General features: G+C 43.6%; 1 protein-coding gene across 1 annotated transcript; it reads right to left on the bottom strand.

Annotated features, from left to right (window-relative positions):
* Positions 1–26,926: 26,926 nt before the first annotated feature.
* Positions 26,927–240,939, bottom strand: LOC309568016 (cell adhesion molecule CEACAM1-like). The gene is made up of 13 exons (XM_082273588.1): positions 240,771–240,939; positions 124,730–125,035; positions 82,039–82,317; positions 77,438–77,719; positions 69,298–69,594; positions 61,727–61,966; positions 53,508–53,807; positions 51,970–52,077; positions 47,989–48,013; positions 40,910–40,935; positions 33,569–33,610; positions 30,143–30,180; positions 26,927–27,136 (listed from the first exon to the last, which is right to left on the bottom strand). The coding sequence occupies exons 1-13, from the start codon at positions 240,832–240,834 to the stop codon at positions 27,023–27,025; spliced, it is 2,121 nt and encodes a 706-aa protein (XP_082129714.1). The 5' UTR covers positions 240,835–240,939; the 3' UTR covers positions 26,927–27,022.
* Positions 240,940–257,774: the final 16,835 nt, after the last annotated feature.

Below are 257,774 nucleotides of genomic sequence, written 5' to 3' on the forward strand. Positions count from 1 at the left end.
CAAGGTTGGCCAAACGGTGACTGCATCCACTTAGAAGCAATCACTGTTTAGGTATTTTGGCTTCCTGGGGTATCACCTGTCAGAATAATATGGTCAACAAGGGAGATTTTGTCTTCCACAGCTTTTAGCGTGGATGACAGAATCTATTAGATTTCTCTCATTTAGCCCATAGGCTTTTCTATGTACATTTAGCTTTTATTATTATCATGAAAATGATATGCTGCCTAAGAACCCTGTAGAAGAAAAGGCAGCTCAATATCCCTTTCAATATACAGTATATTGTGATATTCAAACCTTGCTAGATTATCTCCATGATGTCACAGCTAGAATAATCTGGAGGCTCTTTCTTTCTGATGCTTTGTTCGCTGAGTTTTTACTTATATTTTGAGTGCACTTATGAGTTCTGTTGCTCCTTATCGCACCGGACATTGCAGGCATGGAATTATAAAGAGGCGAATCCAATTATTTAAAGGATAACTAAACTCAAGAACATAAATGTAATATATTACAGCTTACAATGCTTAGATGTGGTGGGTGCAATCCTTTCTTTTTTTTTTCCAAGCTAAGAACATTTTCAGACATATGGCACTTTTCCACCGCAAGTACAGGCTCGGCTCTACTCGGCCCTGCTTGGCCCGGTTTGCTTTTCCACTGCTGGTACCGCATGGTACAGTGTTGGAACGGTTCGGTACGGTACGGTATGGTTTGCTTTTCCACTAAAGTAGTACTAAAGTTAAGTGGGTGGGATAACAATGGGGTGGGTGGGATTCTCTGACCAATCAGTGGCTAGTAGTGACTGCGTGCAAAGGATTGTGGGATATGGTACCAGTTATGGTACCTGTTGGAACCACAATCGAGTAGGTACTGTTTTTTCAGAGCCGTACCGTGCCGTACCGTTCGGTTTCATGCAGTGGAAAAGTGCTGCCGTACTGTACCGAACCGTTCTGACACTATACCATGCGGTACCAGCAGTGGAAAAGCACAAAAGCGTGCCGAACCGTTCGGTTCCATGCAGTGGAAAAGCGCCAATAGAAAATACCTGTTGACCTTGCCTGAAAAGCAGTGTCCTTGTCAATACCTTTGAGCTGCACAGAAGACTATCTTCCTTCCTAGCTATATTCTGTAAATTACCAATTACACTGTCCTCATATAATGGAGGTGAAGGGATATGGACATATTTGGAGTCTAAACCAGGAGAGCAGCCTAGGGTGATAAACATGGCTTCCTCCATAGATACAGTGAAAGAGTGATCTAGCCATCTAGGATCAGAGAATGTGTGTTATCGGCAGGATAACCGAATGATAATAGTAAATCAAAAGACTAAAAAAAAGAAAACAAGTGCAGCCACTCCACCAGGCACCAGTAATCTATAATATATGAAGTTTTTGGTTTGGAAAATTTGGATTGGTATTCTACCTAAGGTGGAAGAACCAGCTAGGCCCCCAGTAATCACATAAGGTGCTGGAACCAAGGTGAGAGTGGAGTGCACGGGTTCAACCACAGGTAGAATCACCAAAAGAGACTGGTGGGATTTTTTTTGCTCGGAGCAAAACAAGAGCATGGAGGAAAATCATGTGTAAGCCCTGCACTGGGCTTGGAATATCCCTGCCCTCTACAGGCTGAGGAAACTCCTAAATGTGTTAATGAGTGTATATGCCTTTTTTGTGCCTTTGTATGTATTATCATGGTTTTAATTTTATTGTTTATTTAATATTATTTGTTGTATTTTTTATATGAATTTAATACATTTTGTTTATTTTTAGATTTTGCATATTTTTTCATACTTGATGCCGTATAAAAATCCCACCAGTCCATTTTGTGATTCTACCTGTGGTTGAACCTGTGCACTCCACTCTCACCTTGGTTCCAGCACCTTGTGTGATTACTGGGGGCCTAGCTGGTTCTTCCACCTTAGGTAGAATACCAATCCAAATTTTCTAGTTCAATTTTGGGATGTAGGTATCATTATGCCTAGTAAGTACCATTAGACAGTTTAATATTCCATATGTACCAAGTTTTTGGTTTAGACACACTTTAACGTCCCATTTAATATATATTGTTATTGGCAGGGTTTTTTTTCAGCAGAAATGCGGGGGAATGGATTTCAGACACCTCCTGCTCTGGATGTATGTAATAACTGGGTATTATCAAAGAAGAGAAAGGGAACCACTCACCAACCACCTCTGTGACCAAGCCCCAGTGAGCAGGGCGAAACATGTCAGGGGGACGTGGCTAGAGTGACGCTGGTTGAGGCCACATTCATTTACATACTAATCAACTTGGTTGGTGAGTGGCACCCTTTCTTCTCGTTGATAATACTCTTACACCTCTGAATGATGCACTGATGCCAGCTCCCTTCACCAGCGGGGAGATCTCTGTCTCAGCTTAGAGTGGGTGCTGGGGTGTGCTGAAGGGTCTATAGATGCTGGCTGCTGGGAGATCTATTTTTTCCGAAGGGGATCTATTTTTGTGGTGGTCTATTGTCGCTTGGCAGGTCTATTGTTGCTGGTGGGGGATCTATTGTTGTTGGGGACGGCTTATGTTGTGGGGGGGGGTCAATTGTTGCTGGAAGGAATCTACTATTGAGGAAGGGGTCTATTGTTGCTGACTGCTGGAAAGTCTATTAATGCTGGCTGCTGGAATATCTGTTGGTTTTTGTTGCTGGGATGGTATTTTGTTGTGGGCGTCTATTGTTGCTGCGGGAATCTACTGTTGCTGAAGGTCTATTGCTGCTGGCTGCATGGGATCTATTTTACAGCTTTTCTTGTTATCAGTAATACATTCTATACAAATTACTTGTCACCACAAAATTATACTTTTGTTTTGCTCTTTATTCTCTAAAGGGAAGGGTATTGAGAGGTGGGTAGGGGAAAGAACCAAAGGACAGTGCTCAAAGGTGGGTAGGGGATGGAGACAAGAAGTGACTCAGAAGGGGGGAGTTTCTGCACTTTTGTTTTGCTCTTTATTCTCTAAAGGGGGTGGTATTGGGAGGTGGGTAGGGGAACGAACCAAAGGATGGTGCTCGAGGGTGGATAGGGGACCGACACAAGAAGTGACTCAGAAGGGGCGAGTTTCTGCCCTTTTTCTCTAAAAGAAAAAAAGCTCTGAATTTAGTAGCAAATATATTTATTCTATTAGTTCTGCTGTGTTTTCCTAAGCCATCACACAGACCAAAAGAAATGTCTCAATTTGGCATGTGTCCTCATACTATGGACATTGTGATGTAATACCAGTATCAAGCACAGGGAAGCAAAGGAACATTTCTGAAAGATATTCTTATGAAAACCGTAAGTGTTTCCAGTACTGATGTTATGCTAACTTTTAAAGCCTGATCATCGCTCTTCCCGGTAAAACTTGAGTCAGAGGAGAGTTTTCACCATCTTAAAAAAGACACACCAATGTGAAACAGACAGAGAGAAGCTGAATGTTTGCTTCAAAACCAGAAAATCAAGTTCCAGAGAAAGAAGATTGCCAAAAATAAGAGTGAACAATAACAAACTTAGCAGGAAATCTCTGTTCAGATGGTGCGTGACCTTATGAAACAACTAAATTACAAATTCCTAATGCTGTTAAAGAGAACTGGTGATAATTCAGTTTAGTATTCAAGCATACCTGGAGTTGCATGAAACTCTGATATTTTATAAAGCAGCCATTACAGTTACTTATGGTTTATTTTTTCTGTTGAATGTCTTGGGTACTTTGGAAAATAAATGCTGACCTCCTCCAAGATGAGAGGAATACATTTTTTATTGGGAGGCATTGTCAAAGAGAGGGGACTGGGCCAACGTCTCAACTAGGGAAGGTAGCCAAAATGTGCATCAACCTTTACTTTGCTTTTTCTTCAGTTCATCCATTAATCTGCAGCCAGGGCCGGTGCTACCACTAGGTGAACTAGGCAGCCGCCTAGGGCGCACTGCCACCTAGGGCGCAGCCATGGCCAGTGCCACTTTCCTCTCTTGTCACCTCCTCGTCCCCGGTGGATGTCACGTCTAAAGGGGGGGGGCAGTGTGTACAGGAAAGGGGTGTAAAAACAATATTGTTGATTAATATATAAATATATAAAGACAACCATATACAGCAAAAAATTAATAATAAGACAATCCTTATTGGTGAAGTGTCCAATAAAGTGCGAAGTGATGAATATAAATATAAAACCAGCATGTATTGCAACAAATTAATAAAACAGTCCTTAGATGTTAGCGTGTCCTATAAAGTGCTCAGGTGCAGAAACCGATCGATCAAACGGTGCTCAAGTGAGTGGCCAGACCTCTAGGTTCCCTACTCACCACAAATAAGAGTCTCAAACGCTTGATAAGATCATAGATGGCTTTGGCAACCCAGCTCCTAGTGGGGATAGTTCCAGGATTATAGATGCCTTGTATGGGATCACTCCGAATTAGGCCTCCGTTATTCCCAGATAAAAGAAAAAAGGACCAATAGTGTAGTATGTTTTGGCTATTTATTTCCCCAAAGCATAAAAAAACATACTTACAATGTACAAGAGATAAAACAGCAATGTATAGAGAACCGGCAATGGTGGTGACGCCGCTATTGGCGTGCGTTCCACTGAGATCCAGGAAGCAAACCGGAAGTGACGATGCGTTCCAGCCGTTCCCGGAAATTGACGCATTAGTCTTATCTGTGGTGAGTAGGGAACCTAGAGGGTCTGGCCACTCACTTGAGCACCGTTTGAACGATCGGTTTCTGCACCTGAGCACTTTATAGGACATGCTAACATCTAAGGACTGTTATATTAATTTGTTGCAATACATGCTGGTTTTATATTTATATTCATCACTTCGCACTTTATTGGACACTTCACCAATAAGGATTGTCTTATTATTATTTTTTTGCAGTATATGATTGTCTTTATATATTTATATATTAATCAACAATATTGTTTTTACACATTTATATGAAATGCTAGAGCTGTTTTAATTATATTTTAAATTTCTCTCTAAGATTTACTTAGATGCACAGCAACTGCATTAATTTAATTTTGTAACACAGTTATTAAGTTATTTAGCACCAGTAGCGCGGGTTTTAATTTAATTTACTTCACTTATGCTAGCTGTTTGTAAAAATAAATGGACTATATTTTTAAAGGAATACACAATGCAGTAAAATACTTTTTCATATCTAGAAACCACAAATCTAAAAACCACAAATTTGCAGTGTGTACTTTTTTTCTAATCCTCTGCCATTTTATTTGCTGTTTGTGAGCCATTTGAGAATTTTTTCTTCATTGCCTGTCCAAGTAACACTATAGGAAGTTAGAGGAAGTCTCTAAAAGTGAGGAGGAATGCTCCTCTTAGATAACAGATGTTCCCATTGAATGATTTCCACTAACCTCTTATCCTGGGAGAAACTCAAAAATGTGGATTTCCCCTACATTCTCTCATTTTTCAATGGTCCTTGAGTGGGAAAAGGGAAAAATCTCCTCAGCAGAGACACAGACAGCAATAAAAACTTGATCAATGGTTTATTAAAAAAAAAAAGAAAAGGTTTTGCCTAGAAATGTACTTTAAAAAGGCAAAACAGTCAATGCTTATCTGAAAATCTATTACTCTTATTGGTTGTCACCTGAGTACCACGGGAAAACCCAATGACTTTGACATTAGGTTCCCTAGTGTGAATTGAACTAAAGACCTCTGTATTGCAAGGCAGACATGATACATACCAAGCCTCTGTGGTACTCATAAGCCTGGCTGAACACTAAGCTGAAAGCTTGTAGGCAGGTGCAGTCTTCTGTCTCCACTGGAGGTGGGGCTCAACCAAAGTGGCAATGCAGAGGGAGAGGAAGTTTTGGGAAACAGGGTTCCTCTATAGTTTTCTAAATCACTGGGGCAGTGATCTAATTAAATGCTGGTCACCCATGTGATTCTGTTGGCCATCTTAGGTGTGTCAGAGTCCATTTAAGACCCTTGACCCTGGGTTTGGCGTGCTTTATGCTAGTGGATAGAGTAGGGAAAGGTACTCTGTCGGTGCGGGACAGTACTAGCAATAAGGAAAGGTTCCTGATGAGAAGGAAAAGCATAGGAACTCATCTCTCTGAATACCTTGCTGACTAGGCACGAAACGGCCAGGTCGCATTCTGTCCCCTCTCAACAGATGCTGTCGGTTTGCCTGGAACCTGCTTCTTCATGTTATTGGAACTGTGAATGTGCCCGGCTGGGAAGCTGTCCCATCTGGCCTGTTGTGAATTGTTGCTGCATTACTTCAATACAAGTTTTCAATTGCACCTGACTGTGTGACTTATTGCCGCTGAACCACGCTGCACCCCACTGCACCCCACCTACAAGCTTAATGGACCACCTCTGGCTTCTCCCACTAGAAAGCCATGGCAGTCTTGATTCCATGCTGAAGGCTATACCCCTGTATTCTGCTTCTCCATTCAGTTTGATGGTTCTGTTTTTTTTCTTGACCTTGTTGCCTAGCCTGTGTAGCCACAAACCTTCAAAGCACTCCTGTTATGTCTGTGTTTTTTCAATCTTAGACTCTGTGTTTTTGTTATGAACTCAAAGTGAAGATTTTTCATAGCCCCCAGTTTGTGTCCCAGTGGATGGTTGGAGCCCAAAAGCAGATACTGCTAAAGAAAGTTATGAAATGCTGGACTCCTAGCTAACACAGGACTATAGACTTCCTGAGAGGCAGAGCTAATTGGCCCAGTACTGTCATATGGAGTAAGCAACATGTACCTCCATACCTAGAAGTACCAGGGCTGTGTTCACACCTGACCGTAGCGGAAACTCATGCTCCCACGTGCATTTTTTTGTGTGTTTCCACCCATCATGCACAGGGAAGCCCAATTACCTCTGCGTGACAAATGCCCCAAATAAACTTCTAAACTTTTTTTGAAGCAGAGCATGGTGTGTTTTTTCACAACTCATTTTGGCACATTTGTAGCATATTTTCCATGCGACAAAATGCCCAGCAAACATGCTCCTGCTACCCACATGTAGCACCCTCCTAGGTAAGTTCTTAGTGAGAAAGTATAGTAGAGAAGATAGAAGTCCTCAAATACTGTGAATAGTTAATTGGAGTATCCCACTATTCCCTTCTCCTATCCCTAATATACAATAAACAACAAAACAATCAACTACCCCTGGACTGATTATTGAAGTGAGAGCCAAGAAGAATTAAGAAATTGCATCTGCTCATAGCCATGTACTGGTAACCAGGGGGACCTGCAGAGTGAATATCTAGCAGTTCCCATGGGGGGCAGTGCTACATTTGGGGGTGTTGTCCAGGATGGGTTACAGCAACGATTGCTACCGGCAACGACCAAGTGGTCGCACCAAGTAATTCCATGTTTGCTACCTTGGGAAAAGGAGGTAGAGGCTCATTGTCTCTTCCAAGACGGGATGTCAGAGTGAAGGACCCCCTGAAGAGATTTGCAAAACTCACAAGTTGGACAAGTTTGCTCAGGCTCCAGCAAACTAGCTTGTCGCAGAAGAAGATGTGTTGCCTCAGTGTTACAGAAGGAAAGGACACGGTGAACCCCATTCGGGTGGACTCCGCATTTCTTCATTCCGAACTTGTGGGTCTGACTATAATAGGAGAGGGTCAGTGCCCTGGTGTCTGAGAGGGACTGTTCCTATTATTTAGTCAACAATATGATTCTCAGTAGGAATCAATGGTGAAGTGTTAGATAGTCAGCTTGGCAAGGTCTATTTGTTGTCTATTACAGGTACACAACAGAACGTCGAGTCAAGCGAGCCCTTAGGGGGCCTGGAGTGATGAAGATCTCTACAAGAATGTTCTAGTTAGAGATCATTTTAGTGAGAAGGTCGCCTCTGAGTAGAGGGTAGTCTCACTGTGAATAGGTAACACTGTACTATTTGTGCTTAACTTTCATTTCCTTTGCAGGCTTGCTTAGGACTTCTGGGTCTGGATAGGCCCTCAATTGTTCAATGTAAATTCTTATACAATGTAGATAATGTATTTAGTTAGCCAGATAGGGTAATGCTTTTGCCTGTCAAGCAGATTTTTGTTTGGCGGGGGATGCATTGGTCTAAATGCACCTTGTATATGTACATTAATGTGTGAATAATTGTACAGCGGAGTCATATATTTTTTCAACGTAATATATTGTATCCACTGGCCACATATGGGATATGCCCCATGGCCCTGTACATATGTTACCTTCCCTTTTTCCCCTTTTCCAAGTTTGTGGGATACTCTGTGAAATTTGTGTGCAAAGAAATGTTGTAGGGGCGGTTGACCAGAGCCAGTGAGGACATGGCCCATTTTGGTGGGGGGTGAGTGTAGCACCCTTCTAGGTGGGTGCTAGTGAGAGAGTATAGTTTTGAGCTCTCTCTGCTTACCAGAGGGACTGAAGGCAAATCTTTATTGTGCTCTGCCTACCAGAGAGCAGGATCTGTTAGTGAGGTCTGCTCATTGTGCTCAGTATGCGATTCATTCAGTCAAAAGAGTGATCCAATAGGGGGCATTTTGGAAAGCGGGAGGAAACCTGACGAATGGGTGCATAGGCTTTTGATATAGTCCTGATGATTGGCAGAGGGCAGGTCACCACACTGCATTCTTGGAAACTGTATAAAAAACCAGGAGCACATGTGCTGAGGGGTCTTTCGTTAAAGAGCAGAGTCCTGGAGGGAGGGGGCGGCTGCCTCCTCCTCTGTAGAAGTGCCATGCGGATGCTGGAGGTCATCCTGAGGGCTAGAGGAGTGATTGAGAGGAGCTGAACCCAGAGGTCCAGGGAAGATGACTGAGAGGGGAGACATTGGAGACCCTGTGACTGCAGTATCGTGAGTACAGGGACTCGTGTCAAGGGGCCTAACCTGAGGGGGGCCACCCTTGCTTATAGGATAGTCAGAGGATGGGTGTCATCAGAGAGAGAGGATACTAGGGAGAGTTTCTGGAAGATAAGAGATTGTCCACCAAGTCGTCTTGAAGGAACCAAGTGACGTACAGTATCTCCCAAAAGTGAGTATACCCCTCACATTTTTGTAAATATTTTATTATATCTTTTCATGTGACAACACTGAAGAAATGACACTTTGCTACAATGTAAAGTAGTGAGTGTCCAGCTTGTATAACAGTGTAAATTTGCTGTCCCCTCAAAATAACTCAACACACAACTATTATTGTCTAAACCGCTGGCAACAAAAGTGAGTACACCCCTAAGTGAATATGTCCAAATTGGACCCAAAGTGTCAATATTGTGTGTGGCCACCATTATTTTCCTGCACTGCCTTAACCCTCTTTGACATGGAGTTCACCGAAGCTTCACAGGTTGCCTCTGGAGTCCTCCTCCATGAGGACATCACAGAGCTGGTGGATGTTAGAGACCTTGTGCTCCTCCCCCTTGCCCCACAGATGCTCAATATGGTTTAGGTCTCGAGGCATGCTTGGCCAGTCCACCATCTTTACCTTCAGCTTCTTTAGCAAGGCAGTGGTCGTCTTGGAGGTGTGTTTGGGGTCATTATCATGTTGGAATACTGCCCTGCAGCCCAGTCTCCGAAGGGAGGGGATCATGCTCTGCTTTACTATGTCACAGTACATGTTGGCATTCATGGTTCCCTCAATTAACTGTAGCTCCCCAGTGCTGGCTGCACTCGGGCAGCCCCAGACCATGACTCCCATTATCATGCTTGACTGTAGGCAAGAGACACTTGTCTTTGTACTCCTCACCTGGTTGCCGACACACATGCTTGACACTATCTGAACCAAATAAGTTTATCTTGGTCTCATCAGACCACAAGACATGGTTCCAGTAATCCATGTCCTTAGTCTGCTTGTCTTCAGCAAACTGTTTGCGGGCCTTCTTGTGCATCATCTTTAGAAGAAGCTTCCTTCTTGGACGACAGCCATGCAAACCAATTTGATGCAGTGTGTGGCATATGGCGTGAGCACTGACAGGCTGACCCCCCACCCCTTCAACCTCTGCAGCAATGCTGGCAGCACTCATATGTCTATTTCCCAAAGACAACATCTGGATATGATGCTGAGCACATTCACTCAACTTCTTTGGTCAATCATGGTGAGGCCTGTTCTGAGTGGAACCTGTCCAGTTAAACCACTGTATGGTTTTGGCCCATGCAGCTCTGTTTCAGGGTCTTGTCAGTATTCGTATAGCCTAGGCCATCTTTATGTAGAGCAACAAATCTTTTTTTTCAGGTCCTCAGAGAGTTATTTGCCATGAGGTGCCATGTTGAGCTTACAGTGACCAGGATGAGAGTGTGAGAGTGATAACACCAAATTTAACACACCTGCTCCCCATTCACACCTGAGACCTTGTGACACTAACAAGTCACATGACACCGGGGAGAGAAAATGGCTAACTTGGCCCAATTTAGACATTTTCACTTAGGGTCGTACTCACTTTTGTTGCCAGCTGTTTAGACATTAATGGCTGTGTGTTGAGTTATTTTGAGGGGACAACACATTTTCAATGTTATAATGTTCAACCTGTACACTCACTATGTGAGGAGTGTACTCACTTTTGTGAGATACTGTAATTCCTATTCATCCAAAGTGGCAGGATGAATTAACAGCCTGGCTGTTCCACATCTAAAAGCCAAGTAGAGAAGATAGAAGTCCTCAAATACTGTGAATAGATAATTGGAGTATCCCACTGTTCCCTTCTCCTATCCCCATTATACAATAAAAAACAAAACAATCAAATACCCCTGAACTGATTATTGAAGTGAGAGCCAAGAAGAATTAAGAAATTCCACCTGCTCATAGCCGTGTGCTGGTAACTAGGGTTGATCGAACTTTTGAAAAGTTCTTCCCGAAAGTTCGGTTCGGATTCCAGAACCCCATTGAAATCAATGGGACCCGAACTTCTGGAATCAAAAAACACCATTTTGAAGCCCTAAAACCCAATAAATGCCCCTAAAAAGTGCCTAGGGTTCTGGGTCATGCCCCAGGGACTATTAATCACACAAAAAAAAAGTTCTTAAAAATGTTCATTTTTAAAAGAGAGCCAATTATTGAAAAAATTATTGAAAAAAAAAGATTTCTTTGGATTTAGTGTCTGGGGGTCTAAGTTAGTACCCTAACTACACTGCATATCCCTTTCCTCACACTAATAATTGCAAAATGACACTGGAGCAGCAGAAATGCTCACCATGATTGACCTAATAAGTTGAGTGCACATGCTCAGCATCATATCCAGATGTTGTCTTTGGGAAACAGACATATGAGTGCTGCCAGCATTGCTGCAGAAGTTGAAGGTGTGGGGGATCAGCCTGTCAGTGCTCACGCCATATGCCACACACTGCATTAAATTGGTCTGCATGGGTCGTCCCAAAAGGAAGCTTCTTCTAAAGATGATGCACAAGAAGGCCCGCAAACAGTTTGCTGAAGACAAGCAGACTAAGGACATGGATTACTGGAACTATGTCTTGTGGTCTGATGTAATACAGTGCTAGAGATTTGGCTGGGCTATGTTATATACTGGGGGGCATATGGGGGGCGTATTAACTCCTCATTTGGCTCTGGACCCCCTAGTCACTCCAATCTGCTTTTACTGATGTTTCTCGGCCAATAACAGGCTTTTAAAGCCCAGTTCCTGTCCCATTGCATTTTGGGCGGTTCTGGAGGCCGAATTCCGAACTTTTACTGCAAAAAGTTCGGAATTTGGCCGAATTTTTTTTTTTTAAGCCCGTGGTGTGTGAAACACACTCAAAAGACTTACACCCGGTGCATAAAAAAGTGCACACACGCAAACGTGAGACACACAAAATGTGCACAAGGCGTACACATGGCTCTCCTCCGAAGAGGAAGGGCCCTGACCCTGATCCCCCGGGGCGCAAAGCTCTTGACAGGGACTGAAGTACTCACTTTGGTCCACCCAGCCGAAGCCGGGCAGACCCCATTCTTCAGGGGGACTGCCGAAACAGCCCACCCCGAGTACTAGGTGGGGCTCCCCCGAAGGGAGACCCCATGGGAGAGGGCGAACTAAGCCAAAAGGCCATATCCACCCCCTCCCAAGACTTACAGGGCAGGCCCGAGGACCTACGCCATCCAAGTCGTGCAAGTGACAAACAACCAAAAAGGGACACACGTGAACACACAAACAAAGAAAAAACAGAGTGGGGAAAGGGGAAGTGGAGAAGTGCTGGGTTGTGCCTAAGTGCAAGACCTCGGCAGGCCCCCCGGCCAGGAATAAAAAATTCCTCTGGTGTTGGCCAAAAGGCCCACCCCAAGAGGCAGGTGCAGAAAAAGTGTGATGGTGCAGTGACCAAGGTGCCACAAAAACTCAGGTGAGCTGCCCCTCACCAGTGAAATTGAGGCACCCCTGGGCTGCCACCCCAGGGGCACGTACACCACGGGCTTTTTCGGACTCAGCCCATGGCCAGACCAAGTGTAGCCCTTCCTGTCAGGAGGCCAGGAATGCAGACAGCTCAGGGAGAGCCCAACCTCGAAGGTATAGAAAATGGCCCCCTTCTCAGCCAAATTCACCCAGGAGGAAGGGCCCTTCCCCTCACCATCCGCACTCCCACCAATTACATCCAGGAGCAGTACTAACCGGTTGACCACGCCGGCTTTCTCGCTCCCTTCAAACTGACAGGGGCGGACCCATTCAAATCAGGAAGGCATTGGAACCATCCGGCTTTCTCTGGTTTGGCCTACTCCGGTCCTCGAGTTACGCCCAGAGCGCCCGGTTAACTTCGGCCACCACCGATACTAACCTTCCGGTTCCATTCCAACACTGATAAGAACAGATACTACACTTGATCTTAGCCAAAAGGCCGAGAAGCGATAACTGATGGTCGACCCGAACCGTTCGATCATCTCTACTGGTAACCAGGGGGACCCGCAGAGTGAATATCTAGCAGTCCCCACGGGGGCAGTGCTACCAACACTTAGGGTGCCATTAACAATTATTGGCACCACAAGCACAATGAGTATTATTAACATGTTCCCACGGCAAAATGTACATTTTCTGTGTGCTTTATCACAAGATATGAGTGGGAATGGATCCTTAATTTAGATCACATCGCTGAATATAGCAGCAGAGAGAGAAAAGGAAAAGTTGGGCACATGCTGGGAATGCAAACCTTGAAGTCGACCTTTCTAAAATAAATTTGTACAATAACAAATTATAAAAAGTATGAGTAAATAGTTAGTGAAAATATATTTTGTAATGTTGGCAATAACTGAAATCAAAGTTGTGTTATATTACAGAAAAAAAATGGGAATTGAATGCGGTGCAATGTGCATATTTATATCATTGAGACATGAGTGCTTTTTTCCTGTTGGTTAGTATCTGCTTACATTCCTTAAATCCATCATCATCATTATTACCATTACCTGTGTCAGCCCACTTTTGTTCTCAAACTGTGTTTTTGTTTCCATACTATTACTTTCCACAGAACTGGTACATGTCATGTTCTTTAGTGATGTTGTGTACAGTAACTGCCATATGCCTTTATAGTATTACTTTCTCATTTTTCTGTAAGAAATGTTTAGTGTGCCAGTTCTACATTTTCCAACACTTTGTCTTAGTACTGCATTACATAATCTCGTTGGCTATACAACCAACAAGCAGGTTTTAAGTTTTACCTTTAACTGTTAAGTCCACTTTAAGACTAAGCCACCATATTAATTTAAGTGCATCACCGATGTTTCATGAAGGCACAGTTATTCAGTTTCCTCATTTTTCATACAACTATTTTGAAATTGATTTATGACACCAATCTTGTGGTTTGCTCAAAATACCTCATAGTCTGCTTTTAGCAAGGCAGAAAGAAGATGCAGAAATTATTTTTAGATAGAATAACAGAATGTGAGAATATAGACAGTATCTGAGTCCTGAAGTCTATCACAGCTATTAAGCACAGAAAAGTCTACTATCCCAAAATATTAAGCCTTCTGTAGGAAGCCTAGCTAGGCAAGGTCTTCCAGTGGTAAAAACTCTTCTAGTGGAAAAAAAATGTTAAAAAGAAAATACTCAGTTCAACTTAAATATTTCTGCCTTACAATCATTTTATTTTTTAAAAATAACAGACATAATTAGTATATCCTGCGTCAACCCTTATTAAACAGCAGCCAGCAACAACAAATGACAATTTGCAAACAAAAAATTTAGATATAATGCAGCGCTGATTAATAATATAGATACTTGTGTTATAAAGTGCAAACATGTAGGTGCATATAAAATATATGCTAAGCAAAAATTGTGCAAATCATACAATTAAAGTGCCATTGCGTACAGCTATTAAATACATGTACACTTCATTAAATACTGTGCAAATCAAGCAAATAAAGTGCAAATAAATGCAAATATAGGTATGCAACAAAAACGCAACAAAATGTGCAATATTGAACAACACAGTACATGTATATATAAAGTGCATAAGTGGTTTTAAATACTGATGTGATGATGGTTACACACCCGAGATCACAATAGAGGACTTATCAGCACCTTGCACTTCTATGGTGGAATTTATTAACTTTTTCTATGATGAACATTTCCTTTAACTGCATCAGTATTTAAAGCCACTTATTTAATTTATAAATACATGTACTGTGTTGTTCAATATTGCACATTTTTGTTGCGTTTTTGTTGCATATCTATATTTGCATTTATTTGCACTTTATTTGCTTGATTTGCACAGTATTTATTGAAGTGTACATGTATTTAATTGCTGTACACACTGGCACTTTAATTGTACAATTTGCACAATTTTTGCTTTGCATATATTTTATATGCACCTACATGTTTGCACTTTATAACACAAGTATCTATATTATTTATCAGCGCTGCATTATATCTATAAAAATAACAGACATGACATACTTACCTGCTCTGTGCAATGATTTTGCTATGGGGCACTTGTGCGGGCTTGCCCCCCGTGTCGGCTCTGTGTGTGGCTCAGCCCCACCCCACCGCTGCCTCTACACTGGCCATGATTGACAGATGTGGGAGCCAATGGCTCCTGCTGCTGTGTCTCAGTCAGTGAGGAGGAAGAACCCAGAGAGAGCCACTGCTCTTGTTCACATTGCTGCATCGGACTCTGGCAACGGTGCCATGAACAGAAGCCAACAGCAGCGACCGCACATGCTCTCTCAGGTCCTGTCCCTTTTAGGCTTGGTTCACACAATTGCGAATTGGATGCGGGTTTAACCGCATCCAATTCACATGACAAGAGACTGTACCCGTCTCTCAATGGAGCCGATTCACACAAGCTCCGTGTCGGCTGCGGAGCAGCTTGCAGAAAAGTCATGTGTGTCCAAAAGGTCTGTTTCAGGTCCAAATTCATTTAGAAAATGAAAACGGTGCATGGGAACGCACCGGACGCCCTGCTGCGATCCGCTCCAAATTCAGTGTGAACCCAGCTTTAAAATACACAGAACCAGTGGGTCGGACCCAAAAAGCCTGCCAAAAAAGAACCTGGAAGCACAATTAACATTAACCCTCCCAACTGGGACAGCATTAAACTCTACCTGCCTACAAGTGAGCTAAAATCCCTGCAAAGTACATTGAAAACTCAGAGGGGATTGTTTTTAGGCTCAACAAATGTGGATTTACATGTTAAAGGATAACTGTCTTTTTAGAAGAGTTATCCTTTAAATTCCATTGCTTACAGTTATCTGTTCTCACTTCTCTATCAAATACTCTGTGTGCCTTGTTGGGAGCACACCCAATTCAAAAGTCTTTGCTACTGTGCTTCTTCTGCACATGGATTCATTCTAATGGAAAGGTCATATGTCATACTTCCCCATGGTGGATGGTCTTTCCATAGAAATTCATGGATAGCTTTCCTCTTACTCATGCACAATAGAAGCAGAGTCTTTCGGTGTGACCCACAGCAGAGCAAAGGGGACATGTAAGTGCAAGATTAGAGGAGGTTGCTTAGGTTGCAAATTTAAAAGAAAACTGTATACAAGTACAAGTAACCCTTTAAAATGATTTGAAACATCTTTAGATGTATTTTTTAAATGCTGCTAAAAAAAAGAAAAAAGAAAAATACATCATTTATGCCTATTTGTGGATTTTTTTTTTTTTTTGTTATTTTAATTTGCACAAAAAAAAAAAAAAAAAACAGCAAAAAGAGCAGAGGAAGTTAATTAAGCGGATATAGGGGTGTTTATTAGGTCTTTGGGGACAGCAAAGGCTTATTTAGGGATAAAATAAAGATGTTTGTTAAACAAAAAAAAATGAAAAATTGCATCAAATTCTTACTGCAATTTTATTTTCTGGCACCAATCTATGGCAGCATACATGGCGGTAATACAGGTCCCTCTCAAAAAATTGGCATATTGTGATAAAGTTCATTATTTTCTGTAATGTACTGATAAACATTAGACTTTCATATATTTTAGATTCATTACACACAACTGAAGTAGTGCAAGCCTTTTATTGTTTTAATATTGATGATTTTGGCATACAGCTCATGAAAAACCAAAATTCCTATCTCAAAAAATTAGCATATTTCATCTGACCAATAAAAAAAAAAGTGTTTTTAATACAAAAAAAGTCAACCTTCAAAAAATTATGTTCAGTTATGCACTCAATACTTGGTCGGGAATCCTTTTGCAGAAATGACTGCTTCAACGCGGCGTGGCATGGAGGCAATCAGCCTGTGGCACTGCTGAGGTGTTATGGAGGCCCAGGATGCTTCGATAGCGGCCTTGAGCTCATCCAGAGTGTTGGGTCTTGCGTCTCTCAACTTTCTCTTCACAACATCCCACAGATTCTCTATGGGGTTCAGGTCAGGAGAGTTGGCAGGCCAATTGAGCACAGTAATACCATGGTCAGTAAACCATTTACCAGTGGTTTTGGCACTGTGATCAGGTGCCAGGTCGTGCTGAAAAATGAAATCTTCATCTCCATAAAGCTTTTCAGCAGATGGAAGCATGAAGTGCTCCAAAATCTCCTGATAGTTAGCTGCATTGACCCTGCCCTTGATAAAACACAGTGGACCAACACCAGGTGCACAGTGTTCCAACTGATGTCTGGCTAACATTCTGTTTATTTTGTGCTTGTTTATACTGCATTGGTCTGACCTTTATCTTGTAGTCCTTCTGGCCTACCTCTCTCCCCCCCCCTTTTTTTTTTTCTCTCTCTCCTCTTTCTGCTCCATCTTTTCCATCCCCTCCTACCTATGGTTATCTGATATTATGCTGATTGTTCATGTTACTACTCATATATCAGTTTACGTCAAGGAGGCGTTCTTCAGGGTTCACTCGTCATAGCTTAGTTGGTTATTATGTTGTTGCTCCACTTACTGCAACTGTGATCCGAGTATTACCCACTTTATAATAAAATCTTTGCAAAGTACTCTTGTTTATGTTGACTCATTCAGAAGCTGTTGTGTTATGTGTTATGCATTTATTTACAGATATAATTGTAATTTTCCATAGATGGCTACATTCACACAAATTTATGTACTTTTGCTGCAATAAAAAAAAAAAAAGTAATTACGATATTTGCCGAATCCCTTTTAATCAGCAATCCGATCAACATACACTGTATTGTCAAAAGTACTGGGACGCCTGCCTTTACACACACATAAACTTAAATGCATGCCAGTCTCACTCCATAGGGTTCAATATTGAGTTGGCCAACCCTTTGCCACTTTAACAGCTTCAACTCTCCTGAGAAGACTGTCCACAAGGTTTAGGAATGTGTCTATGGAAAAGTTTGACCATTTTTCCAGAAGCGAATTTGTGAGGTCAGGCACTGATGTTGGATGAGGAAGCTTGGCTCCCAGTCTCCGCTCTAATTCATCCCAATTGTGTTCTGTCAGGTTGGGCAGGCCAGTCAATTTCCTACACCCCAAACTCACTCATTTATGTCCTTATGGACCTTTGTTTGTGCACTGGTGCGCAGTCATGTTGGAGCAGGAAGGGGGCATCCCCAAACTGTTCCCACAAAGTTGGGAGCGTAAAATTGGCCAAAATTCTATATCTGCAAGGGGTGGGCCAACTCAATATTGAACCCAACGGACTAAGACTGGGATGCCATTAAAGTTCACATGCGTGCAAAGGCAGGTGTCCCAATACTTTTGACAATATAATGTAAAAGCAAATGTATAATTCAGTGTATGTTCCACACTGTTCAGAATGTGTGATCATGAACTTCTCCTTTTAGTGTAAAGGACATAGGAAATCTGACCAATGATGCATACGTGCTTTTTCTTATCAGCTTGTTTTAACACATCACAATTTCCCTACTTTGATATTCTATATTTGCCTTTTTTTGTACATAAGTGTCTACTGTGAGTCTTACAGAACATCTTTTAGGCTGACATGACACAGATTAAGACCCGTATATATGGGCCTGTTTTCTGTTTATTTTGCTTGGATTCATAGAGCACAGGGTAAACAGAACTAGCCAAACACGCAAAGGTCATTAAATCATAATATAAGAATAGAGTGTACATACCTCTAATCTCATACAGATGGACACAAGTAGGGAATTATTCACTGGTCTATTAACCACTTTACCACCGGAGGATTTTGCTGTCTTACGTCTGGGCCACTTTTTGCGATTTGCGCTGTGCGACTTTAACTGACAATTGCGCGGGCGTGCGATGCTATACCCAAACGAAATTTAGGTCCTTTTTTCCCACAAACATAGCTTTCTTTTGGTGGTATTTGATCACCTGTGTGATTTTTACTTTTTGCGCTATAAACAAAAAAAGAGCGTAAATTTTGAAAAAACAACAATATTTTTCCCCCCAAAAAAATGTAAAAATCAAATTTTTTTTAAATTTTTGGCCAATTTGTTTTCTGCTATCTATGTTTGGTAAAAAAAATCACAATAAACGTATTTTGATTGGTTTGCGCAAAAGTAATTGCGTTTACTAACTAAGGGAAAGATTTCTGTCATTTTTGGTGTTTTTTTTTAACGAGTAATGGCAGCGATCTGCGATTTTTTTTGCGGGACTGCGACATTGCGGCAGACAGATCGGACCCTTGACTGACATTTTTGACACTTTTGGGGTTACCAGTGACATTACTGCAGTAATCAGTGCTATATATATGCACTGTTACTGTAAAAATGACACTGGCAGGGAAGGGGTTAATTTTATTGGAGAGGGAGGGGTTAATGTATGCCTGGTGCTTACTGACGTGTGGGGGGGGGGGAGGTGACTGAGTGACACAGGGACAGATCCAGGGTTCAGCTATGCTGAACCTTGCAATCTGACCCTGCCTGTCACTTAGGAGATCCGCCCGCTTGTGTTTACACAGACGGGCGGATCTCCACACTAGATCCCCGACGATCGGGGAAGAGCAGCGGCGATCGCCGCTGCTCCTCCCCTGGCCTGACTCCCGCTGTGACTGAATACAGCGGGAGCGAGCCTCCAGCGTCGCGCGCGTGCCGCCGAGAAAGGGGAGTGTCTGATGACGTAGATCTACGTCGTCAGACGATAACGAGCCACTTTGCCGCAGTACTATTACCCTACGCAGACGGCAAGTGGTTAAACAGTACCTGCTCCAGCATTCAAACATACATCTAAGCAGTAATGTGCCCGAAATTGAATGTGACGTTGTTATATCTTTAACAGTTTAAGCGCTATCATTTTTTTTTTCATTTCCTACCACATGTTTGGGTATTTACAGTTAAAGCGGTATTCAAGTCCGCTACAAAAATAAAATAAATAAAAATGTGCCCTCTGTAGGTTTATGCCATATTGTACTAGTATGGTGCTGGTGCTTCCATCTTCAACCAGTCTTCCTTCTGGGGTTCTGTCTCTTCGGCCCCTTGAATGGTCTGAACCAAATTAAGTCACATTACCACAGCACAGACTGGGTGCCATAAATGAGGTCTGAGCTGTGCATATATGGCTCAGATCTCATCATTGCTGACAGACCAGGAGAGGCATTTATTACAGAAAAGATCACTAGGGTCTCTTCTGTTAAGAAACCCCGCCTATGAGCAGTTTTCAAAAAATGACATCAATATCACTTTAAAGGATAAGTTCAGTTACCCAACAGCTCCATGTCAGCACAGCGGTAAGCTGAGAAGGAGCTCGTCAGGAAAGGAAAATTGCGGTAAGTATTGATATTCAATTTTCAGCTTTCCTGACAGCCTACCACTGTGCTGACAAAGAGCGTCAGGAATATGAAAAATTGTGGAAAGCAATTGCTATTGAATTTTCTTTTTTTATGAAAAAAGTTAAAAATTATACATTTATTGTTTTTTTTTTTTTTTTTTTTAGAGAGAATTTTAAAGCAATGCATCCACAATCACCAGATCATGGGTAAATTGCTATGGTCCTGCAGAATGTCCGTGTGGCTATCTGTCTGTACCTTTGATAAGGGCAGGTAGTTACACTACAATAAGCTCACTGAACTACAAAGAGCGACCAACAGCGCTTTGGTAGTTCATTGAGAACTGCAAGCTGACAGCTGCAAAGGCTGTTGGGATTTGTAGTTTTCCCATTCACAGAATACTGTGAATGAATGACATGAGTGCCCGACCATCCTATTTTTCATTTGTGACAGCAAGCTGGGGAGAAGATCCCCTGCTAGCTGTCAAAATGAAGACTTGGTCGGTGCAGGGGCTTGTGCATTTGTAACATGTTACTCCCTTAATATGGGTGTAACATGTTACAAAAGTCAAACTAATCCTTTAACACATGTCAACCGTATTTATTAGCATTTTCTTTGCAATACATAAATGTTCGCTTTTCTAAACAAACAGCCTTGTTGTGGCTTGTGATAGCCAGAGGCCAATGGGGTTTAAGATTGCTAAGCCTTTCTCTTTTTCTTACATTATATTGGAGATAGGAAGGGGACAACATATGCAGTCAACTAGTCCTTTCAAAGTTTGGACAGATTTCTGTGGCCCAAAAAGCATTCCAAGAAGAAGCAGTGAGTGGTGGATCTGATGAGAATTTGGGATTGCTAGAAGATGGTTTATTGTGACTCAGCTTTTCACATATTTCTGCATCCTCCGAGTCTCTTAGTATTCGGTCACAAATCAGAGCTACAAAGGAAGTCAGTGCGGGAAGACCTACCTCTCTGCAAAGCACAGGTCTGAATGGGAAGTAGGTAGCTATATAAAGCTCAACATGTGTAAATGATTGCAATATCTCTATTCAGAGCCACCAGCCCAACATCTCTTGGTGCAGGCCTAGAGGGAAAATGCTTCTCTGCTCTCAACCTAGTCTTCCCCTTGTAATAATCAAGATTGACGACCAATAAAATGTTTAAATATAATGTAAAAAAAAAACATAGAAAACTGAGGAATAATGAAACTGTGAGTGGGGCCACTCGCCCTGCACTTGAGGGTCTGGAATAAGTGGGGGCTGCAGTCACATGAAAATCCAACATTAAGACAGCTCCTTGACTTAGAGATAAGTCGTGTCACTATGGGGTTGATTTGCTAAATCTGGAGAGTGTAAAATCTGGTGCAACTCTGCAAAGAAACCAATCAGCTTCCAGTTTTTTTTTTTTCAAAGCCTAAATGAACAAGCTGAATTTTCACGCTGATTGGCTACCATGCAAAGCTGCACCATATTTTGCACTCTTCAGTTTTAGGAAATCAACCCCTGTGTGCAGTAATAAAATATAGAGTTCCTCTGAAAAAGGTTGTCCCTTGTCACTACACACTGTTGTCTGATGTATGTTGTATTTACGAGGGACACCATTGAGCCCATTCCCCCTTCACCAGTCCAGCGTACCTCTGTTACCTCACTCCCAGTAGGAAAATGGGGTCCTGCCATGGACATAGCATGGCCTCATGCATGCAATTGATAACTCTTTCCCATACCATGTGACCAGGCTATGAGTCCTGGTTGCTACGGGGAACCAACCCGCTGGGGAGGGAGTTAAATCATCGACCCCCTCGCCACTGAAGGATCCATCACCTGTACCAGGTACCACGCTTTATGACCTGCTGCAATGTACCTTGCATTAGTCCTTAGTTACCTATATCAACTGCATTACTCCTCCTGTTTGTCTTGCCAAGTAGACCTACTATAGTGGCTTTGCTTCATACCCAATATGTGCTTCACTGACCCTGTTCTTTTAAATACCCAGAACCATCATGCACCCCTTTAAATGACTTCAGACCAGGCTCAGTACAGTTGATGCAACTTTACTTAAAAAATCTTGCAGTACACTTCAACATGAACGATAACATTAACATATAACTGACTCTACTACGCTCCCCAGGCATACCCCCAAGAGGTCTTAGTCTATTCTTTGGTGCTCTCCAGGGCTTGGAAGATCTCCGGGCTCCTGGTGCCTCTGAAAAACTGCAAGGCACAGCAGTCCCCTTTCACAGTAATCACACCATCTCTCTTGAAAAAAGGACCGAACCCAGCCTTCTCCCTTATTTATATCACAAGTGGGTTGTATCCAAAAGCCCGGGAACGTTAGCACACATGTAACTCTTTCCCCCAAGTCTGGGCCAGCCACCATCTAAACTAAAAATTCTGTGGACAACCTTCCTACATGTTCATGGTAGTCTAATGGTACTTTTCCACTGCATTGAACCGAACGGTTCGGCTCGCTTTTGCGCTTTTCCACTGCATGGTACCGCATGGCACGGTGTTGGAACGGTTTGGTACGGTACGGCGGCGCTTTTCCACTACATGGAACCGAATGGTACGGCTCGCTTAAACAGTACCACCTCGGTTGTGGTTCCAAGAGGGCCGTACAGGTACCATATCCCACAATCTTTTGCATGCAGCCTTGACTGTTTGTCACTACTAGCCACTGATTGGTCAGAGAATCATTGTTATCCCACCCACTTACTACTTTAGTGGAAAAGCAAACCGTTCCAAACCGTACCGAACCGTTCCAACACCGTACCATGTGGTACCATGCAGTGGAAAACCAAACCGAGCCAAGCAGGGCCGAGTGGAGCCGAGCCGGTACTTGCAGTGGAAAAGTGCCAAAACTGTCCAAGCAGTGTATTGCAAAGATAAAAACACTTTCAAGTGTCTATTTGCATTATTTTCTATTTTCATATTTGAGGAACAACACAGGAACAAAGAGGCAAGATAACAATCTTTTATTGAACTTGAAATAATTTACACTGCTTTACATATCAAAAATATCCATCTCTCAGAAAATAAAACAGCAAGTATACCAACAGGATTGCATTTATATGAAGCAGGCTAAGCAAGATCTTGCATTAGAATCCAGAAATGAATGTGCGTTCAGGATTTATTAATTACATCAAGTTGGAAATTTAAGACTTGGTCTCTACGTCTATTTAGTGGATGTCAGACAGACACAGGCTGTAATAAAGCACATTTTCTGGTACAGTTAGGAAAGTTTTTTTTTTCTCCTCACTTCCTGTACAGGCCATGGGCGCATTAAGAACAGAAAGAGAAGAGAAATATAATCTGAAAGCATTTAAAATCTAAAAGAAATTCTAACTACTTTCCACATTAGCCAAAACTAAATAAAATAGCTACAATCACTGCTGGACCCCCTGCATTGGTCTTGATGACATCATGACCTTAGACCGGTGGAGTGGTTTGAAGGCACTGTGCAGAGAATCATGTAAGTAAATCTCCTTTTCTATGTCCCCTAGACCTAACCCTTGCAGTGCAGGTGCAGCACCATTGCAAGGGCGAATTTTCAAGTTTCTCAGAGTTGGGCTTTAACATTTTGTACATGGAAGATTAGACTATGTGCTAACAGAACCATGAAGGAAATCAACAGCACTCCATGAATGCAGTGATAAAAAGGTTTTAAAGAGGTTCTAAAAACTTTTTTTGGAATTGAAGATGTAGCAATGTCTGGGATGCAGCAGTGCATCACCTGCTAGCAATGTCTGGGATGCAACAGTGCATCACCTGCTAACAAATATTGTCTGAAGCAAATGCCAGGGTCATTGGATTGCCTTCTGATCCCAAATCTTATGGGCCATACACACTATAAGATTTTCTGAAGACTTTTTATTTTAGACTTACCAAAACCATATAATATGAGGTCAAACCTAAACACTTTCAATTTGTATGCAATCTGGCAGGCCCCTGCACTACATAGAAAAGGTAAATCTGAAGGAAATCTAACCACAAAAGTTAGATAGTGTGTATCCAGCTTTATGCCCCGTACACACGTGCAGATTATCTGCAGACTTTTGTCTTCGGATTTACCTTTTCTATGTAGTACAAGGGCCTGCCGGATTGCATACAAATTGAAAGTGATTAGGTTTGACCTCATATTATATGGTTTTGGTAAGTCTACAGACAAAAGTCTTCAGATAATCTGCACGTGTGTACGGGGCATTAGAAAGCACAAAAAAGGAGAATTTAGGAGGAACAAATATAACATATTCAAAAGAGTGGCTAGTTGAAAAGTTAAAGAGCATAATGGTCAAGGCTGACTATTGTCCTACGTCGTTATGCAAGCTGCTTGTAGCTGGAAGCAGAAATTGTGTTAAAAAGGCAAGAGAAAACTTTGGAGTTGATTTACCTAAATTGGAGAGTGCAACATCTGGTGCAGCTGTGCATGGAAGCCAATCAGCTTCTAACTTCAGCTTGTTTAATTAAGCTTTGACCATTTTGACATGTCAAATTGCATTTCATATTGGAGCCAATTGCCAGCAATAGCACTGTCCAAATTGGTGCTACGCCAACTTTGTGGCGCCGCACCGATTCCCAAAAGTAGTTTCTGCGCTACTTTTGGTGACTTTGGGGGGTGATTTCAATAGACATCTGTGCAGGAACCTGCACAGATATCTGTGAAATCGCCCCCTCCAAGTCGGACTGAAAATGCCGTTTGGAAATCATGTGAGTTCAGCTGATTTTAAACCGACCTCAGTCTGCATTTTCCAGTTTTAGTAAATTAACCCTATTGTATCTTTATTTATAGCTCTTGTGCTCTGACCAACCAGCTATGCAAAAGCCCCTGACTTCTGCCTGACTCAGAGTTAAGACCTACACAATTCAACAGTCCAATGACAGAGCTTCAAAGGCTTCTATAAGCTCTTACTTTGCACTTTTGTATTGTAGTGGCGATTCAGCTGAGGGTGGAGCTTAGCCTTAAGTCAGGCAGAAGTCAGGCCCTTTGCCTATTCAGATATGTAAACATACAGAGTAGAAAACTTAGCTGACAGTACTAACCTTTAAGTGCTATTTTAAATTTAATGACATTTGGGTATAAGAACATCTGGAGAAACACTATGTGTTTAGGTTTCTTTCATGAATTACAAAAATGAAAGGCAGAATTTTAATAAATCTTTTAACACAAATGCTATATGTTTGCTTACTGATTGATGACTGCTGTATTAATCATATATATATATATTTTTAAAATAAATTTGCATTGCTTCATAAATAAATCAGGATACTAAGCCTTCGTCCAGTTTCTCAAGGCTGGTTAGAGGAATAATTTTCTTTGTTCCCATTATTTTTATTTTTCTATTTTACCAGTTCAGACTTCTGGGGTATCCATGGCGCCCATTAGAAATCTGCACTGTTACAATTGAGAGGCCAAAAAAACACATATACCACCCCCGCCCCACCATGTACAAGGGAATGTTTGAATAGATACGCTAATCTATCTATATCTAAAGTTCCTTCATGTAAACAATCAGAATATAAATAGTACTTGTTGGGCAGTAAGGATACTTTGGCAGTCTGCATGAACTTAAAGTTACAAGACAGATAAAAAAAAAAAAAATAAAAAAATACCACTTATAAAACTGATTTCCCTGTGAGCCTGCAAATATCAGAAAATTAAAGATATAAATGCAAACTTTTGTGCAAATTAATATGTTGTATATGTTTTTCCATAGGTGGCCATGAAACATTACCTTCTCAAATGCAAGACACCAGTTAGACTTCTCATAGAGAGCCTTCATTCTGGTTTATAATACCAATGTGTAATATCAGAGTCCATTTGTGATTCTGGATAAAATAATAATTACATCCTTTTAGCTAGAATTAATATATTACTGCCCTTTATGTACATGAATTATTCAATTTATAAACATTCATCCAAAGCGAAGTATACTATAAAATTAAAATGTTTCCTTTAACATTATCTGTACATTTAGTGCAAATTTACTGTATCGGCTAAAATAGTATTTATTTAAACTTACTCTAAATTTATAAATTTAAATAAGAAATTCCAATTTAAAAAAAGTCTAATATGTACCTTTCCTGCCCCGTGCTCTGCCAATTTCTCATTCACATTTATGGGTGTGTCAGATTTCTGGTCCCCTACTATGGTTCCACCTATTGCCCCTTTTCATCACTGCTCTGTATTGTAGTGACATAATGACTGAAAAATCACAACACAGAGAGGGGGGGGGGCAAAAATCTGACACTCATGGAAGTGTCGAATGTTGAAATTTCTTTTGCCATAAGAGCTCTGCAACAAAGTAAAGATCAGTGGTGATGGTAGGAGGACAGGTAGGTAATACCCATTTTCTTTAAAATGATTTCTTGTCTAACAACACTTTAACACCCTAAATGACCAGCAAATCTAAAAGTTTTTCCTTGCACCACAAATGTGGAAAATGCCATATTTGTACAAACCTTGAAAAGCCCTTTGGTTTAATTTAAATTTCCTCTAATTCTATGTACACCCTACTATCATTAACATGTTTTCAGTAATTCTAGGCTACATAGGACTTCAATATTATTTAATGAAATTCCATTTGGGTGCACTTGCAGGAAAAATACTTTGTTGAAGACTAGAAAGTATAATTTCTGTTGCCCTCAATTTATGTATATATTTAATTTTATTTTGGTGTGTAAAAAGTTTGATTGCATATTTATAAATGTTATCATTTTTACTTATGTATAAACTATGTTTTACCCTCTGACAGTTTACTGATCCTTCAATAGACTATACAAAACAATTTTCTGTAAATTAAAACAGTTTAAAAAAACGGAAACAATTTTTAGGCAAGACATGGTTTAGCACTTATGGAGTGTGCAGTAGAACCTAAAAACATTACAAAGGGATGGCACTGCTGAAGAAATGGGAGGTGTAGGTCCTGATCTACAGGAGTCTAGAGGTATATGTCTTGGTGATTAGTCCAGATTTCAGATGCTTTAACCTGACATTGGCTTGCAATGTCCTCAGCCACCCGCATTAGATAGCTTCTCAGTTCATTGATCTTCTATTGCTTGATGGAAGTTTTCACAGTGCTGTACTCTGTTTCCACAGGTGGTGGGACGGTTGCCATGGCTGAATTTCTGTTTGGGAACTTGATCTCTGCATACTTGACATCATCCTGAAAAGAGGAAATTATGCTTCAGAAAGAGAACTTGTACAGGTTGCAATAACATTTTTTACATACAAAACAAAGGGAACGTAGTGAACCATGGTGTTTTAAAAGCCAATTCATGATATCAGTAAAAATAATCTAGTTCTTTTGTTGTACATTCATGCTTGGTTTCAACATACCCTGTCCAGAGTCAAATTAGCATATACTAAACTAACAGCAATAGAGTTGTCTTAATAGAAACTGAAAAGGTGATATGGTGCAACTAATCAAATTCCAACTATCCAACTACCATGATGAAGTCAACATTTAGATTAACGGATAGCTATAGCCAACAGCTAGTCAAATCTATTCTCATCTTTAACCTAATGAGCCAAAAGCTTGAGGACCCTTGACCATCACACCTAAAGTTTGAGGACCCCTGACCATCCCACCCATATGAACTTATTGGACATCTAAATCCAAAACAATGGGCTTCTTTGGGGCTACAACAGCCTCCACTCTATTGGGGAGGCTTTACATGAGATTTTGGAGTGTGTCTGTGGGAATGTGTCACCATTAAGGGCATCTGTGGGATCACATACTGATGTTGACCTGGATCGCAATAAGTGTTTTCATTCATCCCAAGGGTTTTCAATAGGGTTGAGGCCAATGCTCTATGCAAGCTACTAGAGTTCCTCCACACTAAACTCATCAAACTATGTCTTTATAAAGCTGGCTTTGTGCACAGATTTGAACCGAAGAGAACCTTCACCAGAAAATACATATTCGCCAGCACACCAAGGCTCTTGCAAAAGCAGTCCAAAAACTTTATTGAAGTTATGATCACATCAAAAATTAGTGCAACGTTTCGGAGCCGCACAGGACCCCTTCGTCAGGCATGAGAACCTTCACCAAACTGTTTCCACAAGGTTGGAATTACAATTGTCAAAAACGTCTTTGTCTGGCATTAACAGTGGCCTTCACTAGAGACACTTGAACTTAATAGTTTGGAGAGGTGTCTGCATAGTTTGGTCATATGATGGAATTTGTGAATATTTACACTAAAAATGGATAGTTGGCAAAAATAAATATCACATTGGTGTGGAATCATTAAGTTTCCACATCACATGAAGGTTTAGCTATTGTGAACATCTATTTGTAATACATTTTTACGTCTAAGAAGGCAATTTCCCCTGCTGGAACGTAAGATCCTGGAGCCAAGGCAATGCTAAGTGAGGGGGCTACACGATTAAGGGGTAGAAGCAAAGTCTGCAAAAGTTAAAGTTATAGTTAACCTTTACCAGACTCCTGCCTAGGCATATAAGGGGCATCTGTAGATAAAAAACAAACTAGGCAGCTTTTGATAATGCCCTTATAAAAAGCGTGGGCCATTTATATACCTCATAAAGCCTAACTGAAAAACTCCTGGATATTGCAGCCCTCCATTCTGCCTTGTTGCTGGGAAGTTGCTAAGGTGTGAACTTTCAAATAGCACAGAGTTACGGTTCAGGGGGGGAGAGAGTACATATGAGTGGGCTTAAATCGGAAAAAAAAGCTCACTCTTTTGATGGTAGAAGTAAAAAAGTAACAGCTAGGCATGTCTTAACAACATTCTAGCAACAAGGCAGGACAGGGGGATGCAATCCTTACATTTTTAGAGCTCAGGACCTCTTTAAAGAAAAGTTTGGGATGCTGTAGTTAGGGTGTAGGACACGAAGACCTATTGCAAGACCATGAGAAAAGCTGTCCCACCCACCTGTCCAATATTGTGTGTTTTGGGGTCATTTTAACTGTCATAGCAGCTGGGTGGAAAGGGGGGGGGTTGGAATTAAGCTAATATTAATATCATTGGAATTTGGGGACCAAATTAGGTGTGATGTGGACTTCTCATGGTCATTGGTGGTATTTCTTGGGGCTAACTCTTATAGGCCATGATAAATACTATTCCCATCAAGTACCCTGGAGGTGGTGTGGTGAAGCTAAAGTCATATAATTATATTTTTAGGAGCAAAAACCTATGTCATATTCTTTCTAAAATTACTCCAACATACAAAATACCACAAAAAAATTGAATATAATATATATGCCCTAAAATCAGTGATAAAATCTTTAGTGGAAGGAGAAAAAGAATGTGACGTATAAATTAGTACATTTTATAGAATAATTAAAATATCACAGGTGGATTTAATAAATTGACATTTTGCTATAAAATATATAACGATAATCAATCTCACAATCTGTATTGTGCAATGTGTTTATGCATTCAGTGACGGCTTACACAGCTAATATCTGTGTACTTTGGGGGAAAGTATCTGCTTGGCATAAATTAGTTTACTGTGTTAACAGAACTAATGGAACATAGTTTTGATCTGAGTGTTTTGTAAAAGGGTGGAGTAAGAGATTTCTGTGGAATTTGAGATAACAGATTGGTTGGTGTCCAGATTTCCACACTACAATCCTAACACAAGACAAGTTCTGTTCGTTTTCACCTCTGCTTAGGCCATACAGAAAGCAAGCAGTACAAAACGATAGAACTGTGCTGTAAAAGGCTTGGTTATGTGCACTTGTCCTCCAAGTAAGGTGTGGTTCCATATGAAGGAAGCTTACTAAACTACAGTATCACTAATATCACCTAAACACCTAATAAAACACTAACACTAATCTAACCTAAACACCCAATAAAACACTAGACTAACCTAAACACCCAATAAAACACTAAAAAGCTAATCTAAGCAATTAATAAACAAAAAAACCTAATAAAATGCCTATATAAAAAAGTAACAGCTCCAAAAGAAAAATAATCTAAAAATAAAATAAAAATAATGGAAAACCAAACAAAAAATTTTTTTTTGTTTGCTAAAATTATGGTGATCCTCATATGTCATCAGTTGGCCCTAGGCTGTAATGATTTAAAAGGACTGCATTTAAAGGATTGTGGGTAGCATGATCATGGGTTACTTATCTCATAAGAACAGGTATTGTATTTAAACAGTGCACATCATAACTTGATGATGGTGTAACTACAACATTTACCTCGTGTTGGTTGTTTGTCAAAGATGTTTCTGCTACACCTGAAATACAGTAAAACATAATCAGGAGCTTGCATTGAGTGTCTGAGGTCAAATATGCTATTGCAGAAGCAAAGTGTGATGTGTCTTTAGCCACTTTAAGACCGGAAGGATTTCCCCCCTTAATGACCAGGCCCTATTTTGCGATTCAGCACTGCGTTACTTTAATGGACGACTGCGCAGTCCTGCGACGCTGTACCCAAATAAAATTGACGTCCTTTTTTCCCCACAAACAGAGCTTTCTTTTGGTGGTATTTGATCACCTGTGTGATTTTTTTTTGCGCTATAAACAAAAAAAGAGCGAAAATTTAAAAAAAAAAAACAACAATATTTTTTACATTCTGCTATATGACATTCTCAAAAAAAATTAAAAAATCTAAATTTTTTAACATTTAGGCCAACTTGTTTTCTGCTACATATTTTGGTAAAAAAAAAAATCGCAATAAGCGTATTTTAAATGGTTCGTGCAAATGTTATCGCGTCTACTAACTACAGGAAAGATTTATGTCATTTTTATTGTTTTTTTATTTTTACTAGTAAAGAAGGCAATCTGTGATCTTTTGCGGGACTGCGACATTGCGGTGGACAGATCGGACGCCTGACTGATATTTTTGACTCTTTTGGGGGACCAGTGACATTACTACAGTAATCAGTGCTAAAAATATGCACTGTTACTATAATAATGACACTGGCAGGGAAGGGGTTAACATTATGGGTGATGAAGGGGTTAAATGTGAGCCTAAATTCTAACTGTGGGGGGGGGGGGCTACTGAAATGACCATAGAGAGATGTGATCCTATATAGAAGGGAGAAGGACGGTCGGCTGTGTTTACAACAGCTGACCGTCCTTCTCTCTCAGCAGGGAATGATCGCGGGTGTCAGGCGGCAATCGGAGCTGCCTGACACATGCATCAGCTTCCCAGCTGGCGCTCGCCCCCTAGCCTCCTGAGAGCGAGCGCTTTGCCCAGGAGCAGCTGCCTGCCGCAGTATATCTGCGGTAGGCGGTCGGTAACTGGTTAATACCCAACTGAATTTTCAGTTTAAAAAAAAGATAAATACAACTACAAGGCAGTAGAACACAAGTGTGGTGATTACTACACTCCTAGTCCTTTGGCAATTAAGTCAGCCATAGATGGTTTGAATCTCGGCCGGTTCAGCAGGGACTGGCTGAGATTCAATTTATGTATAGGCAGGCTGATTGTACCTATTGATCCATCGATCGACTTGGGTACAACCAGGATGCCATATTTCTAGCATGAGATTATTGCCAGTGGCTATAGCTGCTAGCAATAATAACTTATTACAGCTCCCTGGCCCCCCCCCCCCCCGGCTAGGATAACACAACAGCTCCATGGGAGGGATTCCCCTGTCAGCATTGCCTGTGTTGCTGGATAAATCATGTGACTTTCTTTTCTGCAACCAATTGTTGCAGGAAAGAAAATTTCATCATCTATGACCTGGCTTACCCCAGCTCAGTAACTGAGAGCCTGTACAGTGGCTCTCCACCAATTCCTTCACCCATAGACACTGGTTGACAGCAGAGAACCTTCCTGTGTCAAGTCTACTAAATATTTTATAGAGCATGTCGCCTTAAGATCATTTGACTACATCATCTTAAAGTGGCTTTTGCCATGAGAAACACATAGGAGTTTCCATTGTCGGCCTTCTCCTGAAAATGCTTGTTACCGTGGCTCTAGTCCCCCATTCCTGTAGGTTCTACCAAGCCTCAGAATCCTGTAAAGGCTTCTAGACTTTGCCATACAAGATATCTCAAGTGTATATGTCCTCCAAATTGATGGGCAGAAAGATTTTTAACCTACAGTACAAGGACATGTCTTATGCCCCGTACACACGTGCAGATCGTCTGCCGAACGATCGGCCGTCTTTTGTCCCTGGGCTGTCGGTGTCTGTTGAAAAGTGCAAAAGACTGCACAAGAATTTTGTCCGCCGACTACAGCCGACTGCAGAAGTGATGTCATGTGATGGTTAACTTTCCCTGTGTTTTTTCTTTTCTGAGCATGCCCAGTCTTGCAAATCTGCTGTCTGTCGGCCGAATTCTGTATTGACTGGCGAACAATCGGCCGCTCTGGTGTCGGCATACAAAAATTTTAATGCTTGCACGACAGATTCTTTTCGGCCGAAAGTGCGCTGTCGGCTGTCGGAAGCATCATACTAACAAGCCGAAAATCGGCCGATCGTTCGGCGGCCGAACATTTTCGGCCGACAATCTGCACGTGTGTACGGGGCATAAGACCTATGTTAAGTAAGGGCAGTTTTGGGACTTTTAATGAGACACAAGCCGGGTAAGGCTCTCCATCTCTGTGATGGAAATTAAGGAAAAAAGATAGGGACTTTAAATGAGGTACATGAGAGCAACCGGAGTAAACCATACTCACCGACCAGTCTGTTAACAAACCGAATCAACCGGTCTAACAATGTAGGTTAAAAACAGGGGTTTAGTTAACACACATTTGCAAACGCATGTGTAAGCTGCAAGGCCCCTTCACGGCACCCTGGATTACTTGCAGTCCTAACACTACTAATTTATGAGTGTCTCCACAGTGGGAGCACATGCTAGCTAAGGGACAGATGAGGGACAGGTGGGCATGGAGGTAGCCCAAGCCTCCCCCAACCTGCCCCCATCTATGACTGTCCTTCAATGTATATTACAAAATCACAAGTAAATACAATCCAATGGCTATGTGATAGCCATAGGGTTGAAACCAAGAATGACCGGCTGAGGAGCACGCACCTCCATCCCTGATTGTATGTTAAGTAAGGGCAGTTTTGGGACTTTGAATGAGACACAAGCCGGGTAAGGCTCTGCGTCTCCATCCCTGTGATGGAAATAGAAAGTATGGTTTACTTAGGGGCCGGTTGTTCTCACGCACCTCATTTAAAGTCCCAATCTTTTTTCCTTAATGTCTTAGACCTAAATTACACATGCACCCTGTTACATGCTAGTTGACTAGTTATTTTGAATCACACACCTAGAATATGCAAATTGTAAAACAATGTAAAAAATCTTTATCTCTATAATTATTATAGGTCAGAGACACAGAAAGCATTGGAGCAAAAGCAGCAGTATGGCAACCAGGGAAAGGACATTCTCAAAAGACAGGTTAGAAATGGCCCCCACACTTTTCACATGACAGAGTCCCTTTAACAACTTCAGCCACTGCACTGGGCTCTATCTTTTGAAATAGAACAGCTAGATAATATAACTTAATTTTAGAAGATGATTGTATATTACTGTCACTACTTATTTTCATGATTGAAGGTTTTTATTGAATGAACTATGTATTTATCTACTGAAATATGGTTTTATTGCTGTGTTTTGACATCCACTTAAACTACTAATAAAAATAGGGAATTGCCTGGTTAAACGTACCTCCATTCTTTTTCTGGACTGTGGCATATGTTACAGTGGTACCTGTGGTCAAAAGCAACATCATAATTTAAAAATGTAATTCACATACCTTAAACACCTAAAGGTAAAACATGCCTAATGAGACACACTTTATATGACAACAGACAGTAGCTTTGGACCTCACCCTTCCATTAATGTCTCTTAGGGCTGGGCCGAAGGGTAGGTAGAGGAGGTGGCCACATATAAGAAAAGAGAAAGGAGGCGCAAACACCTAGTGCATTACTCACAGACATTCAGATAATAAAATCGTGTTACAAGAATCCACCACACATGGACTGAAACATGTCCTTGAAGATAGGACCGTTGACGCGTTTCGGGAGTCATGCTCCCTTCCTCAGAGTATGCATTTGGCATTTTATTAAACATTTTACAAACAGTGACCACGGGTAATGCACTAGGTGTTTGCGCCTCCTTTCTCTTTTCTTATATGTACCCATGTTGGAGTTCCCTGCCTGAGGAGAGCAGCACGCCAGTCTTCCCCTTCCGAGGGTGAGCGCTTGGCTGAATTGTTTGTTTAGAGGAGGTGGCCACCTTGGTTGCTTCAGGAGGAAGGGAGGTGTAAAAAGACCAGGATCATTACCTTTCTAGTTGAAATAGCTCACAGCTCGTAGAAGTGTGTGTGTGGCCTTTTTACTTTGGATTCTAAAGGATCTTACTCTGGCTGAATATCTTCCATTTGACTGTTTTCAAAAATTGCAAGAGTCCATAGCAAAATTGTGTTTGTAATATCTCGCAGATTGGAATCTAAAATGAAGACTCCTTAAATATGTTGGCTTCAGAAGATTATCTGTTGTCCATTTGGCCCAAAATCTAAAGGCAAACAGCCTTCAAAATCAATAAGATGTGTAATGTTTTAGTTGATATGGCGTAACTTAGTACTGGATGAAGGTGGAATTACTTTTGCCTTGGCGCGTCCTTTCTCACAAAGTAATGAGAAAGCATTTGTTTGGTTTTTAGGAAAACATGTCAATCTCTCTGATAAAGTTTTTTTTTAAAACATGAACTTTAAAAGGAAAACTTTACCTATAATAACTTGGTAAAAATAATGTTCTTTAGCAAGGAACATAAATTCTACTTTAATAATTAGGCTACCAAAATAAGCATGTGTTGTAAATTGCCTCCAGCATTGCTCTTGTTTCTTGCCAGAGGCTGCCATTTTACTGTAGCAGTAAATCATAAAGGGGAACTAAATCCATTGATTTAAGGGTTCCAAAAAACAGTTACAGTAAACCCCCGCTCCATCGCGGTTCAGTTTTTGCGGTCCCGGTATATTGCGTTTTTTTTTCTGTAATGTTATTTTACTATATAAATCATTGAAAATTAAATATTTTTGTGTTTTCTATAGCTCTTGCTATGTCTCTCAGTATCTTTTATGTGTTTAAATGAGTTTCTATTGTTTTAAAAGTGTGTTTAAAGACCTCAAAATGCTTTTACACGTACAGTGACAGTAAAAAAAAAAAAAAAAACATGCCTAATGTACATTTTAACCCCCCGTGATGGGAGGGGGTTTACTGTACATCCCTGGAATGCCAGGATTGCTAACTGCCACATTTGCTTGTGTCCTCAACCAAACTGTCAAACCATCAAATAGCTGGTGTCATAACTGATCACATGTGCAGCACCATGGCAGTTGCAGATCAAACTGAAGCAGCTTTCTTGGCACTAAAGGATAGGAGGGTTTAATTCTGCTTTAAGGCTGTCAGCAGATTGGCCTCTACAAACAGAGTGAGACAGTGTTTTACTGGATTTCAAACAGTATAGACACTTATTTTTAATATTTTACATAGCTATACCTGCAAAAGGGGCCAGCCTGAATTGATCTAGCAATTCACTTGATTTCACTTGATAGACTTCATTTTCTTACTAAAATTCCACTTTAACATATAGGTTTCTAGCAAATGGTTGAACCAATATATTAGCATTCAGCCTACTACTGGCAATACCATTTTTCTTTTTTAATATGGTAAGAAACTGAGAGAATGTGATAACCCATACCAATGAAGGGCTCATGAAAGTTAACTTTGGTTGGTTTACCAGCTTGTACTAAGCGGGTTGGCCCTGGTTATGTGTTCATTATTCCATCTGTCTATATTTTATGTTTACTTTTTTCTTTCAGCACAAAATGTTTCTCTGTATCTATAACTAAGCTATCTGCAAATAATTAGATGGAGCTGAGATCAAAGTCCTGGGCATGCTGAAAATGCAGATAAAACAAATTATGCTTAGCAATGAACCTTGATCCTTTACTGTCAACACCAACGCTATATTTATAGTGAAACAGTAACATGAATGTTGAAGATGAGATGAATCTGCTTCAGACAATTTGAAAGCTTTGAATTGTTCAAGTTCAGCAAGAAATTCCCTTGTTAGGCCTCTTGCACATGAATGTAATCATTTACTGATTTTATATGTATAGTAGGATTTTGCTAGATGAAAGATCCTAAATAAAAATTTCCATACAGACTGGCGTATAATCATGAATGTGTGTATGTGCAAAATTCTCCTTCATCCTTTTTTAGTTGCCAGTGTTGCAATATAGGTGCATATATAGGTGCATCCCATAAAATTAGATTATCATCAAAAAGTTAATTTATTTCAGTAATTAAACCTAAAAATGTAAACTCATATATTTTATATAGATGTGTTACACACAGAGTGATATATTTCAGGTATTTCTTTCTTTTAATTTTGAGGATTATGGCTTACAGCTAGTGAAAACCCAAAATTCAGTATCCCAGAAAATTATAATATTGCACAAGACCAAGAAAAAAAAAAAAAGGATTTTTAGTACAGAAATTTTGGCTTCCTGAAAAGTATGTCCATGTACCGTATAGTATGCACTCAATACTTATTCGGGGCTCTTTTTGCATGAATTACTGCATCAATGCGGCATGGCATGGAGGCAACCAGCTTGTGGCATTGCTGAGGTGTTATGGAAGCCCAGGTTGCTTTGATAGCAGCTTTTAGCTCATCTGCATTGTTGGGTCTGGTGTCAGCAGGTTCCAAGTCCTGTTGGAAAATGAAATCAGAATCTCCATAAATCTGGTCGGCAGAGGGAAGCATAATGTGCTCTAGAATTTCCTAGTAGAGGGCTGCGCTGACTTTGGACTTGATAAAAAAGAGTGGACCAACACCAGCAGATGACATGGCTCCCCAAATCATCACGGACTGTGGAAACTTCACACTGGACCTCATGCAATTTGGATTCTGTGCCTCTCCACTCTTCCTCTAGATGCTGGGACCTTGATTTCAAAATGAAATGCAAAATTTTCCACAGTCAGTGATTATTTGGAGAGCCATTTCATCTGCTGGCGTTGGTCCTCTGTGTTTTATCAACTCTGAAGTCAGTGCAGCCCTCTACTAGGAAATTCTAGAGCACTTCATGCTTTCTTCTGCTGACCAACCTTATGGAGACGCTGATTTCATTTTCCAGCAGGACTTGGCTCCTGCCCACACGGCCAATACCTGGTTTAATGATCATGGCATCTCTGTGCTTGATTGGCCAGCAAACTCTGACCTAAACCCCATAGGGAATCTGTGGGTTATTGTCAAGAGGAAGATTAGAGACACCAGACCCAACAATGCAGACGAGCTGAAAGCCACTATCAAAAAAAAAAACCTGAGCTTCCATAACACCTCAGCAGTACCACAGGCTGATGGCCTCCATACCACGCCACATTGATGCAGTAATTCATGCAAAAGGAGCCCCGACAAAGTATTGAGTGCATACTATACTGTACATGGACATACTGTTCAGTAGGCCAACATTTCTGTATTAAAAATCCTTTTTTTATTGGTCTTATGTAATATTCTAATTTTCTGAGATACAGAATTTCGGGTTTTCACTGACTGTAAGCCATAATCATCGACATTAAAAGAAAGAAATGCTTGAAATATATCACTCTGGGTAAAATGCATCTATATAAAATATGAGTTTCACTTTTTGAACTGAATTACAGAAATAAATTAACTTTTTGATAATATTATATTTTTTTGAGATGCACCTGTACATGTGTATGTGTGTAAATTACTTCATTCAAACCTAACATTTTCTATTTTTATTTTATGGCTCTCAACTTATCACTGCTCTTTACACAGCTGTGTATATTGTTCGATAGACAACACTGCATCAGATCACTAAAAAACATGGCATTTTTTTTTCACCTGTGTGCAAGAGGCCTTAACCACACCACCACATTTCCCTTGGGTCATCATGACGGACATATCAGACTCTAGTAGAGTATGCGCTTTGTATAATACTATATCACAAAATTCAAGGATGTAACTGCCCATAACTATACAAAAATCCATATATGGTGAAAGGACTGTAAAACCCACTGAACGCTGTTGCTATTCAAAAGAAGTAGTGCATGGCTTCACTGCAAATTATCGATATTCAACAATACTGATGGGTAAGCAAACAGTAGATTGTTGGTATGTAAGAAATGTTAGCAGGTTGTTGGTCTTAGTCATACATTTCCAGCAGTATAAGAAGAGGCCAACTGTATAGTCTAAGTTACTGTCCCAATCATACACTGTTGGTAGTTGTATGTTGCTTCAAATTCCAATTTCACAAAGGTAAGGCTTAAGTAAGTTGTTGTTGTATCCGCACATTGGAGGTCTTGATAATCCTGCAAAACCTTGCTGAATTGATTCTGCGGTGTATTTATTGAGATGCTGCTACCTTGTGTGTAATATCTTCCACTTTTATATTGTCCATATACAAATCAGATTGCAGAATATTGTTTATTAATATTATTATATAAGTGTTACTAAAACCACAACAGTAAAAATCAGTCTCTTTATACAGTAAAGCATGCTTGCTATACTCACTGTGGAACCTAAGGTTAGGCAGTTCGATCCTATCTTCTCTGATCCTCCCCTTCTTTCACAGTCCCCAAACCACCTTCTGATAGAACAGAGGCTAGGGGACAAGCTACTCATGCTCAGTTTGCTGTGTGTTGCTAGAGAGGTTTTTTTTTTTTCTTGGGAGAGTGCATGTGATCAGCACAGGGCCAATCAGAACTGTGCAGACAGAGGGTCAGGGGTCCTGCAGCCTCATAGGATAGTTAGAGTAGAATGAAAACTCCTCCTACAAGCTTTAACCAGGCGCTGATAGAAGTCACAAGACTGCTATATACTGCTGATGAGAAAAGGTATTTAGCAGTTTATATTTACTAAAATAAGTGAATTTCCATCTTCTGTGTGTTGTGGGAGACCAGATATAGTGAATGCAGGGTCCTGGGTTTAGTAACACCTTAATAGATGAACATGGTCAAATATCTACACGTGCACTCTCATGTATTTCATCCAGGTTTCAAAATTCTTTAGAAGCTTCAACAACTCTTTTACAACAAGCAAGGAAGGTTCCTAGCTCCAGTTCTGGATACAGAATTTGATTGACAAAATAATTTCTTGCTGAATTTAAACAATTCAAAGCTTTGATATTGTCTGAAGTGGATTTCAAAATCATTTTGAGCTTTCTGAAAACTGTGCTCTCTGACAAACCTTTTTCTGGTGGATACACTTTTTTTGCTTTCACATTACGTTGCATGCAAATGGCACGACAAACTCTGCTTACTGGGGAGTAGGGATGGGCCGAACACCCCACTAAGCACTTCGCAGCAGAACTCCCAAACAGGGGAAATGTTCTAACCCAAACAGTGAACCCCATTGAAATCTATGGAAGCTTAAGAGGAAAACTCAAAAGTGCCCATTTTGAACGCTTTTATGCATGTAATTGGCCATAAAAGGGATACGTATGAAAGTCCAAGTACTGCTCTGGGGGACATGTATCAATAAAAAATAAATAAATAGTGCAACAATAAAAATTTTGTTAAATATAGTGTCTGGAGGTCCCCTTACTGTGCCTGTAAAGTGGCGCATCTGTAGCATGCATAAAACATGCTATGGCAAAAATGACATTTCTAAAGAAAAAAAAAATCAAATCCCATTTAAAATGACTTGTGGTTACAATTGACAGCACCCGGGTATTGAAAAAATAAAGATGTCAAAATAAAAAAAATTAAAATATGGCAAGCCCAGAAACCATATCAGACCCCTATCCAGGCATGCAGCCTGGCAGGTCAGGAAAGGGTTGGACGAGCAAGCGCCCCCACCTGAACCATACCAGACCACATGCCCTCAATGTGGGGGGGGGGGTGCATTAGGACAGGGACCCACCCCAAAGCACCTTGTCTCCGTGTTGATGGGGACAAGTGCCTCTTCCTGACAACCCTGGTCTGTGGTTGACGGGGGCCGGCGAGCAAGGAGCTTATTGGAATCTAGAAGTCCCCTTTAACAAGGGGGCCCTCAGATCCCACCCCCTCCCATGTAAATGGGTATCGGGTACATAGTATTCCTACCCATTCACACAAAATACTGTACAAAAGTAATAACCACAAAAGGCAGTTTTTGACAAGTCCTTTATTAAAAAATAAAAAATAGTGTCCCTCCATGTAAATCCATCATCAATCATGCAGCCCGCTGACCCAAAAAATAGAAAAAAAAAAAAAACACTCTCGCTTCTTAGGAGGCCTCCAGCCGTATTCCCGTTCCGTGCTTTGGCATTTCTTACATAGGCAAGGGGCGGGCCACTTGGTTATGTCATGAGGGGACCCTACGCCGTTTTTTCTTTTTTTTTTCTTTTTATTATTCAGCTGTCAGCTGGAAAACCTATTGACAGCTGATGACTCATTGATTGTTAAGGACGCCACGGCGGCTTCCCGGCCCCGCTCCTTAACAACCAGCTTACACTGTATTGCTTTGCCCAATCAGGGTGCAGAATGTACTGTGCAGCGCTCAGTGTGTTACAGGGTGTTCGAAGGGGCAAACACCCTGCAAATTCGGGTGTTCGGCGAACTGCCAAGCAGGCAAATGTTCGGCCTGAACTCATGCTCAGGCTGAACCATTCGCCCATGCCTACTGGGGCCCAAAGTCATACAAACAAAGAGTTTATATGTTTTCCGCCTAGGTCAGAGGTTTTAAATATTTTCTGGTGTTTTATGTAGTTTTGTGCCAGGATGCTGGCAGTAACAATGTGTTGTTGGTCTCCAAGAAAATGTTATATTTTCAGTTCGCCCAACTACTACACTACAGAAACCTGCATATGATAAAAAATATTACTGATTTTCTATATTTAAAGCTTTGCCTGAGACCAAAAGTAAGCATAGAGAGCACTTTTCAAGGTTTCAGACTGGAATCTCATAAGACATCTTGGTGTTGAGTTATAATAGCTTTTTGGCAACCAGAGAACAGTATGTTTGTAGTATACAATATATACAAAAAAAAAATCTACTTTACCTATCTGGTCATCAGGTTCATTTATTCTGTAAAGGAAAGAATTGATAATTAATTGCAACATGCTTGCTAGTTCTCAACGCTGGTTCATAAGATAATACATTAAAAAAGCTATCATTGGAAAAAAAAAAAAACATTAGTTTGCAAGTGATGCGTTCACCTCACACCGAGTATTTCATGAGATTTTAAAGGGAAAACAAAAACAGGTTTTGGATCAATGCAATGTTATTTTTATCTTGAAGAGGAGCTCCAGTCTGGAAAAAAAATGAATAGTCAGCAGATACAAATACTGTAGCTGCCCGCTATTAATATAAAGTCACTTACCTGTCCAGGGATCCCACGATGTTGGGAGCCCGAACGGGTTTGTCAGTTGGCTTTGGGTGCTGGTGCTGGCATTGTAAGTAAGAGAAACCGGCAGTGAAGTCTTCAAGTTTCACAGCTGGTTTCCTACTGCGCATGCACGAGTCGCGTTGTGCTTTCTGAATGGTCCCGACATCTTCTGGGACCTATGTGTGTCCCAGAAGGCAGAAAGGGGAAGGAGGAGGGGCTGGAAATGTCGTAGATTGCCGATCTGTGATCTTACCCAGAAGTGGGAGTGGGTACTGATCAAAATCAGGTACTTACTCTCCCTTTCCTCCTAAAAAGTGCCAAATGTGGCGGGGGGGGAGGGGGTAGGTGTGCAAACAAGTGGAGCTTCCCCTTTTGGGGAATATTTAAACTGGAATTTTCAATACTGCTATTACAGAGCCCTCTGGATTGAAGTACAACAGATGTGGTTTCATTCCAGCCTCTTCCTCTCTGATTGAAAATCCTAATTTTACTAGATTTGAAGAGAGCAGGAAGAGAGAGAATGAAGGGGTCAGTGTTCTTGCTCATTCAGCTGGAGCTTGAGCTGTTGAGTTCTGTAAGAAAAAGCTACCTTTTTCAACAGAGCAGCTAATAATAGAGAAGCATGTGAAAAGGAACCTACAGTTTCACCTTTTGACTGGAAATTTATATATGCAATATTGTATATTGCCCTGACTAAAACAATACAAATATGTTTTTTTATTTATTTATTTTTTATTCCTAAGCATAAAAAAATAAAGAATATAATAAAAATTTCTATAGATCTGCTTTAAAATAAACAGATGAATGATGTGAATAGAGCCATCAATCCTCATGAAATAATTTGTATTTTTATACGATGATGAAAGTGAAGGCATCTCGTGCAGACGTAGATAGGAAATCGAATAGGTTCTGAACCGAGTGCAAGTGTACCAAGAAGAATTGATAATTTTTTTAAGGCAAAGGGTGATCACACCAAGTGTTGATTTGATTTGGATTTCTCTTCTGTTCATTGACTTTCCATTTTGTTAATTGATAAAAAATAAACTATTAACACTTCTTTTTCTGAAAGCATTTTTAAATTACAGCATTTTTTCACACCTGTGGTACACTTTTTTTAATTATAAGTCTATTTTACTTTTTTATGTATATTTCTCATTATGAACTCAACAATATTTAGATAAAAGGAAATCAGTTAATATAGCTTCTGAGGTACAGCTCCAAACTCTTGTTAGCAAAGGTTCCTGACAAATTTGTTGGCCATAGCTCTTATAATGACTGTACATGGTGCATTTTTTGATTGTTGTAGCTTTTAGTTAACTTAGAGCAGGTTTGTCAAAACAACCTTTGTTTTAAATCAACCTTCACCTCCAGTTTGATAATGTAATGGGAGTGTTGACTGTCACCAAACAAATCCCTGGCTGGTTTCCGTAGGCTTTCAACAATTTTGAAGCGCTCTTCTGTGCAAGCCAATATAGCTCAAAATAAAGAGGAAATGGCCTTGAATCCACACAGAGAGCTCAGACCAGCTTTAGAAACCAAGGTCTAATTCTTATCATAAATAACTTTTATAAGTATAATTTAGTCAAGGTTAAAAATTAATAGAACATTGGATGATTTCAACTCTACTTACTTCCCTATTTGATTAAAAACAAGGAAAAAATGAAGTAATTGAAACCAGTGTCATTCGCTCTTACTGTACTGGTTCTAAAATTCAATTAAAAGCATGTTTCTTAAAGCAGCTCTTCACCATAGGTGTGCGCAGCCTATTGCATTAGGGTGTGCACCCCAAAGCCCAAACACATATCTGTGTGTATATACTGATGGCGCCAGTGGGGTAGAGATTGGTGTCTGTAGTTTTATTGTTATTTTTTATTCTTTTTTACAACTTTTTTTTTTGTTGTTAGCCTAGTTAGGGAGCTTTGGTAAAATATCAGGGGTCTAAAAAGGGGGAATCTGGACCACAAGGGGTGATTAGGGTGTGCCCAGGCACACCTGGCACACCGTGTGCGCACGCCTATGCTCTTCACCCTCTCCCTCCCCATTTTTTTTTTTTTTAAGCCTCTGTTTACCTGGTTTTAGGTCTTGCACAGTTAAGGTACTCAACCGCCCAGTGGATACAGCATTGTCCTGCAGTGATCCACTTCTCTTCTGCCCCCCCCACTTGGTCCTGTGCCACCTTCTTCTTGCATGATGTCATCAGGAAACTGCCGGCTCTTCCAGTTTCAGCCAGTCACTCTTCCAGTGACTCTCCATAAGGCCTGCCCCCCTCCTCGTTTCCCTATATGCCTCCTGGGATATATGACGCACATATTCGAGGATTTGCAGCAGCAAAGTGCATGTCATTTGCCTAGACAAGTGACATGTATGGGGAAGGGGAAGGGGAAGGGGAAGGGGGGGGGGGGGGTTGGCAGGGCAGAAGTATCTCATAAAAAAAATTGTGCAGCGCCGGAGTGGAGAGGAGGCAATATCATACTGAGGGTGAAGATCTGCTTTAAAACAGAGCAACAGTACAGCAAGAGAGAGATACACCAGGAATAATTCTGAAAGTGGAACCCAAGCAAAAACATTTTTTTGCTTTGGATAGAGTAGGCAATGGTTAGAATATCTGCTGTTTTTTAAATTGTTGTGTGTGCCTTATTGAGGAGATTTGCCTTTAGATTTGCAATCAGTCACTAACCTAGTGTCACCGAGACAGCAAATGATAGGAACGGGTATCACTGGGGCAAAAAATCTGATGGTCTGATACTTAATCGGGAATTGAAGGAAAATTTCCAAATAGTGAAAAGCAGCAAAAAAAATTCTAACAGAGATTCTAATCCCCCCAGCATTCTCTCCAGCACATCTCAAAACACAAGTGGATTATTAGTTGATCTTAAATAATTTTTAATTAGGTAGATAATTGAGCATTTCTACAGTTGATGTATACACTTTGAAATTCTGGAAGTTGTGATCTTCTTATCGGTTATTTATTTCTCAAAATTTTTTGAAAGGCATTGTTATTCAGAATTTTAATAATAATTACTATATAAAATTGTAAATTTTTATAAACATTGAAAATACAGACAGTGAGTTTTCACACCTCCTATGTAACAAATAGGCCTTCTGTTTCTCATTAAAAGGGTAGTTCACATGCTTTTTTTTTTGCTCTTAAAAAAAATCCCTAATTGTAAAACAAGCTATTAATATAACTTACAGATAATATGTAAATGTCTCTTTGCACAAAAGGTAGATGAAACCTATATCATTTTAAGAATTTCTTTGCATCCAAGCACAGCTACGTCAACCAAAATGGATGAACAATGGTGGGCTGAATTTTTATATCCCTTAAAGCGTAACTCCACTTTTGTTGAGAAAACATTCCCCTCTGGGTGGTCTCTGTACATTGCAGGGATTTTAACAAAGTTTGTTGCAGATTCCTTCCTTTTGTTATTCTGAAGAACTCATTGTTTGTTCCTCTGTGCCTCTGTGCCTCTGTGCTGAGTGGGTCAAATGGGAGTGGTTTCATAATTATCATCAGCTGTGGCAGCTGCAGGGCTCTAATGAGGAAAGCTGCTGGGCCTGCATCCCTTTAGACATGTTCCTATTGGGAGTATCTCACCAAAAATGACATTTTTGTTGCAGGGGATGCCAGAAATCTGACTTGTATCTTAGTGCAGAATTCTGGGAAAATTGGTGAGCCAATCACACAAGCAGGAAATTATGTTTCTGGGGTGTGATCAGTATATATTCTGTGTACAGAACTCCTCCAGGTAGCCATATTGCATTGCATTTTCAGAAAATGACAACAGCTGCAGATTGAAAAGGAAAGGTAATTTTTAAGAACATTCAATTACAATATGATTTGTGTCGCAATTGTAAACGCTATATTGTTTTTTTTTTATTTGCTGATTTTTTTCCCCGCGAAAGTGGTGCTTGCTGACTGCCCGCCGCAGTTATACTGCGGCAGGCTGGCTCGGCTTCGCGAACTGACTTATGGGTACATCGGTTCGCGGGATAGGTCCTGGGGGCGAGCGAGCGCCACCCCCACTAGGCAGCAGGGATGCCGATCCACAGGACCGGCGGCACCGATTGCTGCCGGGCATCTGCGATCACTCCCTGCTGAGAGAGAACAACGGTCAGCTGTTGACCGTTGTTCTCTCTGAAATCATCACAGAGCGCATGCAATCCTCCTATATAGGATCACAGGTCTCTTTGTTCATTTCACAAGTCCCACCCCCATACAGATAGAAATCACTCCCCTAGGCTCACACTTAACCCTTTGATCGCCCCTGGGTTAACCCCTTCCCTGCCAGTGTCATTATCACAGTTACAGTGTATATGTTTAGCACTGATTACTGTAGTAATGTCATTGGTCCCCCCAAAAGTGTCAAAAATGTCAGTTAGGGGTCCGATCTGTCTGCCGCAATGTTGCGGTCTCACTAAAATCGCAGCTCGCCGCCATTACTAGTAAAAAAAATAAATAAAAGTGACATAAATCTTTCCCCTAGTTAGTAGACGCGATAACTTTTGTGCAATCCGATCAAAATACGCTTATTGCGATTTTTTTTTTTTTACCAAAAATATGTAGCAGAATACAAATTGGCCTAAAATGATGAAAAAATTTGTTTTTGTTTTTTTTTTTTTTTGGGGGGGGGGGGATGTTATATAGCAGAATGTGAAAAATATTGTTTTTTTTTTTTTTCAGAATTATCGCTCTTTTTTTTGTTTATAGCGCAAAAAAAAAAATAATCGCACAGTTGATCAAACTCTACCAAAAGAAAGCTCTATTTGTGGGGGGACATCAATTTTATTTGGGTACAGCATTGCACGACCGCGCAATTGTCCATTAAAGTAACGCAGTGCCGAATTGCAAATAATGGCCTGGTCATTAAGGGGGCAAATCCTTCCACTCCAGAAGTGGTTCTCCCCATGGAAGTTCATAGCTCCTTCTACCATAGGAGTCTCTCCTTTGTTCTGTCTGTACTGACATAAGATACATAAAAACTGAGCATGAAGGGTAGGTTTCCCTCTAAATATGTCTCCAGACATATTTAAAAATGTAAATGTAGTCCAGCTTGCTAGATCCTATATGGAACTAAGATATTTGTTTATACTGAACTGATCACTGAATTATGGAATACCAGATCCACCTATATTCTGGTGTAAGTTTTGGCTATTTTGGGAGAGTACAAAGATGTATAGGACTATGCTCACTTCCCCACTTTTCCAGTGACGACTGGATTTCCACCAGAACTAAAGCCCCAGCTCATGAAGGTAGGCAAAGGCTTCTGCAAAGTAAAGACTCCATTAAAGCCGAGATATATCCCGGGTAACTATAGGCCGGTCAGCCTAACATCAGTAGTCTGCAAAATTTTGGAGGGGATGATAAGGGACCACATACAAGACTTTAGTAATGAAAATGGTATTATAAGTAGAAATCAGCATGGATTCATGAAAAATCGTTCGTGCCAAACCAATCTGTTAACCTTCTACGATGAAGTGAGCTGCCACCTAGATAAAGGTAAGCCTGTGGATGTGGTGTATCTGGACTTCGCAAAGGCCTTTGACACCGTTCCTCACAAACGCTTACTGTACAAACTAAGGAAGGTAGGTATGGATCATAAGGTGAGTACCTGGATAGAGACCTGGCTCCAGGGGAGAGTCCAGAGGGTGGTGATTAATGGGGAGTACTCGGATTGGGCGGGTGTGGAAAGTGGGGTCCCCCAGGGTTCTGTCCTGGGACCAATCCTGTTTAATTTATTCATAAATGATCTAGAGGAGGGGATATCTAGTACAATCTCAGTATTTGCAGATGATACTAAATTAGGCATGCCAATATCTTCTATGCAGGATGTGGAAATCTTGCAAGCAGACCTGAACAAAATAACGGGGTGGGCAACCACATGGCAGATGAGGTTTAATGTAGAAAAATGTAAAGTAATGCACTTGGGTGCCAGAAACCAGAAAGCAAGCTATTCACTAGGGGGTGAACCTCTGGGTGAGTCTAGGATGGAAAAGGACTTGGGGGTACTGGTAGACAACAGGCTTGGCAGTGGCATGCAATGCCAAGCCGCCGCAAGCAAAGCCAACAGAATACTGGGATGTATAAAAAGGGGGATTCACTCCAGAAATAAAGAGATTATTCTCCCGCTCTACAAGACTCTGGTCCGGCCACATCTGGAGTATGCTGTCCAGTTCTGGGCACCGGTCCGCAGGAAGGATGTGCTGGAACTGGAGAAAGTCCAGAGGAGGGCAACAAAAATAATTAGGGGAATGGAGGACATCGGCTATGAGGAAAGACTACAAGCACTGAACCTATTCTCTCTGGAGAAGAGACGATTGAGGGGGGATATGATATCAATGTACAAATACTGTACTGGCGACCCTAGCATAAGGAACAAACTATTCAGAGAAAGGGAATACAATAAGACATGTGGCCACTCACTAAAACTTGAGGAAAGGCGGTTTAACCTTAAAGTGCGTAAGGGGTTCTTCACTGTAAGAGCGGTAAGGATGTGGAATTCTCTTCCACAAGCAGTCGTATCAGCGGGGAGCATAGATAGTTTCAAAAAACTATTAGATGTACACCTTAAAGACCACAACATACAGGGGTACACAATGTACGGTTAAAAGCAAACACACACGCATCATGGGTTGAACTGGATGGACTTGTGTCTTTTTTCAACCTCACTAACTATGTAACTATGTACTATGTAAAGCAGTGAGACCACACCTTTAAGAGAAACAAGCCTATTTGTACATATGTGACTTACCTTTTGTTATCTCCACTGCGCTTTTCTGCAGGATATAGAAAGGTTTTAGTTGGCGAGAGGATAAGGAAGTAAAGAATTTTCAGAATTATAGATGAAATACAGCCCAAATGCCAAGATAAATATTTGCACAAATCTTATTTCTGCCTGTTCACAATTTAGAAAGGTCTGCTTCACATCTAAAACTGGGAATAGACATGTAGCAGTAAATGTATGAAAAGTGTGCTGAACAAAATACTTATTGTGTCCACCAACCAGTAATCATCCTTGTTTGGTATTTAAACTAGGATAGTTGGAAACTGATTGGTTGTGATGTATAAGAATTCTTTCTGATACATTACTTTTCATAATGTAGCCCCAAGAAGATTTCCTCTAGGGCAGGTAATAAAATAATTCATGCCTATGGATCACTATAGAGCAACCTTTTCAAAATTTTAGGCGGAATTAAAATTTGCTGTATTAAAATAAAAATAAAAACAAGATCTGGTCCCCTGCCTGACTGTTTTGAGGTGAAATAATAAAATGCATATAGACTAGTGGTCTCCAAGCTGCAGTCTGGGGGCTGAACGTGGTTCTTGGCTTGCCTTTATCTGGCCCTTGGGGCCCGATTCCACAGACTGACATCATCCATGGGGCATTATTCTGCCCATTGATACCAACAATGGGGCACTAATTCTTAAATTCAAACCAATGGCGGGGCATTGTTTATGCCCACTGATGTGGGGGGCATTTTCTGCTCCCATTGGTTACAGTCTGGCCCCCCTAAAGTCTGAAAGCCAGTAAACTGGCCCTTTGATTAGAAAGTTTGAAGACCCCTGATATAGACCTTTTGAGAAGGATTAAAAGGGTTGTAAAGTGAGAAGGTTTTTTTATCCTAATGTATTTTATGCTCTAAGATAAAAAGTTTTCTGCGTGCAGCAGCCCCCCTCAGCCCCCCTAACACTTAACTGAGGTCTGTCCAGCAATGTCCACGAGTATCTCAGCTGTCCGAGATTCTCCCTCCTGATTGGCTGAGACACAGCAGCGGTGCCATTGGTTGCCACTGCTGTCAATCAAAGTCAGCTAGCCAATCAGGAAAGAGAGGAGGCGGGGCTGGGTCAGGGTTCCGTGTCTGAATGGACACAGGGAGCTGTGACTCAGCTCGGGTGTCCCCATAGCAAGCTGCTTGCTGTGGGGACACTCAGCAGAAGGGAGGAGCACAGAAGAAGGACCCGAGAAACCAGGAGGAGGATCTGGGCTGCTCTGTGCAAAACCACTGCAACAAAGCAGGTAAGTATAACATGTTTGTTATTTTTATAGGAAAAAACTAAACTTTCAATCAAAATTTACAATCCCATATATCTGCTGTTACAGAGTCTGAGCAACTGCTTAACTGTGTAACTGCGCGGCGCTCCAACCAAAGCAAACAGCTTAGTTATTAGTCTTAAAAAGCGGGGGGGGGGGGGGAGGGGACCCGTCTTTGCCAGGAAAGCGCAGTCGCTACTGCTGTGCTGGCAATAATCACATGCTAAAAATCCAACATGCTGATTGTACCCAGGTCAATCGATGTACCCAAGTCCCTGTTGAACCAGCTGAGATTCAATCCTTCTATGGCTGGCTATGTCTACAAATGTATTCACACCTTCAGGGATACATTGTGGAGATCTGCTATTGTGAAATATCTTCAATATTTTATCTTTTTTTTCCTATGCTGTCTTTGCTTTCTACCATCATGGTGTGTACATCAAGGGGTGGTTGTCTTATGCACTAATGATTGATGATGAGTGGCAGCAAATGAGAATAACATTTTATAGAGGAAGAAGTGGTCCTGGGCAGTATTCATCCTATTTTCCAAGAAAGTAAATGGTTTTGGCTGAGGTACGTTAAGATATGTTGTAATTGTTTCCTCCTTTGCTTGCAAGTCCAGCACCAAAAATCTTTGATGCGATTGGTGCTTTAATTCTATTTTATATATATTCAGTTTTAAGGGTTTTGTAATTACAAGATACCTTGGACAGTTGACATATAGTAATATGTATTTAAAGAAACTGGTGCTTTTTTAACCTGTTGAGCATAATGATCAATGTCTTCATTTACCAAGGCTTTGCGAATCAATTTGAAAATTTAATTTTTGTACTACAAACCTTTCTGTTGCATTATTTCATTAAACTTATGTAAAGTCTTTAATGAAAGGTAAAATGTTATTTAAAATAATTTTCCATTTTCAGCTAGAAAGTAAGAAGCCTGTTGGTCGGAGGAAATGTAGCCAGTTACTCTGGCGGCAGGCTCAAGTGGATAACGTAACCTTGTGAATCAGCAATGCATATGGTCAAATCTCTCAAAGACTGAACCACTACATGCTCAAACTCAAGTAAGGCAGGGGAGCACCAGAGCCCGATCTTCCATAAGGCAACCAAGGTAGTAATGTAGGGCCTGGTGGATGTCCGTTGGGCCTAGGTACAACCTTCATACAAATGCTTCACTTCTTTCAAGGTTTGGGGGGGGGGGTGAGCTGCTTCTTGCTTAGGGGCCTATTGCACTTTAAAGTGATTGTAAAGTCTTTTTTTTTTTAATTAAAAATAACAAACATGTTATACTTACCTACTCTGTGCAGTTGGTTTTGCACAAAGTGGCCCAGATCCTCCTCTTCTCTGGTCCTTCTTCGGCTCTCCTGGCCTCTCCCTCCTGTTGAGTGCCTCAACAGCAAGCAGCTGGCTATGGGGGCACCCAAGCCGAGTCACAGCTCCGTGTGTCCATTCAGATACGGAGCTGTGGCCTGGCCTCCCCCTTTCTATTCTCATTGGCTGACTGACTTTGATGGACAGCAGGAGGAGCCAATGGCACTATGCTGATGTCTCAGCCAATGAGCAGCGAGTCCAGGACAGCTGAGACATTCCTAAAACATCGCTGCAGCTAGAGGGACTTCAGGTAAGTATTAGGGGGGCTGAGGGGGGCTTCTGCACACAGAAGGCATTTTATCCTAATGCATAGAATGCATTAAAATAAAAAACCTACTGACCTTACAACTCCTTTATTCCATCTCTGGGAAGCCCAACTTCAAGGTGAATTTACAAAGGCTATGTTAAAATGTAACTGATAACTGAATATAGTCAATCTTTAGCAGAATATTACACTTCATTTGTTTTAAAACATTAAAAGTCAAGAAGACAAAATGATATAATATGCTTTTAACTCAACATGCATAAAATACATGCAGTGGTGTTGAACAGGGGACTCAGAGAATTAGTAGAATAAAAGTAAGTTAGCAGCAAGTGTACAGACTGCACAATGGTTGGAAGGAGAAGGTAAACGGCCAAACACTGATGTGAAGACAAAAAGCACACACAAATACACAATGGAAAGAGAATATATTATTCACAGTACTACAAAGCACAAAGTCCAACAAGAATATGCATTACTTCAAAGTGAAACAATTATTTGCAAATATAAAAACTCAAAGCAACTAATAAGAATTTATATTTTGTTGATTGAATTACAGTACACTTAATTAAGACTGGTTTCATTGGATTTTTCTTATGCTTTGTAAAATACTGTAAGTCTTTAAAGTGAAAAGAAACTCCATTTAAAACTTTGAAATATCCTGGCTAAGATTCTACAAGATGCATGCTATTACCATTAAAAAAGTCAGGAAAGCTTTGTACCCCACACTGATTTAGATTCACTGCCCTGCCATCGTCCATTTCACTGTCCAGTAAAACTGCTTCATTGCACTCTCACCGAACAGGGGGATGGCAGTAGGTGGAGCTTAGTCACGAAGTCTGGGAAAGTCAGACCCCAAAACCCCTGCAGCAAAGTGAAATTAAATCATAGAGGAGGAGAATTGAAGAGGTTTATCTGTCTGGAAAAGGATGTTATCATGCAAACAATGGATGGAAGATAGACTGTACACATACAGTATTATACTCATTAGGCAGAACAGTGCAGGATTAACACAATTACGTTTAGTTCACAGACAAAAAGTTACTTTGGGGAAAAAAAACTTACTTTTCCTCAGAATGAAGAACACAGCAATTCCAATTAAACCAACACCAGCCAAAACCCCGATTACAATACCAGCTATTGCTCCACCACTCAAGCCAGCTGGAGTAGAAGCTGTGAGAAAAAAAAACACAATGGCAAATTGATACATGTTATACTGTAATCCTTATATTTTCTTTAACTGCCCCTTTGCTTTATTCCAATCACTGACCCCAATGATGAGGCAAAATGATTCCCACTGACCCCAACAATATAACACAATGGGGTTGATTTACTAAAACTGGAGGGTGCAAAATTTGGTGCAGTTATGCATGGTGGCCATTCAGCTTCTAACTTCAGCTTGTTCAATTAGGCTTTGACAATAAAACCTAAACACTGATTGGTTTCTATGTAGAGCTGCACCAGATTTTGCACTCTCCCGTTTTAGTAAATTAACTCTAATTCCTCCCACTAACACCAATGATGAGGCATTATTTCCACCATTGATGGGGCACTATTCCTTCCACTGAAACAATTGGTAAGGAACAATTCTTTCCACTGACACAAATGATGGGTACAATTCCTCCCACTTGCATCATCAATGGGGCATTATTCATCCTCACACTGACCAAAGCCACTAGGTAGATGTTTGCTCCCACTAACCACCACCCCTGGGACATTTTTTACTCCTGCTCACCACCAAGCCAGGGGAATTTTTTACTCCCACTGACCATAGTCTGTCCCTCTAACATTTGAAGGACAGTAATCTCGCCATTTGTTTAGAAAGTTTTATCACTTGCTGCATTCTTGTATACATATATGCAGCCTCACTGAAGTGGGTCTGCTTCAATGTCAGGGTCAAGGTCAAAGGTCAGGGTCAGTATATTTTAGACTAAAAACGTTTTTAGTTAGTATTAGCATCAGTGTGTTTTAGGTAGGAAAGAAAAAGCAAAATATGCACCATTGTTTCTGAGCTGTATTATAGGTACAGACAACAAATAACATACACATATGTGGTATTGCTGTGATCATCAGAAGAATAATTTATTTTGGGTTGTTCCTTGATGGTGGGTTATGGTAGTAGCAAGAGAAATACAACTGAATTAAAAAAAACAACATTTTTGTTACAGTTTTGGGCCAGTTTTTCTTTGATAATAAAAAAAAAAAAAAAAAAAGATATCCACTCTTATTTACTATCAAGTAAAAGCCCAATTTGTCCTGAAATAAACAAGGTAGAATCCACCTTGATATACAAAATAGGTGTGATGATATTACAACTTGTGTTCAGGCATTAGGATTTGTTTTTACCCTTCGTCATGAAGGGGTTAAGAACCAATAGATCAATGTATCAGATGTATTACATGAAATACGTTAAAGCTTCACACATATGCTTGTGGCAATGGCCCATTTTAATATGTGTGACCTCAATGTATGGCATCGTACATACAACTATGTGTTGCAATGCCATTCTTTTTAAATTCCACTTTAACAGTGTTTTTTTTTAGGATGATTTGAAAACTGTATCTATTTATGTATTTTAGAAATAGACCATATAATAGACTCACGTTTAGTCACACTGACAGTGAAGACGAAGCTCTTAGTTCCAATTATATTCTTGGCTATGCATTCATATTTTCCAGCATTGTTCTCAGTCACGTCTTTGATCAGGTAACTGGAACTAAAATCAGTGCTGATCACTGAGGATTCCCGGCTTTGGATAGATTCCTTGCTTTGGTTAGAGGGGGATTGGAGCCAAGTGAAGGTTGCTGGCAGTCCAGGTTCCAGGGTCACTGTCAGGTTTACAGTTCCCCCAACATTTGTATAAGTGATGGCATTGTCGTCATGTCTAGGGGCATCTGGAGTTCCTGATGAAATAAACATACAAAAAGCATACAATCAATCACAATTTTATACAACTGCATGGTTCAGGTTATAAACATTTAGGATAGTTAAAAAATGAAAGTCAAAGTGGCTACTCACGTCAAAGACCAAACTATTTTATTTTTGTTTGACTTCAAGCATGGTCTTTAGCAGTAAACTGCAGAACCTGGAATAGGAGTGGGAAATCCCACGAGAATGACCAGGTGAGAATGTCTACTGAGAGCAGACAACAGTCACCGAATGACCTTATACTTCACTGTTACAATCCTACCTGTTCATAGTGAATGTGATATGGAAAAAATACACACTTTAACTGTATGTAATCCCAACTAAAATCTCATAAAAGCTTCAACATGTTATTTCATTTTGAAAGTAATTTTTGATATTTTTATTTCTGCAGCTTTAATTAAAATAATAGCTAATGATCGTTCCATGAAGATCTTTGGGCACTTCTTGTTATGGGGTGATAACGCTCTGTGCCTGTTTCCCAGCTGTGCTTCAGTGTTACATCCCAGTTGAATGGACTTCTGATGAAGACTACAACTGGTCATTCCATTACACTTTATGTAAGTATGGTCCACCATTGTCACCTTTAGGAAGCCAGTTCTGAAAAGGTCATGAAGCCATCATTGGAAAGCATTTATGCAGGAAATTGTTGCAAAGAGGCTGCAGGGGATCAGCAGCACTGAGATGCAACAAAAAATAAATGAAGAGAAAAGTCAAGTATTTTCTTTCAAGAATACCTTGCAATAGTTTATACACAGTGGGATTGATTTGCCAAGCACAAATAAACTGCTCACTTTGCAAGGGAACTTACACTTAGCTTAGTGGATGAGTTGAAGCTCTGCTGATTTCCATCATCCAAAAAAAATTAAATCTGTGCTGAACTTTTAGGGGAATTGCTGAAACCCAAATCCTGGAAGGGGGATAATAAATAATATTTGCAAAAATGGTACGCTGTTCCTTTAAATCTTATAATAGAAAATAAATGTAATGTGAACAAAATGTTCCTTTAAATGCTGCAGTACTTGGCTGCGCACGTATCACTTTGTGCTAAATACCAGTGTAAACCACAATGAAGTGATGTGAAATATAACTAAATAGAAATAAATGTATGTGAAAAATAGAAATGCTCAAAAACATACTATTACAATCCACTGAAAGATATCAATATAAACCACAGTGCATATGCTATTGAGTGCAACTGAATAGATGTGAAAAAGAAATATACATGAAAACATGCGCAAAAAACATTTAGCATGCAACCAGGAAAGACAGCGCTATACAGGTTTGTGTAATCGTGGTAGTGATCAGTTATTGTCAGAAACGATATTGTCAGAAACAATATCCAGGGTAACAGTTTATTGTGCACTCAAGATAATGGATACAAGTCAGTTAAAATACGATGCCAGGTAGTTCCAGTGAAAGGCTGCTGGGTTAGTTCGGCGATCAGGAAATAAGGCCGCTAAAAGGGGGATGTTGCCTAAGGAACCATGAGCAGACGGGAGCCAATGCCGGACCTGTCGGGGCTCCAACATGACATAGATCCGCCTTTTGGCGCTGGGGCGGAAGTGATGTACTGGTAACCGGACCTAGGAAGAACCAGCCTAGAAAGCATGAAGGGTCCGTTGCCGTGACGACGTGTTTCACGCGCATGCGCTTTATCAAGTCACGGAAGGGCCGGCAACGGTGGAATTTAGGAGGCCAGGGAAAGTAGAGAGCATGGGGAGGACAGAGCCAATTGAACTATCCAGAAACCATTAACTCATTCCCACTCACTGGCCAATGAAACAGCAAACATTTACCATTACCATAATTTAGTGTTAAATGAGTGCCCTAAATTAGGTACCATACAAGAGGATATCACATGAATAATCATATATAAGACCAAACAACAAATATAAATATAGAACCGAGGAAAGAATAGGAACAAGAAGAATCACTAAAAAAGATGATGAATAATAATAAAAAAATAATGAAAAATACATGTGTAATAATTGGATAGATAAGTAATACAAATTATTATATCCATAAAAAAAATATATGTAAATATAATAAAAATAAGATTAGAAAAATGTGGATAAATAATTAATTGATTGATGACTTAATGAAGTGTCTGCATCTTTGAAAAATACAAAATTAAAAAATAAAAATAATAAATCTATAATAAAAAAAATAATGATGATAATGATAATAATGACATTTAGGGCACAACATCACAACATGGTGCCACCAGGGATGAACTCCAGACTGAACAAGGCGGGGAGTGGGTGCCACCAATACATGCCACATGGATGAAAACCCAGTGGGTACTGACCTACATGGAATGCTACTTGATGGTGTGTACTTTGAGTTCCTCATTGAGGCCACCAGGGGACAAGGATCCAAATTTAAAAATCCAAAAGGTTTCCCTCTTACACAAACGCAAGAACCTCTCTTTTTTGGTCAAGGTACCCCTGGGAATGACCTCAATAGCCATGACTTCTAGGCTTCTAAGATCTTTCTTGTGCCCCTGTAGAAAGTGATGGGGGGCGCTATGCTTATCGCAACCCTTGCTGATAAATCTGCAGTGTTCACCAATACATTTGCGCATGGTGCATGTTGTGCATCCCATGTACAGTAGATTGCAAGAACACTTAAAAACATAAATTACATATTCTTTTGAGCAAGTGATAAACGGTTTGATATAAAAGGTCTTGCCTTTTGTGTCATTAATGGTGAAATGTCCGTGTGTTATGAATTGGCATGTGAGACAGCCCTTTTTCCTACATTGAAAAACCCCCATCCTATTATCAAAATAAGCCCTGATGTCTGATAGGGGTCTGACGTTAGTAGTTTCTAATTTACTGGGGGCTGTATAAGTCCCTGAGGGTACCCTTTTTCAAGGAACTTCTGTGCCATTAGGGCTCCCTGGACATCATATTCATTGACCTTAGTACAGTTTCTCCTTAGTCTGTGAAATTGGCAACTAGGTATATTATTCTTCCATTTCGGGTGGTGACAGCTTGAAAAATTAAGGTATGAGTTTCCACTGGTGGGTTTAACATGGTTCCTAGTGGTAATAATGTGGTCCTCATGAGTTGGGACTAGGTCTAAAAACACCAGGTCATTGGGATCCAAGACATGGGTAAATGGCAGTCCCATTAAATTGTTGTTACAGTGGGCCACAAAGGAGAAGAACACATCCGAGCCATCGTCCCAAATTAGCAGGATATCGTCGATATATCTGCCATAGAACATTAGGTGTCTGGCATAAAGATTGTTGGTCCAGATGTGCTCGTCCTCCCAGTAGCCCATCGTTAGGTCCGCTATCCACCAGGAAGTTTGCTTGTCTAGAATTTTAAAGTCAGTGCTCCTGGTCAGAAAATACTGAACCGCCCTCAACCCTATTTCATGATTGACGTATATAGGGAAGAAATGTCCAAAGAAGCCCACATATAGTGGTCCTCCCAAGGATATTGTTTGAGCATGTCAATGACATGGCTGGAATCCCTAATGTAAGAGGGTAACCCACACACTATCGGCTGGAGGAAAAGGTCTATGAACATGGAAAGGCCACTAATGAAACTCTCCATGCTGGCCACTATGGGCCTCCCCAGAGAGTTCACCAGGGATTTGTGAACCTTAGGGAGGTGGTAAAAATATGGGGTGCTACACACAGAGGGAAGCAAAATGGATCTTTCCTTAATGTCAAGCACCCCATCCCACCAGGCCTCGTCCACCAGAGTTTTTAGTTCCAACTGAAATGTTGGAAGGGGGGTCGGATGTTAATGAAGTATATGTGTCAAGATCTATAAGTAGTCGATTGCTTTCAGCCACCCTTGCCACTTGCTTGACTATAATGTCTCTTTTGGCCATGAGATCCTTGAGGGCCAGTTGTTCTGACCATGTTAAATTACTGTTACTCTTCCTCCACAGGGCTTCACATAGTTTAATCAAATCTCTGTAAACAGCTTGGTAATACGTCTCTATATAGAGACCTTTAGAATGGACCGGATAGAAAGTGGACTTGGGTCTTAAGTTGGTATATCTGGATCTAGAGACCACACAGAAACTTGACTGTCCAGATTACCTTCCAGCCATAGTTCCTGTAGGATTGAAAGAAACTCTTTGTTGGATGGCCCTACAGTCTTATTGGGCACCACCAATTTGGAAAGAATATTGTTGATTTGATTTGTTTTATCGTGCTCTGAATAGTGCCTTTTTAAAGTAAGAGGATGAATTTATTAAGATCCTTGAAGAGACCAATTTGATTGGGCCCTATAGAGTGGGAAAAGCTCAAACCTTGTAATTTATGTTTTAAAGTGTTTTAAAGTGTTCTTGCAATCTTCTGTATGTGGGACGCAAAACATGCACCATGTGCAAACGCATTGGTAAACACAGCAGATTTATCAGCAAGGGTTGTGATAAATATAGTGTCCCCATCACTTTCTTCAGGTGCACAAGAAAGATCTTAGCAGCCTAGGAGTCATGGCTATTGAGGCCATTCCCAGGGGTACCTTGACAGTAAACAAGAGGTTCTCGCTCTTGTGTAAGAGGAAGACCTTTTGGATTTTTAAATTTGGATCCTTGTCCCCTGTGGCCTCAATGAGGAACTCGAGGTATACACCATCATGTAACATTCCACGTAGATCAGTATGCACTGGGCTTGCATCCATGTGGCATGTATTAGCGGTGCTCACTCCCACTTTGTTCAGTCTGAAGTTCATCCCTGGTGGCACCATGTTAGGTTTGTTGTGCCCTAAATTTCATTATTATCAATATCATCATTATTTTTATTTTTTTATTTTTTGTTATAGATTAGTATTTTTTTTATTTTTTATTTTTCAAAGATTCAAAGATGCAGACACTTCATCAGGTTATCAATCAATTAATCCACATTTTTCTAATTTTATTTTTATTATATATGTTCATATGTTTTTTACGGATATAATAATTTGTATTTTTTATCTATCCAATTTTTACACATGTATTTTTTCATTTTTATCATTATTTATCATCTTTTTTAGTGATCCTTCTCTTGTTCCTTTTCTTTCCCCGGTTCTATATTTATATTCGTTGTTTGGTCCTATGTATGATTATTCATGTGATATAGTCTTGTATGGTACTTAATTTAGGGCACTCATTTTACACTAAATTATAGTAAACATTTGCTGTTTCATTGGCTAGTGGGTGAGAATGAGTTAATGGTTTCTGGGTAGTTCAATTGGTTTTGCCCTCCCCATGCCCTCTTCTTTCCCTAGCCTCATAAGTTGCACCATTGCCGGCCCTTCCGTGACTTGATAAAGAGCATGCCCATGAAATGTGTTGTCACGGCAACTCACCCTTCATACGTTCAAGGCTGGTTCTTCCTAGTTCCAGTTACCAGTACGACACTTCTGCCCCAGGGCCCTGAGGTGGATCTATGTCACATTGGAGCACCGGTAGGTCTGGCATTGGCTCCCGTCTGCACATGGTTCCTTAGGCAACATCCACCTTTCAGCGGCCTTGTTTCCTGATCGCCGAACAGACCCAACAGCCATTCAATGGTTTTCACCACACTGGAACTACCTGGCATCGTATTTTAACTGACTTGTATCTATTATCTTGAGATACTCTGGATATCGTTTTTGGCAATAACTGATCACTACCAAGATTACACAAACCTGTATAGTGCTGTCTTTCCTGGTTGCATGCTTTCTGATGGCAGCACTGGTTTTGTTTGGGACATCACACAGTGCATTGTCACAGTTGTCAGTGCTTGGGGCACCTTGGTTGTTGTTCTTCACAAAAAAGATATAGTCCACTGAAAAGTGCCAATTGAAGAGTGCTCTGTGTATTCCATGATGCAAAAACTCCACAGGGGATCTACTGTGAGGTGCTCCTAATTGGGAGTGAATGGTCTCTTACCACAGTGTATTGAACCCAATTACAGGGATCAAAGGAAGCCTGCAACGAGTCTCCTGGACACTGAGGTCAATAGACTCAATTATTCACAGCATACATCAAATGGAATAGGCTCATGGCCAAACATGAAATAGGGAGAAGCCCTATGTACACCGGTCCTGCTGATGGGTTAAGGACCTTCTACGACCCTGTTCCGCTTTCTTAGAGTAACTGTCTGTCTCCTGGACACAGCAAACCTTCTGGCAATGGCACATATTGATGTGCCATCCAGGAGGAATTTGACTGCCTGTGCAACCTCTACAGGGTCCAGGTTTCACCTCATGCTACCAGTAGTGACACTGACCCTAGCCAAATGCAAACCTAGTGAAAAACAGTCAGAAAAGATGAGTAGGGGAAAAATATGTGAGTGGCCCCCACCTGTAAAACCAGTCCTGTTTTGGAGGTTGTCTCATTGTTGCCCATCTAGTGCACCTTTTGTTAATTTCATTAAAACCAAAGCAGCTGAAACTGATTAACAACCCCCTCTGCTACTTAACTGACCAGATCAATATCCCAACAGTTTAATTGACTTGATGCTATACTCTGATTAAAAAGTGTTCCTTTAATTTTTTTGAGCAGTGTTTATTTATTTTTCACATCTATTGATTTGCACTCAATAGTATATGCACTTTGTTGAGGTTTATATTGATATCTTTCAGTAGATGGTATGTTTTTTTGTATTTCTATTTTTACATAATTTTATTCATATTTAGTTATATTTCGCATCACTTCATTGTGGTTTACACTGGTATTTAGCACTAAGTGTTACGTGCGCAGCCAAGCAAAGCAGTGTTTAAAGGAACATTTCGTGAGAAAATGCAAAGTGAACGTTACTTTTCAAAGTCACCAGACCATTTGTCTTTAGTATATCAACCCCAATGCTTTAGATACATACCTAAGTAAGTTTATTCAAACTGACCCGATTCCATCATCAACACATTTAAGGTGGATGAGGGAATACTCCCCACTGATTCATTGAATTCTGACAGTGGGGAGACTTACCTGCCATCAAAATGCACTGATCTGTGTTGCAGACTATAGTCTGCAGTGCTGATTGAGTGGGGAAAATCCAACACGGCGGTGTTACAGAAGTTGATTAGTAGACTGACTGTTGTAAATCCACAGTGACCATACATAAATCGAAATTCAGCCAGTCCCTAATGAACCAGACGAATTTCAATCCATGCACGGCCGGCTTTAGCAAACTAAATATAATTGGTTGGAATTTACATCTACTTTCACCTCTAATTCTTACCCATTCAATTACAAAAATGGCCAATATGAACCTAGGGAGGGATGCCAGTGCACATTAACCTTAGCAAGTTACCAGTGAAACTTACTAGCAGTGTACACACATACATTTTTATAATGGGTGTTCAGTTAGGACTTCTGTGAATCTAGTTACATTGGCCAAACAATGTTAAAAAATAAGAAGAATTGACAACAAAGATTTATACCGGCAAGGTATATGACAGTTCTTAAATCTATAAGGCTACAGAATTCCTCATAGGGGTTGATTTCTAAAGGCAAATTTACCGTTTGACTTTGCATGGGAATTTTCCCCAGAGCTTAGTGAATGGGCAAAAACTCTGATGACCTCCATCATCTGAATAAGTGCAAGCCAAAATGCTTGTTCTTTTTGGTTTGTTTGTTTTTTTTGGCATATGATTGGATATTCTTTTAAAAGTTAAATTTCACCACATTCACTAAAATCTGGGGAAAATCTGCCTTTAGTAAATCACTCCATAGTCAGTATGCAGGATACTTCCAGAGGTTCTCTCTATAAATATCATTGAATGCCCCCCTGTTTATAGGTACAAAGATCTGAAAACATTATATTTTATAGGCTCAGGATATTGCACTTTCATACAAAGCCTATGGTGAGGTTACTTTTTCTGAACTCTGAATCTAATCGATACAACCCTGGCTGTGGTGGAAGATGGTGATATTAATATGCTTTCAAGAAGACAAAACTCACCTATTCTCAATGTACATTTAGATGTTCTTTCTAGTTGATCTCCATTGCAGGTGAGATCCGATGCTTGCAAAATATTACTTATCGGTTCCAGGTGTGTTACATTGCTCTTTCTTGTTTCTTGTATTGCATTATAGGTCAAGGACACGTTAGCTTCTGGTTGTCCTCCTGACCAGGAACAGCCAAGTTTAACATCCTGTCCATTAAGCACAGCAGAGCAAGAAATATCTCTTTCCGGAGTCCCTATGAAATGTAAACTGATGTCAACTCAGCAACCAAATTCAACATTATCATCAATCATCCATTCTAAATCTATATGTTTACCTATAGATAATTTCACACATAAATGAGCAATAGGGAAATGTGCATGTATGTATGAACGTTAGAGATTAGTGAATAGTTAGTTGGTACATATATATTAAGCGATGCATACATTATAGCTTTATCTTGCAGGTTGCAAAAAAAAAAAAAAAAAAAAACACAGCGGTTTACTACCGCTTTAATAACTGGGATTGCAAAGGCATTTGTTGCACAAAAAGTGGAATTATATCCTTGGTGGTTGAAGAATATTATTAAAAAAAAGTTTGTGGCCAGATGTCATTTTTAAATGCAAGAACGGTGGTAAAGTTTTAAGAAAACTGCTTTAAATGCTGCCCTTTGCATTACTAAAGAAGCCTTTTTTGGTGACTTTCATAGTACATGAAGGAGTCTTTGACACAATTCATTAAAAAAATGATCTGCTTTTTTTACATTGAGTTACTCCTAGGCTAGTAATTTTTATCATCATTAACTAAATAAGCTAAATCGGATTCACTGTATACTGTAGCTAAACCTTAACAAGGATATTCGAGACAATGTGGCTTACTGCGCCTCCGTATTCTCACAGCATAGGTTTCGCCTAATAACAATCTCAAGTTTTCACAGCCAGCAAACAGTGTTATGTTTAAGTTAACTTTTGTAGGACAACATTTTAGCCTGAGGCTGAACATAAAAATTGATCATTGGCTTATACCAATTAATATCTCCAATTCATAGCAACCACTTCTGGACCGAAAGATTTTCCACCTTAATGACCAGGCCATATTTTGTGATTCGGCACTGCTTTACTTTAACAGACAATTGCACGGTTGTGCAACGCTGTACCCAAATAATTTTTTTTTTTAACAAAAATATCACAATAAGCGTATTTTGATTGGTTTGCACAAACGTTTTTGCGTGTACAAACTAGGGGAAATATTTATGTCATTTTTATTTTATTTATTTTTTGTATTAGTAATGCCGGCGATCAGCAATTTTTAGCCGGACTGCGACATTGCAGCTGACAGAGCAAACCCATTGCCATTTTTGACACTTTTGGGGGGACCAGTGACATTATTACAGTAATCAGTGCTAAAAATGTGCAGTTACTGTAATAATGACTCTGGCAGGGAAGGGGTTAACCCAGGCCAATCAAAGGGTTAAGTGTGAGCCCGGGAGGTGTTTTCTAACTGTGGTTGTGGGGGGGGGTTGGTTTGTAATATCAACACAGAGACCTGTGTTCCTAAATAGCAGGAACACAGGAGCTCTGTGTTGATAGCAGAGAGAACAACAGTCTGCTGTGTTTACAACAGCAGACTGCCGTTCTCTCTTCATGGAGAGTGATTGCGGGTGCCCAGGGCCAATCGCGGATGCCAGCCCCAAACCTTGGCTTCTCCGCTGGCAATTGCCCACAGGATCGCTCCAGCGAACCACCGTGTAGATACGGCAATTTGCGGGAACCTGCCGACTTGCCACCGTATGACTGCGGCGGCTGGATGGCAAGTGGATAAAGGGACAATATTGAAAAAATAATACAAATAAATAGAAATGGGCTGAACACCCCCGGTTCGGTTTGTGCCAGAACTCTCGACCATCGCAAAAGTTTGGACTCAAACCATGCGCCCTATTGAAATCTACAGGAACCGAACTTAAAAAATCAAAAGACTGCATTTTTAAGGTTTAAAAAAGGGTATGGAGGCTGAGATACTGGGGGATATGTAACAATCCAAAAAAAAAACTTTTAAAAAAGATTGTTTTTAAAGGAGCAGTGATTGTAATGATGCTTAAAGTAAAACAATAAAAAATTAAAAATTCCTTTAAATATAGTCTGCCTATAAAGTGACACATCTGTACTGGTATAAAATCTGCTGCAGCAAAACTGACATTTAAAAAGAAAACAAAAAAAAAACAACATTTAAATTGATTTTACCTGCGAGTTTTCTTTATATTGAAAGGCTGGAATTTAGACGCTGGGCATGTGGGTGGCAGGGAGTGTATTTTTTTTTTTTTTTTGATGCAGCAGCTGGGGCAGAGAAATCCACCTGCTATACCCGACAGCTGGTGGTGTGCTGCTGACAGACTTGTTGCAAGGACCTGTGATACCCTTTGCTATACCATCATCCCTGTCAGTGGAGGCTTCTGAGAGATCATAAGATATCACTAGGGTAGACATGAAAGGTGGGGAGCGAGGAGGAGAAGAATTGTGTCCCTTGTGTGTGGCTTGCAGGTGCTCTTGCTAAGGGGCTGGTGGGAGGTTAAATGCCTTGTCAAGCATGTGGTACCCAAATGGCCAGTGTTTTTGCCATGTTTGAGCTTCTTGCGGCAGAGTATGCAAATTGCAACAGTGCGACTGGCTGCACATGTGCTAAAAAAGGCCTACACAGCTGTGCTGTGGGAAGTGGGCCGGGAAATAACCACTCCACAATCTGATGGAATAGGGTGGCTGCTCTCTACTGTTCCATGATGTCTGCCTTTGGGGGATATCCTGCCTTGTTGAGGTTGTGCCTTTCCTTCACTTACCAGCTCTGCTCTATCCGGCACCCAAGTCTCGTCAGCGACCTCATCCTTATCATCCCCTCCATCCTCATCATCACTGAAGTCAACTTGGCAATATGCCGAGGCTGGGGGAACATGACTGCCAATTTGTTGTTTATCAGTGTTCTCCCCTCTCTGTTGGCTCATATTCCTCCCTTCCTCTATCTCAGAACCAACATCAAAATCAAGTAATGCCTGTGCATCCTCAAGAAGCAAGTGGCCGAGGCTGTGTTCAAATGATTCAGCTGACTCCTCCATGCATGATGCTGGGGCTATGGCAGAAGTAGCTGTGGACAAGGAGGCAGAATAAGCCACTTTGGCAGCTGTGGTGGACTGCATACTAGTGTCAGCTTGGGTCATAGAGGATGAGGATGGTTTAGTAAGCCAATCCACTACCTCCTCTGCATGCTGTGGCTGTATAGCGCTGGCAACATCACTAAACAGAGACAAACATGCCCTGCCCGAGGACGGACCACATCCACCTTTGCCTGTGGACACAAATGCTGCTGGTCCCCTCATAGTTACCAAAGGAATGTCTGCCTGTCCTTGTTTGCCTGCCAGACACAGTGGGTGAGGGGGGGGGGGTCTTATCCAAATATAATAGAAACTGGGAAATGTGTGATGGATGGACTTTACTGAATGAAAAGTTGAGTTAGGTGCACTTTAAATTGAGAAGTGCCGCTGATAGAAATGTAAAAAACTATAAAAAAATAAAAATAAAATAATAATATATAATAAAAAAGGGGAACACCAGCCTCACTTTAAGAAAAACTGCAGCTGACAATTTAGAAAAAAAGGGGGCAGGCAGGGACAAAAAAAAAAAAACACGCAGCAACCCCAAAAAAAAAAGGGTATACCTAACTCATTGTTATGTAATACTGTGTAAAACACTGCACCACACTAACAAACTACACTGACACTTTTCTGACACACTGTACTCACACTATACAGACACACTATACTAACACACTATACTGACATAACACTATACTCACACTACACTAACACTCTGAATCACACTAACTCGCTAGTAATAAACTGAGCCCTGTTCTATCTATCTCTAAGTTCACACTGCATAAGGTTCAGGTGCAAAGGAACCTTTTATAGTGTGGGCTGGGACTATGAGCACTGAGTCATGATTGGGCATCATGACTTTGTCCAGTCATGGCTCTGACAGTGCTCTTTGCCCTGATTGAGCAAAGCTCTTCACCTGACCAGCGGTGCATTGCTTCAGCCAATCAGGGCTTTAGAATGCATTGTACGGTGCAATGTTCGTCCGCTGTGCACCCTGCAAATTTGGGTGTTCCCTGAACAGGTGAACAGGAGATGTTCAGGTCAAATTTTTGATCGGCTTCAACTGTTCACCTAACTCTACCAATAAAACCCATATGTATAAGAGTTTCTATACATGTTGCACATGTTTTTAAATATCAGTAATCCCTTATTTTCTTTTTTTATCATACAGAACAAAAATGTAGCCATGCCTTCCTTCACTCCCAAGTTCTGCCCTTTGTTTCCTTGGAAATTATCTCATTTAACAGCTACTGATCAGCAGAAAATAGAGCTAACACAGAAATATAAATGGCCCATAGTCCTAAAATCCCAGGAAACAGGGGGGAGCAGGAAAATCCAACCCAGATCAACTCTTGTATACTTGATACTCGTTGAGCAGCCACAGAAAAAACTCCCAAAAGGGATGTAAACTCAAAGAAGAAAAAAAAAAATGGGGTGCTTCTAAGAGTATCAGCAGATCCAGATTTAGTAATAAATAAGTATATAAAGCTCACCTCTTCAGGAACCTGTAATTTTAGATCCTATAAAATGCAGCCAGTAACCCTTATGATGAGAATGGTTAATACCGAAGCTTGATGGCTGTGATGTACAGTATTGTGTTTTCAAGGCCTCCTGAAAAGGTGAGCACTATATACTGATTTATTATAAAATCTGGATCTGCTAGTACTGTTTAAAGTGTCTCATTTCTCTTTTTTTCTCCTATAGATATTTGATAAGGATTTCCTAGTTCAGCCATTTGTGACATCAACAGACTTGCTCAACTGACCTATCTCAACAGGGAAAGATCACTGGACAGCTTACTAAGCTAAAACCATGTATTTACCATAGTGATAATAATTTTTAGCAATGTTCAGGTATTTTTGGTGTTCATTCCTGAAAGTACCAATCATTATAGCTTTATGAACCCCTGTCTGATTGTCACTGACCAGGGTTGGACTGTGATGGGTTTAGGAGGGCATTTGCTCCCTGGACCAGCACTAATATTGGACTAGAGATACATCATCATTTAGATTTCAGAGTAGGACCTGCTGCTACTGAAAACCGTTGGGCATTATATTGCTACATGGTCCCTGATCACATTACCTAGCTCACCATAAAGTACAGCACTAGGCACACCTTCGTGCAAGTCAATGATTGTATCCTTTCAGAAAAACGTAACAATGGATATTTTGAAAAGGAGTCTTGTAGTGGCTAGCAGTACAGTGAGCCTTTTCTTCAGTAAATTCATGTTAGTATAATAGAAAAAAAAAAAATCAGGTTACTTGCAATCTGTGAGAGTTCCAAAATTTTTTTTTTTTTTTATCCCTGTTAAAAAAACATTCTATATTCCCATCAGTTTTACCTATTTGTTTTAGAGTATGCCCATCCCTGGGCTCTTTTTCACATATTTTTTGGAATGTCAGAAAATGTCATCTATTAAAATGAGAGTAGACTCCATTTGCCCTATGGAAAAAGTATTCCAAACTTTATATAATTCTATGACATATTGCAATACTAAATGGGATCCTAGGTATGACCATTGTAATATGTTTTTTCGATTCCCTTTTTTTTTCTTGGATATTTTGGTAGCTATTTTTAATAAACATTTTTTTATTTTTTTTATTTCCTATTTAACTATTGTACAAACTGCCGAAGTCTTCATGTGCAAACATTAGCATTTTACATTGACAATAATGGTTTTGTTACAGTCATTTTCCTTAGCTTTTACACATCTTGTGATGCATTTTTCTACATGTCTGTCAACTATTTTATGGCTTCATCAGTCTTTTCCATGCTATATATACCAGGATATACAGTGCTTTGAAAAAGTATTCATAGCCCTTGAAACTTTCCACATTTTGTCATGTTACAACCAAAAACGTAGATGTATTTTATTGGGATTTGTGCTAGACTAACACAGAGTGGCACATAATTGTGAAGTGGAAGGAAAATGATAAATGTTTTTCAACATTTTTTACAAATAAATATGGGAAAAGTGTGGCGTGCATTTGTATTCATCCCCTTTACTCTGATACCCCTAACTAAATTATAGTGGAACCAATTGCCTTCAGAAGTCATCTAATTAGTAAATAAGAGTCCACCTGTGTGTAATTTATTCTCAATAGAAATACAGCTGTTCTGTGAAGCCCTCATGGGTTTGTTAGAGAACCTTAGAGAACAAACAGCATTATGAAGGCCAAGGAACACACCAGACAGGTCAGGGATACAGTTGTGGATACGTTTAAAGCAGGGTTAGGTTATAAAAAAAATCTTTGAACATCTCACGGAGCACTGTTCAATCCATCATCCGAAAAAAGAAAGAGCATGGCACAACTGCAAACCTACTAAGACATGGCCGTCCACCTAAACTGACAGGCCGGGCAAGGAGAGCATTCATCAGTGAAGCACCCAAGAGGCCCATGGTAACTGGAGTAGCTGCAGAGATCCACAGCTCAGGTAGGAGAATCTGTCCACAGGACAACAGGGAAACTGGTCAGAGTTGATGGGAAGATGGATGGAGCCAAATATAGAGAAATCTTAGAAGAAAACCTGTTAGAATCTGCAAAAGATTAGAGACTGGGGTGGAGGTTCACATTCCAGCAGGACAAAGACCCTAAACAAACAGCCAGAGCTACAATGGAATGGTTTAGATCAAAGGATATTCATGTGTTAGAATGGGCCAGTCAAAGTCCAGACCTCAATCCATTCGAGAATCTGTGGCAGGACTCACAGACACTCTCCATCCAATCTGACAGAGCTTGAGCTATTTTGCAAAGAAGAATGAGCAGAGATGTTCCCTGTCTAGATGTGCAAAGCTGGTAGAGACATCCCCAAAAAGACTTGCAGTTGTAATTGCAGTGAAAGGTGGTTCTGCAAAGTCTTAAATCAGGGGGGCTGAATACAAAATCACGCCAGACTTATCATATATTTGTAAAAAAAAAATGTAAAACCCATTTATCATTTTCCTTCCACTTCATAATCATGTTCCACTTTGTGTCGGTCTTTCACATAAAATCCCAATAAAATACATATACATTTTTGGTTGTAACATGACAAAATGTGGAAACTTTTAAGGGGTATGAATACTTTAAGACACTGTATGTATCAGAATTATCTGTCTTTTTATATCTGTATAATTGTGCTTATTCTGTACCACCATTTTCCACTTAATAAAAAGTTTGTAAACAAAATATAATAGAACAAAGATTGCGTTATAATAAACCTATAATGTCTTACATCGGTCCTGTTCTAATTTTTCTCAGCTAATAAACTGTAGTCTCTGAATAAATATATGATGAATGCAGAGGGTAATTTCCACAAAGATTTTTTTTTTAGAAACTGATGATGACACGCCAGTGTTACACAAAACGGACATATTAATTTTTGATCTTCTTATACAAATTTCAAATGCTAGCATTGCCTTCATTTTAAAAATATAATGTAAATATTAATGAAAAACTATTACTCACAGGCCAAGTTGAGGTTCAGGGCATTGCTGGTTTTATTGCCGAGCCGATTTGATGCTTCACAGGTGAAAGGTCCAGTATCAGTTTTAGAGACGGGGCTGATGAGGAGATTGGAGTGTAGAGGAGAATCACCTTCTGATTTGTGATACTGAGAACCCGGGGGTAATGGTATTCCATTCAGTTTCCAGAAGACAGTGACATTTGATCCATCAGCTGAGCAATGTAAAGATACAGAGTCCTCTCCGGCCCAGATGTATGGTTGCGAAGTGTTACCGGTCAGTGTCACCGCCGAGATCCCAGCTGCAATTTACAACAGTCATTGTTACATCAGGTCAGAACAAAAAGTAAAAAAGCCTAGCTAATATGATTCAAAAAAAAAAAGTTAGAAGTCTACGAATGTGTGTCAGGTTTACAAAACAGTTTGGCAGCTTTATGATACTGCAATTTTTTTTAGCTATAATTTCATAATAATGAACATCTGCCAACTGCTAAAATACGGTTGTAATGACATCATTAGCAAGTGATGCATCAAAGAAAGTTTGCAACCCTAAAGGAAACTTTTAGTAAGAGAAATATGTGGACTTGGCCTTCATCTAGCTGTACTAATTGCCAGTCGTTGTGGGTCTAAAGCCGTTAACCGTACATTGTACACCCCTGTATGTTGTGGTCTTTAAGGTGCCCATCTAATAGTTTTTTGAAACTATCGATGCTCCCTGCTGATACGACTGCTTGTGGAAGAGAATTCCACATCCTTACCGCTCTTACAGTGAAAAACCCCCTACGTATCTAAAGGTTAAACCGCCTTTCCTCTAGTTTTAGTGAGTGGCCATGTGTCTTATTGTATTCCGTTTCTCTGAATAGTTTGTTCCTTATGCTCGGGTCACCAGTGCAGTATTTGTACATTGATATCATATCCCCCCTCAATCGTCTCTTTTCCAGAGAGAATAAGTTCAATGCTTGTTCAGGTCCGCTTGTAAGGTTTCCACATCCTGCATAGAAGATATTGGCATGCCTAGTTTAGTATCATCTGCAAATACTGAAATTGTACTAGATATCCCCTCCTCTAGATCATTTATGAATAAATTAAACAGGATTGGTCCCAGGACAGAACCCTGGGGGGACCCCACTTTCCACACCCGCCCAATCCGAGTACTCCCCATTAATCACCACCCTTTGCACTCTCCCCTGGAGCCAGTTCTCTATCCAGGTACTCACCTTATGGTCCATACCTACCTTCCTTAGTTTGTACAGTAAGCGTTTGTGGGGAACAATGTCAAATGCCTTTTGCAAAGTCCAGATACACCACATCCACAGGCTTACCTTTATCTAGGTGGCAGCTCACTTCATCATCGTAGGTTAATAGATTGGTTTGGCAAGAACGATTTTTCATGAATCCATGCTGATTACTACTAATAATATCGTTTTCATTACTAAAGTCTTGTATGTGGTCCCTTAACATCCCCTCCAAAATCTTGCAGACAGGGACGATCCTAGGGTCACAGACGCTTGGGTGCAGAAATTTTTCTGGCACCCCCACATGGGCGTGGTCATCTTACTAACTCCTCTCCTTTACAAATGTTTCTATGGCAATGGCTCAAACACAGAGATGCTCCCCTAAGAAGTCTTTCTTACCCGGGACCCTCCCACGATCTCTTAACAATAAACAAATTACAGTAAGAGAAGCAGAGTACTCTAATGGGAACTGGAGGTGGGTCTCTCTAATGGACACAGAGAGGGCATCTGTTAGAGAGTCTGTTAGACAGATCCCCCAGACAGGAGATGGTAAGAGACTGCAGACTTGATACAAGAGATGGTCAGAGACTGCGGATATGATACAAGAGATCAATGCATTGATGCAGCCTCATCAGTGCCCACCAAATGCAGCCTCATCAGTGCCTATCAAATGAATCCTCATCAGTGCCCACCAAATGAGGCCTACCAGTGCCCACCAAATGCAGCCTACCAATGCCCACCAAATGCAGCTTACCAGTGCCCACCAAATGCAGCCTACCAGTGCCCACCAAATGCATCGGGTACTGCTGGTAATGCTGGTGGGTACTGCTGGCTCCACTCTGACAAGAATGTGACAGGAGCGGAGCTGGAGAAAGCAGGGGCTGCAGTAGAGAGCAGAGCCGATGCTTCATGTTTGGTTCCTGTCACAGGGAGAGTACATTTGATATCACTCCGCCTGTGACGGGAGCAGGAACTACACAGGAAATATCGGCTCTGTCACTGTGCTCCTAAATGTATAGAATGCCCAGGAGAGGGCAGAGCAACGATGTACACAGCTGGTAGAGCATGTCTGTGTGATATTGGGGGGGGGGGGGGAAAGACACTCAGTGTAGGTGAGGGCAGAGATGTAGCATTACCTGTGCCCCTTGCACCCTACCCCTGTGCCCACCAGTGCTTTGCCTAGCTTACCCTCTGCCCACCTGTATCCTCTTACCTTTTGCTGTGCCCACCCTGCGCCATCATGTGCTCTCCAAACCTTACCCTGTGCCCACCCTTTCTACATACCCGCTGTGCTCTCTCCACCTCATCTTGTGCCCACCCTGCTCCTGTGCCCACCTGTGCTTTAAGCACCTTACCTTGTGCCCTCCTTAACTGGTACCCACCCTCCCCATGTGCTCTCTTCACTTTACCCTGTGCCAACCTGTGCTCTCTCCCACTGCACATGGGCTCACCCAACCCCTGTGCCCTCCCCACCTTACCCTACGCCCTCTCCTACTTTCTGTGCCCACCTGTGCTCTCCCCACCTTACCCTGTGCTCACTTGTGTCCCTTCAGGGCTGGATGTGAGTGCAAGCTCTTGTACCCAGGCTCTATAGGGCTCCCAGCTGGCCATGCTCAGATCAGACATCCCCCTCCCGACACATAGCTGGCTGTTTGTGATCTGCCCCCTCCTTCTGGACCAAGTCTCCCCCTCCAATAAGGCTTTGTATCATATACATGTGCACCATGATCTTGTAACAGAGACAAGCCGCACTGACGCACCGTGGCCACTAGAGGGTGCTGGTAGCGAGTGACGGTGCTGATTCCAGGCATGATAGACGATGTGTGTCCCCGGAGGTTTGCTCCTCCTCTCCTCCATCCAAACATCACACCGGAGGCCCGGCAGACACCCCAAGTCTCCCGTGGCAGCCGGGAGATTGCACGGCACTTGCGGGTGTCCGTGAGCCGCCGGCCAAAGGCGCAAGTCACGGGAGACTTGGGATGTCTGACAGGTAAACTGTTCTGTTGACTCCGCCATTGTGGAAGCCCCATTCTATTACAGACCTTCACCTCCCGACTCCCGCTTTACCAATCCTATATAGGCGGAACACGCTGTGCTCTACACACCTCAGAGGAGCTTCCATGTACTTCCCGGTTCCCGCCACTTCCGGTCTGAGGGACAGAGAAGGCGGAGACTCCGAGCCACATAAGGAGCAGCAGGGAGCCTAGTGATGACATAAGGTGGGCGTGGAAAAAGGTCCGCACAATGATAAGACCTCTGTATTAATAAAATGGCTGCCTTCTCCTTCACACCGGTGTCAGGACACCGGCTGTACACACCCCCCGCCTGCCTGCCCGCTGGTACGGCACTGCCGCTGGAGGAGGGGAGGACTCTGCCACTGGAGCTTTGGCGCCCCTCCTCCGCCTCAGCTCGCGGCGCCTGGGTGCGGTGCACCCCGTGCACCCGCCCAGGATCGGCCCTGCTTGCAGACTACTGATGTTAGGCTGACCGACCTATAGTTACCCGGGATATATCTCGCCCCTTTTTTAAATATTAGTACCACGTTGGCTTTTTTCCAATCAGCTGGCACCATACCCGTCTGTAAACTATCCTTAAAGATCAAGAAGAATGGTCTGAAAACCCTTTGGTACAAGCCATCCGGTCCCGGTGATTTATTTATGTTAAGTTTCTCTAGTTTAGTTCTAAATCTATTTTCTCCTATTGGTTGAGTCTGAGTGATAGCGCTTTGACTACCGTAATTAAAAAGTTATCACAGATTCAACCAATAAACGGCAACCAATCAGAGACTCCAGCTGTAAATGATGAGTAGGCAGAGCCTTTACCGATCCATTGGTGCAGAGCGACCAGCCTATAATCCTGATTTACAGTGGGGGGAAAGGGGGGGTGAGCATTATACAGTGGTGGGAAGGGGGCAGTGAAAAGGGAGGATACAGCCAGGTGGAGGGGAGGACAGAGCCAGTTTCACAGAGGAGAGGGGGTGTTGCAGCCATGTGGAGGGAAGAAGCGAACCAGATGCACAGAAGAGAGGAGGAGTTGCAGCCAGGTGTAGGTAAGGACAGAGCCAGATGCACAGAGGAGAGGAGGAGTTGCAGTAATGTGGAGGGGAGGATAGAGCTATGTGCTTAGAGGAGAGGAGGAGTTGCAGCAGGTGGAGGGGGAGAACAGAGCCAGGTGCACAGAAGATAGGAGGAGTTGCAGCCAGGTGGAATGGAGGACAGAGCCTGGTGCACAGAGGAGAGCAGGAGCTGCAGCCAGTTGGAGAAGAGGACAGAGCCAGGTGCAGAGAGGAGAGGAGGAGTTGCAGCCAGGTAGAGGGGAGGACAGAGCTAGGTGCACAGAGGAGAGGAGGAGTTGCAGCAGGTGGAGGGGAGGAAATAGCCAGGTGCACATAAGAGAGGAGGAGTTGCAGCAGGTGGAGGGGAGAAATGAGCCAGGTGCACATAAGAGAGGAGGAGTTGCAGCCAGGTGGAATGGAGGACAGAGCCAGTTTCACAGAGGAGAGCAGGAGTTGCAGCTAGGTGGAGGGGAGGACAGAGCCAGTTACAGAGAGGAGAGGAGGAGCGGCAGCCAGGTGGAGGAGAGGACGGAGCCAGGTGCACAGAGGAGAGAAGGAGTTGCAGCCAGGTGGAGGAGAGGACGGAGCCAGGTGCACAGAGGGGAGGGTGAGTTGCAGCGAGGTGGTGGGGAGGACAAAGCCAGGTGCACAGAGGTGAGGGGGAGTTGCAGCTAGGTGGAGGAGAGGACGGAGCCAGGTGCACAGAGGAGAGGAGGAGTTGCAGCCAGGTGGAGGAGCGGACGGAGCCAGGTGCACAGAGGGGAGAGTGAGTTGCAGCCAGATGGAGGGGAGGACAAAGCCAGGTGCACAGAGGTGAGGGGAAGTTGCAGCTAGGTGGAGAGGAGGACAGAGCCAGGTGCACAGAGGAGAGGAGGGGATGCAGCCGTGTCCTCCATCACCACTAACCTGGTAGGGTTTAGTCTTCCATGCTCTGCTGTGAGTCACAACCTGTGACAGGCGATGAAATCCGAAGCAGAGGCCGAAGCAGACAGCGGAGCTGTGGGAGCAAGCGGTTGTGCCGATTGACCACTATAATCCGCCACATCCAGCTCTGCCCACCACCATACTGCATCATGTGACCCAGTTGGGCCAATCACAAATTGTGTCCATCGCTGAGACCGGACAGCTTCCAGGCTCAGGCTGCTAATGGGTGCAAGGAGGGTGACAGCGGAGTCAGGGCAGCGGGAGCAGGGGCCTTTTTGTGCACTTCTTGATCTTGCACCCAGAGTGACCCACCCACCCCTCCAAAGAGTGCATTAAGGTAAAAAAAAAACTTCTGCCTTTTGAACCACTTTAAACCTCAACAAAACACAATTATAATAGAATTCGATATATGTTAAATCCACAGCTGTAAACAGTAAAAAGCTGTTTTTCTCCAATCAGCTCTCACACAGTCTAAGCCCAGATTCTACACCCCTATGTGTTGCTGAAAGAGGAAAAAAGATTTCTAACGTGATCTGCACTTTCCAAAGAGTGTAGAAAGGGGAAGCAGATATACAAGTAAAACTTATGGAGCGAGATTTGTTTAACTGCTTGCCGACCGCCCACCACAGATATAGTGCAACAGGGCGGCCTGGCTGCGCAAAATCACATAGATCTACGTGATTTTGTGCACGCGGTCTCTGCAGTACCGCCAGAGCCGCACTCCCGCTGTGTTTAGACAGAGCGGGAGGCAGGCTGCGGGAGCGGGCCATGGTAGGAGCGGCTAAGCTGAAACCCCGATCTCTCTGTGCCTGTCACAGAGCCCACCACAGTGAGTAAGCACCAATAGGCATACATTAACCGCTTTGATCACCCCCAGTATTAACCCCTTCCCTGCCAGTGTTATTTATACAGTAACAGTGCATATTTTTAGCACTGATTACTGTAGTAATATCTCTGGTCCTCAAAAGGGTGTCAAAAATGTCAGTTAGGGGTCAGCAATGTCGCAGTCTCGCTAAAAATCGCTGATCGCCACCATTACTAATAAAAACATAAAAAATAAATAAAAAGTCCAAAAATCTATCCCATAGTTTGGAAAACGCAATAACTTTTTAAAAGAGCGCAGGCATAGGACACACCCCCTGCCACGCCCCCTTAAACATGATTAATTAAACCCACAAGTGCTTTTTACCACTAGTGTTTCTTTATATTGGCTTGTGAAATTTACAAATTCAGCGATTGGGAAATTGGGTGAAAGGTTTAGCACTGGGAAACACTTTTTTGAAAGATATAAAGTGCATTTTATATACAGCTATACAGATCAGACCAAAATGAGGGATAAATGAGGAGGAAAGAGGGACAGAGGGACTTTGTTCCAAATCAGGGACAGTCCCTCAAAATCAGGGACAGTTGGGAGCTATGATGTAACTATGTGATAAAGATCATACCTAGACTTCAGCTTTAACTTACCAGATACAGCTAGATTTATGCAATAATTTCAATATTTAGTATTTATTATAATTGTGCATTCTTACTTATGAAAGATAACTATCTTCTTACTTAGCTTTACTCACACTGTCTAAGTCTGGCACTTCAATTTCAGAATCAGAGCCTCATTGGTCACCTGAAGACTGACAGCTACTGGCTGTCAACTGTCTGACACATTTGGCCTGGTGTGTATGAAGTGAAGAGAAAACATAGCTTTGCAATTACTGGAAACATCCATTACATTTCTTGCCATCTTTATTTTTTATACTTCCCTTATTAGATGCTTGTGTTTAATGCACTTCACTGAACTTCACATTTAACTAAATTAGGCCCACTGTCTCCCAACTCCTGAGAGTGCATAACAATGTCAAAGAGCACAGGCATTTCATGGACAAAATGTAGATAAAGATTTCTATCATTTCATACTTATATGCTCCCACTAAGCAGCATTTCAGATTTGTGACTGTCAGACTTCAGATGGCCTCTGGCATATGTTTGACCCTTAAACTGAAATGTCAGGCTCAAAAAAAGAAAAGCCAATAAAGGGGGCAGTTATATAAATCTTCCATGAATAAGCCTGCACAACATTAAGGCTAAAAACACTGAGTTCCAAGCGCTGATAATTGTGGAAATCTTATGTGAGAAATGGGGAAGTGGGGGGAAAACCCCAAAGTATAATCAGAGCTAAACTGTGCAGCTGTCAGGTCAAATTAAAATAATGCTAAGTGGCTGAAAACAACAAAGTCAGACAGTGCTCGGTAGCTCAATCAAGGGGAAATGTATAAGCCATAAGATATGGAAGCTGAAGTATGTTCAAACTCAATAGAAAGTTAAAAAAAACATATTTATTTCCATAAATGAAAAGGGGAACCAGTTTGCCATGTCCTCTATGACATAACAAAGCGCATGCACACGAAACGCATCGTCACAGGAACAGGGATGTTTGCACCCCATGCTGGTTCCAGTGGCTTCCTTCCGGGTATTGCGATTCTGCCTAGCTGCTCGAGTGATGTCACCTGCACGCACCAACGAGGTTCGGCTTGGACATGGTGTTTGGTGCCTCCCCATGTCATTCTTCTTGCCAATTGGACACAGCGACCCATCAGTACCCAGGGTCCTAGTGTGGTAATGTTTGCAACACTGCATAATCTTCCTTTTTGTTTATGGAAACAAAATATATGTGTTTTTAACTTTCAATCGACTTTAGACATACTTCATCTTTCATATCTTATGGCTTATAAATTCCTCATGATTGAGCTACCGAGTGCTGTCTGACTTTTTTCAACTATTTTAAGGCTGAAGCAGATTCTAGCATAAGCCCATTTGTGGCTGGTTCTCTTTGTCAAGTACTAACTTAGTAGACCATTACATATTCATAAAAAAAAATCTGACAGTTGCATTTAAAACTGCTTACTGGTAATAAATAGAATTAGTTTCAACACTTACAGCCCAGTGTGAAATTTATTCCATTGCTGGTCATGCTGTTTATCCAGTTGGAGGCTGTACAGGTGAAGGTTCCATTGTCATTAGTAGTGACAGGGGTGATTGTGAGGACTGTGTTGTTCTCGGTGAGGTGATATTGGGGGTCCTGGGGCAGTGGCACCCCCTGTAGGCTCCAGGTGTAAGTGACATCTGTACCATTAGCTGAACAGGTCAGAGACACCGAATCTAATCCCGGCCAGACCAGTTCTGATACATTACTGGTTAATTTCACATCAGAGACCGGATCTGTCAAATTAAAAACACAATTTGTTAGACTGATTAAGCAAAGTCACTTTGAAACTTGAAAAAAAGAAAAAAAAAACAGATCATTCTCTCACACAGTGCTGTGTGGGGTTGTTATAGCACTGAAAAAAAAGTGGGTTGCTGAACCAGCCCATGGCTTTCTAAGACACCCCCATATATAAGATTTTTTTTTGCTTCTTTGAACTTTCAACTTGACTGAATGCAGAGAGCTGAAAAGGAAGGTCATTGAATGCATTAGGGTGAAAATCCTTGAGACTTTACAACTCCTTTAAGTTTATGAAATAAAATACACACACCTACGTGTTCACAATCGTCCTCAGAATGTAAATGAAGCTGCCCTTGCAAACTCTCACAAACAATTGGATAAGTGAGCGGCAGTCTGATTTGCACCTCATAAAATTGCGGATTTGCTTGAAAAATGAATGATTTTCCATAGAATCTATTTGCTAATGTAGTCTGGAAAGGTATTTTAGCAGAGTGCACAGAAACAGAAAAGCAACACCTCTAGTCCCCCATTTTTGATTACATTTTTATGTCAAGAGAATCCTTTCTTCCTGTGACCAAAGCAACGTAAAGTGAAAAAAAACAAAAAACAAAAGTCAGCAGCTGCAAATACTGTAGCTGCTGACATTTAATAAAAAGGATACATACCTGTCCAGAGGTTTAGTGCTGTGTTCACTTGAACTTGGTGTTCGGGTCCCCGGAGCGACATGTTTACTGTGGGCAGTGCTGCACTTTGTGAAAAATCCTGTAGCCTTGTGGGATCTGTGACATTTCCCAGAAGGTTACAGGTGGGGGGGACTTCCAGTGGATTTCTGCGTTGATACAACCAGAAGGGGGATCAGGTACTTGTCAAAACCAGATACCTGAACCCCCTTCCCCAAAAAAGTGCCAAAAACAGAAGAGGAGGGAGAGAAGGGCATAAAGCAGAGCTTCCCTTTTAGGGTAAAGTTCATCTTTATTAACCTTCCTAGCGGTATTTCCGAGCGTGACTCGGGGTTACATTTCAGAGCCAAAAGCAGTAACCCCGAGCCACACTCGGGGTAGCGCTAGGAAGATCGCTGGATCCTGGAAGAGGTTTTACTTACCTTTTCTCCGGGATCCAGCGATGTATCCCGGCGGTGTAAGCCGGCGGAGCTCTCTCCCGATCGTCTGCGAGCCCCGGCTTCCGTCTCCGGCGACGTGACGTCCGCCGGGGGGTGGAACCGGCGGCAAATTCAAATGTAAAACACACGAACACACTGATACCATTCAAAATAAAATAAAATCACATTACATTGCCCCCCAGTGCCCTTTCCTGCAGTTTACTGTACTTTTTATGTAAATATATATATACACAGTATATATATATACACGTATATATATATATATATACACACACTTGTATTATATATATATATATATATATATATATACGTAATTCTTGTGAATGAGCAGCCCAAACCAACTGTATACATTATATATATATATATATATATATATATATATATATATATATATATATATATATATAATATATGTATACTGTATATATATATATATTTTTAGCACTGATTTCTGTAATAATGTCACTGGTCCCCCCAAAAGTGTCAAAAATGTGAGTTAGGGGTCCGATCTGTTCGCCACAATGTCGCAGTCCCGCAAAAAAAAATTGCAGATCGCCGCCAGATCGCCGCCATTACTAGTTTAAAAAAAAACAATAAAAATGACATCAATTTTCCGTAGTTAGTAGCTGCGATAACTTTTCCGCAAACCAATCAAAATATGCTTATTGCAATTTTTTTTACCAAAAATATGTAGCAGAAAACAAATTGGCCTAAAATGTTAAAAAATTTAGATTTTTACATTTTTTGGGGGGGGGGGGGGGAATTTCATATTAACAAAATGTGAAAAATATTGTTATTTTTTTCACAATTTTCGATCTCTTTTTGTTTATAGTGCAAAAAGTAAAAATCGCACAGGTGATCAAATACCACCAAAAAAAAGCTATATTTGTGGGGAAAAAAGGACATAAATTTAATTTGGGTACAGCATCGCACAACCGTGCAATTGTCCGTTAAAATAACGCAGTGCCGAATCGCAAAATATGGCCTGTTCGGGAATGGGGTAAAATCTTCCGGTCTTAAAGCGGTTAAAAATACGCTCATTGAGAATTTTTTTGTCAAAGACATGTAGCTAAATACATTTTGGCCTAAATATATGACAAAAATTGAATATATTGGATATTTTTTAACTGTCAAAGTAGAAAAATATTGTTATTTTTTCAAAATTGTCGCTTTTTTATTAATATTGCAAAAAATGAAAAGCGCAGAGGTGATCAAATACCACCAAAAGAAAGCTCTGTTTGTGGGAAAAAAAGGACGTAAATTTAGTTTGGGTATGGCGTTGCATGACCACGCAATTGTCAGTTAAAGTCGCACAGTGCCGAATCGCAAAAAGTGGCCTGGACGTAAAGCAGGAAAATCCTCCGGTCCTAAAGTGGTTTATCCACTCTAGTCCAGTTTAATGATCCCACAGCTCTGAGTATGGGAGCACTTGACAATGGCATTGAATTCTGGGAGCTATGATGTCACTCATAGGCTTTCATTGCCCATACATTGTTAGTGCTCCTGGTGAGGAGGGGCAGGGAACGTTTAAAAAAAATTGTCAGAATTTGACTTTTCTTCCACTTTAAGTTTAGACATGCAGCTATCATTTTTGTGCCTCTGAAAAAATGATGTGCGGTAGATTGCTTGATTTGACAGGTGGTGAGGAGGCAATATGTTGCCTCCTCATCACCTGTTTAAACCCTGTGTATGCCACCATACCGCAATCAAGTGCATTACACTCAGTTGCAGGGTGGTTGTGGTGTGGCCCCATTCACTTGGATGGGTCCTGTTCATTAGCTGTACTTTGCATGTTGTGGGGGAACCCTGGGCCATACAATTTAGCAGGTCAGGTTATGTTGCTCTTATTACTACATTTGAACACATTCCCTGCATTAAAGTGTTTCTAAAGGCTCAAGGTTTTTGCATTCTATACATGAAGGTAAAAAAACCTTCTGTGTGCAGCAGCTCTGCCCAGCCCCCCCCCCCCCCAGTACTTACCTGAGCCTCATCTCGATCCAGTAATGTGTGTGAGAGTCTCATCTCTCCGGGGACCCTTTCTCCTCATTGGCTTAGACAGCAGTGGGAGCCATTGGCAATGAGAAGAGACTCTATGTCTCAGGAGCTAGCCTGCTTGGCTGCTCCCACAGCAAGCTGTTTGCTCTGGGGGCACTTGGCAGGATGGTGGAGCTAGGAGCACCAGTGGGGGGACCTGAGAAGAGGAGGATCGGGGCTGCTCTGTGCAAAACCATTACACAGAGCAGGTAAATATAACATGTTTGTTGTTAAAATAGAAAAAAAACTTGACTCTAATTTTTAAAATTCATCACCACAAACAATAATTTTTAAAATTCATCACCACAAACAATATTTTGTACTCTGTACGTTACAGTAATTACACAATTCAAGTGACATCATTAATAGCGGACAACAATTTATATCCATGTCTGATAGGCTTAAAGTAGAACTACAAAACATTTTTTATTTTGGACATAGTATTGGAGGGTAATAAACCATAATTTATTTTTTTAATCATCTGTGTCCCAATGGGAAGATTTCCCTTCACTTCCTGTCCCATAGTCACAACAGGAAGTGAACATAAATCCCACAAAAGTGAGGAAAATCCTGGTTATCACCAGGCTCATCAGAACTAGTGTCCCTGTGTTGGATAATTGTTCCTCTATCTCCCTCTATTTCTGTTCTGATGACAACCTAGAATTCGGGATTTTCATTCACTTACTTCTCGGCAATAACTATACACTGGAAAAAATAGAAAGGGGAATCTCCCTAACGGGGACACAGACAGCAATAAAAGCCTCCCAGATATTCTACTCCCTCTCCACTCTATCCAAAGCTAATATATATATATATATATATATATATATATATATATATATATATTTTTTTTTTTTTAAGAAAGATACTATCACATCCATGAAACATATTGGGGGTTGAATTACTAAAGGCAAACATACTGCGCACTGCAAGTGCACTTGCTCCAGAGCTTAGTAAATGAGGTAAAGCTTCACTTTGCAAAGAATATCCAATCACATGCAATGAAAATAAAAAAAACAGCATTTTTGCTTGCTCATTATTGGATGATAGAAACCAGAAAGCTTATCTAACTTCAGAGCTTCCACTCAGATCCAGAGCAACTGCAATTGCATGTTCAGTATATTTGCCCTTAGTAACTCAACCCCATTGTATAATTCTTACCTGATACACTCAGTTGAAGGGTGTTGCTGGTGTTGGTGCTGACAGGGTTGTGGATGGTGCAGGTGTAGCTTCCACTGTCACTCCCTGTGATTGGCTGGAAGTAGAGGTAGGAATCCTGGCAGGTCACATGGGGCTGAGAGCAGATGTTCTTCCCATCACGGTAGAAGGTGTAAGTAGTTACAGTCTGGCCACCCGCATTACAATGGAGAGACACATAGGAGCCACCAGTGAGATTTTTAGAAGTGTCATTACTACTGAGGACAGGAGTATTGAGAATATCTAAAAATGAAAAAAAAAAAGGCAATTATTTGTAACAAAAATGTATTACCAATATAAAAGAAATGGGAACTTACAAAGGTAGCACTGACACAGTTAAGACTGCAGCTTACAGTATACACAGATGGAGAAATATAAGATGGGGACCTTCACTTGAAGATGTCTCACCACTTATAGTGGGTAAGGTTGAAAAAAGACACCAGTGCATCCAGTTCAACCTGTGGTGTGTGAGTGTGCTTGTGTTTATGTCAATAGTACATTGTACTTCCCTGTAGGTTATGATCGTTAAAGTGCCCATTTAATAGCTTTTTTAAACTATTGAGGCTCCCTGCGGATACCACTGCTTGTGGAAGAGAATTCCACATCCTTACTGCTCTGACAGTAAAGAACGCTGTTTAAGGTTAAACCGCTTCTCTTCCCATTTCAGTGAATGGCCGTGTGTCTTTAAATTCTCTTTCACTGAAAAGATTTACGCTAGCGTCCCCAGTACAGTATTTGTACATTGCTATCATATCACCTCTCAAGCATCTCCTCCTCTCCAGAGAGAATAAGTTCAATGCTTGTAGTCTTTCCCCATAGCTGAGGTCCTCCGGTCCCTTTATTAGCTTTGTTGCCCTTCTCTGAACTCTCTCAAGTTCCAGCACATCCTTCCTGAGGAATGGTGCCCGGAACTGGACGGATTACTCAAAATGCAGCCAGACCAGAGTATTGTAGAATGTGAGAATTATCTTTTAATCTCTGGAGTGAATCCCTTTTTTAATGCATGCCATTGCTGAGCCTGTCATCTACTAGGACCCCCAGGTCTTTTTCCATCCTAGATTCCCCCAGAGGTTCTCCCCGTAGTGAATAACTTGCGTTCCTATTTTTAGCACCCAAATGCATTACTTTACATTTCTCAACAATAAACCTAATTTGCCATGTAGTTGTCCACCCCATTAATTTATTTAGGTCTTCTTGTAAGGTTTCCATATCCTGTGCTGATTTTATTGCCTTGCTCATATCATCTGCAGATATCATCTGAAAATATTGAGATTGAGCTGTTTATCCCATCCACTATATCGTTTATGGAAAAATTAAACAGAATAGGTCCCAGGACAGATCCTTGGGGGACCCCACTTACCACACCGGACCATTCCAAGTACCCCCATTTATCACTACCCTTTGGACTTGCCTCTGTAGCCAGTTTTAAATCCAGGTACTATGGTACCCTATGATCCATGCCGACAGACCTATGTTTGTAAAGTAAATGTTTGTGGGGAAATGTATCAAAGTCCTTTGCCAAATCCAGATACACCACATCCACAGGCCTTCCGTTATGTAGATGGCAGCTCACTTCCTCATAGAAGGTTAATAGATTGGTTTGGCAAAAACGATTCTTCATGAATTTGTGCTGATTACCACTAATAATACCATTTTTAATAATACAATCTTGGATATAGTCCATCATCATCCCCTCCATTAGCTTACATACTATCTATTTTAGACTGACTGGTCTGTAGTTTCCAGGGATATATCTCAGCCCTTTTTTAAATATTGGTACCATGTTGTTTTTTCTCCAATCAGCTGGTACCATTCCAGTCAGTAAATTGTCCATAAAAATTAGGAACAATGATCTAGCTATCACCTGGTTGAGTTCCTTATGGACCCTCGGGTGTACTCTTGGTTGCTATATCCCCCCCCCCCATTTCTTTTGTGAAAACTGAGGAGAAAAATGTATTTAAAACCTTTGACTTCCCTTTGTCTTTTGTAACCGAATTCCCTTCATTATCCTTTATGGGGCCAATTTGTTCTGGCCTCACTTTCTTACAGTTTTATATTTAAAGAATTTTGTGGTTTTTTTTTTTTTTTTTTTACTCTCCTTTACTACATGCCCTTCGTGGTCTATTTTAGCTGCCCTGATTGTGCTCTTACATTTCAGATTTTGTTTTGTATTGTTGGAATGCTGACAATGCCTCAGCCTTGTATTTTTTAAAGGCCTTTTCTTTTCCTTTCATATGCATTGTTACATTAGAGTTTAGCCACCCAGGATTAACTTTTGCTCTTTTAAATGTATTTCCCATAGGAATTCACTGGCCAATACCTTTATTAGATGTGCTCTTAAAGCACTCCCATTTTTCCTCTGTGTTCTTTGTTCCTAGGATTTTATCAAATTTAATATCCTCTAGCAAAGAGCGTAGTTTAGGGAAGTTGGCTCTTTTGAAATTCAGTGTACTTTTATTACCCTTGTGCTTCTTATCTCTGTGACTTATACTAAATCTAATTGACCTGTGGTCACTGTTTCCTAAGTTGCCCTGTGTTTTCACATCGGCAATCAGGTCCATATTGTTTGTAATCAGTAGGTCTTGTAATGTGCTCTTGATGGTGCATTTACCAACTGACCCATGAAATTATCCTACAAGACATTTAGGAAATAGTGAGCCTTAGACGAATTTGCTGTTCCTTCTCCCCAGTCTATAGATGGATAAATAAAATCCCCCTTTATAATAAAATTTCCCAGCTTTGCCACCATTCCAAGCTGTGATAGGAGGTCCACCTCTCCTCCTCCCTCAGGTTAGGGGGGCTGTAACATATGCACACTATTACTTTGCCATCATTTTGCTCCCTTTGGAGCTCCACCCACAAGGATTCTACCTCCTCCCTAGCTCCATTAGTGACATCCCTCATGTTCACTTACACATAAATTTTGATATACAGGCATACCCCTCCCTCTTCCCTACCCTGCCTATCTCTACGATGTAGGGAATACCCCTGGATGTTTGCCAGCCAATCAAGTGAGCTGTCAAACCGAGTTTCTGAAATTCCCACAAAATCAAAATTCTCTTCGTTGATTAGCAGCTCCATTTCACCCATTTTATTAGCCAGACTTCCAGCATTTGTGTATTAGCCTCATAATTTTGTCCTGCCGCATACTATTTTCTTGTTAGTTGTTATGAGGCTGCCATTTGGATTTGCTAACTTACCTACCTTGGGTTTTGTCATTCTAATCACCCTACCGCTAATGCCTCCAATATTACCTTCTGAACCCTACTCATTGCTGGCTAGCTGTATATCTGGACCCTCCCCCCAACACCTAGTTTACAAGCCCCTCTAAGTTTTCATCCATCTTCTCTCCCAGCCAAGCTGTACCCTCCCCATTTAGGTACAGTCCGTCGCTGCTAAAGAACCAGTAACCAACAGAGAAGTCACCCCAGTTCTCCAGGAATCCAAACCCCTCCTTTCTACACCAGCTCCCTAACCACTTGTTAATTTCCCTAATCTCCTGCTGCCTCTCTGGTGTGGCCGAGGTACCAGTAGTATTTCTGGGAATATTACCTTCGAGGTCCTACTGTTCAAATTAGCTCCTACTGTAAGTCCCTGAAATAAATTTTTATGACTCTCCATTTTCCTCTAACTTTGTCACTGGTATCCATGTGTACCATGACAGCTGGGTCCTTCCAAGCCCGATCCAATAATCTGTCCACCCGATCCGCAATGTGCCGAACCCGAGTACCTAGTAAACAACATACAATTTGGTGCTTACGGTCTTTGTGCCAAATAGCCCTCTCTGTCCTAATAACTGAACCCTTTACCACCAGGATCTGTCTTTCCTTACCCGTAGCCTTACCCCCGCCCTAACTGGTGGAGTTTTTCCCTGGCAGCTAGGGGCATTGCTCTGATCCAGCAATGCCACTCCTTGACTGGTTTCTCCAACTTCACGCAACAGGGCGTACTTATTGGGAGCCCAGGACCAGCCTCCTTGACATTTTCCCCTCTACCCCGCCTAAATTATTTATTTCTAAAACAACTGTTAAATTCAAGCTACTAACCATAACCTACAAAGCCATCCATAACTTGGCGCCCAGCTACATCACTAATCTGGTCTCAAAATACCGACCAACTCATTCTCTTCGCTCCTCCCAGGACCTCCTGCTCTCTAGCTCCCTTGTAACCACTTCCCATGCTCGCCTCCAGGACTTCTCCCGAGCTTCTCCCATCCTCTGGAATGCTCTACCCCCATCTGTCCGACTATCTCCAACTTTGACTACTTTCAGACGATCCCTGAAAACACATCTCTTCAGAGAAACCTATCTGGCAACCACCTAACAACTGTACTCTTATTTTATCCATCAGCCCATCCCCCACAGTTATTACCTCTTGTATCTCTTGACCGTCCCTCTTAGATTGTAAGCTCTAACGAGCAGGGTCCTCTGATTCCTACTGTATTGAAGTGTATTGTATTTGTACTGTCTGCCCTCAAGTTGTAAAGCGCTGCGTAAACTGTTGGCGCTATATAAATACTATATAATAATAATAAAAATGTAGGAAAAGACTGCAATGATCGTTACCTATATATTTGGGTCACGCTAGACATGCAGTGGATCTCAGAGCCCCCAATTGTTCTAAACAAAAAAACGAAACTATTTCTTACCGGCTCCAACACTAAAGGATATATTTATCAATGTATTTGCCCAAACCAAATTATATTAAAGCTGAATTCAAGATATGTATTTTGTAGCATGGTTACATTGGTCAAGCTTTAACCAATGAAAGTATGCATTTGCCATATCTGTGGGATCCCAATGGAAGCTGCTGTTAGAAGTGGGTTGTGTCCCACGAAACACGTTGGGTTATTTAGGATGCAAGTTCAATTCCATTCATATACATTGGTCTGTACATCAGTTGTTATTTTATGTGCCTCTATTATCCTTGGTCATCATATCCTGCATGTTAACTAGCTCTTATTATCAAGTTTGATTTTTATGCGACATGATTATACCATGATGCATTTGTTTGTGGAGATTATTGAATAAATATCTGCTTTTTTACATTACTTTTATTGTTGTTTATGAACCTGTGTTACCACTGGTGTCAGTCTACCTACTGCTAGCTGCCCCCCTCATTTAAAGTCCCAACTCTTTTTCTCCTTTTCCCATGGAAGCTGCTGTTACTGCTATTACAGTGATCCTCATTGTCTTCCGAGTCCTGTGGTTACCCTTCTGCATAGTGAACACAGAGTCACACGTTCAGCACTGGCCCCATTCACATAAATGCAAGGTGATTTTGAATTGAATGAGGGGGAGATTATGGCATCACAATCTGGACCAATGTAGCCATGTAATAATATTCATTCCTGGAATTCAGCTTTAAATTGATCCAAGATTACCTCAGTGAAAATTTTTTTTTTTTTTCTTTATCATTGTACACTATGTAAGAAAAGGATTATAGTTATCTTCCCCACACATTCATTTGTCATTCTTTTAACCTATTTTTATGTATACATTTTTGCTTTGAGCTGTTGAATCATTGCATTCTTATTGCAATGATTGTCTATCGAGAGTACTAAACCTGTTTTTAATACATGTTCATGACTTCTATGGGTTTCTGGCTTATGTACCAACTCCCTGTCCCCCCTCCCCCCTATCATGGAAGTCAAGTAATCAGTTATCCTACCTTTTTGAACTGCTTTTAAGGGTCCCTCAGACATCTAACCAAGTCATTATACATGCAGGTAACAAGACATAAACACAAACATATTTATAATATTTTTTTCTATATTTTAAGTAATAGTTACCTTTCCATACTTTATCAATGTCCACAGATGGAGCTGTCAGCTATGTAAGTCTACCTGCCAGAACTTTACATTTAAGAATTGATGACTATGCTGGCAGCTGTATTTTCCTGGGGTACAGTCATCCTATCAGGGGTGCACACATGGTGTGCCAGGGCACACACTAATCACTCCATGAGCAACGGACGTGGCGCTGTCCCCTTGCTTTCCCCTCACTACTGTCCCTTCTAAACACAGAAGTGACAGCGCCCCTCTTAGCTACACTGAACCCTCCTCGCCACCCCCAGGCACAGCTTCTGTCATATACAGAATAGGAAGGGGGGCACCAATGGAATTGCTGCCATGAATCTCAGTCATTCAGGCATTGCTGTGATGCAATTGGTGGCGCCGTAAAGCGCAGCATCTCTCCCTTCATCTGCCGCCTGTCACACTACTGAAACAGAGCCGAGGAAGCTTCCAGTAGGCTCCTTCTCAGCTCTAACCTGTTATGGCAGACAACATGGAGGAGCCTGGGAGGAAGAATATATGCCGCCCCACATTGGGCCACGCTGGGGTCTGTGCTGGGAGGGGAAATTTGTGTGTGTGTGGGTGTGGGGGGGGGGGTTGTGTAAAGCAGCATTTGTTCATCTAGGGGGAGGGGGGATTTTGATGCTATGGGAAAAGGATTTAAAGTGGATGGGGGGATAGGGGCCTCGTGCTAGAATTGGGATGTGGGGTACGGGATAGAGGATGGGGATATGGGGGTGGGAGAAGAACTGGGAGAAGGGGGGTAATTTTGGTTTAAAGTGGCCAGTGAGATATGCAGTCCTGAACTCTGCACTCTGTACACAGCATGCTACTAAACCCTGCACCCTGTACATATCACACTCCTGAACCCTGCACTCTGTATATAGCGCACTCCTGAACCCTGTACCCTGTACATATCACACTCCTGAACCCTGCACTCTGTATATAGCGCACTCCTGAACCCTGCACTCTGTACATAGCGCACTCCTGAACCCTGCACTCTAATACTCTACCGAACCCTGCACTCTGTATGTAGTGCACTCCTGAACCTTGTACTCTGTACAAAGCCCATTCCTGAACTCTTCACTCTGTATGTAGTGCACTCCTAAATCCTGCACTCTGTACGTACTGCACTCCTGAACCCAGCACACTGTACGTAGCACAATCCTGAACCCTGCATTCTGTATGTAGCACACTCCTGATATTTATTGCCCCTTTAAGACCATTCCACTTCTAGTGCAATTTGGCAATGCTCACCATTTGCTGTGGCATGCTCTCCCACTTTAAGAAAGGAGGGGGGGGGGTGTAGTTGGGTTCCTGCACCTATTGTCTGAGAAAAAAAGCCCTATGTATATCGATCTATCTAAATACACTGCTTAAAAAAATGAAAGGAAGACTTTGAAAACACATTAGATCTCAGTGGGGAAAAATATCATGCTGGATATTCATATACTGTCCATATACTGATATGGACTGGGTAATGTGTTAGGCATGAAAGGATGAATGAAACTTATCAACCAACAGAGGGCTGAATTCAAAGACACCCCAAAAATCAAAGTGAAAAAAAAATGATGCAGCAGGCTATTCCATTTTGCTGAAATTTAATTGCAGCAACTCAAAATGGTACTCAATAGTTTGTATGGCCCCCATGTGCTTGTATGCATGCCTGACAACATCGGGGCATTCTTCTAATGAGACGATAGATGATGTCCTGAGTATTTTCTCCCAGATCTGGACTGAGTTTCTGAACAGACTGAGGTGTTACCTGGTGGCGTCGGATGTACCGAAACATAATGTCCCAGGGTTTTATTGGATTTAGGTCAGGCGAGCGTGGAGGCCATTGAATAGTATCAATTCCTTCATCCTCCAGGAACTGGCTGCATATTCTCGCCACATGAGGCCGGAATGTATGACGAAGGTTAAGTACACATCTGCAGAGGCCTGCCGTTATGCCGCTGGACAGGGGGAAGGTCGCGGTCGGCTGTAGTTGTATTGGATGTGGGGTTGCCAGGAACCAGTGGATAAACATCCGTGCTATTAATTACTCAAAATGACCATGGATCATGTGTCCTGGAGTTGCTAGGACACCTTTACTGATATAAACCGGTGAGTGGAGCAAGGTGGCGCTGCTACTGATGATGGCAAAGTGACGAAACGCGTAGGTCGGAGCCTAGCGTCATTGCGCCACTTCCGGTTCGGGTCCATGCAGCACATCGCTCCCCAGACTTCCTGGCTTATGACTCGAGTAGTTTGAATTTTTACTAAATGTAAGTGCACAACTGTATTTTTTTACCAATAAAACTATTTATATGGATTCACACTATGGGGGCTGTCTCTACTATTTCTATGTACCATTGAGATGGCAAGGAGTGGCCGCCAGAGAGTTGGTCTTGGATACAGCATACAGCTAGGTGTAGCTGCTAAAGCTGGATACCCCTTTTGCAAGGGGAAAGATGTCTGGGGAGTGTACTATCAGGAGGGGGACATCATTGGAGACACCGGGCACAATGCACGCTGTTGCACAACCCCCTGGTGGTAACATCATCAAGTAGCGTTCCTTTAATTGATGCTACCATAAGGACCAGCAAGGATAGCTGGAACAATGCACAAATTAAAAGGACACTGCACATTATCCATGGAATGTTCACTAAGCACAGATCACTTTTGTATCAATTTATGGCTTATGTGTGATTACATAGAGTGTTTAGGATTTGAATGCAATTGGAAGCTCACTCCACTTGGGCACCATTATTTTAGCACTGGCACTTTAGTAATTTTTGTACATAGTATTTTACATATGTCACACTGTAATTTATATCCATTTTGTTTTTTGGAGAATGGTATGCATACAGGTATATTAGTATTTTATTGCACATAGAGCAGCGCCAAAACCCATTTTTTATATATAGATTGAGGAACCCAGGGCCCACTGCACCAGCGTAGGGTCTGACGATGGGTTCAAGGATTTCAACCCGATACCTGATGGCAGTCAGGGTGCCATTGTCCAGCTTGTAGAGGTCTGTGTGTCCCTCCAAGGATATGCCTCCCCAGCCCATCACTGACCCACCACCAAAAACTGTTCATGCTGAACAATGTTACAGGCAGCATAATGTTCTCCATGGCTTCTCACGACCCTTTCACATCTGTCAAATGTGCTCAAGGTGAACCTGCTTACATCTGTGAAAAGCACAGGACGCCAGTGGCAGACCTGCAAATTCTGGTGTTCAATGGCAAATGACAATCGAGCTCCACAGTGCTAGGCAGTGAACACAGGGCCCACTAGAGGACATCGGGCCCTAAGGCTCCCTTATGAAGTCTGTTCCTGATTGTTTGGTCAGAGACATTCACACCAGTGGCCTACTGGAGGTCATTTTGTAGGGCTCTTGCAGTGCTCACCCTGTTCCTCTTTGCACAAAGGAGTAGATATTGGTCCTGCTGATGGGTTAAGGACCTTCTACAGCTCTGTCCAGCTCGCCTAGAGAAACTGCTTGTCTCCTAGAATCTCCTCCGTGCTCTTGAGATTGTGCTGGGAGACACAGCAAACCTTTTGGCAATGGCACCCATTAATGTGCCAGCCTGGAGGAGTTGGACTGCCTGTGCAAACTCTATGGGGGCCAGGTATTGCCTCATGCTACCAATAGTGACACTGACCCTGGCCAAATGCAAAACTAGTGATAAACTGTCAGAAAAGATGAGTAGGGAAAAACATTTCAGTTGCCTCTACCTGTAAAACCATTCCTGTTTTGGATATCATTGTTGCCCATCTAGTGCACCCGTTGATACCTTCATCAACAACAAAGCACCTGAAACTGATTACCAATCCTCTCTGCTACCTAGCTGACCAGATTAATATCCCAGGAATTTAATTGACTTGATGCTATTCTCTGATTAAAAGTGTTCCTTTAATTTTTTTGAGCAGTGTATATATATTACATTTACACACAAAAATACGCATCTGTATTTGAGCTTTTGGGTGCATACCCTAATAAAATTGGCTGCACACACCTATTATCCTATTGTAAATAGGATGGATGTTACTGGAAAATGCAGAATGAATCTCATAAAACCTCGCCTGCATGAATATCTATTAATAATTCAGTGGGTGAATTTCCCATTAAGTTATCAATAAATACACCGACCCCATGTATTATATAGTATGAAGCATGTAACAGAAGCAGCTGGAACAAAAGGAATAGGGTAAATCTCCAAATTGACAGAAAAAGAGAGAAAGGGGGGTTTCACTCTATAGCTAAGGGTTGACTCACTTTACGAAGATTCACTTAGAAATAAAATCCAGTAAAACCTTGGATTGCGAGGATAATTCGTTCATGATTGTAATCCAAAGCACTCGTATATCAAAGCAAAATTTCCCCATAAGAAATAATGGAAATAGGGATGAGCTTCGACTCAAACATTGGCTGTTCGCCGTTCATCGAATGACGAACAGATGTGCTTCTTTGAGGGGAAATTCGAGTGCCCACATCCAGAATGCACTGTGCATGTGCTTGCAGTGCATTATGTGATTGGCCAAAGCATGCCCCCTGACCTCCATGCTTTGGCCAATCAAATCATCTCTGCCATGATTGGACAAAGGCAGGCTGCCTTTAGCAAATCATGGCTCAGGGGCTAAGTAGACGCCCTACACTATAAATTAGGCTGCTCACACAGCAGCGGCGTGTAGTGTGTGTGACTGTGCGGGCGTTTAGGAAGTGGTTGAGGCAGGGAGAAGAGCGTAATTTGTAGTTTATCAGACAGTGCAGTGAAGTCAGCAGAGTAGTCTAGTTAAGACAGCCAGTTAGGTAGGGGGAGAGATTTGTGCTTTTTACAATTTAAGAGATCAGATAGTGAAGTGTATTCAGCAGTGCAGTATATACCACTAAGTACTATATATATATATATATATATATATATATATGTATATGTATATGTATGTATATATATATATATATATATATATATATAATAAACAGGCAAAAAATTTGGGGGAGCATACCCATGTATTTCCAAAGCTGCTGCAGCTATGAACCAAAAGACATGTATATTAAAAAAGAATAGCGCGCAAATGCAAAAGAAATTACTACCAAATCTGAAGAGAGTCCATAAATAAAAATGGGGGTTTGGTCCCACCATATGGCCATATCGTGCTCAAGCCCACTACTGCGTCAAAGTACCCCATTATCAGTGGGTCCCACACTATCCATGAAAAAGAGATGAATCCAGCCCTTCTAACCCTTGGAGACAACACTCCTTGCTGGGAAAAATGTGCAAATGCACTACAGGGGACTCCTCCTATATCCATTTGATGGTGGACACTGATTGAGTACAGGTGTATGTGGGGGGTGGGGAGGGCTGCTCAACCTCGATAGTCTGGTCAGACCGAATACATAATAAACAGGCAAAAAATTTGGGGGAGCATACCCATGTATTTCCAAAGCTGCTGCAGCTATGAACCAAAAGACATGTATATTAAAAAAGAATAGCGCGCAAATGCAAAAGAAATTACTACCAAATCTGAAGAGAGTCCATAAATAAAAATGGGGGTTTGGTCCCACCATATGGCCATATCGTGCTCAAGCCCACTACTGCGTCAAAGTACCCCATTATCAGTGGGTCCCACACTATCCATGAAAAAGAGATGAATCCAGCCCTTCTAACCCTTGGAGACAACACTCCTTGCTGGGAAAAATGTGCAAATGCACTACAGGGGACTCCTCCTATATCCATTTGATGGTGGACACTGATTGAGTACAGGTGTATGTACCCCCCACATACACCTGTACTCAATCAGTGTCCACCATCAAATGGATATAGGAGGAGTCCCCTGTAGTGCATTTGCACATTTTTCCCAGCAAGGAGTGTTGTCTCCAAGGGTTAGAAGGGCTGGATTCATCTCTTTTTCATGGATAGTGTGGGACCCACTGATAATGGGGTACTTTGACGCAGTAGTGGGCTTGAGCACGATATGGCCATATGGTGGGACCAAACCCCCATTTTTATTTATGGACTCTCTTCAGATTTGGTAGTAATTTCTTTTGCATTTGCGCGCTATTCTTTTTTAATATATATATATATATATATATACAGTATATACACATATACATACACACAGTATATAGGCACTTCAGTTTGTTTCTATCAGGCAATTTAGTATCTATCAGTTCCAGTGGCGGCTGGTGCTCAAATTTTTTTTTTGGGGGGGGGGGGGGGGTGCAAAAAGAAAAATGTAATGGGTATTGCTTCGCGGCAAAAAACGTGGTAAAAATTGCGTGACTTTGAGGTCCCCTGCCAGCACAAATCCCCCCAATCCCTCCACAAACCCCTGCCAGTTAACTTCCCCACTGGCATGAATGGATGGATGGAGACATGGATCAATGGATGGAGACATGGATAGATGGAGACATGGATGGATGGAGACATGGATAGATGGAGACATGGATGGATGGATGGATGGATGGATGGATGGAGACATGGATGGAGACATGGATGGATGGAGACATGGATGGAGACATGGATGGAGACATGGATAGATGGAGACATGGATGGATGGATGGAAGGATGGAGACAAGGATGGATGGATACATGGATGGATGGATGGAGACATGGATAGATGGATGGATGGAGACATGGATAGATGGCGACATTGATGGATGGATGGGTGGAGACATGGATGGATGGAGACATGGATAGATGGATGGAGACATGGATGGATGAATATAGACATGGATGGAGACATGGATTCATGGATAAAGACATGGATGGATGGATATATGGATGGAGGCATGGATGGATGGATGAAGACATGGGTGGATGAATGGAGACATGGGTGGATGAAGACATGGATGGATAAACGGAGACATGGATGGATGGATGGAGACATGGATGGATGGATGGATGAAGACACAGATAAATGGAGACATGGATGGATGGAGACATGGATGGAGACATAGATGGATGGATATATGGATGGATGGACACATGGATGAATAGATGGAGACACAGATAGTGTTGAGCGAACACGGACTGTATTATTCGTGTTCGTCCCGAATAATTGGATTTTTTATTTCCCGTTTTGTATGTAATGGCGCGCTTTTAATGGCGGCTTTCAACAGCCAATCAACAAGCGTTTAACTGGTGTGCCTTAAGCCATCCCAGCCATGCCTACTAATGTATTAGTAGCTGTGATTGGCCATCTGAAGCATGTGACCATGTTTTTTTATAAGTTCGAGAGCCCCAGCGCGCTGCGTCATTCTGCTGTAGTTTAGGGACAGAGCACACATCATACGTGCTGGCTGCTGATTAGGGAAAGACAGTGATTCTGTGAAAAATTTTGTCCGAAAAGAATGCAGGGTCAGGTCGGAGTGCAGGCAGGGAGAGTTATTAGAGCATTTTAGGGCGAGGCTGGAAAATAGGCAGGGTCAGTGTTCTACATCAATTTTGCTGTGTGGGGGGTTGTGCAGTGCCAGTGAATGATCTTATCGAGTATATTAGGGACAGGCTGGAGAATAGGCAGGGTCAGTGTTCTACATCGATTTTGCTGTGTGGGGGGCGCTGCAGTGAACACAATCTTTTTGCCCTCAGTTAAGCCCGCTGAGGAGGAGGAGGAGGAGGGAGAAAAAAAATCTATTTTTATCAGTCAGTTGTGTGCAGCGTTTTTGCTTCAGTGCTGACTGTGATAAGACACTGCTGTATTCACATGTGCTATTGAGTGATTTTAAATTTTATACACTTTTATCTATTCCACTATTCAATATACACCCTTTTGGGTTAAAAAAATAAATCGTGGCATAGTCTGTACTAATCTATTTAAAAATTACAAACTTAAAGGGGAATTTTCTTTTTTTTTCCCTTCATAGCCTGCAGCAGAGCTGACTGACATAAGACACTACTGTGTTCACATGTGCTATTGAGTGATTTTCAATTTTATACACTTATTTATATTCCACTATTAATATACACCCTTTTGGGTTAAAAAAAATAAATTGTGGCATAGTCTGTACTAATCTATTTAAAATTACAATACTTAAAGGGGAATTTTCTTTTTTTTTTTTCCTTCATAGCCTGCAGCAGAGCTGACTGACATAAGACACTGTTGTGTTCACATGTGCTATTGAGTGATTTTCAATTTTATACACTTTGTTCTATTCCACTATTCAATATACACCCTTTTGGGTTAAAAAAAATTAAATTGTGGCATAGTCTGTACTAATCTATTTAAAAATTACAAACTTAAAGGGGAATTTTCTTTTTTTCCCCCCCTTCATAGCCTGCAGCAGAGCTGAATGACATAAGACACTGCTGTGTTCACATGTGCTATTGAGTGATTTTCAATTTTATACACTTTGTTCTATTCCACTATTCAATATACACCCTTTTGGGTTAAAAAAAAATAAATTGTGGCATAGTCTGTAGTAATCTATTTAAAAATACAATACTTAAAGGGGAATTTTCTTTTTTTCCCCCTTCATAGCCTGCAGCAGAGCTGACTGACATAAGACACTGCTGTGTTCACATGTGCTATTGAGTGATTTTCAATTTTATACACTTTTTTCTATTCCACTATTCAATATACACCCTTTTGGGCTAAAAAAAATAAAATGTGGCATAGTCTGTACTAATCTATTTAAAAATTACAAACTTAAAGGGGAATTTTCTTTTTTTCCCTTCATAGCCTGCAGCAGAGCTGACTGACATAAGACACTGCTGTGTTCACATGTGCTATTGAGTGATTTTCAATTTTATACACTTTGTTCTATTCCACTATTCAATATACACCCTTTTGGGTTAAAAAAAATTAAATTGTGGCATAGTCTGTACTAATCTATTTAAAAATTACAAACTTAAAGGGGAATTTTCTTTTTTTTTTCCCTTCATAGCCTGCAGCAGAGCTGACTGACATAAGACACTGCTGTGTTCACATGTGCTATTGAAAAATCACCAATTTTATATCATATTTTCTATTCCGCTATTCAATCTACACCCTTGGGGTAAAAAGAATTAAATTGCGGCATAGTCTGTATCGGTATGTGTGAGATACACCTTTCCAATTTTTGGGGCGCATCTTACACCGCCCGGGGATTGCAGGGTGCTTCAGTTTGCCTCCTGCCTGTTCCAAACTCCTCCTACTCCTCATCCTGCCTTTGGGGTACAAAAAATAGTAATCGAGGCCTAGTCTGGTTCTGTACGTGTGAGATAGATACACCTTTTGATATCATATTTTCTATTCCGCTATTCAATCTACACCCTTTGGGGTAAAAAGAATTAAATTGCGGCATAGTCTGTATCGGTACGTGTGAGATACACCTTCCAATCTTTTGGGGCGCATCTTCCACCGCCGAGGATTGCAGGGTGCTTCAGTTTGCCTCCTGTTCCGAACTCCTCCTACTCCTCATCCTGCCTTTAGGGTACAAAAAATTGTAATCGGGGCCTAGTCTGTGTTTGTACGTGTGAGATACACCGTTTTATAAAAAAATTTCTATTCCGCTATTCAATTTACACCCTTTGGGGTAAAAATAATTAAATTGTGGCATAGTCTGTATCGGTACGTGTGAGATACACCTTCCAATCTTTTGGGGCGCATCTTACACCACCGAGGATTGCAGGGTGCTTCAGTTTGCCTCCTGTTCCGAACTCCTCCTACTCCTCATCCTGCCTTTAGGGTACAAAAAATTGTAATCGGGGCCTAGTCTGTGTTTGTACGTGTGAGATACACCGTTTTATAAAAATTTTTCTATTCCGCTATTCAATCTACACCCTTTGGGGTAAAACAAATTAAATTGCGGCATAGTCTGTATCGGTACGTGTGAGATACACCTTCCAATCTTTTGGGGCGCATCTTCCTGTAACGTTCATGCGTTTTTGTTTGCGGATGGATTTACAGCTGCAGAATTATTACACTCAGTAGCCTTGTAGAGAATGTGTTGAACAACATATCCAACTCTCAGGACTTCATCACCGTGTACAGCCTGTTATATACTATATATATATTAATAGATGTTTTATGGAGGGATAGAGTATATGAGGATATATAGATGAGAGACAGGCTATTGTATGGTGAGCACTAGAAGTAGTATAGGAGAGTTGCAGGTGATGGTAAGCAGATAGGTTCGGATGTCAAGTATAGTGCAGATGGTAAGAGGACACAGATGGAGTATACTTTAGACAGAGTAACCTAGTGCAAGGATAGTTCAAGGTAGTCCCAAGAGCTAACAGTCTTATGCAGATGATAGTGAATAGATAGATACAGATAGTCTTGGTAATTGCAGTATAATTGCAGTAGATGACAGTAGGAGATTGGTTAGTAAGAATCCCCTGCGGGGTACTTATCACTTATATAGGTTAGGAAATACAATGTCCAGAGGAGAGGGGTGATCCCGTAGCGGGATACAGATCACCAGCGAGGTTTCCGGCTTAGTTCAGCGAGGAAGGTATGTCAGCAGCTCCGACTTCTCAGGCGTAGGTGCGATGAACATGTGGGTTTGAACGAGCGATGAGTGAGAGCAAACCGGCGATTGAAATAGCCGCTCATAGCGGCGCTCGGCAGTGATGTCATCCGGTCTTAAAGGTGTATGCGTCCTTTGTATATACAAGATGGGACGCAAAGAGAGGAGAAATATAGGAACAAGGGTACCATAGGTACCGGAACATTACACTTCCACCGCCGAGGATTGCAGGGCACTTCAGTTTGCCTCCTGTTCCGAACTCCTCCTACTCATCATCCTCATCCTGCCTTTAGGGTACAAAAAATTGTAAATCGGGGCCTAGTCTGTGTTTGCACGTGTGAGATACACCGTTTTATAAATTTTTTGCTATTCCGCTATTCAATCTACACCCTTTTTGAGTGTAAAAAATAAAATTACGGCATAGTCTGTATCGGTACATGTGAGATACACCTTTTTAAATTTGTTTGGCGCATCTCCTTCCACCGCCAAGGATTGCAGGGCGCTTCAGTTTTCCTCCTGTTCCGAACTCCTCCTACTCATCATCCTCATCCTGCCTTTAGGGTACAAAAAATTGTAATCGGGGCCTAGTCTGTGTTTGTATATTTGCATATTTGACTGTGAGATACACCCGTTCGATACTGTTGTTTTGTTCCGCTATTCAATAAAAACCTTTCTAGGGCAAGATCATAAATTACAGAAATATGAGGAGACTGTCAAATAGGGGCCGTGGCCTGGGTCGTAGTGCTGCTGGTAGAGCTCCTGTTGCAAGGAGAGGACGTGGTCGATCTGTGCCAGCTACACACACAAGTGAAACACCTTCCTCAAGTGTGAGTAGGCGACAGAACCTGCAGCAGTATTTGGTAGGGCATCATGCGCCTCTACAAGTGATGAGGCCAGAAGAAGTACAGGTGATAGTAGATTGGGTTGCTGACAGTGCCTCCAGTTCCTTCACATTGTCTCCCACCCAGTCTACTGCAGAAAGGTCAGAGTTGGCACCTGCAGCCGATGTCCAACCGTCTTTCACCTCACCCCCTTGCAAATCAGGCAAGCAGTCTGAGCCCCAAGTCATGCAGCAGTCTCTTCTTCTTTTTGATGACTCTGTCAGCAGGGTTTCCCAGGGCAATCCACCTAGCCCTGCCCCAGAAGTGGAAGAGATTGAGTGCAGCAATGCCCAACCACTTATTTCTCAAGATGAGTACATGGAAGGACCATGGCAGCACATCTCCGATGATGATGAAACGCAGGTGCCAACTGCTGCGGCACTCAGAATTGTGGAGACCGACAAGGAGGGCTGGGGTGAAGACTGGGTGGAAGATGATGTGGAGGACGATGAGGTCCTCGACCCCACATGGAATGAAGGTCATGCAGGTGACCTGAGTAGTTTGGAGGAAGAGGCGGTGGTCGCACAAAGCCAGCAGCACAGCAGAAGAGGGAGCAGGGTGCAGAAGCGGAGCGGCCGTGCCCTAGACACTACGCCTGCTACTGCCCAATGCAGCAAGGGATCGAGCGCACCAAAGCCAGCTCAAAGGAGTTCTCTAGCATGGAAGTTCTTCAGAAAATATGCTGATGACAGGACACGAGTGGTTTACACCCTGTGCAATCAGAGCCTGAAGCGAGGCATAAACCTTCTCAACCTGAGCACAACCTGCATGATCAGGCATCTAAGTGCAAAGCACGAGCTGCAGTGGAGTAGACACCTTCAAAACCAAGAAAGGTCTCTAGCTCCTCCTGCTTCCTCTTCTGCTGCAGTCTCGGGCTCTCCATCCACCTCTGTAGTGATACCGGCACCTGCCACACCGCAAACAGACGATCTGTCAGCAACACCACCACCTGGGTCACCAACCATCTCCACAATGTCCCGTGGAAGCGTTCAGCTTTCCATCTCCCAGAGAGGAAGAGGAAGTACCCCCCTACCCACCCGCGATCCCTGGCCCTGAATGCCAGCATTTCAAAATTCTTGGCCTTTGAAATGCTGTCATTCCGTCTGGTGGAGACGCACAGTTTTAAAAGCCTTATGTCGGTGGCTGTCCCCCAGTACGTCGTGCCCAGCCACCACTACTTTTCCAGGCAAGCCATCCCTTCCCTTCACAACCAAGTGTGGGAAAAAATCAGGTGTGCACTGCGCAACGCCATCTGTGCCAAGGTCCACCTAACTACCGATACGTGGACCAGTAAGCACAGTCAGGGGCGTTATATCTCCCTAACGGCACACTGGGTAAATGCAGTGGCGGATGTGCCTGAGGCAGATAGCAATTTGGCGCATGTCCTTCCACCACCGAGGATTGCAGGGCGCTTCAGTTTTCCTCCTGTTCCTAACTCCTCCTACTCCGCTTCCTCATCCTCTACCGCCTCCTCATCCAGTCAGCGTAACACCTTCACCACCAACTTCAGCACAGCCAGGGGTAAACGACAGCAGGCAGTTTTAAAACTTGCCTGTTTGGGGGAAAAACCACACACCGCGCAGGAGTTGTGGAGGAGCATGGAACAGCAGACAAATGAGTGGTTGCTGCCAGCTAGCCCCAAGCCTGGCCTGGTGGTGTGCGATAACGGGCGAAATCTCATAGCAGCTCTGGGCCTAGCCGGTTTGACGCATATCCCTTGCCTGGCGCATGTGCTGAATTTGGTGGTGCAGAGGTTCCTTAAAAATTACCCTGATATGTCAGAGCTGCTGCAGAAAGTGCAGGCCGTCTTTCGGCGTTCTCACCCTGCTGCTGCTTGCCTGTCAGTGCTGCAGCGTAACTTCGGCCTTCCCGCTCACCGCCTCATATGTGACGTGCCCACAAGGTGGAACTCCACCTTGCACATGCTGGAAAGACTGTGCGAGCAGCAGCAGGCCATAGTGGAGTTTCAGCTGCAGCATGCACGCGTGAGTTGCTCTGCGGAACAGCACCACTTCACCACCAATAACTGGGCCTCCATGCGAGACCTGTGTGCCTTGTTGCGCTGTTTAAGTACTCCACCAACATGGCCAGTGCCGGGGACTGTGGGTACACTTTCCAATCCTCTGGGGTGCTGCGGGATACTACCGGGCTTCCTCGCACTTTTACTGTGTTCTCAAAAACATTGGGCCATCATGGTGTAGTATTGACAGGTTTTTATTGAAAAAAATAGTAGCAACTTACAGTTAAAATTGCAACAATCTGCTTGTTTGTTTGCTGTGGGACTCGCTTGTCTTTCCCGTAACGTCACTTCCGGTGTGTGCTTCCGTGTACGCCCACGCCCTACGCATTACGTCACGCTACCACGTGACTTCTTCAGGAAATAACTAGCACTTAACACTGAAGCACCTTTTAAAATGGACTTGTTGTAAATAGGAAGAATATATGGATTAGAATTTATCCTGTAAAAAACAATACTGTTTAATTTATTTTATTAGCACTAGCACTTTGGATTAATATATGAACTGTTATTTTGAAGATTGACATTATTGCACAGCATCACTATATATAGAAAATTCATGCACTTTATATTAAATCAATTTTTAAAGATTTGCGTTACTGCACAGTATCTCTATTCATAAGTAATATATGCACTTTATATTTAATTAATATTGTGTCAGAAAATCTGCATCATTGCACAGCAGCACCGTTCATAGATAATATATGCACCTTATATATCTATATGTGGTATTGCACTGAAGTCACCGTGCACTTTTTTTCTGTATATATTGAGTTATCTATTTCCATTATAATCTATGTATTTATACACACTGTATACTGAAGGTTTAATATTGCACAGAGTGATTCTGAAGATTTTATTTGATACAGTTTTATTTATTGATTTATTTATTTTTTACACTAATTATTAGTAAATATCATAAAAGTAAGAATACATATTCCCATATTGGATCCTTGAAGCGCAGTATTCCCCCCCCCCCCCCCCATTATTAATCAAATAAACTGTCTAAGGTACCAGTCACTATACGAGCGGCATCAGGGATATTAATTAATAATAATACTAAGTACCTACGACAGCGCAAGAATCATACCAAAATAACTCTACCCCTTTACAGCTAGCTGACACTGGATCCCAGAACCTCCTCCGGAGTGGTCTCCTATAACTCTTCAGGCAGACCCCCAGGGGCAAGCCTCAGTACTCACGACCTGTGTAGGCTTTCGTGGGACTGGACCCCTCTCACTCTCCACTGGTTCTCGGCACGCCAGATCCCCTCAGCTCAACTCAGCTCTCTCTCTCTCTGGATTCTCAGGTGGCACCCCCAGACATCCACTTCCTCAGACAGGAGGAGAGACAGCCGTTCTCTCCCTCCTGGGACTCTGCTCCCACCAAAGACACGGTGACACGCGCTTCCCCTCAAACTTATACCCACTCCCAGAATCCTTTACAGCATAATCTGCCTTCTGGGGTAGTTACAAGCTTGGATATGTCCCCTGATTGGGTTTCCTCCACTGCCCTATCAGAAGTCTCTAATAGAGCCAGTGGGGAGACTCCCCTCTTAGGAGACACACTTGGAAACCATGACAACCTTCCTAGCAAAAAGAAACATGGCCCTGCTGTTAGGCAGACAAGGCCCACTATACATTTACCTAGCACCTACCTGTAGGGTTCTACACCAGTTTGTCCAAATTGCTAGCACTACAATTGCTGCCGTTTCATCTGGTAGACTCTGGTCCCTTTCATGAATTTGTGGAATGCAGGTTCCAAAAAGACATTTCTTTTCGCATAAGGCCATTCCGGCTCTCTACCATCATGTGAAAGGCAGTGTTTTGGCCTCGTTTTACAGAGTAGTCAGCAGAAGGTTCACATTACTGCTGACTCTTGGTCCAGCAGGCATGGACAGGGATGTTACATTTCCTTCATGGCGCACTGGGTAACTCTGCTTGCAGCTGGGAAGGATGCAGGACAGGGTTCAGTATTGCAGCTTGTTTTGTCACCACGCCTCCAAAAAGCTGGTGCTGGTTCTGCCACATCTGGCTACTCCACCTCCTCCTCCTCTTCTTCTTCCTCTATGTCCTCTTCTGCTGAATTGTCCTCTGAAGCAGCAGTGCTCCCTAAGCATTCAAGAGGCTATGCAAGCAGTCAGGTTAAAAGATGCCATGCAGTGCTTCAGTTGGTCTGTCTAGGGGATAGGAGTCACACCGGGGCAGGGATTCTGTCAGCTCTGCAGGGGCAGGCTCAGAGATGGTTGACGCCATGACAGCTTGAGCCAGGAATGGTTGTATGCGACAATGGCACCAACCTTCTCTCTGCCCTCTGACAGGGACACTTGACACATGTTCCATGCTTGGCACATGTCCTGAATTTGATGGTGCAGCGTTTCTTGCCCAGATACCCGGGCTTCCAAGATCTCCTGAGGCAGGCCAGAAAAGTCTGTGGCCATTTCCAGCGTTTCGGCTATCTGACATTCAATGGGAATTCAACCTGCCCACCAACTGCCTCATTAGTGACATGCCCACCAGGTGGAACTCAACATTGGCAATGCTGCAGCGGCTGCACACGCAGCAGAGGGTCATAAATGAGTACCTGTGTATGGCACAATGACAGGTCCAGGGGAGCTAGGCGTTTTTTGGCAAAGCCAGTGGCTTTTGATAAAAGGATGCATGCACTGTCCTGTAACCATTTTTTTTTTTTTTTTTTTTTTTAGAAAAAATAATGTACAAACAAGGGAAAAATAGCCCCTAATTATTTATAACAGCAAAAGTATAACAGAAAGAAAGGGAAATAAACATAATGAAAGTAACAATAGTGCTAAGACACACAAAGAAGAAAGAGAAGATAGAATGGAAATCAATAAGTAACAATCTGTGTATAGGATGCCAGAAATATGCAAAAAAGGAGAGAACTCCTAGCCAACAATTCAGTATAAATCATTTTCAGGTCTTGGTGTCTTGGATCCAAGTCTTGGATCCAAACCAGGCTCAAGAGGGACCTGCACAAGCAAAACATAATGGTTTAGGTAAGTATGTATAAAGCTCCCTGAGAAGTAAAGGGTTGGGTCAATAAGGGCTGTGGCATGTGTAGTGGCATAGCCTGAGATAGCACTAAAAGAGGGCAGTAGGGAATGTAAGGAAGGGAGAGATAATAGCGGGTTGGTCAGGGTCAACAAGATGTCGTCCGCAAATAGAGATAACTTGTGTTCTCCATGTCGCATCAAAACCCCACTAATATCCGGGTGAGAACGAATGGCCTCAGCCAGGGGCTCCAGACATAAGATAAAAGCAGTGGGGATTTGCCGACCCTCTTTCCCCACTTGGGCCCCTGGGGGGTTCGAGGCTCCCTCCAGTTACCAGCTGTTACCTCCCCCCCATAACCCTCTCCCACCTACCCTGATTTCATCCCAACCCTGCCTTCCCAGCCCCCTCTCCCCACTCGGCCCCTGGCATATCACATTAAGTGTTATACCTTTGTTTTGGTTGAGGCCCCTTCTATGAGGGGGCCCATTTACGCATTGTGACCTCGGTCACACCTTGAATTTGTACGTGCCATTACTGCTTCTCAGTCGGGATGCCAGGTCGATCTCTTATGCGTATCACATTGTTGCCTATTCCTTGAATGTTATATGCTGTAGTACTATATTTACTGTGACTTGTTATATCACGGCATGTACCTAAGCTTTCTACTGCATGTTACTGTACCATGTTTCTTTTGCCTTCAATAAAAACCATTTAAAAAGAAAAAAAAAAAAAGCAGTGGGGATAAAAGACATCCCTGCCAAGTGCCATTGGACATGTAGAATGGAGGCGACAGAAAAGTAGATGACATCCGGACCTGAGCAGCAGTGGGCGAGTACAGTGCCTCCAAGGCTTTAAAAAAGGGGCCCCGAAGACCAAAACGGGACAGGGTGGAGAACATAAGACCAACTCAACCTATCAAAGGCCTTCTGGGCATCTAAACTCAAAACTAGAGCCGGAAGAGGGAACCTGTTGAGAAGGTCAATCAAATCAATGGTACGCCTAGTGTTGTCCCCAGCATGTCTAGATGTAACAAATCCCACCTGGTCCTCATTAATCAGTTTGGGGATAAACTTCGATAATCTATTGACCAGGATCTTGGTGAATAATTTGTAGTCCAAGTTCAGCAGGGCAATAGGTCTTTAGTTATCAGGCTGTTGTCTGTGAATTGAATGTTCATTTCTCTACCATAAGCCGTCTCCAAAGGCGTTTCAGAGAATTTGGCAGTAAATCCAACCGGCCTCACAATCGCAGACCACGTGTAACCACACCAGCCTAGGACCTCCACATCCAGCATCTTCACCTCCAAGATCATCTGCAGTCCACAGGAGTCCCCTGATGAATGGCTTTTGGCTGGAAACATGTCGGGCTAGCCGCCCACTGAGGAACTCTACCTGTTACCTTTGAGGAGCACCAGAGTATACCTATATGTGAGTGGTTACTGTTATTTTTGGTTTTGTGCTACATTTTAATAAAGATACTTTCCATTTTATTGTGCATTGATGGTGACTGTCTAACAAGAGGTTGGGAGAAGATTCTGGGGTGCTTGGCGTTATCTGTTTGAGGCTGTACCGAGATCCTTGCTGGTTATATCAAGCGTGTGATCTTTCAGTTCTGACGGATTTTATCCAGGGAGCCACTCTGATCCAGTGTTCTGTGTCATATTGTTTGGTCTTCTGGGACTGACGGATATATTTTATAACTGTTCAAGCGCTGCAATACTCATATTATTACAGTATATAACATAGCCCCGCTTAACCTCTAGCACTGTAATACAGAGGCTTTGGAAAAGACTGGAAGCATTTGTGTTTCTCCTGCTGTGTTAAACAACGTTTGCTGCATAGCCAATTGCTTGTAAAGCTCCAGATCAGCAGAAGAGCAGTCAGCTTACAGAAAGATTGTCAGTGTAGTTAGAAATACAGCGATTGTGCTGTTTGAGTTAGAAAAAAAAAAAACAGTGTCAGTTAGAACTTATCTTCTGCTGTATGGAGCTGTTCTTTTAGTGTGAGGAAAGGGATATGCAGTGTAGTTAGGGTACTATATACCACTATAGTTAGATTCAATAATCTAGATTTTGTAGGGATAGTTTTAAGTGTCAGGGTTCCGTCTAGTGAGCACGTTGCACTGCTGATATATCTACATATCTTGCTAGTCAGCTAGTCAGCTATTGTGCAAAATACATTTCAGCGATACACACATCTGCTGTATTTAGCGACAACTTTGGGTCGCATAGCAGTGTGCGTCTTGCAGGTGATTTTTACATCGCACAGTTGATAAAGCCTCAGTGACAAGTTAACGCCTGTTCTTGTTGTAAGCGTTAAGTCCACTGCAAAAGGCTTTGCTACTCTGCGTCACACACATCTGCTTTATTTATCGACAACTTTGGGTCGCATAGCAGTGTGCGTCTTGCAGGTGATTTTCACATCGCACAGTTGATAAAGCCTCAGTGACAACTATGTCAGGTAGACCAAGGAAAGGCATACGTGGCCCTGCTGCGGAAAGGGGCACAGCTTCTAGGGTGTCTAGAGGCAAGGGTGGACGTGGTGGTCAGTCCTCAGCCAGGCCACCATTTCGATTTTTCTCACGCAGTGATCAAGCTAAACATCCACAGTACGTACAGGAGGTGGTGGACTATATTACCAAACCCTCATCATCATCATCATCAGCAACTACAGTGACCCAGGCAGAGAAAAGTGGTCAGTCTTCTGCAGTTGGCAAAGCAAATAAAGATGAATCCATGTCCACCTCAAGTCCTCCCTTAGACCCAACTTCAGACATGGCAGAGGAGTCAGCTGAGCTGTTTGACCACAGTGTCGGCCATCTACTCCTGCCTGATGCTCAGTCCTTTATGGAGTCTGACGTTGGGTCTGAGGTTCATGAGGAGGCAGAGCAGACGGCCCACTCCATCTAAGCCCGCACCTGTTGTCTCCCAGGCCACTATACAGACCTCTTCTTGCCGGGCCTTTTTTGAGACATCTCATGCAGATCGAGCAGTTGTGATCTGCAAGATTTGTCATAAGGGAATAAAACGTGGCAAAAAGGTCAACCACTTGGGTACAAGCTGCCTAACCAGGCATTTAACAACCCACCACTTGGCCCGTTGGCAGGAGCATTTGAAGAACCCGCAAAAGGGCCAAAGATCAGTCAGTCGGCCTCCTAGTCCTCCTCGCGCTCCTCCTCGTGCTCCACCTGCACATTAGACTGTCCCTGCTATAGTCACTCGTCACCTGTTGGCAGCCTCCACTAACAGGGATGATGATATAGCACGCAGTGTTGCATCTACCTCCAGCACACACCCAGCTGTAACATCAAGACGGCAAATTTCAATTCCACACATGCTGGAACGAAAAAAAAAGTATACTCCCCGCCACCCACATGCCCAGCGTCTAAACAGTAGTTTGGCAAAGCTACTGGCTCTGCAACTCTTACCATTTAACCTAGTAGAGTCTGCTCCCTTCCGCAACTTTGCAAAATGTGCAGTTCCACAGTGGCAGGTGCCAAGTCGGCATTACTTTGCCCGTAAGGCCCTGCCATCCCTATACCAACATGTGGAAGGCAATGTAGTGTCGTCCCTGGCCAAGTCAGTCAGCCGTAAGATACACCTCACGGCTGACACTTGGTCAAGCAAACATGGGCAGGGACGGTACATTTCTGTCACTGCTCATTGGGTGACACTGCTTGCCAGCGGAAGGGATTGTGGCCAGGGCTCAGTGCTGCAGCCAGTATTGCCCCCACGTCTGCAAACAGCTGGTGGTGTCGCTGATCCGGGTAGATCGATCACTTCTACCCCCTCCTGCTCCTCCTCCTCATCCTCCTCCTCATCCTCCTCCATGCCCTCCTCTGCAGAATGGTCCTTTGAATATGATGAGGTACCACGTAAGCATTCAAAGGGCTATTCTATGTCTCAGGCCAAAAGGTGGCAAGCAGTGCTGCAGCTTGTGTGTCTAGGGGAAAGGTAGCACACTGCTCCTGAGATTCTTTGGGCTCTGCAGGCACAGGCCCAGAGGTGGTTGACACCACGCCAGCTGCAGCCAGGAATGGTGGTTCCCAATAATGGGTCAAACCTCCTGGCCGCCCTTCAGCAGGGAAAGTTGACCCATGTGCCATGCCTGGCGCATGTCCTGAATCTCGTGGTACAGCGGTTTTTGAACTCGTACCCGGAAATGCAGGATGTGCTAAGGATGGCAAGAAGGGTGTGCAGTCACTTCAGGCGGTCGTACAGTGCCACTGCACGTTTGGCCGAAGTGCAGCGCGAGTTTCACCTGCCGGTACACTGCCTCATCTGTGACATGCCCACCCGCTAGAACTCCACCTTGGCTATGCTGCAGCACCTGTACACGCAGCAGAGGGCCCTCAATGAATATCTCTGTGAGTACGGCACCAGCACTGGCCCAGCGCACCTGGGCTTTTTTTCGCCACGGCAGTGGCTTTTGATTAAGGATGTATGCAATGTCCTCTCGCCATTTGAGGAGGCCACAAGGATGGTCAGCCGGGACAGCGCATGCATCAGTGACACCCTACCGGTACTGTTTTTGTTGGAGCACACTCTGCGTGGCATTATGGACAGGGCACTGGAGGCAGAGCAGCAGGAGGAAGAGGAGGACTTCCTTGCCTCTCAAGGCCCCCTTTATCCTGACCCCATTATGCCTAGCTCCCAGAAGCCCGAGCAGGATCCAGGGGTGGAAGAGGAGGAGGAGGACGATTCTTCGGGAACTTTTGCAGGCTTTGAGGAGGAGGAAGACATGCAGCAATCTGCAAGGCCTAGTTTGACTCCCTCGGGAAACTTTGGAGTAGTACGTGGCTGGGAGGAGGAGGAGCATGTTCAAGATCATGTTGTTTTGAGTGACCCCGAGGAGTCAGCTTCTCAGGCCTTTGCAAATGTGCGATGCATGGCAAACATCATGCTTCAGAGCCTGCGAAAGGACCCCAGAATCAAGGCCATTAAAGAGACTGACCACTATTGGTTGGCCACCCTACTTGACCATCGGTATAAGTCAAAAGTCTCTGAGCTTTTCCCATTCACCCAGAGAGTCCACAGGACCAAATCCCTTGAGGACAGTCTCAATTGGATTCTGGTGAACACATTCCCCGACTCCCGTAGGGTGCAGGGGCGGGGACAACCTACCATGGACTCTACTGCGGGTCACGAGAGGAGTGTTAGAGAAGGCATGCGGTTGACGGATGCCTTTCTGTCTTTTTTTAGTCCTCACCGCCCAGGCCTCTCAGCTGCCACATCCCATCGACAGCGTCTGCATCACATGGTGGACAATTACGTCAGGGCACAAAGTGACACAGAGGGCTTTTCATGTGACGAATCCGATCCACTGGCATACTGGGTCTTAAGATTAGACCACTGGCCAGAACTGGCCCAGTATGCCATGGAGTTGTTAGCCTGCACTGCTTCCAGTGTCCTATCGGAACGGGCATTCAGCGCAGCAGGAGGATTTGTCACAGACCATCGAACGAGACTCTCCACCGACTCAGTCGACCGTTTGACATTCATTAAAATGAATCAGTCATGGATATCAAGCTTTGATGCACCTGATGCAGACCTTGTAGACTAGTCTATCATTGTGATGTGGCAGCTGAGCCTCAGTTTAAGCCTGGACCAGGGTGCCACCCTCCAACCCTCCTCTCGTTCTGTTTAGGTTCACAGAACCTCATTTTAGTTTCCACTAGAAAAGATAATTTTTTTTTTTTTGTGGTCTTCTGCAACACCAGCTCTTTGGGCTTACGGTGGGGAGGCTCCGCCAGCACCAAAAATACACTGTTTGCTCACCTAATTCACAGGTACACATCTTCTTAATTTTTTCGCCTACTTCAACACCAGCTCTTTGGGCTTACAGTGGTATGGCTCCGCAAACACCCAAACAACAATTTTTACGCACCTGTTTCACAGATGCATATCATTGCAATTTTTTTCCTTATAAAGGCAATTATTGTCTTCATGACCAGCACTTTCATAGGGTTATGGTGTCAAGGCATTGTCAGCACCACCAAAGGCCCAATTTTTAAGCATCCTTTACTTCTATTCAAAGTCAAGAGACAACAGTATTCATCCAAAACATCTCTAATCTTGTTCACTGTGCACTACATTGTGGCCTCTACCCCTAACCCTCAATGTATCCGTGCATATATGTCTGTTTCTTGTGAGAATTCAAGTTAAAGTGCATCAAACACCATTTTACATGAAATAAAGTGCATCTACATACATCTTTTGACTTCTTGAAAACATTTGGTAATAATAGCCCCATTGTGAAAATACACCCGTTAATTATATCCACATTTAAAGAGACAGCACCTTTTTCAAAAAAAAACTCTAATCTTGTTCCCAGTGCACTGCATTATGTCCCCATTATACACATTGGCTGTGCAGTTGATTAGGAGCAAAAGAAAGGCGCGATTAAGCAAAAAAGTCATTTTTGAAGGTTTGGCATGCTATAATTCTGGTTCTGGACATGCTACAGAGCTGAAACTTCACAGGTACACTTTTTTAGACCCCCCCCCCCCCCGACACTAAATCCAAAGAAATCTCATTTTTTTTTTTTCAATAATTGGCTCTCTATCAAAAACGACAATTTTTAAGAACTTTTTTTTGGCTGATTCATAGTCCCTGGGGCATGACCCAGAATCCTAGGCACTTTTTAGGGGCATTTATTAGGTTTTAGTGCTTCAAAATGGTGTTTTTTATTCCCAAAGTTCGGGTCCCATTGATTTCAATGGGGTCCGGGAATCCGAACCGAACTTTTGGAAAATTCGGGTGTTCTGGTCTAACCGAACTTTTCAAAAGTTCGATCATCCCTAATACCCTCCACTCAGGGCCGTCTTTAGTATTGCACCCCGGGAAAACATTTTCTTGGGTCCTACCAAATGCACTTATCAACTGTTTGTGGGCAGTATGGGCTCAAGGGGCAGTTGCTTTGGGCCCCACAATAATGGCTGGGCCTAGGGCAGCTGCCCCTTTTGCCATTTGTTTAAGACAGCCCTGCCTCCACTCTCCTCTAATGTACATACTGCATACTGTCATACCCTCCACACTGCTCTCCTGTACATACTGCTCACTTTCATACCCTCCTCACTCCTCTCCTGGACATACTGCCCACTGTCATACCGTCCACACTTCTCTCCTGGACATACTGTCCACTGTCATACCATTCACACTGCTCTCCTGTACATACTGCTCACTGTCATACCCTCTGTACTCTTCTCCTGCACATACAGCCTGTTGGTGTATGCAGTGTGGTGTGGCGGCAGTAAAGACACAGTCTGGTGCAATAAACAGACTTGTATTGAGAAGAAAATTCAACAATACGAACAGCCCAGCCAAAAGGCACTAACTGGGAACACTTTGCTGTTTGGGCAAAGTAGAATTGAACGGCTCTTGAGCGGCCAACAGCAGGAGGATTCCAAGACAGAAGGCGTATCCCTAGCCTGTCTCTACCTGTCACGAACCTCTACTAACTGCTAGCCACTTTCTCTGACAGATGGGAGATCTGTCCCTTACCTGCCCACTCACCAAAATGAGCACCAAACCCAAAGTCATAAATAGACACTACCAGACCAAAAATGGCCACCAGATTCACATGGGCAGCCAACAATCGAAAGGGTCACTGCCCCAATGACCCAGGAACCCCAGAGGAACCATGTTCCTCTTGACTTCTTCTCCCTCTGCGATACTGCTGCGGTTGAGCGCCACCTGCAGTGGAGAAAAGAGACTGCACCTGCATACAAGCTGACTGTCATACATCTGCACTCCTCTTCTGCAAATACTTCCTGCTGCCACACCCTTTAGCACTTTTTAATTTCGGCAAATACTGCCCACTTTCTTTCTCTTAACCACTTGCCGACCGCCCACCGCATATATACTGTGGCAGGCTGGCTAGGCTGCGCGAATCGATGTACTGATATGTTGGTTCATGGAAGTGGTGCTGGGGGGCGAGCGCGCTCCGCCACCGGCTCGCTCCCGCCCCCCACTAGGCAGCGGGTATGCAGATACACGGGTCCGGCGGCCGCGATTGCAGCTGACTGTTCTTCTCTTTGAAATGATCACAGAGCACCTTCTATATAGGATCACAGGTCTCTATGGTCATTTCACAAGTCCTCTCCCCCCACAGTTAGAAAACACTTCCCTAGGCTCACAATTAACCCTTTGATCACCCCTAGGTCAACCCCTTCTATGCCAGTGTCATTATTACTGTAACAGTGCATTTTTTTAACTGATCCCCCAAAAGTGTAAAAAAAATGCTGATTAGGGGTCTGATCTGTTCGCCGCAATGTCGCAGTCCTGCTAAAAATCACAGATCGCCACCATTACGACTAAAAAAAAAAAAAAAGACATAAATCTTTCTCCTAGTTTGTAGACAGGATAACTTTTGTTTGCGCAAACCAAAATACGCTTATTGGAATTTTTTTTTTTTTACCAAAAATATGTAGCAGAATACAAATTAGCCTAAAAGGATGAAACATTTTGATTTTTAATTTTTTTTTTTTTTTTTTTATTAATGTTATATAGCAGAAAGTAAAAAAAATATATTTTTTTTTTTTTTGCAGAATTGTTGCCCTTTTTTTGTTTATAATGCAAAAAATAAAAACTGCAGAGGTGGTCAAATACCTTCAAAAGAAAGTTCTATTTGTGGGAAAAAAAGGACATCAATTATATTACGGCACAGCGTCACGCGTCCGCGCAATTGTCCGTTAAAGTAACTCAGTGCCGAATTGCAAAAAATGGCCTGGTCATTAAGCCCCAGTTCACACTATAGCGATGACTGACACTGCATGGGATTCAAAACTCATTGCTCCTAAAATCACTTGCAATGTCTGTGCAATGGGAATTCAGCAATACAGATTGTATGACTGAATATGCACCTGATTCAGACTGAACACACACAGGGCCCTTTTTTGGGTCCACAGCAGAATTGGATCGCAAGGTGTTTCACACCAATGTGATCCGATTCATGTTTGAACTGTCAGTTCACATTGCGATATGCGAACTGATCTGGGGGTGTCATTAACTTTGTATTAAGAAAGGGGGAGGGATATGGCGCTGCCTAAGAAAAAAGGTGGTGACTTGTCGGATGTATAACCAATTCAAGAAATCTTGAAATCAATATAGGTGTATGGAACCATACAAAGGGACTGATGATAAAATCAATATCTACTTCATGCACAAAAACACTGCTAAAGTGACTCTGTGCAAGGTGATGTGCCAAGAAGATAAAAAATTAAATAAAATGATACACCCTGTTCCTAATTATTATGCAAATGATATTTTTCTCATTTGCCTAAATAATTGATGTAAATAACAGTCAGCATAATTCAAATGTTATCAACTATTAAGAGTAGAATTCAAATTTTATTGAACAAACCTCCTAATTAGAGTTGAGCGGACACCTGGATGTCCGTGTTTGGCGGGTTCGGCCGAACTTAAAAAAAAAAGTCCGGGTCCGTGTCCCGGACTTTTGCCAAACTTTTCCCGGACACTGAAACCCATTGAAGTCAATGGGGACCCGAACTTTCAGGCACTAAAATGGCTCTAAAACACCAATGGAAAGGGCTAGAGTGCTGCAAATGGCAGCAAAACGTAGTTAAGAGCATGGCAAGTGCTCTGCAAACAAATGTGGATAGGGAAATAACTTATAACAAAAAAAAAAACAGAAAAATAAAACAATGTTCTTCATCTCTGAAGGGCGAGGCCCATATGGAGTAGGAGGGAGGTTGAGGTGGTGGTGGATGTGGCGGTGTCATAGGCGTGTGCACGGGGTGTGCCAGGTGTACCTGGGCACACCCTAATCACCTAGGGCACATAGCATTATCGCTCTGTTTGCCAGTGAGGAGATGGGAAAGATCTCCCTCGGACCTGCTCTGCTCTATTTCACTTTGCCAGCAGGAAGAGTAATGTATCAGGGCCATGTACATGTAGGCAAACACATGCATGTGTATTTCAACTTTGGGGTGCACACCCTAATGCAATAGGCTGCGCACACCTAAGGGCGGTGTAGGTGGAAGCGGCGGTGGAGGAGGACCAGGGCCAGATTAAGAGCATCATGGGCTTGGTGCTGAGGATTTTAAAGGGCCTTAAGGGCCGTGCCTTGGCATGCACCCAGAGGAGGAAGGGTGCAGCCATGCATGCCTAATTCAACATGGAATGCTGTCTCTGAAGCCCATAAACACATCCATGCATCGGCAACTGTCCCTCCTTGTCCGGCCTTCGTGCTGTGTGGGGAGGTTCTGAGGGAGCTGCCTGGGGAAGCGAGCATAGAAGCCAGACTTCTGTGTTTACAAGTGACAGAAGAGCGGTAACAGTGAATATGGCCAACCCGGGGCCTATATTAAGGTAGGGGCCTGGAGCTGCAGCTCCAATAGCCCCTATGTTAATCTGGACCTGAGGAGGATGAGGTAGCCAACACTGCTTTTTTTCAGAAATTTTAAATGAGGGTACACCCCAAAAGAGTGAGAAAGAGCAAAAATAGAACAATGGCTGGGTAAGGTCGGTATCCATCGCTATTCTGCACAAGGTACGGAAAAGTCCCGTGGGATCCATGCCTGGTTCATTTTAATGAACGTGAGCTTGTCCACATTGTCTCTGGACAGGCGGCTACGCTTGTCTGTGATAACGCCCCCAGCCGTGCTAAATACCCGTTCAGATAATACACTGGCTGCAAGGCATGCCAGCACCTCCAAGGCGTAAAGGGCAAGCTCAGGCCATGTGCCCAACTTGGAGACCCAGAAGTTGAAGGGGGCAGACCCGTCATTCAGTACGTCTAGGCGTGTGCACACATACTGCTCCACCATGTTGGTGAAATGCTGCCTCCTGCTAAGACGTTCCATATGACTTGCTGGTGCTGCTGTTTGTTGTGGCGTGCTGACAAAGCTTTTCCACATTTCGGCCATGCTAACCCTGCCTTCTGAGGTGCTGGGGGTGCCCTGGTTGCGTTGGCGACCTCTTCCTCCTCATCCTCCTCCTCCTCTGCCTTGTGCTTCCACTAAGGCCCCACTGTCAGGTGGGAATGCCAGCAGCATCGCGTCTACCAGCGTGCGCTTGTACTCGCGCATCTTGCGATCGCGCTCCAGTGAGTGAATTAAGGACGGTACGTTGTCCTTGCAACGGGGATCCAGCAGCGTGGCCACCCAGTAATCAGCACAAGTTAGAATGTGGGCAACTCGGCGGTCGTTGTGGAGACACTGCAGCATGTAATCGCTCATGTGTGCCAGGCTGCCCAGAGGCAACGAAAGGCTGTCCTCTGTGGGAGGTGTTTCGTCTGTGTCCTCTGTATCCCCCCAGCCACGCACCAGTGATGGCCATGAGCTGGCCTGGGTGCCACCCTGCTGTGAACATGGTTCCATCTCCTCCTCCAGCTCCTCCTCCTCATCCTCCAGAACTGTGCCCCTGCTGGACAATTGTGTCCCTGGCGTTTGTGTGTGCAAGAACCCACCCTCGGAGCCCCTTGTGAATGACTGCCCTGAAAGCCTTGGAAATGTTACATCTTCATCCTCCTCCTCCTCATCCTGTGCCACATCCTCTTCCATCATCGCCCGAATTGTTTTTTCAAGAAGGCATAGAAGTGGGATAGTTAAGCTGACAACAGCGTCATCGGCACTGGCCATGTTGGTGGAGTACTCAAAACAGCGCAACAAGGCACACAGGTCTCGCATGGAGGCCCAGTTATTGGTGGTGAAGTGGTGCTGTTCCGCAGAGCGACTCATGCATGCGTGCTGCAGCTGAAACTCCACTATGGCCTGCTGCTGCTCGCACAGTCTTTGCTGCATGTTCAAGGTGGAGTTCCAACTTGTGGGCACCTCACATATGAGGCGGTGAGTGGGAAGGCCGAAGTTACGCTGCAGCGCTGACAGGCGAGCAGCAGCAGGGTGAGAACGCCGAAAGTGCACACAGACAGCGCGCACTTTCTGCAGCAGCTCTGACATATCGGGGTAGTTTTTAAGGAACCTCTGCACCACCAAATTCAGCACATGCGCCAGGCAAGGGATGTGCGTCAAACCGGCTAGGCCCAGAGCTGCTATGAGATTTCGCTCGTTATCGCACACCACCAGGCCGGGCTTGAGGCTCGCTGGCAGCAACCACTCATTTGTCTGCTGTTCCATGCTCCTCCACAACTCCTGCACGGTGTGTGGTTTTTCCCCCAAACAGGCAAGCTTTAAAACTGCCTGCTGTCGTTTACCCCTGGCCGTGCTGAAGTTGGTGGTGAAGGTGTTACGCTGACCGGATGAGGAGGCGGTAGAGGATGAGGAAGCGGAGTAGGAGGAGTTAGGAACAGGAGGCAAACTGAAGCGCCCTGCAATCCTCGGTGGTGGAAGGACATGCGCCAAATTGCTATCCGCCTCAGGCCCATCCGCCACTGCATTTACCCAGTGTGCCGTTAGGGAGATATAACGTCCCTGACCGTGCTTACTGGTCCACGTATCGGTAGTTAGGTGGACCTTGCCACAGATGGCGTTGCGCAGTGCACACCTGATTTTTTCCCCCACTTGGTTGTGCAGGGAAGGGATGGCTTGCTTGGAAAAGTAGTGGCGGCTGGGCTCGATGTACTGTGGGACAGCCACCAACATACGGTTTTTAAAACTGTGTGTCTCCACCAGACGGAATGACAGCATTTCAAAGGCCAAGAATTTTGAAATGCTGGCATTCAGGGCCAGGGATTGCGGGTGGGTAGGGGGGTACTTCCTCTTCCTCTGAAGTGTTTGGGAGATGGAAAGCTGAACGCTTCCACGGGACATTGTGGAGATGATTGGTGACCCAGGTGGTGGTGTTGCTGACAGATCGTCTGTTTGCGGGGTGGCAGGTGCCGGTATCACTACAGATGTGGCTGGAGCGGCCGAGACTGCAGCAGAAGAGGAAGCAGGATGAGCCAGAGACGTTTCTTGGTTTTGAAGGTGTCTACTCCACTGCAGCTCGTGCTTTGCACTTAGATGCCTGATCATGCAGGTTGTGCTCAGGTTGAGAAGGTTTATGCCTCGCTTCAGGCTCTGATTGCACAGGGTGCAAAGCACTCGTGTCCTGTCATCAGCACATTTTCCAAAGAACTTCCACGCTAGAGAACTCCTTTGAGCTGGCTTTGCTGCGCTCGTTCCCTTGCTGCGTTGGGCAGTAGCAGGCGTAGTGTCTAGGGCACGGCCGCTCATCTTCTGCACCCTGCTCCCTCTTCTGCTGTGCTGGTGGCTCTGTGCGACCACCGCCTCTTCCTCCAAACTACTCAGGTCACCTGCATGACCTTCATTCCATGTGGGGTCGAGGACCTCATCGTCCTCCACATCTTCCACCCAGTCTTCACCCCTGCCCTCCTTGTCGGTCTCCACAATTCTGAACGCCGCAGCAGTTGGCACCTGCGTTTCGTCATCATTGGAGACGTGCTGCGATGGTTCTTGCATGTACTCATCTTGAGAAATAAGTGGTTGGGCATCGCTGCACTCAATCTCTTCCACTTCTGGGGCAGGGCTAGGTGGATGGCCCTGGGAAACCCTGCTGACAGAGTCATCAAAAAGAAGAAGAGACTGCTGTATGGCTTGGGGCTCAGACTGCTTGCCTGATTTGCAAGGGGGTGAGGTGAAAGACGGTTGGACATCGGCTGCAGGTGCCAACTCTGACCTTTCTGCAGTAGACTGGGTGGGAGACAATGTGAAGGAACTGGAGGCACTGTCAGCAGCAAACCAATCTACTATCGCCTCTACGTGTTCTGGCATCATCACTTCTAGAGGCGTATGATGCCCTACCAAATACTGATGCAGGTTCTGTCGCCTACTAACAATTGAGGAAGGTGTTTCACTTGTGCGTGTAGCTGGCACAGATCGACCACGTCCTCTCCTTGCAACTGGAGCTCTACCAGCAGCACTACGACCCAGGCCACCCCCCCAAATTTAAAAAGGTGTATCTCACATGTACTGATACAGACTATCCTGCAATTTAATTTTTTACACTCAAACAGGGTGTATATTGAATAGCGGAATAGGACAAATTTTACAAAACGGTGTATCTCACACATACAAACACAAACTAGGCCCCGATTACAATTTTTTGTACCCTAAAGGCAGGATGAGGAGTAGGAGGAGTTCGGAACAGGCAGGAGGCAGACTGAAGCACCCTCAAATCCTCGGCAGTATGAGATGCGCCCCAAAAATTGGAAAGGTGTATCTCACACGTACCAACACAGACTATCCCGCAATTTAATTGATCCCCAAAGGTTTTTATTGAATAGCGGAATAGAAAATATTATCAAAAAAAGTGTATGTATCTCACACGTGCCGACACAGACTATCCCGCAATTTAATTGTTTATACCCAAAGGTTTTGATTAAATAGCGGAATAGAAAATATTATCAAAAAAAGTGTATGTATCTCACACGTACAGAACCTGACTAGGCCCCAATTACTATTTTTTGTACCCCCAAAGGCCGGATGAGGAGTAGGAGGAGTACGGAACAGGCAGCACCCTAAAATCTTCAGAAGTATGAGATGAACCCCAAAAATTGGAAAGGTGCATCTCACACGTACCAACACAGACTATCCCGCAATTTAATTGTTTATACCCAAAGGTTTTTATTGAATAGCGGAATAGAAAATATTATCAAAAAAAGTGTATGTATCTCACACGTACAGAGCCAGACTAGGCCCCAATTACTATTTTTTGTACCCCCAAAGGCAGGATGAGGAGTAGGAGTAGTTCGGAACAGGCAGCACCCTCAAATCCTCGGAAGTATGAGATGCACCCCAAAAATTGGAAACGTGTATCTCACACGTACCAACACAGACTATCCCGCAATTTAATTGTTTATACCCAAAGGTTTTTATTGAATAGCGGAATAGAAAATATTATCAAAAAAAGTGTATGTATCTCACACGTACAGAACCAGACTAGGCCCCAATTAGTATTTTTTGTACCCCCAAAAGCAGGATGAGGAGTAGGAGGAGTACGGAACAGGCAGCACCCTCAAATCTTCAGAAGTATGAGATGAACCCCAAAAATTGGAAAGGTGTATCTCACACGTACCAACACAGACTATCCCGCAATTTAATTGTTTATACCCAAAGGTTTTTATTGAATAGCGGAATAGAAAATATGATATAAAATTGGTGTGATTTATCAATAGCACATGTGAACAGCAGTGTCTTATATCATTCAGCTCTGCTGCAGGCTATGGAGGGAAAAAAAAAATTCCCCTTTTAAGTTTGTAATTTTTAACTAGATTAGTACAGACTATGCCACAATTTATTTTTTTTAACCCAAGGCTGTATATTGAATAGTGGAATAGAAAAAAATGTATAATTTTTGAAACCACTCAATAATAGCACACGTGAACACACACAGCAGTGTATTATCACAGTCAGCACAGCAGCACTGAAGGAAAAACGCTGCACACAGTGACTGATAGAAAAATACTTTTCTTCCTCCTCCTCAGTGGGCAAAAAAGATTGTTTTCACTGCACCCCACACAGAGCAAAATCGATGTGGACCAGCTCTGCTGCAGGCTATGGAGGGAAAAAAAAATTCCCCTTTTAAGTTTGTAATTTTTAACTAGATTAGTACAGACTATGCCACAATTTAATTTTTTTAACCCAAGGGTGTATATTGAATAGTGGAATAGAAAAAAGTGTATAACTTTTGAAATCTCTCAATAATAGCACATGTGAACACTGAACACAGCAGTGTATTATCACAGTCAGCACAGCACAGCACTGAAGGAAAAACGCTGCACACAGTGACTGATAGAAAAATACTTTTCTCCCTCCTCCTCAGTGGGCAAAAAAGATTGTGTTCACTGCACCCCACACATAGCAAAATCGATGTGGACCACTGACACCTGCCTATCTCCAGCCTCTCCCTAAAAGGATTGATAAGATCGGTCACTGCAACCCCCCCCCCCCCACACAGCAATATCGATTGTAGAACACTGACCCTAAAAATCAGCAGCCTCGCCCTAAAATGCCCTACAACTCGCCCTGCCTAACACACTCTGACCTGTCCCTCAATTCTATCCGGACACAAATGATTTTTGCCTGTCTGTCCCTAATCAGCAGCCAGCACGTATGATGTGTGCTCTGTCCCTGAACTACACAGCAGAATGATGCAGCGGCGCTGGCTCGAACTTATAAAGACTTGGTCACATGCTTCAGATGGCCAATCACAGCTACTAATACATTTGTAGGCATGGCTGGGATGGCTTAAGGCACACCAGTTAAACACTTGTTGATTGGCTGTTGAAAGCCTGCCATGAAAAGCGCATCAATGCATACAAAACCCGGAAATAAAATGACCAATCCAATTATTCGGTACGAACACAAATACAGTCCGTGTTCGCTCAACCCTACTCCTAATGATAACAGTATTTTTTTCTAAACATAAAAAAAACTTACAATGCACTGTTCCAAATTATTACGCACAGTAAGTTTCATAGGTTGTAAAGAACTGAAAAATTGTCATTTGTTGTGTTTGCAGTATATTTACTGAAATCAAAAGCTATTTCAATCAAACTTATAACAACATTTTAACTTTTTAAACATTTTAACAGGTCACGTTACATTTTAACATAGGACCCCTTATTTGATACCAGCTTCACAAGTCTTGGATCCATTGTTTGTTTTTGGACAGTTTCTGCTTGAATTTGTTTGCAAGATGTCAGAATATCCTACCAGAGCTGCTGTTTGGATGTAAACTGCCTCCCACCCTCCTAGATCTTTTGCTTGAGGATTCTCCAAAGGTTCTCAATAGGATTGAGGTCAGGGGAGGATGGAGGCCACACCATGACTTTCTCTCCTTTTATCCCCATAGCAGCCATTGATGCAGAGGTATTCTTTGCAGCATGAGATGGTGCATTGTCATGCATGAAGATGATTTTATTACGGAAAGCATAGTCCCCCCCCCATATCTTATATCTATATACTGTAACCTTTGGTTATATTTGAGGGAGGCTGCAGCCATCGTTTATTCTCAGCACTGAACCTTTCTTTTCATTGTTACCTATGTATTGACACCCCCAGCGATTCGCATATGACGAACTGGAAAACAGCGACAGCGAAACTGAGTTACTTGAAGAACTGAGCTATAGCGATTCATGGGAAAATTTGTCATCAGGTACGGAAAGTAACGACAGCGACGATTCTGATGTCTCTTTCTGGAACGTAGCTTGTGGAATTTGGGAAGTATATCAAATGATTCTTCAGAATTTCCAACAGAGCGATGTGCCAGAAAGAGACATCAGAATCGTTGCTGTTTCGGAACAATACATACGTAGTCTGGAGCTAGCCAATAAGTAAAGAGCTTGATCTCTGCTTGTGTGGCGGCAATGTTTGTGTGTGGGTGTGTGTGTGTGTGTGTGTGAATTTAAGCCATATCCTTCTGCCTCATCTGAGGCTGAGCACAGTAGTTCTCTTATTGGCTGGCTCCAGACTGCGCATGCACAGCTCAGAGTCACCAAGAAGGATTTTTTTTTCTAAAGGGTTTCACTGCCAGCTACTTGTGAGTTGTGGGCCCCGGGCAGCCAGCAAGGGCCCGGGCAGCCAGCAAGGGAGCCAGATGTATTTGCGCTTGCTTTCCCTTTGTCTTGCCAGGCTTTGTATTGTAATGACAGGCCAGGCTACTGCTGAGCAAGACAGGTGCTCCTAGGGCCGCTGATAGGGCAGTACAACCAGCCCTGCTGTACCGGGCCCGGGCTCCATGAGCTCAACTAGGGGCCCGGACAGCTTTAAAGTTAACTTCTGCCTAAATAAATAGAAAGCCTTTAAATCCCAACCCCCGCTCCAATTTGCTTACCAGGGAGTATAAATATATTTTCCTGGGCCCCATGAGGTCAACAGAGGGGCCCAGGAGGTGATAGCAGAGGAGGGACTTTATTTGCTTTTCTCGCAGTCTCTGACAGTCTCTTGTATCATGTCCACAGTCGGACAGTCTCTTGTAATATGTCCACAGTCTCTTGTACCATGTCTGCAGTCTCTGACCATCTCCTGTACCATGTCTGCAGCCTCTGACCATCTCCTGTACCATGTCTGCAGTCTCTGACCGTCTCCTGTACCATGTCTGCAGTCTCTGACCGTCTCCTGTACCATGTCTGCAGTCTCTGACCGTCTCCTGTATCATGTCTGCAGTCTCTGACCGTCTCCTGTATCATGTCTGCAGTCTCTGACCATATCCTGTATCATGTCTGCAGTCTCTGACCATATCTTGTATCATGTCTGTAGTCTCTGACCATCTCTTGTATTATTTCCACAGTCTCTGACCATCTACTTTATAATGTCTGTAGTCTGACCATCTCTTTTATGTGGGAGGAATTTTGCCCTTTCCTTACCCCTATGCTGAGTTACACACCCCTGTCTCCTGCACTCTTTTTGTTTTGTACTCCTGATTTTTTTTTATACATTACACACTCCCGGGCCCTGCGTTCTGTGCATTATGTACTCCTGGGCCATGCTCTCTCTGTGTATCATGTACTCCTAAACCTGGCACACCCTGGACCCCTGCAGCCTGCACTATGTATCCTAAACCCGTCACTGGCTGCAGCACTCCCCAACCCCTGTGCTCTGCTTTACACACTCCCGCACTATATACGCAATACTGTACATTATATACTTCTGACCAAAGTCTTCATTGTCCCAACAGTTGCTGGTTGCTATGCAGTCCCTGACTATTTTATTGAATTTATTCTTTAAGGTAGGATCAGACAAAACAATCAAAGCCTATTTTATAGGTACAAGGAAGCCTGGGTTTTGTTTAAACATATCCCTTAAGCTCCTCCCACAATTTACCGCGACCTAGTATGCCGCAGGTCTTTTCACTCCTCCAGTGTCCCTCATTCTGAAGTTCAAAAGTTGGGAGGTATAATTAAGCGGTGACAGCAGGCTCTTTTCCTCGCTCAGTACACCAGAGAACAGGTAGCGAACTGCGGGCTGTTAATTTATCTTCCCCCACTCCCCCCCTCTTTTCTCCTGTCAGCTGTGCAGGAGAAGAGAGAGCGGCTCTCATCTGATTGCCGCCCAGCTTATTGCCCAGTCTTTTCCCTTCCCATTGGCCACCGCGCAGGGCCAATCAGAAGAGGCTAGGGGGGCATCATGGGACATGTAGTCCCGGAAGATTGGCGGTCCCATTTGTAGTCTACAGGGAGCAGACCACAGCTGCCAGCATGCACTCTGCTAGGGGGAGAGATTGAGGACTGGGAACCTGGGAAAAAGCTGAGGGAGTGAGTGCTACACCATAAAGAGAGGACTGTGCTGGGGGAAGTCAGAGAGAGCCACACTGCCCAGCACCACCAGAGAGAGAAAGACTTTGTCATTGCCAGGGTACAGACGGGCTACACTACTGACCAAAGTCAGCCTGGTCAATCCAGAGGGAGCGAACGTCTAACCAGAGGGATCACTGCTGCATTTTTGCTGGGTCTGGCAGGATGGCCTTTCAGGCATTATCCGTTACTGCTCCTAGGGCCTGAGCCATTAGGAAGTGCCTAACCTGCTATCCTCTAGGCCTTATTGACCGTTGCAAACTGCTACAAAAAACTCCCAACGCTGAGCTGCTGCCCAGCCCGAATTTGGGGGGGGGGGGGGGTTGACACCATGTCTTACCGCACCAGGTGACACCAACCCTAGTGACGCCACTGGTTATACTGACTTTGCTGTATGCTTTGTACACAGATCAGCGATCTGGCTATTTTGTCTCACTGCAAAGCAAGAAGAAAAACCAGACTGTTCTGTTAGTAAAAGCAGCACATATTACATATAAGGCAGGGTCTGGGGTGGGACCAGGGGCGGAGTTGAGGGTGGGGCTAAAGGGAGCCCCGTCAGGTAGGCTGTACGGGGCCCCATGATTTCTATCAGCAGCCCTGGGTGCTCCTAATGTGCCCCCTCTCCCATTGTGGCGCTTGAGGGAGATCAGGGAGATTCACAGCACCAGACATACAGGGAATGTTTTCAGTCTGTAAGGCTGAAAAGGAGTCAGTGCAGTGAACTCTGTTATCAAGCCAGGAGTGGGGGAAAGCATGGGAAGGATCACAGAGGGACCGTGCTGTGGCCGAGAGACCAGAAAAGAGAGTAGCTGGCTGGAGTGTACTTCAAATTCATCATTAAACAAAGAGAGAACTGTGCTCTCTGCAGCTGCAGGGCTAGAAGAGACAGTGACAGGCTGAATCAGTGTGAGAGCTGGGTGTACTCACAGCTCTTCTAGTAGTGCTGGAGGGAGAGCAGTATATGCCGACAGGCAGCAGAGCTCTCTGTGTCTGCTCCAGATGTTTGGCAATAGTCAGGGACGGGCCCCCCTACTGGCCCCGGGCCCTCGGGCAGCACCCAATATGCCATATGGTCAGTCCATTATAATTCATAATAATCCATAAATCCATAATAATTAAATACATTATAGCAGAATAAAAGCACATCATCATATGTTGTTTACTAGCTGGGCACCAGTTAAGTGTTACATTTTTTTCAGAGAAATTTAGTAAATTTAGATGCAAATATATCCGGAATAAGAGCTGTCAACCTTTTTCTCACACATGAGATATGATAGATAGGAATGTATTACTTACTATAGACTCTGAGCACATAGGTAGATGTCTTTATAAGTGTATTGTTTGGATAACTTGCAGTCATGGTGTACTCCCCCTCATCTGCAAATGTCACATTTTCCAGTCTCAGAGTTCCATTTTCAGATAGGGTACATCTTCCTGCATACTGACCCATACACGCAGGATTCCCAAAAGGATAGCGTTGTGCAATTATAGCATTTTGAAAATTCCATATTATTGCAGGATTGGCTTGAATTGGTATAGACTCAGAAAAATAAACCGATCCTCCAAGGGTTCCATTCTCAACTCGGTTAGCAAATACAGCACCTGCAGGAAAAGATTTAAGTGAGAAGTAAATGTAATGTAAATGTGACTTCATATACAAATATTGTTACCAATGGAGAAAATGTTGTGCATCTTTTAGGACAGTAAAAGAATTGCAGCATGTAAAATAGATAAAACTGTAATTAATGAGAATTTTTGCTACACTTAACTGAATTTCATTTGAGTAATACTGTTCAGACAGGCTTTTGATGCTATCATTTTATCTTGAAATGTCTGATTAAGAGATTATTGTTCTGATTTAGAATTATGCAGCAGGTTCAGGTATGCATTAGTAATTATAATTAATAGAAATATTTTTTTCTGACCAACAACTGTATTTACCCTGTTCATACGTTGCACGGCAGGAATGCACGTTCCTACACGTGATTTTATTTTATTTTTTTCACAAAAAGGTGCTTTATTGAGATAATAAAAACAATAACAGTTTAACAAACAGTTTGTGGAAGTATATATCATGGAAACAGAATAACATACAGTAGACAGATGATACATTAACACTTTTGTGCATTACCGAACAACTAGTATCAAGTGTCAAGAAGAATCAATAACTGAACATTTCTTAGTGCGGATTCAATAGAGTTAGATAAGGGGGGGGGGGGGTATGGCGAGGTAAGAGGGGGGGGGTTGACAATTCTATAATCTGGTAGGGAGTTCAGTTTCAGTAGACAGAGCACAGTGCGTTAATATCATAGCATATGGGTAGGAGGAAGGTAAGTAGAATGATAATGGTCCACGTTAATCGTTGACTTTTAGGGAATTCTATTCTTGGGAAACGGAGAAAAGTGTCCAGTTGGCCCAGAGTTTGCGGAATGGTTCATGTCATTCCAATTTTAAGGCAATTGTTCTTTCCATCACACAGACTTAGTCTACTCTCGTGATCCAGTCTCCAATCTGTGGTACGGTCTGTGAGTTCCACTGCAGTGGAATTAGACTTTTAGCAGCGTTTAATAGATGGCGTACAAGAGAATATTTGTAACGTTTGTATGTAAAAGGGTTTATGTACAGCAGGAAGGTTGGAGCGTCAAAATTTAGGTCAACTCCAGTGATGTGTTTAATCCAGTGGGCGATAGAAATCCAATATGGAGTAAGTTTAGGCCATGACCACCAAATATGGAGGAATGTGCCCTGACAGCACCTCCAACAAGAGCCAGTGAGCCCAGGAAACCACTGTTTAAGTTTAATTGGAGTTCTGTACCACTGTGTTCGGATCTTAAATGCCGTTTCCTGCATTTTAGTGCTTAGGGAACATTTATGCGAAAAAATACATGATCTCCTCCATTGAGCTTCAGTGAAATTTAATCCTAGATCCCTCTCCCAGACTTTTTTGTAGGGATCCGGTTGATTTTGAGGAAGTGCGCTAAGCCATTTGTAAGCTAAGAAGGTGACCTTTCTCATCGGAGACCCCAGTAAGCAGCATTTTTCAAAATATGTTAGTTCTCTGGTTAGATGGGATCTATACTTGCTGTTATGAAGGAAATCATGTACCTGCATGTAGTTCCATAGTGTTAAGGGATGGGTGGCAGAGCATTTATTTTTCAGTTCATGGTGTAGCAGAAGCTTAGATTTGTGATATGGGTGTGGTAGTATCTTTGTCTGGATTAAGAAAGGTCTTGTTTGATAGGCCTGGTTGAAAGTCTGGATTGTTATAGAGGGACATGAGTGGGCTCGGAGAGGAGGAAAGATTAAATTGTACCATAGTTTTGCGGAAGATATTAAGGGTTGTGTTTATCAAGGGATGTGTCCTAATATCTGGTGTTATCGTGGAATAATCGGACCAAGGGAGGAAGTGTGAGTCAAATCTAGACCAATGTCTTTTTATGTCAACCCAGGCTTTGGACGAGCTATGGCAGTGCCAGTCAATCATATTCGTCAGGAGTTTGGCATAGTAATATTTGAGGAAATTTGGGATTCCCATGCCACCATCTTCCTTGTTACGTTGAAGGTATTGGAATTTAATTCTGGGGTGTTTGTTGGCCCATATAAATTATCTTTGTAAGGTGGTAAGCTTGTGGAAGAACGAGGCTGGGATGTGGATCGGAAGGGCGTGAAACAGATATAGCAGTCTCGGCAATACTGCCATCTTTACTATGGCCGCCCTGCCGAACCACGAAAATTTGCCTCTGTCCCATCTTTTAACCACTTAAGCCCTGGAAGTTTGAACCCCCTTCCTGACCAGGGCCTATTTTGCGATTCGGCACTGCGTGATTTTAAAGGACAATTGCGCGGTCGTGCAACGCTGTACCCAAATGAAATTGAAGTCCTTTTTTTCCCACAAACAGAGCTTTCTTTTGGTGGTATTTGATCACCTGTGCGATTTTTTGATCATGCGCTATAAATAAAAAAAGAGCGACAATTTTGCAAAAATAACAATGTTTTTCACATTTTTTTATATGAAGTTCCCCCCAAAAAAATTTAAAAATCAAAATTTAACATTTTAGGCCAATTTGTTTTCTGCTACATATGTTTGGTAAAAAAAAAAAATCGCAATAAGCATATTTTGATTGGTTTGCGCAAAAGTTATTCCGTTTACTAACTAAGGGAAAGATTTTTGTCATTTTTATTGTTTTTTTTTTTAACGAGTAATGGCGGCGATCTGGGATTTTTTTTGCGGGACTGCCACATTGCGGCGGACAGATCGGACCCCTGACTGATATTTTTGACACTTTTGGGGGTACCAGTGACATTACTACAGTAATCAGTGCTATACATATGCACTGTTACTGTAAAAATTACACTGGGAGGGAAGGGGTTAACTTTATTGGAGAGGGAGGGGTTAAGGGTGTCCCTAGGGGCATGTTTCTTACTGTGATTGGATGTGGCTGTGTGTTTAACAGCACAGATTAACAGTCCTACATAGTAGGACCGAGTGATCTGTGCCCCCTATTCGCTCCCAGGCTAGTGACGTACCGGTACGTCACTTTGCCTGGGAGGGGCTTACCGCCGCAGTATATAGTCGGGCGGCGGTCGGCAAGTGGTTAAGATTGCTGGCTAGTGATTTAGTAGAGGTGTAAAGTTTGTTTTGTATAGTAAATCAAGATTGGATGTGGGTCTAATGCCTAGATACTTTAGGGATGTAGTCTCCCATCTGTATGGGCAATTGGCCTTGGTCAAGGCTATCATATGGGTGGGCAAAGTCAGATTCATAGCTTCCGATTTAGAATTGTTAATTTTAAAGTTGGAGAGGTATTTATAATAATTAAATTGCTTGTTAAGGTTGGGAATTGAAATGTGGGGTTGTGCGATATAAAAGAGTAGATCGTCAGCGTAAGCTGAGATCTTATGTTCCTTTTGTTGGATGTGGATACCTTGTATAGAGGGATCTAAGTTGATGGATCTAATGAGTGGTTCTAGGGTAAGGATGAACAAGAGAGGGGAGAGGGGACAACCTTGCCTAGTTCAGTTGTGTAAATCCAGTGGATCAGAAAAGACCCCATTAACCCTCACCTTTGCTTGGGGGTTAGAATAGAGAGTTTGGATCCAGGACATAATGTTTGGGCCAAAATAAATGTGCTTACATGTGGCGAACAAGAAGTCCCAGGCCACACGGTCGAAGGCCTTTTCTGCGTCCGTGGAAAGCAGCAGACCTTTAAAGCCGACCTTTTTGGCTCCGTGAATCAAGTTTAACCTCTTTACCACTACTCACTGTGCCTCTACTGCTCATTATCGTCTGGCAACGTAGACTTACGTCACCAGACATTCCCCTCTCTCCCTTCCTATTCATACACAGCGGGAGTCGGGCCAGGGGAGGAAAGGTGGTGATCACCGCCGCTCTTCCCCGATCGCCGGGGATCGAGTGAGGAAATCCGCCCGCTTGTGTAAACAAAGCAGGCGGATCTCCTAAGTGACAGGCAGTCACAGATTACAGGATTCAGAATAGCTGAACCTGCGATCTGTGCCTGTGTCACACAGTCCCCTCCCCCCACACACGTCAGTAAGCACCAGGCATACATTAACCCCTTGATCACCAATAAAAGTTAACCCCTTCCCTGCCAGTGTCATTTTTACAGTAACAGTGCATATTCATAGCACTGATTACTGTAGTAATGTCACTGGTACCCCCCAAAAAAGTGTCAAAAATGTCAGAAAAATTGCAGATCGCCGCCATTACTAGAAAAAAAAATAAACAATAAAAATGACATAAATCTTTCCCGTAGTTAGTAAACGCAATAAACCAATCAAAATACGCTTATTGTGATTTTTTTTACCAAAAATATGTAGCAGAAAACAAATTGGCCTAAAATTTTAAAAAATTTTGATTTATAAATTTGTTTTGGGAATGTTATATATCAGAATGTAAAAAAATGTTTCTCAAAATTTTCGCTCTTTTTTTATTAGTATCGCAAAAAATAAAAAAGTGCAGAAGTAATCAAATACCACCAAAAGAAAGCTCTATTTGTGGGGAAAAAAAACACATAAATTTAATTTGGGTACAGTGTCGCACGACCGCGCAATTGTCCATTAAATTAATGCAGTGTTGAATCACAAAATAATGGAATAAAGGAATGGGGTAAAATCTACCGGTCTTAAAGCTGTTAAAAATACGCTCATTGAGGATTTTTTTGTCAAAGACATGTAGCTAAATACATTTTGACCTAAATATATGACAAACATTGAATATATTGGATGTTTGTTAACTGTTAAAGTAGAAAATGTAAATTTTTTCGCAAAATTTTGGCTTTTTTTATTAATATCGCAAAAAATGAAAAGTGCAGAGGTGATCAAATACCACCAAAAGAAAGCTCCGTTTGTGAGAAAGATAGGACATAAATTTAATTTGGGTATGGCGTTGCATGTCTGCGCAATTGTCCATTAAAGTCACACAGTGCCAAGTTGCAAAAAGTGGCCCAGACGTAAAGCAGGAAAATCCTCCGGTGGTAAAGTGGTTAAGGACTTAATCACGTTGTCTCTGGCTTCTCTGCCAGGCATAAACCCAACCTGGTCTGGTCCAATAATCCTCTCCAGGAAGGGTCTAATTCTGTCCGCTAGGATTTTTGCTAAGATTTTTAAATCCGTGTTCAGCAAAGAAATTGGCCTATAACTAGAGCATGTTGTCGTGTCTTTATCAGGTTTGGGTATTACTGTAATCACGTTATTTTAATGCAACTCAGCGTTACACTTATACGGCAGCCAACTTCCTTCAATGGGCTGCCCTATAGGTGAAGAAGCTCAGGGACCAAATTTTGGCACTGGGCTAGGCACTTTTTTACATGCGCATTTTGTCATGCGACAATTTCAGCAACATCTCACTGTGTTTGGGGTGCCATTCAGGATGAATGCCACTCAAATGCCTGTCCATACAAAGTATTTAACATCTAGAATATCATGTAGAATATACAACTATAATCAGGGATTAGGTTTCAAGTGAGGTCGGGTTCACACATATAGGGCCCCGGGTTCATGCCTGGGGTCCGATGCATTCCTGTACACCGTTTCAGGTGTGATTCAGGTCCGAATTTTAGCCTGAATTCACACCTGAACCTAAAGATGCACCAGACCCTTCTCCAATCCAGGCAGCGGCCGCCCCAGGCCTGTTTGAACCGGCTCCATTGAGAGCCGGCAACACTTGCCTGTCATGAGAATTGGATGCAGGGAAACCCTGCATTCCAATTTGCATATGATTGAGCCCATCCTTAAAGTGTATGTATAGTGTAGCAGAGTGTCTCAGAGGGAGCTTGGAAAATCCTGCTCAGGGTTTACACATTTCCCAGGCTCCTCTCATACACTTTTAGGGATCTCTGATCCAGCTCGAGTTTTATTCCTCTTCCCGAGGGCAATTTATACTCACCTGAGACATGCAGGCAGTGCTCTCATACCTGGGGAGCAGACACATCCTGTCTGTGAGAAAAGGTTGGTAAAAAGCAAACAAGATGTGTATGTGGAGGCTAACAAGTTTTAGGCTTGCTCAGCCTGATAGTAAGGATTTGTAGATTGTCTAATTGGTGTCGGGACACGGCTAGGATTTTGTTTTGTAGTTTTTGCCCTGTTTATTTTTTGGAACACTGTAAAGCACCTGTAAAAAAAAACTCGTAAATAGCACTACCTCACTTCTGTGCCTAAAAGTGTGCTTACCACAGGGAGCTTTTGCACTTGTTACCTATCTCCAGCTCACATTTGATGGAGGTCTGTGGGCAGTTTTAGCAGGAAGCTACTTAAAGGGCCAGTACCTGGAGTGACTGAATAGGGAGACTTTCCTAAAACAGTTGATGTTGTCTAACCCAGCACAACAGCAAACACTGTACCTCAACAACAAGTCAGTGCAGTGCATCAGCAGCAACATCACATAAGGGCTGTTCAGGAACAGACACAAGTGCTGTTTGAAAAGCTAACCAGAGCTGCATTAATGGACAGAAAGACATTGACTGAGGTGGTGCAGATGCTTGCACAGATGTATCCTGCTAAAACCAAAGGCATTGGAGATAGCTCCTCAGCCATCCATGTGGGTCATTTCCTTTCAAAGATGACTGCGGATAATGACCCAGAGGCCTTTCGGGTTACATTTGAAAGAACCACTGAGAGGGAAGGCTGGCCTAAAACCTGCTGGGCAAGACTGGTCACCCCCTTACTTACTGGGGAGTCGCAGAAGACCTAATATAATTTGCAGTCTGCAGATGCATGAGAATATGAAAAAATCAAGCAGGAAATTCTGACATGACTAGGTGTTGCCTTGGCTGTACAACGAAATGGGTCAGCAGCTGGTCCTCCTAAGTTGAGAGGCCTCCACGATCGCAGATGTTCGACCTCATCTACCTGGTGCGAAAGTGGGTGCAATTGAAATCCCTGTCTAGGCCACAAATACTGAAGTATTTGTGGTCATGGACCGTTGCCTGAGGTTTTTGCCTATTCCCCTGCAGAAGAGGGTGAGCCAAGGGGACCCCAAGTCAGAGGATAATTTGGTGGAGTTTGTTGAGAGGTACTTTGCTGCAGAAAGTCTGGTCACTAGTTACCACTAAGACTGTTCCAGAAGAAGGGAGTGGTAAGCATGACAAGGAGATGGGGGGGGTGTATTTTTGGTTCCAGGTCTGAAGATTGGCGTCCTAAACAAGGGAAGTCAGTGCTTGTCAGCAAACCAAACTGGGTTAATGTCAAGTGTTTTCATTGCCAGGACTGGGACATGTTGCAGCAAACTGTCAATTGATAGATGAACCTATGCAGTGTACTGTGTCTCTCGGATGGCAGCCTGTTTGCTGCTCTTTCATGCACTGCAGCGCCAAGTTTAGGCAAACACGTGTGCCAAATGACTGTCGAAAAGAAGTCTATAATGGCCTTGCTGGGCTCAGGAAGTCTGGTTATGCTGGTTAACCACTAGAGTTGAGCGGACACCTGGATGTCCATGTTCGGCGGGTTCGGCCGAACTTGAAAAAAAAGTCCGGGTCCGTGTCCCGGACTTTTTCCGAACTTTACCCGGACACCGTACCCCATTGAAGTCAATGGGGACCCAAACTTTCAGGCACTAAAATGGCTCTAAAAAAACAATGGAAAGGGCTAGAGTGCTGAAAATGGCAGCAAAATGTAGTTAAGAGCATGGCAAGTGTTCTGCAAACAAATGTGGATAGGGAAATAACAAAAAAACAAAACAGAAAAAAAAAAACAATTTTCTTCATCTGTGAAGGACGAGGCCCATATGGAGGAGGGAGGTTGAGGTGGCGGTGGATGTGGCGGTGTAGGTGGAAGCGGCGGTGGAGGGGGATGAGGTAGCCAACACTGCTTTTTTTTTTGTCATTTTAAATTAGGGTACACCCCAAAAGAGTGAGAAAGATCAAAAATATAACAATGGCTGGGTAAGGTCGGTATCCATCTCTATTCTGCACAAGGTACGGAAAAGTCCTGTGGGATCCATGCCTGGTTCATTTTAATGAATGTGAGCTTGTCCACATTGTCTCTGGACAGACGGCTGCGCTTGTCTGTGATAACGCCCCCAGCCATGCTAAATATATGTTCAGATAATACACTGGCTGCAGAGCACGCCAGCACCTCCAAGGCGTAAAGGGCAAGCTCAGGCCATGTGCCCAATTTGGAGACCCAGAAGTTGAAGGGGGCAGACCCGTCATTCACTACATGTAGGCGTGTGCACACATACTGCTCCACCATGCTGGTGAAATGCTGCCTCCTGCTAAGACGTTACATATGAGCTGCTGGTGCTGCTGTTTGTTGTGGCGTGCTGACAAAGCTTTTCCACATTTCGGCCATGCTAACCCTGCCTTCTGAGGTGCTGGCGGTGCCCTGGTTGCGTTGGCTACCTCTTCCTCCTCCTCCTTCTCCTCTGCCTTGGCCTTGTGCTTCCACTGTGGCCCCGCTGTCAGGTGGGAATGCCAGCAGCATCGCGTCTACCAGCGTGCGCTTGTACTCGCGCATCTTGCGATCACGCTCCAGTGAGTGAATTAAGGACGGTACATTGTCCTTGTAACGGGGATCCAGTAGCGTGGCCACCCAGTAATCAGCACAAGTTAGAATGTGGGCAACTCGGCGGTCATTGTGGAGACACTGCAGCATGTAATCGCTCATGTGTGCCAGGCTGCCCAGAGGCAAAGAAAGGCTGTCCTCTGTGGGAGGTGTATCGTCTGTGTCCTCTGTATCCCCCCAGCCACGCACCAGTGATGGCCATGAGCTGGCCTGGGTGCCACCCTGCTGTGAACATGGTTCCATCTCCTCCTCATCCTCCAGAACTGTGCCCCTGCTGGACAATTGTGTACCTGGCGTTTGTGGGTGCAGGAACCCACCCTCTGAGCCACTTGTGAATGACTGCCCTGAAAGCCTTGGAAATGATCCCTCTTCCTCCTCCTCCTCCTCCTGTGCCACATCCTCTTCCATCATCGCCCGAATCGTTTTTTGAAGGAGGCATAGAAGTGGGATAGTTAAGCTGACAATGGCGTCATCGGCACTGGCCAAGTTGGTGGAGTACTCAAAACAGTGCAACAAGGCACACAGGTCTCGCATGGAGGCCCAGTTATTGGTAGTGAAGTGGTGCTGTTCCGCAGAGCGACTCACGCGTGCATGCTGCAGCTGAAACTCAACTATGGCCTGCTGCTGCTCGCACAGTCTTTCCAGCATGTGCAAGGTGGAGTTCCACCTTGTGGGCACGTCACATATGAGGCGGTGAGCGGGAAGGCCGAAGTTATGCTGCATCGCTGACAGGCGAGCAGCAGAAGGGTGAGAACGCCGAAAGTGCGCACAGACGGCCCGCACTTTCTGCAGCAGCTCTGACATATCGGGGTAATTTTTAAGGAACCTCTGCACCACCAAATTCAGCACATGCGCCATGCAAGGGATGTGCGTCAAACCGGCTAGGCCCAGAGCTGCTATGAGATTTCACCCGTTATCGCACACCACCAGGAGGGGCTTGAGGCTCGCTGGCAGCAACCACTCATTTGTCTGCTGTACCATGCTCCTCCACAACTCCTACGCGGTGTGTGGTTTTTCCCCCAAACAGGCAAGTTTTAAAACTGCCTGCTGTCGTTTACCCCTGGCTGTGCTGAAGTTGGTGGTGAAGGTGTTACGCTGACCACGCCCCTGACGACGTCACTCTGACGAAACCGGTCGGGAGGTTCCGGACATCGCGCTTGCCACGCCCCCAAGACGCCGGCTTTGTAATGATCATAGCGGGACACCGCTTTTTATGTGTTATTCGCTTGTGTTGATCTACTGCCATGTAAGTAGAACCTTGAATAAAGCTGTTTTTATACCGCCAAACGGGATTACGCTATGAATGCTTTTATCCTCCACATATTGCCATACATATTGGAGTCGTGTCTGGATCTATGAGCGAGTGAGGGTTTGCTGCAGTCTAGTGATACTTGGTCCGTTCATGCAGAGGAGAGAACCCAGTCCATAGGAGTTATTACCTTATGCTCTTAGTGGCCCATCCATTAATTTGGAGGCCCACTCATTGCGGTAAGCTGCCATCTTGCCTATCCGCACGGGTGACTGTTTTATTTCCATTGCTCTTTCACATCTTGGGATCTTCACCCTCTAGTGGACTCTCCACCATCTATATATGCCGAATGGACTTTTGTTTTAGTGCAATTGATTTATTTCATTATATTGCCTTGTTGTCAATTGTATATTAATTTATTAACTTTTTAAGCACAATTAATTTTGCTGTTCATAGCGCTGCACTACTTGACACACAACATTAGTAGGCATGGCTGGGATGGCTTCTAAGGCACACCAGTTAAACGCTTGTTGATTGGCTGTTGAAAGCCCGCCATTAAAAGCGCGCCATTACATACAAAACAGGAAATAAAATTACCGAACACGGATTTTAAACCCGAACATACAGTAAAGTTTTCGGGTCCGTGTCCGGGTAGCAAAAATCCAATTATCCGGTACGGAATAATACAGTCCGCGTTCGCTCAACACTATTAACCACTTAAGGATTAAGCCTATTTCTGACACATGTTGTTTACAAGTTATAATCAGTATTTTTTGCTAGAAAATTACTTAGAACCCCCAAAACATATATTTTTAGCATAGACTCTGGAGAATAAAATGTTGGAAATTGCAGTATTTGTTGTCACGCGGTATTTGCACAGCAGTCTTTCAAATGCAATTTGTTTGGGAAAAATAAATTTCACTGAATTTGAAAAACAGTAAAGTTAGCCCATTTTTTTTTTTTTTGTATATTGTGACAGATAATGTCATGCCGAGTAAATAGATACCTAACATGTTACAGTTTAACCACTTCCATACCGAGTCATGTAAAATGACGTCGGCAAAGTGGTTGTCTAGATCCGGGCAGCCGTCATATGACGTCGGCCCGTTCTAGCTGCTACTGCGCGCCCCCGGCGGCGCGCAGCGGCGCGATCAGGGATGAGGCTCGTCCCTCGGACATAGCCCATCCCTGATCAAGGTAAACAGCCAATAGAAATTGGCTGTTTACCACGTGATCGGCTGTGTCAATCACAGCCGATCACATGAGCGGCTCCAGCACGAGCCGCTCGTTCTCTCTGCAATGCGCGCCCCCGGGGGCGCGCAGAGCAGCGATCGGGGACGAGGCTCGTCCCTCGGACAGAGTCGATCCCCGATCTAGGTAAAGAGCCAATGAAATTGGCTCTTTACCACGTGACCGGCTGTGTCCAATCACAGCCGGTCACAAATGTCAACAGAGAACACGGTAACTAGCTGTCACCGTGTTCTCCTCCTCACACACTGATCCTGTGTGAGAAGGAGATTGCGGTAACAGCTAGTTACCAACTACAGTGCACCCTAAACACACTGATTGCCCCCCCCGCCAATAAAGAGCACCTGTCACTAGCCCATCAAAGTACCCGAGTACCTGTCACCAGCCCATCAGGTACTCAGATGACAGGTACTCGGGTACTCTGATGGGCTGGTGACAGGTATTCGGGTACTCTGATGACAGGTACTCAGGTACTCTGATGACGGATACTCTGATGACAGGTACTCGGGTACTCTGATGACAGGTACTCGGGTACTCTGATGACGGGTACTCGGGTACTCTGATGACAGGTACTCGGGTACTCTGATGACAGGTACTCGGGTACTCTGATGATGGGTACTCGGGTACTCTGATGACAGGTACTCGGGTACTCTGATGATGGGTACTCGGGTACTCTGACAGGTACTCGGGTACTCTGATGACAGGTACTCGGGTACTCTGATGACAGGTACTCGGGTACTCTGATGACGGGTACTCGGGTACTCTGATGACGGGTACTCGGGTACTCTGATGACGGGTACTCGGGTAGTCTGATGACAGGTACTCGGGTACTCTGATGACAGGTACTCGGGTACTCTGATGACAGGTACTTGGGTACTCTGATGACGGGTACTCGGGTACTCTGATGACAGGTACTCGGGTAGTCTGATGACAGGTACTCGGGTACTCTGATGACAGGTACTCGGGTACTCTGATGACAGGTACTTGGGTACTCTGATGACGGGTACTCGGGTACTCTGATGACAGGTACTTGGGTACTCTGATGACAGGTACTCGGGTACTTTGAGTACCTGTCAACGGAGTACCCGTCATCAGAGTACCTGAGTACCTGTCACCTACCCATCAGAGTACCCGAGTACCTTCCACCTGCTCATCAGAGTACCTGACGCCTGAAGTACCCAAGTACTTGCCGCCTGCTCATCAGTACCCATCACTACTCATCAGTACTCATCAGTACCTATCACGTATCAGTACTGATCATCAGTACCCATCAGTACCTGTCACCTGCCCAACAAAGTACCCGAGTACCTGTCACCCTTCATACAGCCACCATGTCCAAGTCCAAAAAGGTTTATATACGTCCTCCGTTTAAACCTAAATACCGGTGTTATGGCAGCAGATAGCTGCCATAACCCTGGTATTTTTTTAAACGGTGGACGGTTGGCTTTCCGATAAGGGTGGTCCCAGCGGCGGATTCGCCGTGGGATCACCCTTCCGGGATGGCGGAAGAGGCGCCCCCCCCCCCTCCCGACGCGTTCCGGTCCTTTTCCCCGCTTACCGGACCCGCCGGCAGCGGGGAAAACGATCCGGTCCCGAATCCTCACAGACAGGATGTCGAGTGAGGGCAAGCTTGCCCTCACTTGACTCTATGGTCTTGGAAGACCGGAGCTACGGAAAATGTTGTTGCCTAGCAACCGGTTTAAAGGTCCTTTTTTTTTTTTTTTCATTTTATATTATAATTATTATTTTTTTTTTTTTCTATCTTTTAGTGTACTTGTGAGATCTGAGGACTTTTTGACCCCAGATCTCACAAAAAAGAGGTCCTGTCGTGCCTATTTCTATTACGAGGAATATTTACATTTCTTTTAATAGAAATAAAAATGATAATTTTTTTTTTTTTAAACGGTGTAAAAATAAAAAATAATAAATAAAATAAATAGTAAAAAAAAAAAAAAAAAAATTAAAGCGCCCTGTCCCCGTTAGCTCGCGCGCAGAAGCGAATGCATACAGAAACCCCGCCCACATATGTAAACGGTGTTCAAGCCACACATGTGAGGTATCGCCGCGATCGTTAGAGCAAGGGGAATAATTTGAGCCCCAGACCTCCTCTGTAACTCAAAGATGGCAACCTGTAGAAATTTTTAAATTGTCGCCTATGGGGATTTTTAAGTACCAAAGTTTGTCACCATTCCGTGAGCGTGCGCAATTTTGAAACATGACATGTTGGGTATCTATTTACTCGGCGTAACATTATCTTTCACATTATGGAAAAAAATTGGGCTAACTTTACTGGTTTCTTATTTTTTAATTAAAAAAAGTGAATTTCTTCCAAAAAAATTGCGTTTGGAAGACCGCTACGCAAATACGGTGTGATAAAAAATATTGCAATAATCTCCATTTTATTCTCTAGGGTCTCTGCTAAAAAAAAAAATATAATGTTTGGGGGTTCTAAGCATTTTTCTAGCAAAACAACTGATTTTAGCTTGTAAACACCAAATGTCAAAAATAGGCCTAGGCAAGTGGCTAGGATGCATGATGATGCTCCTTGGATGTTAGGCCCCTCTATATGGCTAGGCTGTGAAAAAGTCTCACACATGTGGTATCGCCATACTCAGAAGGAGTAGCAGAATCTATTTTTGGGTGTCATTTTTGCTGTGTACATGCTATGTGTTAGAAATAGCTTATAAATTGACAACTTTGTGGGAAAAAAAAGAAAAAAAAATTTTTTTCTTCATTTTCCCAAGAATTGTGGGAAAAAATTACAACTTCAAAAAACTCACCATGCCTCTTACTAAGGCCCCTTTCACACTATTGCAACGCAATTTTGCCGCGATTTCGCGGCGCGATTTTTGCCGCGATTTTGAAAGCATGGGCAAGGCTATATGCCTCAAAATGCATTAAAATCGTGGCAAAGTAGTGCAGGAACTACTTTGAAGTCGGTGCGACTTCAAAACGCACTGATATGAATGGGGCTCATTGAAAATAATGGAAAACGACTTGTCATGCGATTTTGCGGTCCAAAATCGCGGGACAAGTCGCACTAGTGTGAATGGGGCCTAAATACCTTGGACTGTCTACTTTACAAAAAGGGGTCATTTGGTCGGTATTTGTACTGTCCTGACATTTCAGGGCCTCAAGAAAGGAGATAGGCAGTCAGTACATCTGGTGTGATCAATTTTCAGTAATTGGTACCATAGCTTCTAGACTCAATAACTTTCACACAGACTAAATAATATACACTAATTTGGGTTAATTTTACCAGAGACATGTAGCAGTATACATTTTGGCCCAAATGTATGAAGAAAAATTTATTTTTTGCAAAATTTCATAATTGAAACAAAAAAAAAGTGTTTTTTTTTCAAAATTTTTGCTCTTTTTTTGCATATATCACGAAAAAAAAAAACCCAGTTGTGATCAAATACCCCCAAAAGAAAGCTCTATTTGTGTGAAAAAAATGATAAAAATTTTGTTTGGTTACAGTGTAGCATGACTGAGCAATTGTCATTCAAAGTGTGAGAGTGCTGAAAGCTGAAAATTGGTCTGGGCAGGAAGGGTGTCTAACTGCTCTGTATGGAAGCGGTTAAAATTGCCCACACTAGTGGAATGGTGACAAACTACGGTACTTAAAAATCTCCATAGGCGACGCTTTAAAAATTTTTAGCGGTTACCAGTTTAGAGTTACACAAGAGGTCTTTTTCTAGAATTATTGCTCTTGCTCTGACAATCGTGGCAATACCTCACATGTGTGATTTGAACACCGTTTTCATTTGCAGGCGCAACTTATGTATGCATTCTCTTTCATGTGCGAGCTCACAGGGACGGGGGCGCTTTATACATTTTTTATTTTTAACACTTGTTTTTTTAAAGAAAATAAAAAATCTGATCACTTTTATTGCTGTCACAAAGAAGACAGGTACTCTTTATGCAGGGATCTGGGGTCTAAAAGCCCCTCCACTGCACTTCAAAGTATTTAAAACACCGAAATCTGCATTTTTAAATACTGACAGTTTTTTAAATCGGCGCCATTGGCAGCAGAGTAAACTGGAAGTGACGTTGTGACGTCACTTCTGGGTTACATGATCGGAGACCCGATCAAAGCCGAATCTGGTTTCGTTTGGGACTTCAACCAGCCAGCAGAGGTGCCAGCTGGTTGCTCGGGTCTGCCAGTGGGACGGGAGACCCGGCAGAGCAGCGGAAGGCGGCGGGAGAGGGGGGGCATCCTGCAGGCAGCTGCAGGCATCATCCCTGTACAACCACTTCTGCAAACTGACGTACAGGTACGATGGTTTGCGGGAAGTGGTTTTAGCTTATATGGTTGAGGCTGTGAATTTTCATGCTATAAAAATTGCTGTGATTTGTGTACATACCCAGGAGTATCCTGTAGCCACTGTCAAGTTTGAGACTGACTTAGGTACTGTGACTCATCTGGTGGGACTCACACCCCACTTAGTATATGAGGCTATAATTGATAGGGATTTCCCTAAGTTTTGGGACCTGTGGAACTGTCCTGACTCGATCACAATAACTGAAACAAAGGTGGAGCCAGAACCCTTGGCCAGCATCAACAATGTGGGTTCAGGGGACTCCTCTCAGTGATCCTCAGGTTTTCCTTTCTCTGTTATGGAAGGACAACTGGAGGAGACTGAGGAAGTCCCCAAAGACAATGAAAGTGGACAGCCTTCTGCTGACATTGAGGCTACATTAGAATTGGCTGATCCTAGTATTCATAAGGAAAACGTTGGTACTCAGCAGAGAAAAGACTTTACCCTTGCTAGGGCCTAGGATAATGTGGTATTGGTTAATGGTGTACCTGTCGAACCAGGGGGCAGGCTCTGCTTTTCTTATTTCAGCAGCAATGATGATTTACTGTATCGTGTATATAAAAAGAATGATGAAATTATTGAACAATTGGTGGTCTTAAGCCATACAGAAGGATGGTGCTGGAACTTGGTCATGGACACTTGTTGGGAGGTGATTTGTGTGTTGAGAAAACTATTGAAAGAGTGTTAGGCAGGTTTTACTGGCCGGGAATACAGAAATACATTGAGAATTATTGCCAATCCTGTCTTGTATGTTAAATGTCAGTACCCCGACCCCACTTTTGAAGTCCCTTAGTCCCATTACCAATTATTGAAGTGCCCTTTGAGAGGATTGCCATGGGCCTTGTGGCTCCATTTCCCAAGTCTATAAGCATATTCTCGTGTTTATGGATTATGTTACTCGTTACCCTGAGGCAGTTTCTTTATGCAACACATCTGCTAAGAACATTGCCAAGGAGTTGTTCATGATGTTCAGTTGCACTGAGGTCCCTGAAGAGATCCTTACAGACCAGGGCACCCCATTCATATCACAAGAACTAAAGAGTTGTGCAAATTGTTTTAAGCGACAGTTGCAAACCTCTGTGTACCATCCTCAAAATGATGGTATGGTGGAACACTTTAATAAAATGTTACATAGTTAGTGAGTTTGAAAAAAAGACACAAGTCTATCTGGCTCAACCAATAAAAAACAAAAAACAGTCAACACAACCATACAATCCCATATACACAATCCAGTTGATCCAGAGGAAGGCGAAAAACCCCAGCAAAGCATGATCCAATTTGCTACAGCAGTGGAAAAAATTCCTTCCTGATCCCCCGAGAGGCAATTGGATATTCCCTGGATCAAATTTACTTATAAATATTAGTATCCAGTTATATTTATGTACACCTAGGAAAGAATCCAGGCCTTTTTTTTTTAAAGCAATCTAGTGAGTTGGCCAGAACCACCTCTGGAGGGAGTTTATTCCACATTTTTACAGCTCTTACTATGAAGAAACCTTTCCGTATTTGGAGACGAGATCTTTTCCTCTAGAGTGCTCCTTTGTCCTCTGATGACTTTAAGTGAATAACTCAACACCAAGTTCACTATATGGACCCCTTATGTATTTATACATTTTGATCATATCCCCCCTTAATCTCCTCTTCTCTAGAGGAACTGAATTTATTCTCTTATCTTTCCTCATAGCTGAGCTCCTCCATGCCTCTTATCAGTTTGGTTGCCCTTCTCTGCACTTTCTCCAGTTCCCTGATATCCTTTTTGGGAACTGGTGCCCAAAACTGAACTGCATATTTCAGATGAGGTCTTACTAATGATTTGTAAAAGGGCAAAATTATATCTCTCTCTCTCTGGAGTCCATGCCTCTGTTAATACAAGAAAGAACTTTGCTTTGGAAAACGCAGCTTGGCATTGCATGCTATTATTAAGCTTATGATCTACCAGAACACCCAGATCCTTCTCTGCTATGGATTCTCCCAGTTCTTCTCGCCCTAGTATGTATGATGCATTCAGAGTATGTTGAAAATGGTTTTTGATAAGGGTGGGAAAAACTAGGACTTTTTGCTTCCGTATTTGATGTTTGCCATCAGGGAGATTCCTCAATCCTCTACGGGATACTCTCCATTTGAGTTGTTTTATGGGAGACACCCTTGGGGAGTCCTAGACATAACCAAGGAAACCTGGCAGAGGGAAATCATACCTATTGTAAAAGAACACCTAGTTCAGGCCCAAGAAGCCCAAGAAAGACTATATAACAGGGAGGCCGGACTGTGTGTTTTTTTTACCTGGTGACACAGTCTTGGCATTTGTCTCCACTGTTGAAAGCAAGTTTCTGGTTAAGTGGCAGGGTCCCTTCAAAGTGGTTGAAAGAGTTGGGGAGGTGAAATACAAAGTATATCAACTGGGTAAAAGAGAGCCTAAGCAGGTTTACTGTACCATGTAAACCTGTTAAAGCCCTGGAAGGATAAGGTGGCACTGACTGTGGGGTCTGCCCCTGTAACTCCTGGGAGTACTGAGTCCCATCTGGTCCCTGAAGTTACAATTCCAGACACACTGTCACACTTCCAAAAGCAGGAAGCTACAGAGTTCCTGATAAGGAACTGGGAAATTTTTAAGTTACCTGGTTCAGTGATTCAGAATGATATTGTTACTGAACCTGGGTCCGTGTCAAACTCAAATTGTATTGAATTCCTGAAGCTAGAAAGAACATCAATGATGAAGTCAAAAGGATACTGGAGGTAGACATCATTGAAGAGTCCAATAGTGACTGGTTTAGTCCCATTGTTTTAATCCCAAAACCAGACGGTACTTGGAGGTTTTGTAATGATTTAAGAAAGCCTAATTCAGTGACCATTTGAAACATTCCCAATGCCCAGGGCAAATGAGCTGATAGACCGACTTGGGATACTGGTAAATTCCCCTGACTGAAAGTGCCAGAGAAAAGCCTGCATTTTTGACCCTTGAGGGTTCGTTTCAATATAAAAGATGCCTTTTGGGTTACAAAATGTCCCTGCAACATTTCAGAGGGCCAAGGACAGGACCCTAAGACCTCAACAGTATGCAGCAGCCTATCTGGACGACATAGTGATACATAGCACTGACTGGGAATCTCACTTGCTCCAGGTCCAGACTGTCTGGGATTCCTTCTTCAAGATAGGTTTTCTCTCAAAATTCCCAAAACATGTGCCACTGGTTTAGATTAAGCCAAGTATTTGGGCTACACTATAGGAGTCATAAAACCTCAGATGAACAAAATGTAAGCCATCCAAGAATGGCCACATCTTGCAAAACAAAGGGGAGGGAGAGCCCAGATTTTTGGCAAATGTATTTCTTCAGGGTAAAACACAGGCCACGTGTCAAAATGGATAATATGCGAGGGCATGGCCTGGCAGCCGAGAAATATGGCCGCGGCTTGTTAGAGCTCCCCATTCAGGCTCCCGACAGTGGCCCACAGCAGCGGTGACCCATGAAACTTCACACAGCAGTCGGAGAGAGTCCCAGGCACACCACCATGGGGAAGAGGAAGCTGAAGAGTGCAAAATGGTCCCCATAAGCTGATGGATTTTTTCCCACAAAACAGTCTCTTCTCCAGCCGAACATGGCGCCCTCTCCACCCACTCCTCTGTGTCCTCTGCGGACTTTGACAGCATGGATTCTCCTCTGCCTCCCCAGTGTGTTTTGGTTTCAATCATTTTTATTCATTTTAACAAGTAGCTAACATGCTAATGTTTCTCCCAAGCAGGGACTAGCATTGACAGCGGTGACAAAAGTTAGCTAACAAACAGATAAACTACAGCAGCATGAAATGAGAACTGATGTAACAGGGGATAGGCCTGTTTATAATGCTATGCGGGCCAAGAAATCCTGAAAATGTTCCCTACAATAAGCGGGTGTCCGCTAGACCCACCAATTTCTACACAACGATGCAACTTAAAGCGTATACAGCTCTAAGAAGAATAGAGAGATTCGAAACCAGGAGGAAGGTAGGTAGAAAGGTGGCGCTAAGGAAAGAGAAGGTGCACCTAATGAGTGGGGAGCAAGGGAGTAGATGAGGAAAGCTAGAGGGGAAGGAATGCCTGGTTTAGAGGCCTAGAAAAGGGGGAGAGGTGAGGGCTCAGGAACATGGAGGCCATCTGTCATAGCCCCCCCCCCCCCCCAAAAAAAAAAAAAAGGAAAGGCATGATTCCCAAACTTTCATAAACTTAAAATGGGTGGCATTGCGGATGCCATACATCTGTTTGGTAAGCATTAACACGTTCATGCGGCCTCTAACCCCCTGGAAGTGAACTGATGATTTCTTCCAAGCTCGGCCAATCATTCTTTTGCCTGACAAAATATAGGTAGGTAGCGAGCTTCCATTGGTAGGCGAACAGGTCTAGAATTGAGCAGTGTAGCAGGGCAAATTTGGCTTCTCTTTGTATGGGGAGGTGGAATAGAGTGAATAGGAGGTGAAAAACTTTAGACCAAAAACTAGTCAGTCTAGGGCACGTCCACCATGTGTGAACAACTTCACCTCGATGGCCACAGCCCCGGAAACAGTGGTCACTATAGGATGGATCTGCATGGGCAATCCGGGCAGGGACCTATATACCAACGGAGAAGCACTGTAACGCGTTTTATGAACAATGTGGATTTGCAGCTGCAGAAATACTCCACTCAGTAGTCATGTAGAGAAACGCTGAGATACCTATCCCAACTCCCAAGACTCATCACTGTGGATAGTCTCTAATTCAGCATACAAATATACACACTCAATAAGATGTTCCTGGAGTGATCTATGTATATAGTAGTATAGTGGTGATAGGCTGAAGAGACAGGTTTGAGTAGAGACAATAGGTGACAGACACTTGAGAGGAATGTTCTTGAGAATGAGAGGGTAACAGGTAGGATGCAGATAGGTTAGCAATCATGTATGGTAGTAGATGATAGGATAGCAGATGACATACAGGAGAGACTAACCCAGTGCAAGGATAGATGTTAGTAGGCTCAAGAGCTAGCAATCTAGATGGTGCAGATGATAGTAACAGTCCTTAGTATGCAGAGCTAGATAGTGTAAGCTTTAGTATGAAGGTTTATGGAGGATTCCCCTGCGGGGTACTTATTACTAGTAGCAAGCAGTAGTAGAGAGGTTCGGTATGAGCGAGTGATCCGGTAGCGGGATACAGGGATCAGCAGCGAGGTTCCGACAGCGAGGTATGCTTGCAAGCATGTGAGCTTCAAGGCAGGTTATGCAGCGTGAAGGGTGAAGGTGAAAGCAGCATGCCAGGAGTGATCGGGTGGCGAGACACAAGATCCGAGAACAGGTTCAGGTAGCGAGATACAGGAACGTGTAGATCTGGTATGCTGACTTCAGAGAGGGACGCTCTAACCATGGCGGTTGAACGAACAATGTGAGTGAGACCGCCGGCGGTTGAAATAGCCGCTCCTGCGGCGCTCAGTGATGACAGCATCGGTCTTAAAGGTGTATGCGCACCTTACCAAAAGAGAATGGTGGGGCGCATACATTAAGGAAAGTGGAATTAGGGTACCAAAGGTACCAGAACATTACAAGCACCTTATATGCCGCCTCCAAGGTAGCTGTATTAAATGAGCATTTAGACACGGAAGACCAGGCTCCACTCCAATCTGCCAAGTCTATTTCAGTTGCTAAGTCTCGTTCCCACTGAGTAACATAGGTGAGAGGGGTAGGAGAAGAACGTCTATTCAGAGAAGCATAGAGGGCTGAAATGAGACCTGGGGATCCTGGAGAATGTAAGCAGGTGTGTTCAAATGTTGTTTTTTGGAATGGGCACAAGGAGGTTCTACGCAGTGAGAAAAGCCAGTGTTAAAGCTGGAGATAGTAAAAGAATTCCACCTTCAGAATATCGTGTGACTCCCGAAGTGAAGCCCACATTGGTAATGATCTTGCAGTTAGAAAATGTCAGAGGGGCGTGGCTTGGACAGCACAGCAGATGGCTACACACTAGAGGAGCTCCATGAACCCAGTAGTCTTACTAGTACACAAAGGTCCCTCGGTGGCACGAAGAGGGGCAAGTTTCTTCGCCACGCTTCACAGAACCAACAGCAACGTCTATTAGCAGTCTCTTCAAATAAAGCCCAGGCCGTGGTACGTCCCAGCGCCCTAGCAGACAAGATGGCACAGGTCAGACATGAGGCAGACTACATCGAGGAGTCACTTTCTGCATGAGAGGATCGGGTAAGGGACAGTTCCTCTCCTGACCATCCACTCAACTACTCAGACATGACTACCATAGCTACAGACATCAAAAAGACTCTCCACCGCTATCACAGACCTCAAAGCAGATCTTTTAGTCCTGACTGAGAAACAAGCCACAGCAGAGAAAGCTGGAAAGCACAGAGATAAAAACATACAGTGCCTTGTGCATACAACAGATTCCCACACTGCACATCTAATTGAAATGGACAGGCAAATAGAGGACTTAGACAACTACGGCAGACACAATTACATTGGGAGTGAAAGGAATTCCAGAATCTGTCCCACCAGATCAGATTAAACAAGCACTACAAAAAATATCTTTAAAAGCCTGTTAGAAAGACCAGAGGATGCCTCCATTGAATTTGTCAGAGCTCATAGAGCTCTAAGACCCAAGGGCCCCGACACCTTTCCTCCAAGAGACATAACATGTTGCTTGCAAAACTTTGCAATAAGAGTGGACATACTGGCTAAAGACAGACTAAATTACCAATTTTTATTCAATGATGATGCCATTATTCTCTACCAAGACCTCTTCCCTATCACTCTCGGAAACAGAAGAGCACTGTGCCCCCTGCTGGAAGCCATCAAAAACCAGGGTCACACATACAGATGGAAATTCCCCTTTGCTCTCAGTGTCACCCACAATGGCAAATCCCATCTACTCCGCACTCCGGAGTATCTACCAGAATTCTGTGATGCCATACAAATACCCCATACCGAGGTACCAGAGGGGTGTATATAGAATTCAGAAACCCGGATTTTCCCCAACAGTCCACCACCATCCCCACTCTTTTCTCCATCCAAGCATCCTAACAAAAAATCTAAGATGCATAAACACCGGAACAGAACCCTAGGATGGGTGTCAGACCAATCCAAGTCACCCAAGACTGAGGGATAACTTTGACATGTTAAAGACTTTAACATTACTGTTACTTACATAAATCTTGCTTGGCCTGCCATTCGGACCTTAATTATCAGTCAAGACTACCTAGGATCATACGACTCACCCATTATCTAGGGCTAGAAAGTGTAGGACGTGTGTGAACCCATTAGTGACCCACCAGGAGTATGCATGAAGTTGATCTAGGCCTGGGGGAAAAAGAAGGTAATTAATTAGTGATTGGAAACAAGGGCAAAAAAGGGCGACATTAAGCCGGGAGATTCCCATACGGAATCCCTGCCCTTTAGGCTTTGAAGCATCAGCGGACTCCATAACAAAGAGCGAAGATTATGGGAAAGCCAGAGGAGGGATGGCATGGTGAAAGGAGCGCAGTTGGGCAGTTCCAAAAGCATCTATTGAAGCATGAAGCAGGGATAATTGGGTAATCTGGGTCGGCCAGGTAATATTTGGCGATGTTGGGAACCCCCAGACCTCCCCGTATTAATAGTAGCAGTAGTGTTTCTGTAGTCTCAGAAAATGTGACGGAACCCACACCGGGAGAGTGCGAAAATACAAATGTTTGGGTAGAATAGTCATTTTACAGAATTATTCCAGCCTATCCAGGACAAAGGTGGGAACTGCTAAGATTGCATAGGTGCCGACAAGAAGCAAAGCAATGGATAATAGTTACATGTAAAGAGAGAGTTCTGATGAGCCAGGAGTGTAATTGCTAGAGGTTCTAGCGCCATGATGAAAAGAGCTGGGGACAGATAAAAACCCTGTCTTGTACCTCTAAAGATCAAGAAAGGGGATGAGTAAAACCCTGCGCACTTCACCAAAGCAGTAGGTGACGAGTACAAGGCCTGAATCGAGGCTAAGATGGACTCTCCAAAACCCCATCAGTATAGTACAAATCGCAAATACTCCCATGACAGGGTGTCAAACTATAGAGATCTAAGGAGAGCAAGAACCCCAGAATTTTCAAGTGATATAAAAGATGTATCAGTTGGATGGCTTTGCGAACATTATCAGTGGCCTGTCGTCCAAAAATTAAACCAACTTGGTTTCTATGGATTAGAGGGTGCAAATATTTATTCATATAGAGGCTTACAATCTTTTCAAAGATCTTCAGGTCCTCATTTAAGATGGAGGAAGGCGGAATGCTTGAGGTTCAGGAATGTCCTCTGATGTTTTGGGGATCATAGAAATGTGTGCCCAGAGTGCGTCCAAGCAGGGCAGAGAACCCTGTTTTAAGGTAGTAAAGTAGCTGGTTAAATATGGGACCAGAAGCTCAGCAAACTTTTTAAAATAAAGACCAAGGAAGCCGTCTGGGCCAGGGGCTGAAGAAGGCTTCAAGGACTTGATAGCCCGTAGTAGAACCTCAGCCTCAGAGATGTTGGATAATGCAGGGAGGCTCATGTCATGGAAAAATTCCTCTGCTTGGTTCAGGGGGAATGAGTCAGGCTTAACATAGAGTTTTGATAAAAGTCTTCAAAGGTTGATGTGATCTGTTGGGGATTGAAGGTGTGACCTCTTGAAGGCAGCTGCAACTGGACTGACTTGTATGGTTTTGCAACCAAATTAAGCTTTCTGTGTGACAATCGGGCCAGGTTTGTCTATGTGTAGTCCTGCTCCCAGGGGAGTGGCTTAATGCAGGTGAATCCTCTTCACTTCTTTCACACTAAACCTGCTCCGACCCAACTGACACCATTTGTTCTGTCACGATAAATGATTAAGACCACAAGTATTGCAGTGAAAGAACAAATTTACTGCTTTTAGATTTGAAAAAAAAGAGTATACAAACAGAATCAGAGATAATGCAAAAGGTTGCCAATGAGGTAGATCCTGAGTTCCCAACCAAGGATTTAAATGGAGTTCAGTACCCAGGATCTGGAACACAGACCACACATATATATGTAAATGAGTACATATATATGCTAGAGGACTGCGTTCAGCAACAATAAGAACACACTGAATATTTTAGTTTTTATAGAGAGTGACCGCAAATTAAGATTGACTACACTTAGTGAATATCATAGAACAAACCGTATAACGATACTAGCTCAGTTATCAGAGTGCACTCTGTGTACTAATGGGGGCCCCCTTTATACTGAACTTCAAGAGTTTCCTGGAGAGTGAGGCCTCACTAGTCTTCACCGGCAAGGAATCCCCAATCAATCCAGGGAAAGGAATTGTAATCCAAATAAAGGTGATGATGAACTGTGATCCCCCAAAGTAGTCAATAATTTTAATCCAAAGAAATGAATGTAAAACAGATCTGAATGCTTCTTAACAGGCTAACAGCCTAGGACTGGACAGAGGGCTTAAGGCCTAATTTACCCACCTCGCACTATATGTTACTGCAGTGTCCAGTGGTATTTCTATAACTCAGTATGGCCTTTTTATTCAAACAGTTTGGCAGTCCTGCCCTGACTCAGTCTAGATCTGTGATTGATGTGGATGCAGGTATTGGATATCTCTCACCTGAACCAGGAACTCCACTCTCCACTGCAACCAGGCCCGCTCATCTCAGTGACTCCCTCGGCCTGTCAAACGACCTTTCCGCTCGGTCGCACTACCGAGTCTCCTCCACACACACACACCGCCCGCCTCAGCTTCGGTGTCCGCCACTAGGCCTCCGGCCTGCCTCTCTGCGAACCGCAGCAGCTCTTCCCCTTCTTTACAGCGCGCAGTCCTCAAGGCAAGAGAGCGAAATTGGATCCCGCCCCCATTTATAAAGACACTCCCAGCAGGCTCAGCGAGTCACATTGCTCCCTGGGAGGAGAGTCTCCGTACATAGCAGTCTATGGTCCTGGCTCCTCCCGGAACTACATCTCCTATAATTCAAAGTCACTGTCTTTGCAGAACTTAAATAACAAACAACAGTTTTAACAATGCCAGCCCTGCGACCAGGCTACACATGCAAGTAAAAAATTTGTGTTTGGTCCAATGTAAGGCCTTTTTGGCCACTAGGGTGGAAAGTAAATCCAGCTAAGTGGCCAGGATGTCATGAGCCTTCCTTTGGACTATGATGGGGTATGCCTTTCAGCGTGCCTCAGTGTCGGCTAGAAGGGAATGGAGCTCCGTTAGGCGCTGCTCCAGCGAAGAGACCAAGAAGAAATATCAAGCTAAAGGGGGTCGCAGAAACAGTGCCACCTGCTGAGTTAAAACAATATGTGCAAAAGGTGATGTCTACTCTACTCCCCATGGTCCCAGATGGAGAACTGGTTCTGGATAGGGTGCATAGGCTCCCAAAACCTCCCCCATCTGCCGGAAAAAATACCATGGAATGTTATCGCCAGAATGCACTTCTTCAATGTAAAAGATATTATATATCATATTATCATATTAAATAATGCAGGCGTCCCAGCTGTATTCACCGCTACTCTGGTATTTCCATCTATGCAGATTTATCCCTTTTAACCATTATGGTTTGTAAGCAACTGGTATCCATCACCAAAATCTTATGTAACCACGCTGTGACCTATAGATGGGACTATCCAGCCAAATCCTGCATTACAAAGGACGTCACCTATAACATCACCACAGTTAGAGAAAGGAACCCCTACCTGTGGGCTAGTTGGATGCTTTCATTGAGTATGAACCCACTTCTTCTGGGGGGCACTCTTTCAGAGCATTCCAGGCGTCCAGATCGCCTTCCAAGAAAAGAGAAGGATGAACACGATTTTTGCCTATGTTTTCTGTTACGATGCTTACCTCTAGTGCTCTATCCTTGTCCTATGTCCTCATGTTTTCTCTGCCTGATGCAGATGATAACCTCCGAGGAACTTAGCCCATGATTTTTCTAGTAGTGGGATGCTACTAATTGCATGTCTACGCAAGTTTCCCATTTTTTCTAGTTTGTGTTTCTGATTTTATTTTTTCTGTTTCACGTAGTCCTACCACCAGTACATTCACCATTGAATCTGCTCTCTACTGAAATCTCCATGTTGCCTGGCAAACTTAATGCCTTCCAAAGAATGCCTTCCAAAGATCAACAGCACTAGCCTGTTAGGATAACTCATCCTGTGCTATATTTGAAGGTACGCTGCTACCAAGCCACCATTGGTTTCTCTTCTCCACCATGACAATTAAGTTCCTTTCAATAAATGCTAAAGGCCTGAATAGCCTTCACAGGCATAAAGCCCTGTGGAATGATGCAAAAAAATCCACTTGTATTGTCTTGTGCGTTCAAGTGATTCGTTTTCATGCTGAACACCCACCTCACATAGCAATGATAGATACATTGTGTTAGTATTCAAATTGAATAATATTATGTACACTATTGTAAATATATAGTATACAGGTGCAGCACATAAAATTAAGAGTATCATCAAAAAGTTAATTTATTTCCGTAATTTTATTCAAAAAGTGAAATTCATATATTTTATATAGATGCGTTACACACAGAGTGATATATTTCAAGCATTTCTTTCTTTTAATTTTAATGATTATTGCTTACAGCTAGTAAAAACCCAAAATTCCGTATCTCAGAAAATTAGATTACATAAGACCAATAAAAAAAAAAAAAAAAAAAAAAAAAGGATTTTTAATACAGAAATGTTGGCTTACTGAAAAGTATACTACAGTATAGTATGCACCCAATACTTGATCGGGGCTCCTTTTGCATTAATTACTACTGCGTTAATGCGGCGCGGCATGGAGACGATCAGCCCGTGGCTACCACTGCTGAGGTGTTATTTATGGAAGACCAGGGTTCTTTGATAGTGTTTTTCGGCTCATCTGCATTGTTGGGTCTGGTGTCTCTTCTTCCTCTCGAAAATAACCCACTGTGAGCAGGTGCAAAGTCCTGCTGGAAAATTAAATCAGGATCTCCATAAAGCTGGTCAGCAGCTCTAGAATTTCTTGGTAGAGGGTTGAGCTTACTTTGGACTTGATCAAACATAGCGGACAAACACCAGCAGATGACATGGCTCCCCAAATCATCCCCGAGTGTGGAAACTTCACACTGGACCTCATGCAACTTGGATTCTGGGCCTCTCCACTCTTCCTCCAGACTCTGGGACCTTGATTTTCAAATGAAATGCACAATTTTCCACAGTCTGATGATTTTGTCATCTGCTGGTGTTGGTCCACTGTGTTTTATCAAGTCCAAAGTCACCGCAGCCCTCTACCAGAAAATTCTAGAGCACTTCATGCTTCCCTCTGCTGACAGTGTTATGAAGATGCTGATTTCATTTTCCAGCGCCTGCCCTCACTACCAATACCTGGTTTAATGATCATGGCTTCACTGTGCTTGATTGGCCAGTAAACTCAACTGACCTAAACCCCATAGAAAATCTTTGGGGTATTGTCAAGAGAAAGATGAGAGACACCATACCAAACAATGCAGATGAGCTGAAAGCTACTATCAAAGAAACCTGGGCTTCCATAATAACACAGCAGTGCCACAAACTGATCGCCTACATGCCACGTCGCATTGATGCAGTAATTTTCCAGCAGGACTTGGCAACTGCCTACACTGCCAAAAGTACCAATAACCCGGTTAATTGATTAGTGATGGGCCAAACTACCCCCCCGGTTCGGTTCGCACCAGAACACCGCGAATGGGGGAAAATTGTTAGAACATTCAAACGCCATTGAAGTCTATGGGACTCGAACATGAAAAATCAAAAGTCCTCATTTTATAGGCTTAAATGCAAGTTATTGCCCAAAAAAAGTGTATTGGGGTCCGGGTACTGCCCTGGGGGACATGTACCAATGCAAAAACTTTTTTTTTTTTTTAAAAAATCGTTTTTAAAGCAACAGTGATTTTAATGATGCTTAAAAGTGAAATACAGTAAAACCTTGGTTTGAGAGTAACTTGGTTTAAGAGCGCTTTGCAAGACAAGCAAAATTTTCAAATACATTTTGACTTGATATACAAGCGATGTCTTGATATACAAGTAGCCTCAAGTCACAGCTGAATATAAAAGAGAAGAGAGGCACCTCTAAGTGTAGCAATATGGCTACATTTAATGAAGGTACAACATTTAGCAACTCACATGGTTGATGATTAAAAGGGGCACACCTAAAGATGCAAGCATCAGGGGTAAAGCTGTCCACGTAGACTATCTTCTGCACCGTCGTCTACGTCATCCTTTCCATGCTGCCCCTCGCTTTCAGATCGCTTTACTGCAGGGTGGTCTTCCCGGTCAGGATTACAGACTGGCAGCCGGCGGTGCAGAAGATGGTCTATGTGGACAGCTTTACCCCGGACGCCTGCATACTTAGAAGTGCCTCTTTTATACATCAACCATGTGAGTTGCTAAATGTTGTACCTTCAATAAATGGAACCATATTGCTACACTTAGAGGCGCCTCTCTTCTCTTTGATACCTTGTAGCTCCTGCTGGATTTTGCTTCTAATCCCCTTATGGAAGCGGCTATTTGTGGATGGACATTTTATGGTTACACAACCTATCGCAATGCTATAATCTTTTTGTATGGACTATAAATTGAAGGATTTATGAATAAATGGTTGTGGAATGAATCATCTGAGTTTCCATTATTTCCTATGGGGAAATTCGCTTTGATATAAGAGTGCTTTGGATTACAAGCATGCTTCCGGAACGAATTATGCTCGCAATCCAAGGTTTTACTGTAATAAAAATGAAAAATTCCTTTAAATATCGTGCTTAGGGAGTCCCCTTAACGTTCCTGTAAAGTGGCGCATTTGTGCAATGTTTGTAGCCTGCTGCAGCAATACTGGCATTTCAAGAGGAAAAAATGTAATTTAAACTTGCTTGCGGCTGTAATGTATTGTCGGCTCCCAGTGAAACGGATTAAAAAAAAAAACATAAAAGGGCGTAGGGTCCCCCCCCCCCAGTCACTTTGGGTCTGGTATGGATTTGTATCTGGTACAGCAATTTTATAGAAAAAAAAAAAAAAGTGCAGGAACAAGTCCTGCTGTTAAAAATTCTATACAAAATTGAAATCGCATGTACTTGTCATACAGGCCAAGAAAAATTGGGCCTTGGAGTTGGTGGTGCCTGAACAAAGCAACCCCTCGCAGTTACTCTTGCTGGGCGCAGGAAGGGGCCCTGCTGCTAAACATTCCATATAAAATTGAAATTGCATGTACTTGTCAACAGGTGCAGAAAAATTGGGCCTTGGGTATTGGTGGTGCCTGAACAATGCAACCCCTTGCAGTTACTCTTGCTGGGTGCAGGAACAGGCCCTGCTGTTAAAAATTACATACAAAATTGAATTTGCATGTACTTGTTATACGGGTGAAGAAAATTTACATTGAATCCAGGTGTAAACTCCGCTCTTCAAGAAGCCGATGAGCCCAGGACTGAGGTTCACCCTGGAGCAGGGAAATAATAAACCCTACTTTGGTAGCCTCTAGAGAAAATGTCCGGGGTTGCAGAGAAAAGTACAAATCGCATGTAAGGCGGAACGCTCTGAACTTGCCTCTATCTCCCGAAAATCTTTTCGGGCGTAGGGACCCGGGGTTCGGGTAGTAACATTACTACTGTGGGCTCTGAAGCAGATACTGCTGGTGCCATGGAGGTACTGAAGATACAGGAGGGTTCCCAGGGGTAGACACGGAACACAACCACTCCTCAAAATGTACATAGCCACCCAGCTTGGGATAATGCTGCGAGATGCTGGGAAATCTCGTCCAAAGGAGAGGCCCCTCTTGCAGGCTCCGACATGACTGTCTTGTACTGTCAAGGAGCTGGTGGCATGCCTGATGTGCAGAGGGTAGCCTCACAGGATCCAGAAGAAGGGACACAGACAAGTCACCTTGGTGGAAGACACAGGCTGGCCTGAGGTGCAGAATCTAAGTGCCAACCGGTTTTCACCAGAGCCTCAGATGGTGAGTAGGGAAATTTGCTGCATGTTTAGCACCGGGTCACAGTCCTCAGGGTCGTCCCACTGAGGAAGTCCAAATTAGATGGCAGATAGACAAGGATAAGACAGGAGAATGGTCACAGGACAAGTGGAGGTCTGGGTGGGCAGCAGACAAGCGAGGTAAGAGACAAGCCAGGAGGTCAATCAGGAATACAGCAGGTTTCAGGATCAGGAGATACAGGAGAAGCTGCAGACAACACAGCAAAGCATGAGTGTGCCTGCTACCCTTAAACAGGCCATTAGGGAGCAAACTGCAATAGCTATTGCGTGCACATGTGCACATTGTCGCGTGATGGTGAGGCTACAGAAGGAGTAGCTGTAGACAAGGAGTCTGTGGAACAGGCCAGAAAAGTCTGTGGCCATTTCCAAACAGTCATACAATGCCAATGCTCAGCTACATGACATTCAACGGAAATTCAACCTGCCCACCAACCGCCTCATTTGTGACATGCCCACCAGGTGGAACTCAACATTGGCAATGCTGCAGCGGCTGCACACGCAGCAGAGGGCAGGGTTCGTATGGTCCTGAAAATCCTGGAAAAGTTTTGGAATTTTTAGAGATGACACTTTACAGGCCTGGGAAAGTCATGGAAAATTAGGAAACACCACTAGGTTTTGGAAAAGTCATGGAATTACTGTGTAGGAGCGGGGAGCGGATGCTTAATTATTTTAATTATTTTATTCCCTAATGATATTGTATTGCCACATACTGTATTTACATTGGTGTATTAGCGTCCTCCCGGGTCCGCAGTATGCGCGTGCTGTCACTGGCCAGCAGCCGAGGAGATGAACCAATTCAGGCAGCGGGGAGGGCCGGCCGCGGTTTGCCTGGAGACACTGTGACTGGCCAGTAGCAGCAGCAACAGCCGGGAGATTATGAACCAATCAGGCAGCGGAAGCGTCACAGGAGGGCGGGCCGGCCGCATGAACGTGATGACGATGCGGAAGGGGGCGGTAACCGTTTCAGTGACTGACAGTAAGAGCAAACTGCGGACCCGGAAGGACACATACCTGTACCAGTCCTATACACTGAATGTAAAAAAAATAAATGTCAATAAAATTATTAAGCATCCAATCCTGAGTGGCGCCTTTCTGTTAACTCTTTTCTGCATTTTGTGCATTTAACTGTGCCATCCATATCAGTGTCCAGCTGAACCTTCATGACTGCCTGAACTGCTTTATTCCGGCAAGCAGGAGCACCCATTACTGTTCTTTCTCCAAGAGTAAGTGCCGCATTTGTGCATCAGATCTGTGCCATCCATACCAGTCCGCCTGCACCTCATGACTGTGGCTTGGGCCTAAAAGATTAAATGCTGCATTTTGTGCATCTGACTGTCTGTGCCATTCATACCAGTCCGTTCACAGTGTTACAGCAATGCCAGGGAAATGCAGCTTTAAAAATGTATGGCTTCATGACAAAAAGTATGAGGGGTGGCTGGAGAAAGATCAGAACCCGGGACGTGCTAAATGTACAGTGTGTGTCATAAAACGTTTGACATTTCGAACATGGGAGAGGCAGCGCTGTCTAGCCACGCTAAAGGTGCAAAGCACCAGTCTGCAGCTGCGTGCTTGACAGCTTCCAATCCGATCGCCGGCTTTTTCACCCGTGCGCCTGAAGTGACGCTGGCTCCCAGCTGCGGCAGCGGTGCTTCCATCTCATTCACTGTAAAACGAGGGACCATTTTGAGTCGCGCTGTATCCAGAAATGATACCCTAACTGCAGAGGTACTGTACACTACAAAGCTTGTCATTTATTTTAGTAAAAATATGCTGAATGTGACATGGATTTTCTTCTTATTTAACATGTATACATAGACATTTCATGAAACTTTAGGTCATGAATATTTACGTGAAGTCATGGAAAAGTCATGGAATTGTATTGGTAAAAATGTGTATGAACCCTGAGAGGGCCATCCATGAGTACCTGTTAGTTTGGCACAAGGACAGGCTCAGGGGAGCTTGGCTTCTTTTTTGCCATGCCAGTGGCTACTGATAAAGGAGGCATGTACTGTCCTGTCACCATTTGAGGAGGCCACAAGGATGGTGAGCCAGAACGATGCATGCATCAGTGACACAATTCCTCTAGTCTTCCTGCTGGGCTGAGATCCTTCCCCCTCATTGTTCATATGATTGTCCAACTGAACTGCTTCCAGGGGCCGAGATCCCGTTCGGAAGAATTTTCCCTTTATCTGAAAGTGAGTTGGAAGTTTTGAAGGAATATGTGGACGAAAGTCTTAAGAAAGGGTTCATCCATCTATCCACTTCCCCGGCGGGAGCAGGAATCTTTTTTGTAGAGAAGGATAATTCTCTTCGTCCCTGTGTAGACTACCAGGAACTGAATAAAGTCACTGTTAAAAAATCACTACCCTCTCCCTTTGGTACCAGAACTCTTCCAGAGATTAAAATCTGCTTCTTTGTTTACCAAATTGGACTTACGTTGGGCCTATAATTTGGTCCGTATCCGTGAAGGGGATGAGTGGAAAACCGCGTTCTGCACCAGGTTTGGGCACTTTGAATACCCGGTGATGCCCTTCGGTCTCTGCAATGCTCTGGCTACCTTCCAGCACTTCGTGAATTATATCTTCAGGGACTGGTTGGATATCTTTGTAATTGTCTACTTAGACGACATTTTGATCTTTTCCGCGTCCCCAGATCAGCATCGGGAACACGTCAGAAACGTTCTCGGCCGCTTCCACCAACATGGACTTTACGCCAAGCCTAAGAAGTATGAATTTGAACAACGAAGCATCCAGTTCTTAGGCTTGATAATTTCTACTGAGGAAATTAAAATGGATCCCCAAAAGGTCACAGTCATCTTGGATTGGGAGGCCCCATCAGTCAAGAAGGGGGTGCAACGCTTTGTGGGTTTTGCAAACTTTTACAAAAGGTTTATTAAAGGGTTCTTTGCCATACTCACAAAGCAGAATATTTGATTCCATTGGTCCTCTGAAGCCCAGACCGCCTTAGTCCTGAAGAAACTTTTTACAACTGCTCCCATCCGGAGTCATCTGGATCCCACTCTACCCTATCTCCTTGAAGTAGATGCATCAGAAGTAGCTGTGGGAGCCATTATTTCACAAAGGCAGGGTGTTAAGGACTAATACATCCTATAGCTTTCTTCTCTCGCAAGCTTTTCCCGGAGGAGAGAAATTATGATGTAGGCGATCAAGAACTTTTGGCCATCAAGTCTGCACTCGGGGAATGGAGGTACCTACTTGAAGGGGCAGCACATCATTTTCTTATCTTCACAGACCACAAGAATCTTGAGTACTTAAGATCTGCCAAACTACTGAGACCACGTCAGGCGTGATGGGTGCTATTTGCACATTACTATTAATGTTTTAAGTTTTTATACATGCTAGCGCTGTTTTTAATTTTGATTCTACTATCTTATCTAAGTCTTTACTTAGCGCAACAGCAGCTGCATCACATTTTGGACATACCTTTTTATTTTATTTTTATCAATTTCTTTATTTCTGGTAAAAAGCGCGGGTTTAAATGATTTTTTTTATAGTATTTGTTCCCCTCTGGAACCGCACCCAGCGCCTTACATGGAGGTTTTTTAATTTTATGAGTAACAAAAAACTTGATGCAGATGAATTTTTTTCATCAAACAATGTTGGACATAGTTTTAACCAGGATTTTAAACTTTTGAAAAATTCTATGGATAAGCAGGTTAGCGCCTTGTGGGACATTTTCACTCTTAATAAATATATAAAAGATGGAATGACCCGCAGAAGGCTCAGATGGGACCTAGCACCAAATGGCCTTACAGATAAATCCTTAGAAGAAGAGTGGTTCAGTTTTTTTCAATCTCATGGAAAGGAAATGATTGGAACTACTCATCTCCAGGAAAACAAAAAAACTTAAATTGTTAGAGGCAAAAATCAATGGTATCAAAGCCAAATTTGCTAGTTTAGAAGAAACTACTGAATTTAAAGAAAAAATTAAAAATCTGCAGGACTTCGTAGAAAAAGGTGGATAGAGACACACACAAAAGAAAAAAATGAAAAAATATATAAGAGATTCCAATGACTACAAAGCCAATAAAATCTATAAATGGCAAGAGGATACGAGTGTACAAGAGTAGGGATGATCGAACGGTTCGGGTCGACCATCGGTTTGGCCCGAACATTGGGTGTTCGAGGTTCGGCCGAATTTAGAACTTTTTGTCCAAAAAGTTCGGAATTCGGCAACCAGAACCGACCAAAATGCAATGGTTCAGGAAATGGGCTTTAAAAGCGTGTGATTGGACCAGAACCATTAGCAAAAGCCAATTGAGGGGGCAGGAGAATGCTAGGAATGTGATTGGAGCGACTAGGGGGTCCCTAGGCCAATCATTAGTGAATACGCCCCCCAGTATATAAGATAGCCCCCGCCAAATTCCTAGCATTGTTATGCAGGACATGGAAGAGAGTGGAAGCAGTTCTGTTAATTTTACTTTAAAAGTGTCATTTAGCATTTATTAGTGTGAGAAAAGGGATATCTAGTGTAGTTAGAGTGCTCTTTTACACTTTAGTTAGCTTCAAAAATGTAGTTTCTGTAGGGAAAGTGTTAAGTGCCAGGGTGACCGTAATGTAGCGTAGGGTGAACTGACTCTGACTGCTATGGCAGGGTGACCAAACCCTTCCATAGCAGGGTGACCGCTATAGAGAAAAGCTAGTTTCTATCAAGTCACATTCAGATCACTAATATGGCTTCGCTCCCGTCTGCATTCTTTATGCTGCAGGCGTTGCTAGTGCTTTTTTGAGGACATGTTTGGAGTCAGACATGACATCTGAACATGTTTATAGGGGTATATATACACACCCATGTATGTATATATATATATATATATATACACCTAGACATATATAGGTGTGAAAGGAGCAGAAAAAACTACTTGCGCTAATGAAATAATTAGCGCCAATATAGTTACGCTCCTATCACACCTATATATGTCTAGGTGTGTATATACATATAAGTATGTGTGTATATACACCCGTATACACAAGTTCAGATGTTTTGTCTGCCTCCAAAGAACCCAAAAAAATGCCCAAAAAACAAAAAAAAAACGCCCAGGTGTGTTGTTGCAGGCATTTTTTTGGGGTTTTTGGAGGCAGGCAAAACATCTGAACTTGTGTATACGGGTATATATACCACTAAACACAAGTTCAGATGTTTTGCCTGCCTCTAAAGAACCCAAAAAAATGCCCAAAAAAACGCTTGCTACTAAACCGGCAAGGTGTGAAAAGCGAGAAGCCACTATCCTGTTCTATAATTGCACTAATACAAATGATCTTTTTTTATGGTTCTGGACATGCTACAGACCTGAAACTTCACAGGTATGCCTTTTAGACCCCCCAGACACAAAATCACACAAACAAAGTTCTTAAACATTGTCATTTTTGATATAGAGCCAATTATTGAAAACATTTAAAAAAAAAAAAAAATTCTTTGGATTTAGTGTCTGGGGGGTCTAAAAAGTGTACCTGTGAAGTTTCAGCTCTGTAGCATGTCCAGAACCATAAAAAAAAGATTGTTTGTATTTAGTGTTGAGCGAACACGGACTGTATTATTCGTGTTCGTACCGAATAATTGGATTTTTTTTACCCGAACACGGACACGGACACTTTACTGTATGTTCGGGTAAAAATCCGTGTTCGGTCGTTTTATTTCCGGGTTTTGCATGCTTTGGCGCTCTTTTCATGGCGGGCTTTCAACAGCCAATCAACAATCGTTTAACTGGTGTGCCTTAAGCCATCCCAGCCATGCCTGCAAATGTCTTAGTAGCTGTGATTGGCCGTCTGAAGCATGTGACCAAGTCTTTATAAGTTCGAGGCAGCCGCCGCAGCAGCGTCATTCTGCTGCTTAGCTAAGGGACAGAGCACACATCAATGTGCTGGCTGCTGATTAGGGAAAGATAGGCAGGAAAAAACCATTTGTGTCCGGATAGAATTGAGGGACAGGTCGGAGTGTTTAGGCAGGGCGAGTTGTAGGCATTTTAGGGATAGAGTCTGCTGAATTATAGGGTCAGTGTCTTCTACAAACTACAATCGATATTGCTGTGTGGGGGGTGGGGTGAATCTGCACTCAATCCTGATCTACGATCTCTTCTCAATCCTGTTAGGGACAGAGTCTGCTGAATTTTAGGGAAACTGTGTTCTACAAACTACAATCGATATTGCTGTGTGGTGTGGGATTGGAGATAGGCAGGTGTCAGTGATCCACATCCATTTTTCTGTGTGTGAGCTGCAGTGAACACAATCTTTTTGGGCTGCAGTGAACACAATCTTTTTGGGCTGCAGTGAACACAATCTTTTTGGGCTGCAGTGAACACAATCTTTTTGGGGTGCAGTGAACAAAATCTTTTTGGGGTGCAGTGAACACAATCCTTTTTGGTGTGCAGTGAACACAATCTTTGTGGGGTGCAGTGAACAAAATCCTTTGTGGGGTGCAGTGAACACAATCTTTTTGGGGTGCAGTGAACAAAATCCTTTTTGGGGTGCAGTGAACAACATCCTTTTTGGGGTGCAGTGAACACAATCTTTTTGGGGTGCAGTGAACAAAATCCTTTGTGGGGTGCAGTGAACACAATCTTTTTGGGGTGCAGTGAACACAATCTTTTTGGGGTGGAGTGAACAACATCCTTTTTGGGGTGCAGTGAACAAAATCCTTTTTGGGGTGCAGTGAACAAAATCATTTTTGGGGTGCAGTGAACACAATCTTTTTGGGGTGCAGTGAACACAATCTTTGTGGGGTGCAGTGAACACAATCTTTTTGGGGTGGAGTGAACAACATCCTTTTTGGGGTGCAGTGAACAACATCCTTTTTGGGGTGCAGTGAACACAATCTTTTTGGGGTGCAGTGAACACAATCTTTGTGGGGTACAGTGAACAGAATCTTTGTGGGGTGCAGTGAACACAATCTTTGGGGGGTACAGTGAACACAATCTTTTTGGGGTGCAGTGAACACAATCTTTGTGGGGTGCAGTGAACACAATCTTTTTGGGGTGGAGTGAACAAAATCATTTTTGGGGTGCAGTGAACAACATCCTTTTTGGGGTGCAGTGATCAAAATCCTTTTTGGGGTGCAGTGAACACAATCTTTTTGGGGTGCAGTGAACAAAATCCTTTGTGGGGTGCAGTGAACAGAATCTTTGTGGGGTGCAGTGAACACAATCTTTGGGGGGGTACAGTGAACACAATCTTTTTGGGGTGCAGTGAACACAATCTTTGTGGGGTACAGTGAACAGAATCTTTGTGGGGTGCAGTGAACACAATCTTTGGGGGGTACAGTGAACACAATCTTTTTGGGGTGCAGTGAACACAATCTTTGGGGGGTACAGTGAACACAATCTTTTTGGGGTGCAGTGAACACAATCTTTGTGGGGTGCAGTGAACACAATCTTTGGGGGGGTACAGTGAACACAATCTTTTTGGGGTGCAGTGAACAACATCCTTTTAGGGTGCAGTGAACACAATCTTTGTGGGGTGCAGTGAACAACATCCTTTTAGGGTGCAGTGAACACAATCTTTGTGGGGTACAGTGAACAGAATCTTTGTGGGGTGCAGTGAACACAATCTTTGGGGGGTACAGTGAACACAATCTTTGTGAGGTGCAGTGAACACAATCTTTGTGGGGTGCAGTGAACACAATCATTGTGGGGTGCAGTGAACTCAATCTTTGTGGGGTACAGTGAACACAATCTCATACTTCTGAAGATTTGAGGGTGCTGCCTGTTCCATACTCCCCCTACTCCTCATCTAGCCTTTTAGGGGGACAAACAATAGTAATTGGGGCCTAGTGTGGTTGTGTACGTGTGATATACATACACTTTTTTTGGATCATATTTTCTATTCCGCTATTTAATCAAAAACCTTTGGGGATCAGTTAAATTGGGGGATAGTCTGTGTTGGTACGTGTGAGAGAGATCCACCTTTCCAAGTTGTTGGGGTTCATCTCATACTTCTGAAGGTTTGAGGGTGCTGCCTGTTCCATACTCCCCCTACTCCTAGCCTTTTAGGGGTACAAACAATAGTAATTGGGGCCTAGTGTGGTTGTGTACGTGTGATATACATACACTTTTTTTGGATCATATTTTCTATTCCGCTATTTAATCAAAAACCTTTGGGGATCAGTTAAATTGGGGGATAGTCTGTGTTGGTACGTGTGAGAGAGATCCACCTTTCCAAGTTGTTGGGGTTCATCTCATACTTCTGAAGGTTTGAGGGTGCTGCCTGTTCCATACCCCCCCTACTCCTCATCTAGCCTTTTAGGGGTACAAACAATAGTAATTGGGGCCTAGTGTGGTTGTGTACGTGTGATATACATACACTTTTTTTGGATCATATTTTCTATTCCGCTATTTAATCAAAAACCTTTGGGGATCAGTTAAATTGGGGGATAGTCTGTGTTGGTACGTGTGAGAGAGATCCACCTTTCCAAGTTGTTGGGGTTCATCTCATACTTCTGAAGGTTTGAGGGTGCTGCCTGTTCCATACTCCCCCTACTCCTCATCTAGCCTTTTAGGGGTACAAACAATAGTAATTGGGGCCCAGTGTGGTTGTGTACGTGTGATATACATACACTTTTTTTGGATCATATTTTCTATTCCGCTATTTAATCAAAAACCTTTGGGGATCAGTTAAATTGGGGGATAGTCTGTGTTGGTACGTGTGAGAGAGATCCACCTTTCCAAGTTGTTGGGGTTCATCTCATACTTCTGAAGGTTTGAGGGTGCTGCCTGTTCCATACTCCCCCTACTCCTCATCTAGCCTTTTAGGGGTACAAACAATAGTAATTGGGGCCCAGTGTGGTTGTGTACGTGTGATATACATACACTTTTTTTGGATCATATTTTCTATTCCGCTATTTAATCAAAAACCTTTGGGGATCAGTTAAATTGGGGGATAGTCTGTGTTGGTACGTGTGAGAGAGATCCACCTTTCCAAGTTGTTGGGGTTCATCTCATACTTCTGAAGGTTTGAGGGTGCTGCCTGTTCCATACCCCCCCTACTCCTCATCTAGCCTTTTAGGGGTACAAACAATAGTAATTGGGGCCTAGTGTGGTTGTGTACGTGTGATATACATACACTTTTTTTGGATCATATTTTCTATTCCGCTATTTAATCAAAAACCTTTGGGGATCAGTTAAATTGGGGGATAGTCTGTGTTGGTACGTGTGAGAGAGATCCACCTTTCCAAGTTGTTGGGGTTCATCTCATACTTCTGAAGGTTTGAGGGTGCTGCCTGTTCCATACCCCCCCTACTCCTCATCTAGCCTTTTAGGGGTACAAACAATAGTAATTGGGGCCTAGTGTGGTTGTGTACGTGTGATATACATACACTTTTTTTGGATCATATTTTCTATTCCGCTATTTAATCAAAAACCTTTGGGGATCAGTTAAATTGGGGGATAGTCTGTGTTGGTACGTGTGAGAGAGATCCACCTTTCCAAGTTTTTGGGGTTCATCTCATACTTCTGAAGATTTGAGGGTGCTGCCTGTTCCATACCCCCCCTACTCCTCATCTAGCCTTTTAGGGGTACAAACAATAGTAATTGGGGCCTAGTGTGGTTGTGTACGTGTGATATACATACACTTTTTTTGGATCATATTTTCTATTCCGCTATTTAATCAAAAACCTTTGGGGATCAGTTAAATTGGGGGATAGTCTGTGTTGGTACGTGTGAGAGAGATCCACCTTTCCAAGTTGTTGGGGTTCATCTCATACTTCTGAAGGTTTGAGGGTGCTGCCTGTTCCATACCCCCCCTACTCCTCATCTAGCCTTTTAGGGGTACAAACAATAGTAATTGGGGCCTAGTGTGGTTGTGTACGTGTGATATACATACACTTTTTTTGGATCATATTTTCTATTCCGCTATTTAATCAAAAACCTTTGGGGATCAGTTAAATTGGGGGATAGTCTGTGTTGGTACGTGTGAGAGAGATCCACCTTTCCAAGTTGTTGGGGTTCATCTCATACTTCTGAAGGTTTGAGGGTGCTGCCTGTTCCATACCCCCCCTACTCCTCATCTAGCCTTTTAGGGGTACAAACAATAGTAATTGGGGCCTAGTGTGGTTGTGTACGTGTGATATACATACACTTTTTTTGGATCATATTTTCTATTCCGCTATTTAATCAAAAACCTTTGGGGATCAGTTAAATTGGGGGATAGTCTGTGTTGGTACGTGTGAGAGAGATCCACCTTTCCAAGTTGTTGGGGTTCATCTCATACTTCTGAAGGTTTGAGGGTGCTGCCTGTTCCATACTCCCCCTACTCCTCATCTAGCCTTTTAGGGGTACAAACAATAGTAATTGGGGCCTAGTGTGGTTGTGTACGTGTGATATACATACACTTTTTTTGGATCATATTTTCTATTCCGCTATTTAATCAAAAACCTTTGGGGATCAGTTAAATTGGGGGATAGTCTGTGTTGGTACGTGTGAGAGAGATCCACCTTTCCAAGTTGTTGGGGTTCATCTCATACTTCTGAAGGTTTGAGGGTGCTGCCTGTTCCATACTCCCCCTACTCCTCATCTAGCCTTTTAGGGGTACAAACAATAGTAATTGGGGCCCAGTGTGGTTGTGTACGTGTGATATACATACACTTTTTTTGGATCATATTTTCTATTCCGCTATTTAATCAAAAACCTTTGGGGATCAGTTAAATTGGGGGATAGTCTGTGTTGGTACGTGTGAGAGAGATCCACCTTTCCAAGTTGTTGGGGTTCATCTCATACTTCTGAAGGTTTGAGGGTGCTGCCTGTTCCATACTCCCCCTACTCCTCATCTAGCCTTTTAGGGGTACAAACAATAGTAATTGGGGCCCAGTGTGGTTGTGTACGTGTGATATACATACACTTTTTTTGGATCATATTTTCTATTCCGCTATTTAATCAAAAACCTTTGGGGATCAGTTAAATTGGGGGATAGTCTGTGTTGGTACGTGTGAGAGAGATCCACCTTTCCAAGTTGTTGGGGTTCATCTCATACTTCTGAAGGTTTGAGGGTGCTGCCTGTTCCATACCCCCCCTACTCCTCATCTAGCCTTTTAGGGGTACAAACAATAGTAATTGGGGCCTAGTGTGGTTGTGTACGTGTGATATACATACACTTTTTTTGGATCATATTTTCTATTCCGCTATTTAATCAAAAACCTTTGGGGATCAGTTAAATTGGGGGATAGTCTGTGTTGGTACGTGTGAGAGAGATCCACCTTTCCAAGTTGTTGGGGTTCATCTCATACTTCTGAAGGTTTGAGGGTGCTGCCTGTTCCATACTCCCCCTACTCCTCATCTAGCCTTTTAGGGGTACAAACAATAGTAATTGGGGCCCAGTGTGGTTGTGTACGTGTGATATACATACACTTTTTTTGGATCATATTTTCTATTCCGCTATTTAATCAAAAACCTTTGGGGATCAGTTAAATTGGGGGATAGTCTGTGTTGGTACGTGTGAGAGAGATCCACCTTTCCAAGTTGTTGGGGTTCATCTCATACTTCTGAAGGTTTGAGGGTGCTGCCTGTTCCATACTCCCCCTACTCCTCATCTAGCCTTTTAGGGGTACAAACAATAGTAATTGGGGCCTAGTGTGGTTGTGTACGTGTGATATACATACACTTTTTTTGGATCATATTTTCTATTCCGCTATTTAATCAAAAACCTTTGGGGATCAGTTAAATTGGGGGATAGTCTGTGTTGGTACGTGTGAGAGAGATCCACCTTTCCAAGTTTTTGGGGTTCATCTCATACTTCTGAAGATTTGAGGGTGCTGCCTGTTCCATACCCCCCCTACTCCTCATCTAGCCTTTTAGGGGTACAAACAATAGTAATTGGGGCCTAGTGTGGTTGTGTACGTGTGATATACATACACTTTTTTTGGATCATATTTTCTATTCCGCTATTTAATCAAAAACCTTTGGGGATCAGTTAAATTGGGGGATAGTCTGTGTTGGTACGTGTGAGAGAGATCCACCTTTCCAAGTTGTTGGGGTTCATCTCATACTTCTGAAGGTTTGAGGGTGCTGCCTGTTCCATACTCCCCCTACTCCTCATCTAGCCTTTTAGGGGTACAAACAATAGTAATTGGGGCCTAGTGTGGTTGTGTACGTGTGATATACATACACTTTTTTTGGATCATATTTTCTATTCCGCTATTTAATCAAAAACCTTTGGGGATCAGTTAAATTGGGGGATAGTCTGTGTTGGTACGTGTGAGAGAGATCCACCTTTCCAAGTTTTTGGGGTTCATCTCATACTTCTGAAGATTTGAGGGTGCTGCCTGTTCCATACCCCCCCTACTCCTCATCTAGCCTTTTAGGGGTACAAACAATAGTAATTGGGGCCTAGTGTGGTTGTGTACGTGTGATATACATACACTTTTTTTGGATCATATTTTCTATTCCGCTATTTAATCAAAAACCTTTGGGGATCAGTTAAATTGGGGGATAGTCTGTGTTGGTACGTGTGAGAGAGATCCACCTTTCCAAGTTGTTGGGGTTCATCTCATACTTCTGAAGGTTTGAGGGTGCTGCCTGTTCCATACTCCCCCTACTCCTCATCTAGCCTTTTAGGGGTACAAACAATAGTAATTGGGGCCTAGTGTGGTTGTGTACGTGTGATATACATACACTTTTTTTGGATCATATTTTCTATTCCGCTATTTAATCAAAAACCTTTGGGGATCAGTTAAATTGGGGGATAGTCTGTGTTGGTACGTGTGAGAGAGATCCACCTTTCCAAGTTGTTGGGGTTCATCTCATACTTCTGAAGGTTTGAGGGTGCTGCCTGTTCCATACTCCCCCTACTCCTAGCCTTTTAGGGGTACAAACAATAGTAATTGGGGCCTAGTGTGGTTGTGTACGTGTGATATACATACACTTTTTTTGGATCATATTTTCTATTCCGCTATTTAATCAAAAACCTTTGGGGATCAGTTAAATTGGGGGATAGTCTGTGTTGGTACGTGTGAGAGAGATCCACCTTTCCAAGTTGTTGGGGTTCATCTCATACTTCTGAAGGTTTGAGGGTGCTGCCTGTTCCATACCCCCCCTACTCCTCATCTAGCCTTTTAGGGGTACAAACAATAGTAATTGGGGCCTAGTGTGGTTGTGTACGTGTGATATACATACACTTTTTTTGGATCATATTTTCTATTCCGCTATTTAATCAAAAACCTTTGGGGATCAGTTAAATTGAGGGATAGTCTGTGTTGGTACGTGTGAGAGAGATCCACCTTTCCAAGTTGTTGGGGTTCATCTCATACTTCTGAAGGTTTGAGGGTGCTGCCTGTTCCATACTCCCCCTACTCCTCATCTAGCCTTTTAGGGGTACAAACAATAGTAATTGGGGCCCAGTGTGGTTGTGTACGTGTGATATACATACACTTTTTTTGGATCATATTTTCTATTCCGCTATTTAATCAAAAACCTTTGGGGATCAGTTAAATTGGGGGATAGTCTGTGTTGGTACGTGTGAGAGAGATCCACCTTTCCAAGTTGTTGGGGTTCATCTCATACTTCTGAAGGTTTGAGGGTGCTGCCTGTTCCATACCCCCCCTACTCCTCATCTAGCCTTTTAGGGGTACAAACAATAGTAATTGGGGCCTAGTGTGGTTGTGTACGTGTGATATACATACACTTTTTTTGGATCATATTTTCTATTCCGCTATTTAATCAAAAACCTTTGGGGATCAGTTAAATTGGGGGTGGGGATAGTCTGTGTTGGTACGTGTGAGAGAGATCCACCTTTCCAAGTTTTTGGGGTTCATCTCATACTTCTGAAGATTTGAGGGTGCTGCCTGTTCCATACTCCTCCTCCTACTGCTCAACCATCCTTTTAGGGGTACAAACAATAGTAGTTGGGGCCTAGTGTGGTGGTGTACGTGCGAGATACATACACTTTCTTTTTGATCATATTTTCTATTCCGCTATTCAATTAAAACCTTTGGGGATCAATTCAATTGCGAGATAGTCTGTGTCGGTACGTGTGAGATCCACCTTTCCAAGTTGTTGGGGTTCATCTCATACTTCTGAAGATTTGAGGGTGCTGCCTGTTCCATACTCCTGCTCCTACTGCTCAACCATCCTTTTAGGGGTACAAACAATAGTAATTGGGGCCTAGTGTGGTTGTGTACGTGCGAGATACATACACTTTTTTTGATCATATTTCCTATTCCGCTATTCAATAAAAACCTTTGAGGATCAATTGAATTGCGGGATAGTCTGTGTCGGTACGTGTGAGATCCACCTTTCCAAGTTTTTGGGGTTCATCTCATACTTCTGAAGATTTGAGGGTGCTGCCTGTTCCATACTCCTCCTCCTACTCCTCATCCATCCTTTTAGGGGTACAAACAATAGTAATTGGGTCCTAGTGTGGTTGTGTACGTGCGAGATACATACACTTTTTTTGATCATATTTCCTATTCCGCTATTCAATAAAAACCTTTGAGGATCAATTGAATTGCGGGATAGTCTGTGTCGGTACGTGTGAGATCCACCTTTCCAAGTTTTTGGGGTTCATCTCATACTTCTGAAGATTTGAGGGTGCTGTCTGTTCCATACTCCTCCTACTCCTCATCCATCCTTTTAGGGGTAGAAACAATAGTAATTGGGGCCTAGTGTGGTTTTGTACGTGCGAGATACATACACTTTTTTGGATCATATTTCCTATTCCGCTATTCAATAAAAACCTTTCTAGGGCAAGATCTTAAATTACAGAAATATGAGGAGACCGTCAAATAAGGGCCGTGGCCTGGGTCGTGGTGCTGCTGGTAGAGCTCCTGTTGCAAGGAGAGGACGTGGTCGATCTGTGCCAGCTACACGCACAAGTGAAACACCTTCCTCAAGTGTGAGTAGGCGACAGAACCTGCATCAGTATTTGGTAGGGCATCAAACGCCCCTAGAAGTGATGAGGCCAGAACAAGTTGAGGCGATAGTAGATTGGTTTGCTGCTGACAGTGCCTCCAGTTCCTTCACATTGTCTCCCACCCAGTCTACTGCAGAAAGGTCAGAGTTGGCACCTGCAGCCAATGTCCAACCGTCTTTCACCTCACCCCCTTGCAAATCAGGCCAGCAGTCTGAGCCCCAAGCCATACAGCAGTCTCTTATTCCTTTTGAGGACTCTGTCAGCAGGGTTTCCCAGGGCCATCCACCTAGCCCTGCCCCAGAAGTGGAAGAGATTGAGTGCAGCGATGCCCAACCACTTATTTCTCAAGATGAGTACATGCAAGGATCATCGCAGCACGTCTCCGATGATGACGAAACGCAGGTGCCAACTGCTGCGGCATTCAGCATTGTGGAGACCGACAAGGAGGGCAGGGGTGAAGACTGGGTGGAAGATGATGTGGAGGACGATGAGGTCCTCGACCCCACATGGAATGAACGTCATGCAGGTGACCTGAGTAGTTTGGAGGAAGAGGCGGTGGTCGCACAGAGCCACCAGCACAGCAGAAGAGGGAGCAGGGTGCAGAAGCGGAGCGGCCGTGCCCTAGACACTACGCCCGCTACTGCCCAACGCAGCAAGGGAACGAGCGCACCAAAGTCAGCTCAAAGGAGTTCTCTAGCGTGGAAGTTCTTTAGAAAATGTGCTGATGACAGGACACGAGTGGTTTGCACCCTGTGCAATCAGAGCTTGAAGCGAGGCATAAACCTTCTCAACCTGAGCACAACCTGCATGATCAGGCATCTAAGTGCAAAGCACGAGCTGCAGTGGAGTACACACCTTCAAAACCAAGAAACGTCTCTGGCTCATCCTGCTTCCTCTTCTGCTGCAGTCTCGGCCGCTCCAGCCACATCTGTAGTGATACCGGCACCTGCCACCCCGCAAACAGACAATCTGTCAGCAACACCACCACCTGGGTCACCAACAACCATCTCCACAATGTCCCGTGGAAGCGTTCAGCTTTCCATCTCCCAAACACTTGAGAGGAAGAGGAAGTACCCCCCTACCCACCCGCGATCCCTGGCCCTGAATGCCAGCATTTCAAAATTATTGGCCTTTGAAATGCTGTCATTCCGTCTGGTGGAGACGCACAGTTTTAAAAACCTTATGTCGGTGGCTGTCCCACAGTACGTCGTGCCCAGCCGCCACTACTTTTCCAGGCAAGCCATCCCTTCCCTGCACAACCAAGTGGGGGAAAATATCAGGTGTGCACTGCGCAACGCCATCTGTGCCAAGGTCCACCTAACTACGGATACGTGGACCAGTAAGCACGGTCAGGGGCGTTATATCTCCCTAACGGCACACTGGGTAAATGCAGTGGCGGATGGGCCTGAGGCGGATAGCAATTTGGCGCATGTCCTTCCACCACCGAGGATTGCAGGGCGCTTCAGTTTGCCTCCTGTTCCTAACTCCTCCTACTCCGCTTCCTCATCCTCTACCGCCTCCTCATCCGGACAGCGTAACACCTTCACCACCAACTTCAGCACGGCCAGGGGTAAACGACAGCAGGCAGTTTTACAACTTGCCTGTTTGGGGGACAAACCACACACCGCGCAGGAGTTGTGGAGGAGCATGGAACAGCAGACAAATGAGTGGTTGCTGCCAGCGAGCCTCAAGCCCGGCCTGGTGGTGTGCGATAACGGGCGAAATCTCATAGCAGCTCTGGGCCTAGCCGGTTTGACGCACATCCCTTGCCTGGCGCATGTGCTGAATTTGGTGGTGCAGAGGTTCCTTAAAAACTACCCCGATATGTCAGAGCTGCTGCAGAAAGTGCGGGCCGTTTGTGCGCACTTTCGGCGTTCTCACCCTGCTGCTGCTCGCCTGGCAGCGCTGCAGCGTAACTTCGGCCTTCCCGCTCACCGCCTCATATGTGACGTGCCCACAAGGTGGAACTCCACCTTGCACATGCTGGAAAGACTGTGCGAGCAGCAGCAGGCCATAGTGGAGTTTCAGCTGCAGCACGCACGCGTGAGTCGCTCTGCGGAACAGCACCACTTCACCACCAATAACTGGGCCTCCATGCGAGACCTGTGTGCCTTGTTGCGCTGTTTTGAGTACTCCACCAACATGGCCAGTGGCAATGACGCCGTTCTCAGCTTAACTATCCCACTTCTATGCCTCCTTGAAAAAACAATTCGGGCGATGATGGAAGAGGATGTGGCACAGGATGAGGAGGAGGAGGAGGATGAAGAGGCAACATTTCCAAGGCTTTCAGGGCAGTCATTCGCAAGGGGCTCCGAGGGTGGGTTCCTGCACACGCAAACGCCAGGGACGCAATTGTCCAGCAGGGGCACAGTTCTGGAGGATGAGGAGGATGAGGAGGAGGAGGAGCTGGAGGAGGAGATGGAACCATGTTCACAGCAGGGTGGCACCCAGGCCAGCTCATGGCCATCACTGGTGCGTGGCTGGGGGGATACAGAGGACACGGACGATACACCTCCCACAGAGGACAGCCTTTCGTTGCCTCTGGGCAGCCTGGCACACATGAGCGATTACATGCTGCAGTGTCTCCACAACGACCGCCGAGTTGCCCACATTCTAACTTGTGCTGATTACTGGGTGGCCACGCTGCTGGATCCCCGTTACAAGGACAACGTACCGTCCTTAATTCACTCACTGGAGCGCGATCGCAAGATGCGCGAGTACAAGCGCACGCTGGTAGACGCCATGCTGCTGGCATTCCCATCTGACAGCGGGGCCACAGTGGAAGCACAAGGCAGAGGAGGAGGAGGAGGAGGTCGCCAACGCAACCAGGGCACCGCCAGCACCTCAGAAGGCAGGGTTAGCATGGCCGAAATGTGGAAAAGCTTTGTCAGCACGCCACAACAAACAGCAGCACCAGCAGCTCAGATGGAACGTCTTAGCAGGAGGCAGCATTTTACCAACATGGTGGAGCAGTATGTGTGCACACGCCTACATGTAGTGAATGACGGGTCTGCCCCCTTCAACTTCTGGGTCTCCAAATTGGGCACATGGCCTGAGCTTGCCCTTTACGCCTTGGAGGTGCTGGCGTGCCCTGCAGCCAGTGTATTATCTGAACGGGTATTTAGCACGGCTGGGGGCGTTATAACAGACAAGCGCAGCCGCCTGTCCAGAGACAATGTGGACAAGCTCACGTTCATTAAAATGAACCAGGCATGGATCCCACGGGACTTTTCCGTACCTTATGCAGAATAGCAATGGATACCGACCTTACCCACCCATTGTTCCATTTTTGCTCTTTCTCACTCTTTTGGGGTGTACCCTCATTTAAAATTTTTGAAAAGAAGCAGTGTTGGCTACCTCGTCCTCCTCCTCAGGGCCAGATTAATGTAGGGGCTATTGGAGCTGCAGCTCCAGGCCCCTACCTTTTATATAGGCCCCGGGTTGGCCATATTCACTGTTACCGCTCTTCTGTCACTTGTAAACACAGAAGTCTGGCTTCTATGCTCGCTTCCCCAGGCAGCACCCTCAGAACCTCCCCACACAGCGTGAAGGCCGGACAAGGAGGGACAGTTGGCGATGCATGGATGTGTTTATGGGCTTCAGAGACAGCATCCCATGTTGAATTAGGCATGCATGGCTGCACCCTTCCTCCTCTGGGTGCATGGCAAGGCACGGCCCTTAAGGCCCTTCAAAATCCTCAGCACCAAGCCCATGATGCTGTTAATCCGGCCCTGGTCCTCCTCCACCGCCGCTTCCACCTACACCGCCCATAGGTGTGCGCACCCTATTGCATTAAGGTGTGCACCCCAAAGTTGAAATACACATGCATGTGTTTGCCAGCAGGGAGAGTAATGTATCGGGGCCATGTACCTGTAGGCAAGGAGAAATAGAGCAGAGCAGGTCCCAGGGAGATCTTTCCCATCTCCTCACTGGCAATGCTATGTGCCCTAGGTGATTAGGGTGTGCCCAGGCACACCCAGCACACCCTGTGCGCACGCCTATGTCACCGCCACATCCACCACCACCTCAACCTCCCTCCTACTCCATATGGGCCTCGTCCTTCAGAGATGAAGAAGAACATTGTTTTATTTTTCTGTTTTTTTTTGTTGTTTTAAGTTATTTCCCTATCCACATTTGTTTGCAGAGCACTTGCCATGCTCTTAATTACGTTTTGCTGCCATTTGCAGCACTCTAGCCCTTTCCTTTGGTGTTTTAGAGCCATTTTAGTGCCTTAAAGTTCGGGTCCCCATTGACTTCAATGGGGTTCGGTGTCCGGGAAAAGTTCGGTAAAAGTCCGGGACACGGACCCGGACTTTTTTTTAAAGTTCGGCCGAACCCGTCGAACACGGACATCTAGGTGTCCGCTCAACCCTATTTGTATTAGAACACTTATAGAACAGTAGACAATAACCCTCAGCCTCACGCCTAAACTGTAGAATTATCTCCGCGCTTCAGGAAGCACCAGCACACTGCTGGTGAAGGTATATACCAATGGTGCTGCTACTTACACAAATAACGAATATACTTGATAATAGAAATGAAAAGAAGAATAGTAGCGCAGAAACAATATGAAAAAGTCACACTAAATAAACTGTAGATATCCCCCAAATGAAAATGTGGTTGATAACTCAATCCTCAAAGCATTCAGTGAATAGTCCCACAAGCTTATTGTGAAAACGGTATAGTGAACATCAGTCCCATTCACCACCAGATCACAGATGACACCAAGGGTCTAAGCGTTCCTCTTATAGACATATAGGCACACTCTGCTAGATCACCAATGTCCCGTGTAGTCTGGTAGGGTCACCTCTATTCCACCACCAAGTGCAGGGGGAAAGTAAGGAATGGCCACTCACCGGATCCCAATGCTCATCTATTCTCATAAATGAGCACACCTCGCATGTAAATAAGCAAATCCACACGTTGTCACACGTTGCCACAGGATAAGCAGGCACCAGCAAGGGATGGTTCAAGGTCCAGCTCAGTACCACTCTTCCACTATTCCTCCCATATAAGTGGAAAATAAAAGATACCTCCACTAGTGCAATACGTCAGATAGTAACTTTATTAGAGTAAAAACATCATACATCGCACTCACTTTTAGTAGAATATCAGTAAGCTCATCTCTCACAAACGGCAAATGCGGTGGGCATCCACTCCTACTCAGATGTGGCTCCACGCCAAATCGGGTAGTCCCGGAAGTCCTCCACAGCCGTGATCCACGATTGCGTGCGTTGTCTGGCCACGCCCCAACGCGTTTCATCACTTCCTGACTTCAACTGGGGGCGCGGCCAAGACAGCGCACACAACCCATTTATACTCCGCACAACGGCATCGCATTCAATTGCAGAGTACGCAGGTCAACCGGAAGGACATCTAGCCCCATCACACCGGAAGGTAAACAGCGTCTAGAGAACTCTGAAGTCCTCCACCCCGGAACTACTCCCGAACCACCTCTGCAGACACCAGAATCCTGGAGACAAATCCCACTATTAAATCAAACCCGGATAATCCCATAGAGGCAAATAGTCTGACCGGGTGACCCGTTACCTGCGCTTATCCTAGCAATCCAAATGGTCATTGAGCAGAAACGTCCATCAAGCAATAGTGCAATATAAAAGACTAACACTGCTCACCTGTACAGCTTCATAAAAACCTGGTATACACATCTAGTGTGGACCTCGATTTTACACAATAAAAACTGCATAAAACATTGTCTAAAATATGTAAAAATATAAAAAATACATAAAATGTCATCCGATAGATAAAAATCACTAAACCCTGTGTTGAAAAAGGAATAAATAACAGATCATGGTACAAGCACATATTGAAACAAGGCTGCTGGCGGGGAGAGGCCTTATTACAATAAATATTCAGAACTGGAGTTTAAGAGTCACTAATGAAACAATTAATGTCCAATTCGATGTTCAATCCAACCGGTGCAAGGGATTGGGTCAGGAAAATCCACTTCGTCTCACACTTTGAGAGTTCCCTGACCCAATTGGCCCCTCGCCCCAGTGGAGTGACCCGTTCAATACCGCAAAATAGCAGGCTGCTGGGGTCTCTCTGGTGGTGCTGTCGGAAATGAGCTGACACATTATGCTCTCGTTTTCCATTTTCCATTAATTATGTTGGTAATGTGTTCTCCCACTCGGATCTTCAAAGTACGTTTAGTCCTACCTATGTACACCAATTTACATGGGCACATGAGTCCATAAACAACGTGCGTGGTGTCGCACGTAATAAGTGATTTGATCTTGAAAGATTTGTCAATAGCAGGGACAGAGAAGGACTCACGCCTTCTAAGATTGGTTGGCGCAAGAGAGCACGCTCTGCACCTCCCACACGTGAAGGACCCCTTTAAGTCTGGGAAGAAAGACATTTTTGGTGGATCTACCACTTTCCTCACCACACGATCTCCAAAATTAGGGGCTCTTCGGTAGATGAAGGAAGGTTTGGTCGGTAGAGCCAGGTCAAGAGTCCTGTCCATCAAAAGGATCGGCCAGTGTTGTTTAAATATACTCTCTACTTTCTTAAGGCCCGTACACACGTACCGATCGTCGGCATACAAACGTCGGTGGACGAAGGATCTGCCGATTGTACGCGTGTTAGTATGGTGCCTCCGACAGATGTCTGCGCACAATCCGCGGACAAAAGTCTTTCGTGCAAACATGAAAATATTTGTATGCCGACACCAGAACGGACGATTGTTCGCCTGTCAGTACACAATTCGGCCGACAGACCGCAGATTTGCAAGACTGGGCATGCTCAGAAAATAGAAAACACAGGGAAAGTTAACCATTACATGACATCACTTCTGCAGTCGGCGGACAAAATTCTTGTGCTGTCCTTGTGCTGTCTTTGCACTTTTCAGCAGACACCGACATCCCGGGGAGAAAAGAGGAACATTTGTAAGCCGACCATCGGTACGTGTGTACGGGGCTTTATAGTCATTAGAAAAGTCAGAGAGGAAACTCCACTGTTTGGGGTCATTATCAATCTCCCTAGTTCTTATTCTAGGGTCCAGAGGTCTTGGTGCTTCCAGAATCCTGGTAATTTCCCTAGTTAGCGCAGGTTCCTCATAACCCTTGGCCACAAATCTCTCCTTCAGAATGCCAACCTGCTCAATATAGTCGGTGGTGGATGTACAATTGCGCCTGACGCGCAAGAATTGGCCCCTAGGAATGTTCTTAAGCCATTGGAGTGATGGCCACTCTGGATAGCGAGGTAATGTAATGTTCCGGTACCTTTGGTACCCCAAATTACTCTTTTCACAAGTGTATGCGCCCCACCATTCTCTTTTGGAAAGGTGCGCATACACCTTTAAGACTGAAGCTGTCATCACTCAGCGCCGGACTAGATGGCTATTTAAATCGCCGGTTCTCACTCACATGTGTTCGTTCAAACACCCTTACCTGGATGCTAACTTGGCTTTAAGCTTTCGTGCTTGCAAGCATACCTCGCTGACGGAACCTCGCTGCGCTGATCCCTGCATCCCGCTTCCGGATCATCCGCTCCTCCTGAACCAACCTTCGGCTGTATTGCTATTAGTGCTAAGTACCCCGCAGGGAAACCCTCTATAAACTTATACTAAGCTTACACTATCTAGCTCTGCATAGTAAAGACTATTTATCACATCTGCATATCTAGATTGCTAGCTCTTAAGACTACTGCTACTTATTCCTGCACTGGGTTGATCTCTCTTGTATGTCCACCTGCTACTCTGTCATCTGCTACCATACATGATTGCTAAACCTACCTGCATCCATCTGCTACTGTCTTACCTTCAAGTGTCTGTCACCTACCACCTCCACTCAACCTGTCTCTTAAATCTTCATCACTGTGTTACTACATACATAAAGTCACTCTAGGAACCAGCTTGTTGAGTGTGTGTATTTACTAGCTGAATTAAGACCTTCCACACATGATGAGTCATTGAGGTTGGGAATGGTATCTCAGCATCTCTCTTACATGACTACTGAAGTGGAATATTTCTGCAGCTGAAAATCCACACCATACATGAAACGCAGGAGCGTTACAGGTAACTATTACGATCCGTGGTTTTAGCAAATACCTTGGTGTAATGTTCTGGTACCTTTGGGTACCCTAATTACTCTTTCATAAGTGTATGCGCCCCACCATTCTCTTTTGGTAAGGTGCGCATACACCTTTAAGACTGATGCTGTCATCACTGAGCGCCGGACTGGATGGCTATTTAGATCGCCGGCTCTCACTCACATGTGTTCGTTCAAACTGCTTTGTGCCTTGATGCTAACCTGTCTTGAAGCTCTCATGCTTGCAAGCATACCTCGCTGTCGGAACCACGCTGTGCTGATCCCTGTATCCCGCTACCGGATCATCCGCTCTTGCCGAACCTCTCCTCTGCTACATTGCTATTAGTGATAAGTACCCCACAGGGGAAACCTCTATAACCTTTATACTAAAGCTTACACTATCTAGCTCTGCATACTAAGGACTATTACTACATCTGCATTATCTAAGATTGCTAGCTCTTGAGCCTACTACCACCTGTTCTTGCACTGGGTTGATCTCTCTTGTATGTCCACCTGCTACTCTGTCATCTACTACCATACATGATTGCTAAACCTATCTGCATCCCATCTGCTACTATCTTACTTTCAAGAACATTTCCTTTCAAGTGTCTGTCATCTACCATCTCTACCCAACCTGTCTCTTCAGCCTATCATCACTGTGTTACTATATACATAAGTCACTCTAGGAAACATCTTATTGAGTGTGTGTATTTACTTGCTGAATTGAGATCATCCACACATGATGAGTCATTGAGAGTTGGGAATGGTGTCTCAGCGTTTCTCTACATGACTACTGAAGTGGAATATTTCTGCAGCTGAAAATCCACATCATACGTAAAACGCAGGAGCGTTACAGATTGAACGAACCACAAATGGATTCAGCAGAAATAACCACTCAGATGACACAATTAAAACAGCAAGTAACTGCGTTAATACACGCACTTGCTGAATTAAAAGAAGACAATCAGGCTCTGTCGCAGCAGGTAATTAGACTGAGACAACTTACCACTGCTCAGTCCCCTGAACCCAAAATAAATCCTCCTTTGGTATTTACAGGCGATCGCAAAAAATTTCGCGAATTTAAAAACGCATGTGAGTTACTTTTCTTGCTAAAACCCTGTACCTGCCTTACTGATCACATTAAGGTTTGTACTATTATTTCTTACCTAACAGGCGATCCTCGGGCCTGGGTAGACTCTCTTTTTGAGAAAAGCGACCAGCTTCTCAACTCCTATGCCTTGTTCCTAGCAGAACTCACTAGCCTATATGATGATCCCAATAGGCAGAGTACTGCCGATCTTCAATTAAGATCCTTGAAACAAGGTGGGAGACCTGTAGAAGACTTTGTCGCAGAATTCAAGAGATGGACCCTTGATTCAGAATGGAATGATGCATCTCTGAAATCCCAATTTAGGCTTGGCCTATCAGAGGCCGTTAAAGACGAGCTCGCCCGAGCGGATCTGCCAAAAACCCTGGATGCATTGATACAACTCAGTATCACCATAGATAGAAGACTACGAGAAAGAAAGGCTGAGAAAATGGGAATGCCATTATCCAGTTCTCCTCGGATCTCGGCCGTTGACCCCGTTCCTATGGAGGTAGGAACCATACGCCCACCTCTATCAACTATGGAAAGAGCCAGAAGACGATCTGGTAATCTCTGCTTGTACTGTGCATCCCCGGATCACAAGATAAACGTCTGTCCCCTAGTCTACAAAAAGAAGGGTGAGTGTTCACATGTCCTCTTAGGGGGATTGACAACTTCAATCACTAACCCTTACCTTTCTGTTTGCTTAACATTACAGTGGGACCAGAACAGGATTACTACTAAGGTCATGATTGACACAGGATCTTGTGGAAATTATATTGACATACGTTTTGCTGCTTTAAATAAAGTTCCTATTATTTCTAAACTTAAACCTGTCTCAGTAAGTCTTATTAACGGTGTTCCTTGGTCCGATCAATGATCAGACACAGGCACTCCTAGTCACTACTAACGGGTCTCATATGGAGACCACTACCTTCGATCTAATACCTTCACCCCACTTTCCCATTGTTTTGGGACTTCCCTGGTTGCACACACATCAACCAACCATAGATTGGAAGGAACGGACCCTGACCTTCCTCTCTTGCTATTGCGAGGGTACGTGTAACCTCCCGTCTTTCGGGAAGATCCTGTCTGTGGTGACAGATGAGATTGCACCACTATGTTATCAGGATCTCTCTGAGGTTTTTCTTGAGAAAAATGCTCAAGCACTACCTCCCCATCGAGACTATGATTGTAGCATTGATCTACTCCCAAATAGCAAATTGCCGTTCGGTCATGTTTATCCTCTTTCACAGGATGAACTTTCCCATCTCAAAGACTATTTGGATGAGAATTTGGAAAAAGGTTTTATTAGAACTTCCACTTCTTCCACAGCAGCAGGACTCTTTTTTGTCCGCAATAAGGACTCAAGTCTCAGGCCTATCATCGACTATAGGCAATTGAATGCTATTACAATAAAAGATCGCTATCCTCTACCGCTTATCCCTGAGCTCATTGAGCAGGTGCGTGGAGCTACCTATTTTTCAAAATTGGACCTGAAAGGTGCATACAATCTCAATCGAATCCATGATGGACACGAGTGGAAGACTGCATTCAGAACCAGATACGGATTGTTCGAATATCTTGTAATGCCATTCGGGCTATGCAACGCCCCTGCAGTTTTTCAACGATTTATAAACGATATTTTCAGAGACTTACTAGATGTCTGTGTTGTGGTATATCTGGACGATATACTTATATATTCACGATCCCTGTCTGAACACATAAGACATGTAAGACTAGTATTATCGAGATTGCTTGCACACAACCTTTATGTGAAACTGAAAAAATGCTTGTTTCATAAAGAAGAGGTACTGTTTCTAGGCTACATCATATCCAAAACAGGAATCGAGATGGACATGAGTCAGATATCCTGCATTCAGGATTGGCCTACACCAACCACACGCAAGGCGCTACAGCGATTCCTTGGATTTTCAAATTTCTACAGGAAGTTCATTAGAAACTTCTCTGCCATTGTGAGACCCCTCACACAGCTCACTAGCATTAAAAAACCATTCAAATGGTCAGATGAAGCAAATAAAGCTTTTCACCTGTTAAAGACAAGGTTTACTTCTGCTCCCATACTACGCCATCCAGACCCATCCCTCCAATACATTCTGGAAGTAGATGCGTCAAACATGGCAGTAGGAGCAATACTCTCCCAACGACCAACTCACACTTCACCACTTCATCCAGTCGCCTTTTTTTCTAAATCCCTAAGCAGTCCAGAGATAAATTACCCCGTGGGTGAAAAGGAACTGCTTGCTATAAAATTGGCTCTGGAGAATTGGCGACATCTACTCGAAGGCACCCAATTAATTACCAATACTTATATACACGGACCATAAAAATCTCCAATATCTTCAGACTAACAAAACTCTCTCGCACCGACAGGTACGATGGTCACTATTCTTTCTAAGGTTTAACTTCCTAGTGACCTACACACCTGCAGATAAGAACAAAAAGGCGGATGCACTATCACGACTAACTGAAGAAAACTACTTCGAAATCCCTTCCGTTCCTATAATACCTCACAAACGCATTATTGGAGTTGTCCGTTCCTTGAAGGAAGAGGTTTTGCATGGTATAAGTTTGGATACACCCCCACTACAACTAAATACTGATGCAGAAGGCTTCCTCTACTACAACGACAAACTTTACATACCACCTACCATATGGACCAAGATCTTGGAATTATCGCATGACGTGCCTATGGCAGGACATATGGGTATGACAAAGACTCTTAATCTGATTACCAGGCAATTCTGGTGGCCTGACATGAAAACATCTATACAAAAATTCGTCTCTTCATGCAATGTCTGTGCCAGGTCCAAAATTGACACTACGAGACCATCCCTTCTACTATGCAGTCTACCAATACCCCAAACTCCATGGGAAGTTGTGTCCTTGGACTTTATAGTGGAATTGCCTCCTTCCAAAGGATTTAATACCATCTTAGTGTCAGTGGACCATCTGACAAAAATGGCACATTTCATTGCTATTCGCAGACTACCTTCGTCCAAACAAACGGCAGAACTCCTGATGAAACATGTCTTTAAGTTACATGGTATCCCAAAAACTCTTCTGTCTGACCGTGGATCACAATTTATTTCCAAGTTCTGGCAAGAACTATGTCACATACTACGGATCGAGCGGAAGCTCACTTCTCCTTACCATCCGCAGACCAACGGACAGACTGAAAGAGTCAACCAATGCATCGAGCAATATTTACGTTGTTACACTTCTTACCAACAGGATGATTGGGTGGATCTTCTCCCTCTGGCAGAATTTGCCTACAACAACGCAACCCACAGTACGACCAAGCAGAGTCCGTTCTACTTGAACTATGGGTTTCATCCCTCTATTCTTCCACCACGCATCCTTCCTTCAAATAACCCAGTAGCTTTAGACTATCTTACCCAAATAAAGGACTCTCTGGGTTTGCTTAATACTACCATTGCACACTCTCATAGTCAACAAAAGAAGTACTATGATCTTCGCAGAAGACCTTCTCCTCAGTACGCTATCGGGGACCTCGTTTGGCTCTCAACAAAAAATTTAAGACTGAAAATCCCTAGCAAAAAGCTTGGACCTCTGTTCTTGGGACCTTTCCCAATCAAGAAACTTATTGGAAAAGCTGCAGTACAGCTTACATTGCCAATAGACCTCAAAATACATCCCATTTTCCATGTGTCGCTACTGAAGCCCCATGTTCCTGAACAAGGAATAAGGCCTACTATCCCACCTCCTCCTCCTGTACAAGTTGAAGGTGGAGAAGAATACGAGATAAAAGAGATTCTGGATTCTCGTATCCACAGAGGAAGACTTCAGTACTTGGTTCGATGGAAGAACTATGGGCCCCAAGACGACACCTGGCTAAACACCTCTGACATACATGCCTCTAGATTAATCCGCAATTTTCATGCGAAGTACCCAGACAAACCAGCTCCAGAGGCCTTCAGGAGCCGGCCTTAAGGGGGGGGTACTGTAATGTTCTGGTACCTTTGGGTACCCTAATTACTCTTTCATAAGTGTATGCGCCCCACCATTCTCTTCTGGTAAGGTGCGCATACACCTTTAAGACTGATGCTGTCATCACTGAGCGCCGAACTGGATGGCTATTTAGATCGCCGGCTCTCACTCACATGTGTTCGTTCAAACTGCTTTGTGCCTTGATGCTAACCTGTCTTGAAGCTCTCATGCTTGCAAGCATACCTCGCTGTCGGAACCACGCTGCGCCGATCCCTGTATCCCGCTACTGGATCATCCGCTCTTGCCGAACCTCTCCTCTGCTACATTGCTATTAGTGATAAGTACCCCACAGGGGAAACCTCTATAACCTTTATACTAAAGCTTACACTATCTAGCTCTGCATACTAAGGACTATTACTACATCTGCATTATCTAAGATTGCTAGCTCTTGAGCCTACTACCACCTGTTCTTGCACTGGGTTGATCTCTCTTGTATGTCCACCTGCTACTCTGTCATCTACTACCATACATGATTGCTAAACCTATCTGCATCCCATCTGCTACTATCTTACTTTCAAGAACATTTCCTTTCAAGTGTCTGTCATCTACCATCTCTACCCAACCTGTCTCTTCAGCCTATCATCACTGTGTTACTATATACATAAGTCACTCTAGGAAACATCTTATTGAGTGTGTGTATTTACTTGCTGAATTGAGATCATCCACACATGATGAGTCATTGAGAGTTGGGAATGGTGTCTCAGCGTTTCTCTACATGACTACTGAAGTGGAATATTTCTGCAGCTGAAAATCCACATCATACGTAAAACGCAGGAGCGTTACACTTGGTGGTTAAAGCATTCACCTCCCTCCTAATAGTTACATCCAAGAAGTGGATCTCACTCTGACTGTAGTTGAAGTCCAGTTTGATATTATTCTGATTTGTGTTTAGATGTTGCATGAAGGACATAAGATGTTGTTCAGGTCCTTCCCAGATAAAAATAATATCGTCTATAAAACGACGATAGTACTTCAATTCGGGTCTGACTGTGTTGAACACAAATTTGTTCTCCCACTCTGCCATAAAAATGTTGGCCAAACTGGGGGCAAATTTGGCGCCCATTGCTACACCAGTCTTTTGGCTGAAGAAGTTACTACCATACCAAAAATAATTGTGACTTAAACAAAAGTCAAGGGCTCTTCGTATGAACACCCTCTGTTCCCATGGTAAGTTGTCCCTTCTACTCATAGCCAAATTAAGGGCTAACAGAGCATCATCATGCTGGATGATGGTGTAGAGGGACGACACGTCAGCTGTCACCAGAAAGACTGACGAGTCGTCCCCCAACAACACATCACCCAGTGATATCAGGAGGTCAGCTGTGTCCTTCAGAAATGCCTTAGTTCTTACCACACTGGTTTGTAAGAATTTGTCCAGGTATTGGCCAAGTCTGGCATTAACTGACCCTATCACGTTTACTATGGGGCGTGGAGGTGGGTTGTCCGAGTTTTTATGAATTTTGGGTAGTGTGTATAGGATAGGGATACGGCAAGCACTAGGAAGTAAAAAATTCCTCTCCTTTTTGGTTAATACCCCTTCCTTAAAGCCCAAACCTACCAAAATTTCTAAGTCTTTGACAAAACTGGCAGTGGGATCTCCTGGTAGTTTAATATAAGTGAGATCATCACTCAACATCGCCTGTATTTGGTCGTGATAGAATGTCTCATTCATAATAACAACCCCACCACCCTTATCCGCAGGGTGTATGCTAATTTCTTTCCTAGACTCCAATGATTCCAGGCCTTCTTGTATATGGCTGTACTTCTTTTCTATCTCATAGCCAGGTTGTAAAGCCTGGAGGTCAGGTATCACTAAATTTTTGAACAGATCTAAACACTGATTATTATTAGCTGGTGGATGGAACACAGATTTATTGCGTAATCCACTGTTCACAACCCCCCCCCCACCTCCAATATTGCTAATGGACGTGATAGGGTTGTTCAAAAAATGTGGACACACACAAATACATTCGTAAGTTGAATATTAAGAAACATTTTTTGAACAACCCTATCATGTCCATTAGCAATATTGGAGGTGGGGGGGTTGTGAACAGTGTGGTAAGAACTAAGGCATTTCTGAAGGACACAGCTGACCTCCTGATATCACTGGGTGATGTGTTGTTGGGGGACGACTCGTCAGTCTTTCTGGTGACGGCTGACGTGTCGTCCCTCTACACCATCATCCAGCATGATGATGCTCTGTTAGCCCTTAATTGGGCTATGAGTAGAAGGGATGACTTACCATGGGAACAGAAGGTGTTCATACGAAGAGCCCTTTACTTTTGTTTAAGTCACAATTATTTTTGGTATGGTAGTAACTTCTTCAGCCAAAAGACTGGTGTAGCAATGGGCGCCAAATTTGCCCCCAGTTTGGCCAACATTTTTATGGCAGAGTGGGAGGACAAATTCGTGTTCAACACAGTCAGACCCGAATTGAAGCACTATCGTCGTTTTATAGACGATATTATTTTTATCTGGGAGGGACCTGAACAACATCTTATGTCCTTCATGCAACATCTAAACACAAATCAGAATAATATCAAACTGGACTTCAACTACAGTCAGAGATCCACTTCTTGGATGTAACTATTAGGAGGGAGGTGAATGCTTTAACCACCAAGGTATTTTTTAAAACCACGGATCGTAATAGTTACCTCGCTATCCAGAGTGGCCATCACCCCAATTGGCTTAAGGACATTCCTAGGGGCCAATTCTTGCGCGTCAGGCGCAATTGTACATCCACCACCGACTATATTGACCAGGTTGGCATTCTGAAGGAGAGATTTGTGGCCAAGGGTTATGAGGAACCTGCGCTAACTAGGGAAATTACCAGGATTCTGGAAGCACCAAGACCTCTGGACCCTAGAATAAGAACTTGGGAGATTGATAATGACCCCAAACAGTGGAGTTTCCTCTCTGACTGTTCTAATGACTATAAGAAAGTAGAGAGTATATTTAAACACTGGCCGATCCTTTTGATGGACAGGACTCTTGACCCGGCTCTACCAACCAAACCTTCCTTCATCCACCGAAGAGCCCCTAATTTTGGGGATCGTGTGGTGAGGAAAGTGGTAGATCCACCAAAAATGTCTTTCTTCCCAGACTTAAAGGGGTCCTTCACGTCTGGGAGGTGCAGAGTGTGCTCTCTTGCGCCAACCAATCTTAGAAGGCGCGAGTCCTTCTCTGTCCCTGCTATTGACAAATCTTTCAAGATCAAATCACTTATTACGTGCGACACCACGCACGTTGTTTATGGACTCATGTGCCCATGTAAATTGGTGTACATAGATAGGACTAAACGAACTTTGAAGATCCGAGTGGGAGAACACATTACCAACATAATTAATGGAAAACGAGAGCATAATGTGTCAGCTCATTTCCGACAGCACCACCAGAGAGACCCCAGCAGCCTGCTATTTTGGGGTATTGAACGGGTCACTCCGCCGTGGCGAGGGGCCAATTGGGTCAGGGAACTCTCAAAGTGTGAGACGAAGTGGATTTTCCTGACCCAATCCCTTGCACCGGTTGGATTGAACATCGAATTGGACATTAATTGTTTCATTAGTGACTCTTAAACTCCAGTTCTGAATATTTATTGTAATAAGGCCTGTCCCCGCCAGCAGCCTTGTTTCAATATATGCTTGTACCATGATCTGTTATTTATTCCTTTTTCAACACAAGGTTTAGTGATTTTTATCTATCGGATGACATTTTATGTATTTTTTATATTTTTACATATTTTAGACGATGTTTTATGCAGTTTTTATTGTGTAAAATCGAGGTACACACTAGATGTGTTTACCAGGTTTTTATGAAGCTGTACAGGTGAGCAGTGTTAGTCTTTTATATTGCACTATTGCTTGATGGACGTTTCTGCTCAATGACCATTTGGATTGCTAGGATAAGCGCAGGTAACGGGTCACTCGGTCAGACTATTTGCCTCTATGGGATTATCCGGGGTTGATTTAACAATGGGATTTGTCTCCAGGATTCCGGTGTCTGCAGAGGTGGTTCGGGAGTAGTTCCGGGGTGGAGGACTTCCGAGTTCTCTAGACGCTGTTTACCTTCCAGTGTGATGGGGCTAGATGTCCTTCCGGTTGACCTGCGTACTCTGCAATTGGATGCGATGCCGTTGTGCGGAGCATAAATGGGTTGTGTGCGCTGTCTTGGCCGCGCCCCCAGTTGAAGTCAGGAAGTGACGAAACACCCAATCGTGGATCACGGCTGTGGAGGACTTCCGGGGCTACCCGATTTGGCGTGGAGCCACATCTGAGTAGGAGTGGATGCCCACCGCATTTGCCGTTTGTGAGAGATGAGCTTACTGATATTCTACTAAAAGTGAGGGCGATGTATGATGTTTTTACTCTAATAAAGTTACTATCAGACGTATTGCACTAGTGGAAGTATCTTTTATTTTCCACATATATGGGAGGAATAGTGGAAGAGTGGTACTGAGCTGGACCTTGAACCATCCCTTTCTGGTGCCTGCTTATCCTGTGGCAACGTGTGACAACGTGTGGATTTGCTTATTTACATGCAAGGTGTGCTCATTTATGAGAATAGATGAGCATTGGGATCCGGTGAGTGGCCATTCCTTACTTATAGAACAGGTTAGTGGCTTCTCGCTTTTCACACCTTGCCGGTTTAGTAGCAAGCGTTTTTTTGGGCATTTTTTGGGTTCTTTGGAGTCAGGAAAAACATCTGAACTTGTGTATAGTGGTATATATACCACTATACACAAGTTCAGATGTTTTGCCTGCCTCCAAAGAACCCAAAAAAATGCCCAAAAAACGCTAGCGTCTAAAAAAAAAAAACCGCCCAGGTGTGTTGTTGCAGGCATTTTTTTGGGGTTTTTTGGAGGCAGGCAAAATGTATTTTACACTTAGACATATATAGGTGTTATAGGAGCGTAACCATATTAGTGTAAATGATTTCATTAGCGCAAGCATATATTTCTGCTACTATCACACCTATATATGTCTAAGTGTAAAATACATATAAGTATGTGTGTGTACACAAGTTCAGATGTTTTGCCTGCCTCCAAAAACCCCCAAAAAATGCCTGCAACAACACACCTGGGCGTTTTTTTTTTTTTTTTTTTGACGCTAGCGTTTTTTTGGGCATTTTTTTGGGTTCTTTGGAGGCAGGCAAAACATCTGAACTTGTGTATAGTGGTATATATATAAGTAAATTACAAAATATATATATATATATATATACGAAATTACGTAATTTCCGGCGTGGAGCCACGCAACGTCACTTCCGGTTGGGCTTGCTGGATTTGGTGGAACGCACGCCAATTGCGGCGTTCCTGTTTGTTTCATTTGCAATTTTATCCTTTCTTCTCGTGAGTATATTTATTAAACTTTGGGGGAAAATAAAATAATTGAACGTATTACACTATTGGCCCCTTCTTTTCATTTATATATACCTGGATATATGATCCTCATCCCATTGGAGCGATCCCATCAGAGGCACTTCCTATTCTTTGGAGGAAACATTGGAGCTCGGACATCACAAGTCCCATCAGATTACTACAAACGCTGATACATCCACAGTGTGGTGAGTAGGGGACCTGGAGGGTCACTCATGAGAGCACTATATATATCTGGACGGATCTGCACCTGAGCACCTATATTTATTATCTACACTGAAGATTAAGATTTGCACTTGAGCACTTTAAATATATTTAATAAAAGAAAGACTTTTTTACAGCATTTACAATATTGTTCGTCAGAAAATATATTATTGCATATCTATTATTTATATATCACACATTTTCTTTTGCTAGCGCTGTTTTAATATATTTCTACACACCCTGAACTCTGCCCTCTGTATGCAGCACATCCCTAAACTCTTCACTCCGTGTGTAACACACACCAACCCCCACAAACTCTGCATATTATGCACTCCTAGTATTTAATACCCCTGTATTACCACACCCACTATTTGACTCAGTTTGGAGGGTGTATGTGTATTGGGGCGGGGTTCATGGTTAAGTTCCTGCACCTATTTTGGGAAGAAAAAAAGCCCTGGCATTATAGATCAATCACACCCAGTAGGGCTGCCCTTTATCTCTACTTTTTTTGTTGTTGGTATTGGAGCCCTTTGCTGAGGCTTTAAAAAAACAACCCTCTTATCTCAGGGATCATAGTTAAATCATATTCCACACAAAGTAGGTCTCTCTGCCTATGATGTGATTCTAACTCTAACAAATATCAACCCCTCACTAAAAGCAGTTAATTCAGTAATTGACCAATTCGGAAGAGTATCTTAAAGTGAATGTCACCAAGTGCTCAGCCTTAACTGTCAATATTTCACAAAGAACATTGCTTTCCTTGAAATCACAATTTCCCTGTTGCTGGGATAGTATGTCTGTCTCTCACCTGGGTATTCAATTGACAGATCCCCTGTATCTAACTTGTACCATGTTATTTATTACCCTTTGCTTAAGGCTATGCAGTCAGAATTAGTACAGCTAGCTAAATGTGAAATTTCCTTCAAGATGTTACTTTTACCTAAAATTCAATTTTTTTTTGTACACTTCCTATTATACCGTACCAGTTTTTAGTACCCTTAAAACAGCTCTTATGGTCTTTTTTTTTAGAAGGGGGAAAAAAGCTAGGGTCACCTTCTCAACCCTAACACAGCCAGTTAGACTAGGGGGAGCAGGTTTACCAATACTAAAAGATTATTACAGAAAAGCACTTTTTGTTCAACTCAAAGATTGGTTGACCCCAATAACACCTAACACTAAGCCTTGGGTGCTACTAGAAAAGGCCTTACTCTTAAATATGGACCTTACCGCATTGCTCTTAGCTAAAGCCACTTTTCAGCCAATGTGCCACACCACCTATCCAAGGTGGCCTCTCTGACTGCATGGGAATATTGTATAAGTAATCATGGGCCTTCCTCTTCTATTAAGAAAGATTTCACTCCAAATGAATGAGTTTGTTATACCTTTCTTTTCTGTTATGTCGTAGATGAATAGAGGTAATGTTTCATTTAAGGATGTGGTTACCGATGTCTCTTTACAAGACACCTTTCAATACACTCAAATTTGTCATTTTCACCATAAATAATCATGTTTGCAATTAGATGTGGATGGGGAAATCTAGAATTACTGATGACCTTCTATCTAAAAAAGGAGGCATTTCTTGTTTTTTGCCGGATTACAAAATTCCACTTCCTCCTCCAGAATTCCTGCCTTTCTCAAGTGGGAACAGGAGTTTAACCAAACGTTTTCATTGAAGGAGTGGCTCTCTGCTATCAAACATATTTACAAAGCCACCCATTGCGTTGCACATAAAGAAAACGCATTACAAATAATCTATGGGTGATAGCCTACCCCCTACAAACAATCCACTATCTACCCTAACGTCTCAACCAAATGCTGGAGAAGTGGTGGACAAATTGATAGTTTGCTTCATGTAATGTGGCATTGCAAATCTGACCAGCTTCTGAATTATGAAGTCTTCTCCTTTAATCTCCCAAGTTAGGGGTATTATTACTCATGCACCCCCTCAATTACCCTTTTGGGCATTTCTATTGATAACATTCCCAGCCAATTTCACACAGTTTTCCTCCACGTTCTAATAGCAGCACAGTTTACAATTACTAGAAAATGGAAACACATTGGCTAGTAAGCTATCAGAGGTTATCCATAGGGTGCACTTACAATGCTCTTAGGGATATATTTTGTTCTACTCACAGGACAGAGGTTCTCGATTTCACTTAGACCGGCAGCCATGGCTACAAATATTTACACTTCAAAATGTAAAATAACACTCTTCATGTACTGATTACTACTAGTGTTGAGCGAACACGGACTGTATTATTCGTGTTCGTACCGAATAATTGGATTTTTTGTACCCGAACATGGACACGGACACTTTACTGTATGTTCGGGTAAAAATCCGTGTTCGGTCGTTTTATTTCCGGGTTTTGCATGCTTTGGCGCTCTTTTCATGGCGGGCTTTCAACAGCCAATCAACAATCGTTTAACTGGTGTGCCTTAAGCCATCCCAGCCATGCCTGCAAATGTCTCAGTAGCTGTGATTGGCCGTCTGAAGCATGTGACCAAGTCTTTATAAGTTCCAGGCAGCCGCAGCGTCTTCATTCTGCTGCTTAGATCAGGGACAGAGCACACATCAACGTGCTGGCTGCTGATTAGGGAAAGACAGGCAGGAAAAAACCATTTGTGTCCGGATAGAATTGAGGGACAGGTCGGAGTGTTCAGGCAGGGCGAGTTGTAGGCATTTTAGGGATAGAGTCTGCTGAATTATAGGGTCAGTGTCTTCTACAAACTACAATCGATATTGCTGTGTGGGGGGTGGGGTCTGCACTCAATCCTGATCTACGATCTCTTCTCAATCCTGTTAGGGAGAGGCTGCTGCTGAATTTTAGGGTCAGAGTGTTCTACAAACTACAATCGATATTGCTGTGTGGGGTCTGCACTTAGTCCCGATCTACGATCTCTTCTCAATCCTGTTAGGGAGAGGCTGCTGCTGCTGAATTTTAGGGAAACTGTGTTCTACAAACTACAATCGATATTGCTGTGTGGTGTGGGATAGGAGATAGGCAGGTGTCAGTGATCCACCTCCATTTTTCTGTGTGTGAGCTGCAGTGAACACAATCTTTTTGGGCTGCAGTGAACACAATCTTTTTGGGGTGCAGTGAACAACGTCCTTGTTGGGGTGCAGTGAACAAAATCTTTTTGGGGTGCAGTGAACAAAATCCTTTTTTGGGGTGCAGTGAACAACATCCTTTTTGGGGTGCAGTGAACACAATCTTTTTGGGGTGCAGTGAACAAAATCCTTTTTGGGGTGCAGTGAACACAATCTTTGTGGGGTGCAGTGAACACAATCTTTTTGGGGTGCAGTGAACAACATCCTTTTTGGGGTGCAGTGAACAAAATCCTTTTTGGGGTGCAGTGAACAAAATCCTTTGTGGGGTGCAGTGAACACAATCTTTGTGGGGTGCAGTGAACAGAATCTTTGTGGGGTGCAGTGAACACATCCTTTGGGGGGTACAGTGAACACAATCTTTTTGGGGTGCAGTGAACAAAATCCTTTTTGGGGTGCAGTGAACACAATCTTTGTGGGGTGCAGTGAACACAATCTTTTTGGGGTGGAGTGAACAAAATCCTTTTTGGGGTGCAGTGAACAACATCCTTTTTGGGGTGCAGTGAACAAAATCCTTTTTGGGGTGCAGTGAACACAATCTTTTTGGGGTGCAGTGAACAAAATCCTTTGTGGGGTGCAGTGAACACAATCTTTTTGGGGTGCAGTGAACAAAATCCTTTTTGGGGTGCAGTGAACAACATCCTTTTTGGGGTGCAGTGAACAAAATCCCTTTTGGGGTGCAGTGAACACAATCTTTTTGGGGTGCAGTGAACAAAATCCTTTGTGGGGTGCAGTGAACACAATCTTTGTAGGGTACAGTGAACAGAATCTTTGTGGGGTGCAGTGAACACAATCTTTGGGGGGTACAGTGAACACAATCTTTTTGGGGTGCAGTGAACAAAATCCTTTGTGGGGTGCAGTGAACACAATCTTTGGGGGGTACAGTGAACACAATCTTTTTGGGGTGCAGTGAACAAAATCCTTTGTGGGGTGCAGTGAACACAATCTTTGTGGGGTGCAGTGAACACAATCTTTTTGGGGAGCAGTGAACAAAATCCTTTTTGGGGTGCAGTGAACAACATCCTTTTTGGAGTGCAGTGAACACAATCTTTTTGGGGTGCAGTGAACAAAATCCTTTGTGGGGTGCAGTGAACACAATCTTTGTGGGGTACAGGGAACAGAATCTTTGTGGGGTGCAGTGAACACAATCTTTGGGGGGTACAGTGAACACAATCTTTTTGGGGTGCAGTGAACAAAATCCTTTTAGGGTGCAGTGAACACAATCTTTGTGGGGTGCAGTGAACAAAATCCTTTTTGAGGTGCAGTGAACACAATCTTTGTGGGGTGCAGTGAACACAATCTTTGTGGGGTACAGTGAACACAATCTCATACTTCTGAAGATTTGAGGGTGCTGCCTGTTCCATACTCCTCCTCCTACTGCTCAACCATCCTTTTAGGGGTACAAACAATAGTAATTGGGGCCTAGTGTGGTGGTGTACGTGTGAGATACATACACTTTCTTTTTGATCATATTTTCTATTCCGCTATTCAATTAAAACCTTTGGGGATCAATTAAATTGCGTGATAGTCTGTGTCGGTACGTGTGAGATCCACCTTTCCAAGTTTTTGGGGTTCATCTCATACTTCTGAAGATTTGAGGGTGCTGCCTGTTCCATACTCCTCCTCCTACTGCTCAACCATCCTTTTAGGGGTACAAACAATAGTAATTGGGGCCTAGTGTGGTGGTGTACGTGTGAGATACATACACTTTCTTTTTGATCATATTTTCTATTCCGCTATTCAATTAAAACCTTTGGGGATCAATTAAATTGCGTGATAGTCTGTGTCGGTACGTGTGAGATCCACCTTTCCAAGTTTTTGGGGTTCATCTCATACTTCTGAAGATTTGAGGGTGCTGCCTGTTCCATACTTCTCCTCCTACTGCTCAACCATCCTTTTAGGGGTACAAACAATAGTAATTGGGGCCTAGTGTGGTGGTGTACGTGTGAGATACATACACTTTCTTTTTGATCATATTTTCTATTTCGCTATTCAATTAAATCCTTTGGGGATCAATTAAATTGCGTGATAGTCTGTGTCGGTACGTGTGAGATCCACCTTTCCAAGTTTTTGGGGTTCATCTCATACTTCTGAAGATTTGAGGGTGCTGCCTGTTCCATACTCCTCCTCCTACTGCTCAACCATCCTTTTATGGGTACAAACAATAGTAATTGGGGCCTAGTGTGGTGGTGTACGTGTGAGATACATACACTTTCTTTTTGATCATATTTTCTATTCCGCTATTCAATTAAATCCTTTGGGGATCAATTAAATTGCGTGATAGTCTGTGTCGGTACGTGTGAGATCCACCTTTCCAAGTTTTTGGGGTTCATCTCATACTTCTGAAGATTTGAGGGTGCTGCCTGTTCCATACTCCTCCTCCTACTCCTCAACCATCCTTTTAGGGGTACAAACAATAGTAATTGGGGCCTAGTGTGGTGGTGTACGTGTGAGATACATACACTTTCTTTTTGATCATATTTTCTATTCCGCTATTCAATTAAAACCTTTGGGGATCAATTAAATTGCGTGATAGTCTGTGTCGGTACGTGTGAGATCCACCTTTCCAAGTTTTTGGGGTTCATCTCATACTTCTGAAGATTTGAGGGTGCTGCCTGTTCCATACTCCTCCTCCTACTCCTCAACCATCTTTTTAGGGGTACAAACAATAGTAATTGGGGCCTAGTGTGGTGGTGTACGTGTGAGATACATACACTTTCTTTTTGATCATATTTTCTATTCCGCTATTCAATTAAAACCTTTGGGGATCAATTAAATTGCGTGATAGTCTGTGTCGGTACGTGTGAGATCCACCTTTCCAAGTTTTTGGGGTTCATCTCATACTTCTGAAGATTTGAGGGTGCTGCCTGTTCCATACTCCTCCTCCTACTGCTCAACCATCCTTTTAGGGGTACAAACAATAGTAATTGGGGCCTAGTGTGGTGGTGTACGTGTGAGATACATACACTTTCTTTTTGATCATATTTTCTATTCCGCTATTCAATTAAAACCTTTGGGGATCAATTAAATTGCGTGATAGTCTGTGTCGGTACGTGTGAGATCCACCTTTCCAAGTTTTTGGGGTTCATCTCATACTTCTGAAGATTTGAGGGTGCTGCCTGTTCCATACTCCTCCTCCTACTGCTCAACCATCCTTTTAGGGGTACAAACAATAGTAATTGGGGCCTAGTGTGGTGGTGTACGTGTGAGATACATACACTTTCTTTTTGATCATATTTTCTATTCCGCTATTCAATTAAAACCTTTGGGGATCAATTAAATTGCGTGATAGTCTGTGTCGGTACGTGTGAGATCCACCTTTCCAAGTTTTTGGGGTTCATCTCATACTTCTGAAGATTTGAGGGTGCTGCCTGTTCCATACTTCTCCTCCTACTGCTCAACCATCCTTTTAGGGGTACAAACAATAGTAATTGGGGCCTAGTGTGGTGGTGTACGTGTGAGATACATACACTTTCTTTTTGATCATATTTTCTATTCCGCTATTCAATTAAATCCTTTGGGGATCAATTAAATTGCGTGATAGTCTGTGTCGGTACGTGTGAGATCCACCTTTCCAAGTTTTTGGGGTTCATCTCATACTTCTGAAGATTTGAGGGTGCTGCCTGTTCCATACTCCTCCTCCTACTGCTCAACCATCCTTTTATGGGTACAAACAATAGTAATTGGGGCCTAGTGTGGTGGTGTACGTGTGAGATACATACACTTTCTTTTTGATCATATTTTCTATTCCGCTATTCAATTAAATCCTTTGGGGATCAATTAAATTGCGTGATAGTCTGTGTCGGTACGTGTGAGATCCACCTTTCCAAGTTTTTGGGGTTCATCTCATACTTCTGAAGATTTGAGGGTGCTGCCTGTTCCATACTCCTCCTCCTACTCCTCAACCATCCTTTTAGGGGTACAAACAATAGTAATTGGGGCCTAGTGTGGTGGTGTACGTGTGAGATACATACACTTTCTTTTTGATCATATTTTCTATTCCGCTATTCAATTAAAACCTTTGGGGATCAATTAAATTGCGTGATAGTCTGTGTCGGTACGTGTGAGATCCACCTTTCCAAGTTTTTGGGGTTCATCTCATACTTCTGAAGATTTGAGGGTGCTGCCTGTTCCATACTCCTCCTCCTACTCCTCAACCATCTTTTTAGGGGTACAAACAATAGTAATTGGGGCCTAGTGTGGTGGTGTACGTGTGAGATACATACACTTTCTTTTTGATCATATTTTCTATTCCGCTATTCAATTAAAACCTTTGGGGATCAATTAAATTGCGTGATAGTCTGTGTCGGTACGTGTGAGATCCACCTTTCCAAGTTTTTGGGGTTCATCTCATACTTCTGAAGATTTGAGGGTGCTGCCTGTTCCATACTCCTCCTCCTACTGCTCAACCATCCTTTTAGGGGTACAAACAATAGTAATTGGGGCCTAGTGTGGTGGTGTACGTGTGAGATACATACACTTTCTTTTTGATCATATTTTCTATTCCGCTATTCAATTAAAACCTTTGGGGATCAATTAAATTGCGTGATAGTCTGTGTCGGTACGTGTGAGATCCACCTTTCCAAGTTTTTGAGGTTCATCTCATACTTCTGAAGATTTGAGGGTGCTGTCTGTTCCATACTCCTCCTACTCCTCATCCATCCTTTTAGGGGTAGAAACAATAGTAATTGGGGCCTAGTGTGGTTTTGTACGTGCGAGATACATACACTTTTTTGGATCATATTTCCTATTCCGCTATTCAATAAAAACCTTTCTAGGGCAAGATCTTAAATTACAGAAATATGAGGAGACCGTCAAATAAGGGCCGTGGCCTGGGTCGTGGTGCTGCTGGTAGAGCTCCTGTTGCAAGGAGAGGACGTGGTCGATCTGTGCCAGCTACACGCACAAGTGAAACACCTTCCTCAAGTGTGAGTAGGCGACAGAACCTGCATCAGTATTTGGTAGGGCATCATACGCCCCTAGAAGTGATGAGGCCAGAACAAGTGGAGGCGATAGTAGATTGGTTTGCTGCTGACAGTGCCTCCAGTTCCTTCACATTGTCTCCCACCCAGTCTACTGCAGAAAGGTCACAGTTGGCACCTGCAGCCGATGTCCAACCGTCTTTCACCTCACCCCCTTGCAAATCAGGCAAGCAGTCTGAGCCCCAAGCCATACAGCAGTCTCTTCTTCTTTTTGATGACTCTGTCAGCAGGGTTTCCCAGGGCCATCCACCTAGCCCTGCCCCAGAAGTGGAAGAGATTGAGTGCAGCGATGCCCAACCACTTATTTCTCAAGATGAGTACATGCAAGGATCATCGCAGCACGTCTCCGATGATGACGAAACGCAGGTGCCAACTGCTGCGGCGTTCAGCATTGTGGAGACCGACAAGGAGGGCAGGGGTGAAGACTGGGTGGAAGATGATGTGGAGGACGATGAGGTCCTCGACCCCACATGGAATGAACGTCATGCAGGTGACCTGAGTAGTTTGGAGGAAGAGGCGGTGGTCGCACAGAGCCACCAGCACAGCAGAAGAGGGAGCAGGGTGCAGAAGCGGAGCGGCCGTGCCCTAGACACTACGCCCGCTACTGCCCAACGCAGCAAGGGAACGAGCGCACCAAAGTCAGCTCAAAGGAGTTCTCTAGCGTGGAAGTTCTTTAGAAAATGTGCTGATGACAGGACACGAGTGGTTTGCACCCTGTGCAATCAGAGCTTGAAGCGAGGCATAAACCTTCTCAACCTGAGCACAACCTGCATGATCAGGCATCTAAGTGCAAAGCACGAGCTGCAGTGGAGTACACACCTTCAAAACCAAGAAACGTCTCTGGCTCATCCTGCTTCCTCTTCTGCTGCAGTCTCGGCCGCTCCAGCCACATCTGTAGTGATACCGGCACCTGCCACCCCGCAAACAGACGATCTGTCAGCAACACCACCACCTGGGTCACCAACAACCATCTCCACAATGTCCCGTGGAAGCGTTCAGCTTTCCATCTCCCAAACACTTGAGAGGAAGAGGAAGTACCCCCCTACCCACCCGCGATCCCTGGCCCTGAATGCCAGCATTTAAAAATTATTGGCCTTTGAAATGCTGTCATTCCGTCTGGTGGAGACGCACAGTTTTAATAACCTTATGTCGGTGGCTGTCCCACAGTACGTCGTGCCCAGCCGCCACTACTTTTCCAGGCAAGCCATCCCTTCCCTGCACAACCAAGTGGGGGAAAAAATCAGGTGTGCACTGCGCAACGCCATCTGTGCCAAGGTCCACCTAACTACCGATACGTGGACCAGTAAGCACGGTCAGGGGCGTTATATCTCCCTAACGGCACACTGGGTAAATGCAGTGGCGGATGGGCCTGAGGCGGATAGCAATTTGGCGCATGTCCTTCCACCACCGAGGATTGCAGGGCGCTTCAGTTTGCCTCCTGTTCCTAACTCCTCCTACTCCGCTTCCTCATCCTCTACCTCCTCCTCATCCGGACAGCGTAACACCTTCACCACCAACTTCAGCACGGCCAGGGGTAAACGACCGCAGGCAGTTTTACAACTTGCCTGTTTGGGGGACAAACCACACACCGTGCAGGAGTTGTGGAGGAGCATGGAACAGCAGACAAATGAGTGGTTGCTGCCAGCGAGCCTCAAGCCCGGCCTGGTGGTGTGCGATAACGGGAGAAATCTCATAGCAGCTCTGGGCCTAGTCGGTTTGACGCACATCCCTTGCCTGGCGCATGTGCTGAATTTGGTGGTGCAGAGGTTCCTTAAAAACTACCCCGATATGTCAGAGCTGCTGCAGAAAGTGCGGGCCGCTTGTGCGCACTTTCGGCGTTCTCACCCTGCTGCTGCTCGCCTGGCAGCGCTGCAGCGTAACTTCGGCCTTCCCGCTCACCGCCTCATATGTGACGTGCCCACAAGGTGGAACTCCACCTTGCACATGCTGGAAAGACTGTGCGAGCAGCAGCAGGCCATAGTGGAGTTTCAGCTGCAGCACGCACGCGTGAGTCGCTCTGCGGAACAGCACCACTTCACCACCAATAACTGGGCCTCCATGCGAGACCTGTGTGCCTTGTTGCGCTGTTTTGAGTACTCCACCAACATGGCCAGTGGCAATGACGCCGTTCTCAGCTTAACTATCCCACTTCTATGCCTCCTTGAAAAAACAATTCGGGCGATGATGGAAGAGGATGTGGCACAGGATGAGGAGGAGGAGGAGGATGAAGAGGCAACATTTCCAAGGCTTTCAGGGCAGTCATTCGCAAGGGGCTCCGAGGGTGGGTTCCTGCACACACAAACGCCAGGGACACAATTGTCCAGCAGGGGCACAGTTCTGGAGGATGAGGAGGATGAGGAGGAGGAGGAGCTGGAGGAGGAGATGGAACCCTGTTCACAGCAGGGTGGCACCCAGGCCAGCTCATGGCCATCACTGGTGCGTGGCTGGGGGGATACAGAGGACACGGACGATACACCTCCCACAGAGGACAGCCTTTCGTTGCCTCTGGGCAGCCTGGCACACATGAGCGATTACATGCTGCAGTGTCTCCACAACGACCGCCGAGTTGCCCACATTCTAACTTGTGCTGATTACTGGGTGGCCACGCTGCTGGATCCCCATTACAAGGACAACGTACCGTCCTTAATTCACTCACTGGAGCGCGATCGCAAGATGCGCGAGTACAAGCGCACGCTGGTAGACGCCATGCTGCTGGCATTCCCATCTGAAAGCGGGGCCGCAGTGGAAGCACAAGGCAGAGGAGGAGGAGGAGGAGGAGGAGGTCGCCAACGCAACCAGGGCACCGCCAGCACCTCAGAAGGCAGGGTTAGCATGGCCGAAATGTGGAAAAGCTTTGTCAGCACGCCACAACAAACAGCAGCACCAGCAGCTCAGATGGAACGTCTTAGCAGGAGGCAGCATTTTACCAACATGGTGGAGCAGTATGTGTGCACACGCCTACATGTAGTAAATGAGGGGTCTGCCCCCTTCAACTTCTGGGTCTCCAAATTGGGCACATGGCCTGAGCTTGCCCTTTACGCCTTGGAGGTGCTGGCGTGCCCTGCAGCCAGTGTATTATCTGAACGGGTATTTAGCACGGCTGGGGGCGTTATAACAGACAAGCGCAGCCGCCTGTCCAGAGACAATGTGGACAAGCTCACGTTCATTAAAATGAACCAGGCATGGATCCCACGGGACTTTTCTGTACCTTGTGCAGAATAGCAATGGATACCGACCTTACCCACCCATTGTTCCATTTTTGCTCTTTCTCACTCTTTTGGGGTGTACCCTCATTTAAAATTTGTGAAAAGAAGCAGTGTTGGCTACCTCGTCCTCCTCCTCAGGGCCAGATTAACGTAGGGGCTATTGGAGCTGCAGCTCCAGGCCCCTACCTTTTATATAGGCCCCGGGTTGGCCATATTCACTGTTACCGCTCTTCTGTCACTTGTAAACACAGAAGTCTGGCTTCTATGCTCGCTTCCCCAGGCAGCACCCTCAGAACCTCCCCACACAGCGCGAAGGCCGGACAAGGAGGGACAGTTGCCGATGCATGGATGTGTTTATGGGCTTCAGAGACAGCATCCCATGTTGAATTAGGCATGCATGGCTGCACCCTTCCTCCTCTGGGTGCATGCCAAGGCACGGCCCTTAAGGCCCTTCAAAATCCTCAGCACCAAGCCCATGATGCTCTTAATCTAGCCCTGGTCCTCCTCCACCGCCGCTTCCACCTACACCACCCATAGGTGTGCGCAGCCTATTGCATTAAGGTGTGCACCCCAAAGTTGAAATACACATGCATGTGTTTGCCAGCAGGGAGAGTAATGTATCGGGGCCATGTACCTGTAGGCAAAGAGAAATAGAACAGAGCAGGTCCGAGGGAGATCTTTCCCATCTCCTCACTGGCAATGCTATGTGCCCTAGGTGATTAGGGTGTGCCCAGGCACACCCGGCACACCCTGTGCGCATGCCTATGTCACCGCCACATCCACCACCACCTCAACCTCCCTCCTACTCCATATGGGCCTCGTCCTTCAGAGATGAAGAAGAACATTGTTTTATTTTTCTGTTTTTTTTTGTTGTTTTAAGTTATTTCCCTATCCACATTTGTTTGCAGAGCACTTGCCATGCTCTTAATTACGTTTTGCTGCCATTTGCAGCACTCTAGCCCTTTCCTTTGGTGTTTTAGAGCCATTTTAGTGCCTTAAAGTTCGGGTCCCCATTGACTTCAATGGGGTTCGGTGTCCGGGAAAAGTTCGGTAAAAGTCCGGGACACGGACCCAGACTTTTTTTTAAAGTTCGGCCGAACCCGTCGAACACGGACATCTAGGTGTCCGCTCAACCCTAATTACTACAGAATAATATAATTTGGCACTGTACTTGGTTAGTGTGGACTAAAAAAGAAAACTATATGTTCTAGTAAACTCACTTCCTTCCTATTCTTCCTTTTTTTGTTATTTGCACTGTCAAAACATTGTTTTGTTTATATCTCAACTTGATGCGTTGTTTAGTCACCGACTCAATACAATCCCTAACGGTTTACACTAGATATATGATGGTAAATACATATGGTTACATTGGGGTTGATTCATTAAGGCTCCATTCACACCTGGGTGTTTTTGAGCGTTTTTCAGCTCCAAAAAATGCTCAAAAAAAACGTTCCAAAACGCCCAACAAGTAAAACCCCATTCGTTTAAATGGCCCCTGTTCACATCTGAGCGTTTTGCAAAACGCCTGTAGCTGAAAAAAGTACATGAGCTTCTTTTTGGGCTGATTACCAGCGTTTGATCGTTTGATATATGTCAATGCCTGCCTCCAAAAACGCCTGAAAAAAAAAACGCCTGAAAATCGCAGTAAAATCGCGGTAAATTTGTGGTAAAAAAACGAGTGAAAACGCTAGGCTCAAGTGTGAATGCAGCCTAAGAGTTTTAAAACGGCAAATAAAATACCACATGCGGTGAATCAGTTGTGAAAGTTCAATTCACTAAGAATTTACGGTTAAATGCCGAATGCATGGGGCGTGGTTTGCCAGCAAGATGGCTGGCTGCATGTGATCGAAGCTCTGCAGGCCTCCACTCGAGCTCCATGCGGTGCACCTTGATACCCACCTTGATCCGGACCTCCATGCGAGTATTGCGGAAGCTTGCGATACATACCGGGCAATATGAGTAAGGAGACAAGTAAGGAACGAGTTTGTGCGGACCGAGAAGCAGGAAGCAGGTCGGAGCCCACCAAACACACAGAGTGGAGGAAGCAGCAGCAATACACAGAGCAACATGCCGGCGGAGAAACCAGCAAAACTCACTTGAACAGGTACATTCTCAACTTATGGCTGCTATAACTGCAAGTAATACTAGGTTGACTGGTATAATGGAGGAAATTAGAATGGATATTGGTTTAATACACCATGATCTGCAGGCTGTGAGACAGCGGATGGCAGAGGCTGAAAAAAGGATATCCTCATTAGAGGATAATTACACTCCAGTGCCAAATCATATATTAGCAGCTGAAAAGCAAGTAACATACCTTAATCAAAAAGTTGATGACTTAAGGCCCGTACACACGTACCGATCGTCGGCATACAAACGTCGGTGGACGAAGGATCTGCCGATTGTACGCGTGTTAGTATGGTGCCTCCGACAGATGTCTGCGCACAATCCGCGGACAAAAGTCTTTCTTGCAAACATGAAAATTTTTGTCTGCGGACACCAGAACGGACGATTGTTCGCCTGTCAGTACAGAATTCGGCCGACAGACCGCAGATTTGCAAGACTGGGCATGCTCAGAAAATTAAAAACACAGGGAAAGTTAACCATTACATGACATCACTTCTGCAGTCAGCTGAAGTCTGCAGACAAAATTCTTGTGCTGTCCTTGTGCTGTCTTTGCACTTTTCAACAGACACCGACATCCCGGGGAGAAAAGAGGAACATTTGTATGCCGACCATCGGTACGTGTGTACGGGGCTTTAGAAAACCGATTAAGATGCAATAATATCAGATTTGTGGGCTTACCGGAGAGGGCTGAGGGGAAGAATCCTGGAGATTTTGTGGAGACATGGATTAAAACCCTATTTCCTGATGCTACTTTCTCCACAGCATTTGCAGTAGAAAGAGCCCATAGAATTCCTGCAAAACCACCAGCCCCTGGAGCCCCTGCAAGATCTTTACTTGCACGATTTTTGAATTGTAAAGATCGGGATCTTATACAACGGAAAGCAAGACAAAAGGGCACCATTCAATATGAAAATGCACAAGTGTTTTTTTCCCCTGATTTTTCAGTAGATTTACAAAAATTGACATACCTTTTTTGAAGTTAAAAAAAAATTAAGAGAACGACACATTATCTACTCCATGGCATACCCTGCGAGGATGAGGGTGGAGGAAGATGGGAAAATATATTTCTTCAATATTCCGGAGAGTGTACAAGAATGGCTTTGTACGAAAGGAACTATGAAGTGAACGGAAAGAAGAATCTTGCCATTTTCCTTTGTTTTTCCTTGTAATGAAAACTTTCTTTTTTTGCTGGCAAAGGATACAAGAAAAAAGAGAGAAAAAAAAAAGAAGCATGTGGATGATGGAATGACGAGGCGGGGGGAGTGAAGGGACTGGGAGTCAAGGAACTATGGGTTTTTTTTTTTTTTTGTGCGGGGGTTTTTTTTTTGTTTTTTTTTTTCGGGGTTCCTCTTCCCCTCCCTCCCTCCTCCCACCACTGGTAATTCTTTGAGCCATTTTTTTTTTTTGATGGCTTAGCAAAATTCCTTTTCTATTTTCTTAGAGGAAAACATGACATTTTTCTGAGAGTAAGGTGGGAGCTTGAGTGGAGGCCGCAGCTATATTGTCCTTGCATGCAAATGATTGTATGCTCGGGCAATGTCCCATTGTTTTTTTTTTTGGAGTAAGACCTATTGGTCAAAATTTTGCTATATGTGCATGATGATTTTTCTTTTTAAAAAAAATATATTTTTTTGGTAATTTTGTTTTTTTTCTCTATTTCTCTTTTTTTCTTTTTCATATTTTTTCTCGTTACTTTTGAAGATCGCTGTGTCCTGGTGTGCCCAACTGACCTCAATAATTATATTGGTATAAAATATAAGGAGTACATTGCTATGGGGTATTATCATGATAAATGTCATATATAGATAGACGGTTAGATATATGGGATCCCTTTTGGGAAGTGAATCTACAGCTATATATAGAAAAAACCTCTACGATGACTACAAAATGTGGGTTCCTATCATGGAATGTTAGGGGTCTAGGGACCCCCCAGAAGAGATCCCAGGTAATTACAAATATATTACAAACTAAAGCACAAATGACTGTATATGCCTGCAAGAGACACATATGATCCCAGATACAACAAACCAATTGTGCAAACCCTGGATCCAATGGTCAATACACTCGAGCTATTCAACATATGCAAGGGGGGTTTCATTGCTTGTCCATAGGTCGGTACCATGGAAGTGCTTTAAAAAAAAAAAGGTAGATCCTGAAGGGCAATATGTATTTGTACGAGCTCAAGTGTATGATATACCATTTGTTATTTTAGGTATATATAATCCACCACCTGCTACATTAAGTGTAATTAAAGAAGCTATGCTATTTGCAAGTTTATACCCAGAGGCATTAGTGCTATGCCTGGGAGACTTTAATCTTCTGCGGGGCCCGCTGGTGGACAGGCATGGACCCCCCCCCTAAAAAGAACTCGAAAACCACTTATGTTTTGTGAGTTAGGGGAAGAATTTGGATGGAGAGATTTGTGGCGAATGCTTAATCCCCAGACCAGGGCTTATTCCTGGGCCATCCCAGGAAGGGGATGTCTGTCAAGAATAGATCTGGCGCTGGGAAATGATAAAATTATTTCTAGGGTTGTCTCTGTTGAATATTTGATTAGAGGAGTGTCTGATCACTCACCACTCCTGGTAAATATAGCAATAGGAATTGAGGGAATGAAGCAAAACTGTAAATTTCAGCCATATTGGTTATCACAGATTGGAACGCACGATCGTATACCTGAACAATTTCAGATATTTTTAGAAATACATGGATCCCAAAGAGATTTGATCTTTTGGGATACCTTGAAAGCATATCTACGGGGGGCACTTAGATCAACAATATCATATATTAAAAGAGCCACCAGGCAGGAAACGGAAGATCTAGAAGAGCAATGTAGAGATACAGAAGCTGCGTTTTTGAAAACACCAACTGAAATAAATAGGGAAAAATGGGAAATGACAGTAAGAAAATATACTACACATATAGCAGCAATAGCTAAATACAAACAATTTGAATATCAACAGAAGTACTTTGAACAAGGGAATACTTCAAGTCGTCTTTTAGCACATATGGCTAAGCAACAAAGTACAAGTTTAGTTATAACTAATATACAGCGCCCTGATGGGGAATACGTAAGGGATGTGGCTGGTATTATGTCATGCTTTCACTCGTTTTATACTGATATGTATGCCACCTCTCTTACGTATAATGCAGATGAAATTTCAACTTATCTGAGTGAAATACACTTTCCAGCCTTAACTGCTTGCCGACCGCCGCACGACTATGTACTGCGGCGGTCAGCCCCTCACAGGCAGAGTAACGTAGCGGTACGTCACTAGCCTGGGAGGGTCTGGGAGCGAGCGCGCACCGCCGGCGGCGCGCTCCCGCGCGGTCATGGACCCCCCCGCGCGTGTGACCGGCGGACGCGATGTCCGCCGGCCACTCTGCGATCGGCGGGGGAGAGGGAGAAAGTCAGGCAGCTTGTGTAAACAAGCCACCTGTCATTCTCCTCGGTGTAAAGACACTGATCACACGGATCTACTATGTAGATCCGTTGATCAGTGTCCTTACAGCTCAAGCCACAGCCAATCACAGTAGAAAGCACGCCCCTAGGGACACACACAGCCCCTCCCTCCCAAATAAAGTTAACCCCTTCACTACCAGTGTATTTTTACAGTAACAGTGCATATGTATTGCACTGATTACTGTAGAAATGTCACTGGTAACCCCAAAAGTGTCAAAAATGTCAGTCAAGGGTCCGATCTGTCCGACCCAATGTCGCAGTACTGCAAAAAAAATCGCAGATCGACGCCATTACACGTTAAAAAAAAAAACAACAAAAATGACAAAAATCTTTCCCTTTGTTAGTAAACGCGATAACTTTTGCGCAAACCAATCAAAATACGCTTGTTGCGATTTTTTTTACCAAGCATAGGTAGCATAAAACAAATTGGCTGAAAATGTTAAAAAATTTTGATTTTTAAATTTTTTTGGGGGGGAATTTCATATAAAAAAATGTGAAAAATATTGCTATTTTTGCAAAATTGACGCTCTTTTTTTGTTTATAGCGCATGATCAAAAAATCGCACAGGTGATCAAATACCACCAAAAGAAAGCTCTGTTTGTGGGAAAAAAAGGACGCCAAATTCGTTTAGGTACAGCGTTGCACGACCGCGCAATTGTCCGTTAAAGTCACGCAGTGCCGAATCGAAAAATACCCCCTGGTCGTTTAGCAGCCAAATCCTCCGGGGCTTAAGTGGTTAAAGACCGAGCAGGTTAAATCATTAGAGGAAAATCCAAGCAAGGAAGAAGTAAGAAGAGCAATAACAAGTCTAGCAATAGGAAAGGCTTCAGGACCAGACGGACTTCCATTAGAAGTATATAGTAAATATGTGGATATTCTTGCCCCAGTGCTAGTTCAAGTATTTGATGCAGCTTTCAGGGTAAAAAGACTTCCTGAATCCATGTATTTAGCTACAGTAGTACTAATTCCAAAACCAGATTAAAATTTAACAGATTGTGCTTCATACCGACCCATATCATTATTAAATACAGACTACAAAATTCTTGCAAAAATTTTGGCCCATAGATTAAACAATGCAATACTTAATATTATACATCCAGATCAAACTGGATTTATGCCAGGAAAATCCACATCTATAAATCTTCGAAGAACACAACTTATAGCTCAGCTTAGAGATCAACTACCAGACTCAAGTGTCTTGGCCTCTCTTGATACAGCAAAGGCTTTTGATTCTATTGAATGGCCCTTTTTGCAGGCGGTGCTTAGGGCATTTGGATTTGGGGAGAAATTCTGGACTTGGGTGGAAATAATGTATCTAAATCCAACTTCTCAGCTGTTGGTAAATGGCTTTTTAACCAAGGCCATACAATTATATAGAGGCGCCCGACAGGGATGCCCTCTATCACCACTCTTATTTTCAGTAGCTATTGAATCTTTGGCACTTCGACTTCGGCAAACCCCTTCTGTACGGGGCATTACATTGGCAGAAAGGATAGATATAGTGGGATTATATGCTGATGATCTTGTTTTATATTTAACCACTTTACCACTAGAGCATTTTGCTGTCTTACGTCTGGGCCACTTTTTGTGCTTCGGCACTGTGCGACTTTAACTGACAATGGTGCGGTCATGCAATGTGGTACCCAAACGAAATTTGCGTCCTTTTTTTCCCACAAACAGATTTCTTTTGGTGGTATTTGATCACCTGTGCGATTTTTATTTTTTGCGATATTAATAAAAAAAGAGCGAAAATTTTGCAAAAAAAATGACATTTTCAACTTTGTCTTTTAAAAAATATCCAATATACTCAATTTATGTCATTTTTTTGGCCAAAATATATTTAGCTACATGTCTTTGACAAAAAAAAAATTCAATGAGCGTATTTTTATTGGTTTGCGCAAAAGTTATAGCGTCTACAAACTATGGTGTAAATACTGAAATTTTACGCAGCTTTAATTTCTGACTGCCTAGCTCATTTCATGAAGTGCTAAAATGGCAGGGCAGTACAAGACCCCCCCAAATTACCACTTTTTGGAAAGTAGACATCCTAAGGAATGTTCTGAGAGGCATGTTGAGCTCATTGAATATTTCATTTTTTTGTCACAGGTGTTTGAAAAATAACTAAAAAAAATTTTTTTTTTTTTACACAAAGTTGTCATTGAAATGATATATTGCTCACACATGCCATGGGTATATGTGTAATCACACCCCAAAATATATTCTGCTGCTTCTCCTGAGTACAGGGATACCCCATATGTGAGACTTTTTGGGAGCCTAGCTGTGTACGGGACCTCAAAACCAATCACAACCATCAGAATTTCAAAGGGCGTACATTTTTCATTGCATTTTCTCACTACCTATAACGGTTTCGGAGGCCCTGAAATTTCAAGATAGCACAAAACCCCCCCAAATGACCCCCATTTTGCAAAGTAAACAAACCAAGCTATTTGCTGAGAGGCATGGTGAGTCCATGGAATATTTTATATTTTGCCACAAGTTCCGGTATATATTATTATTATTTTTATTTTTATTTTTTTACACAAAGTTGTCACTAAATGATATATTTCTCACACGTGCCATGGGTATATGTGAAATGACACCCCAAAATACATTCTGCTGCTTCTCCTGAGTACAGGGATACCCCATGTGTGAAACTTTTTTACAGTCTAGCCGAGTACAGGTACCCGAAAGCCAACCCCCACTTTCAGGCTTTCCAAGGGCGTAAATTGTTGATTTCACTCCTGACTACCTATCACAGTTTCGGAGGCCATGAAATGCCAAGACAGCACAACCCCCCCCCCCCCAAATGACCCCTTTTCCGAAAGTAGACACCCTAAGCTATTTGCAGAGAGGCATGTTGGGTGTTTTGCAGATCTCACTTTTTGTCACAAAGTTTTGGAAATTGAAAAAAGAGGGGAAAAAATGCATTTTCCTGTTTTTTCTTCATTTTCCAAAAAAAATGAGAGCTGCAAAATACTCACCATGCCTCTCAACAAATAGATTGGAGTGTCTACTTTGCAAAATGGGGTCATTTGGGGGGGGGGGGGGGGTTGTGCTATCTTGGCATTTCATGGCCTTCAAAAGTGTGATAGGTAGTAAGGAGTGAGATCAACAATTTACGCCCTTAGAAAGCCAGAAGGTGCGGATTGGTTTTCCGGGTCCTGTACGCGGCTAGAATGTATTTTGGGGTGTCATTTCACATATACCCATGGCATGTGTGAGCATTATATCATTTACTGACAACTTTGTGTAAAAAAAAAAAACAAAAAAAAACCAAATGGTAATTTTCCTGAAACTTAGGGCAAAATGTAAAATACTCCATGGATTCAATATGCCTCTCAGCAAATAGCTTTGGATGTCTACTTTCCAAAAAGGGGTCATTTGGGGGGTGTTTGAACAGTCCTGATATTTTATGCTCAATTTTAGCAACACATCACCCACTCTTCTAACCACTTGAAAACCAAGCCTTTTCTGTGACTTTTTGTTTACATGAAAAAATATTTTTTTTTTACAAGAAAATTACTTTGAACCCCCAAACATTATATATTTTTTTAAAGCAGAGGCCCTACAGAACAAAATGGTGGATGTTGCAATTTTTTTTGTCACACGGTATTTGCGCACACATTTTCCAAACGCAATTTTTTCGTAAAAAAAACACTTTTTTTATATTTAATGCAGAAATACACTATATAATTCCAAATTGTTTGGTAAAATTTAAAAGAAGATCTTATGCCGAGTTCATAGACACCTAACATGACATGCTTTAAAAATTGCGCACGCCCGTGCTGCGGCAACAAACTACGTACGGTTTTAAAAGCATTTAAAAGTCTTTACAGGTTACCACTTTGGACTTACAGAGGAGGTCTACTGCAAGAATTACTGCCCTCGACCTGGCGTTCGCGGCGATACCTCACATGCATGGTGCAATTGCAGTTTACATATGACACTAGACCAAAGCTTGTGTGAGCATTTGCGTGCAAGCACAGGGGGACAGGGGGGCTTGATTTTTTTTTTTTTTATTTGCTTTTCTATGTTATTTTGACACCTTTTCTTTCATTTTTTTTTTTTTTTATCATTTTTATTGTTATCACGGTGAATTTAAATTTCCCCTATGATAGCAATCTGTAGTGACAGGTACTCTTTTTAAAAAAAATTGGGGTCTTTTAGACTCTAGATCTTTCCTCTGACCTTAACGCATCTGACCACACCAAAATTGGTGTGATAAAATACTTTCCCAATTTCTCAATGGCGCTGTTTATTTCTGGCGAAACAGAAGTCATGAATTGCTCGTAGCTTCCGATATCTTAGGCCATAGAGATGATTGGAGCCATTCTCGTCTCCAATCAGCTCTATGGTTAGATAATTGAACCACCGGCTGAACTCTCAGGTTAACCGGTGGGACAGGAGAGCCCGAGAAAAACCACGGAAGGCTGCGGAAGGCGGCGGTGGGGGGGGGGGAGTCCCCTCCCACTGTATGTAAAAGCAGTCTAGCGGCCAATTACCTGCTAGGATTGCTTTTACATGTAAGCCGACCGCTGGCTGTAAAAAACGATACCAAGATGATGCCTAAATCTGCAGGCATCATCCTGGTATAACCACTCAAAGTCCAGCAACGTACCAGTACATTGCTGGTCCTTGTTTGGCATATAGGTTTTTTTTTTTTTTCATGCAGCCTGTGGGCTGAACGAAAAAAAAAGAGAACCTATCAGAAATCAGCACAGGAATATCTCATAGACCTGGTAGTTCTTATCCATAGCGCTGGTTCTTTTCCCCCCCTGTACTATAGCACAGGAATAATGTGTAGTATTACTCATCATTAACCGCCCAAACAACCACCCACTGAATTTAATGATGGGTATACACGGCACTATCCACGTATACCAAAATAGGATTTTAACTGCAGTACTGAAATCAGAAAATCACCACAGCGCTACCAGCAAAGGTATCCATATATGCTAAGCGCAAACACTGTTTGTGTCAGAATATATAAAATCAATGCGTGGTAGCCGACGAGTACCTGCAAGAGAAACGGGTCACAAAAGAATGAAAAAACAAACAAAGGACATTAAAAGTACAGTAGGAAGTGTAGAAGAACATAAAAAATGACTGAGACAACTATTTTTGGCTTTTATGTATTTTTTTTTTCTTCAAACGTCGAGTTCCAGGTTCCAGGTTCGGGTCTCTCAAAATGACGATAGCCATCGAACATCTTTTGAGACCCTGTGTAAATGTGCCCTAAACTGTGCCGTGCTGTACCCTACGCTAATAATCCAGTAGTGTGTGGTAGCGACGGAGACAGTCACCGTGGCAAAGACCAGGTCGGTCAGGACAGTCGGGACAATAATTCCAGGAGGGCTCTGATTATCTCTTCTTGGAATTGAAAGAAGGATAATGTTCTGGCAGACGCTTTGTATAAGACAAAAGCGTTGTAAACAGCCAACTGAAATAGGTATACAGACACTTTTTTGTACCAGCGTCTGGCCTTACGGGCAATTAAGTATGGTCCCAACATCTGGTCGTTGAAGTCCACTTTTACGGTTATAGTCGTGGACACAGAGGGGCTTCTCAACAACAACACCGGTGACCGTAGTAATTTGGACTGCTGTGTCTGGGTGAATGGAGGACAGCACGTAAACGTTTTGTTTGTCCCTCCACTTCACTGCAAGCAATTCCTCGCACCTCAAGCAGGCTCTCTCCCCCGAGCTCAGTGGGGCATTCACTAGCCGTTGGGGGAAGCCCCGGCGATTAGATCGCACGGTGCCACAAGCGCCAATTTGCAATTGAAAGAGGTGTTTAAAAAGTGGCACACTTGAATAGAAATTGTCCACGTACAAGTGGTACCCCTTTCCGAATAAGGGGGACACCAAGTCCCAAACTATCTTGCCGCTGCTCCCTATGTAGCCTGGGCAGTCGGGGGGCTCCACAGTGCTATCTTTTCCCTCATAGACACGGAAATTAACTGTATAGCCTGTGGCCCTGTCACAAAGCTTATACAACTTGACCCCATATCTGGCACGCTTGCTGGGGAGGTACTGTTTGATAGCAAGGCGACCAGTAAACTTAATCAGGGACTCGTCAACGCAGACATCTTGTTGGGGGGTAAACATGGCTGCGAACCGCTGATTGAAGTGGTCTATGAGGGGCCGAATTTTGTGGAGCCGATCATATTCAGGGTCTCCCCGAGGACGACAGAGTTCATTGTCGTTGAAATGCATGAACCGAAATATTTGTTCGTATCGAATCCTGGACATAGCAGCAGAGAACACGCGCATTTGATGAATTGGGTCAGTGGACCAATATAACCGCATTTCATTCTTTCTTGTAATGCCCGTGTTGAAGGAAAGGCCCAGAAAAGTTTTAAACTCCTGAATCGTAATAGGGTTCTAGGCGAATGGTCTGGCAAGGGGTGAATTTGGGTTGGCGGCGATGAATTCTTGAGCGTACAAATTTGATTGGTCCACAATAGATCTGAAAAGATCTTCAGTGAAAAACAGCTCAAAAAAGTTTATGGGATTAAAACCAGCTGTTTCTACTTGGATTCTGGGTTTGGGCGGTGAATGGGGGAAGTACTGGCGCTGTGGAATCTGTGGGCTGCCAATTAGGATATGCCAGCGCTTCAGGGAGGACACTATGGGCTCTACGGGCCTGTCTTCGGATACGCGGTGGCTGCGGGCCACTACTCGTGCTAGCCACCGCACCAGCTTCAACTGCACTCAGGTGACTCGCCACGTCACCAGGTGATACTGCAGTGCTGGTTGAAGGTCCAGGATGTACTAGGCCACTTGTGCTTGCCAGTTCACGAGAAGTGTGAGCAGCACTAGTACTGGCACTGTGCTGCATACGAGAAACCCCCCGTTCTTGCAAGTCAGCAACTCCAGAATGGGGTCGGGTACGCCTGACCCTAGCAGGGACCCCTCTGTCGGAGCTATCTGTCAGGGAGCCGCTGCTGTCATCTGGTTCGTATATTGACCCTGATTCTGACAGTGAGGCTTCCCCATCGCTCACACGTGCCGTGGTCAGTATTTCGTAGACCTCTTCACCACTGTACCAACGTTTTGTCATTTTAGTAACTAAATTTACTGGTACAGTAGTGCGACTACTAGGTAAAAAAAGCACCTGGTTGTCGAGGACTATTTGGTGGCTACAAAAAAAAACTGCTAGTGCTAACAGAGATCAGGCCTGACTCTGTTAACGCAGCGGTTTTGTGTGATTTGTGTTTTTTGGAAGTGTCAGTAATCTATTGATTACTACACTTGCCTGGGTAAGGTGGTCTGGGCAAGGGGGCTAAACGCAGGTGCTAGCAGGAATCAGGGCTGATTGTGCAAACACTGCGTTTGGGGAACACTAAATTATGGGGACGCTAGTATAGTTCTGATCAGATCAGATATTGATCTGTTCAAACACTATACTGGTAATGGAGGTGTGTGTATGTGTGTTAGTGTACTTGACTCTAACTGACGCTAAGTAACGGCGGTGTAGTGGGACCCTGACGCTAACTAGCTAGCCTAAGTTGTGTCACCCGTGACGCTAATACAGTGATCGGTAATCACTGTATATAGTGAACACTGTGACAGGGAAATGAAGGGGTTAAACTGGGGGAGATCAAGGGGTTAAACCTTTATAGAGGATAGATGGCGGGTGGCCTAAACCTATTCGGGCCTAGCGCAAGCGCAAATTAGGGTCACAAGTGACACTAAATACAGTGATCAGTAGTTATTTATATTAGTGCACTGTGTTATAGAGAGTGAAGGGGTTAACTGGGGAAGATCAAGGGGTTAGAAGTTTTTTAGGGGATAGGTGGCGGGTGCCTTAACCCTATCTGGGCTTAGCGCAAGCGCTAATTAGGGTCACTAGTGACACTAAATACAGTGATCAGTATTTACCTATATACTGTATTTAGTGCACAGAGTAATAGGGTGTAAAGGGGTTAACTGTGTGTGATCAAGGGGTTAAAAGTTTATTAGGGGATAGGTGGCGGGTGCCCTAACCCTATTTGGGCCTAGCGCAAGCGCAAACTACGCTCACAAGTGACACTTATACAGTGATCAGTAAAATATCTGTATACCACTGTATATAGTGTTCACTGTGAGGGGTTTGGGGGTGATTAGGGGGTGATCAGATGTGATGAAGGGGTTAAATGTGCCTATGTGAGGTGTGTCAGTGTGCTGTTTGGTGGAACTCACGTTTTTGCTGTGTCTCTGTCTTCTCCTGGAACCGAAAGGACTCCAGAAGGGACAGTGACATCACTTCCCCTGCCTGTGTTTACATTACACAGACAGGGGACAGATTGCCATTGGTTGGGACTGATCGCCAGACACTGACCAAAAATCATTGGTCAGTATCTGGTGATTGATCGGTTCCCTACCGAATCCGATCAGAATCGGCACCCGCAGCGCGCGGGAGCGCGCTCTGGGAGCCGAGAACGCGCCGACGTAGGTCTACGTGACCAGACCTACAAGAGCCACTTTGCCGCAGTAGTACTACGGTACTCAGCGGTAAAGTGGTTAAATGATGCACATGGATCATTGGAAGCAGCTATGCATATAATAGAACTATTTGGTTCTTATTCAGGCCTTAAAATTAATTGGCAAAAATCCTCCCTTATGCCATTGCAACCACAACTACTCACACTAAGCAAGGATTCAAGTTTATTAAAGGTAGTGTCCTCTTTCAAATACCTGGGAATAAATATTACCACAAGCAGCTTTACGGGCTAACCTTAATCCACTCATGACAACAATTAAAACCAAATTAGCTACTTGGGCTAAATTACCACTTTCAGTTGCAGGGAGAATAAATGTAATCAAGATGGTCCTATTACCGAAATGTTTATACATTTTTTCACATATGTCGGTTATAGTCCCTAAAACTATTTTTTAAAAAAAATAGATGCCCCATTTACCACATTTATTTGGGGAAAGGGTAGAAATAGAATAAGGTTAACCACACTTCAGAGAGCTAAAAACATAAGCAGGTATGGCACTTCCTAATATATACAGATACTATCTCTCTGGACAACTTAAACATCTCACAGGATGGATAGTACCAGTAACACTACAGATGGTAGAATCACACCTGGCTCATGTTTTACAAATCGATAATTTACTTATAGCCCTAGAAGCACCAATGTTAACATTAGCTCGTACAATATGGAGAGAGGCAAAACGTATAGAGGGAAACACACAAATAAACATGGATCTCCCACTATGGTGAAACCCAATGTTTAATCAACTGAAACAATTGGTAGAGTATCAGTTCTGGGAACAAAAAGGGATATCCGTCCTTGCAGACGTATATGACATAACACATATGTACTCTTTTTCAGATATACAAATGAAATAGGATATACCACATACCTCATTATATAGATACCTACAGTTGCGACATGCGTTACAAGCGCAATTTGGAGTTTTGGGACCTGGGATCTCTAGATATCCAATGATTGGTATCCTTAGGTCCCAGGGCCCTAAATGATTAATCTCTAAAATATATGCACATTTAACCAGGGTTAATTCAGGAATGAATCCCTTGGCAATAAGAACAAAATGGCAGGAAATAATTCCCAATTTAACTGACGAAGATTGGAAAGAAGCCTGTTCATCCCATTTATATGTATCGCCAGCAGCAAACAATAGGTTAATACAATTATATATGCTATTTCAATCATATCTCTCTCCAAGTAGACTTTATGCAATGCAAAGCATTGCATCTCCTAAATGTTTGAGATGCAGTGCTAAGCGGGCAGACTTTATACATACATTGTGGTTTTGTCCAGTGATATCAAGATTCTGGCAGGAAATAATTCAAATATTATCCTCTGTCCTGAATATGCCTGTACCTTTGACCCCAGAAACCTGTTTGCTGGGTATGTAAGATGAAATAACATGGTCTAGATATCACAAGATAATGCTTAGAGAAACGCTGTTTATGGCAAGGAAAATAATCACAGTTAAGTGGATTCAAGTGAAGCCCCCTGCTGTTAAGAACTGGATAAGAGCGGTAAATCAGATTTTACCATTTGAAAAAGTATTGTATATGCATAGAGGATGCTCAACGAAATAATACAATTTGGGATAATTGGTGTCAATCAACATTAACCAATGGTTGAATATAAGGAGATAACCAAGAGGATATAGAGGGATGCACATAGTATGATGAGGAAATAAATCTATGATTGCGATGGAGCAAGGGGTTGGGGCACACCAGGACAACGGCGATCAATTAAGCTAAATGGATATACCTTTGCATAAAGAGATTATTAATACTAAGTAAACAGATAATTATTTGGATATTGTATAGTTTTTTTATTTTATATTGTTTTGTCCCTTTGTTGAAAGGACGTTTGTAATGTTCATTTTTATGCACACATTGAAATAAAAAGAATTAAAAAAAAAAAAAAATGCCGAATGCAGAATTTGTTCAGTTTAGCAGTAATTACCGCATTATTTAATGCTGCATTTTTACCGTATTAAGTAAGCAGGCCCAGATTTGTCAAAAAACAGCCTGGGGCTAAGGAGAGGGCGATACTGTATAAACACTCTTTATTCCAAATCACAGGTAAAATGGGTACTCACAATCAAGAAATACAAAACGAGCGGTGTATAGGTCCTTGGAGCGCAATGCATCCGGAAGGGATGCGACGGCGCTGTACGTTTTTCGTCATCTAACTTCAGCAGCGGGGAAGCTACCTTAGGGGCCACCAAGCACCTCACCATATTACCCACCACGGAGTCATCACTGTCATTGTCGCCCGAAGATTTGTCACCTACATACAGTATACACAGACTGTTTTTGTTAGCTGACATTCAGCCACTGTATTTGATCATCATATGTGCACTTGTCACTTTACTGAATACTTTTTATTTGATATTTTTTCGCCTTACTGTACATCTCCATGTGCACAGTGTCACTTTAGTTTTTATTTTTTACCGTCAGATTGCACTTTATCACCATATTTAAAAATGTATGCACTTGGTCACTTTATCTACATTTTATTCTGTTACCACGGATATATTTTGCCACCAAGCACCTTACAGTGTTATTGATTTTTCATTATTTGCACTATCGTTTCCCAACATATATTTTAGATTGTATATATATATTTTTTTTAATCTATTACTGTAATAGTCTTTTTACCCATTCTTGTATTCATTGCTTATGTATCGCTACTTGAAATATTTATTACTATTGCCCTGTATTTTTTAACATTAGGGAGACGCTTTGGATGTCCATAACATACTTTATTACAAACGGGAAGACAGCGCAGCGCCTTCTAAGTGCAGCAAGACATTTATTGAAGTATGTGCAGCAGTATTACACTCACATTTAGTCGGTGAATAAGATGCAGTTTGTCAAGTAATGTTGATCATCAGGAGCATCACTGGAGCAGGTCCTGGTGGTGGAGGCAGTGGATCCCGGTGAGAGCGGCAGGGGGTTCCTCCGTGTGTACAGGGATGGCCTCGGTGGTGTCCGTGGGCTCCTCGTCAACTGGTGGAACGCTGGCACTCGTGGGTCCTGGGATCCTGGAGTCACTCCTGGCGGTGATGCGGGATGCTACGGCGACGCGTTATCGGAGCATGCGCTCCTTCCTCAGGCCGTGGATGCACCATGTTTGGACAGGGCATTTATGCAGTGATAAGGACGGTGGCTCAGGGGAGGCAAAAAGCATGGCTTGAAAGTCTGCAATAGGTGGAATATAGGTGTTTGGCCACTAGGTGGGGTGTGTGGGTACACAAACTGATGTGGTTAAATGCATGGGGAGGGGAATAACAGACCATGTGGGAAACTATAGTGTAATAGGACCGTAGTTGAAAACTAAAAATGGGAGGGGGATTTGTTTTGGGGGGTTTTTTCACTGGGAGGGATGGAGATGACAAGGGAGGGGGGGGGGTTTTTGGGGGGATTATGTGTATAAGTGTCATGGATATGTGTTGCTGTGTGTATGGTGCTATGGGATAAGAATAGGGTACATGGTTTGGGCACGGGGACATATTGGGGGGGGGAGGGGAAGGACATGTTGGGTGTTGGGGGGGGTGGAGGAGGGGAAGATGTAATGTAAAAAAAAAAAAAAAAAAAACGCATGTACAATAACTGGGGATGGTTTTGGTTGGTTGTAGCTGTTTTGGGGGGGGGGGGGGGGGGGGTTGTGGGGGTTTTTGTTTTCACGGGCAGTTTGATCCATTGATCCGGGGGGGGGATGGAAGGGTGTTGTGTTGTCTTAAAAAAAAAAAAAACAAAAACGCACAAATCAATTAGTACCAATCAATTAGTATCAAATCCGAACTTTTGCAACAGGCGATGGGGGGGGGGGGGGGTATGGCTGGGGATGGTTTTGGTTGTGGTTGTTTGGGGGGGAGGGAAGGGTTGTGGGGGTTTTTTGTTTTCACGGGCGGTTTAATCCGTGGGGGGGGGGTTTAGTGGGGGGCGTGGAAAGAAGGTGGGTGGGGTGCATGGAGAAGCATTACAGTAAGGTGTTGGTTTCTATTTCCTCGTTAAGGCCTCCAGGCGCGAGGGTGTCAAGTGTGTAGATCCAGAACGTTTCTCTGCGACAAAGTCGCTTGTAACGTTCAGTTTGTGGGAATGAGTTGGGGATGGACTCGATGACCCAGACACACAGACCTGTGGACGATTTCTCATGGTGTTCGGCAAAATGTCTGGGCACACTATGTTTGTCTTTTCCGGCCTCGACTAGGCGGCGGTGTTCGCCAAACCGCTTTCTTAGGGTCCGGATGGTTCTCCCTACATAGAACTGGCCACAAGGGCAGGTGAGGCAGTAGATCACGTATTCGGATGAGCAGTTGTGGAAGTGTTTGATGGTGTATGTTTTGCCTTTTACGTTGAATTCTTTTTGTCCATGTTGTATGTGCTTGCAGGTGAGGCAAAGGGCTTTGCGGCATTGATACATCCCAACAAGCGGGATGAGGCATAGGGTGGCTGTGGGGGTTTTTTGTTCTTGTTTTAGTTTGCTCGGTGCTACAAGAGTTTTGATGCTTCTGGCCTTTCGGTAGGATACCTTAGGCTTTGGGGGGATGGTGGATTTTAGGTGGGGATCTTCCAATAGGATGGGCCAGTGTTTGGTGAGGATCTGTTCCATTCTGCGAAATTTGACATGGAATTGGGTGGTGAAGCGTATGGGCTGTGTTGTGGGTGCGTCTTTGGGGGTGGGGGCAGGGATGTTTGTGTACTGGGAGTAAGCTTCATTGATGAGGGGTTGGGGGTAACCTTTTTCAACAAATTTTTGGGTTAGCAGGCCGCTCTGTTCGGTGTAGTCATGTTCTTTGGTGCAATTTCTTCTGAGTCGGCAGAATTGGCTTTTGGGGATATTTGAGATCCATCTTGGGTGGTGGCAGCTTTGGAAGTGTAGGAACGAATTGCCCGCAGTGGGCTTGGTGTAATTCTTGGCCAATATGTGTTTGTCTTGGTGGTATAATAGGAGGTCTAGAAAGGCGAGTTCTGTGGGGTCGCATACTGAGGTGAATGAGAGGTTGTAAGTGTTGTTATTGCAGTGGTTGACGAACAGTTGGAAGAGAGGCTCGGGGCCGTCCCAGATGACAATGATGTCATCTATGTATCGACCGTAGTAGATGATGTTGGCGGCGAACGGATTATTGTGCCAAATGTGGTTGGTTTCCCAATAACCCATGGTGAGGTTGGCATAGCTGGGGGCAAAATTAGCCCCCATAGCTGTGCCATTGACCTGGAGGAAAAACTCACCATTGAATTCAAAGTAGTTTTTTTGGAGGCAGAATTCTGTGGCTTTGCTGATGAAGTTGGCTTGTTGAGGGTTGATGGTGGGATCGTCCATGAGGAAGTGGGTAACGGCTCTGAGGCCTATGTCATGGGGGATGGAGGTATATAGAGAGTTGACATCAAGGGATGCCCACATGTAGGATGATTCCCAGGAGTAGTGGGAGAGTTGTTCAAGAAGGTACACTCCGTCTCTGATGTATGCTGGGAGGTTTTGGGCTAGGGGTTGGAGGAATTGGTCAACGTATTGGGAGAAGGGGCTGGTTAGGCTGTCCATGGCGGCTACTATGGGCCTGCCAGGGGGGTTGGTGGAATTTTTGTGAATCTTGGGAATGTGGTAAAAATATGGTGTGGCAAAAAAATCCTTATTGAAAAATGCCAGTTCATGTTTATTGATTATGCCGGCCTCGTGTGCCTGCATAGTCAGGGACCGAGCCTCAGCTTGAAATGGAATCAGGGGATCTTGGTGGAGCTTATGGTAGGTAGAGGTATCAGAGAGGAGCCTGTGGGCTTCATCTAGGTAGTCAGTTTTGTTTTGTATTACTATACCTCCACCCTTGTCGGCCGTCTTAATGACAAGGTTGGGGTTTTGGGTGAGATGCTTGAGGGCTTGTTTTTCACCGGTGGAAAGGTTGGAATGTTTGGAATGGGTGGGGGTAGCCGGTTGACAAAGTTTGATGATGTCGGAGTAAACCACTTGGTAGAAGGTTTGAAGGTATGGGCCCTTGGAATGAACTGGGTTGAAGACATATTTGGGCTTGAAGGAGGAATGTTTAACTGGGGGTGAGGAGGATGGGTGTTGTGTGAACAGGGAGAGGTCTTCATCGTCATCATCGATGTATAGTTGTAATTGCTGTAATGCTTCTCCATGCACCCCACCCACCTTCTTTCCACGCCCCCCACTAAACCCCCCCCACGGATTAAACCGCCCGTGAAAACAAAAAACCCCCACAACCCTTCCCTCCCCCCCAAACAACCACAACCAAAACCATCCCCAGCCATACCCCCCCCCCATCGCCTGTTGCAAAAGTTCGGATTTGATACTAATTGATGTGTTACTAATTGATTTGTGCGGTTTTTTTTTTGTTTTTTTTTAAGACAACACAACACCCTTCCATTCCCCCCCCCCCGGATCAATGGATCAAACTGCCCGTGAAAACAAAAACCCCCACAACCCCCCCCCCCCCCCCCCAAAACAGCTACAACCAACCAAAACCATCCCCAGTTATTGTACATGCGTTTTTTTTTTTTTTTACATCACATCTTCCCCTCCTCCACCCCCCCCAACACCCAACATGTCCTTCCCCCCCCCCCCCCAATATGTCCCCGTGCCCAAACCATGTACCCTATTCTTATCCCATAGCACCATACACACAGCAACACATATCCATGACACTTATACACATAATCCCCCCAAAACCCCCCCCTCCCTTGTCATCTCCATCCCTCCCAGTGAAAAAACCCCCCAAAACAAAACCCCCTCCCATTTTTAGTTTTCAACTACGGTCCTATTACACTATAGTTTCCCACATGGTCTGTTATTCCCCTCCCCATGCATTTAACCACATCAGTTTGTGTACCCACACACCCCACCTAGTGGCCAAACACCTATATTCCACCTATTGCAGACTTTCAAGCCATGCTTTTTGCCTCCCCTGAGCCACCGTCCTTATCACTGCATAAATGCCCTGTCCAAACATGGTGCATCCACGGCCTGAGGAAGGAGCGCATGCTCCGATAACGCGTCGCCGTAGCATCCCGCATCACCGCCAGGAGTGACTCCAGGATCCCAGGACCCACGAGTGCCAGCGTTCCACCAGTTGACGAGGAGCCCACGGACACCACCGAGGCCATCCCTGTACACACGGAGGAACCCCCTGCCGCTCTCACCGGGATCCACTGCCTCCACCACCAGGACCTGCTCCAGTGATGCTCCTGATGATCAACATTACTTGACAAACTGCATCTTATTCACCGACTAAATGTGAGTGTAATACTGCTGCACATACTTCAATAAATGTCTTGCTGCACTTAGAAGGCGCTGCGCTGTCTTCCCTCTTGTCTCCCCCCAGAGATCTCTTCTGTCTCTTCCGCCGGCAGCCGCTACAGTGGACAGCTACCCCCTGAACTGTTTGGGGGTCCCCCCACCCCTGGTGTTTCCCTTCTCCCCCTCCCCCGGGTCCCCAGGACCAGACTTTTTTTTTTTTTTTTTTTTGAGACCTCTTCTTGCGCCAATTCACCACCAAACCTTTATTACAAACACCTATCTCCTTACTTATCTCTACTGATTGGAGTATTTACTAGTAGACAGCACCATTTCCCTTTTTCTTATTCTTACATAGCCTTTGGGCTATAGTTAAGGGAGGCCACAGCCTACTTATACTACATCTACGGAGTCTATTCCTTTTATATTTTGGTTTTTCACATGGTAACATATAGAAAGGCCCATAACTTAAAAAGCCACATAGCCCCAAATAAAATAAAAATTCCATCAAGTTTAAACACCACAGTCCTTGTGTTTTTTTTTTTTTTTTTTTGCAATCTGGTTGGCATATTTCAGTGGCTTAACCACTTTACCACCGGAGGATTTTGCTGTCTTACGTCCAGGCCACTTTTTGCGATTCGGCGCTGTGCGACTTTAACTGACAATTGCACAGTCGTGCGTCGCCATACCCAAACGAAATTGATGTCCTTTTTTTTCCACAAACAGAGCTTTCTTTTGGTGGTATTTGATCACCAGTGCGCTTTTTACTTTTTGTGCTATAAACAAAAAAAGAGCGTTTATTTTGAAAAAATAACAATATTTTTAACATTTTTTTATATGAAATTCCCCCCCAAAAAATTTAAAAATCAAATTTTTTAAAATTTTTTGGCCAATTTGTTTTCTGCTACCTATGTTTGGTAAAAAAAATCACGATAAGCGTATTTTGATTGGTTTACGCAAAAGTTATTGCGTTTACTAACTACGGGAAAGATTTGTCATTTTTGGTGTTTTTTTATTTAACACGTAATGGCGGTGATCTGCGATTTTGTTTGCGCGACTGCGACATTGCGGCGGAAAGATCGGACCCTTGACTGACATTTTTGACACTTTTGGGGGTACCAGTGACATTACTGCAGTAATCAGTGCTATACATATGCACTGTTACTGTAAAAATGACACTGGCAGTGAAGGGGTTAATTTTATTGGAGAGGGAGGGGTTAATGTATGCCTGGTGCTTACTGACGTGTGGGGGGGGGGAGGTGACTAAGTGACAGAAGGACAGATCGGATGTTCAGCTATGCTGAACACTCCGATCTGTCAGTCCCTGTCACTTAGGAGATCCGCCTGCTCTGTTTACACAGGCGGGCGGACCTCCTCACTCGATTCCCCGATGATCGGGGCAGAGCAGTGGCGATCGCCGCCGCTCCTCCCCTGGCCCGACTCCCGATGTGAATGAAAACAGCGAGAGCGAGCCCCCGGCGGCGCGCGAGCGCCGCCTACAGGGGGAGGAGTCCAGCGACGTAGGTCTACGTCGCTGGATGATAACGAACCACTTTGCCGCAGTACGCTCAATGTGAGCGGTCGGCAAGTGGTTAAACCAAACTGTATAATTGCTTGCCGACCAGCCACCATAGTTTTACTGCGGCAAGTCGGCTCTGTCCTGCGAAACAACGTATCTGTATGTTGCTTCATGGGACTGATAGCGGGGGCGTGGGAGCCCCATTTGCCACAGGGAAAGCTGATCAGCAGGTCCGGCGGGCCGCGATTGCTGCCGGGCACCCACGATCGCTCCTCCTGGAGACAGAATAGCGGTCTGCCATTGTAAACACGGCAGACCGATTTACTGTCAGTTATGAACACAGAGATCCTGTGTTCCTCTTACTTAGGAACACAGGTCTCTGTGTTCATGCAGAGAGCCCATCCTCTACACAGTTAGAAAGCACCCCCTAGGGACACATTTAACCCTTTGATTGCCCCTGGTATTAACCCCTTTCCCTGCCAGCGCGATTAGTACAGTAACAGTACATATTTTTTAGCACTGATTACTGTAGTATTGTCAATGAGCCCCCCAAAAGTGCCAAAAATTACAGTTAGGTGTCCGATCCGTCTGGCAAAAAAAAAAAAAGACATAAATCTTTACCCTAGTTTGCAGATACTTTGCATAAACCAATTATATATACTTATTGGGATTTTGTTTACTAAAAATATGTGGCAGAAAACAAATTGGCCTAAAATAATTTTAAAAAATTTGATTTTTAAATATTTTTTATTGGAAATGACCGTGTCCTGCGACCGACCGTGCCCTGCGACCGAGTACCTGGGAGGACTGGTAAAGTATCTTAGCGATTGGTGAGTATCTTAGGTTTAGTACCAGGGGAGATAGAAGTAGAGTAGGTAAGGATTAGCAGGTCGTTACTAATTATCCCCATAGAGTAGAGCAGTGTTTCTCAACTCCGGTCCTCGGGGCACACTAACAGGCCAGATTTTAAGTATTACCTTGAGGAGATTCAGACTTGAATACTGCAATCACTGAGAAGCAAATGATATCACCTGTGATGTATTTCAGTTTTCTTGCAAACCTGGCCTGTTAGTGTGCCCTGAGGACCGGAGTTGAGAAACACTGGAGTAGAGGGTAATAATGTCCGACAGGATTGGGGAAGCCACTCAGTGCACTTCTTGCTCCATGTATGCGTTCCTTGATGAACCAATCGAGGGCGAATACTGCTGTGCAAGATGTGTGCGACTTGTTTCTCTGGAAGCCCAGATCCTGGATCTAGAAAACATAGTGGCAACACTGCGTAGCATCAACAACCGGGAAAGGAGCTTGGACATTACCCATCAGGTGCTGGCAGAGGCTGGCATAGAGGTGGGAGGAGTAGAAGAGACGCAGGCATCAGAGGTAGGCAGTTGGGTGACCATTAGGAAGGGTAGAAGGAAGAGTGCCAGGGAGACCAGTCCTAAGTTGGTACACCCTAACAAATTTGCCAAGTTGCAGGTTGAGGGGGATATCAGCTCAGGGGTGGCAGTGCTGGAGCAGGCACTCTTTCCCAGCTGCCAGGAAGCTCCAGGAAGAAGGGGGGCTGAGATTCAGGAAAGGTTAGAGAGGTTGTGGTAGTGGGGGACTCAATCATCAAGAGGACAGAGAGGGCAATCCGTCGAAAAGATTGCGGTAGCCGGCAGTATGTTGTTTACCGGGCGCTCGAGTTCGGCACATCGCGGATCAGGTAGACAGATTATTGGGCGGGGCTGGGGATGAACCAGCGGTCATGGTGCATGTGGGCACTAATGACCAAGTAAGAGGAAGGTGGAGGATCTTAAAGAATGATTTCAGGGACTTAGGGAATAGATTGAGGAATAGGACCTTCAAGGTGGTTTTCTCTGAAATACTGCCGGTACCTTGAGCCACACAGGATAGGCAGAAGGACATTAGGGAACTTAACAAGTGGCTGAGGAATTTGTGTAGGAAGGAGGGGTTTGGGTTCCTGGAGAACTGGGCTGACTTCTCAGTCGGCTACGGGCTCTTTAGTAAGGATGGGCTGCACCTTAATGGGGATGGTACAGCTCTTTTGGGGAGAAAGATGGCCACCAAGTTGGAGGAGCTTTTAAACTAGGAGACGGGGGGCAGGGCTCAGAAGTAGAGTCAGTCAGGAGGGAGCAAAGGACAGAAGGCAGTATTCGAGTCAGCAACGACAGTAGTTCCATAACGTCAATTGGGGGGTCTGTGCGGGAAAACCTCAGACCAAACAGGAATAAAAATAATCACCATTCACTATCAAATTCTTCATTTTCCCAAGAATTGTGGGAAAAAATTACACCTTCAAAAAACTCACCATGCCTCTTACTAAATACCTTGGACTGTCTACTTTACAAAAAGGGGTCATTTGGTCGGTATTTGTACTGTCCTGACATTTCAGGGCCTCAAGAAAGGAGATAGGCAGTCAGTACATCTGGTGTGATCAATTTTCAGTAATTGGTACCATAGCTAGGGTTGAGCGGACACCTAGATGTCCGTGTTCGACGGGTTCGGCCGAACTTTAAAAAAAAGTCCGGGTCCGTGTCCCGGACTTTTACCGAACTTTTCCCGGACACCGAACCCCATTGAAGTCAATGGGGACCCGAACTTTAAGGCACTAAAATGGCTCTAAAACACCAAAGGAAAGGGCTAGAGTGCTGCAAATGGCAGCAAAACGTAATTAAGAGCATGGCAAGTGCTCTGCAAACAAATGTGGATAGGGAAATAACTTAAAACAACAAAAAAAAAAACAGAAAAATAAAACAATGTTCTTCTTCATCTCTGAAGGACGAGGCCCATATGGAGTAGGAGGGAGGTTGAGGTGGTGGTGGATGTGGCGGTGACATAGGCATGCGCACAGGGTGTGCCGGGTGTGCCTGGGCACACCCTAATCACCTAGGGCACATAGCATTGCCAGTGAGGAGATGGGAAAGATCTCCCTCGGACCTGCTCTGCTCTATTTCTCTTTGCCTACAGGTACATGGCCCCCGATACATTACTCTCCCTGCTGGCAAACACATACATGTGTATTTCAACTTTGGGGTGCACACCTTAATGCAATAGGCTGCGCACACCTATGGGCGGTGTAGGTGGAAGCGGCGGTGGAGGAGGACCAGGGCCGGATTAAGAGCATCATGGGCTTGGTGCTGAGGATTTTGAAGGGCCTTAAGGGCCGTGCCTTGCCATGCACCCAGAGGAGGAAGGGTGCAGCCATGCATGCCTAATTCAACATGGGATGCTGTGTCTGAAGCCCATAAACACATCCATGCATCGGCAACTGTCCCTCCTTGTCCGGCCTTCGCGCTGTGTGGGGAGGTTCTGAGGGTGCTGCCTGGGGAAGCGAGCATAGAAGCCAGACTTCTGTGTTTACAAGTGATAGAAGAGCGGTAACAGTGAATATGGCCAACCCGGGGCCTATATAAAAGGTAGGGGCCTGGAGCTGCAGCTCCAATAGCCCCTACGTTAATAGGCCCCAATTACTATTGTTTGTACCCCTAAAAGGATGGTTGAGCAGTAGGAGGAGGAGTATGGAACAGGCAGCACCCTCAAATCTTCAGAAGTATGAGATGAACCCCAAAAACTTGGAAAGGTGGATCTCACACGTACCGACACAGACTATCACGCAATTTAATTGATCCCCAAAGGATTTAATTGAATAGCGGAATAGAAAATATGATCAAAAAGAAAGTGTATGTATCTCACACGTACACCACCACACTAGGCCCCAATTACTATTGTTTGTACCCCTAAAAGGATGGTTGAGCAGTAGGAGGAGGAGTATGGAACAGGCAGCACCCTCAAATCTTCAGAAGTATGAGATTGTGTTCACTGTACCCCACAAAGATTGTGTTCACTGCACCCCACAAAGATTGTGTTCACTGCACCTCAAAAAGGATTTTGTTCACTGCACCCCACAAAGATTGTGTTCACTGCACCCTAAAATGATTTTGTTCACTGCACCCCAAAAAGATTGTGTTCACTGTACCCCCCAAAGAATGTGTTCACTGCACCCCCACAAAGATTCTGTTCCCTGTACCCCACAAAGATTGTGTTCACTGCACCCCACAAAGGATTTTGTTCACTGCACCCCAAAAAGATTGTGTTCACTGCACCCCAAAAAGGATGTTGTTCACTGCACCCCAAAAAGGATTTTGTTCACTGCACCCCAAAAAGATTGTGTTCACTGCACCCCACAAAGATTGTGTTCACTGCACCCCACAAAGGATTTTGTTCACTGCACCCCAAAAAGATTGTGTTCACTGTACCCCCCAAAGATTGTGTTCACTGCACCCCACAAAGGATTTTGTTCACTGCACCCCAAAAAGATTGTGTTCACTGTACCCCCCAAAGATTGTGTTCACTGCACCCCACAAAGATTCTGTTCACTGTACCCCACAAAGATTGTGTTCACTGCACCCCACAAAGGATTTTGTTCACTGCACCCCAAAAAGATTGTGTTCACTGCACCCCAAAAAGGATGTTGTTCACTGCACCCCAAAAAGGATTTTTTCACTGCACCCCAAAAAGATTGTGTTCACTGCACCCCACAAAGGATTTTGTTCACTGCACCCCAAAAAGATTGTGTTCACTGTACCCCCCAAAGATTGTGTTCACTGCACCCCACAAAGGATTTTGTTCACTGCACCCCAAAAAGATTGTGTTCACTGTACCCCCCAAATATTGTGTTCACTGCACCCCACAAAGATTCTGTTCACTGTACCCCACAAAGATTGTGTTCACTGCACCCCACAAAGGATTTTGTTCACTGCACCCCAAAAAGGATGTTGTTCACTGCACCCCAAAAAGGATTTTGTTCACTGCACCCCAAAAAGATTGTGTTCACTGCACCCCACAAAGATTGTGTTCACTGCACCCCACAAAGGATTTTGTTCACTGCACCCTAAAAAGATTGTGTTCACTGCACCCCAAAAAGGATTTTGTTCACTGCACCCCAAAAAGGATGTTGTTCACTGCACCCCAAAAAGGATTTTGTTCACTCCACCCCAAAAAAGATTGTGTTCACTGCACCCCACAAAGATTGTGTTCACTGCACCCCAAAAAGGATTTTGTTCACTGCACCCCAAAAAGATTGTGTTCACTGCACCCCACAAAGATTGTGTTCACTGCACCCCACAAAGGATTTTGTTCACTGCACCCCAAAAAGATTGTGTTCACTGCACCCCACAAAGATTGTGTTCACTGCACCCCACAAAGGATTTTGTTCACTGCACCCCAAAAAGATTGTGTTCACTGTACCCCCCAAAGATTGTGTTCACTGCACCCCACAAAGATTCTGTTCACTGTACCCCACAAAGATTGTGTTCACTGCACCCTAAAATGATTTTGTTCACTGCACCCCAAAAAGGATGTTGTTCACTGCACCCCAAAATGGATTTTGTTCACTGCACCCCAAAAAGGATGTTGTTCACTGCACCCCAAAAAGGATTTTGTTCACTGCACCCCAAAAAGATTGTGTTTACTGCACCCCACAAAGATTGTGTTCACTGCACCCCACAAAGGATTTTGTTCACTGCACCCCAAAAAGATTGTGTTCACTGCACCCCAAAAAGGATTTTGTTCACTGCACCCCAAAAAGGATGTTGTTCACTGCACCCCAAAAAGATTGTGTTCACTGCATCCCACAAAGATTGTGTTCACTGCACCCCACAAAGGATTTTGTTCACTGCACCCCAAAAAGATTGTGTTCACTGCACCCCAAAAAGGATGTTGTTCACTGCACCCCAAAAAGGATTTTGTTCACTGCACCCCAAAAAGATTTTGTTCACTGCACCCCAAAAAGGACGTTGTTCACTGCACCCCAAAAAGATTGTGTTCACTGCAGCCCAAAAAGATTGTGTTCACTGCAGCCCACACACAGAAAAATGGATGTGGAATTGGTGCTGAGGATTTTGAAGGGCCTTAAGGGCCGTGCCTTGCCATGCACCCAGAGGAGGAAGGGTGCAGCCATGCATGCCTAATTCAACATGGGATGCTGTGTCTGAAGCCCATAAACACATCCATGCATCGGCAACTGTCCCTCCTTGTCCGGCCTTCGCGCTGTGTGGGGAGGTTCTGAGGGTGCTGCCTGGGGAAGCGAGCATAGAAGCCAGACTTCTGTGTTTACAAGTGATAGAAGAGCGGTAACAGTGAATATGGCCAACCCGGGGCCTATATAAAAGGTAGGGGCCTGGAGCTGCAGCTCCAATAGCCCCTACGTTAATAGGCCCCAATTACTATTGTTTGTACCCCTAAAAGGATGGTTGAGCAGTAGGAGGAGGAGTATGGAACAGGCAGCACCCTCAAATCTTCAGAAGTATGAGATGAACCCCAAAAACTTGGAAAGGTGGATCTCACACGCACCCCACAAAGGATTTTGTTCACTGCACCCCAAAAAGATTGTGTTCACTGTACCCCCCAAAGATTGTGTTCACTGCACCCCACAAAGGATTTTGTTCACTGCACCCCAAAAAGATTGTGTTCACTGTACCCCCCAAAGATTGTGTTCACTGCACCCCACAAAGATTCTGTTCACTGTACCCCACAAAGATTGTGTTCACTGCACCCCACAAAGGATTTTGTTCACTGCACCCCAAAAAGATTGTGTTCACTGCACCCCAAAAAGGATGTTGTTCACTGCACCCCAAAAAGGATTTTTTCACTGCACCCCAAAAAGATTGTGTTCACTGCACCCCACAAAGGATTTTGTTCACTGCACCCCAAAAAGATTGTGTTCACTGTACCCCCCAAAGATTGTGTTCACTGCACCCCACAAAGGATTTTGTTCACTGCACCCCAAAAAGATTGTGTTCACTGTACCCCCCAAAGATTGTGTTCACTGCACCCCACAAAGATTCTGTTCACTGTACCCCACAAAGATTGTGTTCACTGCACCCCACAAAGGATTTTGTTCACTGCACCCCAAAAAGGATGTTGTTCACTGCACCCCAAAAAGGATTTTGTTCACTGCACCCCAAAAAGATTGTGTTCACTGCACCCCACAAAGATTGTGTTCACTGCACCCCACAAAGGATTTTGTTCACTGCACCCTAAAAAGATTGTGTTCACTGCACCCCAAAAAGGATTTTGTTCACTGCACCCCAAAAAGGATGTTGTTCACTGCACCCCAAAAAGGATTTTGTTCACTCCACCCCAAAAAAGATTGTGTTCACTGCACCCCACAAAGATTGTGTTCACTGCACCCCAAAAAGGATTTTGTTCACTGCACCCCAAAAAGATTGTGTTCACTGCACCCCACAAAGATTGTGTTCACTGCACCCCACAAAGGATTTTGTTCACTGCACCCCAAAAAGATTGTGTTCACTGCACCCCACAAAGATTGTGTTCACTGCACCCCACAAAGGATTTTGTTCACTGCACCCCAAAAAGATTGTGTTCACTGTACCCCCCAAAGATTGTGTTCACTGCACCCCACAAAGATTCTGTTCACTGTACCCCACAAAGATTGTGTTCACTGCACCCCACAAAGGATTTTGTTCACTGCACCCCAAAAAGATTGTGTTCACTGCACCCCAAAAAGGATGTTGTTCACTGCACCCCAAAAAGGATTTTTTCACTGCACCCCAAAAAGGATTTTGTTCACTGCACCCCAAAAAGATTGTGTTCACTGCACCCCACAAAGATTGTGTTCACTGCACCCCACAAAGGATTTTGTTCACTGCACCCCAAAAAGATTGTGTTCACTGCACCCCAAAAAGGATTTTGTTCACTGCACCCCAAAAAGGATGTTGTTCACTGCACCCCAAAAAGATTGTGTTCACTGCACCCCACAAAGATTGTGTTCACTGCACCCCACAAAGGATTTTGTTCACTGCACCCCAAAAAGATTGTGTTCACTGCACCCCAAAAAGGATGTTGTTCACTGCACCCCAAAAAGGATTTTGTTCACTGCACCCCAAAAAGATTTTGTTCACTGCACCCCAAAAAGGACGTTGTTCACTGCACCCCAAAAAGATTGTGTTCACTGCAGCCCAAAAAGATTGTGTTCACTGCAGCCCACACACAGAAAAATGGATGTGGATCACTGACACCTGCCTATCTCCTATCCCACACCACACAGCAATATCGATTGTAGTTTGTAGAACACAGTTTCCCTAAAATTCAGCAGCAGCAGCCTCTCCCTAACAGGATTGAGAAGAGATCGTAGATCAGGATTGAGTGCAGAGTCACCCCACCCCCCCACACAGCAATATCGATTGCACTTTGTAGAAGACACTGACCCTATAATTCAGCAGACTCTATCCCTAAAATGCCTACAACTCGCCCTGCCTAAACACTCCGACCTGTCCCTCAATTCTATCCGGACACAAATGGTTTTCTCCTGCCTATCTTTCCCTAATCAGCAGCCAGCACGTTGATGTGTGCTCTGTCCCTGATCTAAACAGCAGAATGAAGACGCTGCGGCTGCCTGGAACTTAGGTCTTGGTCACATGCTTCAGACGGCCAATCACAGCTACTGAGACATTTGCAGGCATGGCTGGGATGGCTTAAGGCACACCAGTTAAACGATTGTTGATTGGCTGTTGAAAGCCCGCCATGAAAAGAGCGCCAAAGCATGCAAAACCCGGAAATAAAACGACCGAACATGGATTTTTACCCGAACATACAGTAAAGTGTCCGTGTCCGTGTTCGGGTACAAAAAATCCAATTATTCGGTACGAACACGAATAATACAGTCCGTGTTCGCTCAACACTAACCATAGCTTCTAGACTCAATAACTTTCACACAGACTAAATAATATACACTAATTTGGGTTAATTTTACCAGAGACATGTAGCAGTATACATTTTGGCCCAAATGTATGAAGAAAAATTTATTTTTTGCAAAATTTCATAATTGAAACTAAAAAAAAGTGTTTTTTTTCAAAATTTTTGCTCTTTTTTTGCATATATCACGAAAAAAAAAACCCAGTTGTGATCAAATACCACCAAAAGAAAGCTCTATTTGTGTGAAAAAAATGATAAAAATTTTGTTTGGTTACAGTGTAGCATGACTGAGCAATTGTCATTCAAAGTGTGAGAGTGCTGAAAGCTGAAAATTGGTCTGGGCAGGAAGGGTGTCTAACTGCTCTGTATGGAAGCGGTTAAGCAGCAAAATATTCCATTCTTAAAGTGGTTAAAAGACTCCAGACACCTACCTACCTCTATATAGGACCCACTGACTCCCATATATCTATAGATCCCCCATCACCCCAAGGGGGGTCTGTGATGTCAGGGGGGCTTTGTGTGGGGGGTCTGTGATGTGGGGGATCTGTGATGTTGGGGCCGGCCTTAGGTGTTCAGCCGCCCTGTGCGAGCTAATCCTGTGCCCCCCCCCCGCGCATTTTCTTGCACCTTTTTTGCACTTTGTCTTTTCTTTTTTATGATCACTAATAACTTAGCCCCCCTTACATCAGAGACCCCCACACAGAGCCCCCTTTACATCAGAGACCCCCCACACAGAGCCCTTTACATCAGAGACCCCCCACACAAAGCCCCCTTAATTTAGAGGCCCCCTACATCAGAGAGCACCCCTCACACAGAGCCCCCCTCACATCAGAGACCCCCACACAAAGCCCCCTCACTTCAGAGACCCCACACACAAAGCCCCACTTACATCAGAGACCCCCCACACACATCAGAGACCCCCCCCACACAGAGACCCACTCACATCAGAGACCCCCACACAAAGCCCCCCTAAGATCAGAGACCCCCTACACACAAAGCCCCCCTCACATCAGAGATCCCCCACACAAAGCCCCCCTCACATCAGAGACCCCACACTCAGAGCCCCCTTACATCAGAGACCCCCACACAAAGCCCCCTTACATCAGAGACCCCCCACACAAAGCCCCCTTACATCAGAGACCCCACACATCAGAGACCCCCACACAGAGCCCCCCTCACATCAGAGACCCCCTCACATCAGAGACCCCCTACACACACAAAGCCCCCCTCACATCAGAGACCCCCCCACACAAAGCCCCCCTCACATCAGAGACCCCACACACAGAGCCCCCCATAAAAAGCCGCCCTTACATCAGAGACCCCCATACAAAGCCCCCCTTACATCAGAGACCCCCATACAAAGCCCTGCTTACATCAGAGACCCCCCACACAGAGCCCCCCTCACATCAGAGACCCCCCACACAGAGCCCCCTCACATCAGAGACCCCCCACACAAAGCCCCCCTTACATCACAGACCCCCCACACAAAGCCCCCTTACATCAGAGATCAGCCCCACACAGAGCCCCCCCATCAGAGAGCCCCCCTTACATCACAGACCCCCCACACACAGCCCCCTTACATCAGACCCCCCCCCCCCGTGGAGCCCCCCACATCACAGACCCCTCACACAAAGCCCCCCTTACATCACAGACCCCCCACACAAAGCCCCCTTACATCAGAGCCCCCCCACACAGAGCCCCCCACATCAGAGAGCCCCCCTTACATCACAGACCCCCCACACAAAGCCCCCTTACATCAGACCCCCCCATGGAGACCCCCACATCAGAGAGCATCCCCTTACATCACAGACCCCCACACAAAGCCCCCTTACATCAGACCCCCCATGGAGCCCCCCACATCAGAGAGCCCCCCCTTACATCACAGACCCCCCCCCACACAAAGCCCCCCACACACAGAGCTCCCAACACAAAGCCCCCCCCTTACATTTTTTGAAGGAGAGAGTCCTCACTTACCTTCCGCTCTCTGCAGCTTTTTTTTTCTTTAAACTTCCCGCCCACACATCCCCGGGAGTGTGGGCGGGGCGGGAGGAGGAGGAGAAGGGGCGGGGCAAGGAGGAGCTGACGATCTCTCCTCTGGCGTCAGTGCAGGGAGGGAGGAGAGATCGTCAGTGTGGAAGGATCGGAGGCTGAGCTATGTGTGATACACAGCTCGCCTCACTGCATCAGTACGGGTGACCGAGGCACAGCCGCACGGCGGGAGGTAAGCGCCGGCCGCGGCCTGTGTTAACCCTGTCCAGGCCACGGTCGCCGCTCACCTCCCGCTGTGCAGCCTGAATCACCTGGTCTTCTGCGAGCTGTGATGGCCGCACGGCGCCCTTGTTGCCCATGGCGCCCTGTGCGGCTCGCACACCCCAAAGGCCGGCCCTGAAAAGTATCTCCAAAAGCCTTGCTGTTCATCAGTCCACGGTAAGACAAATTGTCCATAAATGGAGAAAGTTCAGCATTACTGCTACTCTCCCTAGGAGTGGCCGTCCTGCAAAGATGACTGCAAGAGCACAGCGCAGACTGCACAATGAGGTGAAGAAGAATCCTAGAGTGTCAGCTAAAGACTTACAAAAGTCACTGGCAAATGCTAGCATTCCTGTTAGCGAATCTACAATATGTAAAACACTGAACAAGAATGCATTTCATGGGAGGATACCACAGAGGAAGCCACTGCTGTCCAAACAAAACATTGCTGCACGTTTACAGTTTGCACAGAAGCACCTGGATGTTCCACAGCAGTACTGGCAAAATATTCTGTGGACAGATGAAACCAAAGTTGATTTGTTTGGAAGAAACACACAACACTATGTGTGGCAAAAAAGAGGCACAGCACAACAACACCAAAACCTCATCCCAACTGTGAAGTATGGTGGTGGGGGCATCATGGTTTGGGGCTGCTTTGCTGCGTCAGGGCCTGGACGGAGTGCTATAATCGAAGGAAAAATGAATTCCCAAGTTTATCAAGACATTTTGCAGGAGAACCTAAGGCCATCTGTCTACCAGCTGAAGCTCAACAGAAGATGTGTGTTGCAACAGGACAATGACCCAAAGCATAGAAGTAAATAAACAACAGAAGGGCTTAAACAGAAGAAAATACGCCTTCTGAAGTGGCCCAGTCAGAGTCCTGACCTCAACCCGATTGAGATGCTGTGGCATGACCTCAAGAAAGCGATTCACACCAGACATCCCAAGAATATTGCTGAACTGCAACAGTTCTGTAAAGAGGAATGGTCAAGAATTACTCCTGACCGCTGTGCACGTCTGATCTGCAACTACAGGAAACGTTTGCTTGAAGTTATTGCTGCCAAAGGAGGTTCAACCAGTTATTAAATCCAAGGGTTCACATACTTTTTCCACCTGCACTGTGAATGTTTACATGGTGTGTTCAATAAAAACATGGCAACATTTCATTCTTTGTGTGTTATTAGTAGTTATTGTTGTGACTTAGATGATGATGACAGATCACATTTTATGACCAATTTGTGCAGAAATCCATATCATTCCAAAGGGTTCACATACTTTTTTTTTTGCAGCTGTATATATTTTTACAATTGATATTGATACTTTATGTACTTTTCAGACCAGTTGATGAGCATGTACTCCTGAAGAAGTGAGCTATGTTCCTCACAATACGCGTCAAGTTTTTTGATGCTCCAGTTCAACTATGCAATGTGTTTACTGTACTTGCGAGTATATTTTTTTTATATATGTACATGTGGACATATATTATGATTGTTATACTTTCAATAAACCTATTTGTATTACTACATCCATCGGCCCCTCTGTGATCACCTCAACTTAAAATCCCAGGGCACCTTTCTTCCTGCTGTGTCCCCATTAAGGAGATTTACCCCCTATTTGTCATTTTAATATTATCATTGAAAGTGAACGTAAAAGAAAACCCCAGATATTGGGTTGTCCACGGAACAGTAATAGAGCGGGAAAACTCCCAGTCGGAACACTAGTTCTGGTGACCCTGGTAACAACCTGGAATTTCCTAATTTTAGAAGGATTAAATTTACTTCCCATTTTGGCAATGAGATGTGATTCCGCCCCGCAATTTCAAATGGCTGCAAAACGTGGGACGCGTTTGTGATGCAATTATCTATAATGGCACCCCAATCACACCGCTATTTTGCCGCAATTGTCACACGGTAAATTGCTGCAAATCGTAATGCACGATGCTGTCATCCTAAAGAAGCTCCTGTTCCTTTTTGATTTACCGCGATTGCAGCACAGTTTACCATGCGACAATCGCGGCAAATCACAGCACAATTGAAGTGCCATTAGAAGTAATAGCTTCGCAAACACTTTCCGCATTTTGCAGCCATTTGAAATTGCTGGGTGGTTCCGCCCAAAATCATGTGTGAATGCAGCCTAAAGGAGTAGTAAATGCCACTCGCTCACTTGAACCTACAGGTAAGCTTATAATAAAGAATTATTCATAGTACCACTTCTGGCCTATCACTGAAAGTGTAAACAAGCCAATTGTATAGCCCTGAGCCTACATAAACCTATTCCACTTTATGTATCTGATGTGTTTGTGAAAGCTCTGGGCCAGAAGTGAGTCTTGGCTCTGAGGGATATACTATAGAGTAGAGTGTCTTACCCCAAAAAGCTGATAGATAACAAAAGTATAGTGTAGGTGTATCTTTTTTTAATCCTAGACTCCTACCGCTTTGATCATGACAAAAAGAGTGCTCAATAGATGAGAAATTCTGGGGTGGGTATTGAGGAACACCTAGTACAAAATGTCTTTCAATCTTTTTTTTGAAGTTTACCAAAAAGAAAACATCATCAAATACAAACCAGACAACATGTATGTGAAAATGTAGGTCAAATTCCTATAACGTTTACCGAATGGTACATAAAGTTTCCAGAAACTGTGTTATCCTCCAGCTGGGAGAATAATCGTCATTCCTGCTGTAACTTAGTCGCTGGTATGATTTCAGGGAATCATCAAAGCTACTGCTTAACCGGAAGGGGAGAACCCCAGGAACCATACACCGATATATTGGTTGTGATTCTTATAGATCCCTGGGGACTAGCCAACCAGGAGACAAATTGTCTCAAATGTGAAGAATTCAACAATAACACTATAAGCAGCCTATAGTCTAGTGTAAATTACAGGTGAGAAATATAAATCATTTTTAGACATCCTGTCTTTGAAACCCCCTGCGAATTTAGTAAGTAACAAAGAAGGTATGCTGCAGATCCTTCCCATTCCTGAAGGCTAAGAACAATCAGAGGGAAACAGAGCAGGGATGCCTTAACATGTTAGTGGTTGAAGTCAACCTGATTTAATTAAAAAAAAAAAAAAAAGGAAAAATAAACTGAAGATGAACAGGGAGAAAGGAGAAGAAAGGGAAGGAAGTAGAGAGGGGAGAAATGGGGGAAGAAAGTCACCATGGAGGGATGGAGGGAACATGAATGCTCTGAGAGTAGTTGTGATTATAGGGAGATATTTACATAGGTTGACCAATGCTACCAGATATGTTTAAATTTCTCCGCCTTATCTAGTAAAATAGCAAGCAGTTTTTCTTGCGTCACAATCCATGTGAATTTTACGTTTTTGCCACTCCTACAGCTATTGTAGGTTTTTTCCAAGCTCCAGCTATCATGAAATTAGCTTCCAGAAACATATAGAATATAAGAGTTTGGGTATGTTTTGGGAATCTTCTCCACTGGACTGTTTAACAAGCCTATCTGTGGGGTCTTGGGAATAGCAAAACCTGTGACTTTATATATTATCTGGAAGAATTTTGTTCCAGAAACTATGAATTCTGGGACAGGACCACCATGTGTGGATAAAGCTACCTATAAGGGCGCAGCCTCGAAAACAGAGAAGAGTCTGGATACTTTTTAGCCAGGCATCTAGGCACTAGATACCAGCGTGACATAAGTTTTACGATTGCCTCAATTAGTGAGACATTAACAAATCCCTTGAAGGAGCACTGAAAACGCTGGTGCCAAGTGACTAGATCCCATTCCTCCTCCAGGTCCTGTTCCCAGCTCTGTGCATAGGCCGGCTTCTCCATGCTCTCTGCCAACATCAAATAAATAATGGAGATGCCTCCCCTTTGTTCCACAAGCTCCGAGCACTAACATTCAGATGTGGTAATTCTGGGGGGTCAGGTTTGTTAACCCAAATAGAGTGCGAAAAAATGAAGATTTGCGAAAGCCGAACTTTTTCTACAGGGGGCATTTTCAAGTTACTGATGCAGTGGCTCGCAGATAGTGGCCCCATGTAGTTGAAAAACAATGCCCTATGTGGTACAGTCCTTTATCCAGCCACCAGTGAAAGGCCCCAATGTTCATTCCTGGGGAAATTGTGGGTTGTGAAATATATGCGTCCGGGGTCTAAGTTCACAGACCAGAGAAGAGTGTTTGTGGAGTTGATCAATAAGAGCAAACGAGTGTGATAAATTTGGTGCAAGAATCGGGGGTCTGTTTTTGGGGGGCACCAAGCAAGAAAGTCTAATGTAAATTGGGGGACAGCATGACTTTAGTAGAGATAGTACAAAATTTCATATCACTCAGAGAAAGTAGGTGGAAAGGATCGCCCAATATCCAATGAAAGGCAAGTAGGAAGGTGAATTTGTAGTCATTTATTGAAAGAAGCAACTAGTTAACAAGCCAACTCGTTTTGGGGGAACAAAGGCTCGCCCTTTCTCAGGGCTGCTGCTGTATGCTGATGGTGAATGGGAAAGAATCCCAAACAGGTGTGTCTATAACACAAAGATCAAATTGAAATGTGTCCACTGTGTTGGCTGCTACCTCTGCCAACACAGCAGACATATAACATTTTGATCTTGGGGTCCCAGAACTTCTTCTCCAGCCCTGTGAGCACCTCCAGCGGCCCTGATTTGCTACCATTGGTGGACCGGGACACCTTTGTTGATTATGTTGCATGTGGCCAGATATGTACTGTGAGTTCTAACATTTTTTAAACTGCCCACTGGATGGTGCTTTAATCCCTTTCCATACACACACACACACACACACACACACACACACACACACACACAAAGGAGCAGTGGGGGAAATCACATGTAATTCAGGCAGGAATTGCACTGCATTCCTGTTCAAATTGCATGCACTTCTTTGCAATGTGATTTGCACCACTTTTTTTGTATTGATGCAAATTGTGCTGCAAAGTATCGGTACTCGTGTTGGCCAATAAAAAACTGGCATCGGTGAAACCCTAGCTACGTCACGTAAAAGCTTTTTGTTATTATAAATATGCAAAAGATTCAGGGGTAAGAATTGCTAAAATTTTAAAAAGCATTAAAGTCCATAAAATAGTGTGTTTGTATCATGATAAGTAGAGGCAGCTCCTTAATAATAGTGGAGCAATCTCTGTGGAAAATATAAGGAAACAGCAGAAGGCGCAAACTAAGTGCAGTATATCCATAAAATGTATTAAAACACACAAATAGCAACACTCACACTCTTACAAAAATCAATAATGGCACATCTTCAACAATGCAGCTTTGGTAGTAGTAAATCTTGTGGTGTGCTGTCAAAAATGCAGGCGCTGATGCGGGCACCAGACAGTTTAAAAGACACTGAAAGCGAAACCCAGAAGTGCTGGAACCACCGTGAAGCACCCTCCATGAGATATGCCATTATTCCTTTTGTCAAATGAGTTGCTCTTTGTGTGTTTTTAATACATTTTATGAATCTACTGCACTTGATCGGTGTCCTCAGCTGCTTCCTTATACTCCCACTTCCTCGGGACTAATGAGCAAAAGAACAATAAAAAAAACAATAAATTAAATAGTATATATTTATGGTATGCCTTTTATCGTTTTTTTTTTTTTTGCACATTAGCTCAGAGGCTCCTCAATGCCTACTCCCAAGTTTATTCCACTTTATGGGAGAGTAAGTGAAGATACATTGAGGTCACTTCCACTTTTGTAAAAAAAAAAACATAAAAAGCAAGGGCAGTGACTACTAAGGTTGAGTTATCAAGTGATTATCATGTGTTTATAACAGTGGTAAAGTGAAGAAGGGAGACCATCTCTGGTAATGAACTGTTAATGACTATGCCGTTTTCCAGTTTACTGGATACATTTGTGCAGTGTCATAGTTGATCAGTTTTTCTTGATGAACCTCAGAAAGTAGATCACCCAGATTTGTGGTAAGAGTTGAGATATACCCCCTCCATCACCAGACCTTTTGCCATCCTACTACCTTTCAAATTCAATTAAAAATTTAAATCTAAATTTACTGCTGGTAGTTAAATAATACAATTTTCTAAGAGGTTTACAAGGCAGACCAAAAAGGTGGACACTGAGAAGGAAGAAGGGACATAGTTATCTGAAAGGCAGTTCCTCCAAAAGAGGAATATTTGGGAGCTAAGTCTTCCCTGTCTTAGTGTCAGTTGTCAGTTGTCGTAATGTGTAACGAAACATGCACTTTACAATGTGTTAAATGCAAAGCACAGATTTTAACAGAATGCACAAGTTTCTCCTTCCTTGCCTTTTTTATGTGTTGTAGGCATTATTACTATATACCTATGTATTAAGAAAAAACAAACAAAAAGATTCTTTTTAGTATTTTATATTAACAAATACCCCTAAGGGTCCAAATGTACAAAAATCGGACAAAACTTATTTAATTTGTAATCTGCAACATATGTTAATGTTCTCATAATAATAATTTTTATTATTATTATTATTATAATAATTGGAAATAAAACAATTCCTTTTTTTTAATCAACTTTATATACTGATAAAAAAAAAGTATGCCTCGCCGTATTTAAGAGTACTCTACTTTGTATACTGATAAAAGTTACAGTGCACTAGATGACAAAAGCACAATTCAACACATTTATTAAATAGTCCATGGCAGTGTAAAGTACACCCTAGAATACCACCTCTAAATATGTTCCAAAAAAACCCTTTACCCACAATCTTCTTTTTTTAAAGCTTTAAAATCTTCATTTTGATACATTTGCTGCACATTACACCTCCTGTTGTGGTAATATTATAACATGTATCTGTACTTAACATGTCTTAAATAGGTGGTGGTAACAGAACCAAAAACTCTGGATCAACATGCTAAATGTCAGAGCAAACTTACCTGAGGTTAGCAGCAACAGGACACAAGGGATCATCAAACCCATTCCTGCTGACATCCTACTCATGCTTCTTTAACTGGAAATGGTTGCTGAACTTGCTATATATGATTACTTTGCTCAACAAAATGACTGTGTATTATGAAATTTCTCCAAGTTGTCCTCCTTGTTGGAGCCGTTGTGGAGTGCTTTCTAGTCCTTCATAATGAAGCCTCACAGTCACTCACTGCTAGAGGGAAGTGTGAGAAATATTAATTTTTAACCACATCCCTTGGAACATTGTAGTGTGTCATTATACCCAGCTTCCTGGTGTGCTCTGCCAATAATTTAACTTACATGAAGGAGTTATCAGGTAGTAGCATTGTAGTAATATTCTCCAGGGCTAATTTTAGCACATTTACAGGAAATGCAGTGGATTGAAAATATATGTCCTTGCCCTAGATGGTTACCCTATTCAGACAGGGGTATTCCACCATTTATTTTATTATCTGTCACATTGGGGTAGATTTACTATAAGCAAATAAGCTGTGCAAGGGAGGTTGCAGTTTGGAAGATAATTTTCCCTAGAACTTAGTTAATGTGGTTCATTTTTTTTTTTTTTTTTTTACAAAATAGTCAATCACGTGCAAGGAAACATCAATAAGGTTTTTGTAAATGCACATGATTGGTCAATGGAAGTTCCCAGAGCTTCGCCTCATTCAATAAGCTAAGGAGAAATTATCTTGGAAAGTGCAACTTCCCTTGTACACGCAACAGTCTATTTGCCTTTAAATCAAACCCTGTGTGCCAGTTCTTATATTTTTTTAGTGTATCAACATTACTATGGAATTGGTGCTGAATAAATATAGTCAATATTGTTTCTGTCAAAAAGGTAATAAAAATAATAAAAGTTTCGTTTATTATGCTGATGAATATATGTATGCTTAGTATCAAATGTGTATACCAATATTATGGAAATTATGCTTATTATTAAATCACTCATTTATCAATTCTGTTGCACAGCACATCAATGTTTAACAGCTGACTGCTCCATTTTACATGCATTTCCCGAAAGGCGCAGAAACACGTATTTCTGTGCGCATGGTATGAATAGAGCCTCAAGTAGACTTGAGCAGGGAACACTTTTGTCCCCTCCACAAGTGTGGTAGAAAGTGATTTACTGCCTAAATTGCTCAGGGGCAAGCCAATCGGCATTCAAATCTGTCAAGGCAGCACATAGTGCCTCTCCTTCCCACCCAGTTGTCTCTTTTTTGCCCTGATGTTAACCTTCTCTAAAAATGTATTGCATAGGCAATATAAAAATGTAAAAGTGTTATACTAGACAAACTTTACATCCAGTCTCCAAATTATTGTCTTTTTATTTTTTATTTTTTGAAAAGCCAGAGCAAAGAAAGGTTGCAATGAAAAACATACTTTTTTTATATATTAACTCTACCTGGTTTGGGAAATTTGGGGGCATGACAGGGTTGTGTCTTTTGCATACATACATACATACATTGTGAGCTTAACTTCTCCTGAAGGAAAGGAGAATTGTTGTGCTAGGGATAAGCTCCTAGTTTGGCCCATGCCATGGTTTAAACCAAATTCTTTCAAATGGGGAGGTTTGGCAATCAGGTGTTCTGCCCGGCCCTATGGGATTAGTATGAATTTTAAGAGGAAACCCCATGCAAAATACAAGCCCCCTCAAATATAAAGTGTGGGCCCCCCTCAAAATCTATAACAGACCCTTATTCAAACATGCAACTAGGCAGGCTACTTTGTGCTACTATCTCTGTAGGCAGGGCCGCCATCTGGGGGGGAATGGGCCATACATGTGTAGGGGGCCTGGGCGTCCTTAGGGGCCCGGGAGCCTTGCCCCTTAACCAAGGAAACCAAGTTGTGGCTGCCAGGCTCAGACTGACCATTCAGGCACACAAACTGTAAACATCCCAAGGCTGGCTTCCCCCTGTAGGTCTAGGAGTCTCCCACACTCCGACTCCACTGCCCACTTGTGTGTGAAAACTAATGGTTGCAAGGCCCGCCTAGCGGCCTAACAACCAATCAGGTGCAGTGAGAACCCGGCAGCCTCTAGTGCTGCACTTCCCAGCTTCCTCCTAAGAACAGAACTGGCTGCTGTACCGACCAGGAATCTGTCTCTCCTATACCCTGCCATAACAATTCCTCTAGTCAGTCGCCCGTTACTGACAAGAGCACAGCTGGAACTGTCTTAAAATAAGGCAGAGATGAGGCAGATGAGGCAGAGAGGAGGAGGGGAGAGATCCAGAAGTTTACATGAGGAGAGAATAGCCTGTCATCCTTAAGGTATATGACCGGAGAAGTGGCACATCCCCCACCTCTGCTGCATCTTACTATCCAGTCTGTGTGCAGTGTGCCTATTACATTGGGGGCTGCACTCCTTTTGCTCTGTCTAGTTTCTTCCTGAGATTTCCCTCTGGAGACATTCACTTATCTGAAAGCAATGCACTTCTTTCTGATTGCTAATTGGAATGACTTTTTTTTGCAATGAGCCATACGTTGTTTATTTTGACCTGTCTTCTGTCCAAGTTGCTGCCAAAAGACCACTGATTTGTTAAAGTGACACAAAGTCTTGGCTCACACTAGCAGGCCTTCCTCACAGCTTGAAAACAACTTCCTTAGCAGAAGTCAATGCAGGTTGTTCTGAAGTTGCCCCCAAGAAGTGCAGGAACCTTTTTTTAAGTCAGAGCAACTTGAGTTGCTCCGATTAGAACGGTTCCATTGCACTGAATGAAGAGCAACTTGTCAGGGGACTAAGTCGCTTGACAGGTCACCACAGTGTAAACAGTAAGGGTATTATTTTATTTCTTTAAGTAAAAAAGACGTCATACCTGCTGACCGTCTTCTATAATATGTCTGCAGTCTCTGACAGTCTCCTATAATATGTCTGCAGTCTCTGACCATCTCCTGTACTATGTCTGCAGTCTCTGACCATCTCCTGTACTATGTCTACAGTCTCTGACCATCTCCTGTACTATGTCTGCAGTCTCTGACCATCTCCTGTACTATGTCTGCAGTCTCTGACCATCTCCTGTACTATGTCTGCAGTCTCTGATCATCTCCTGTAGTATGTCTGCAGTCTCTGACTATCTCCTGTAGTATGTCTGCAGTCTCTGACTATCTCCTGTAGTATGTCTGCAGTCGCTAACCATCTCCTCTAGTATGTCTGCAGTCTCTGACCATCTCCTGTAATAGGTCTGCAGGCTTTGAACATCTCCTGTATTAGGTCTGCAATCTCTGACCTCTGATGACTTGGAACACTTTTAATGTTCATCTATTAAGTTGGAAGAGTGTTCAAATAAAAGTGGGTTCACTGAAGGACTCAGTGGGATGGCCCACTGGGGAATGTTGGTATTCAGGCCCGGGAAGGGGGGGAGGGGCAGGACTAAAGCTGTGTAAGGGGCCCCAAAGTTTTGATGGCTGCCTTGTCTGTAGGGTATTGGTATAGGGGGAGTTTGTGTAGTTGTGGGCAAATGGGGTTGGGTCTCTTAGGAGGAGGAGAAAATGAGGTGGAAAAAATGGCTGGAGGATGCTTAATATTGGCTGGGGTGGTTAACGTGATATTAAAGGCACAATTAAAAAAAAAACAACATGTTACACTTCCCTGCTCTGTGGAATGGGTTTGCACACCGCGGCCACATTCCTCCTCTTCTCAGGTCCCCCACTGGCTCTCCAGGCCCCTCCCTGCTGTCAAGTGCCCCCAGAGCAAGCAGCTTGCAATGGGGGAACCCAATGGTTCCCGCTGCTGTCTCAGCCAATGAAGAGGGAGAGTCCCCAGAGAGCTGAGACCCTTGTGCACATTACTGGATCACGATGGAGCTCAGGTTAGTATTGGGGGTGAGGGGGTGGCTGGTGGGGTTACTGCACACAGATTTTTTTTACCTCCATGCGTTACGGCAAAGCTTAACTGAACAAGCTGAAGTTGGAAGCTGATTGGTTACCATGCACAGCTGCACCAGATTTGGTGTGCTCCAGTTTTAGTAAATCTCCCCATTTATGTCTCCTCCTTTCCTTATGTAGCACCCTCCTAGGTAGGTGCTAGTGAGAGAGTATGCTTATGGCTCTGTCTGCCTATCAGGGGAGCAGGAGGGAAATCTATATTGCTTTCTGCCTACCGGAGAGCAGGGTCTGTGATAGTGTTTCCACACTGGTCCAATAAGGAAGCATGTTGGACAGTGGGAGGAAATCTGACCAATGAGTACACGGGCCTTGACACAATCCCAGTGATTGGTAGGGACTGGCTGTCTCAGTGCATTATGGGATACTGTATAAAAGCCAGAAGCACATGTGCTTTGGGGTCTTTGGCTGGTGAGCAGAGTCCCTGAGGGAGGGTGGCGGCTGCCTCCTCCTTTGTAGCAGTGGCACGTGGTCACAGGCGGTCGGCTTGGGGACCAGAGGAAAGGAACTGAACCCAGAGGTCCAGGAGAACTGACTGGAGGGGTAGAGTCACTGGAGACCCTCGAAAAACAGTATTGTGAGTACAGGAGATCGTGTCTAGAGGCCTGACCTGAGGGGGGCCACCCCTGGTGTAGGATAGTATGTAGGACGGGTGTCAGTCTGTGGAGTGAAAGGGCCAAAGAAGTAGAGTGTTACTCGGTGAATGCCAATGTTGCTATTGGTAACCCAGGGGGACCCAAAGGACCCAAAGGTGTGTTATTCAGCAGTCCTCAAGGGGGCAGTGCTACACTTACAGAGACATAGCTATGCTAGTTTCTTGTAACATCTCAATCATTTGGCAAGGAAGACTATCCAGTTTGATTGGCTTGTACTCAGCATGCATACTTCCTAGTTCTTGTTCCCAGAAAGTGATAGTGACAAGTAAAATGTTCTGTATAGTATATTGGTTAATATATAAATCCTAATGCTTCTTCAGAAGTTTTCTTGTTTTTCCTAAAATTGATCTAATCTAAAATTCATATACACGCTTGACTTTTTCGTTAGTATGAAGATTGGCTACTGAACAGGCACCGCTTAATTTTGTTTATTTTCCTCTTTTATGTGCTTACTGTGAATTTTGTCCTGTAATGATGGCCAGCTATACAAATGATTGTATTGTTTTGGATACAGGTTTTTCTGTCTATCTCTGTGTAAAACTCTCCATGTTCATGTTGATGTACCGTTCTGTCTTTTCATGCATATTTTCTCAATAAACCATTTATGGAAAAAAAAATCTAGTACTATATAAATTATGCTGTATATACCTTAGTTTAAGGTGACCAGATTTTTAAAATGAAATCATTGAGATTGGGACATATTTTTTTTTTATTGACAAATGGCACAGGACTGCATAATACACAGAGCGCTGGGCACAGGACTGCATAATACACATAGCGCTGGGCACAGGACTACATAATACACAGAGCTCTGGGCACAGGACTACATAATACACAGCGCACTGGGCACGTGACTACATAATACACAGAGTGCTGGGCACTGGACTACATAATACACAGAGTGCTGGGCACAGGACTACATAATACACAGAGCGCTGGGCACAGGACTACATAATACACATAGCGCTGGGCATAGGACTACATAATACACAGAGCGCTGGGCACAGGACTACATAATACACATAGCGCTGGGCACAGGACTACATAATACACAGAGTGCTGGGCACAGGACTACATAATGCACAGAGTGCTGGGCACAGGACTACATAATACACAGAGCGCTGGGCACAGGACTACATAATACACATAGCGCTGGGCATATGACTACATAATACACAGAGCGCTGGGCACAGGACTACATAATACACAAAGCACTGGGCACAGGACTACATAATACACAGAGTGCTGGGCACAGGACTACATAATGCACAGAGTGCTGGGCACAGGACTACATAATATACAGGAGGGTGTTAGGCATAGAGTGCAGGGTTTAGAAGTTTGCTATGCACAGAGGACACTTCTGCCCCCGCATCCATAGCTCACCTCTGCACCCTTCTCTCACAGATTATCTCTGCAGCCACCTCTTAGCCCTTCCCCCACAACAGCTAAACTCTCCATCTCTCCATGCAGCTGCATCAGCTCTGACCCCCGCTCCCCCACCACTGCCCTCACCTGTGTGCAAACAGACCCCCCCCCCTACCATCTGCTCACCTCCCGGTCTCAGCCCTCCACACAGTCAATTTTTGGCTCTGCCTCTCCTCCAATGAACAGCATCAGGAGCGGCAGTGAGATCGTCCAGCAGGGGGCGTCTGCATCTGAGCCACCAGGCTGTTTCTCAGCCAGCATGGGATGCCCTGTCTAAAATAATCCAACCCTGAATCCAAAAACAAAATTAGGGACAGACTTGGACCGGGGATAGTGTCCTCAACCCGGGGACTGTACCCGGAAACCAGGGACTTCTGGTTACCCTACCTTAGTTCTAGTAGTTTTATTATGACCACATTCTATTGCCTCTAATGAGATTGCGATGCTCTCGCTGCATAGTGGGATATCCCTTTTTTAATGAAATAGTCATATTACCAGTACACTACCTTGTTGAACTTTTTTTTTTCAAACTTTGAACTCTCTGAAACCTCAACTAATTCTCCTTCTCCCATTCCAGTGCTGCCACCTTCAGTTTCTCTGCTGCACTCTCACTCCAATTAAAAAACAGCACATGGAATGTTCACTCAGCCTATGAAATATCCAACTAAAATGTGATTCTTGCAGCCATACGTGAAGCAGTAGAGCAATGCAGAAGATGAAGTAATGTAGGCTTTCTGAATCAATTAGAAAAATCAGTAAAAGTGTTTCCACTGTAGATATATTTTCCTGTGCAGGGCATAAATGAATAGGTTTTAAAAAATAAAAAAAAAACTTAAACCCTTGGTACCTTAAACTTAGAATTTTGTCAGAAGCTAAAAGTTCTTCAGCCACCAAAATTGTACAAGCATGTAAACATCACCACCCGCTGGACAAATAATTGATGTTGATCTTCTTTTGCAGGGTCCTTGCGTGTATGTATCTATGATTACCCAGTTTTACACCACCTAGATAGCATGATGCATTCATGTTTTACACGCAAGTGTCTAATGTTTAATATGCATCTAACCATTAAATCAAACATCAGGAAAAATGTGCAATTCCGGGCAATGTATTGAAAACAATTTGATAATAAAATGAAAGTGATTTTTAGAGGTTCCAGGAAAGTTTCCAGGAAACAAATTTTGTCATTTCCAACTTTTTTGTTTTGTACATTTTGTTTTATTACTACTACTTTTTTGTAGGTTTTTTTTTTTTTTTTTTAACATCAGGTACTGCCTTTTTTTTTTAGAGCGACCCTATGGCAGTGATGATGAACCTTGGCACCCCAGATGCTTTGGAACTACATTTCCCATGATGCTCAACTACACTGCAGAGTGCATGAGCATCATGGGAAATGTAGTTCCAAAACATCTGGGGTGCCAAGGTTCACCATCACTGCCCTATGACCTTATCCATACAAGTGACAATGTCTGTAAACTATTGATCGACCGATATCGTTTTTTTACCGCCAATATATTTTTTTAATGTCTACAGGTACTGTGGTGGAGGGATATGGGGGTCTAAAAGACCCAAAACCCCCTCTTCTGCACTTAAATGCATTCAAAATGCCAAGTTTGCCTGTTTTGAATGCTGCAAGTTATTTAATTCGGCGCCGCCAGTACCCGGAAGTGAACTCAAAGAAATGGAGACCTGGTCAGAAGGCGTTGGTGCAGATGGAGACCCGGTCAGACGGCGGAGGTGAAGGTAGGATGCCTGGGTCACCCGGTGGGACAGGAGACCCGGGCAAACCGCGGGAGGGGGACGTCCCCTCCCGCTCCTTGGAATGACTGCTGAGCGGCTTCTCAGCCGCATCGGTTGTCATTACAAGACAGCCGACCATCGGCTATGGACGCCGGTACCGGGTTGATGCCTCTAGCTGCAAGCATCACCCTGGTACAAGCACTTTCCCGAAATATCGGCAATATCGGAAAATCAAAAGGCCGATTCCGATATATCGGGCAAAGTGCATATCGGCCCTCGATATATTGGCTTTGCCGATAATCAGTCGATCACTACTGTAAACCCATTATAGTGATTTTGCCAGTGTTTGCATGCTGCTCTTTCCTTTACACCACTGAACTCCCTAGTGTTGGCTGGAATAGGATGCTAAGTGGAGCAGTGAAATCACTATCTTGGTCATGTGCTTGGGCCTAGTGATTAGCTGCATGATCTGAGCACTGTCATAGATGAGGAGGTCACATGCTTCCCCATATATAAAAAACTGGTAGAAGGCAGGAAGGAATGCTAACACGGTAAGTATTAGGGTTTGGAGGGAACCTTCACACTTGTATAAAGTACTCGAAACCCATACTTAAGTAAAAGTACAAGTGCTCGATCAAAAAGTAACTTGAGTAGAAGTGGAAGTGCTCGATCAAAAAGTAACTTGAGTAGAAGTGGAAGTGCTCGATCAAAAAGTGACTTGAGTAACTATGCAGCACAAAAAAAAAATATCGAAGTAGAAGTATTGAAATCATTGAAAAAATGTAGTGAAGTAAAAGTGGAAGTAGGAGAAAAAAATTCTACTCTAGGAAAGTACAGATACCGCCTTTCGGTACTTAAGTACAGTAGTGAAGTAGTGCTACTTAGTTACTATACATCTCTGGGAACCTTTTTGCACAGAGGGTGACAGAGGGCTCCTTTCACAAAGCGGTATGTTTCCTCTTAAAAAAATGCAGTAAAATACCGCTCAGCATTTTTCAAAAAGTGTTTTGGCATTCACAAAAGAACGCTACTAAAGTACCGCATGAGTTATTTTTTTTTAATACATTTATTTTTATTGATTTTAAACAAAAAAAAAGACACAATAAAACAAGGCTGCCATGCAGGGCGAACACAAAAACAGTCGGCAACATAACAGTGGAAAATCCCCCAGCCCACTCCCACCCCAACCCCACCCTACCCCCCTACCAAGCTAGGCTCTACCCATCAGGCCCATCCCAATGGCCGGATAACAATAGTGCCAATAGGATGTAGAATTTGTTTGGCAGCATACACCAGTACCCAAAAAACAATACCCGTCACCGTGCACATTCAGAAATAGTTCAGCAGCATATACTTAACAGCAGCTGAGGCAGATAGCATAAATAGGATACCCATGACCGTTTAGCAGAAGGTCGAGGCCGGACAATCCAGCCATATCTTCCAGACTCTATCAAACTTGTGCGGACAACCCCTGTTCAAATATGTAGTTTAATGCCTGACACTAGCCAATGTATTTATTTACATTAATAAATAGTTGTTGTTAACCATTTAAGCCCCGGAGGATTTGGCTGCTCAAAGACCAGGGCCTATTTTGTGATTCGGCACTGCATGACTTTAACGGACAATTGCACGGTCGTGCGACACTGTACCCAAATGAAATTGACGTCCTTTTTTTCCCACAAACAGAGCTTTCTTTTGGTGGTATTTGGTCACCTGTGCGGTTTTTACTTTTTGCGCTATATTCAAAAAAATAGCGACAATTTTGAAAAAATAACAATATTTTTCAATTTTTTTTATATGAAATCCCCCCCCCCCCCCAAAAAAAAATGTAAAAATCTAATTTTTTTAACATTTTAGGCCAATTTGTTTTCTGCTACATATTTTTGGTGAAAAAAATCGCAATAAGCGTATTTTGATTGGTTTGCACAAAAGTTATTGCATTTACTAACTACGGGAAAGATTTATGTCATTTTTATTGTTTTTTTTTTTTTAACTAGTAATGGCGGAGATCTGCGATTTTTTTGTGGGACTGCGACATTGCAGCAGACAGATCAGACCCTTGACTGACATTTATGACACTTTTGGGGGTACCAGTGACATTACTATTGTAATCAGTGCTATAAATATGCACTGTTACTGTAAAAATGACACTGGCAAGGAAGGGGTTAACTTTATTGGTGATCAAGGGGTTAAATGTATCCCTAGGGGCGTGTTTCTAACTGTGGGGGGCGTGGCTAGTGATGTAACCACAGAGACATACGCAAAGATGTATAGTAACGAAGTAGAACTACTTAAGTACTGTACTTAAGTACCGAAATGCGGTATCTGTACTTTCCTAGAGTAGAATTTTTTTCTCCTACTTCTACTTTTACTTCACTACATTTTTTCGATGATTTCGATACTTCTACTCAAGTATTTTTTTTTTGTGCTGCATAGTTACTCGTTACTTTTAAAAAAATTACCAGTGCCAGAACAGTAGATGGCAGGTTGCATAAAGCTCAAAAAAATGTGTATAATGTCATTTGTAAATCAGCGCATACGAAAATAAAGGCTGTGTATAATAAAAGCTGCTATACCAAATCTTTCCAATAAAAAGAAAATATGAAACAAACAAATAAATGGTGCTACAGCGCTTAAAGTGCATCAAGAAACTACTAACAAACACAGGTTAATCATTTGAATAAATCATTTGAAATAATAAAAACAATATGATGTTCAAACTTTTGACTTATTTCTTTAATAACTACATAACACAGTACTTGTACTTCTACTTTCAGTACTTGAGTAGAATTTTTTTTTCAAAACTACTGGTACTTTTTACTTTTAGTACTTAAGTAGCAAATTTTTTGAAAAAACTACTTGCAATACTTAAGTAAAAAAAATGTTGAATACTTTAGTACTTCTACTTAAGTAACTTTTTCTGCGAGCACTTCCACTTCTACTCAAGTAATTTTTTGATCGAGCACTTGTACTTTTACTCAAGTAGAAATTTCGAGTACTTTATACAAGTCTGGTTACGATCCTACATAGCAGCATCGTACAATCTCTGCAGTTACTTCAGGGAGAATGACAGGCGGCTTTGTTTACATTAGCCGCCTGCCTTTCTCCCTCTCCAGCGGGAGATCTCGAGTGACTGGCGGACATCGGAGCCGCCGGTCACTCGCGCGGGGATGTTACTGAACAAGCGGGGGCGGGAGTGCGCCATCCTCAAGCCATCCTCAAGAAGCCCTGCAAAAAACAAACAGAGGAGGGAAACTCCACAGCGTTCTCAGAATATCCCAGGTATGGAGATTCATTATACCACACCAGCAGCACCATCTGCACCCCCTCAGCCCAATGACCCCTTTTCTTCCTTTCCAACTATGGGCAACCCAGTCTCAGACACGGTCCTTAAGGACATGTTGCACTCTTTAAGAGCATCCATGCAGGCAGATGTACATGCATGCATGCAGCAGTTTAAATCTGTAATTGCATCACTGGCCACCTGATTAGATTCCATAGAACAAAACATGGACACACAAGTATCCTCAATAAATGGCGTGATTGGGTCCCTGAATATCCACACGGAGGAAATTACATGGTTGAAAAACAAGGTAGTGGACCTGGAGGATCGTTCCAGACGGAGCAATGTCAAAATCAGGGGCACACCTGAATCTGTTCTACCATCACAGCTTATGACTTATGTCAACACCCTATTTACTACTCTGGTCCCATCACTGTCTAGCTCTGAGTTACTTATAGACAGAATACACAGACTGCCTAAACCGACGTTCCCAGGAATGTGCTTATGAGGGTGCACTTCTATCATGTCAAAGAACAAGTCATGCAGGCGTTTCGACATGTTGCTTACCTGAAGAATATGGCAATTTACAAATGCTCCCTGACTTCTCCAGGCACACGCTGCAATCCAGGAGAAACCTGGCCATGATCACCAAGGCCCTGAGGAACCGCAATGTACCCCACAAGTGGAAGTACCTGGCCACTCTATCAGTCACCCATGGAGGAGCCACAGTTCACATCAAAACGCTGGAGGAAGGGATGCAAGCACTGCAGCGGTGGAACATATTGCCTCCAACTAGTTCTACCTTCTCTGCATCTCCCCCCCCCCCCCGAGACCTGTGGAAAGAGAATGGCAAGTGGTGTCTCGTAAAAGGCCCCCGAAACCTGCCACTACCACCGCAGGCCCCAACTTCTAATTCACAAGTGTCTTTAAGTGTTCCTGGCCACGGAGGATAAATCTCTTATCTGGCCCTTCTCTCACCTCTTAATGGACACACCTGTTCGCAGATTTCTGTGACGGTCCCTTTTTTACTCTTGTTTTATGTTATGACTCTTCTTTTTGTTCCCTATAAGCTCGTACTTCTTACCTCGCGCGATGAGCGCAGCAACACAAATCATAGGCTCACAGAACTCAAATTCTTCCAGTTCATGTTACATAAAGGAAAGCTTCACCCTTCTGATACCGAGATAACAGAAACACCTCGACTCCACAGCAGATCGCAGCCACCTCCACAAACATGACCATAACGTTTTTATCAATAAATGCAAATGGACTAAACCACCCGGCCAAGAGACGCTCCTTATGGAAAGAGATCATCTCAAGCAGGGCTGACATCGTCGCCGTTCAAGAAACGCATTTCCAGGAAGGGAACCATCCGCTCTGCTCCCACAAAGACTTCCCACATATTCTGATAGCCTCTAGCCCTGAGAAGAAGAGGGGAGTCATGCTTGCTTTCAACAGCTCCCTAACGGTCAAATTCCACTCGTCAACTATGGACCCTCATGGGCGTGAATGAGCTGTGATGTGAATGAGCTGCCAATGACCATTGTGGCCCTCTACGCCCCGAATACATATCAGCTCAGATTCCTTCGGAGACCTTGCTGTATGGGGACTTTAACATGGTTGTCAATCCCTGGTTGGACTCTTCTGCTTCCCCCTGGGGCCGACAACCTGCGCATGGCAATTTATTACATGCTGAAAAACGATATGATGTCTGGAGGTGCCACCATGCCTCCGAGAGGGACTACTCATTTTTTTTCTCCAGACATCATTCATATTCTAGACTGGATATGTTTATTTCTGACTTGTTCTTGTTGGGTAGGGTGTCCTCCTCGGTGATCAAGTACATCACTTGGTCTGATCATGCGGCGGTGGAATTGGTCATTGAGGAGGGAACACCGATCATGAAACCATCGGTGTGGAGGTGTGATACCAGAACATTGCAAGATTCATGTTGTCATTCTCGGATCATAGGGAAACTGCGGGAGTTCTTTGAACTCAACTCTCCGTCGGTCTCTGACCCTTGGGTGCTGTGGGATGCTCACAAGGCCTTCATACGAGGGGTGTGCATCCAGCCGCAGGCGAGGCTCAGAAGACTGAGGAATGCAAAACTGACAGCACTTGTGTCTCGGATTCATACCCTAGAATTTAGCAACAAGCGGCAGCAGTCCAACGTCACTGACTCTAATAAAACTTAGGCAAGATCTCCGCCTTCTCCTCCTGGAGCAAACAGATAGACATCTGAACTGTCTGAAGCAACGCTATTATTCCCAGGCGAACAAGGTGGGGAAACATTTAGCTAATCAAGTTAAACGTAAACAGGCCAAATCCAGAATTCCCTTCCTCCTAGACACCTTAACCAAAAATAAAATATCTCACCCCCAAGATATAGCCGATAAATTTGCCAAATTTTACGACTCTCTTTACAACCTGAAGAATGATCCCTCCGAACACCAACCAACAGAGGAGGACATAAACCGTTTCTTAAACTCAATCTCCCTACCCACTCTCTCAGCCTCGCAATTAGACATACTCAACTCCCCAATATTCTCTGATGAAGTCCGTGCCAGCATAAAGTCTCTCCCAGCCGGCAAATCCCCTGGACCAGATGGTCTCTCAAATGAATATTATAAACTCTTTGTATCTAACATTTGTCCAGCACTAACCGCCGTGTTTAATAAGGCTATGAAAGAATCCTCACTACCCCCAGAGATCTTGAGTGCACATATAGTCACACTCCCCAAACCAGGCAAGCACCCGGTCACTCCGGCGAACTTCCGCCCAATATCCTTCTTAAACTCGGACGCGAAAATCTTTGCCAGAATACTCTCCAAGCATATACAACTAATATTGCCAGCTTTAATCAAAAAGGACCAAATGGGTTTCACCCCCGGTAGACAACCTTGCGATGCCACCAGAAGAATAATAGACATAATTCACGTAGCTAACCATACAAAAACGCCTTCCGTACTCCTAACCCTGGATGCGGAAAAAGCCTTCGATAGGGTACACTGGGGATATATGCAGTCCACCCTGAGGACATTTAGGTTTTCTGGTCCTATTCTTTCCGCTATCCAAGCCCTATACTCATCCCCCACAGCCCAAGTTTACACATCCGGTCTTCTATCACAAAAGTTCTTGATTACCAATGGCACCAGGCAAGGATGCCCGCTCTCCCTGACCATATTTAATCTACTTATAGAACCACTAGCAGAGATCCAATTCAAATATCAAAGGTTTCTCGTTCCCTAGTTCACATCACAAAATAAATGTATTCGCCGATTACATAATTCTAATGTTGACCGACCCCTCTACATCCCTTCCAGCAGCGTATAGTGTTCTGCAACAATTCAGTAACATTTCCTATTCTAAATTAACTGCCGCTAAGTCTACGATCCTCAATTTAGGAGTAAGTCCCATACTTCAATCACGCCTACAACTTTCCATACTTATTCCCTGGTCTTCTAACAGCATACATTATCTTTGTATTGACTTGCCCGCAAATCCTTCTCAGCTTTTATCCACCAACTTAACTAGACTCCTCAATAAAACAAATTCGGAACTCTCACGAATGCGTTTGCTGCGTCTTACGTGGAGTGGGAGACTAGCAGCATATAAAATGTTCATACTGCCGCAGCTTCTATATCTATTTAGGGCCATCCCTATTAGGGATGATCAAACTTTTGAAAAGTTTGGTTCGACCAGAACACCCGAACTTCCCGAAAGTTCGGCCCCGGATTTCAGAATCCCATTGAAATCAATGGGACCCGAACTTCGGTAATCAGAAAACACCATTTTGAAGCCCTAAAACGCAAAAAATGCCCCTAAAAAGTGCCTAGGGTACTGGGTCATGCCCCAGAGACTATTAATCACACAAAAAAAGTTCTTAAAAATTGTCATTTTTGATAGAGAGCCAATCATTGAAAAAATTAAAAACATATAAGTATGTGTGTATTTTTCCCCCTACACAGAAGTTCTGATGTTATGCCTGCCTCCAAAGACGCCAAAAAAACCCCCCCAAAAAAACGCTAGCGCCAAAAAAAAAAAAAATGCCCAGGTGTGTTGTTGCAGGCATTTTTTTGGGGTCTTTGGAGGCAGGCATAATATCTGAACTTGTGTATAGGGGTATATATATACACACATACTTATATGTATTTATACACTTACACATATATAGGTGTGATAGGAGCGGAGCCATATGGGTGTTAATTATTTAATTAGCGCAAGCATGGGGTTCTGCTACTATCACACCTATATATATGTAGGTGTATATATACATATAAGTATGTGTGTATATATACCCCTACACAGAAGTTCTGATGTTATGCCTGCCTCCAAAGACGCCAAAAAAAAGCCCAAAAAAACGCTAGCGCCAAAAAAAAACGCTCAGGTGTGTTGTTGCAGGCATTTTTTGGGGTCTTTGGAGGCAGGCATAATATCTGAACTTGTGTATAGGGGTATATATACACACATACTTATATGTATTTATACACTTACACATATATAGGTGTTATAGGAGCTGAGCCATATGGGTGTTAATTATTTAATTAGCGCAAGCATATGGTTCTGCTACTATCACACCTATATATATGTAGGTGTATATATATATACATATAAGTATGTGTGTATATATACCCCTACACAGAAGTTCTGATGTTATGCCTGCCTCCAAAAACGCCAAAAAAAGCCAAAAAAAACGCTAGCGCCAAAAAAAAAAAAAAACGCCCAGGTGTGTTGTTGCAGGCATTTTTTTGGGGTCTTTGGAGGCAGGCATAACATCTGAACTTGTGTATAGGGGTATATATACACACATACTTATATGTATTTATGCACTTACACACTTACATAGGTGTGATAGGAGGGGAGCGGAGCCATATGCCTGTTAATTATTTAATTAGCGCAAGCATAGATTTCTGCTACTTTCACACCTATATATATGTAGGTGTATATATTCATATAAGTATGTGTGTATATATACCCCTACACAGAAGTTCTGATGTTATGCCTGCCTCCAAAGATGCCAAAAAACCCCCCCAAAAAAAGGCTAGCGCCAAAAAAAAAAAAACACCCCTACACACAAGTTCAGATGTCATGCCTGACTCCAAACATGTCCCCAAAAAAGCCCTATAAACGCCTGCAGCAAAAAGCCGGGTGGCAGGGTGAAGCCACTATCCGGTTCTATAAATCTTCTAATAGAAACAAACTTGTTTCTATTGCGGTCACCCTGACATGGAAGGGTTTGGTCACCCTGCCATAGCAGTCAGAGTCAGTTCACCCTACACTACACTATGGTCACCCTGGCATTTAACACTTTCCCTACAGAAACTAGATTTTTGAATCTAACTAAAGTGGAAAAAACACTCTAACTACACTAGATATCCCTTTCCTCACACTAATAATTGCTAAATTACACTTTTGAAGCAGAAGTAACAGACCTGCTTCCATTCTCTTCCACGTCCCTTTATTACAATGCTAGTGATTTGGCGGGGGCTATCTTATATACTGGGGGGCATATTCACTACTGATTGGCCTCTTGACCCCCTAGTCACTCCAATCACATTCCTAGCATTCTCATGCCCCCTCAATTGGCTTTTACTAATGTTTCTGGTCCAATCACAGGCCATTTCCTGTCCCGTTGCATTTTGGTCGGTTCTGGTTGCCGAATTACAAACTTTTCCAGCAAAAAGTTCAGAATTCGGCCGAACCTCAAACAGCCAATGTTCGGGTCGAACCGATGGTCGACCTGAACCGTTCGATTATCCCTAATCCCTATCCCCTTAAACACAACGAATCTTGCCAAATTAACTAAAAGTATGTGGCAATACGTGTGGAACGGTGAAAGAGCCAGATGTGCTATCTCTGTCCTCACCAAAAAACTGCATTTCGGGGGAGCGGCTATGCCTGATATTGATATACCAACATACTACTGGGCCAAAATCCTAACCCAAACGTGTTACTGGATCACTCACCAGGATGCTCCACTTTGGGTAGATCTA

The sequence above is a fragment of the Pelophylax lessonae genome (assembly GCF_965119305.1).
Source record: "Pelophylax lessonae genome assembly, chromosome: 12".
NCBI lineage: Eukaryota > Metazoa > Chordata > Amphibia > Anura > Ranidae > Pelophylax > Pelophylax lessonae.

What these genes read in the sequence shown, in the direction of transcription:
- LOC309568016 (XM_082273588.1), bottom strand. Translation starts at nt 240,834, where the DNA reads ATGAGTAGGATGTCAGCAGGAATGGGTTTGATGATCCCTTGTGTCCTG. An exon ending in CACTGTCAGTGTGACTAAAC is followed by an intron (nt 52,078 to 53,507) that starts GTGAGTCTATTA and finishes TTTTTCTCACAG; the next exon opens with CTTCTACTCCAGCTGGCTTG. An exon ending in AGTCCAGAAAAAGAATGGAG is followed by an intron (nt 30,181 to 33,568) that starts GTACGTTTAACC and finishes ACTGTATTTCAG; the next exon opens with GTGTAGCAGAAACATCTTTG.